General features: G+C 42.2%; 1 protein-coding gene and 2 long non-coding RNA genes across 6 annotated transcripts in view; all 3 read left to right on the top strand.

Moving 5' to 3' along the window:
* Positions 1-109,489: 109,489 nt before the first annotated feature.
* On the top strand, positions 109,490-234,559 carry MCTP2 (multiple C2 and transmembrane domain containing 2). 3 transcript variants are annotated; one of them, XM_077185422.1, is made up of 27 exons: positions 109,490-109,739; positions 110,788-110,842; positions 113,612-113,690; positions 115,315-115,513; positions 131,080-131,177; positions 131,951-132,541; positions 137,731-137,793; positions 138,929-139,037; positions 150,012-150,154; positions 150,970-151,046; positions 152,166-152,277; positions 154,189-154,224; positions 162,654-162,818; positions 164,163-164,293; positions 170,748-170,934; positions 171,698-171,791; positions 175,498-175,600; positions 177,283-177,385; positions 186,405-186,506; positions 187,439-187,513; positions 188,283-188,402; positions 211,667-211,789; positions 214,609-214,650; positions 224,612-224,721; positions 227,088-227,197; positions 229,550-229,647; positions 231,856-234,559. In XM_077185422.1, the coding sequence occupies exons 6-27, from the start codon at positions 132,014-132,016 to the stop codon at positions 231,922-231,924; spliced, it is 2,700 nt and encodes an 899-aa protein (XP_077041537.1). In that variant the 5' UTR covers positions 109,490-109,739; positions 110,788-110,842; positions 113,612-113,690; positions 115,315-115,513; positions 131,080-131,177; positions 131,951-132,013; the 3' UTR covers positions 231,925-234,559. The 3 variants fall into 3 exon arrangements, with proteins under 3 accessions (XP_077041537.1, XP_054497932.2, XP_077041538.1); XM_054641957.2 differs by lacking the exons at positions 109,490-109,739; positions 110,788-110,842; positions 113,612-113,690; positions 115,315-115,513 and adding an exon at positions 116,515-116,637; XM_077185423.1 differs by lacking the exons at positions 109,490-109,739; positions 110,788-110,842; positions 113,612-113,690; ... (3 more) ...; positions 137,731-137,793; positions 138,929-139,037 and adding an exon at positions 149,707-149,881.
* An 11,781-nt stretch (positions 234,560-246,340) lies between these two features.
* LOC143695157 (uncharacterized) lies at positions 246,341-252,924 on the top strand. 2 transcript variants are annotated; one of them, XR_013184121.1, is made up of 4 exons: positions 246,341-246,440; positions 248,370-248,641; positions 248,893-248,964; positions 250,052-252,924. It is a non-coding gene; the product is annotated as an uncharacterized LOC143695157 (long non-coding RNA). The 2 variants fall into 2 exon arrangements; XR_013184120.1 differs by lacking the exon at positions 246,341-246,440 and having other exon boundaries at positions 248,324-248,641.
* A 29,406-nt stretch (positions 252,925-282,330) lies between these two features.
* Positions 282,331-288,358, top strand: part of LOC143695186 (uncharacterized) — a 7,567-nt gene continuing 1,539 nt past the window's right edge. Inside the window, exon 1 of the long non-coding RNA XR_013184203.1 lies at positions 282,331-282,433. This is a non-coding gene — a long non-coding RNA (uncharacterized LOC143695186). The remainder of the gene's footprint in view (positions 282,434-288,358) is intronic.

Here is a 288,358-nt window from a genome sequence, read left to right as displayed (position 1 = left end):
TATGCTTTCTTGAATTATTTTTCCCCTTCCAAGATAAACTGAGGCCTGAGTAGAAGGAGGCCACAGAAACAATTCTACCACTGCTCCACAAAGGTTGACCTCTTGCTTCTTTTGCTAAACATATCAATGAGTAGGTGCCATTCAAGCCCGTGTTCCTAATTACTGGGGCTTTAGCAACAAGGCTTACAGAACTAACTTTAAGAACTTGGAAGACAGGTTTTATTGGTATGGATCTGCCCAACGAGCAGGTTGGGAACACATATGGGAAATGGTTCATTTCTCTTTCTAATCCCCTCAGGCTCCTGTTTCCTGAAAAAAACACCTTCAGATTCTTTGTTTGATACGTGTGACACAGCTGACTGCTCTTTCCCCTTCAAAGCATGCAGGACAGGGCACTTATTCCAGTGGTGTTATTCTGCACTGTGTCATGTTTTTAATGAAATTGGTTAGTAGGAGGTGACTGAGGCTTCACCCTCCCCAGGCAGCCCCAGATAATCCTCTTTGGTTTTGATGTCTGTTTTCCTTGAGTACGAAACAAGTTGTTATGCTGCTCAAAATGGATTCTCTGAATATTCTGATTAATTTCAAGGTCACCTGGAGGATATTTGCAGCAGCATTTGATGGAGATTATGCTCTAAAGGCAGGACTGAAGAGCAGTTGATAAGGGTTGAAAAACATTAAATTTGTTCACTTGCTAAAAGCATAAAATCACAAGGTTAAACTTGATTGTGTTCTGTTAACTTGGGACAATGCCTCTGCACAAATGTCAAGTGATGTGAATATTAATAAACTTTTACTTTAGGAGTGTTTTCATCCTCAAAGTGCCTTTTTGTGATAACAAATGAAAGTATTTGTAAACTCTAGTAGCTGGGAATGATGGGCAGATTACAAAGCGGCAGTTTGCTCAAGAAAAAACCCAAAAAACTATAAAGCTTGGATTTTAATTTTCAAGATTGAGTGCCTTAGAGGGCTTTCATGCCTCAGACTTTGGCCATCTAACACAGTGAAAATCAATCCTTCTCAAAGATCTGTAACATCTCTAATTAGAATTTCAGGAGTGCAGGTACTAATGAACAGTAAAATGGCACATGCAGGAAAACCAGGATTTTAGGGTTTGGGCATTCTTGCAAGATTTTTAATCTCTGAAATATTCATAAAAACCAGCTGTAATTCTTTAAAATGTGTTAGCTGGGTTAATACTTGCATTCCCACTGTGAGTTGCACAGGAGTTGTATCCACCTCCTGAGATCCACCTTCATCCATACTTATTCCATGCTGTGCTCTTCAACATGTACTGATTTGTCTTAGCCTGTTACAGGCAAAAAAGATGAATGGAAACAGTTCAAATATAGGCTGAGGTTTAAACTAGAAGTGTCCTCAAAAACTGGGATTTTCTGGTCCGTTTTCCCCTTCTGAAAAACCCATCAGTGCTGCTGATGAGGATCATGTGAAGTTGGTGTGAAAAAAATCTGTGAAAAGCCTCAGTTTGTCCCAAGCAAATCCTGAGCCTTGGTGTAAACCTGGGGAGATTTATGGTTTCAAGATGAAATCAGGTAATGCTGAAATTCTCTTGGGGTTTCAATACCAGGTGAAATATGTTGTTTATTCTTAGTTTTCTTTTGAACTTGGTGTTTGAACTCCTAAAAAGAGATTATTTTGGGGGATGCAAATTACTGCCAGATGGCAAAGGATAAGTGTCTGACAACTCTTCCATCCTGTAAACATTTAGTCTAGGTGAGGTTCTGGAATTGGAGGGTGGAAAAGACTGCAGGGAGGGCTGGAACTTTGCATGACATTCCTGTCATTGTTTTTCGAGATGGCTGAACTGGCTCAGGCTACCAAAGGGTTGATGAAAACTAAGAACATTCAGAAAATAAATAGTGTTTGATTTATTTCACAGCAAAGTGCCAAGAGTTGCAACCCGCGCTGCTTTGCTCTGTGAAATGTTATGTGGCAACAAGTTCCACTCCAAAAATAAAGATTTGTGTAGAAATGTGCTCTTTTATAGTACTTTAAATCTGTGGCTTGGTAAATTTAAGGGTCTTTAGCCACACTTGTTCCTAGAAAACTTCACAATTAGTGAAAATACAAGGACAGAACGGACTCAAGATGTTCTCTGTCGAGCATGGAACAGAACTTAATCCAGCTGTTTGAGTTGTGTGAGGATGGGGCTGTGCTTAATTTTGTTTGTATTAAATGCTTGTGAGTCTGCTGCCTTTAAATGCTCACACTGGAACTGGCTTTATGGCACAGATTAGACCTTCAGATTTCTCTTTTCTTCCAAGTTATGAGGCATGAAAATGAGGAAGAAAAGGCAAAATCAATGATTTCTCCTTTTTTCTGTGCCACAGTCTTCCTCTCTGCATAGTTTTCCAGTGAATCATTGGCCTTTTTTGTGTCTACACAATTATAGAAATCCTGTAAAGGTCCTAGGTGAAATTATTTTAGTGTAATGGATGTTTGGAACTTCTTTTTGTGGAGTTCAGTCCTTTTATGTCAAACTAGGCAGCACCTATTAAGCTCCAAAGCTTATTCCAGCTGGACTTCTTCACTGGGTTGTCTGGCTTGCTGGAACAGAAGATGCTTTAGATAAGTGCATGAGTCCAGAAGTAAAAAGCATTGCAACATCCTAAAAAAAAAAGAAAAAGAGGAAGAAGTTCTCAAACTTCATGCTTCTGACCTGAGTGGAAAGATATCTCATGGAAACCTGGACTGGGTTATTGGCTGGATTCAGTTCAGCAGATGTGCACAGCTCTTCTTCACCTGCCATCTGAACTAGTGGTTTCAAGGACTCTGATTAATCTCCCTTGCTAGATTGCTGCCTGAAGGAAAAACCTTGGATGAAAATCCCTAGAGTCTGAGCAGCAATGAAAAATACATATCAGTCCAGATACTTCTTCCACAATATATTTTTTTTCAGTATATAAAGGCAATTCTAGACACACACACACGTTAATTTCCCATTTACAATTTCAAGATGAACTCCAACACCATGGGAACATTATCTTTTTTTTTAATGTATGTAGCACTGATGTACAGGACATGACCAATGCGGTTCCATCCGCATCATGGCGCAGTTGGAACACGACAAAATTTGGGCCACCTGCCACGAAAAACTTCAGCTTGTGGCCTGACTGCTGGGGGGAAATTTCACAGGTCCCACGGAAAGCAAAGCATGAAAATCTACTGTGGGACTGCAGCAGCTTTTGGGAGGGAGAATGTGCCTTGCAAAGTCAGGGCTGCAGAGAGTATTTCGTGTCTTTGGCAAATGTGGTGCGCAGGATCTGAAGCATTAATCAAACTCTGACAGCCGGCTCGGGCAAGCAGAGTGTCAGATGGAGGAGGGCTTGCAGAGCCCCATCCAAATGGCATCTGGGGGAAAAGAAGAGAGGGGAAAAAACAATGAAAGGAATGCTTATGGCGCTGGAATGATTTTGCTTACATTTATTTTAAAGGTTTGGAAATTTATATTGATCTGAGTAGGAGCTGGTGCTAGGGGGGGGAGTTAAATCAGCGTTCCCTGTTGCCCTGTCAGGTTTGATTTATGCTGGGCATTTGACAACCACTCAGTTCAGAAACCTTTCAGAACCTTCTTTTCAACTTCCTAAGCAAAGCAAATGAGCTTTTTTTTTTTTTAAAGCAAAATAAGAAAAAAATAGCCCACCTTGAAAAAGCAACAAAACCCCCCTTATCCTGAACTAAATTTAGAGATTTCTGCACATCTGGTGATGCTAATGTCTCTGTGATGAGTGTCCAAATATCTACTTAGAGAAGGTGGAAGTGTATTCAGCTTGTTTATGTATAGTATTTGCTGACTTCAATTTTGGCAATCTGTGTAATAGCTGCTTTTGTCAAAATAACGTGGCTTTGTCTCCAGTTTCCCCTCCTTTTTAATATTCTCTCTTTCATGGAATTCAAATATTGCATAAGGAAAGAAAGATTCTTTTATTGCATTTGTTATATATGAAAATTGAAAAGATAATCTGGTTTATTGCCTTTATGAATTTATGTGTACGTTGGAAAATGCAGAGTTGACCCTTTTTGAAATCCATGTTTTTTCTGCTCCATTTCTTTTGGGAGGAGTCCATCCTTGGTTTTCCCAGAGATGAGAGGTACATGTAGTCACTGATGTGAAAAAGGAGGTTTTAAATCTTGTGGTGTTACTGGAAATTAACAGAAAGTCATTAGCATCACTGGGGTTTTGTTTAATTTTCAGCAATGCCACAGAGGCTGGCTGATCATCAGTACAGTAATATTTACATAACTCTGCTGGAGATCCACAGCTAAGAAATGTCCTGAGGTTTCTGGAGGTTTTTTTTTTTGGTTTTTTTTTCCTTCTTTCTTCTGATTTACTATTGATTGCCTTCTACCACCAAAAATATTGCTTACCTCTTGCCCATCTAAGATATGTTCTATATATCTAGAGACATATATCATTAGTATTGGGATTGTTTATCAGAACTGCTTTTAGCATGTTCCCAAATCTGCAGGCACATGCAATACTCATTTTCTTAGAGAACATTTGTTAGGGAAATGAAACTTTTCTGTGTTTTGGGATGGGATCTTCAGGGAAGAGCTGTTGGACAGTACCATGAGGTACCCTCTCTGAAGCTGAGTTCATGGATGTTACACTTAACAGTTGCACTTTACAACCTGTTTTGAAATCCCTTTCCAGGACAGAATAGTCCAGAATCCACCAATTTGGTGGTACAACAGCTTCAGTGACATGAGTACAGTGAAAGGGCTTGCTGTGGACATTCAACCCTTTTAAACACCTTTGGAGACTTTTGTGGGCTTGGTTTGTAGCTGGAGTTTTCAGTTCCACATGTGGAGTGTGGAAGCCTGTTGCCATGAGTCACAGTCATTATCCTAAGGGCAGAATTGGAAAATTGCAGAGCAATCTGCAGCCTGACACAGAGATTGCAACCAGGCTGCTGCTTCTCTGGAAAAATTGGCTGAAAGATGGAAAATAAAAGTCCTTTAGACCGCAACCCCTTCTGTTTCCTAAGGAAATGAATTCCTCTTGGTAAGACAACAACATCATATAAGATGTATAGAAAAATCTTTAAGAGATTAGACAAGCTAAACTCTCTCACAGACTATCTTTAAAACAAAGACAAAGGAGGAAAAAATAGGAAAAAAAAAAAAAAAAGAGGCTGAACTTCCAGTTACCTCTTGTGTGAAAAACAGCCAACTTAGCCAAGTCAACAGTGAACTCTGTCTGCTCTTCCCCTGCTGAAAAATTCAGGCTTGTGTCAGGGATGTTTCTGGAGTGCAGTGCCTGTGCAGAGGGTTGCATTGGCAGGTAACACAATCCCTCAGCTACAACAGGCTCTTCCTTCCAAGGCATTTTAATTTTTACAGCTCGAGTGCTCTGAGGGTGCCAAAATAATCAGGGCTTTGCATTTCATGTTCTTGCCATATATGGCCTGGGATCTGATTGCTAATCCCTCAAGGTGGCAGTAGCTTAATTAAAGCTATGTATTGGAGAGGAGATAATTGTAATGTCCTTTGAGTGGCTGCTCCTAATTTACGCCGTGTACAGCCTGATACAGTCATCTATAATGTATCAAAGGTCCACGCTAGATTTTAATGTAAAGCTGTGTAAGATAAATGAACAGTACATGTGGCAGGTGCTCAGTACATGCATTTAGATTAAGCCCTGCTCATTGAGGTGGTGATTAGATGAGTTATGTCAGGGAATTGTAACTGCTTCAGTGGATGAGGAAAAGGTTGTTTCTGAGAGCTCATTTTAACGGTGTAGCTGGCACATAATTCAGATATCAAACAATAAATGAGAGCAGGAAGGGTGCAGAGTGCAGGTGCTGAGCCCCGTGGACAAAACACACACAAACAGAACTTCTAGGACAGCTAAAAAAGCTGTCTGAGTAATGCTCTCTCTGATTAGCTTTAAACACCTGGTAAAGATATTTAACTACACCAAAAGAGAGCTGGGAGTGTTACTTGTTCAGAGATGGGGGCTCAGTCATAGTTCATTTGCTCTCCCTGTGTCTCTGTGGATGCAGGAGCAAGGGGGTCAAACCCATCAGAGCAAAGGTGGGAGCACAAGGCTTGTCTTCCTCAAACAGTTTTATTAGCAAGAGAATCATTGTGTTTATCAAACTGGCAGAGCTTCTGAAAGAGATAGCTGGGACTTGCCTTTTCAGCACTGCAGCAAGATCATACAGAAAATACCCACTGGTGGGTTGATTATAATTAATACAATATAATATAATTTATTATATATATATTATCTCCAGTAATAGAGATAATATATAATTTTGTCTGTGCTGTTTCTCCAGCTGGGCTGGGACAAGCACTGGCTCAGAGGATTTGGTGAGCACTGACATGCCATGCCCTTCTCTGTACACCTTGGGGCTGGGGAGAGAAGGGGATGAGGCAGCTCTGAAGAGCAGAGACCTTGAGGGCAGAGAGAGGGCTCATAGCAAGGAGTCCTAAAAGGAAAATAGGATAAAAGTGGAATGAGAGCTGTGCATGTGTAATGAGCAACTGTTTAGATCTGTTCAGCATGTACTTTTGTTTTACATCTTCAAAGGAAACCGTACAGCCTGGAAATACCAGGCTCTGGCACTTGCTGCCCTCTGTGCTTGTGAACACACTCAAAATGTCAGGAACGTGCTGCTAGGTGTTCACAGGAGCCTCTCTTACCAGAACCTGCTTCTTGAAGCATTTTTTTTTTTCCTCCAGCAAGTACAATAACATGCTGTGAGGTTTTGCAGCCACTCTTGCTGCATTAGCCATTTTCACCTTTATATTTTCTCTTAAAGGTCAGTTGACATCACAGCCCCTGTTATGCCAAGCACAGCACAAGAAAAGGCAGAGTGGGAAAAGGGTGAGGTGTAATTCTGCAGGGTGACTCTCAGCAGGTAAAACTGGAGCCAGGCAGTGCTGTGAGGATCCAAGCTTTAAATCAAATGTACATGAGAGGGAATGTGCTTCCAGCTTCTTCTGGTCAGTGGATGAAAACTCCACAGAAAACACCCTCCAATAAGTTAATATTCCTGGGTGCATCTGTGTGTGGTGAGAACCATGAAATACTGGAGGGTCCCATCACATTGCTGCCTTCACATCAGCAATACCTGTTCTATCTCCCACTGTGCACTCTATTAAACCTCACAAGCAAGACAAATACCCTGTGACAAGTGACCAATCTTCCATGTCTTGCTCCAACCTCACGAAACAGAAGGCTCCCCTCAGCCAAGGCTCCTGGAGGGAGCATTGGGGTGGTTGTGTTCCCTTCCTGTGCCATCAAAGACATAACATTCAATTGACCTTTTGCTTATCTATAAACGTAAAATGAGCTGCAGAGACCCCGATTCACCGAGGAGCCGTTTCTGAGGAATTTATTTCCTTCTGCCAGCCATAAAAATAAATTGCTCCACGCAAAGAATAGGCTCAAAAAATAGCGCTGCTCGCCTATAATAAGATTATTATGAAGGGGATGTTTTTCCCTGGGCAATCACAGCCAACCAATGTGTTATCAAATTTTTATCTTGTCAAATTGCTAGGCACTGATTAGTGTTCTAGGGAGATTTTGTGTGTTAAGCTGGCCTTCTGTAACCTTCTAGGGCCTGAGTACCTAAAAGTGGCTGGATTCAGGGATTGGCTTCTATCCTTTGAAGAATGGATTATTCTTTTCTGCCTCTGTCCTACTTTTAAGCCAGATTTGCGGAGCAAATCTTTACACAAAGCATTCAAAGAATAAAAAAGTAATTCTTACATGTCATATCAGTCTATTTGGACAAAGCCAGGCAAAACTGTTCTGAAAGGCAATGGGAGGATCAGGCAATAAGTCAGGATTTATCCAGCCAGTTTCTCTTTATAGAGCCCAGGACAATGAGGCTGGCTATCAATCTTGCTAGGGCTGAAACTGGAGAATTTGGCTCACTTGCTACCAACCTTTCATTCTGCTTTTTCAATGAAATTCATAGTGGAAAACACTCCTCCTAATGACAAATACTTCTCCCAAAAGGATAAACCCCAGCGCGTTGGCCCTGTGTGATTAGAAGTCAGGTATTATCAGGATTAGGTTTCTTTGTGTTCATTTGTGTCCTGATGGAGATGCTGGGCAGGGGGCTGGTGAATCCTAGAGTCAGAGAATGGGCTCTCTTTTTGGTGCTGTTAAGTCCTGCTCTCTCTCCCTTTGCACTCCCAGCCAGATCAGGTTCAGTCTCAAGCTTTCTGCAGGTCAGGTTTTATACCCAGACACACCTTGTTGCACGAACACCACGTCCAGCATCTCATTGGGAAGGCCAGCCTGTCACATCTGGGTGGCTGCTCCTCTGATGGGCAAATGGAAGTGCAGGAACTGGGGAGGTGAGGTGGTGTGTTTGCCTTGGGAGCCAACGTGCTTTGGTGCAGCTCTGTGTGGGGTCTCCTTCTGCTCCTGTCGTGACAGTGGAGCACTAAATGAAAATATATTTACTTTAGATCTAGGCCATCACTTGATGCTTTCTGAGTATTTATTGTTTGCAAATGTATTGGGAGTTTAAATCACTGTGTAATGGCGATTAATCTACTATACTGTGAAGGTTCAAAATAGCCTTCTCTGTTTTTCACATGTTACTAATTAGGAAACAGTGGATTAGTAAAATCTGCATGAAATGTGTATTTAAAACCATGATTTTAAATTGTTCCTTGGTTTCTCAGTTCCTACACATCTATTTCAGGATAAATAGTGCAAACCTCATTTCTTTTTTCAATGGCCCCTGAAACTACAGACTACTTATGGTGCTGTGTGTCATGGTAGCACTAATTTTTATATATATATATATATATATGCATACACACATACATATATATATATGTATATAGATGTATATTTATGTATTTGGGTGTGCATAAATCATAAATGCATGTAAATTCAGATCTATTCCTAGAGGGACTGAGTTTTCTAATTCTCTCCAAGATGAGCATCTTGGAAAGCCCCAAGCTGGGTTCAGGAGGGACCTGGGTGCTCTGAAATGAGCCTTTGACAAGTGCTTGGGGAGCTGGCTGTGATTTTAACAACCAGTTTGACTACACTGCCTCCAACAGATCTGAGTGAGGGGTCTGTATTTGGCAGGAAAGCTTTATAGTGGCATGGTTTAACCTGGTAAGATGCTGAAGTAATTTTCCTATTAGGAATCTGGCTTTGCTTTGCATGAGTACAGCATGTCTGCACTTGGGGTTTCTGATGGGAGTGTTCTTAATATAGACCAAAGCTCTGCAGATCGATGTCTCCTCAGTTAACCACTTATTTTTATCAGAGTGATGCTGAAAGAGCAGGTCCTGTTGCTTTTAAATCGCTCCTGAGTTCACACTGAAGAAATAAAATCAAAAAGATCACTAAAAAGATCTGTTTGCTGCTAAATGGGGTCACCTCAGTCTGGGTGTTGGAGAGGGACCTGTGATCAGCTGGTACTTTCTGTGTCACTCTCTTGCTCATGCATATTCATCTCCAAAGGGATCAAAACCAGCTTAAACTCCTTTGCACAAGGATTCTTTTCCTCCCCTCTGTATTGATGGATCTCAGGGTGACACAGAGCTGTGCAAATGGGCTGTGGTAGAACGAGGACCTGCTCTGGGGTGACCACAAATCCAGCTCCTTTCCTGCCTTCGCATCTCTCCCCCCTCCCCTCCCGTGGTAAATAGCCTCTAAAACAAACACACGTTTTTAAGCATTATGTCACTTCTGGGCAGCAGCCAGGGGATAAGATTAGCACCATTGTCATCAGAAAGAGCAAGGGCTGTCTCTTTGATGAATGCTATTGGATCCTCAGGATTTGTTAGTTTTTTTTTATTTCATGTGCCCGTGTATTTTTGGATATAAATGTCCCCAGATAGCCTCAGGATGGGGGGGCAGGGGAAGGAGAGGGGTGAAGTGAGAGTGATAAGGGAGCTTTGCTGCAGCCCATTCTCTCTTGTCTTCATCTTTGTGAGGGAAAAGCCCCAAGGTATGAACACAGGCTCCTTGCCCAGCTGGGTCACTCTTGAGCCCTCTGTGCCACAAGCAAGACCAAAATGTATTGAACAGTTAACATCACTTGGCTCATCACTCTTTTCTCTCCCCTGGTGAATTTTTCATCCTTATTTAGCTGCCTGGCTCTTTGGAATACCAAAGGTAATGCCAGTCCTGACAAACTGGGAATCATGACATTTTGAGCTGGGCAGTGCTGGTGAGTGGCCACATGAGCCCAAGGTGCCTGAAGCCCCAAATCTTTTCTTTCTCCCTTTGTCTGGTTTTCCTCTGTCCTCTTCTTTCCAGCCTCTGCTACAACCCCTAGGACAGGATGCCCATTTTGTGTTCTGTGTACTGCCATTTCTCACAACTGGCAGATCTCAGATTTGCAGAAAGCAAGTAATGGCATTCACATATCCAAAGACTTCCTTTTACAAATGCCAAGATGCCCCTTCAAAAAGGAGTAGGGAAAACAAATGAAAACAAATTCTATTTTTTTTAGATATAAGTAAACTGTAGCTGAACTTGGTGTTTATTTTTTGTTAGGTCCTTTTTTTCCTCTCCAGACTCTTACTTTCAAAAGAAATAATGTGTTTTAAATTGGGGAAACACTCCCATTCCCCACCCCCCAAACACCATCCAACAAAGAAATGTTTGTTTCTTGGAAATTATTTTAGCTGCCAATTTCATTGCTCAATCTAATATAAAGTGAAGCAAAGACAAATGCTGTCACTAGGAACAGCATGAGATTGCTTTGTGATCTTAACCCCCTGTACCCTTCAGATGGAGCATCTGTGGCTTCACCCAATGTGATTCATTAAAGAGATTATGAATTAAAACAAACATGCTTTCTGTTACCTGAGAAGCAGGGAGCCTGCTCACCACGGTGCCCTGATGGCAGCCTATGCTGATTTCACCATTTCTTTATCCCCATCAGTTGAGTCCACCTGATATCACTCATCTGGGGCTGGGGGCAAGAATCCTTATTTCCACCTGCATTTATATAATGCCCAGTGCAATGGGGTGCTGTTCATGGTGCCAGAACTGCAGCACTGGAAAAACCCCAACAGAAATCCAAAATGAAATTTGAGATAGTAGCCTTTCCTCAGCATAATTTCTTCAGTATAACCCCTGCGTTTGCTGATATAGAAATTATCAATTCCCAGTGTTACTGGAGCTAGAGTGAAAATCAGCCTTGCTCTAATGAAACAATTTCCTTCTTTTCTCTCAATGGGGAAGCTCATAAGCTGTTCTTCTATTAAAGGGGGCTGGGTTTTTTGGAAAAGGGAGAATCTGGTCCCTTAAAGCATTGAGGATGAGCATGCAGCACGTGGCAGCAGTGGGATCACTGCAGCCTTCCCATTGTGTGACCATCCACCTGGGCCTCTTCATTCTCTCTTTCCAATTTATTTCCTTACATAATAATGACCCAGAGGAGGGTCATCACTTCGCAAACACCATTTGGCTGAATTTTGATGAGGGATTTGAATCACTCTGACAAATGGGAGCCTTCTGCATGGCTGGCTCTAGAGCTGGGGGAATGAGAAACCTTTCACCAAGCCTGGCCTGTGCTTTGTCCTGAAGGTCTTTATATGTCCTGAAGGCCTTTATACCTGGGCAGACACATGCATGAAGGATTTAGCAATATTAAGGTTGGATGATGGAGGGGAGGACTACAGGGAATAGTAGCATTCAGCAAAGGGAAGTTCAGATAATTCAAGCAATTACAAGCAGATAATGAATTTATTTTTGTTCCTTCTCCCCTTCTCCTCTCATTTTTATCACCCTCTTTCCTACCTTGTACCCATCTCCTGGGTATTTAGGCTGGTGGGGGTAGTTAGGGTACAGTTGCAAGGTGCTATTTGTGCTTCTAGGGCTTTTGAAAAGCCAGGAGGTAATTTTGCCTTCTGCTGAAGGTTGGTCAAGCCCCAGGTGAGCTGGTGGTGGGCTGACAGTGCTGTTTTGAATCTGATACTGCCCAATAACGCCTTGAGTTGTCAGAGTGTTATCTGCACTGCTGGTGACCTCTCAGGCCACTTGGGATCCCCCAGTTCCAAAATGCAGCAGAAAAATTCTTATCTAGAAGTTGAAGGGATTAAAAGTGCTGCTACAGGAGCAATTAGTACTACCTTGTGTCTTTTTATCAACTGTGTCAGATGTGTCCTACCTTTGTTCTGGAAATGAAGGCCACCTGGGAATCCTTATGCAAAATGACATTGCCAGTTTCTGACCTTCCAGCCCTGAACTTGTGTGCATTCTCACCAGGCTCTCAGCACGTTGGACTCCTATCAGTATCCTGGGATGTGTTTTAAATTAGTGCCTGAGGGGGGAATGGGATTGAGTCGTGCACCACATGCCCAACTCGGCTGAACTTTCTTTTTATGCTTTTTATTAAAGTTGTATATCATCAGGAGAGTGTGAAAGTCACATTTAGAGAAGGGAAATCATCTCCCCAGCACCCTGGCTTGTCGGGCTATTTTGCATAATAACTTACGGAAATGAACTGGCCACTTCTGATGCTTGAGGACAGGCTGGGAGAGCAGGAGCCTTCTGAGGGTTTTATCACAAAAGAGCCTTATGTGGCACATCTGGTTTGTTTTAAGCATCTCTGTGTATTGGGAAGAGAGCAGCAGGGGATGGGGCGGGATTGCTTTATTTGAAATCTTTTGAGTCAACTGTTTATGATGAGAACAATGGTCTTGGGAAAACTGCAACCAGGAGACAGAGCAGCTGAGCACTTGAGCCACTAATGTGGAAAATTCTGTTGGGTTTCCTCACCTGCTTTACTTCCCTGCTGTCTCCAAAGAGCAAGTCCATGTGAATTTACCTTGTGGAATAGACTGAAGAAGGCTGACATTCAAATCAGCCCCCTTTGCTGCAGCACAGTCTCATTAAACATCCCTCTATGTGCAAAATCCAGCTGTCTAAATCACAGCTAATTATACAATTATTCAGCTATTGCCAGTGCTTGCTTGGTAATTTGGTGTAGTTGTGGTGAGCAGAAAATGGATGCAGGATGCTTCAATGGGGCAGGAGTCAGAGAAGTTCTGGGGATTTACTGCACCTGTGGCTTGGCCCAAGACTTCTCAAATTGCAATGCACAAGGTTCCCATTTGTAGCTTGAATTGCACACCTGCCCTGGCACACGCTCAGGAAAAGACATTACTTTAGTCACCACCCATGTGTTTCTTGGCCTTAAATTGAAGAACAAAGCAGTGAAGGAGAGTAAAGCAATAAATGACTCTGGATAGCAAAGTGCTCCTTGGTCCTCAGTCCTGGAGCAACGCCCCAAACACTGGGCAAACCTTCTGGGTGTGCAATTATAAAAATACAGTTTTAGTCTCTGTGTTAATAGGCTCATCAGAAATCCTTTAGGATTGTTTGGCTCTTCCCTGAGAGCACAGATTTATTACTGCCAAAAATCAAGTACAATGTAAATTTATTTTGCATATAATTAAATAACAAGCAGGGACAATTTCCCAACCAGACTAAATGCATTGAATTCTCCTTTAGTCTCCAAAGTCTCCCTGTTCTTACCAGCCATTGTGTTTTTTCCATGACACAGCCTTACAAACTGCTATTTTACATTGGAGATCTTAAGGAAAGAAAACAATTAATTACACCTCAGAGCTAATTGGAATCAATACTTAATGTTTTTAGCTCTCAGTAATTGCCAAATGATGTATCACTAGTTTGATGATGAAAAATAGATGGGTATCTCAGGTTCTTCCTCTAGGGTGTCATTCTGTTGGTGTAGTAGCTGGCTCCAATGTTTTCCTTTCCTCCTGCCTGCCCCTCTGTGTTCCAATTCTCTTGCTTTAAGTACCATGTCAAAGGTTTGATAATTTGATTATCAAAATATAGTGGTAAGTTAGAAAATCTGCAAGGCAGAAGATGGTGTTTATTTATTGGAAGACATAAGGAGTTTTAAATTGGAAAATGTTTCATGGTATTGTTCTCTTCTGATTCAGCTGATGAAGCATTTGTTTCGTTTGTGGTCCGTGGAGGAAAGGGAAATACATCTTTACTTGGTTCTCACAGAATCACCCAGGAGTGTCTGCAGTAATTGAGTGCCTTAAGTTGCAGCTGGGGGCTCTCCTGGGGTTCCAGGGGTGCACAGGGAGGTCAGACCCTGAGTACTTGTTGATGTCCTGCCGATTTCCTCAAAAACCAATTCTCCCCCAGCCCTCTAATACTCGTAATTTGCTAAATGAGTGATGTGAGCGCCTCCAGCTCTTGTTCCTGAGGGTCACCCCCACACAACCACTGTGCCAAGCCCCAAACTCTCCAGCTCCATGAGCAGCAATTCAGTCTTTATGCAGCCAGGGGTGTAATACACCTAAATATTGCCATGCTCTCAGCAGGGCTGACTCACACTGCACAAACTACTTCCACCTATAAACTGTAATAACCTGCTGCCAAGTGTTAACTGCTGCCTCTGCTCGTGGCAACGTGGACAGCCAGGCTGAGGAGCAAGTGTGCCTCTGGTCAGTGGAGGTGCCCAGCAGGCCTGACTCAAGTCTGACTGAAGGAAATCTGTTGGTGTTAATGTTATATAGAAATTAACACTTAGACACATTCTGGTGGTACATGGAGACCCACAACTTTCATTTGTGGTATCCAGCATTATTTCACAGTTGGAATAGTCATTTTATAAGCAGGGTAGGGACTCTAGAAAATGTTTTGTCATTTCCTTTCCACTCAACTTCTTCCCAGAGAAACAGGCATGGACAGAGCCCTGTTTATGATACCCACATTAATAATCAAATGTGTGTGTGTAGGTGTGAGGATTGCAAATAAACACATCTTAAAACAAGATCTATCTCCCTTCCCTGAACTGGCCTGCTCCCAAATGAACTCAATTGTAAAACTCCCTCATGCTGAATTTGGATTTTTTTAATGTATGAAACTGATGACTTCACAAGCCTTCCACGTGGAGTTAGTGGAATACTAAAACCCTCCAAATATTTGGTGGTGTGAGCACTCAGCAAGACCCAATCCATGGGAAAGGCAGGCATGGGAAGGACCCTTTGCCTGTGTGCTGGCTTTCCTTGTACTGTCTAAAGATGGCTATAAATGAGTATGAAGAGCAGTGTTTTTCTGTATCTGTTCTCAATTTTTCTTTCTGCAGCTGACAGCCCTTGCGCATGGCCAGTTGTTCTGTTTTCTGTCTCTACAGTCCTGCTGTTTCTCTTAGATGGCTGTGAGGGTGTTTTTAGACAAATCCTTGGGAAACAAGGGTGAGACTTAAGGAAGAGCAAGCAGTGAGGTGCTCCCTCTAGTTAACCTGTTTTCATGATGCTGTGACCCAGGGCAACATCCCCTTTTCAGTCCAAAAGCTGGAAGCAAATGTTATCAGTGCTGGTTGGGGATTGACTTTAGGGTTTTAGGGTACACTTTGGAGAAGGATTACTTAAGAACTCTGCATTGTGTTGTATTTTTCTCCTTCTAGTGGAGCTCTCATCTCTGTTGTGAACTTTCTTGGTTGTGTGACCCCTGTGGCAAAGGGACATCTTTGGGTGCCCCCTTGTCAGTGCTGGCAATGAGCAGTGGCTGGGTCTAATATTCAGTTTTTCAGTAAATGTTTTCTTCCTTGAGCTGATTGAAACACTTTTTTTTAATAGAAAAAATGGAATTTCTCATTGAAAAAAGCACACCTCTAGAATATCCAGTTCTACGGACTGTGAAAAAGGACTCAAATCTAAATACTGTTGGATAAAAACAAAATCAAGACAAAAAACAAAGCTCTTCATCCCTTTCTTTTCTCTAGCATTATTAAAAAGAGATTTAAAAAAAACAACATTGAGATAAATTTAAAATAATGTGTTTTCTATGGAGAAAATAGAATAGATGGATGACTTTCAGCCTAATTCAGTAACTGCCACTCAAGATACAACTTGGAAAGAACTTTCTAAAGCTGGAAAGTTATTCTAATGACATTTGTGGCTGGGGAAGCATATGATTTTCTTTTGTGCTTTTATTAATATTCTCTATTACATGAGGCAGCTTAAAAACTGAAAGAATAAATACTTTGTCAGCATTGTTCTGCCATTCCTTTCATGCAAACCAAGCTCTTTTTGTAAAATGAAAAAGCAAATTGGCCGGTGAAGCACTCTGGGGTTTTCTGACCTGTCTGATGCAAAGCTGAATGTGGTAACTCTCTGTGCAATCAGATGTGCATGCACACGGTTAAACCCGAGGCAAGACACATGTGGTGGAAGGGAGATGTGTTTCTGGGGGTGAATGTAAAACATTTCTCCATGTTTTATTCTTTTTCGCAGGAGTGGTGAAGCAGGGTGTGATTGTGTGTAAGCAAGCGGGACAAAGCAAATGAAAGGAAGAGCAAACAAAGAGGAGGAGGTGAGGGGATTCATCAGGGAGTTTGCTTGCAGCCTGAGAGAGCTGCTAGCACAGGTCTGAGAGATGAAATAAGATTTAGCATAAGAGAAACCTGTCTCTCAATTGTATCCAAGCCCCCCAGGAGACTCAAAGGCACAGGAATCTGCACATGGGTCTCTACATCTGGAAAAGAACACAGGGTGATGAATTATTCATGGATTATCTACTTGTGCTCAGGAATTTTCTCTTTATTCACAGTTCAGGAGCAGCAAAAGAAAAAAAAAATGGGATAAAAAGTTGTATCACACCTGCCTTTTAATTTAGGAAGGTGTTACTTGTACGGCTGTGGGCAAAGTCATCTGGACACAATAGCACAGTTTGCAGGATGAGGTCTTGAATCACAGTAGGCTTTTATTCCATTTCTTGGGCAATCTGAAATAGGGCAGAGGAAATCTCTGGGAAAAAGACAAATGTCTGGTAATTGAAAAATAGCCCCTCAATTTTCCAAACATTTTTAAATAATGTGCAGTTTCATCAAGTCCGTATAGAGCTGAAAAAGGGTTCTGAAAGATGCATTTGCAGGGCTCTCCAGGCATTGCCAGTGCCTTTGCTTTAATTTGGAGTTGAATTAATCTTAGTCTTCCAGGCTGATAAATATAAAAAGGCCTCTGAGAAATCAATTGATTGTTTAGTATCTTTGCAACATCTTAATGTAGATGAGAGGGGAAGATTTGTGCTGACCAAAACAGAGTTGGCTGTAAGGGAAGAGGGCAATGAATTCTTTTCCATCTTCTTGCTAAAATAATCCCCAGTGCAAAGGACTTTTTGCAAAAACTCTCTCCGTCCTTCCCAGCTGATTGGTATGCCCATGGAGCCAAACCCATCCAAATTTAATCCTCTGAAAATAATGTTTTAACGTATTACTTGGGAATTGAGGGCCCAGAGGTCCTGTGTGGCCTGAGGAAATGGCCCTTCCAGGACCATGTGTTTCAATAATGAGGAATTTTGGAGACTAATGTCCCCTGTCCAGTTTGTGGCCAGTTGTCTCCTGTGCTGTAGCACAGATTTGTCTGTTGGCTCAAGAGCCCTTTTCCTTTGCCAGTGCTTCTTCCCTCCTGCCCTCTCTCCTACACTGCATTAATAGAAAGCAACCTCGTTACTCAATCTACTTGGGGACAAAGCTCTTCACTTTTCTATTTCTTCATTGACAGAAGGAATTGTGCTTTAACTTCAAAAGGTATAGAGCTGCTGTTCAGCCTAGAAGAGCTTTTCCAAATGAGCAAAGACCCCTATAAAGTCAGGCTGCAGATATGCTCATTGTGGGTTTTTTTTGAGGCCTATTGATTGTTGGCATGGCTAGAAATGCCAGATTTTGTTTTAAAGTCAGGCTGCAGATATGCTCATTCTGTTTTTTTGAGGCATATTGATTGTTGGCATGGCTAGAAATGCCAGATTTTGTTTTATTTTAACAATTTCTGGGCTCAGTTTATGTATGAACAAGGGAGTATCACAAACTGTTCTCAGCTGAAGCCAGACACACTGGGTTAGAATAAACCAGTAGTTTAAATGTTCACTAACCAGAGTCCCATCTTTGGTTAGCAGCTGGGAACAGGTGTGGGAGTAAATGAGCTTTTGGGCCTGAATTTGTACCTTGTGAAGGTGCTTCCCTTGGATTGCCTGCTCACTTCCCAAATCCTTGTAAAACCTAATGCAGGAAAGGTTTTGCTTTTTAGCAGGACAGGTATGACACAGGTTCCTTAAAGAGTCTGTGGCTCATGCTACCTCCCCCAAAAACTTCTGGCATGCATCTGTATTCATATTTTCATCCCTGATGGTACTGCCTCCATCTCCATGTGAAAGCAGAGCTGTGAGAGGCTGATTTCCCATTGTGGATGTAACATAACTGTACAAGTTCAGGCTTGGGCAGGAATATACACCCATGTTTATTCAAACCCTGCCTGTCTTGGAGGATGGTGTCTTTGGAGGGAAGTGATCTCATCTCAGACTTTAGGCAGCACAAAACCTTTTCCAAACAGCACAAATGACCTGCAGTGTCCAGCAGAGGGAAGATTGGTTGGACATCACCTGGCCTGGTGGCTCTCCTTGTTTTAGGGTGGTCAGGTGGGTGATGCTAAGGGAAACCTGATGGAGAGGCTGCCAAGCTGACAGATATTTCTGGGAGCACTTTGACAGAATGCAGTAGTGCTGGCAATGACCTCCCCATTCTGCCCCTACACACTTTCCCAACTGGGGAAATCAGCTTTAGGCTGGGGAGTGGTTGGGAAAGTCAAAGCCATGTTATAGAGCCCCTAAAGAGACCTTATGGATTCAGTGGGCAGCCAAGGGGAAGGAAGGCAGATGTTCAGCCTTACCTTGCAGCACAAACCATCCTGGGCTTTTCTAAATTAACTGGCAGAGGCTGATCTGCCTCAGCCAATGTCAAAGTGCAGATTGGATTTTCTGAATGTTTCTGCTCTCAGCACAAATCAAAAGCACCGTTCCATGCCAATGCTCTCAGTAAAAGTGACACTTTAAAAGGTCATGGCTGTGGAGTTTGTGTTCGTTTCAATTTATCAGTCTTGTAAAATTGTTGCATTCTTCCCTTCTCCCTCCTAGGCAGGCTATGGATTTGTTATTCCTTTAATTCCTTTTCTTTTTTTGTCAATCAACTCCTAATAAGGCATTGAAAAAATCCAAAGCAGATGACAGAGCAACAGCCATTCTTGGTTCTGTTTGAACTCCAGTTTTCCATCTTTACTTATACCCTGGTTAAGAAGAAAATCCTTGAGCTGTGCATTGGGAACTGGATTTTCTAGTGCTCATAACAGCACTACTTTTTCTGGTAGATATTAGAGATCCATACTAGAAGTAAAAGTAGAGATTTCAGGATCAGGACTGGGGCTTAGTTTTTACTTATTCTCATATGTTGAAATGTGCAAGAAAAATGCCTTGGTTCCTCCTTGTTGGCACTTGCTTTTCAAGGGAAGTTTGTTCCTGCAGGAATCCTCCCCTGGATGAAAAACCAGGTACTGCTGGAAAAGCAGGACATTTGGGTTCAGGAGGGGCATCATTAATGCACACAAGTTGTTTTGCTCTTGGGAAGGTCAAGGAAAGACAGGACTTAAAGAAAGGTTGGTTTATTCTCAGCTTTGGAATTGTTGGTCTCTCCTGAGAGAGAATTTTGTGCTTCACTGTGGCTTTCCCTGGCAGGGGAGTCGATGATGAACTAAAACACATCTTCCCTGTTATTTTTTAATAGTAAACTAAAGAAAGCATAAAGATAAAATATTACTGAATCCTTGCAGCAAGCCACGTAGAAAGTGTCAAACACTGGAGCATTTGAAAAGGTAAAGCAAGTTAATAGATGCTTTTATGCACATGCTTGGTTGTTCTTGAGCAATACCGGGGATATGTACTGTTGTGTTACTTACCTTTTTACCCTTAACCTGAAAAAAGTACAGGTTTGGATATGTGCTTCACCTGTTTACAGAGCACTAATTCAACCCTCCTTACTCTACCCTGGGGGAACATCCATTGGTTGAGTGCTGAAAGAGGTGAAAAGAAAGCTATGTTTAGTGTTTTGCCAGGATTTTTTCCCCCCTCCATCCCTTCTCCAGCTGATTTGTTTGTGCAGGCCTTGGCTGGTGTTTGTGTAGAGGTGGAAGGTGAATCCTGCAGTCCATGGCTGGGTCTTAAGGCCTGAAGTGACTCCTGTGCTGGGATGTTTTGTGGTTTGCTGCTCTGAGGGGATAAAGCACACGTCAGGGATAGGGAAAATCTGAGGGAAATCTGCAGCAAAGGTTTGGCTCTCAACAGTGTCAAGCTGAGCTGAGCGTGAGAGGCTTTTGTCTCCTAATGCAGAGACCTCAAAAAACCTCCCTGGGTTTGTTTTGGTTTCTTTTTTCCCCCCTTTTTTTAATCCTTTTTTTTTTTTCCCCTGCCAGATTTCATTAGTTGTGAAGAAATCACTGAGGCTTGGTTGCTTGGGCTGCTCTGAGCCCCTTCCTGAGAGATCAGTGGGAGCTTTCACAAGCTATTCCCAGGGTAATATTTTGGGTGCTACACTGTGATTTGCCCCAATGGTCCAAATTGTGCAGCTTTTAATTAATGAGAAGACTGTGAGAGGAAGGCTGGCTGATAGAAAGATTGCTGGTGAGCAGTGATCTCACAGAAGAATTTATTTATTTATATTCCTGGAGTGATGCAATTCTTAACAGCAAGGCCTAGATTACCCATTTTAGGTGGGGAAGAAAGCTGAGTTTGGATTGAAAATTCCCTGATGGAGCTGAAGTGGGGGAGACAATTGCTCTGATCCCAGGTTCTCTCTACCCCAGAGGCAGCCTCTGCTTATGCAGCCTCTCTGCATTAACTTTGAGCAGGCAGAGCAGGGACTTAAAACTGCAGGAACCTGAAATAATGAAGGGGTATTATTAATTTGGCCAAGTGCTTGAGAATGTAGCACTGATCACAGATGAAAGGGAAAAAAATGGAAAGGAAAGGAAAAGAAAAGAAAAAGGAAAAACATGTTAACACATTGGCAAGGGGAAAATCGATCTGCAGAGTGGATATATTTAGCTCATATTCTCTACATTAGGCCCTTCTCAGATTTTGAATCTTAATGTCTGCTTTACCAAAGAGAACAGCATCCTGCAAAGCTGGATGGCAGGAAAGCAACGCTTCTCCTCACTGCCAGACAATTATCACAGATGATGTTAAAAAAGAAACCACTGATTCATCTGCAGTGCCTGCCAGGAACTCATGCAGGCCCCACAAATCACTCTGCTGGGCAGGCTGCACTTCCAAAAGCAGCTATTAGAAGTGGCTGGTTTCTTGCTCTCTGAGTTAAGAATCGATTGGGAAATGGCAAAGAATATTCAATGCTTTCAGAAGTTGCTTTCTGATTAATTTCTCTCTGAGTCCAGCTGTCTCCCTGGAGTCTTGATTTTAAACTTGCAATGTATATTTATTTTTATAATCTGCTTTTCACCTGAAAAGAATAATAATCCTCATTTATTTTAAGCTTGGCTGAACATGCACTGGATTCAGAAATTAATTTCTCCCTGCTCTTAGCAGTTAAGCTTTGAAGGATAGATCCTCAGCTGCTATAAATTGTTTAGCTCCACTGAAGGGTATTGCCTGGTGTCTTTAACCTCTGGAAGCAACTCTCAGCTTAGAAACCATATGAAAATTGATTTTACTTGTCATGTCATTATCTTCATTTGGGTAACTGGTGTAACTGATGAACTTTCAGCTCAATCCTGTGAGGCTCTGAGTGCACCCAGGGACAGGGTGAGCCAGTGAAGTGTTTCAGAGCCAAGGTGAGGCTGCTCAGCATCCTCCAGGGAAATAATTTATACCTCACCTTTTGGGCTCTGCTCTGGCACTGTTTCAATTCTGCCAGACTCAGACCTTCAAATCTCAGACATTCACCCTGCAAAACTCAGGTGCTGAACTTTAAAGTTCTGAGATGATGAGAAGATGGCATCTCACCTTCTGGCTCTGAAGCCTGGAGGGATGTTCTAATAGCAATTAAAACTATTTTTAATTTATCCATTCAGGCTGTTACTTAAGTTCTCAACCCCACCAGTCTTTGTGTGAAGCAGCAAGGGCCCTTTTCAGGATTGAGCTCTGAATCTGGTGGATTGAGAGAGGACAGTCCTCAGGCAGCAGTTTGGGACTGAGCTCCTTGTGCAGGTCTATGGAGCAGAGGGTGCACTGAGACCTTTGCCAGGCAGCAATCTGTGGGGCTGATAGAACCTTTGCAATTGGCAACATCTCTCTTGATAAAGGAAGAACCTCCAAAATTGGATTTGAAGGCCATTTAATAAACCAAGACTAAGAAAAAATAAGTCCAGCAGATTTTGTAATATTTAAGGGTTTTTTCCTGGTCAGGAAGAAGCAAATGTGGAGTAAGACTCAGAACTCTCAAAGCTGCTTCTGTAACCTGTGAAATCATAAAAACCACATTGGAAAGGGCTTTGCTAGGGTTTTTTGCTCCATCCCTCTGGCTGCAGGCGGGATGTCAAACCTGCTGTTAGAAATTGCTACTGGTTCCATACCCTCCTCTGGCAATTTATTTTAGTGCTTTAACTGGCCCTGCAGGTCACACACTCACCCCAGTCTTAAATCACAGTGCTGCTGGCGATGGGCCCTGAGGAGGCATTTGGTGCAGGAGGGGAAAGCATCAAACAGTCTGGCACATTATTGCAAAGGACTGCAGACATGCATCAATTGGCATCTCTGCCTAGCTCTGCCAGCTCTGGAGTCGAGGAGCTGGCCTTGCCTGCCCAGCATATTGCAGGATAATTTATTAACATCTAATGGACTCTCTCATTTCTTTCTCTCTCCTTGTGAAAAGCAAAGGGGATTTCTTTCCCTTCCCCTCCCTCCACCTATTCTCTGAAATGCTGAAGCATCTGGCTGCCTCCAAGCAAGGACAAACTACAAACACCTGGGTGTTAGGGGTTTTTTTTCCTCCTCCCCTCTCCTCCCTGAGCTCTGCAGCTGCAGGACAGAGCGTTCTGAGGCTGTGAATGGCACCTTCTCCCCGTGGCTGCCCTTGGATCAGAAACAGCCTCTGGCTCTCGTGCCTTGATTTAGAGGGTCCCTACTCTGGTGCTGACCTGATTACCTCATGATGAAATGATGTGGGGCCATGACACTGAGGCATGATGTCATGGGCTTTGACGTGTCACCAGAAGAAATACAAGCTTCCTGCTGCTGGGACTGCATTACAAGGTGATTTTTGTTCCCTGCACGCTGATTTCAGGGTAGGTAGGGCACTTGTGCCATTCATTCCTCCCCACTGAGACCACCAGGCCCACTGATCTGGATGCAATGTGGGTGTTGGCAGCTCCACAGCCACGTGGGGTGGGTGGGAGGTCTGGATGTGCCCTAAAGGGAGGTGCTGTGGGTCTGTGCACAAAGCCCTGCTCAGCCAGCAGCTCTGTGCTGCTCCCAGCCTCCTAATTAGATTGAAGCCTGAAGTCTCTGGATATCATCCCATACCTTTATTTGGAATGATTTATCATGCCATCTAAATCAATCCCTGCAGAGAGATGTTGGGAGGTTTTGTTCAAAATGCTGTACACACCCTGCTGTCCAGTGCAGTAAATGTCCTTGGCTACATGAAAACCAAAGCCTTGCAAACCAACCTGCCTTTTCCTGTGTTTTCAGTGGAGAGCAGGCTGACAGGGCTTTGTGTCCTCATCATGGACACATCTGGGCATGGTGATTTTCTTTCTCTTACCCCCACCCCTGATGAAATGCTTGCTGTGCTCCCTCCTGCTCAGAACCCGAATCTGGCTCCATTAGGGATCACACCAAAATCCTCAGCAGTTCAGAATTCTGGTTTCAAGGCAAGGGGAGTGCAATTGCCACAAAATCACTGACACAAAAACCACCCTGCTATATTGTGTGTCTTGTGTGCCTCCCTAGTGAGCAGAGCAGGATTTTCGCTCCTGATTTCACTGGAAAAATTGGGATCTGAAATGAAAGGTGACACAATGTGCTGCCCAGGTCTATTACTGTCAGTTGTCTTGAGCTGGTAGATAATTCATGGCAAGTAATTTATATAGCACTTTTACTTATCCTGCCCTTTATCTCATCTGTGGTCAATTTGTTGGAAGTCCTTCTAATTAGAGTTGTCTTTGCCAATCACATGGTTTATTTGTATTAGCTCATTGGCTAAATGTAGCTCTTACAAGGCATTAATGATATATAACTGTTATGAGAATAGGAAGAACTCCTTTCAACTGGAAATAATTTTTGCATTATTTAAGAAAAATGGAAGTCAGATGAAAAAAGAGATTTCTTTTTTAAACCAAAATTGATTTCTTTTCTAATTTCAGAGGCTTTAAAAGATCTGCTATATAAAACTGAAGAAAAAAACCCCTAAGTGCAGCTGAAAGCCAGTGTTTTATCCTCTAAATACTAAAACCAAACATTTTTATTCGCCACCACTACTCCCCATTTTTCTGACAAAGTAATTGCACGTTAATCAGCCCAAATTTGTGAAATGTTTTGGATGGAAAAAAAAAAGAAAAATAAGTCAAGTCTGTAAAATACTTCCTAGCTCTATTTATGAAGATAAATTTGAAAGCCATTTTCCTGCAGGATAGCAACATTATCCTTAAACGCCTTTGTTCCTTCCAGGGACCTCATTTGCTGGAGTATTTGCAGAAAAGGAAACACAAAAGAGAGGTGAACAAAGGGGAAGTGGTTGAAAGATTGGAGTGAATTGGAATATTTCAGACAGCAAATGAAGGGCAAGAGGGAAAACACAGATAACAGTGCCACCAAGCTTATGAGTGGATGTGTTCAGCCCTTGCTGGGCTGGGCAAGGAGCTGCTTTGATGTTTCCTTTCCCTGGTAAAATCAGCTGATGAATTGTGGGTGGGTAAATGAGAAATGCATCAGTATTTCCCTGTTCTGCTGGATATCCTGGTGAATACTGGCTCAGAGCCACAACCTTAGAGAAAATCCTGCAAAGATTTAGTTTGTGTCTGTTTTGTGAGCAGTAGGTTTGGTTTCTGGGTGGTACCACAGGTCTTTGCCCACCAGCTCTGGGTTCAGTGCAGATTCCAGCCCTTGGGAATCCATGTGCAGGGCTGAGCTTCAAATTCCCTGTGGAGAGCAGCCTTGTTACACTCAGCTGGGGATCTGCCTGCTCAGATTATCCATGTAATCCATGCAATGTGAGATTAGCATCCAGACCCTGAGAAAAACATTTGGGCACGTGATTTATTTATACTTATTTCCCCACTGCTCAACTCCTCTGTACCAAAATCCCCTCCAGCAGGTAACTTTGAACCTGATTTTCTCCCCTTCATTTCTGCCACGCTAAATAATTTAACCTCTGAGCGAATTTTGCCTCAGCAAAGCATGCAGGGCACCAACACTGCCCTCCCAAATTGCAATTATGCAGATCTGCCTGCTAGGGAGGAAAGCTGAGTGTTTTCCCCACTGCAGCATCCTCCTGCCGCTCGGTCCCACTGCTCCAGACAAAATCATTTGATGCACGCGCCTCGTGCTCCTCATTCTGGGAACTGGCTGCTTCCCCTTCTCCTCCCCGCTCCCCACCTCGCCTGCATTTCTCTTTCTGCTGAATGTCAGGGCATATTGAAGAAGCAGCATTTAATTATTTATTTTGGATGCTCTTTGGCATAAATATTCTGAGGGGCACAGACAGCGCCGGATCGATCCCGGAGCCGCTGGGCGGCGCGGCCGTTCGCGTCCTGAATTTAATTTGCCAAATTGATCTATGGGAGATGAAGACAGGTTGCAAAAGACAAGCAACCCTCTGTGCTCTGCTCTGCCATTCCTTGGCCCTCAGAGCAAGAAGGAAACCAAACTTGCTGTGAAGATGTTGACTATTTCAGGCTTTGCATTAGGAAAAACTAGATGTGAAATTCAGACTCGCTTGGGTGGAAGCCAGGTCTGGGTTTGGGTTTGGGTTCTGGCTAGCCACAAATCTCAGCCCTAGATTCAAGCCTCTGGTAGTTTTGGCAGTGTTTTGTATTGTTTGTTTAATAGGACACAAGGAGTCACATTCATCCATGATGGTTTTTATTTAAATTGGTTGAGAACTCCAGGGGTTCTCTTCACTTTCCTTTCTCTGACTGTGGGGCAAACCAGTGCACTAACAATCATCCGTGTCAGCAGAGACTGCAACCCTATAGCTGGAACTGCTTCTTAGTCATGGAAAAGAGAGGGGAGAAATTTCATGTGCAAAGCCTAATCCAGTTCCTATCTGTGACAGGGGGAATCCTCAGCCTTGGTCTGTAAAACAGGCTCTGGCTGCAAGTACCCAGCCCAAGGGACAGATGCATTTGGAGCCTTATCTAAATTCTTCAGTCACATTGTGCCTTCAAAAAGGGGTGGAAAAATCTTTGCTGTGCAGGCTTCCTACTGAGATTTCCCCCAAGCCTTCCCCCAGAGCTGCTGAGGCAGGGGGATCTCCCTGGGACCTGCTGTGGCCACTGCTGGTGCCAGCTGGAGCTCAAGGACAGCAGAGCATGAAAAGGAGTAAATGGGATTTGGGGGTAGCATGGCTGGTGGGTTTTGTTTTACATGTGTGCATGCCGGGAATGTCTGAATCATTCAAGCAAGGCTAACAAACTTTACTTGGAAAATCTGAGATGGTGCTTTCTGCTAAACACAGCCCAGAATCAAATATGACAAGATCATCCCAAAAGAAAAGAGATACTTGGAGCTTAGTTTAAACTTCACCTGCTTTTCTCATAAAGTGCTGTTGGATTTATTTCTTTAGGCCCAGGCAGGACCACTGTGAGCTCTTCTCCTTTTTCCTTTGTGCCAGCTTTTATTCTTCTCCTATGGAACAAATAACCTTATAAATGCCCTTTTAGCCATGGGTTAAACACTGCAAAGAAGACTGAAAATTCCTGTGCCTGACTTTGTTCTTCTAAATGTGGCAAGGATGTGGAATAGTCTAATTTTCCTTGTCTTTCAGTATTCAGTGCTACTTTCTAGTTTTTCCTTTGAGTGATGCTCCCCAGTAATCATGGCATGAACACCTGGCAGTTAGCAGTCTGCAGCCAGAGCAGTAGTTTCACCCTCCCTGTGTCACCTCTTTCCAAATATTCTCTTCCTTCCTTTATGGCTGGCACTTTCCATTAGGTGACAGGTGCTGATTTTATTTTTCTGCTTGGCTGTTGCTGTCATGCTCTTGTTCCCAGCTTTTCCAGTAATTTCCTCACGTTTTTTGTCCTTGGCTAGCATCAAACAGGAGAATACTGAGTATTTTGGGTTTTGCTTCTCCAGGGCAGCTTATGCTGTGAGCAATTTATGCACATGATTTGGAGGGAAACAAAATAGGAATAGGAAATATTTTTTTCCTGTCTGCAGTGAGAAGTGTTGATAGAGCTGCATGTAGAGAGAACTTTGCTATTTCTTGAGCTGGACTTTAACACAGCCTGCTTCCTTACACCCTCCCTTTGGGACTTTATCTTCACTGCCTCCAAGGAATCGTCCTAGTAGAAAAGTTTCAGCATTTTAGAAAAAAATCACATCCCAGAAATATTCTTCTCACACATTTTTACGTGTATCAGTATCAAATCTGTTGGGTCAGCACACAGTTTTTTTGCAGGAATGTTTGCCACTCTAAAAAAATCTGCCCAGTGCACAGCTCTTGGTCTGAAAGAGGGGAAATAAAAGCAACTTGCATGTCTCACTCACCACCAAATTTTGTCTGAAAGTGCCTAATACAGAGCTTTCCTGTCACAGCACTAAGAAAACAGTAGGGAAAACTGTAAAATGGAGTAAATGTAGTAGGAAAATGGAGTTAGAAGCCCCCTTTTGCTGGGCAAGTCCTGCGCCAGCAGTTCTGGGGCTCTGCTCCCAGGGCTCTCTTTTCAAAACACAGACACGGGGACCTGCACAAAATCTCTCCTCAGTCCTGCTCCGGTGAAGTGCTCGTCCCAGTGGCCAGAAACAGCTTTGTAGCAGTTGCACGAACCCAAATGAGTCACAAGCTGTAAAAACAGCATCGCAGTGGAGGTGAACTTGACACACATGGCAGCCTCTCCAGTGCCAATCAGATAGGTTTCACACCTCCTGGATCCTGGTCCTTTATCACTCCTGCCATCGTTTCAGCTACACTGAAAGGGCAGAAAAGCATGAACAAACTGTTACACTTGGCCTGACAGACATCTCTACTTTCAATTACTCCTCTGTAAACAGATTGAAGATAACAAGTGCAGCCATCTCGGATGGCTCTGGTTGCTGCTCAGGAGCTGCTTGCACCTGCCTGCTCATCCTCCCTGCAGAACATAATTGCATTTCACCCTCACCTCCTTTGTTTCCACCCTCCCTTCTGTTAGGGGTGAGATTAGAATTATTTACACTCCAGTTTAATGTCAGCAAAAACCTTCAAGGAAAAATGTGACACGCAGTGACAGGTGCCAGTCACTATTTTTCAATAATACATTCTTTCTTTCCAACGTCTTTATTTCAGAATTTTCCATTCAGCTCAGGTAGGACTGTGAGGATTGCATTTGATGCAGATTCATTATCTGCTCCATCCTTTTTCGAGTAACAGAGCCCACTGTGGGCATGGCCTGCCCATGGGTGTCAGTGGCCCATGAAGCAATGGCTATTTGTCCTTCAGCAGCACCTCTGAGCCATCTCTGCTGTGATTTACGATGAACTCCTGTTCCTACTGTGGCAACTGGATGTGTGGCAGCTTGTGAGCCTTGCTGCCCACCACCTTATTACTCTTCTGAATTTTGCAAGCAGCAGGTCTGTGATGAAGTGCCCTCATCTGTTGTTACATCATCTTTCATTTCTGTGGCCTGTGCTGTCTGACACAGGGATGCCTTTTTTTAATGTGTCTACCCACTGTCTCCAGATATGTTATCCAAATGCCTCGATAAATAGGGCATAAAGAACATCATCTTTTAGCAGCCATGCCAGGAGCTGATATTGTCTGAGGTTATAACTGTTTTTTTGTGCCTAACTTAGAACAGGTTTTACTTGGGTGGCTCAGAAGGGAGGTGCATGTTCTGCCTGAAGGCTGCCTTGGGAGAAGGCGGCATTTTCTGAAGCACGTTTCTCTCTGCCTCATCTCTGTCCCCCTGAACCCTGGGACAACATTCCTGTAGCTTTCCAAGGAGCTGAATCAAGCCTTTATCACACAGCACTTGCTTATCCTCCTCCAACACCAGAACCTTTATTTGTGCATTCAGACATGATAAAGATTTTGATTTATTCATCAAAATTTTTTCCATCAGCAAAATGGAAGTGCATCCCCATTTCACACTAATATGCCTGTACAATCACCCCTGCTGCTTAGATGAGGGGCTGATTTCCATGCCAGGAATCCTGCTTTGTGCCAGATTCCTTTATTCTTCTTGGAACTTTGAAGATACATTATGATGCTAATTAATTCCTTTCTCAAGAAGAGAATAATTGCAAGTATTGGAAGCAACTTCATCAATGTGGCAAATGAAGGCAAATAGATGCTCTTTTTATTTTTTCTTTCTTTTTTTTTTTTTTTTTTAATTTCCCTTTTGATGGCAAAACCCACAGATTGATCTGACTCGTGGGTTCTGTCATTAACCCACTGGGAACTGGAACTGGCTGCCACTGGTGCCACTCACTGGGATTTTCCTACTGAGACAGAAGCAAATGTTCATTAGTGGAAGACATTAATTCATTTTTGCTCAACAGGAGCTTCTTGGCCACGTGAGGAGTAGAGATGGAGTTCTGTGAATCTTAGGGGGAGGCAGTAGGATGGCTGCAACACAAACTTTCTGTTCTTTGTGGATCCTCCCATGGGAATCCCCTGACCTTTTATATGCCTGATTTATATAATCCTCTCAGAGGACAGGCTAAAGGGGGGACATTATCAGCCAATTAAAAGATTCCCTCCTGAGGAGGATGGAAAATAGCAGGCAGATGATCTATTTTTTATACAACGTCAATTACCATTCTGCTGCTGGATGTTGCACTGAGGAAGATCTGTGCCATCACCTCCCCCCATTTGAAACTCTGGGAAGAGAAACCCTGTGGTGGATTCCTAAAGCTGTGTGGGTAATTAAATACTTGATGGGTGTGAAATGGACCTTTATGACAAATCGACCATCAAAACTGCATTGGCTACATCCTTATTTGCCCCTGGCTATTCCCTACCAATTGAAATCTTTGTCTAGATGAAAAAGTAAGTAATGTTTAAAGGCAAGGGCTGTTATTTTATTGCTCCTTTCTAGGAATCTCCCAGCTCACACCCACACTACACAATCTCTGTGGTATTTACTCACAGCTTCATCTGATCTGCCTCTTGCTTCCCTACTTCCAGCTGCTCTTTGCATCCAGTAAAGCTGCCAGTTATCTTCAAAAGGAAATGTGTCAGTGTGTACTCGTGAAGATATGCAGCACCACAGTATTTACATCAGGGTTTTGGTCACACGTGTCATGTGGGAAATAAAAGATGCTGCAAATGGGAAACAGTTGCTGCAGGCTCCAGGGTGTTAAGGAAAATACTCTGTAAAGCATCTTGTGGAGAGGGAAAATGTTGCCTTTCACAGATAGAACTGGGTGTTTCTGAGGTTTCTGGGTAATTCTAGTTCAGGGAAATTTCTGAAAAGGGAGATTATTGCTGTAGCATGTGGAGATTGTTGATCTGTGACTGTAGACCTTGAAGGGAGGACAGCAGGGCAGTTCAGAGAAGGAATGAGGCAGGGCTGGAGCAGATCTGAGCATGGTAACTGGGATCTTGGTCCCAGAGCTTCAGGGCACAGCTGCCTTAGGCTGTCCTTCCAGACAGACACCAGCACATTAGAGGTGCTCTGCTCTCAGGCTTGAGATGCTCTTGGGCATCTTTTGAGCCTCATTTTCCCCTGTGGTCCTGGGAACTGTCTCTGATACCTGCTTGTCACTTAAACTGTTTTTCAGAACAGGATTCAGCTATCACAGCTTCCACCCAACCTGGTCCTGGTGTCAACATCAGAGATATTTTACTATTTACTTATTGATATTTTACTATTTCATGGCATGCCCTTATTCTACCCCAAGGAGTTTGGGTGGGTTTGGACACCTCCACAGAGGCTGATATGTTAATTTAACTCCACATGGGGCAAGGACACTGCCTACACCTGCTGTCAGAAGCTGTGCAAGGTTCTGCATCCCAAACAGACCAGAGGCTGCAGGGTTTGCAAGGCTGGACAAGGGCTGCAGAGCAGATGCATCCTGTGGAATGAAAGCTCCCATTATGCTGCCCTTTTAGCACGTGTCTGCCTCACCCCAGTGCTGCTCATTAGTTCATGTCCAGTCAGTCCTTGGCCAATCCATCAATGCCAATCGTGATGGATGTGATTGTGAGGAAGGGCATTGGTGCCTGGGATCTGCTGAGTGCTCAAAATCCAGGTGGGACAAAAATTCAACCCATCATTCACTGGCCTCAGTGGTGCCAATTCAGCAGCAATGGTGTCAGATAGCTGTGGCAAGCAGCAAAACCTCAGTCCTGAGTTTATTTCCTGATTCCAGCGTGGTCCAGTCCACATCAATCAGGTCAGTAGATGCTTCTCAAGGCTGTGCTCCTTGCTGGATATTTCATTTCAGCTGCTGATGGTGACCCTGGGTCCAAGGCCATCCTCTGAGGGCTGGCCCAGGGCAGTCCCACTAAGGGCTGTCTGCAATGATGGCATTGTAGATGTAGATCCCATTAAGGGCTGTCTGCAGTGATGTGCTACAGGTGCTAAACCTCATTTGAAGGAAGCCAGCCCACCTGCCACACAGAGATCCCACCTTAGACCCTGAAAGGTGTGTGGATGTTTGGTGCAGCTTTTGGCCCAGGTCATCTGCCACTGATGGGCCACAGAGTGTGCTGAGGGTGTGGTGTCCAAACCTCAAACCCTGTGCTCACTTTTGGGTGCCTCACTACAGGAAGGTCATTGGAGTGTCCAGAGAGGGACAGTGGGGCTGGGGAAGGGTCTGCAGCACAGGTGTGAGAAGGAGGAGCTGGGGAGGCTCAGAATGGAGAAAAGGAGGCTCAGGGGGGACCTTCTCACTCTCTCTGATAACCTGACAGGAGGTAGCCAGGTGGGGATCACTCTTGTCCCAGATAACAAGTGACAGGACAAGAGGATTTTGTCTCAAGTTCTGCCAGTGGAGGTTTCTGATGGATGTTAGGAAATATTTTTTCACTGAAAGAGTGGTAAACCATTGAAACAGTTGTTGTTCAGTCATTGCTCACCATCCCTGGAAGCATTTAAAAACGTGCAGATGTGGTATTTAGGGCCATGTTTTAGTGGTGGACAGGGCAGTGCTGGCCATCCATGATCTTACAGGTCTTTCCCAGCTTTAATGATTCTGATTCTAGCGAAGACTTTTGTGTGAGCACGAGTGAGAAGAGCAGCACTGCCAGACCCTGCTCATCACCCCTGCCTTCTCTCTGCTCTCAGCCAGGCACATTCAGAGCTGTGCAGTGGCACCCAGCACTGGGGCTGTGGTGTGGGGGACCCCAGACCCAGGCCACAAACCCCACCCTGTTTGCTCACTGATAAAATTCTGCTAAGCCTTGGTGATGTGGTGTCACTGTAGGACATGAAACAACACGATGTGGACTCGCTGCTCTTTCCAAGGTAAAAAATGGACTTTTTGTTTTCTGACTCCAAAATTTTCTGACTTTTTATTTTCTGACATTTATATATTTCCAAAAGTGACAGTGGATTGGAGGGTGAAAGTGTCACCTCTCCAATGACACCGGACAAACCAACAGTCCATCAAATTTCTCTTCCTCCATAAAAGAATGCAAAACAATAATTTATTTACATAAAGTGTGTGAGAAAGTTCGTTACAAGAATGTAAACATCAGAAGGCTTAGAAAATCTAAAAAAATCAGGGTGACAATGTGATGGGGGTGGGATGTGAGAGCTGCAGGCACTGCAAATATCTCAGTGTGCTGCTCTGGGTGCCAGTGCTGACAGCTGGAACCTCTGCAGAGACCAAGCAATCACCACAAATGACCTGAAGGCAGACAAATAAAAGTCATTTTGAGTCCCTGGTATATTCCATCAAGGAATCTTTATTGGAAAACCGAATGGGAAATCCCAAGTCCTTTTTTATCACTGTGCTGCAGAGGAGAATGTGGTAAACTAATGAGTCAGTTTAGCTGGGGGAACAGAAGTGTTTGGTGATTTGGGGAGAGAGGAAATGTGCAGCTACAGTGAGGGATTCCTGATTTAGGATGCACATGGAGTAACATGGGCAGCAGGTGGCAAACTGAAGATGCAATATCTTGTTACAAAATGAGCAAAATATATTTGCTGCAATTAAAGTCTCAAGATGCCATGTTGTTACAGACCTGGAAAGGGCATCAGGCTGTGAACTGGGAGATGATGTTTCATTTCTTTAATGTGTACAATCATTTATGCCTTTACAGCCTTGCTGATGCTGCCCGCCCTGTTGTTTGATGTTATGTTTCAGGTCACACACTTGCAGGTGAATGTTCCAGCACTGAGCTCTTCAGGCCTGTGCTCTGCATCCTAGACAGCAACTCACCTTTGGAATATGCCTCAGGTTTGTTAGAAAAGTCATGGATTTGGCCATTAGGACAGAGATCCAGCAGATGGAAGGGAAAGGAGAGAAATTTCCTCATTTCAGCACGGGCCTGAGCACTGGTTTCATAGTTTATGTTCCTTAAAGACTTTGGAGGAATGATAGCACAACAACAGAAATTTTACAATTGACTCAGCTAGTCCTTTCCCTTGGAACTATAACTAGAAGGACAAGATTTTGAAATAGTCAGTATTCATGATGATTAATTAACACCCTTTCCTCTATGTGTGTGCCCCAACTCTTGGAACTGAGACCCTGCCAGATCTCTGAGTTCAAGAATATCAGCATGTTAGGGGAAAAATTAATTTTGAGACCAAAGAGAGGAAGACAGGATGTAAAGGAGGTGGAAGGGAAACCTGAAGTGATGGGAATTTTCAAGAAATCCAGATGCTCTCGAGCTGAAATCATAAGAAATAATCACCTAATATCTGCGTAATTTGAAAAATAGATGACAAGGATGGTAGAAAACAGCTGTTCCAAGGAGTCTACCAGGTTATTTCTCAGAGAGAAGGAAAAAAGTGTCCTGTCAACTGAATGGAAGATTTAACTCCTCATGTTCTTGTGAGCCCCTGTTGCACTGTAGTGACACTTGCAGATTTTAAGGCTATTTTCTTGTTCCTTGGGACAACATGGATCCTACTTGTTTCCATTCATGTCCCACCACAGCCAGCCCCCATTCCCTTTATTAATTACCACTGGAGCTCAGCACAAGTGCAGCTTTCACACCAACAGCCCCATCTATCCTCCATTTCCTTCATTTCCCTTAACTGTGCCAGTTCAGTTTACTGTGTTTGGCTTCTCTTGACATGAGATTTTCAACTTGCTCCATACAGTTTACTCATCAGCTCTCACCCTATAAAATTTCCAGGAGCAGGAGAAATTTGGAGGGTGCTGGGGCATCCTTTTACAGCAGAACATTCCCTGCTGAACTTGAACATCCTTACTCCCCAGATCCAGAGTTTTACTTCTCTTTTGCTTTGTTTGCATTACTCTAAATCGTGATGAATCCCAACAAATTCATTGTGAATGGTGAGTGAAAATTTGGTATGGGAGAAAACAGCCTCGTGTCCTTTTATTGTTTAAAGTGGAGCATTCCCAGTGGGTAAATATCCTCTAGCACCACTGTGGAAGAGCAAATATATGAAAAACCACTTAGTACCACTAAGGATACTAATGCAGTTAGAACATTCATCTTGCTGCAGCTGTTGTCACAACTGTCACAGGGCTTAAGGTGGTTCCCTGGAGCTTCTGAGGAGAGAACAGCACCAGAGTCTGGTACGGTCTTAACGGGGGGAAACTGGATCCGGGGCATTTTTCATTTAGATGTACAGACAGACATGTGCTTCCTCCCCAGGATTCCTGCAGCCTGTTCTCATCTGCACAGGATCTGTGAGAGCCTGGACAAGCCCAGGGCTGGAGGCTGGAGAGAGCAGGTGGTGGGAGCTGCTGGGGACGCTAAGCTGTAGGATTTTGTCAGGATGTTTGCAGAAAATGGGGAAAAAAAAATCCCATGAGAAGTGACCACAAATTTCTTACAGGATGCTTGAATGTTGCTGGGAGCAGCAGCAGATGTGTCCTGTTGAGCTGCTACCTTCAGTCCTTTGTGTTTGGTTTTTCCTTTTTTTCCCCTCCAGGATCCTTCTTTTGGGCTGATCCACAGCAATCAACACCTTCCCCACATTTACCTTTTGCAGCCCTCTCTGCCTGGTGTTTTAGCATCAGTCTAACTTCCATTTCAGCTCCAATTAATAACAATTTAGAGGGAGGAAAGGGCAATTTCTTAATTGCATTGTTTCCAGAAAACATTAAAAAGTCCTACATTAAGTGATGCCAGTATTGAAAGCTCTCAGGATTTTTAGGAAAATTTCAAAAGTTTGGGCCTGGCACTAGGGACAGGGCAACCCAGCTGGGTGTGGGACTGAGTTATAACATTAAGTTCTTTGTCTGCTGCCTGGGATGTGAGCTGGTGGCATCGTCCCATTGTCATAACCATGTAATGAGACTGATGCTGGAAAATAAAGCAGCTCCAGGCACGTTCCAGAGCAGCCCCGTCCCGTTTGTGATTTGTACACAGCCCCCAGCCAGCGATACCCATTGATTTCTCCTCTTTCTGCTGGTGAAAGGGTGCTCTGAGCAGCAGCAGCAGCAGCCTGGTGTCTCTGGGAGGGGTTTCTGCCTTGCATTTAAAACCCTCAGTGTGAACCAGCACAAGGTGAATTTCTGTGTTTCAGGGCTTGCTTTTCCCTGCCACTTAGTGGCTTTAAATGGCAAAATATTTTTGCAAAGACAAATTGCTCTGCAGGTAGCACGCTGAGCTGCTGGAAAGGCTCCAGATGCCCAGAGGGATGGGAATGACTCCCTGCATCCCCTCAACGAGGCAGGGTGGCTCTGAGCGCTCATTCTCCACAAATGAAAATTAGAGGAGTGTGAAATGCTGACAACAAATTGCTGCACTGCTTCAAATGCAAGGCAGTCGTGCTGCTGAAAGGCTCAGAGGTCCACAGCTCCTCAGCTCATACTCAAACTCTGAATATTTTTTTGGAGCAGCAGAATTAAGACCATTTTCAATATGTACAGGCTGTCTCTGAGTAAGGAACAGCTAAAGCAGGACCATTCCCTAGCAAATATCCTCTGTGCCAATCTGATGAAATTTGAATGAACCTGAGACTCTGCCTCAGGACAAGGCATTAGATTATCAAATTGAAGAAGAACTTTATGTTATAGGTTGCTTGGAAACAGGGATAAAAAGCTGTCCCTGGCCTCTGTTGCCCAGTTGCAATTCCCAGTGCTCCCAGTTTGTGAAAACACAGGGGGTGTCTGCAGCACCACAAACCTGGCACTAGAAAACCTGTGTTTATTCCACAATTTCTCACATGGAGACAATGTGGTGACCCTCTGGCTCCTGGAACAGCAAAAATCCCAGCTTCTTTCGGCAGCACTTGCTTCCTTCCCCTCCTCTTTCCACCAGGTACCCTAAAGCAGAGGGGCATCTTCTGCCTCAGGTTTTTAACCCTTTTCTCCCCAGAAGAGTCAGGGAATCTGATTCACTACATGTGGGTTCAACATGCATGTTATTTATTAGGATCAGCAGCTCTGTAAAGTCAGGCAAGAAGTTGCTTTTCAAGGCCCTGGGTGGCTCTAAACATTATTAAACATGGTCATTAGAACATGCTTTTCCAACCATTGAACGGCTGTGAACATTAAATATTTTGGTTTAATAAGTGCTTGCTTTTTCAGCTGCTGAGTAGCCTTAATCTTTTTTTTTCCTCTCATTAAAAAATGTTGTTTTTCCAGCTCATGAGCCACTGAAAATACTGTTCTGTTTTTTTCTTCTCTTCCTTTTTATTTCTTTTTTTTCCCTCTCTCTTTTTTTTTTTTTAATTCACTGATCAGTTTATTTTTATTTTTTAAAAAAAGGATGAGAATTTTTGGAGCCTTTGGCTAAAAGAACTTGTTTTCAGCTACTAGGACAAGTATAGGGCAAGGCTTAAGATAACATAATAATCAAACCTTGCTTGTGTGAACAAGTTCCACTGAGATAAGAACATGCAAACTGTCCAAACATCAGCAGATTGTCTTCTGTGTGTGCTCTGAAAGGATGGATGACTCACAGTGCTGCATGCCAGCTTCCCCACCTGCCAGTCAAGCATGTCCTATTGTGTCATCCCTACAGATCCAGGGGGCAAGGCATGAAGCAATGCTGGGGTCAGAGGTGAGGCCTGTGTGTTTTGGATTCAGAATGAAGATAATGCTTTTTTGACTTAAAAATTTCATTTGTTCTCCGAGGGAGCCCAGGTTACACAAGAAGAAAGGTAATCAGGAAGAAAGGTCTTTTGCTAAAGCATTAGACTGGAAAAGCAACTTCTGCTGCAGGCTCATTGTATGGCCATGGGAAAGTAATTTGTGCCATGGGTGTTGCCCAACCATCCCAAACTTCTTGGGTTTCACCTGAGCTCCAGCTGTCTTTCCAGGAAGGAGGATCTCTCTGTAGGTCCAGTATTCTCTGTGCTAGGAACCACAAACTCCTGAGAATCACATCTCAGGGCGCATTAATTGTCTCTGTTTAGTCAAATAGAGGGCAATCTTAGTCTTTCTGCCTGGCTCTCCCATAATATTAAATCCCAGGAATCTGCTGGACACGCATGCTGCCCCTTACCCCTTATGGTTGCTACCACTCCTGCTCCCCCAGATCCCTGATTTTTTAGGGTGGCCCTGCTGGAGGAGGAGACCCTGGCAGGATGGAAGGCAGGAAGGTGCCAACACCTTGCCCAGCTGGGGAGCCCTCCTGGGGGAGGCTGCAAGTGGCAGCTTTCCCCCGTGGCTGGGGCATTTGGCTTCCTGCAGCTCCTAAATCACCCGCTTGGAATGCTCTGTGCATCAGCCTGGAAGGGAGTCAAACCCTTCTATGAAAGCTGCAATTAGTGGCTTCCCACAAACAGCATCCAGCACTGACAAGTGGCTGCTATGTAATGCTGTTTATGGACTTGTTTCAGGTAATGGAATTTCATTGCCTTTCAGGTGCTCTTGCCACAGGAAGCACATATATTTTTTCAGCACTGTGATTTTTTCCACTAAATTGCACAAATCTTTATGTTTGAGCAAGTGCATTGGAAACATTTTTACTCTGCATTTATTCTGCAGTTCAAGTCCTTCGTGAAAGGAAGAATAAATATGTTCTTCTAGGAAAACTGGGGGGGGGAGAAAGCAAAGGGAGCAGAGATAGTGGGAAACAAAACCTGGTCTTCACAGATAGTAAATCAGACCACATGTATTGCCTCAGTGTGCCTGTGCTCTATTGGCTGGTGAGGGGACCCAAAATTCCTCTTGTTCTCCACCCCTACTGTGGCAGCACCCCACAAACCCCTACCTGAACCCTTATCTGTCTGTGGCTTTCTTGGGAGACTGAGGATGTGATGAGGAAGAGTTCCTTGACTCTTCTGCACAGTTACATGCTCATTGGGATGGAGCAAATCCATGCTAGGCATGGAGCAAATCAACCCGAGACTCCACGTGGCCTCTTTAGCTGCAGCTGATTTAATGAACTGCAATGATGGAACCTTTATGGTTGGAAAGCACCTCTGAGCTCACAGAGTCCAGCTGCTAACCCAGCACCTCCAAGCCATATCCCCAAGAGCCACATCCACCCAAGTTTTGAACGCTTCCAGCACAATTCTGTTGTGTTTAATGTGGGAGCAGAGGGCAAGGGCAGGTTCCATTGGTTCTGGCTGGCTCATAACATCTTCCCTGGGATGATTCATTGCCTGCAGCCATCCACGCTCCCTCCCAAGCTGAGCAGAGTCCTGCTGGGCTGCCTGCACTGGCATTTGATAGGAAAAAGTATCCCCCATGGATGGGAGGGCACAGCAAGCCTTGGAGATGTGATCACTTACACAGAGCCTTTAGGTCACCCTTAGAGGCATAAAGAGCATTTGTTAGGAAAGCTGAGCACCAAAGTGCACAGCATCCCCTTTTGTTTGTGAGCCCTGCTGAAATCCTGCGCCTCAAAGGCAAAGGAGGGCTGTGAACCCGAGGAACAGGTGAATCAAAGGCAAAGGAGTTGCTCCAAGGGAGAAAATTTGAAATCAAGGTTGCAGAAAACCAAGGGATAATTAATGGGATAATGCAGGTAACACTATCACACAGCACTAAAACAATACAGAACTAATTAGCTCAAATATTTGCTGACAACGTGGGTTCTGAGGAGAGGGGGGCATGGGATTTCATAAGACTTAATTAACTCATAGAGTAAATCAGTTTTATTCATTGCCACAACAGAGCCAATCAAGATAGGCTTACTGTTTGCTCATTGGGAAAATGATTAGGATTCCCATTTAGACTTAATTACAGTGCAAAGGTTGACAATTATCATCTTTGTGGAAGCACTGGATACCACAGTATCTCAGCTGAACATGTGCCTGTAATTATAGACATCATTTTCTTAGCAGAAAATATAACCCACTTATTACCTGGATTTTGTGCCTGTAATTACAGATAGGAGAAATAAATTTAAAAAAAAATCAGAATACGGCTGGTGCTGAGTTACTTTGGGTCTTTTCACAGTAAATTACTTTGTGCAACTGTTGGTCACAAATTAAAATGTTGGTTTGTGCTTTATAGTCCCCATGGAGGGGAATTTGTGGACGTACCAAGGAGTCAAACCAGCCATATGGGTCGTATTTTGACACAGCCAAGAGCAGCAGTGCTCAGATTGGTTTGGTTCATAAAGCCCTCCTCACGCCTCCCTGAAGTTTCTCAGGTTACACAGGCATGTACTTATCATTGCAGAAGCAAACTGCTGAGAGAAACTTGGTCAGTCACTTTGGAAAATCACAGCTTGATCTGAGCCTCAACCAAATAGACTCACCCTGCTGACCAAAATAAACTACATTAATATGAAAGATTGCAGCAGTGCTTGGCTACGATCATTTTTAATCCTGCCAAACAAAAACGATAAGCAGGTAGAGATTCCTCCCTTTTGCCAGCCCAAATCCCTCCAAGAGGTTGCTTCAACTCATCACATCCAGGGGCTGAGCCATGGCTGAGATAAGAGAAAAGAAAAGTGCAAAACATTTTACAGATTTTAATTACAGGTAAGGCAGGGGGTCAAATGAGGACATAATAAACCCAAGCTCGATTCAGTCTGATTTGTCACCATCCCTGGGCCTCTGTTCATCCCATGGGCTTGTGAAGATGGAGGGAGAGCATCCTTTGGAGAGAGCAGCAATGCTGAGCACTAAACAAACACCATCACATTTAACAATAAAGCTGAATTAGTTTCTTCCCTTAGTGTTAATTATATTTGTTTCCAAACCACGGTTGGTGAGGTAAAGTAGGTGAGACTCCAACTTTCCTGTATTAGTTTCACACAGGAGGTGCCTGACCTTAGATTAATGCCTGAACCTCCTGGGGAAAATGGCCCAAGTGACTTTGGCACCAGGGCATCACATTTTCTTGGGCAGGTTTTTGCCTCAGCTGAAATGCTGAGTTTGCAGCAGATAGAGATGATTTGCAAGGAAATAGAAGGAAAGAATGACTTTCCACTTATATATCCTGTTTATTTTCCATGCTCTGTAGGAAGGAGTATACCATTCAATTTTTTTTTCCTATCTTTGCTGTGCTTCTCTTGAAAAACTCTGTTTGAATCCAGAAATGAGCACTGCCCCACTAGCAGGGGAAGAAACACAGCTTTATCAGGTGAGGTAATCCCTGTGCACCATAATCAACAAATAGTGTCAGCAGGACTTCAGGGAGTACATTTTTGTGGCTGTATTGAAAGGCAGCTGGGAGTCTAGAGGCAGAAAAGCTTCTTTTTTAAAATTTTTTTTTAGGTTTTTCCAGGAATATTAACTTGTGTTTTCATTCTGCTTTTTTTTTTTTTTCATAGGTGTAGATAAAAGGGAAGAAAAAAAAATTTCAAGTGTTGGCTGTGTCCTTTTGAATGTTTAATGTTCAGGTGCTTTTAATATTGTTTGAATGCTGAGCGTTTTGCAAGGAGAATAAAAACAGTCATAAAAATAATACAACAGGAAAAATAAGTCCTTACATTGTTTGAGGTGCTTTTAAAGCTGAAGGCCTTTGCTTTTTATTTTGTTTCTTATCCCACATTCACTGGAGCTTTATGTAGCCGTGGTATTATTGCGTTGCTTTGGAAAAGCTGAGAGGGTGGATTTTTTGATGCCTTGGCTCCCATCAAGTTCCTTCAGATGTCAGCAGAGAATTCTGCTCATCTGCAGGCTGGAGAGGCAGCCTGGAAATGCCAGGCACTGCCTGGTGTGACAGCAGGAGGATTCCAGATGGCAGCTCAGAGCTGGAGCATCCTGCTCACCGCAGGCAAGTCAGAGCAGTGCCCCAGCGCCGCTTCCAGAGCGGGACGGAGCGGCTTTCCTTTGAACTGCTCAACCACAAATTCCCCTCCTGCCCCAGCTGCCACGGTGGGTGGGACGAGGGGGAGAAGAAAGAAGGAATAGGGCAGCAATGGGGCCGTGCAGGTGTGGGGTGGTGGGAGCAGCTGACTTGCCAAAGCCACCGGAGCTCGCTCCACCCAGCTGAGCGCAGTTGGGAAACCTGGCTGGGTTTGGTCACCTGGTGCATGGAAAAGCTCATCTGGAATGCCTGGTATCTCCAGCCAACCCACAATTAAGTGATTAGCTGCAGTGAGCAGAGGTTCAAAGAAAGACAGAGGGTTGGAAGTATCCTTGCTTGTTTAAAAAGTGAGGATAATAGTTAAAAAAAAAAAAAAAAGAGCCCAAAGAGAGAGGAATCCTCTTAACAGAAGGAAGGAGGAGGAAATGAACAGAGCAGAGGTTTGTTAGCATATACCAAATCAGGCCTATTCACTGATTTCATGCAGAACTAGTTGTGCCACTTCAGGATTTATTTATCCACTACAGGAGCCCCAGATACAACAGACACAGGAGCTCATTGGCACACAGGTATTTGCCAGCTGGTGGTAGAGACTGGTGAGATCCAAGGCAGGAGCTGCAGTGCTGTGCAGAGTTCCTGCCTTTGAAGTAAACAAGAACTAAAATCTTAAAGATGGGGTTTTGAGGTTCAAAGCCAACACTGTAATGTGGGGTTACAAATCACTGACCTTGAGAAGGTGGGGGAAAAGGTTCAGGAGCAAAGGAACACATGCTGAAAACAACCTCCTGCAAGATTCACCGAGCTACATTTATATCAAAGTATTCAGCATCAGAAATCTTGGGTTCCATTTGCTTTCCTCCCTCACCCACCTTTAGTATCATCTTTGTCTTTTTTGGAAATCCTTGCCAAAATTGTATATTTCTGTCTGAACCTCCCTGTTGTTCTGAATTAGTGTCGTAAATGGAAGAAGTTTTGACTTGTCAATGTGAGTTTTGAAAAGCAAGTTGATTTTCATATCCTTATCTGAATTCAGCCTGTCTGTGTATGTTAAGTGATTCGTCTGTTTTTGACTCTTGGAGATGCTGCCAACTTAATAGTCATCACCTTGCAGAGGTGTAAATACCACAAGAAGTCAAGAACATTCCATTTCTTGTTATAAAGGTTTCTGGAGGTTAAGCCTGGAACAGAATGTAAAGTAGAGTTTTAAATTTCAAGGATAAGTAGCTGAGACAGCTAAAGTGTCACACAGATTTATAAAAAAATTGTTACTTTATTATTGCCATCCCTCTGAGTATAAAACTGAGGAAAGGGACATTTTTTTTCCCTTTGCTTTTTACCAGAAGTATTTTATGCCAGAATTCTTAGCTGTGCTCTTCAGAGGTGAGTGATTTTAGTGTAGTGGCTGTGAACGACTCTTGCATGGAGCAGGGATTTGGTGACTAAGAGAGAAGGCCTTGGGTGCACACAGGTCTGAGATGTACCAGAGTTTGCATTAAGAAAGGATGAGAAGCAATGCCTGAGCTCATGCTAAGCTCCTCCACAGGATGAATGCAAAATTATTTTTGAGAGAGATCCAGGTAAAGATCATGCATAAAAATTATTCCAAGCGCTCAAACCCACGCAACAGATTTTTGATGCAGAGCATGTCATCTCAGTGAGCTGGAGAGACACAAAATTAAAGGTGAAGTGGCCCAGATCACCTTGGCTTTGGTGTCTGAGGCTTTTGAGTGCCTTACTTTGAAAGAAGAGTACAGAAATAAGTGCCTTCTGAATATGCTAATAACTTGAGAGTATTCAGAGGGGATAGAAGCTCCTTCCATGTGAAAAATATCCTGGGAACCAGTGCTAGACATTATGCAAAGTGAACCTGGCAGAAGTGATGGGGAGCAGAGCAGAACTGCTGAACAGGTTTGTTGTGTGTCTTCTGCAGGAGGAAACCTTCAGTGCTGGGCAGAAGGAAGCCTGCAGAGGGCTGTGGGAAGAGGCAGAGCCAGCTCTGCATGGGAACACCTCATCCAAGGAGAGGATCCACAGAAAAACAGGGTAGGTGATCCAGGGCTGAGCACTGCACGTGCATGGAGGCATCTGCTCTTGGCTGCAGTCAATCAATAACTTCTCTTCAAGGCTTTCCAAGCCTCCCTGAAGGAAACCCTGGGGGTGCCCTCTCCAAGTCACACCTGGTTTGGAGCAGACAGCCCCTGGCAGGGCCAAGAGGAATGTCCAATTTGTTCAGGGAGGAAGCATGTTTTGAATCTCAGTGAAATCTGACTCCCTGGATCAGGAGAGATAGTGCATGGGGTTTGAGACAGAAATCTATCCCGTTCTTGAAGTGGTTGGGAAAAAGCAGAGATCTGTGTGGGAAAGCTGGAGAAATGGCGGGAGAGAAAAGAAAAATTACATGCATTAGTGGTTTATGCCTTCCAGACATTTACAAACTCTGGGTAATGCAACTCAGAGGGAATTTTAGTCATTCCAAGGAGGCTGCATGATTTAAGAGGGCAGGAGGGTTGCAGTTTGCTCTATGGTTTAACCCACAAATAAAACTTCCATCACGCGGTTGAATATCTGGAAGGAATTTGGGGGTGCATTTTTTAGGAGCACAGACATTAATAAGGCATAGCTTTATTGCCTCAGTGACCTATCACCTCAGCATCATCTGGCCCCGTGCTGCCCATGGGATGGAGAGGTTAATGTGTAAAACACACCACAGCTTCTACAGATTTGGGGAAACAAAGACAGTCTTGCGGTTGTTGCACTTGTGATTTTTTTTACAGATGACATTGCTCTCTCTGTTCTATGCCTTAAAGACAACTTACCCAATCCATTTTCCCTACTCTCTGCCTTCCAGAGAGAGCTAAAACCAAGGCACCATGCAGATGAAGGGCCAGTGCCAATCATCAGGCCATGATCTAATTAAATTAAAACTCTGTTACACGTCCCTTTAATATATTCTCCTACCTGTTTCATTGAGTGACATCTTCCAGTCCTTTTCCTAAATAGCTGATACCTTAGGAAAGATCCTAGAGTGTTCCTCATTGTATTCCACTTGCAGAGGCCACTTTATTTAATACATATTATTATTTCAAGCTTAGGATGAGTTCAGCATTTTTCTTAATAAACTGTATTTCATATAGAATTTTCCCTTTTCTATTCCATTCCGTTCCCTCTTTATATCTCCTGTATTTTTCACATTCCAAAATGCTTTTCTGCCTTGGTTTCTGACGTGTAAAGATCAGACATATATCAGTATCAATAAAATCCCTCAATCTGTTTTGTGATGAACAACAGATGAGAATGACAGCAATGAAAAAAAAAAAAAACCCAAGCATTCTCCTTTCTTGAAAGCCATTAAAAAAATGGAGGAAAAAATATTTGGAACTGGGATGAGAACTTCAGTCAACTGAGGGTTTAATTTTTATCCTTATTTTATTAGGAAAGGGAAACAGAGGCAGCAGGACTTGGCCAAATGAGTCAGTCATCCAGCCTAAGCAGATGTGCTGGCATGATTCTGGTGTCTTTCAGAAATACCAAGACTCATTTTGATTGTGAAATACTTGCAGAAGTGCATTATCAGAGAGCCTCAAAGGGGTTCATTTCAGAGCTAGTGGTTTGAGGCTCCTCTGATGGCAAGGAAGAGTAGATAATGCCTCTTATTTCAATCAGACCATGAGCAATCAGACCCAGAAAAATCAAATTCAGCTCCTTTGCCCTTTATGCCATACTTCACATCTTTTACAGCACTAGGAGAAAGTCTGAGCCAGTGGAAGCTGGAGCAAACTTGAAGAGTTGCAGCAATGAATAGGACTGAGAGAAACTGGGTTTGGACTCATGGGGACATTTTAACAGCTCTTTCTGATCTACTGGGGGAATAGCAGCAGGATAATTTAATTCCTGTCACTTCAGGTGTAAAGTGATCTTGGTGATGATGGAAATTTCCAAAGTGATGTGCTCTTGATTTTCTTCCTTTCTTCTGCCCCTCTTGGGACAGCTCTGGCTCAGGGTCCAGGCTGTAATTTGGTTCATGATTAAAGTCTTCCCTCTCTCATGTGCTCCCATTGTCCTGGGCACTCATTCCAGAGGGGATCTAACTCAGGTAACTGGGGACCATTCCTAACCCTGAATTGCCCAGACAAAGCAGGGAGTTGCAGTGCCAGGTATTGAAGGTAATTAGGCAGCTGATCACAGCTCCACTTCCATTCCAGGCAGTTTGGAGAGCTGGAACAAAACGTGCTCTGTGTGGCACCCAAAGTCAAAGCACAGCTTCAAAATACACCAGGGGCTGCCCAGCCAAGGCAGCAGAGGAATCATTGGAGGCTGCTAAATTAGCTTCAGAAGCAGAATGAGTGTTGGGTTGATGCCCCACAGCCATCTGCTGCTGCCTAGTAACTCCTGAAAGAGCTGGTTCAGGTGTGCTGCCTTCCTCCCGTGTCAAATGCACGGCCTCAGAAGAGCTCTGAAGGCTTTCAGGCCTTCCTTAGGCAGCAAAGCCTGAATATATTTTATATTCTGGTAAGATCTCATGGAGGAGAGAATATGTGCTGTGATGAATAAAAAATGAGGCATGCAGAGGGTAGTCTAGAAAAGAATCATTTTAACCAGTTATTTTGATTCTCCTTATGGATAAGGCTGCTGTTGTTATTTGAAAAATGTGAAAATCAGCTTTTTTAATTTTGTTTTTTTTAAAAAAGGAGGGGGTGGAGGAGTCTAAATGGCAGGTATTTTCATTGTGACCCTTTTCAGAAAAATGCCGTGCAAACATATTTCTGTAAGGAGCACACAGGGCTTAGGCTGCTTTGACAGTAGCCAAAGCAAGCAGCAAAACATATGAATGCCTCCAGAGTGCTCCCAGGGTTTTGTTCCTCTGCCAAAAGCTGAGACTCACACTCACAGCATGAGGCAGCAAACTCCTCTGGCTTCATGTGCTCACATGAGGTGGATTTAACAGAGAGATTGTTACACTCCCTCACTTCTTCCCTTCTATTTCTCCCTTAAGGTCTTGGTCTAAGGAAATAATATGGAAGTAATTCTGGATGCAGTGATACTGAAGGCAGAGGAAACAGCTTTGCCAGTTGCAGCACATATTTGTCAGAACATCTGTGCTGGTGCACACTTTGGAAAGACCAGTTTGAGCGTGTTTCATCAGGATGCTTCTGTCTTGTGCCTGTGGATGGCCGGATATTGGGAGATTTCTTAGATACTGTGTGTGTTTCCTGAGGCTGTTCAGAATTCAGGATCAAGATGCTGGAAGGGCTTTTGGTGTCTGGATAGATACAGGTGTTTTCCTTTCTGTGTCTTTCGGGGAATTTGGGGTGAGCTCTGTGCATTGTTGGTGGGACATCGTGCCCTAAGAGCCAGATCAATGCCATCATCACAGCACAACCTCTCCTTTCAGCTTGCCTGTTCCCTGAGCTCCTGCTCAGCTAATGGGAGTTAATTGTCCCCAGGGTAAGGAAAACAGCTGTAATTCCTGGCTGCAGGGCTTTGGTTGCCTAAATATCTTTATTGGCACTGAGAGGCTCACATCAGTTCAGAGTAGTTGGCCACTGTTTTGTGACTACAGACCTCTGCAGGCAACAGTTTGAGTTTGCTGTTCCATTGTCACAGACATCTTTTATGAAAAATCTTTTTTTTAGGATTTTTCCTCCTCAGAAGCTGAGAGGCCTCAGGAACAAAATGTAAACATTGATTATCTGCTGCTGTGGAATGCAACAGCTGGATCTGTGATTGGCCCATGTTGGTTGTTTCTAATTAATGGCCAATCACAGCCCAGCTGGCTTGGACAGAAAGTCTGAGCCACAAACCTTTGTTATCATTCCTTCTTATTCTATTCTTAGCCAGCCTTCTGAAGAAATCCTTTCATCTATTCTTTTAGTATAGTTTTAATGTAATATATATCATAAAATAATAAATCAAGCCTTCTGAAACATGGAGTCAGATCCTCGTCTCTTCCCTCACCCTGAGACCCCTGTGAACACGGTCCCATTCCATCACCCTGGAGGAGGGGAGCTGCTGGGGGATGCTGCACTTGCACCTTGAGCCCTTGTGTGACCATCAGAGTGGCTCTGATCTGCATGGACACTGTGATGGACACCGTGATGGGACACTGTGATGGACACCGTGATGGACACTGTGATGGACACCGTGATGGACACCGTGATGGACACTGTGATGGACACCGTGATGGACACCGTGATGGACACCGTGATGGACACCGTGACGGACACTGTGACGGACACTGTGATGGACACTGTGATGGACACCGTGATGGGACACTGTGATGGACACCGTGATGGACACCGTGATGGACACCGTGATGGACACCGTGATGGACACCGTGATGGACATTGTGATGGACATTGTGATGGACATTGTGATGGACACCGTGATGGACACCGTGATGGACATTGTGATGGACATTGTGATGGACATTGTGATGGACACCGTGATGGACACCGTGATGGACACTGTGATGGACACTGTGATGGACACCGTGATGGACACTGTGATGGACACCGTGATGGACACCGTGATGGACACCGTGATGGACACCGTGATGGACACTGTGATGGACACTGTGATGGACACGGTCATGACGCAAATGCGAGCACTTCCCTCACCCAGCCCTGCTCCCCAGTGCATGCAGCAGCAGCAGGAGGTTCAGGCCTGGAGCCTGCAGAGCATCTTTGCAGGATGGGCCTTGAGGAGCGTGCCCAGCGTGTGTGAGGAATGTGTGTCTGCTGGCAAACATAAAATCCTCAAATCTATAAACGTGGAAATAGATCATGTCAGAGAGAAACTTTGATCACCCATGTGTAATTTTCTCATATGCAGATGTCAGCTTTCATAAAGCCTAAGAGTTCAGTTTCAGATTAATGTGAGTTTTGCCCCCATTTATTTTCCATCACTTAAGAAAGGTTGACTGGGTCCTCAAAAGAGTGTCAGCCCTGATTAAATCAACCTTTAGGAATCATCTGGTAGAATCTGGGCATGTCTCTGCATTTGGAAATCTTCACTTGAGCTGTCTTTTGTTCCACTTCTGCTTATACACTAAAACAGGTGGACAGTAATGCTCTGTCATCTGCTATTCTTGGATTATGTGGATCATAAGAGATTTTAATTAGATGAAGAAATGATTTCTGAGGGTTCATTTGGGGAATTGCTTCTGTGGGTCTCCTGCCTGTGCAGGAGTGGGAGCAAGTTATGAAAGCTTTGGAGCTGTATCAGTAAGTTTGAAGCCTCTTACCCAGATCTCTCCACTTTTCCCTCCTTTTTCTGCTTCTGAACAAAGGGCTGCAGATAGAGATCACAATCCTGTGCTAGGAAAAGCTGCCTTCTGAACACGCTCCTGCATGTAGAATATTTCCCAGAAGCAAATGCGTTTTTCTAATCTCAAGGCTTCGCTTTGTGCATCGAGATCAGATTTTAAGCAATAGGAATTCATTGCCAGACTTCCCCTCTGCTATGTACAAATTCTGCATATCAAAGGTGGCAGGATTCATCTGTGCAGAATTGATTTCTTGGAATTTGTGAGGCCAGGTATTATCCAGCAGCACGATGTGATGGCATCACTGAAGGGCATTTCTCTTATTTAAAGACTAAACAGAGTCAGAGAAGGGGAGAAACATCTTGAATATGAATATGATGACCAAATGGGGGTGCAGGAATTTCTTCCAGGTGTTTCAGGCATCAAACAACTCCTTGGCTCAGTCTGATCAGCTCTGAAAGTTACTATTCAAGATTAAAAATGTTTAGATGCTAAAATTTTATGTTTTTGAAAGATCTGTTGTAGGTAGCACTGAGAGCCACCCTGTACAGCCTGATTCTCATGTGGGCATTTTCCCACTGACAGCTGAGCTGGCCCCAGCACCTGTCTGTTAAATGTCCCCAAGGAGGAATCTCCTGGGTGGGTGATGCTGTGGGGTGACCCTGAGCATCAGCTCTGTGCCCTGGTGTTAAACCAAGTGCCTGCTTGTCTCTGAGCTGTCAAGCTGTCACCAGTAGCTTAAAGAGGCCTTATCTCCCCTTTAAGATGATGGAAATCACAAGATCTTAGTTTCTTATAGGCTGACTTCTTTAATTTCTTCTTAAACTGAGACTGCCAGATTAAAATAAATTATACACAAACATGCCCAGCCATCAGAACCCAAAGAATTAGAATTATCAGTGTATTTCAGATGCAAAATCCTTACCATTCAATCTTCTTTCCTGCTGTGTGATATTAAACTAGATATGTAATCACACTCTCTGCTAGATTTGATTTATATTAAAATAGTTCACTTGCTTTGCTGAATAAGCTGCTCCCGTGTCTGGTTCTGATCTCAGGATTTCAGTCACGTAACCTTGAAGCAGATAGAGACCAGTAGAAGAAACTTCTTTAAAAGTAGGATTAAACTTCTTTAAAAGTGGAATTAAACTTCTTTAAAAGTGGGATGAATTCAACTGGCATGAGCACAGAGAGCTGAACCATCCTCTCTCTGTGTTTGCATTCATGAGTGTTAAGAGGACATAAAAGGACTTTCAAAAATGGGATGAAGGAGAGATGTTACATGAGGAAAATGGGGAAAATGATAATGATATCTGTGGAAGTTTATAATTTGATTTTTGGAGTGTAAAATATTAAATTGGTCAGTGATGGAATGCTACAGGCAGAATTATGGATTGTTGGGAATTTATATTGATTCAGCAGAAAATGAAATTTAGGATGTATCTGTATGGAAGGTGGCCTGAACATTTAAAGCAGGCCTAAGAGTCTGTAGATAATTTTGCATTCAAAGAAACAGATTAATTGTTCCCCAAAAATCTCTTTGGGATCTATGTGTGCAAATGCATCAATGATATCTTATTCACAGAATTGCTTTGAGATCTGAGACCTTCACCAGAATCAGTGATTTACAAAGGTAAAAGCCTAAAAGCCATGATTCTGCTGGTGATTCTGCTGGGGTCTGTGTGAGATGGGGGACAATTGAAAAATCTCATTCACCTGATGGCTGTGGAGGGAAAGCCCACAAGATGAGGATCCCTGACCCAGAAGAAGCTCTGTTCTTGCTGCCAGTGTCCAGGAAGCCTCTGTGGTGCAGATGTGAAATTAATAGCAAAACCTATTTGATTGTCCTGCCCTCGGGGAAGCTGTTTTAATTGTGAGAGTTTTATTAGCTCACTTTTTAATCTCAATTTTTAAGGAAGAGAAAAACAATGGTTAATTTAGGCTGTAAAAATTAAGGGAGTTCTTCATTAACAGAAATGTTCTGCAGTAACCCTGAACACCAACAGTGGTGAAAAAGCCTGGACTGCTTTTGAAACACAGATGAATGAGTGAGGTGCTGCTGCTAAGGAGCTATAATGACCCTAATTAGGGTTAATAATTTTACCAGAGATATTAAGCTTTATTAGTGCTGGAGGCAATTTCACCCTGTGGTTCTTGGGTCTGACCTGTGGTGTTGTCCTCTTGTAGTGTGACTACAGTGCTGTTACTCTTGGTTTGCACTGTTGGAGAAGAAGGAAGGAGCCAACATATTTCCAGGGTATATTTTGTAATACCTTATTCAGGTTTTATAGAATCCCACTGGTTTCCTCCCCCTTAAACACTTTAAAATTTTCTCACACAAGGTGTTGTTTGGAAGGCTAAGATAATTCAGGAGGGAGGAGGTGCTGAGCAGCCAAAGGTGTGTGTGATAAATTAATGTAATTACTCAGGTTTGCACTCTAGCTCAGAGACTGCACTGTGGGGGCACATGAGTGCAGTAATAAAGGCAATATATCACCAGCACAAACAGAGATGGACACATAAACACCATCTGAGGCCCACACTATTTCTAGATATGTTGCCTTGCCACATCTGGCCCTGTGATAACAGAGCAGAGCTTTCATGCTATTTTTACTCCAGACTTTCTTTTCATAGGACTTTTGTTTGATTTCCTACCGCCTCTCCCTCCTCCTCTTTGCCTCTGACTGCACTCCACATGTGCTTGGGCATGACAGTAAACATGCAAAATCACATCAGCAAGGCAGTCACAGAAGGAGAGAAAATGTAAATTTTTGTTTTTCTATTTATCTTCTCAGATTGCTCTGACTGCTCACGCTGGCTGAAGGACTTGGTTTGGCTGTTTCAATCTGCTAAAATCACCTTCCAGTCTTCTTGCTCTGCTCCTATCTTTGGACCCTCCCTGCAGAACAAACTTCTCAATCAAGTTGTTTTCCTTTAAATGCTCATCAATCTCAGCAACTCATTCCCTTATCCCTAATTTACCCACCCAACTCTCATCCACTGCTCCTGTACTGAAGTTTTTAGGACACAATTTAAAATGAGATTTGCCATTCTCCAGGTATGGGAGTGATACTTAAGAAAGGGGTTTTTAATAGATTTTTGTCTGACTGACTGGCTTGCCCTGTGGTGTAACAATAAGGAGTTATGAGCCAATTTGCCAATGAAATATTTCCCTTCATCCTCTGATTCAATATATGTGTGAGTCCATCTGCAGTGGACTACTTTAATATCCCTTGATCTGCAATAATAACTATAATTAAAGCCAAAATGAAGTTTCTATTGCTCATTTTCAAGTTATTTTTCCTCAAAGCAGCTCTGTGTAAATGTTCTCATGAAATATTATGAGCCTGAATGTTTTCAGATGAGAATACCAGACCAAAATTGGAGTTTTTCTGAAAATACTCTCAACAAAATGCAGAACCGAATGTTTGATGCTTCCTGGGATTCCCAGTAATTTGATTACTTTATTCAGCAGCTTCTTCACAAGTTGTTTTGATGTAAATATCCATGGCAGAAGCAAAATTGTAGATCAAAAATATCAGTGAATAATGGATGGAACATGCTAGAGCATAGTGCACATGCTTACATATAGTCTCTCTTGCAATAAAAACGAGCACTGCTCTGCTTTTTACCTTATTACTGAGGTAATAACCACACACAGGTAGGAATTCAAAGTCCTGTAACATCTGGGCAGCCCATTTTTCCAGCTCAGATGTTGTTTCCTCTCTCTGTTGTTTTTATGCACTCTGGCTAATGAGGACATTGCAAGTACTCAAGCCTTGGAAGTAAATCTTCCTCCTTTGGAATGAAAATAAACACCATGCACTCTCAATGGCTTCAACTTTTGTTTCCTCTTGTTTTGTCTTTTGCTTAAAGCAATAATAATAATAATAATAATGATAATAACAAAACTCATTCTGTCTTGTTTAGGCATTTCCTGAGTCAGTACTAAATTACGCACAGAAATTACTTTCTATTGGCCACTGGAGATTTTAGAAACACAGAAATGTTCTTGGGGCATCTAGAATGGGGTACTGAAAACACAAAATGTACTCAGTTAAATGGATTTTGACTTTAGAGCACCCCAGCTCAGCTGGACTAATGTATTTATGGGGTCATCCAAGCAGACATGCAAATTATAAGTGAAGCCCAGCAATTGGAAGGAAAATGTTTGCCAAATTCACGTTTCTCTGTGTCTCCCTACAGATTGATGATTGCAAGAGATTTGCTTTTTAATACAGGCAGGTGGATTGGCATAAAGTGGAATGCCCATGTTAGAAAAAGAGGCAGCATCTTGATGCTATATTGATCGTTTAAAATTGCTTTTCAAAGCAAAGACTGTTTCTGAATGATTCTATAAAATGATAATTATCTGCAGTAGACTGGACACAGTGTCCAAGGAGGTTCTGTCCATTGTTCTGACCACATTCTGTGTGTGTGAGCAGGAAAACAAACTATCTCTAAGCACTAAAGCTTTAGTTTTAAGTTTTCAACAAAACTTGAGTTCAACTCCTTTATGCAAATCTACCCCAAAGGGAGGGAACATAAGCATTGCATACTGAACCCCCTGGAAGTGCATTTGAGTAATTTGCTTTCTTTTATTCTCTGCAAAGATTCCTAAGCTAAAACACTGAATGGGCTAATTTGTTTAAAATGCCTTTTCTTCTTTCTCTTCATATGGCCTTTGGCAATTTTAAGCCTTCAAAGACAGCTTTGGTTTCTTAGCAGTCTGCCCTACTGAAGTAAGACTTTAATCAAGCTCACTAGCATCCAAATATGATGTGCAGCTGTACAATGTGCAGCTGATTGATTAATTTTTAGCCTCCCTGGGTACCTCAGAAAAAGTAGACCTACTGGAAAGATGCAGAGATTTTTCATTTAGATATTTACTGTTCTTTTCCCAACCTTACCTCATTTGTTCTACTGTGATAAATAGGAAGAGGGTAAATGGACATCTTAAATCTTGACAGGGAATTTCATGCTAGTCAAAAATAAGATTTTGGGGTTTTTTCCCCGAAGTCTTAAGGATTAGGATCACAAAAAAAAAAACCCAAAAACAAACAAAAAACCACAAACAACTATTTCTAAAAATATTTCTATCAAAGAAGCCATTTTATCAGAAAGTGGAAAAGAATGAGTTTTGCAGATCAGACTGCTTTATAGTCATTATCAGATTTGTTTAATATAAACAAGGATCTTGAAACTGAATCCTCTGTCTTGAGTGCAGGAAGGTGGCAATCAGCCCCTTTTTTCAAATTTATCCCAATGTGGCTGTTCCAGTTTGCTGATCTTACCCACCCAGCGAGTTCATTACTCTGGCTCGTCTCTCTCCCCTGAAAGTTTTCATGAGAATTGTTGAAAGGTTTCATTTTAGTTTCACTGTGGAGTGAAAATCAAGTCTCAAGATCATGACAGCGGGGGTTGTCCTTGGGGTTCTCTTTTCCCTTTAAAGGAATGAAATTGCTGGTTTTAATCTGCTTCCATGGACTGAAACAACTGCTGTGTTCAAACTGGCATTACTGACAGGGAGACAACTGCAGTTTGGGAATCAGTTCTCTGGGACCTGCAACCTGCCTGGCAAGGAAACCTCATCAGGTAGGTTTGACCTCATTTAAATGCCATTATTCCAAGGACTTGCTCAATCTGTGTACCCTGAAGTGGGAGAGACACCACAGAGAATGGAAAGATGGATGGCAGGCTTGGATGAATGCCCTTGTTAGAGTCTCTATATTAGATTGTCATGCTTTTTCTGGCCCAGATGCTAACATCTAACACATTTTTAATACTATTGCCTGTTGAGATCCTATTAGAAAATGATTCAGAGTCTGGAAAGTTAGGGGGGAAAAAAAAGTTAATTCCCTAGAAATAATATGGTCATTATGTGTACACTGAATTCAATATGTAACTTGGGTTTTTTATGGCCTCTCTACCATCCTGCACACCAGCTTTTTAAAATTGCAGTCACATTCATTATGAAGTAAATGCCTAGTGCAAGTGATTCTCAAAACAGTTTGTAATTTAAATTCCTATTGGAAATAAAAGTAATGACCCACAATAGCTCATTAGTGGCTTTGCAAATGTTCATTATTTCCTTTCTCTTTGTCTTTCTCCTGGTTTTCTCCCCTTACTAAAAGACAGGGGAGTTTAAAGGTTTAGACTACCTTTAGAGCTATCCATCTCTAATGATCCATGAAAATGAACATTCGATTCCTGAATGAGGAAATCACCATTCCCTGGTGTTTTTGAGGGGATAAGTATGTTCACTTAGCAATCTGTGAGGAAGCTGGGTATTCCAGATGATTTTAAGAAATTATTTTCTATTTATGCCTAGGGGAATTTTTAAAATTATTCTAAAATATCAAAAGAAATACAGAGAAAGCCAAGAAATCTCTAAAAAGATGGATACAGACAGTTTGGATTTTGAATCCAGGCTGTTTTTAATGATACTCTGGATGCTGCTACACTACCAAAGATTTGCCTGGCTGTCCATTGCTTGGAGATGCACAAGGAGAGATAATTCCATGGTTCTAAGGAGAGGCACACAGCCCATTTCCCCTGGCTTCTCTGTCAGATGAAGACCCAGCATCTGCCATACAGATGATCCTTGGATTTCTGGGGAAAATAACACAGGAGAGAGGCAACACGGGGTGGCAGTGACATTCTGCATTGTCTGCTCCCATGAGCAGGATTTAGGAGTGCCTGCTCTGGAATGGTGTTATCCTTAATAAGAGGGTCACCCTTAAAAACACACCCTTAAAAATACCCTGATCCTCAGTGCCCTGAAGTCCCCAGCCCCTGAGCACCACTCCCTGTTTGTCTCCTTTGTGCTGGCTCATGTGGCAGCATTTGCTGTTGCTCTGGAAATTCCAAAACACTCCCTGCCCCAAAATCCTTGCAGCAAAAATTCAGTGGGATCAAACCTGTGTCCCACATGGCTCCAGCATGGCTCTGCTGTAGGGTGTGCTTGGAGGGCAGAATATCTTATTTATCTCTAGTTTCCCTCTTCCCCAGTGATTGTTTTCTCCTCATTAGCAATCAGACCTTGGAGACTGTCAGTATGCTGCTGATTGCTGGTGGGGGCAGGCCTTAAGGCAAACCCCTTTAGAATATAAAATAACAGATTGTTTGCTTGTGGAAGGCTCTCATAAGTGCTCAGCAGAAGTGAAGTTTCACTGACTACTTTCTGTGTGTGCAAAGGGATTACTTTGGCAACATATACATGAAACAAAACCTGGTAACGTGCTTAAAAGCATTACCCATTGTTGGAATTTGGGTTATTCACTGCAGTCATTAGATCACACCCAATAATTCTGTAAAAATTGATTTTTCCATCCTAAGGTCAATTCATTTTATTGCATTGCTTCAAGCAGGTCTCTCCCAAAGCACAATGCTCCTCTGTGAGCCACCAGCACCGTGGCTGGTTTGCTGATGTTTACATTAGGTCATCTAAGATTTAGGTTTTACGGAGCTTGGACAAAACTAGCTCATTTGACCTATGATGCATTGCTTTTAAAAAAATAACAAGGAATGGTCTTTTTCAACCCTCTTATCTGCTTCTTGCCTGCATTCTGCCTGAATTTCTGACTGGTGAGGCTTACTGGAAGCAGCTCCTTCCCTGTGAGCAGGAGAGCAGCTGCTCTCTGCCTGTCCCTGCCTCTCAACAGAGAAGCAAAAGGTCAGTCCCTGGTTTCTCATAACTTGCATGCACTACATTGTTTTATTTTTCAGATTTTTAGCTCTATTCTTATTCAGATCTACTTACCACACCCACTGCGTGCTTGCCCCTCCTCTGGTGTGTACTCTGGTGTGTCACTCTTCAGTTTTGCCCTTCAGGGAGGTGTCAGATGTGATGCTAACCTTTCCAAATCCCAATTTAAAACAATATTATCCTTCTCACTTCGCTCACTATAAACTGACTACACAGTACCACCTGCTGATGGACCAGCATCACAAACCTGGCTTTTATTACTGTTTTGTTGTTTTTTTTTTCTTTTCAAAGGTTGAGTTGTCTGTGACAGCATTGCCTTCTTGGGAAGGGGCCCTGTGTAAGAGGCAGGAATGCTCTTGTGTTTGTGCAGTGCTTTGGACTCTGTCATCTGCTACCACTTAGCAGAAGGATAATGTTGTGTCAGAAGGAGACTTGTGCCTTAGAAGAAAGAGTGAATAGTGTCCATTTTTTTCAGAGCCTAAAAAGGCAGAAGAAAAAAATGAGAGCATAAGCCAGCAGGCCTAAGGCTATTCTGATTTGCATCAGGATCTGTATAGGCCCTGTATGGCTTACAAAGCCTAGGAATCATCTCCATCTACTTCTGTCACCCACCCCAAAGTTCAGGAATGAAGTGTCTGAATATCAAGGTCATTATATACTTCATTTAGTCTTCATTAACGTGAGAGCTGATATTGGTCTGATCTCTTATTTCAAAAGCTTTTACTATTGAGGCACCAAACCCCTTGCCCTCCCCAAAATTCAGGAAAGAAACTTGTGTAATTTCAACTTTGTCAATACAGAGAAATATTGATTGTAGTTTTGCAGTTGTTGATTCTGAGTCTGTCACTCACCCCAGAATGTTCCAGTAACTTCTGGCCTAATGAAAGCTTGCAGAATCTGTCCCTTCTTAGGGAACAAACTCAGTGTAATCACAGCCAGATAACTGTCAAAGAGAAACGGAGCAAAGCCAAGAAAACGAGGCGACAGAGCCAGATCTTGGTATTTTGCAAACCCAGATTGTCTCTCCTTCAATTACCCATCGGGTGATTAAGAACAGTCCATCCTATGGGCAATGCTGCTGGGTTCAAGAACTTCCTTTTCACCCACTTTGCACGGCTTTCCCTCTCTTTTTTTGTCTTCTCTTTTTCTTCTTCTAAGACATGAAATACTCTGGTGCATGGGTTTTGGTTTAGGAAGGCTTGCTTTTTTCTTTTCATTTCATCAAGACAGAGTTCCATTTGTTCAGCATCTGCACAGGACAACATCTGGAGCCCCAGGAAATTCAGCTGCTCTGTGTATGACGCTTAAATGAAATTACTTTTTCATGCACTTCAGAAGAGTATCAAGAGCATCTCTCTGACCAAACAGAGCCTTTTGTTCTCCTCCAACAAGTGTTTCTCATTAAAAATGTCATCTCCCTAACAAATTGCTTCATTGCCTTTGCAGCTGGGGTTATTGTTTTCATGGTTTTGTACTTGTGTGATTCTCTAAGGGATCAGAAAGCTGGGAGAAGCAGGGCTTGGTTTCTTCTTCCTTTTCCCCGCGTGCACCACTTGGGCTTTCCACTTTTGGGGTGCAGTGTCATGGACTTACCTCTGTGCCCTCTTGGCACAGCTCTCAGAGGCAGAGCATGGGCACAGGCAGCAGCACGAGTCTGTGGGGATTGTCCCCCTTCTGTTCATGGGGATTGTCCCACTTCTGTTCATGGGGATTGTCCCATTTCTGTTCATGGGGATTGTCCCATTTCTGTTCATGGGGACTCTCCTGGGGGCTCTGAGCAACCAGGTCTAGTGCAAGGTGTCCTTGTCCATGCAGGGAGGTGGAGCTCCATGATCTTTAAGGTCTCTCCCAACCCCAGCCATTCCATGATTCTCTCTCCTGGATCTGTTGTGCTTGCACAGGGTTGGAAGGTGAGAAAAAGGAGAAAGGAAAGTGAGAAATATCCATTTAAAACTGGAATATAAAGGATGGTTTTTAATGAGATAAACATATTTTGTATGAAATTTAAGGTTAGGTAATTTTTCCAGGAATTATTCCCAGGTGGAGTGTGTGGGGCTGTTGAGTCTGCAAGAAAACCTAAGTTATCTTTAGGGACTTAGGAACTTTTTGGTGACTTTTCATGGGAAATTTGATCGGAAATAAAACGAGAAACTAAGGGAAGGAGCTGTAGGAAATCAAAGGGAGAGAGCATCAGTCTGTACATACTGCACCAAGTCTAATAGTGCAGAATGTGTGAAATCCCTCACAGTAGTGACAACACTGTGCTGAACCTCACCCAGCAGCACAGAACTGAAGGGTCTGTATCATTTCCTCAAAGAACCACTTAGAAAATGCCAAAACTTCAAAACACATTTTGCAGGAAGGACTTTATTTAAAGCCCAAGCATAAACCCCTCATTTTTCTCACCTCTGACTTTTCAACTAGGATTGCCTCTTTCCTGCATTTTGAAGAACCTTCCTCCTCACTCCCAATGAAGAGAGATATATGCCAAAATCTTAAACTCAGAGAATGTCCCAGGTTGGAAGAGACCTGTAGAAGTCTGGTCATCTTTGAAGTCTAATTTAAATGGTAAGTTGTAAATAACATAGAAGCTCCATCTCACTGCCTTAAGTGTTCCCTGCATGTTAACACACCATCTGCTTAACCTGAGATCTCTTTTTTTGTAGGTGACTACAAATTACTCCTTAATAATTTCACAGGCCCTATAAACTTGCTGGGTAATCAATTTACACAGGCTTGCTGCCCACTTTCACAGTTCCAGTGCTGGTCCCACAGTGTTTGCAGTTTTTCTTAAAGTGTTGATTTCCTGAGTCATGTATTTCCCTGAGAATGCAGGTTTTCAGTTTTTCAAGTGGCAGGAGCTGCAGAGAAATGTTGAAAGGCTCATGCTTAAAGAATCATAAATGAGAATGTAAGTACTATTCCATCATTTCTATAATTCTTCACAAATCTTATTGCTATTGAGACATTCTGTTTAAAACTTCAGCTTGTCATTCAGAATTCTCCTTTATTTAAGAAAAAGATAGAGATACTTGCAAACAATTTTTTTTTTTCTGTTTTAGTGAGTCATCTCTTAACAGGATGGTTTCCTAGGTTTGTTTCTCTATTTCATGTGGGACACGAGCAGCCATTCAGCTCACAAACCACAACAGTTACCTTTGCTTGTCTCGGGCACAACTGATTTAACCAAGTTACCTCTCCTCCTCCTCCCACTTGTAAGCAATGAAAAACAGTTCTTGTGTGTTAAATATAGCACCAGGCACTGCCTGCCTGTGAGGCAGCTCCTTTCAGGCTGTAGCAGAAACATTGGGCACCACACCGTGGAAAACGAGTATGTAGCAGCTGTAAATATACATGTGTATTTATATACACAAAACGGTGCTAGAACCCACAGTCTGTAATTTGTGGGTGACCTTTAACTACATGAGGATAAATGGTTACAAATGAGGACCTCTGCTCTTGGCTTTCCTAACCTATTTTGTTACTTCTGTTGGTAAATCAAAAAACATGTATGTCCATGCGGTTTTTGGAGTGTAACATTTGGCTTAGATTTAAGCTAGGATAACCGAACAAAGTGGAAAACCAAACAAATAAATATGATTATCCTGCAGTGTTTTGTTTTATGGAGTCAGGTTCTGAAATAAGCGAAGCATGTGGGATACTTTAAGGTCTGTAAGACAGGCATGTGCTATTCCCATAATGAAATCTACTCCCTGAATTAGGTCTTTGTGCTGTTGAGAGGTTTTTCTTGTGTTTATTTTGTTACAAGGCTGCATTTTTGCTGGAGTCAAGCAGCATGTTAAACTTGGATTTTCAGAGGTGCTCGTGTGATGAGGTTGGTGGCACGGATGTCTGTTCTTGCAGGACCAGCTATGGTCAGGATATCAGTCTCCAAAACCCAGGGAGTTCCAAGAGGTTTGGTTTTGGAATGCGCCATGAAGGATTATTTGGGATGTGCGCAGAAATTCAGGAATGGGATGGAAATAAACACATTTTTTACAGGTAGATTATTTGCTAAAAAACATCTGTGGGTCTGGGGGGGTAATGGTGGCTCTCTGAGAGCAGCAGGCAGGGAAAGCTGGAAGGAAGTCACATATGGTGTACCCAGCCCCTATAGCTGTGCATCTCCACAACCTCCTGAAGTATTTCCCATCAGTATTTTCCTTGCTGTTATACTGAGCTTCCTGATGGTTTATCCTCCTGGTTATCACAGCAACTTAGTACAGAACTGTTGCTCATGAGAGAAAACAGAGGTCAGCAAACGCAAGATTTGGGTCTCTCTGGTTCTTGTCTTTTTTATGGTTAAAAATATCTCTCTCCTCAGATGTGAAGGGATGGTGATGCTGTGAACATCATCCTGCTTGTGATGGAAAACGTTTTTCATTGTGTCCCAAAGGTGCTCTAACTGGATTTATCTCATTTCCTCTGCAAGTTTGCTCCACAGCTGCATCTCCAGCCAGGAGACTTTGTCTCTGGCTTTTGCACTTTTTGTTCTGGACTTTGTGATCGGCGCTGTCATGAAGAAGAAATAAGTTTAACTGTCCAGCCAGAGCAGAGATGGAGAGCAGGTTTGCAGTGCACCAGACACTGCACCAATTACTCCAAAGATGGGCCCTGAGGACCTCAGTGAGGAGGAGGAGGAGAGCTGGAGCAGGTGGAAGTCGTGGGCTGGTGGAGTCAGGCAAAGGAGCAAGCCCCAGGGGAGTCTTTGCTTTTGGTTTCTATTTCTCCTGCGTTGCTGTGTCTGAATCGTGGATACTGTGCACGCCTCCAACATGACATATCTGGGGATTGCAGGTGCCTTTTCTCTCAGTTATTACATTGTGTAGTTTCTATTATTTTGTTTCTAATATACCTCTCTTGTGCAAGATTCATTATTCTGGCTTCTGTGCCTCAATCCTCCTCCCTGAAGAGGTAGCAACTCTCATTTCCAGGAATTTGTATCTGTCTCAGTGAACTTAAGAGCTCACCAAGATTAAGGATGTCTTTCTGCCCTCACCTCCTTCCTTTCATTCCTTTTTACCTTCCTACTCTTCCTTCACACCCTACATTTGGGCAGTCACGGTGCTCATGTTCAGCTGCAGTCCCCTGGGATTTACACTGACCTTCACTGTGGATGTAGTTTCCATTTTCCCCCTTTATGGCTTCAGCACTATTTCCTACTCTCCCAGACCAGCTCCTCCTGATTTACATCTGTCTGGGGGCAGCTGAAGGAGTTTTTCAAAGCTGCTTATTAAAACCTCCCTCCCTTCTGCTCTGTTTCCTTCTGCTGCCAGCTGTTTGCCCACGTTTCCATGGAAGGCTGATTGCACCTTCCCTGCCCTGCAAAGCCTGGCTTCAGCAGTCCATCCCCAGCTGACCCTGTCCCTTCTCAGGCTGCCTGGCCCCACCTCAGAGCCCTTGGCAGCACACCTTGTTCTGAGAGGTGTTTCAGTTACTGATGGGTGAGTGACTTGATTCCGAGTTTGGTTTGGACAAGCTCCCATAAATTGTAATGCTCGACTGTGGGTTATCCAAACTATCTGGGTCTCTTGGGACTCTAAATTGGCCTGGAGGACCAGCTGGGAAGGCTGTTTTCCGAGCTTTTGGCACTTCCTGATCCCAGAGAAGCTGCAGATAGCATGGCAACAGGCTCTTGCATGAGCGGTCAGCGTTTTGGCTGCTTGTTTTAGCTGGATCCTAAAAAAGCAGTGAGCAAGCAAACAAGCCCATTTAGAGCTAGGTGGTCCCATCAACCAGGTGGAAACATGAGGCAGCTGTAAGGAGCTCTCTGATTCCTTCTGCTTGAGATGTGCATTGCCAGTGATTGCTGGCATTTGACAGACTGGGGGATGGAATGACTGTGTATTGGCACCACGTTGGATTTGGCACAACGTTGGATTTGGCACCTCAGGGCAGTAGCCCAGGCATGGGTCTGGGTGGAGAAGGGATGCTGCACCACAAAAAGTGGCCACTGGAGCTGGCTCTCTTCAGACACACCCCCAGATCTATAGACTGACAGATTAAAGGGTGTAGTTTTGCTTGCACTACAAGCCCCCATAATGGTGTGTGTACAAACAGCTACAGTGTCATGGCTAATGCAATATCCTGTCTGGAGGGAGATTTGGACATGATCAGTTCCTTGGCAGAGCCTCAGCAGTTCCAGTGTGCAGTAGTCCAGTGGCATTCAAGCCAAAACTCTTGTCCAGATCATTAAGGGCCACTGATGTACCCATTCTCCCAGACTTTGTCTATACAGTTTTTAAACACATTAGCACTGTCCATTTATAATCACTAAGGCAGAAAGATTCATGGGAAGAGAGAGAGAATCCTGTCTTTTATAAAAATCTCTGTAAAGATCCATCTGTTAAAAAAAAAAATAAAAAGAGGTCAAACTTTTGGACAGGCTCAGCAGAATAACTCCTTATTCCTATAACTGCAGTTGTGGATGGATTCCCTACAGAGTTTGGAGGTGGGATAGAGCTTATACCTTCACTGCCAAGTCTGTGAGACAAAGAGAGCAGCCCCCTGACCTGATGATGTCATCTATTTTCACTCACCTTTGAATCGACTCTTTCCTCAGCCCCAAACCCCTGGAAAACACAACCATTTCGCCAAATATGGGCATAAAATGGAAGCCAGGGGGGAAAGCTACCCCAAAACCTACATTCCCTTTACATGATAGTGCATTCTTTGGCGTGATTTGGGATGTTCTGGTGTTCCTGCTTTACATACTGCAGCCCTCCCTCCCCGCAGCTTTGCCCTGGTGCTCAGCCTTTCCTGCCCACGTGGTGTTCAGCCCTGTGTGGACGTCATGAAGTTATTGCTAAATCACAGCTGGGCTTGCCAAACAACTGCCTCTTCCTCTTGCCAATTCTCTTCAGCCTCTGAAAAGCTACAGGGCTTGTGCTGGGCCCCACTCAAATGATGTGCTCAGTTACAAACACAAAATAAAATGCAGGACAGTAATAAAGTAGTTAAGTTTTGATTAATTCTCTGAAAGGGTTAATGGGATTTTTTTTCTTCTTTTTTTTTTCCCACTCTCTAAGTAGGAAAAAAAAAGACAGAGTGAGAGACCCAAGTGGACACTACTAGAACAAAGCCCTGTTTATGATTAGTATGGCTGAAAATATCCATGTTAGGCCAGGTGCAGATGGCTAATTCCCCCAGACTACAAGCCAATTTAAACCATAATTCCTGAGATAGACCACTTTTCCCAACATTAATGGGAACCAGCTGCCTCCTATTAATAATATGGATGATTACAAGAAACAAAAAGTGGGGGAGGGAATAGTGGAGTTAGAGAAGACATTATTTTCCAGACTGTTGCCTGTGTCCTGCTGAGGACAATATGGAAAGCTATGGAATATGAGTCTTGAAAACCTGTCAAGTTAAATACACACAGTGTGTTTGCTCAGAAGAAGGATGGAGTTATCAGTGTACTTCTGTGTTTCGGTGACAAGGTTATTTAAGGGGTAGCAATTGTATTTATTTAGTTATTTGCTGGTGCTTTGCCTTTGCCTTTTCTGTGCTGACACTGGATGGTTTTGATTAGCTCCCTAGGAGGGGAGCCCGTTGCCTTTGGTGCACTGAGCCTGGCTGTTCCCACTGTGCCCTGATTTTGTGTGAGATTGTAGAGCACATCAAAGCAGAAAGACAAAAAAAAAAATAATGTTCTGAATTGTTCTCCTGAGAGCCTGACTTGCTGGTTCAAGAAATTTGTTCAGGCTTCCATTATGGTTTGTGCCAGTGTGAGGTGAAATGGGAAGACATGGCAATTCATGGTGTGTAATAGCTATGTGTCTCAGAAATGGCTTTTTTTTTTTCTTTCTGTATTCTTTGTGATTTTGTTTTCCTTTGGTTGTTTTTGGAAATCTGAGTAGAATTTATTAAAAAAAAAAAATCACACCATTTTTACTTGTCAGTGAGGCAAAAGTCCTATGGCATCAATTGTTTTGGCTATAATCCTTGTTTCTTACGTAGAAAGGATTCTTAACACAAGGATCATGTCTTTGAGACTGGCGAATAAAGGAGCCTCACTAAAAATGTCCCTCTTTCCCTTGAAGGAGATGAAAAGGAGCCAATGCCCTTTTCCCAGTTATTCTGCTGGGATTGTGAGGGACTCTTGGAGACATTTAGCTCACGCTGGCTGCATTTCCTCTCAGCCCATTTGATGATAGTGTGCAGACTCGGCACTGTAACTCTTGCTGGAGGGTTTTTTATGAGGGGAATTTTTGTGTACCTGAGGAAGGGGCATAGCTGGAGCAAGCTGGGGCTGCCCTTCACCCAGCCTGAGGGTACAGAAGGGTTTGATGCCTCCCCAGACCATGCGGGGCTCGTACATCCCTGCTCCAAAGGGATGAGCTCTAAGGGACCCTCAGAGCTTTTCCTGCTCCTCTCTCATGTGTCAGAGGAAGTGGGGCAGAAACACAGACCAGGACTTTGATTTTTAATACCCTGATCACTGGACTTGATGACAGCCAGGAACCATGGTTCTTGGGAACAACTTCCCTCACTTCGACAAATTTCTGTCCTTTGCTAGGTTACAAGAAGATTCCTTTTCTAAGTCAGGAGCAAAATACCCTCTAGATCACAAACTCTTAGATGGCAACCTAAGAAACAAAAATAAACCTTGGGCCTTCTAGCCAAGGCATGAAACTAAGGACATTTCAGCAACATTTTATTTTTATTCACACATCTTAGTAGCCCACATATCTCTCTGGGGTATTTACTCTAAAGAAGAAAACCTCTACTGGCCCTCTCCAAACTTCAGTAGTATTTAAAGCAGACACAGCAGAGGTAACCAAAAAGAGATTATTGATTTTATGTATGTAAATAGAGCATAGCTGAGTTGACAATGTCTCTTTAAATAATTGAAAAAATCTGCTTCAGCTGACAGTAGTTCACCAGATAATGAGGCTGGTAGTGGAGGAACGTGAATAATTAGAGAGTAGGATTCTTGCTGTGTGGAATTGACGCTTGGGGGCTCAGAGAAAGAAGGATTTGTGGCTGCTCTGAAATGCTAGTGGTCTGCTCCAGCATTCCTCTTGTCAATACAAACCTTGTGTTTTTATTGGAAACACGTGTCAAAACAAAACAGCGTTTGAGGCTGCTGCTGAGGGAAGGTGGGCAAGTCCAGGAGCTGCAAACCTGTTTTTCTGTTTGCTGCCAAAAATTCCATGCCACTGCTGCCCATCATCTCAGATGGAAGGAGAGACGATGAGTGCTCTCATAATTCACTGGTGATTCTTCTTCTGTTGCCTCCCCAGTGAAGTTATTTATATGCAGAAAATTAGAGAAATCAGGATAACCAAGGCATCTTGCTATACTTTGATGAAGTCTGGATTGAGGGCTTACATTGCAGTTCTTCCCTGGAGAAAAGCTGTAGCAGCAAGCGAGTGCTTACCTCTCCTGGCCAGGCAGAAGGGCATTCAGTCATATGTAATATTTAACTCCCTGTGGGCTGCCAAAACATTTTGAGAACTTGGTAAATTTTGAGTATTGGCTCCATTACCTGCATTATGGAAAACTCAAAGGAAAGAGGTGAGACACCCAGTATCTGATCTTTGCATAAATAAATATTTGAGTTTGCTAGTTTTCTTTTCTTTTTCTTTCTTTTTTTCCAATTGGAAATTATTTTATTGGGCTGATGTTAAACATCTGCCTCTTTCTCTGCCCTCCTTCATAAACCCAGCTCCTGAGATGGTTTTATTTCATGGATGAATCAAATTGTTTTGGGAGATAAAGAACCCAATTTGTAATGTGCTTTAGGGGCTTTCAGAATGAAAGGCAGGGATTGAAGTAGAGTATTTGGTTATTAGTGTCTCCATATTTCTTTCCCTTGATCTACCTGTCCCATCGTGTTGTCAGATCTTCATGGTTGAGATTTGAGTCAATAATGGTGAAAGCTGGAACATGTGAGCCCTATTTAAACCCAGCACCATCATATTTCTGGAGTGAATCTAAGCCTAATTGAAAAGGCAAGTGGGTTTCTCTGGCAAAAGAAAACGTGGCTGTCACAGGCTTTACCAAGTTCAGTTAAACAGAGTAGAATGTGCTCTGGCATCTTTGTTTGGTTTCCATTTTAAATATAAAATTAAAAACATATTTCATCTGTTGTAGGCTTTAAGGATGATTTACAAACTTAAAGAAAATAAAAAGAACTTTACAGCTTTCCAAGGCCTGGCCCTTGAGATGCCAGGAAATAAGTCTCTCCTCATCTCCACAGTGTCATCTCCACAAGAGTTTGTGCAGGCTGCCTCACCCATCACCTTATGGGCAGTGTGTAGAGTTGTCACCATTCCTCATCATCTTCTCATGTATTTCCTATTGCTCTGCAATAGTTCAGGAAACAGAAACTGTTTGCTTCCAATTCCAAAGGATTAGAGCCAAGCTTTGGCTTGGAGGCCCATGCAGGTGGGATGAGAGCAGCCCCATTTCTTCCCTGCTGCCATAAGCACAAGCAGCTTTGAAGCACTTTGGTCAAAATATCCCAAAACTTGCAGGCACAGCTCAATCTGTTTCCATCTTATGAGGTATTTTTCATTCATCACTGTTATTTTAGACATATTTCTTTAAGTGAGTATCCATTTGCAGTTTAGAAGTTTCAGATGACTTTTTTCAGAGCTGATACACCTTTTTTTTTTTAGTTTGAACCACCATATGATGATTGTCATGTGCCCTTCAGAATAGAGCTTGTGGGAAAGTTTCACCCTCAGCAACAGTTTTATCAAAATAGTTTCTTGTATTATTCAATTACAAAAGCTCAATGGATTCTTTCATGGAACATCACAAATAGATATCCATTCTACAAACCTAAATCCACTTCTTGTGGTCTTTTGATCAAATGCTGTGGTTTTACTTGTGTCTGATGCATTTTAGTGTCCTCATTGCTTACTGAACAAAAGCACTGCCATGAATCAGGAATATTTTAAGAAAGGTTATGACAAAATAAAAAAATCTCACATTGAAGAAAGGTAGCAGTCAGTCAGCTCTGGAGGGCTCCTTTTGAAGGCCTCATCTGTCATTTGGGAATTGGCACTGGCAGCCCCTGGGTTACTGAGGAATTATATGCACTCTCTTCTCGCAGAGGTGGCACAATTGTTTTGAAACTAGGCAGATCTTCTGTGTTTACTACTTGGCAGGTTCTGTGTTTTTGGCTGGCAGCCACGCTGAAATGTGTTTAGTTTTAATTGACAGCCATGGTCAACACTGCAGATCCCAGGTAGGTACTGCTAATCCTGACAAGGCAAGGCAGAAACAGACAGGCTTGTGTTCCAGCTAGCCAGAGGCTCAAGCCTTTGGGAAGCAAAGGCCTTTTGCCTCCAGACAGTTCTGAACCTCAGCAACTCACCCTTCAGTCTCATCTCAGCACCTCCTTGTAGCAGCCCCCAGCCACAGGAGCTGTAAGAAATCACACAAAGTGATTGTGTGATCAGATTTAGGTTGGAAGGGACCAACCCCCCCTGCCATGGACAGGGATGCCACTGCAAGCCCCATCCAGCCTGCCCTTGAACAGGGCATGTTCACAGCTTCTTGGGAGCCCTGTGCCAGGGCCTCACCACCCTCACAGGGAACAATCTCTTACTAATACCTAATGTAAACCTATCCCTTTTCAATTTAAAGCCATTCCCCTTTGTCCTGTCACTCCATGCCTTTTGGGTACTGAAAGGTGCTCTAAGGTCTGTCCAGAGCCTTCTCCAGGCTGAACACCCTCAGCTCTCTCAGCCTGGCTCCAGAGCAGAGGTGTTCCATCCTCAGATCATCTCTCTGGCCTCCTCTGGACTCACATCAGTTCATGTCCTCCTTGTGCTGGGGGCCCAGAGCTGGACACAGAACCCCAGATAGGATCTCACAAAGGCAGAGAAGAGGAGGAAATCAATTTTTATCCTGCAGTGGGAAGCCAGGTGCTAGTATCTTTGCAAAAGAGATCTCATTAGAGCCCAGAGACATCCATTTTCCTGGGACTTGAAAGCCAGAACAGTTACACACAGACCTCTAGTTTAAAATATAGAGACATTCCAAAAGTGCATATGGTTAGATTTATGTAAGCCACAGTTTGTAATGGTTTAGATTTCACCTCCTAGTCCTTGTGAGAGTTTCAGCCTTGCTCTCAAGAGAGTAAAAAAGTAACACAGAACACTTACAAAAATAAAAGAAAAAAAACCCCATATGCACAGACTTAGGGTGGCTTAGTCATGACATCTAATTAGGGACAGCAATGATTTCTGTGAACCACAGAAATGTTAGTTTCAGTTGGCATAAAATTCCACAGGGTAATACTTGGGACTATCTCTCAGCCTATCTGTCTCTCTGTCTATCAGCCATGCTCATATGCTTTATTATTAGTGATGCATTCCTTCTCTTTATTGTCTGCTCTGTGAGAAATGCACAAGTTATTGTCTTCCTCATAAGATAATTCCTCAAGGAATGATTTTAACTTCCCCCTCAAGTGCCTTGCATTTCAAGTAGCTGCTCAGCAGAGCTCCACAGCAGAGGGATTTGTATTTATGGAGAAAAGGTTGCACACCTGGCTACTGGGCCAGGAGGGCTCCCCTCAGCATTTAGGTCTCATCATTATTAACCTCTTATGTCTCTGACAGAGAACCAACAGCAGGAAGTTAGACACCACCAAAGAGGACACTGAAAGCAGAGATCCAGAGCAAAGGAAGTTTGTTGTGTCACCTGGGAGTAGATGGGATGTTTGTTCCACCCCCGTGTTGTGAGATGCCCCAGGAGAAAGTAACAGAGACTCTGTCAGTGACAGCTTTAAAGCATGACATCAGTGAATCAAGGTATTCCCCAGCCTCCAGAAACAAGTCCTGATGGTACCTCAGCAGAGAGACATCTTCAGAACAGCACAGCATTTATAAATTTTCATTATTTCTGAGAGCTGCTTTTTTCAATCTGGGAGAAGTTAGAGAGTATCTCCCAGTTTCTCATTTTTAGTGGGCCTGTGAGATTGAGGTGGAGACCTGGCTGTTCTGAACTTTCCAAAAGGCATTTCCAATAGCAGAGTAGCCCTATTTTCTCCTTCACAGGTCTTGAAACTGTGCAGTACTTGTTCATCAGCCTCAGACTTTGATTTGGCACTGCTATGTCGTGCAGATGTAGCAATCACATTTGTGAGCCTGGAACTAATTAAAAATGGAATATTTTAGATCAGTCATGATGAGTGTGGCCAGATTTACAGGCAGAATACAAGGGAGCTTAAGGAGCAGAGTGATCCAGCCTTTTTAAAATGTTCTTCCTTCAACATTGGTACATTACCTACAGGCCAGCTGGGCTGGACCTTTACAGCACTGTCTTTATGCAACCTCTGGCTGGGTAAAGGGGAGCTTTAGAAGGACACCAGTGTTTCATGGTTTGCTACATTCCAGATGTATGCAGAACCATCTCTAAACTCTGTCTGGCAAGACACTGCCTGTTTTTTTATTTATTATTCTCTTTTTTTTTTTAAGAGGGCATGGTTGCCAAGCCTGTCAATCAATTTAACAGGAGACAATGAGTTAAAGGCAGCGGGGAATAGAAAAATCTGCAGATCTGAACAGAAAACAGATGAGGGGATAGATGTGGCTCTAGCCCTGTACAGCCATGCATCTGACAGCTGCACAGAGTGGGGTAGGGCTATCACAGCTAATACTGTTACCCAAAACTTGGAGGCTGAGTCTTGCAAGAGCCTCTCTGACCCTGTGAGCTCGGTGTGTGAGCCACTGAGGCAAGGGCTCGCCTGCAGACAGCCCTGCAGGGCCTTCAGGGAGGAAAGATGATCCTCAGAGCAATTATATGGTGGGTCACCATCATTTCCTCCCTGCTCAGCTCAACGTTTTCAACATTTGCTGCTCCTGGCTGCCAGCTCTGCATCTGCTCCATGCTGAGTCCAGCTGAGGAACAAAGCAAAACCCCTGCGGTGGCTCTCAGGGTGCAACCAGGGCTTGTGATGGATCAGAGCTGCATCCCACCTCACCAGCAGCTTGCTCTGCTTGACTGGCAGCCAGTGTGGCACAACACCAGCACACAGCCACTGCACCACTCAGCACAGCCTGGTGGGGACACAGTGCTCCTGTCACCATCACTCTGTGTCACCTGGATATGCCCTGGGCAGCACCTGGCTTTGAGCAGGCTCCACTGGGCTCTTTGATCAGACCCCGGTGAGATTGCCACTGAAAAAACAAATGAAAAGGATGCTCCAGACGTTGCTACATCTAGTAACAGAGGATGGCAAGCTTCCCTGTGGGTTGTCATTTCCATGTGACATCATTCCTTGTAGGATGTTCAGATGGCAAAGCCTGTTGCTGGTTTGTAAATGTGAGGGTGACTTTTTAGCCCTCGTGCAGCACAAAAGTTTTTGATTTGCAAGCCTCAAGATAAGATATCATACAATGGTATTAAAAAAAAAATATTCTGAAAGACCTTTAAAATTCAACTGTAGACAAAGTGGTGAAGTGTTGAATGCAGGTGGGGGCACTACCATGGGGAGGTGATCAGGGGGTGTCACACCCAGCTTTTCACTCCAAAAGGCCCCATGCGCTTCTGCTGAGGGTATCCAGCCAAAGCCTCAGTTTATCAGCCCCCCCCCATAAAGATAAATAAAAATCAACTTTGCTTGAACATGGCTTGGCTGGCAGTCTCTGCACAGAGTTCTGTGCAGCATAGCTTTTATTACCATTAAAATGATTTAAATGGAGACTCTGCCCAGCAGCATTGTAGGTGACACATTCCCTAGCTGCCATGTATCCAAACAGATTGCTGCAAGGCCTTGAATAAACATTTTGTAAGTCTAGCTCTGAAGCAATTTACATCAAGCAGCATATATTGCATGGATGCCAACTAGTTCTTGTGTACTCCTCACAGAGCAGACAATGTTTTCTATCAAATCTGTTGGGTGAAAACAGAAAACCTATTAATAATGTGTCAGGAACCTGACTGAATGCAATATTTATGTGGAAGTCTCATACATGCCTTGTTTATAAAGAGTACACGAATTCTGTGGTTCATGTTTGAAATGTGTAAGAGAACAAGAATAATTTTAACATTTTTCTCACAGGGACACCTACCCACACAATTTCAGTCCTCTTGTAATACGAAGGGCTGATGTTTTTCTCAGAGTAAGCTGAATGCAGAGCTCAGCAAAGCTGGTCCATGCATTGATCTCAAGAGCTTTAGCCCAGGGTCAGCGCATTGTAGTAAAGAATTAGACTAAAGCATTCAAAATCTAGCAAAAGGAGCAAATTCCCAGGGCTCTTGAATTTCTCTTGTGTGTAACTATGGTGAAATCTCAAGCCCATCCATTGATTTGGTGACGAGTTGAAGCTGTGTTGAAACGGAGCAGAACCCGCTCTTGGCCGGCGCGGCGCTCGTTAGGTGCTGAGCTGAGTGCTAAGCACCTCAAACCTGAACCTCATCCAAACCCCAGCCTGCAGGATGGAGATGGAAATTTTGTGAGGCTTCACTTGGAGTATTGCTCTTTTTTATTTTTTTTTTTTTGCTTTTGCACAAATCACCAGGGTTCTAAAAACAGCCTCCAACACTCGTTTCTACTGGCACGGCCGCTATCGATCGTGTCCAGAAAGAGGAATGGAAAGACATGACAGAACTGGAAATGATCCCAAGCCATGAAGCTTGGATCTAAACCTTGATCCAAGCTTTGCTAAAGAACAGGAGGGCTTTTTTTTTTTTTTTTTTGGTTGTTGTATCTGGAGGTTTGATTTAATCTCTTGTACTTGCATGGAAAATCTGTAGTGCTGGAATATGGAGTTTCCTCAGTGGATAAGATCTGTAAGATCTGCTGGATCTGTTGCTCCAGGGAAACTTTGAAACTTTTAACCTGGGAAGAGAGTATGGCTTAAGCAGCATCAGCTGTGAGGGAAAGGATCTCCAGCCATGAGAACCAGGGGAACAAAGAATATTCCCAGTGTTCCTGAACACTGCCCAGCTCAAATGTCTCATCTGGCTTTTTTTCAGAACAGATTCTTTTTCTTTTTCTTTTTCTTTTTCTTTTTCTTTTTCTTTTTCTTTTTCTTTTTCTTTTTCTTTTTCTTTTTCTTTTTCTTTTTCTTTTTCTTCCTCTTCTTTCTCTTCCTCTTCTTCTTCTCCTTCTTCTCCTTCCTTCTCCTTCTTCCTTCTTCTTCTTTCTTCTTTTTCTTCTTCTTCTTCTTCTTTTTCTTCTTCTTGATTCAAAAATTGACTCATGAATAACATGGAAAATTTAATCAGCATGAGGACTTTGGTCACATTGTGATTAATACTTGCCAATTCTCTGCAGTATTTTCTTTTAATGAGTAGCAACTCATTAAACTAATTACATTCATTGATTTCAACCAGATGTTTGCACCTGGAAGTGCATTTATTATCATTTATTATCGGAGAGGGACTCTCCATCAGGAACTGTAGTGATAGGACAAGGAGTAATGGGTTCAAATTGAAAGAGGGGAAATTTAGATTAGATATACAGGAGAAATTCTTTACTGTCAGGGTGCTGAGACCCTGGCACAGGGTGCCCAGAGAAGCTGCAGTTGCCCCACCCTTGGAAGTATTCAAGGCCAGGTTGGATGGGGTTTGGAGTAACCTGGGATAGTGGGAGGTGTCCCTATCCATTGATCAGGATGATCTTTAAGGTCCCTTCCAACACAAACCATTCTATGATTTAATATTAATTGGTTTTAGTTTTAAGTTTTTCTGTCTACCCAATTAATAAACAAAAATATTAGCATGTGATTGAGCCAGCTGGAATCATCATCATTATTAAAATTAACTAACAAAATATCATACTGTACAATTTGCAAAAAGACAACAGATTGGCAATTTCTTGTCCAAACTGTATGGTAAATATGTTCCAGTAATGAGTGGCTTACCAGAAAGCAGGAGAGGAAAGACCACAAATAAAATCAATATTATTATAAATATTACTTGCCACCAGTAATTGGAAAAGCTACTTTTTCATCCAAAACATTTGTTTTAAATTATATGTTGACATATTCTGGAAATAATTATGATAGACTATTTTTAAATTAGTAGTGCACAAAGGACTTTCTTCTTTATGTCCTTTTTTACATCCACAGTTTCTGGTTTCTGCTGTACTAAAATAGACTTGGATAAGGATCCATAGAAGTGTGTGTGTGCATGCAGATACTTTTATTTGTTTATATTTCTGGTTTGGACTATGAAATTGTGTGCTTTGGGAGGCAGGTGGCTTCCAACATTTGCAGAGATCTGCATGTTAAGTGAGTTCTGTTTTGTATTGCAGGAAAGTATTGCTACATGTATTTTCATGACATTCCTTTCAGGCATCTTTTGAGGGTTGCTTCCAAAATGCTATGAGAAAAAAAAAAAAAAAAAGAAAAAGTGATTTGCTTTCAGAAAGTAATTGCTCGGCTAAAAATAATGAATGTGGTACAGCTAATGTGGAAACTCAATATGTCAGAGGTGATGTGGAAAACTTTGGATCAGACTGAACTGGGAGGACAAATGATCCCACAAAGGAATCAAATGAAGCTGTTAGAGAAAGTCTTACTTCTACCAGTGTCAGGACAGTTTGGAAACCACAGATGAAAGAGCCCTGGTTCTCTGAAGGGCTCAGGAGAACAAGAGACTTTCTGCTGGTTTTGGTCAATGAGTTGGTTCTTGGCCAACCCATTGACCCTTTCTGGGCAGAGGATCTAAGTGTGGGTGGTGCCCCAAGCCCTGAACCCCATTATGGGGTGGCCAAGTGTCCCCCAGAGGCTTGTTCAAGCAAGGAATATTTATAATTCCAGTGCCAAACACACACAGGTGTGCAGGATGAGCTTCTTGTTACAGGAGGAGTAGTATTGGAGATCTGGGCCGGGAATGAAAGTTCCTTGAAGTTGTCCTAGGAAGCCTTGACAGAAATGGAAATTTCAGCATTTCTTGATAGAAATGCAAATTTCTGCAAGTTTCAGCAGAGTCCTGTCTAATGGTTGACAGCCCCAAGGGATGCCTGCCCTGTCCCCATCAGCAGTGTCCCTACCACAGTGGGTCTCTCATGGCTCTGTGCACTGCCACATGTGTCTTTTGTTTCCCTTTTTACAACCAAACATCACATTGGCTGAAGGTTAAAAGAGAATTCTGATGAGTGGCAGCTCTGCTTTCCAGAGCATTCATCTTACTAGATCGCTCTGATCAATTCTCCAGTTTGACTACCAAAATGAAAATTAAACATCCTATCCACCAGGAAAACTAATTTATAAATACATTTTAACTCTAGAGCCATCTTTTACCTGAAAACTTAATTGTGTTCCTTTAAGAAGATATAATTAAGTATCCTCATGGCAGACCATCAGTTTTAACAAAGCATCTCTAGAGCAGATAGACATCATTACTAATACAATTCTTTGAGGTGCAGGCAGGAAAATAAATTGGTTGTCATTGGGACATCATCAATATAATGAACATCTGACATGTAGACTCTGTTTCAGATGACACAGGCATAGATGAGCAGGAAAAATTGTTAATAAGAACTGCAGACAGGACATTGCAGGCTGTATCTGTCTCATGAAATGTTATTTGCTGCCAACACATTGCAGTAAAGAAAGACTGTTCTACCTGGAAATAGATGAGGAAAATAAAGTGAAGAGTCACTTTAAGGTATGTCCTGAGAAACTCTGCTCAATAACACAGTTTGAATCTTTGGCTTTTTTTTTTACATCTTGGTAGCAACTTTCATTTCAGGCAGGAAATTGGTAGTTTGCCTGTTTTTTATTTCCATTTAACCAGTACAGCAAAATGGAACCTTTGATTTTTGGAACTATACCATCTCCAACAGAAATCAGTGGCTAACATTGTCATCCAGACGAACACAAAGCAGAGCTGGTTGAAGTTTTGCAAAGCCTAGGGGGAAATTTTGACATGCAGAAGTGAATACCCAAATACCCTCGGCTGTCTTGGGGATTTCCAGCAGCATCTGCAGAATGAGGGAAAAAAAAAATTCCAGGGTTGAAAACAGCTGAAAATGTTCTACAATGGAGTCCCAGCTCAGCACTCCTTAGTCTCACTTGTCTTATGTGGATTTAAGCATGTGTTTATTGTTAAGGGTAAATGTTTAATCCAGCAAGCACCCACTGCTTTTCCAAGCAGGACCATAGCTCCTTTTCTGTTTCATAAATTATTTGGAAAGTGAACCTATACTCTTTCAAGTCCTTTCTCCCAATATTCATTAACAGGCTTGGATGGTGTGTACTCTTTGAATCTGTTGTTTCCTATTCAATTCACATAATGAGTGAACTGAACCGCACAATATAATTATTTTTCCCAGTTTTAGATGACTGAAACACAATGAAGGAGAAAATTTTCTTTACTTGGAAGAGTTTTAGCTCATGTCAAAGGGATTAGCAAAGGGGTTTGTCAACATACACAGATCCCCACTTGTCAGGATATGTGTGAGCTGATGCCCCACAAGTTGGAGCAAAGCAAAAGAAGCAGCACCACCAGGAAGTATCTTTATGCAAGCAGAGCAGTTTGAAGCACTGTGCATACCCTGAGCTGATCAGGAGGTGTAAACAACCCTCCTCATGGAATGCATTTGGCCAGCGAAACTGTGGCAGGCAGAGTCAAAGTTTACAGGGAATGTGAAAGAATTACAGGATCAAAAGCTCAGATAAACATACAACACTTAAATCCTAATGTGGATTCTCTCCAAAGTTCTCTTAGCCTTCTGGGCCCAGCTCATTCACCTCATGGTCATGAGAAGTGGTTTTCTCACAAGGCTGCTGATGCTTCCTCTTGTTTGACCAGCAGGAAATTGCAATCCAATGAGCCTTTCTCACCAGAGTTCAAAATTTTTGGTAGGAGAGAGAATTAGAAAGTGCAGAGGCAGAGACAGAATGTAAAACAGAGTGCTGGGGTTGGGATGAGGGGGAAGAAGGGATACTGAGAGGGAAAGTTAATCAAGTTCTCTAATGCCACAGAAACATGCCAGGGTTGAAAGGTACCAGCACTTATGGGGATGGGATGCTGTGCCAGGGAGCAGCCTCTGGATGAGGCCTCTGGAAGAGGAACTCAGCCCCCTCACTGCTCCAGCCCAGGTAATAACATTCCCCTGTGGCTGAGGAATGCGGCAGGATTAAATGAGAGGCTGCAAATGCAATTCTAAAATGATTTTTCCATGTGAGAATCCCAAACCAGTAACATTAATCTTGATGCTGTTGTCACTTCTCAGTGTATGCGGAATCTTGTAAAAGGCTCATCATCCATTGGGGTTTTAAAAAATTATTATTAATTTTGTTATTTTTCAGGACTCTAATTAGGCTGGCAGTGCTTATTTGGCATCCCCTTATTGCCACAGGGCAGCAGCCACCACCCCCAGTGACAGACCCAGCTGTGTAAGGCTGTTGTTTTCCTACAGCAAGGAGCATTCTTTGTGTGCAAGTCTGAGGCTGTGTACCCGTGTGTGAACTCTCCAAAGGCAAACAACTCACCTTTAGAAAGCCAGATTCCAAGCAAGAAATGAGCTCAGCAGCTGTGAAAGGTGTCTCTGTGTTTCATTGTTGATAAAAGTACAACCCACAGTGACTCAAACCTCAGGATGTGGTGGGGAACCAAGAAGAAAAGAAAGAGAGTGGGGAAGAAAGGGGAAAAAGGCAGCTTTCTCAGGATGAGGAGTTCAGACATGCCAGATTTCTTTGGCACAGACATTGCTGTCAGGAGCCTTGCGGACGTTTCGTGTTTGAGTCCCTGCTTTCTTTGTGTTGGCTCTGAGCATTTTGAAAGATTTTGAAAACAGTATACTGCAAAGTGTTTCAGTTGCAAAGCTGACCAGTGAGTGCCACAGCCAGCATCCCCTTCACAGGCTGACAGTGCAGGCAGAAACCTGTCACCTGAGGGCTGTCACCAATCTGCCATTAACCTGCAGCTCCTCACTGTGACAGAAATGTCAATGGTCATTTTCCTCCACATCAGCCCTTTCTTCAACTCTCCTGGGTAAGCAGAGGGCAGCCACTGGAAGGGCAGTGAGAAAGGGAAAGGGAAAAGCTGCTCTGGAAGCTGAGCACTAATGGTAGGCATTGATTTCCTATCGTAGAGATGACGTGTTTGAATTTACTGAGCTGCTTTAGATTGAAAGGCATTTACCCAGCCACAGGGACTGCCAGGTGTGCTGTGTTCAGATGAAATAATGCTTCAGCATTGGTTCCAAGGCCCTGGATTTCCCTCCACCAGCTCCAGCCATCTGGCTCAGGCACAGTTTCTTTCTGAAGCTTGGTGGCCTCAGAGTTTCTCCTGTGATGCTGTCAGATATTTAGCTATAGGAGCACAAGCTCAGGCACGAGGAAGGAGCTAAACTATCCTGTCACAGACTGTGCCTAACTAACAGAACAGGTCTTTTTTCTACTGAACATGTATATTCTTGACTTGCAGTGGAAGAGGAGTGTGGCTACAAGACCTGTGGAGAGCAGAATGCTGCAAGGAATGAAGAAAATAAGAAATGGAGTAAATGGAGTGAAGGCTGTATGGGCTGGTGACCAGTGCTCACTGGAAGGAATGCTGCAGGATCTCTTGTCAGGCCTATTGAGCTGACAGAGGCTGATCCAGCACAGGGGTGCAGTGCCTGGTCCCCAGAGGAGGGCTCAGCCTGAGCCTCTGCAGCAGTGAGGATGGCATTCCTGCTGCTGGAATCCAGGAATGCTGGAGAGCACCTAAGGAGAACGAGTGCTATTGATAGATTTACAGTGCTCCCCCTCCTCCTCCTCCTCGGGCCACTGCAGAGGCCCTGGGGGCTCACACCTGCACAGAGATGGGAGCCAAAGCCAGCTGCTCTGCATCACCTGCACCGGTGATGGTGATGGTGACAGGAGAGGGATTTCAGCATCCCTGGGAGGAGTTTGCCTTTGAGAACAGCAGCTTGTGGCCTTTTAACTTCCAAAGGGGAGTCCTGTGAGTCCTGAGTGTCTGGAAAGGACCAGATCCAGGAATAATTGCAGTGGTGCCAAGGTGCCTCAGCAGGCACTGGCACCTGACCCATGCCATGCCTTGTGGGGTTTGGTCTCTGGTGGTGCAGAGATGCCACTGCAGCCTGCAGGGTGCCACACACGGCTCCTTTGGGCACAGGGAGAAGCCACAGCCTTGGCAGAAGCACAAGAGTGAGTTACCCACTTCTCCTTGCTTCTGCTCTGCTTTTGACTCAGCCCTGCAACAGCTTGTGGGAAAGCTAAAGGAGAAATATTTATTTTAATATTCAGATGTTCTCATTTGCACTTACGTATGTGTGTGTGTGTGTGTGGGTACCACACATATGTAACATCAATGTGTTTGTTTATCAGTGCATTTCCTGCATGGCTCTGGTTCTCTAACAGCTCTATCTTCTCATCTCCACAAAGAAATAACAACATTGGACCCGAATTCTAAATATATTCTGAAGACCAATAACCCCCTGAAGTTTTCTGGATGTCTTTAATTAAGAGTAAAAGCCAAACAAAGCAATCAGAAGAAAACAAATGGATTGATGGAGCCTCTCTATTCACTTGCTGGTGGTTAGGAGTAGAACTGGGTAAATGTTCATGGCAAATGTTTGGTTTTAGACCTGTCTAGCTTTTCTTGGTATCCTGCAATTATTTTGTATGCATTTTTGGTACACATTTATATTCTTTGAAATTCTGTATACATATTTTGTATAAACATGTTTCAACACCCTGGTAGTAAAGTGCTGTTTAGGTGTATTCAGGGCTGTTAAAAGCATTTGTGTGACATTCAGTATCCAAGTAGATGTTTATACTTGGAGACCTGAAAACACTATAAAAGAGAGTGTGAAAAATCAGAGATTCCTAGGTGATCACACAAGCACTTACCTAAATTGTTAGAAGGATGCAAGAGTAGGCAGCATGACCCAGAATTATTTTAGTATAAAGGAATGGGTGTTCTAAATTTCTCTTTTTTTTTTTTTTTCTTTTCAGATTCTGAGGAAGTTATAATTCACTTTTAATGGCAGAATCCATGTTCAAGGGTATTTTACCTTTTCTCATTTCTTTTTCAGGTGATTTCCATAGGAACAAAGCAGTCCCTTGCTGTGATGCATCTGCCTCTGGGTTTAAACACTTCTGGTTAACTCCAGCCCAGAAGCAAAGCAGATCTGTTTCTTAGGCAAAAAAAGGAAAATCAAGAGAGAAGAATTGGATAGAGGGGAAGAATTTGATTTGTGAGGGTTCTTTTCAGAAAGTACCATGAGATCTTAAAGAAGGCAGCAGGATTAGAGTTCCTATTGCTTGTGAATTGCCTGAACTGCATGAGTGAGCTTTAAGGAGAGCAGTAATGAAGAAATAAAACAGCTTACAAGCTACACCAGCCCTGGAAAATAGGAGCATTTCACAAATGGCTTCATCTTCTGTGACTGGTGATACCCGACAGTGATGTACAATTACTTCTTGTTGTAGTTCTTCTGTTGTATCTGAAACACAAAGCTTTCACTCTAAACCTGGCTAAAGAGGAAAACAAGAGAATGCAGCAATTTCTAAACTACTCATTAGCTCAGCAGCAGGGTTGTCTCAGGCTGTTTTGATAGAAGCAAGAAAAAAAAAATTAAAAAAAGAGAATAGTTTAAACTTTGCCTCAGGGGTTGGAAACCTATTTTTCAGGCTGTTTAACTGTCATTCTCCGTGCATCTGTTCAAATTAGCTTCAGACAGAGAAATAAATAGGAAATATGGCCCAAGGGTCCTTAGTTTTGTCAGAAGGGACTGAGAGAAGTGGAGAAGAAGAAGGAAGTCTGGTTCATGAAGGCCTGCTGGGTCTTTTTGCTGAGATGAAGTCAAAGCTGACTGAGGGTGAGTTCTTTCAATCATCACCAACACCCCAGTGGACAGGAAAACCCTGAATGTGGGGATACAGGATGGAAACTCCAAGACAAGATGTGCTGTGAACTTCCCCAGGCTTGGACTCAGGGTTTCAACAGAGGAAAAAGAATGCCAAGGAAATCTGAGGAATGGGTTCAGGGTGAAAGAAAAGGTTATTTCAGGTGAAAGAAAAGGTAACTTGCTCACAGTACAGAGTGGCAAAGAAGTGCTAATGGGGCACATGTGGGCATTGTGAGTCAGACATTTAGATCTCAGTGTCTCTTCATGTTGCAAGACATTATTGTTGATTTTAGAGAGCTAAGTGAGGGAGAAGCTTGGGCACATCTCAGGCCCAGCTCAATAAACTGCTTTTCTCAGGCAGCATTTTGAGCAGTTCTGTCCCAATAAACCCTGCTCATGACAAAATCCTGGATACTTGGTTCCTCTTCTCTCAGAGTACCACCAGAGCATGGAATTGTCTTTGTTTCCAGACTCCTTTGGTACTGGGCTCCTCTCTACTCATTTTCACAAGAAAACCCTTCATCACTGCACTGATGTAAAATATTTGTGTGTCAGTGATGTGACACGTGTATGTACAGCCACAGCAAGAAGCAGCAGCACCTCCTCCCCTCTAAGGCTTCCCCCACCCCCTGATTTCTGTCGTTTGATCCCTGGAAATTCAGTTTACCTGTTGTTCCTCTGCATCCTCCGTCTGCATGAATCAGGATAATACATCCATCACTTCTATCAAACAATTAACAGATGTTTGTGTTCATTTAAGATTCTGTTGGTTCAGTGTTTGTTTCTCACAGCACAAAGCCTTGCATGGGACACCTCAGGTCCAGAGTTCTTCTGGACCACCTAGAACATCCTTGCTAGGTCAAGTATGAAAGGCATTCCTGGAAGCAACTTCATTAAAAAATATATTTTTATGTATCTTGCTATCACTGATGATTTTTCTCTAACACATTTAAAAGTGGCTAAAATCAGCAGGGAAATGTTCAGACAAAAGAGACTCAATCCTATTTTTGTCTATTTTGCACCTCCAGGGTATTTTGTGAGAAATAAAATGCACTTCACAGCTCTCTCTGGCATGTGCTATGATTACAATCAACATTTCTGTGTATCATAATAATGAAGATGATGATGATGATGGCCACTGTTTCCCACCTCTTTGCTGCAGGAAAAGAGCTGACTGCAACAGGATGTACTGTGAGTTAGATTTATTCCCAAATTTATTCCTCTCCTGTCTCAGAGGCAAAATAGGTCAATATTCTATTATAGTCCAAACATTATTAACTTACTGTCCTCATGTATTTTGATATTCCAGTGGAAAAAACCCACAAAAATCAAAATTGAACTTCAGAAACATGACTCGTTTCGAGTGTAATTTTTAAAGTTTTCTCAAATCTCTAATTTCCATTTTTTTTCCTCCAGGCTTTCTGTCTACGTGCACTTTGCTTTCTCAACAGAAAAGGAAATAAAAAGGGAAAACAAAAACTGAAGACTGAAAATGGAAGAAAACAAAACAGAACTTGGTGCTTGTGGTTCTTTGCACTGGGAGAGAAAAAAAATGAGAGTTAAAATATCTAAATTTTATAAAGATACAATGAAAACTCCATAACAAATCCATAACAAATATCACTGATAATGTACAAAATGATAAAATCCCATTTTCATGCTCTTTTTGGGTTATTTTATTTGTTCATATTGCCAATCACTTCCTCGTTGAGGGAGGAAGGTAAACAGTAAACAGAGACACCAGATAAATGGCTTGAGGTGGCTAGAAATGGCAAAAGCAAAAATAATGATAGCTCAGACTGTCTCCTTATGGAGCTTGTGCTTATGGAATTAATTATTATTTTGTGGATCTTGTTTGTCAAGCACCATTCACAGGAGTCCTGCTTGCCCCAGAGCTGTGTAGCTCAACCCCAGCCATGGAACTAAATTGGCAAACTCTTCACAATTCCTTGAGCAGTAAGTATTTGGTCAAAGGTACAGGTGAAAAGGCTGGATGGGCTGATGAAAGGTACTCCCCAAACGGAGGGAATCCTGTCCAGATGAAGAGGTCACCTCATCTGCAAGCCTTAGGCACTGCAGGGATAATAATCCCCAGGTTCAAGCATTAACGGGAGAATAAAAGACAAATGGAGCCATTTGTCATTTATTTCCAAATAAATGCAAGTTCATTTTGCACAGAACCTTCACCCTGTCTCAACAGGCAGACCTGAGAGGGTAATTTCAGGGCAGTTTTCCCTGGTGTGTGCTTGCTCAAGGTTTATGTGAGTCTCTGCTTCTCTTCTTCAAGGCACTGGGCTGCTCAGAGACTGGTTGGTGCTTTACATTTTATGATGCTACTTTTGGTGAGCAAAGCTCTTTAACAATTCCACACAGTTTTCTTGCAGAGAGATTTCCTTAAGCTAAGAGAAAAGCCTACAGTGATGCTGTGGATTATGAAGGAAGCAAACGTAAAATGTGTTTTTACTGCCTTGGCACATGCCTGGGGATGATGTGAATGCAAAAAGGCTGAGGTCGAGTTTGGGGAAATGACACCCATTAATTGATTTTAATTAATTACAGCACTTTGCTGATTTGCAGGCAGGGACACATGGCCCTGCTGGAGAATGGTTGGATCTGCCCACCTGTGGGCAGGAGAGATGTGCTGGTAATGCCCACCCCCATGGCCTGGGAAGGGCCAAAGAGCACCAAGAACTCTGCAATGGAGCACCTGAGAGGCAGAGCTGGCCAGGGGGATGAGCCAGAAGGGGCTGTGTGTGTTAAAAGGTGGGTTTGGGTTGCCTGGAGGAGGCAGCTTGCAGGCTGGTACCAGCAGCTCTCCTGCTCCATCCCAAGGGCAGCTGCTCTCAGGAAGGAGCTGGCAATGGCTGGTTTTTGTTAAGGGTGAGTAATGTTAAGGCTTGAATATAATGTTCATCTTCTATAACTGTGATAGAGCCACTTTCTAGTCCTTGAGCTGAAGCCTGGTCGGTGTTTTTTGGCTGCAAGAGGTTTCCCAGGTTGGCTGCTTTTCATGGGGATGGAGCAAGAAGTGCTCCAGCTTATTTCAGCTGAGTCCCCATTTCAACTAAGTCCCCCATTTTCCCTTTCCTTGGCAATGTTGGGACTAGAGAGAAATAGCAACAGCTCTTCAGCTGCCTGGGTTTTTTGTGAGCTTTGTGTGGGTATGTGAACATGAACATCTGAGAGCTGGGAAGTGGGGTGGGGTGTGGCTCCAGGGCTCTAGAACAGCTCAGTGCTCTGCTGAGGAACCAGTTCATCCTCTGGTCATTGCTGAGACTGGAGGGTCTGCATTTCCTCTGGGGCAGAGGAGGCAATGAAGGAAGAGCTGAGGTACTGATGGGCTCCTCTTTTCACTTTTCCAGTGCTCACCAGTAAAGTGTTTGAGGGCCCTCCAGAGGAGAGGGAGAAAGAAAACACAAACAAGAGAACCCAAATAATAAACAATCTGCAGTCCATTGCTGAAAAACAAATCACCACCTCTGTTGTGTGGTGATAAGGAGAATTTGGTATACAGGTACACTCTGGTTTCTGGTTTCCCAAAGAATCTAAAGTGGAGGCGAGGTAATAACTAAAAAAAGAAACACACACAAACCCTTATAAAGCTCTAGGCTTGTGGCCTGTTTTGCTGTTTCCCTGCCTCCTCAGGCCCAACACACCTTCAGACATTCCTGGCTGAGGTGGTTATGTCTCATTTGGATTCACAGAGCCCAGTCCTATCCTAAACAAACAATGCTGCCTGGAGCTGCTTGCCAGACAGTTGGCATATCTGGCAGATTAGCTCACACTAACAATAATGTGCTTCAAGGAGGAGAAGAGGCTGGACTGGGCTCCCTTGCCAGCTGGAAGGGCAGGGTGGGCTTGTGTGCCCATCTGAGCCCCTCCTCTGGAGAGGAAGGGTTGGCAGAGAGCAGCTTTGCTGAACCCCAGCACTGAACCCTGTGTGGAGGTGGTTTGCAAGCTGAGCTGGGAGAATAATTCCACTACAAATTGCTCCAAGTGTTAAAGCTCCAGGGAGCAGGTTTAATAGCTGCCTCCAACCCCTGCCTTGGTTGGTCAGCCTCTGGTTTATGGGCACAGCTGGATGATGGGGAGAAAGCCAGCGAGGGGAGGCTGTCCTGAACTTAAATTTGTGGAAAAATTATTTTGCACTTGTCCAGGCTTTCCCTTGTGTGGATTCATCCCTGTAAGTTTAGATGCATGGAGGAGAGGTGCAGGCTGTGAGGGAGGAACTTTAATCCAGCTTGCCTGGATCAGGAATGTGGGAACCAGCACCAGGCAGACCTTACACGCTTTATGAACAGTGAAATGGGGTTTCAGCAGCTTGGTCTGGAATTTGGGTGGCCACAGCAGCTTAGCTTTCTGCAGAGAGGGGGGGGGAAGTCAGGACTTCAAGCTTATATTTGTCTCGGGTTTCAAATGGTGAAAGGGGGAGGGTGTATAAATGCCAACTCAGCAAAATAAATGGTTCACACAGAAAATCCAATGTCAGGAGTGAAACCTGACTCGCTGAGAGCCTCTTGTGTACCAAGTGCATGTGCTGTAGTGACAGGAGAGGATCCCTGCTGCCCTCATCCTCACACAATCAAAACACCACTTACTCGAGTGTTTGGAGATCAAGATGCCAAGAGCAAAGGAACAAAGGTATCTCTCTCTGAAGATGTGAATAAGTGGAAGCTGAGGTTTCAAGTGTCAGCCTGGGGTGTGTACAAGGCAAACAGCAGTGGTCCCTGCTGGGAGCCCAGCCCAGCACATCTGCCTGATACCTGCAGGGCAGATCTGGCTGCTCTGCTTTTGGGAGGCAGAATCTGAGGGGCTGCCATTCCAAATGGATCTGTGGGGTGGTGCTGTGAAGGAAGTAACTTTTAAGAGCATTTGTTTCTGTTAACTTGTTTGGGAATCTCACCTGGCAGGCTTTGCAAACATTTCCTTGAGGTCCCCAGTATTTGTTTCCATTTTCTTCACACCCATTCCCATCCCCAGTGGCAGCATCCCCTTCTAGATCCCCAAGGAGGTTAGTAAGGACTGGCAGTGCTCTTCCAGTTTTCTTCCCTCTTGCCTCCAGCCCAGGGCTTGTGTGCCAGTCCTCTTTCACTGAGGAAAAGGCAGTGTAGTCCTGTAATGCCCACTGAAATGCTTGTGGTGCTGGAATGGGCTCTGTCCCTCACTGCTATCAAGTTTGGTTCTTAGCAAGGCTAAAACTTCTTCTTTTGGCTTCTGAGCAATGCAACTTCTCCAAGTCCAAATCCTGTAATTTCTCAGCTCTTGTTAACTGTTAAAAATGGTCAGAAACTGGAAAAATAATGACAAGGGGAAATATTAGGAACACTCTTGCAAAAAAAACCCTTAAAACGCCCCAAAATGTAAACATCTGTGCCGAACAGAAACAGAGAAGTTGTTCAGATGGCAAAAACTGTGCTTATCTAATACCTCTTCAGACCATTTCTAGATGCCCAAGGCTGTGCAGGTTCCCACTTGCCTGTTCCTAAGCTTGGCCATGCTTTCTGCTTTCCCAGCCCCTGGTGCTGTGCCAGGGTTGGGTGATGCTCCCAAGCCAGCTGTGTGGAACCTGCCTGCACAGGCTGGATGTGTGGGGACCTGGCAGGTCCCCCTGCAACCCCCCCTGAGCCTGGGGCTGTGTGAAAGCCAGGGCTGACAGAGAGCAAAGTGAGCCTGTTATGTCCCTGTGACTGCCACAGCTGTGCCAGTGTCAGCAGCTGGAGAGCTCACAGGTCTTGTAGGGGATTTTGTCTGTTGGGGAAGATGAAACAGGAAAGCCTTATAAATATGATTGTCTGGCACAAGATCGTGAGAATATAGAAACTATAAGTGAGATTGAAATGAAAGCAAGCTTTGAGATCCTTTAGTTACTGAACAACAGGAAAACAATGGTGTGGCTGGCTAAGGGTAATCCCCTTGTGATGGAACAATTCCCTCTGCTTGCAGGCAGGTCCATGGGCCTGAGCAGACCCTGCCAGCTTGGCAGAAGGGGTCCAAAGAGGAGTTTTTAGGGTTTAAAATGTAGCACAGTATGGTAACATAGTGATTTTTATAGGCTGTATGTAAATGCTGTAGGATTTGTATATTGCACTAGATTGGTCAGTGAGAGTTAGAATATTCAACACAGAAGGAGATTTTATTGTATTGTAACGGGAACTTCGCACTTTTACCTCTTGGCTTTTACTCTCTTACCCCTTTTACTCTCTTATGCTTTTACCCTCTCACTCTCTCATCCTCTCTCCCCCTCTCTTCTCTCAGGCCTGCTCTGGGCTGTGTTTGGCAGCTCCAGCAGGGCCCTGCACCCAGGCCCTTTGCAATGGACCCCAAGTTCCAGGCCTGGCTGCAGAGATCTCTCGTCTCTGTTCGTCCCGACCGTCCTACCCTGGTCAATCCTACATTTGTCCATCCAAAGGGGTGCAGAAGGCTCGAGGAATCCCTGTTTCATTGCTTGTGGGGAGAAGTGAAGCATCTTCCAGCCAGGAGCTCCTTTCTGGTCCAGGCAGCTGCCTGCTGAGCCCAGGGAGCTGCAGGGCTCCGTCCCAGGGCAGGGAGGCTGTGCCCTCTCGCAGAGCCACTGCCTGTGAAGGGAGCTTTGCAAAGCTCTGCGGGGAAAACTTGTCCATCACAGTCTGAATATTGCTGGAAATAATCCCAGGGAAATTTGGAGCCGGCCAGAAAGCACTTATTAGCTGAAATTGCGAATAATGTGACAATTTTTCTGGAGCTTTCTGAGTGCTTTGTCCCAGCTGGCGTGGAGGTGTAGCCCCGGAAGGGAGGCAGTAAGATGGGAGCAGAGTGATCCTGCCAAAAATAAGCGTGGAAGAGGGGATCCTCTCTCTGTGGAGCAAAGGAGGAGGCATCTCCCTCAGTCAGGTGTGTGTGTGTGGAGTCAGAGATCCTCTCCAGAGCTCCAGGCAGCTTCTGACCCTTGCTCTTTGTGCATTTGTCTACCTGAGCAGGCATCTGTGCACGGACCTTTCAGAGCAAATTCAGCAGCACTTACCTGAGATGCCCTTCTGTGGACTAATTTTGCAGTTTTGGCTGTTTTGCTGTTGAACATCCTCCCAAGGTAAATGGAGCAAATCGAAGTGAACATTCCTGACAAATTAATGGGCAAACACATTAGCAGCTCTGAAATGAAATGCCTGCACATCACATGAATTCATTTCACAGTGTTTATATATTTATGGAAATTTCTTTGAATTATACCCCCAGCTCTAGCACAGATGATTTCTCCCTGCATTATAAAGCAGGTTATGTGGTGATAACTTCTAGACCCCTAAGAGCTACTGGAGCATGTAATTATCTTGTTCCACTTATTAATGATGAAAGGTCCATGCAAGTCCCAGAGTAGCTGTATGTACTATGCTCACTAACCTAAAGAGGCCATATAAATTTAATTTAGTTTAAAATTTAGTTGCTGACTTTAAATAATCTTCAAATAGAAAATATAAATGTTTTAGGGCATTTAAAGCTTTTAAAATTATTAATAGATCTGTAGTTCTGCAAATCTAAACTCAGTTTTGTGGTGCTAAGATATGGAACTGAGAAAGTGGGCTACAAGCAAAATAAGCTGATCAGGCTCTACTCTGAAATGCATATTACAAAAAAATCAAGATAATACAAATTAGGACTCAGGCTTTTAATTGTGAAGTAATATTATCAGTAATGGAAGAAATGTTAAAAATGGGTTTCATCTTGACACCCTTGGAAGGTGGCCAATTTATGAAATTCTGGGCTGGAGAGCTGCAAACCTCCATTCCCCAACCTTCCTAAAATGGCATCACTCATTTGGTGATGTCTCCCAGCTATAATCCTGCCTCTACAATCTGCCATAATAATGCTAATTAGTTCTGTATGTAAATAAACTATTGTTGACAGGACACTTTAAGCAATTCACACATGACTCATGGAGGGAGAGAGAGAGAGGGGGTTTAAAAATGATTTATCCATAAACAGAGATTCCATATGTCCTAATCTGGCATGGATTTCTCTCCTTCTCTTTATAGCAAGGAATGTGTGTATGCCTGTATAGCAGGGCTATAATGTGACAATTTGTCTCAAAGGGAAACCAGGATTTATGGTACTTAGCAGAGACCACAGAGGTAAAATGAACAGCAGGCTGTATTTAATCATCTGAATTTTCAAATATTTCTTTTGCTTGGGTAAATGTGTCTTTGTTCCTTTTTGGAAATGTGCTCAGCTGGAGGACTGGTTCCTGTAAAGGTGTCAGCAAATGCTGCAGGCACATTTGGGAGTGCACACAGCGAGTGTGGGAGCATCCATGGAGAGGGGACACTCACTCCTGCTGGAAAGGAGCTGGACCTCAGATTCTCTAGGCAAGATATTACCAAATCCCTGAAGAAAATGCATGCATTGGGTGTCCAATGCACATTTCTGGAAATCAGGATGTACTGCACGGATCCCAGATAAATGCCATAGGAAATCCAGGCAGAGGGGAAAAAAGAGGAATTCTGAACAGTTAAATATTATTTATTTTTCCTTCAGTGATGCCATTCCTACCCTGAGAGGAGTTGTGCTGATATGAGTGTAAGGCAAATGTCATTTGGAAACTTCCCTGGGAATTAACCTTAGGTTGAAGTACCTTGTATCTGGATTTTATTATTGCCCTTGTAGTCTGGACTGCAGTACATATTATTCTGGTGGTGCTAGTGTTTTCTTCCTCCCCGTTTCTTCCTTTTGACTCTTGCCTTAAATTATTTTTGGGTTTAGCACAGGGTCACTCACATGACCAAAAGTAATTTCTGTAATTTGCTGATTTTACTGTTATTTTAAATCAAACCCAGGGTTCTCATAACCACAAGATTTCAGAATATGGAGTTTGGGGTAAAACAAATAGAAATCATGGAATTTTGGTGCTTAGAAAATGGAAATCATGGATTACCTGAACACAGATAAGGCAGATTAACAACCCACAGACCAGTGGCAGGTGGTGTTTGTGCCTTCATAATTTGAACAAGACAATGCTGCACATGTGACCCATAAAATGGGATGAGATAAAGTGCCACTGGCAGTGAGTTCTGATGACAGAACAAGAGGGAGGGGAAAAAAAAAGCTGAATTTTGAGTACACAGGGGCAAAGCTGGCACCTGCAGAGAAAAAAGGCTGGCTGTTTATTTGTGGCAGAGATGGCAGCTTTGCTGCCAGTGGAATTGGAGCCTGCTTTCTCCCTTCAAAGAAAGAAATCTCTCCGGGGTGGCAGTGGTTTAATTGGGATGGCTGTTCCAGCCTCTGGGCTGCTGCTCCTGGTGATGCTGCCAATGAAGTGCCAGAGTGCAGGAGATTTGTCTGCTGCAAATCCCTCTCTGCTGAGAATTGGACCAGGCAGGGATGCCTTGGCACAGCTGTTTGTGGGAAAGGCAAGGCCAGAAGTATTTTTTCCTCCTCTCTTGAATTTTCAAGTACGTTTTCCCCTTCAGGCTGTGCAAGGGGTAGAAACAAAGGCTCATCCAAAGGAGGGGATCTATGAAATCTGAACATTTTAGAGCCCATTCCTATTGCCCTGTCTCTGTCCTTGACTTCCCACCAAGGCATTTCTGGTGTGAACACGTGGTGATGATAAAAATGAAATAAAAGCAGATTTTTGTGAGGCAGAGCAGAAGTTTGGGTGTGGAGTGGGAGCTGCCTTTGCCCAGCTCTGTTAAAACTTTCCTTTTTCCCCTCTGTAAACACTTGACAGCTTATAGAGGGATCATGGATTACATTTCCACGCTGTTGCCATTAATTAGTGCTTGAAAGGTGAAATGAAGAGTTGGGTTGCTTGGCTGCTGTGAGGTGAGTTATGTGCATTTACTGAGTGGTGCTCTGCTGCCTGCCAGCACATCTTGGCTACCTGTGCTGGCTGGTTCCAGCCACAGAAAAGAGCTTGGGGTTATGTTGTGTTGGATCCATTTAGAAACAAAGGAAAGGGAGATTCTTTCCCATCTCTCTAAACAAATTCTTTAATGAGGAATATCCCTAAAATAGGCTGAACAAAGTTTGGTCAAACAGGGTAATCCCAACCCAGAAGCCAAGTCATTCTCAGGGAGCTGGGATTGCTGGAGAGAATGGATTTTGAGTGTGAAAGGTGAGCTCAGAGACATGACTGGGGGCTTTCAGTGTAATTTTTCAGGGAAATTTGAACATTTCTGCCAAGTCAGGTGCCCTGTGCCCCCATGCAGTGGGAGCTGCTCCTTGTGCAGAAGTGTCAAACATTCCCTATGTGCTGGAAGAGTTTCAATAGAGGAATGTTCACCTAGACCCCAGAAATTCCACAGAAAATATTTTGCTCAAACTAAGGCTTATATTTTTAATTGTTTTGAGGCAATTTTGGAGGAATAAGTGCAGAAGGAGTGCAGGACAAGTCCATAGGAAATTCATCAGCTATTCCCAATCTCATGCCCAGTTTTTCTGCTATGAATATTGAGAGAAAGGCTGGTGGTATGAAAATCTTGTGATATTCCTCCTAAGAACCTTTCACCCCAGAGTCCAAAGTGTGAAATTTAAATTTGCCCTTGTGTGCAGCATTTCTACATGTGCATAAACTTTGAACAGAAATGTCAGGACTATGGCCAAGGATGATTAAATAAATAGTTACAGAATTTTTGCAGAAACACTCTGGAAGAATCATCCCTAAATTTCTGGGGTTTATGTCAAAATGTAGGTCATGGGGAAAATATAAAATTTGGTTTGCAGATGCAGCTGGCAGTTTAGTTCTCAGATTACCGGTGTGTGCTAGCAGATTTTTGTGGTTGCTGCTTATCTCCCATCCTTTGGAGCAGATTGTTCAAGCCCAATATTTGCAGTGATGGCTGTGGGTTCCCCTGGCAGAATCAGAAGTGTGTGGGCATAAAGATGCTGATTGATTTATGCGAATTTTTGTTACATATCAAGAGTCCCTATTGAAAGGGACTTCCTGTTCAGGCCTTGTGTTACTGTTTATTGATCTGCTATGAAGCTTTTACTGATATGAAGTTTTATTTTCCCTATGGTGGAGCTTCACTCAAGTCTGATAAGTTTTAACAAGCCTACAAACACATAGGAGTTATCCTATAGAGAGAGTGTGAATTGTCAAGCCTCAAAGCTGCTGGGGTCTCTTTTGTGGGAGGTAAAAAAAGTTCAACTTGTTGAAAAGCTGGTGACAGTGAACTCTAATGGGAGTGTTTGGGGTGGGCTGTGACAGAGGTCGCTGTGATCATGTTTGAGGTGGAGTCGCTGTTCCTTGAAATCCTGTTGCCCCCAAGGAGGCAGTGAGGCTGTGTGGGATTTTGGGACACTGGTTTTCTTTTGACTATAAAGAAGTTTTCAGGAAATGTGGCAGGTCAAGGCCTGCTCTGGTGTTTCCTGGTGCTCCCGGTGTTTTCCATCAGGATGCAGTGGAGAGGTCAGCCACCACTGCAGCTGGTGTTAGGACACCTTTGGGTACCTGCTCAGCAATGCATCTTGTTCTGGTGTTCAGCCAGTGCCTGCAATCCTTCCCAGGGCCTGGAGGAGCAGGGAAACTGGACCTAGAGTTGCCAGAAGGAATGGGCAGGCAAAAATTCAAGTTCATCAACGACAACTTGCATTTGACGAAAAGGCAAGAAAATAGATCTGAAAAAAAGCAGATACTGCTATTGTCCTCTAAGTTTTTTCAGAGCCAATCGCTGCTCTTAGCAGATATTACCCAGAGCAGCTGTCCCTGCTTGTGGCAGAGGGATGCAATGAGATTTAAGGTCCATTCCAACCCAAACCATTCTGTGATTTTACAAACCTGAGCTGGAGTGCACACCTGGAGCTTGGCTGTTCTTGCTTAGGGAAGAAGTGGGGCCAGCTAAGAAGATCCAGTTCACCATGAAACAGGCACCGTGTGGGTGGCTTTGCACTAATTGCAGAAAGAAAGATGAGGGGAAAAAGGGATACCAAACTGGTCTGCAAAAAGGAATTGCATCAGAACAAGTATGGATAAATGATGTAATTCAGAAATTCTTTGGGCTTATTTAACAGCTTCTGAAGAGCTTGCCTGAACACAAACTTGAAAGTGGATTAGGTTAGCCTGGCAGGATCTAAACTTTCAGGTATTTCTTGAGATCCATGTTTTGTTCCAAGCTCTGCTACTGGCCTGGAAGGAAGACTAAATTTGGAGGGGATATTTCATCTGTCTTTGATTTCCTGTAAAATCAAAGCAGTGATACCAGCTACCATGAAAACATGTGGAGATAAGCTGAAGGAAAGTTATTAATTATAATAGTAAAATCATTTCCATGATTGTCTGTGGCAAGTTTCCCAAATTAAACTCTTGAGTTAGCTTCTTTTGGTAAATAAAAATCCCTTGTTTATGCCTCTTTCCTGCTCATGTCCAGAATACAAGAGGGATCTCACCTTTCTGTTGCTTCCACTTAATTGGATTAGTCAGCTACCTCCAGAGGTATGTGCCTCAGGTCCAGTTCTTGCTGACAGCCAAACCAATGGGCCATTACATGAGGTAGATGGAATCCTGCATCAAAGGAAAGAGCAATTTGGGCTGGAGAGATGCCAGAACCTTTTTGTGCTTAACCAAATACCTGCATGCAGAGAGATTTTTTTTTTTTTCTCATTGCTGTCGTGCTTCCTTATTGCCATGTTGAAAAGGATTAAAACCCTTTGCTCTGAGCAGGGCTGTGCTACCATGAACTCCAGTGCCCAAATAAAAATGGTGTGAGGTTGTTTGTGGTGTGGGAGATCACTTCCCACCTCCCAAAGCTGGTGGCTCTGGGGAGTGACAGTGAGTGCTGCAAACAGCTACCTACACATGGGGTTCCTAGCAGGGCTTTCACATGATCATCTCTGCATCTCTTCCTGTCACAGAGTCAGCAAAGAAAATTAAGACTTACCATTGTTATAATGTGGCAGGGGGAGGTTGCAAGGAGAAGGGAGCTCAGAGTTCCTGCTGAGTTCTTTTAATGAAGCTGTTGCTGCAAAATAGCTTCCAAAACATCTGTGGAGGCCCCTGGAGAGCCTGTCAAAGATGTGGCATGGCAGTAGTTTGTGTTGCCCTGGTACAGACCTCAGCAGTGCTCTTGGCTGTGGTGGCTCACAGGCAGTGTCCCTGGGGATGTGCCATCACTGCAGCAAGGACCACCTGCAACTTGAGAGCAGCTCCTAAACAGACACTGGGAGAGCTGGAACCCTGTTCAAAGTCTCTTGAAGAGCAGGGAAAAAAAAATATCAGATAAATATCCAGCCCTGCATGTGTGAGAAATTAATCCCCCAGACCTCTATGGAGCTGAGTGCAGCTGTTTTGCAAATTGCCCCCTTTGGTTTCTACGCTGAACCAGATAGCTCAGGATAATTGTGTTTACTGTGTTGTTTCTATCCTGCTATCAGTATCCTCCTGGGAAAATGATTTTTGTGTTCCTGTTCTGCTGAGGAGTTTGGAAGCAGTGAATGGTAGAAGAATGGTAGCTGGGCTTTGCTTCTTCTCCAAGTTACTGTGGGGCCAAGCCACTGCATAGCAAACACAATCTGGAAAGATCTGCTAATCAAAGTGTTGGCCAGCCTGCTCGGCACAGCCCATCCCCTGCTCTATGCCTTAGTTTTCGTGTTGAAACGTGGGAGATGCTGCTGATCTTTGAATTACTTTGTCTGGAAGAAGAAAGACATGTTTGAGTGTTGCTTCTGTGGGACCCTCCCTCCTTATCACTCCTGTGTGGAATTGAGAGCTTTGCTGCAGCGGTGGGCTCACGTGGAGAGCAATGAAATCATGAGTTTGCAAAAGAGCTCAGGAGTGCCTTTGGAGATGCAGCCTTTCCTAGAGTATCTGCTAAAGCTGTGAGACACCTGAATCAACTTATTGGGAGCAAGGTTGTTAGGGCTGGGGCGCTCTTTACAGCCCTCAATACATTCACAGCTACTTCCCCAAGTGGTTCTTTTGGTGTGAGGGTCGTTGGGATTTTTTTGTTGTCTCGTTTTGGTTTTTTTTTTTTTTTGCTTTGCTTTGTTAATCAGTCCCTGGCTGCTTCCACTCCTCCCACTTTTGCTGTGCTGATATTCAGCTTTTTCACAAGCCTTGGGGCAACTTGCCCATGCAGATCAGGCAGGTACAAAGACTCCTCTTGAAAGTCTTGTCCTGGGGGTCTGCATCTGTAAAACCTGGCTCTATCAAACAGCATCTGGGTATGGCTGTTCCCAGCATAGGATAATGCATGAACTCAGGAATTCCACTGTTAGTCCTGGGCGTGGATTTGCCACTCTGACTTTATTTCTCTCTAAGGAGAAGATATTCTTGCTTTATTTCCAGAGGTGAGCCTTTCCAAAGTTGTGAACACAAGAGCTTGCCAAATATTAGCTTTCAAGGTTTTAAGTTGCACAGTGTTTACTCGAGTTACCTCTTCTTGAAGTCTATATAAAGAGTCATGTTTGCTCAGGCACACTCCTAAAAGACCCAAGACATGGCTCTGGAAGGAGGTATGCAGCAGCAAATGTAAATATTGCTGTTCTTAAAACTGGAAGCCCTCTGAGTAATCTATAGAAGGAAATAGTGATGTGAGAAAAAGGCCTTAGATTTGGAGGAAACTTTATATGATTTGGAGGTGAAGACTACAGAGCAGTACCTGGAATGGATAAAATCCAGAAATTCAGGGATATTGTAAGTACAGTTTCCCGTGGCCAAGGCTTAGCCCTGCAATCACAGCTGCTCTCTGCTGTTCCCCAGTGTTTCCCTTTGCTGTCACCAAAGCAGCACTTTCCCATACCCCAGCCTCTGAAGCAATTGCTGGGAACAGTTTTTAGAGGTTTTGCTGGACAAACTATGCTGGCCTCTTGCTGTGGGACAAAGTTAGAAACAAAATATTTGTTGTACTTAGCCAAGTGATTCCCTCCCACCTTTTGTCAGTTACTGGTGTCATTTTCCTGAGAAGGTTGTGGAAATCTGAGCTGAGTTTCAGGTACTCCATGATATGATAAACAGGGGAGGAATTTTCATGAAGTGCCTAGACACAGTGCCAATAAAGAAAACAACTGAAATAAAATTCAACCACAATATTTACCAGTCTCCCCACCTGTTTGTATATGCAGGTATGCTGAGACCAAACTCTCATCATGTTTCCTGCAGCTGAGACAAGTGAGCAGAGTGCTGGCTTGGCTGAGGAGAATTTTTGCCCTTGCCATGCTACTTTTTTGTAGTATAGACACTGAATTTTTTTTTAACGTATTATATTATACATTATATGAAGTATTATTATATACTATATATAGTGTAATTATATATTATATAAAGAATTATTATACATTTTCTACGTACAGACACTGAATTCCCACTTCCTTTTTTCCCCTCTCTGTACACAGCTTTTATCAGCCTTCCCACAGCAAGGGCAGGAAGTAAATAAATGGCGCTGCAGCAGAAAAAAACCCTGCACGAGTTAGCGCAGAACGATTCTACTTATCAGCGTATTTATCTAACTCAGCCTGGCTGAGTGCGGGATGGCTGCAGGGCTGGAGGCAGCAGCTGCTGCGATCCTGCAGGTTATGGATTTATGGGATCCCGGTGCCATCTGCTGGCACAGAGCTCAGTCAGCACAATTGGATGTGCACGGAACCCTCCAGCTCCTCTCCTGAGCAGATGCCGCAGCTCTCTGCAGGTGGCGTCACCCCCATCTCCACCCTTCCTGGATTGTGGTGGTGTCCACAGGGGTCTCAGGATGAGGGAAGAGATGAGAATCTTGACTCCATGTTGCAGAAGGCTGATATATTATATTATATATATAATATTAAATATAATATATTATATTCCATTTTAAATATTAATAATATATATTATATTAATATTGTGTATAGTATTATATATTAGTATATATACTATAATATATAGTATATAGTAGTATATTATACTATACTATATATATAGTATATTATATATAGTAGTATATTATACTATACTATAGTAGTATATTATACTATACTATAATATATTATATATAGTCTATATACCATATATATACTATATATGCTATAATATATAGTATATATATAATATATGTATACTATATATAATATAGTATACTATAGTATATATAGTATACATATATAATATAGTATACAATATACACTATATATACATTATATGTATACTATATAGTGTATATATATACTAATATAATATATATTATAGTATACTATAATATACTATATATTATATTAGTATATGTATAAATATATACTGAAACAATAGAAGAAAGGATTTCATCAGAAGGCTTGAAAGGAAAGGAATACAATGGTAATTAAAATCTTGTGACTGACCAGAGAGTCCGAGACAGCTGGACTGTGATTGGCCGTTATTTAGAAACAACCACATGAGCCCAATCCCAGATCCACCTGTTGCATTCCACAGCAGCAGATAAGCATTGGTTACATTTTGTTCCTGAGGCCTCTCAGCTTCTCAGGAGGAAAGATCCTAAGGAAAGGATTTTTCATAAAATGTGTCTGTGACATTGGGTGATTCCTTGGGCTTTGCAAAGCAAATGCTCCCTCCAGCCCAGCACCTGCACAGTCTCTCTCTCTTGGAGTTCTGTTTAGCTTGGCTTTCCATGCCCTGGGCTTTCCACACCTCTCTTTGTGCTGCTGGAGTTCTGTCTGCTCCATGGTAGCAGCCCCAGATCCAAGGGCTGCTGCAGATGGAGATTATTTTTTTGTAACCTAACAGGCTGAACTTCTGAATCTGTGTGGTTTTGAGGGACAGGGTTTGTCTTTGGTGCAGAGTGACACCAGTGACACTGCTGAGGTAGGGTTGTAAAGACACTGCTGGAAAGCTTCCAGAGCAATGGAAGGTTTACTTTTGGACAAATCTCTGAAATGGCCTGAAAAAAAAAAACCCAAAAAACCACAAAACCCAAAACCAAACCCATCCATGTGATGGAGGATGTAGGGAAGTTTCCTTTTTCTGGTTTGTAAAAGGGATGTGTCCAAGCAAAGATGAGCTGTGATAACAGCATTAGTTGGTGATATTCCCTGCCTTTTGCAATTAGCACTCCAGATAACCTGTAGAGCTGTTTTTATGCTTTAAATTTGCACTTCAAATTTGCATTTTTCCCTGCCTCCATCACAGCAACTGCTCTGGGATGGGGGTGTGCTGCAAGGGGACTGATCTCTTTGTCCTCCTTGCTGCTGGGAAGCACATTTTGGTGTGTGTCAGAGTCCTGTGCACTGCACATGGACTAAAGACAGGATGTGTGTCAAAGCCAAGTCATCAATTCACTTTTAAATCTTCCCATTTTTTTAGAGGTAATATATCATTCTGTGCAATCACCATATTAAAAAAATATATATATATATTTATATACACTTGCTTCATGCACCTTGCTTTGACTTCAGTCCAGGTTTGCCCTGGGCCTCCCTTATTTCTGCCCGTGGGGAACTTGCACCAGTTAACCACAAATAAAGTGGAGTTTCTGACACTTAAATTCTGGTATGTCAGGAGTGGGTAGTGACAAGACCTGGCTGGGATCTGTATTAGCATGTTTGCAGATACAGATCAGGGGTTTGAAATCCAGATGACATGAGGATGAATGAAGAGGAGAAATTGCTAATCAAATTCTCCAGGGCTGCAATGCAATAAACCAGGGTAACTTGATGGAAAATGTAATCAAGGCTTCTAGTCTGTTTTTCAGCTACCTCCAGGCTTCAATTTTTCAGCCTTTGTGCCTCCCTCTCACATGGACTTTAAAAGGAAGGAGGATGTCTGTGAGGATCAATGAAGTAATTGAGTTTTGCCAAGTGAGTCCAGTAATCCTGCTGGACAGATCTCCCAGAGATTTCTTTCTCTTAACTGGGGAAATATTGTAAAGAAATTCTCCATCTTCAGCCCATTACTAGTATAGCTAATACCAAAGTAGAAGCATAACCTTGTAGTGGAAATGGATTTTTTCCCCCTCATTGGTCAATAAGTGGCTACATTTGAGGGTGGTTTTCTTTATCTTGCACATATATAAATCAGCTTTTCTGAGTTTCAGCACCTGATTTTGTGCTGGCGGATATTGGTGCTTGTGTCTGCTGTCAGGTTTATCAAAATGACTCAAATGAATACAGAATATTTATCAGTAAAAAGCATTTGTAGACACTATGATGGGCTGCATGTATTTTTTGGAGATGACAGAATGCAAAAAGCTTTGCCCTCACATTACAGGATGGAGATGTCTCCTTGTTTAGAGACTTTCACTGGATACATAATTGCAGGTATTCTGACATTCCTGTAGGATGAAAGGAGCTGAGCAAGTTCATAGTGGAGTTGCAGGTGTTTGTTTTCTACAAAATAGAAAGTTTTCCTCTGAAAAATGCACTGTAAAAACTCATCAGTGGCTGACATGCTGCCTTCATTTTGAATTTGAGCCAGTATTTAACCTAAAAGAAGTCATGATCAAGCACTTTGCATTCTATAGTATTTCAGACCCATCACTTTTGATATTTTAACATTGACCAGGTGGGAGAGGATGCACAGAATTGCTGCTTTAAGTCTAAGAAGGTCTCTGCAGATTAATATCTTATTTTTTTTCGTTCTTTTTTTCCTAAAATTTGCTTGCAGGTTGCATGCAAACCATTGTTTTGACAGGAGCAACCTGATTAGTTTTCAGGAAAAATGGTAAACTGCCAGCACTAATGGGACCAGATTGCCTTAGGACAGAACTTCTTCAGTTCTATCTTACAGATAATTTGAATATCTGCAAGGGGATGTATTTATCTATCCTGGGACAGTCATATAAGGATGTTTGTCACCTCTTCCAGGCCAGAAAACAAATTAAAAAATATATGGAGAAATGCTTGAGTGATCAGACCTTGTAACAGGCATCATCTTAAAATGGTGTTTAACTGGCAGGGTTAAATGAGGGAGTGCCACAGCCATTTAAAGGATTTCAGTGTGTAATTTGAAGGGAATTTCACCTGTTCTAAATCATGGGAAGGATGGGGGTGCAACTTATTAAGGCCCTAAATTTGGGGGATTTGAAGCAGCATCTTATCCACACTCCTGTTACACAACTTTTGGGGGAGCTTGACAGAGCTGGAGGATGCTCTGGCTGCTTATAAAACACACAGGTTTGATTTGCTGTGAAAACAGCAACAAAAGTTCAGGAGTCAAATGGAAGCAGCTGCCCTTGGAAGGTCTCACATTGGCTGCTCTCAGTGCCTGCAATTTTCTGCATTTCAGTTCACCTCCTGCAGGCCCCCAGGACTGGGAATTGGATGGGTTGGAGAAGCTGCTTTTGCTTTGTGCTGCTCCTCTGTAGCCAGCAGTTATCTGTGAGTGAGCTTTGCTTTCAGTTTCATGGGGACAAGCCCCCGTGCCAGGGCCAAAATGGGATTAGAAAGAAGATTTTTGGTGTTTTCATGCATCAGTGTTAATATTCACTGGGAAGGAACGTGAGAGTTTTTTGTGTTTTGTTTTATATTGCCTCTGCACTGTTTTGCACTCAACAGATTTGGTTTTTGGGCTTGCTCAAAATTTCCATGTGGTTTAACCCAGAGATGGTTATACTTGGGGTGGGAGAGGGTTTACTGGTATTTGAATGATAAGAATACTGATTTATTTAGGGCATACAAAATAGAAACTGCTACAGGAAAACCACAAAGGCTCTTATTTAGGAAGAGAGAAGAGTACAGTAGAGAGAAGACTTTTTGTTTTTCCTTTTTTTTGGGGTCATTTTGGGTCCCTCAGGGTCCACTTTCACCTGAGGGCTACTGAAAACTTTCTTGGGGATGCCAAGAGCTTTTCTTAATATAATATTTTCTCAATTCTCACCAGGATGCTCATGCACAGGCCCTAATTTCTCAGGTTTCTCATCCGAAAAAAAAAAAAAAAAGAAATTTATTTCTTTGATAATATCTAATTTTGCCTGAAAATAAGCAACATAAGCCACTTGTCTAAGAAAATGCAAAGGCTGGAGTCTGTGTAGCTGTAGAGTTGCAGCATCTCAGCTCAAGATCTTTGCTCCCTATTATGGTAGGTGGGCCCCCAGCCAGGTAATAATTGGCACAGACTTCATGTATGACAGAAGGTTGATCAATAATATCTTTATTAAGAAACTTATTGCTCTTTTTTAGACTGGTTCACTCCAGGTTGACTTACTTGGTCTTTCACTTAAAACACTATCACTATTGGTTAATTAAGAAATTATTGGTAAACAAATTTCTATAGCACATTCTGCGTGTTTGCAATATCAGGCGTAGCAAGAGGAGATAAGAATTGTTTCTCATCCTTTTCTCTGATTTTCTCACAGACTTTTCCCAGCACTATGCCTGGAAATGTTTTCTGTTGCTCTCTGTGACCAGACAGAGCTGCTGCCACAGCTCCCCGTGGCCACAGTGAGGCAGCAGAATCCAAACAGGATTTTTCTGGTTTGGATTTTTTTGTCCTAAAGCAGCGTCAGGAAGGAGTCCCCGAGAGCTCTGCCAGGTCTGGGTCCCTATTTCTGAGCTGGTCCTGCTGCGGGGAAAGGCTGGGGGGGATTCACCTCCAGCAGCACTCGATTCCTTTTGTGCTTTGCTCCTGCAGGAACTGGGCTGGGTGAGAATGACACAAACTTTTCTAGGTATTTCCAGTTAGTTTTGGTTGAGTTGTGAGGTGTTTAGAGGAAATTAATAATTTTTTTTTTAGTCTCTCTCTCTGAGGATGAATTAAATGCGTAGCAGAAGTCAGTCTGGTTTTGGGGCATGTGTGATTTTCTTCAGTCCTGTCATATTGTCATTACAGCTTCAGGGTCCTGTTAGGCTCTACAAACACTACATGAAACCATTCCCTGAGCAATCCTCAAAACCTGAATAAAAAGCAACAAGAAAAGGACCCTTCTATTACAGGTAAGTCACAAAAGCATGGAGGCAGAGGAAACTTCCTTTCTGTGGCTAAGGATTTCTCTAGAGACAACTAAGAAACTGAGTCTTCTTAAAAAGCCTAATTCCCTTGGGATAAAGTCTTCAAGTGTTTGAATGCTTCTTGCCTAAAATGACACTGGAAATCCTTGGGAGGTGACTGGAAAGCCAAGTTTTACCACAGCCCTGGTTCCAAACCCACTTGCTGCCCCATGGCCTGAGCCATAGCTAATAAGCAAGGACAGGGCTGAAAAGCAACTCATAATCTATTATAAAAGAGAAACAGTGCAGCTCAAAATGGATTTTTGCCTCCCATGGTTTTCTCTGCTTGTCTAGAAGGACAAGAATTTCTTTGCAACCAAAAAAAAAAAAAAAAAAGAAAGATGTTGGCTGTGTCTGCAGCATGCCCAGCTCAGCAGAAGGGAAATGCTTGTTCATTAATTGCAGCCATAATTAGTATGGGACACTAGTTAAAGGAGAAGCTGTTTGCTGAGCAGTCACCAAGTGAACTATGAGGGAGCAGCAGGGACAGCACTTGCTGGCAGGAATGTGGTCACACAGGAAAGCAGGGCAAAGCACCACCAGGTGTGTGAACTCTGCAGCAATTTTTTTTTCTGCTTTCCTTGTAAATGGATTAGAGACAACTTGAATACCTCCCTCAATTAACACCGTTTCCTATAGATGGAGTAATTTACTAGTTTAAAGAGGAAATAATGGAGTGCAATTTATTTAAATGACTCATCCAAGGCAGTAAGGCTGATTCAGCCCTCTGGTTTATGCCTGTCCTGTAGGAATGGGTATCTCAAGGTGCTGTACCCCCAGAGCATGGGCTGTCACTTTGGGCTGCACCTCTTGCATGTCACCAGGGCCCTGTTTAACACTTTTGTCCTCTTGTCTATTCCAGTTTGGCAGAAATGAGGTACACACACCTGTCAGAGTGAACTTTATGGAGAGATCACCTCGAGTGGCATTGCAGGAGAACCAGGGCATCAGGCCCAGGCTGTGTGAAGGGCAGGTCCTGCCTGACCAGCCTGATCTCCTGAGACCTGCCCAGGGGCTGAGGGAAAGGGAGATTGTCTACCCAGACTGCAGTAAAACCTTCAACACCATGGTGGTGGGTTAGTGCTTGGACTCAGTGATCTTAAGAGGTCTTTTCCACCCTTAATTCCATGATCCTGCAGCTGAGATGGAGATAAATTATCTTGCAGCTTACGGCAGCTGGATGCAATAAAGGGCATATTGCAATTTTAAACTTTCCTTTTGATCACCAACTATTGATTATAAAAGAAAAATAGTGCCACCCAAAACAGATCTTCATGTTCTGGTTCATAAATCTCTATGGTTTCTCTCCTTGTCTAGAAAACCAGGAATTTCTTTAAGGTGCTATTGATCAAAATTAATGCTTATCTGTGTTCAAGGCTGAACACTGGCACAGCCTCTGCAGACTCCTAATGAATTTCCACTATACTTTGCAAATGAATGTTCTAGCACAGAATCTGTAGTTATTTCACTGCAAATGCCTTCTGACCATGAAGGTAACCTGGATAATGTGGAAGGTTGGTATATTCTTTTAGAGAAAGGAATGAAACAGAATCCTTACAACCCCATTCAGAGGCAGGCCTGATGAACCCCTGACCAGCCTGTTGCTGTTCTTGGGAAGGTACAAACACCTCTACAGGAGGTGGCACAAATATTCTGGATAGCACCTGATCCATTTTCATGCATCTCACTGTTTTTCTTCCTCTTCTATATATACTCTTAACCTCCATGATAAATCTCTTATTTCCCACCCTCAGTTGGTGGTCAGATTTTCAGCCCCTCAGTGCCATGCCAGCTTTGGAGCAGGGTTGGGTGAGCTGTCCCTGCATTTTCCTTTCTCCAGGGCACATTTCCATCAGCTCAGTCAGTCTGAGGTTGGGATTTTTCCCTGAATGTGCCTGGATCCTGTTCTTTGGAGTCATTCCTGCTTGCACACGTTCTCTGAACTTTTGCTGGCTGTTTGCATAACCAGGAGTGTATTTCCTGGCTGGCACGTGGCCCTGGGATCTGTTTATGAGCAGTGATCCTGGATGGGGGTGAGTTGTGTTCAGAGTTGTGGGATTGTGCTTCACTTGCACTGCATCCCAGGGGCTTAACTCCTTCTCTCATTTAGTCACCTTGTGATTTAATTTCTGGCCTCTCTCCCACCCCAAATATCACTGTGCTTGGAATTTGTACAAAGATAAGATTCCCAGATGTGATCCTGATGTTGATCTGAGGGAAAATGCCTGGTACCACATTGCCTGGTTCAGTTCCTCTCAAAAGTTTCTAAACATTATCCACCTTCTCACCAGGTAGCTGTGAGAGGAAATTAATATGAGACTGTCCTGAAAGCCAGGTTTTCAGGAAATAGAATCATTTATCGAGTCTGAACAGTAATAGTGCCTCAAATACCCTTTTTGCTCAAGCTTTTGATATTTCTGTACGCCCATTTGTTATCCATCTGATTTCAGATTCAGTGTGGATTTCTTGCAGACCACAATTCTTCCTCCGAGCCATCTATCTACTGAGTGTCAACTGATCGTCTTTAGTATCTCAAGCAAGCCAGAACACAATTTCTTTGCTTTTCCTCCTGTGTTTACCATTTCTATTGCTGACATTTAATGTCCATTTGGCACCAGAGCTGCACAACTGCACTATCTATGTTCATCCACTGTACCTTTTGTCTCTTCTGTCATCAAACCGGCTCTCTCTTGTGTTTGGACATTCCAGCTCATCTGAGGGTAAAACCTGCAGTTCAGAAGGAAAGAGTGTTTCTGTGCTGCTGGGACAAGGGCACACAAAGCCCATTTGTTGCCTGAATGCTGCAGAAATGGCCTTCCTTGGCAAAACACAGGGGTAGGTAGCCACCACCCAGCCTTGGCAGATGCTCCGGGTGTGTTTCTATTCAGCTCCCTCATGTAAGAGTGGTGCTGTTCTGAGTGCTATGGCATGAAGTTTACTGGTGTAGGAAGTGGAAGAAATGTGGTGATGCCAGTTAGTATAGGCTAAAAAACCTTTTAAACTTTATTTAATTCAGGTACAATTAAATAAGGTTTATTTAAAATAAATAAATTGCAAAGCAATTCCTATTCATGACAAGCAAATAGAGGATCTGAGCTCTTTTACCATAACAGCTATTTATTTTCTTTAGAGTTCAGATGGTGTGACCATTTAAAAATGGAAATACAGTTAATGGTGAAAACATGTATTTGACACATGCACTTATATGTGCAGCAGAACCCATGGCCTTCTATAACCAGAAGGAAATAATATTCTGTAAGAGGGCTGTGATGTGGTTTCTCCCTGTCAGAGAGAGGCAAAGGAAGAGAGGAAACATTCATTTCAGGCAGAGGAGAAGGAGAGACTTCCATCAAGTCTGTCTAGTGTTGTCAACACCCGAGAGAAATATTTCATGCTTTTTTATAACTTTACTAAATCATACGGGAACATCAGGCTCTGAATAAAGAAAAGCATGGAGGAAAAGAATGACTCAAAAGTTGATCTGCTTTACTGTAAGCACAGCTCAGCTCTGGGCATGCACTATTCCTGAAACTGTTTTCCCTACTCTTAAGGTTTATCCTTGAAGTCTCTGACTTGCTACAGCTACTGGAGGAAATGAATGCTGGATTCTGTACAGGATGTTTCTAATTCTTCTGGTGCTATAAAAATAACTTTCCCAGTTTTGATTATGTTGAGTCCTCGTAAAGATCTTTTTGGGTTTATGTAATGAAATTTGGCAAATTCCTAAAGATATTTTCTGTTTAACTACCAATCTTAGAAACAAGATTGTCAGTGTACATCATTGATATATCAGCTGTTAGGAGTGATAGACTTGTAGAGAAGCAGCATTTTCCTTCATTTTAATGCTGTAATTTTGAAAATCCATGTACTACCTTTTGGATTAGACTTCATTCCTTATTCTTGAATTTTCTTTTTTTTAAATTTTTTTTGAGATTCAGATTCAGACTCCTAAAAAAGTTTATTTCCTTCTGGAATTGTGAAATTTTGATTCTTTAAATAAAACAGTCCTAAATTTAATTTCTCTGTAAAAATTGTGGAACTAAATTTGATACCCATGTAAGTATTCACTATTCCTTCTAAAAGCACAAAAGGTGATGGTGATGATGATGCAACAGTTGCTCTTTTGATAGGCCACAAATTGGAGCCAGTCTCTAAGATTTAAGAGGGTTTATGCTGTATCAGACTTTCTCAGCATTCCCACTCCTTCTCACAAAGGTTTAAAGGTATGTTAAATGCAGCCATGTGAAATAGTCATAAAGGCAAATGAAGCAATAGCCCACACTCACATGGGGTTTTTCCCTGTGTATCGAGAACCAAAAAGGGGAAATGTTTTCATCTTGCACCATTTTTAGGCAGACAAATTCAACCCAAATATTAATAAAAAAATTTTGGAAGGGAAATTCTCCTCAGGTAGGAAGTGATTTACTTTGTAAGAATCCACATCTGAACCAGTTAATCTGCTCTGTCTTTGGGAACCAGGGCAGGACCAATAATTCTACTGAGAAGGTGTGACCTGAAGAAACCATAACAAGCCCTGTGGTGTGACCTGTGGGGTCATCCCCATCGAGCCGAGATGCTGGAAAACATTTCTGTTCCCAGGTGATCCATGTCACATCTCAGTGCTGGTTACCCTGTTGGGGGCTTTGGCAGAGGGATTGGATGCCAGGTGGGCTGAGTTGAGTGAGCAGCAAGGTGCAGGAGCCTCTGAAGGGGCTGGGGAGGAGGCAGAGTCCCCTTCTGCTGCCCCAACCCATCAAACCAGTGTTTAAAGGGCTGTTGAAACTCAACTTCTCCAGCTATGGAGGAGAAGGGTTCAGGCAAACCTGATTGTCAGCTTGTGTCAGCCAAAATAACCACTTGAATTTATGCAAGCAGTTTAGCTTTTTCCAAGTGATGCAAAACCAGGCAAAGTGGGAGAGTCTCACTGAACCTCAGGGTTTCCAGAGCTGAATGAAGAGTAGAACTCAAAGGCCAGGCTATCTGGGAAGAGTTTTGTGAGAACTCTGGGAGAAGAAAAGGATCCAGAACAGATTTTTGTCTCTGGAGGATGCAATTCTTGAGCAAAAGGTGGTAAAGGGAAGGAAGATCTGTGTTGGGTGCTTGAGTATAGGATTAGAGGCAGTGGGAGGGTAACCTTGAAGGCATCTCCTAATTAATGATGTTCAGCTGCACCCATATGAAAAGGCACTGAGATGTTTTGCAGTGACTGCCCTGTGCTGTCCCAGAGCAGTGGAGCTCTTGTTCCTGTGTGTCCCTGTCACCCCACACCCTGGATGCTCAGAGCTGTGGCCTCTCTCCTCTCCCAGGTGGAACAGGTAAGTGTTTGGTTGCCGAATCCCTGCCCATTTCAGGGTTTTTTTGGTCAGAGTACCTTTGCTTTTCATCAGGATTATGTATCAGTCTGTGTCTTTCCCCATCTAGTTATGGAACATTCTGGAGTATTGGCCACAGGCAGAGAAATGGTGAAATGGGAGCCAGGCTGGGCATGGGAAATAATTCAGGGACTGACCAGAGAATATTGCTCCTTTTTGGAGGGTTTGGTGCCATTATTGGCATGGACCTTTAGAGTCTCTATTCCAATGTGGCACAAGTGTCTGCTTTCAGGGACTACTTCTTATATTTACACAGTTACTATCTTCATGTATAAAATATCTTCTGTTAAAGGAGTATAGAAAAAGAGAAAATATTCTTGATGGTTTTATCTGTTTTTCTGCAGAACTTTGTTTTCTATACCTTGTGATCTCCTAAGAAATAGATGTAGATTGGTCCTAAGGTACCAAGAGTGTTTTGTGGCATCTGGGATAACAAGTAAAAGTTGTGGACATCCCCCTGGGTTGATCACCTGTTCTAGGGCTGCTTTTGACTGCAAACCTACTTTCCTATAATAAATTTTAAGGTGTTTACTGGTAGTGGGGAGAAGAACTTGTACTTTACAAGCAAACAAATATTTGTTTCCTTTACCCAGTACATACTCCATTTCTTTCCATGGTTCCTTCTCCAACTCTCCAATCTACTTACATGTTTTCAAAATAAGAGTCTGGAAGGATTCCCAGTTTGCTCCACTCAGGCATCATTGCAATTATAATTTCACATTTGGCCTTCAGCAGAACAGAGTGTCTCATCTCTTAGAAAGGAATATTCATAGGAAAACAAATAAAAGCACTCACCAGCTGGTGCCTGGTGAATTATACTGCTCGAAGTTCAAGGATATTGAGTATAGTACGTGCTGATTGGCATTTCTGTGGATGTTTCACTGGCATCATTTGACTCTTTCTAGCACTAAATCCAGGCAGACATACACCAGTGCAGTTTTTGTCTTGCTGTGCGAAAAAGATGTTTAAGCTCTCACGAACGTGCCTTGTTCCCTGTAGAGATTTGATTTGCAAATGGTCTGGGTTGGTTTCCCTCTCCCTTGATCCCAGAGAATTGCTCTCTTTAGTCCTTTATGGAGCAGAGGTGGAGGCAGGCTGCAGCAGCAGCTGGCTGCCAGGAATGCAGCCGTGGTTGCAGTGTGATCCCAGCCAGGAGCAGTGCTCTGCTCTGCCCTCAGCCTATTGTGCTACTGCTGGACAATTCCCCCTATTCCCTCCTCCTCTCCCATCGCCCAGGAAAAGGCTTGGAAAACTGCACGTGGGGGTTAAAAGGAAAGAAAAACGCTCTGGTGTTTTCGCCCTGGTGCAAGAGGATTCATGTCACAACTTCCTTCACTGGCTGCTAGGTCACAGCTTGCAACATGGAAATGCTGTCTGTGGTGAAAGGAAGTTTTGAAAGTTAACATGCAGGAATACTTTCCCCAGAATCTTGGGGGATTTGCAGCCCTGGTTTCCACTGAACTAGATGAACAATGGAATTGCATCAGTTGTCCCTGGGATTTAGAAAAAATACGACATTCTGGTGCTAAGGCTGCACTGCAGTAGTGGTAAAAATCCTGATTTTTGAAGAACAAAGTCTCTCCCAACTTGGCTGCTTAGTCCTTCTCAATACTAAATTATTTGCATCAATTGGAGATTTATAAAGAAAATTAACAGGATGCTTAAAGGACACATCATTTTGGAACATCTTGCCACGTGATTTATTGAAATGCCATAAAAAAGCATGCATGCATTACAAATGCATTTATACATTACAAAACCCTTTAAAACACCCACACTCAACAGGTTGTTTTTCTCCTCTGCTTTCTTTTGTTGTATCTTAGCTCTAGGTATTGAGGATGGTAAATGTACAGACATAAATGGGTTTGGTCATTCTGTACTAAAACCTTCCTTCATATCCCTGTGCAAGGCAGAATACACTTTTTTTTCTCAACTTATTGATGCCTGCCTATCTCTTATCAGCTCTGCTGAAGCTGGATGTATAAAGCACCTGGCTTCCAGCTCTGGCTGTTTCCTGGAAACATTACTCAACTTTTAGTGCTCTTTCTCCCCCCTGGTCCCTAGGTTTGTATTAAAAACCTTAACAGTAACCTTTTGGGTTTATCAGTGAGGCAGGGGGAAAAGCAAGCTCAAAGCACTTTTGTTGTACATATATATTGTATATCAGCCTCAAACTGCTGAGACAAGAATTAGGTGGGTTTTTTTTCAGGCTGCAGTGCCATCAATCTCCAGCCTGGCTCTTGTAGTTTATCAGAGCTGAGTGGCTGAGGTGATCCTCCATAAACAACTCCGACATGTGGAAGATGAATTTTAACGAGTGTCCTCAAAGCTAAGTGCTACCTCTTGCTTCTACACCTCAAATTCACCCATTTTTTATTTTTATGTTATATCAGAGCTGCTCTGTGCTTTTTTTCCCCTCTAATTATCTACACTCAAGCTGGATTCTGTCAAACCCAGAGGAAAGGGAACATATCAGTGTACACAGAGGTGGGGTTTCCACCTGGCCTGATTTATGCAAGGGTTCAAACTCCCAGTCAAAACACCTGGGCTTTTAAAGAGGAGGGATTAGACACTTGTGCCTAGGGATTGTTCCATTTGGTTTTGCCTGTGCAAAAAGGCTTTTGTGTTTCGTGTCCTCTCTGTAAAATGTTCAACCTTGTTCTAGGAAAGGCTCCAAAGTAAATTAGAGCAGCCTCAGGGGCTGTTTTAAATCATAGCAGATGAGGCCTTAGCCCAGCACTTCACGCTCCACCCTGTGTCTCTTCCACCAACACTCTCTGTAATAACCTCAGATCTTCACCTTTCCACAGGGAGAACTCTTTGCTCTGCATCCCTGGTAGGTTTTCCTAGGTAGGCTGGGAAATGATCAGATCTGGTTCACAACAAGCCAAGAGGATGGGAATCAGAGCCCACTGGCCTTGCTGGGAAACAGAGAGTCACCAGTTACTGTAATTCGGTATTCCTGTTTATATTCTGGAGCACGCAGACTGACGAAGTAGGAAAAACACAGCTAGAATAATTGCTCCTGGGTATTGTGCTTTCATTTACAAACATAACCACTCCTGAAGCTGCTGAGCACAAATTCTCTGAACTTCCAGCATTGTGCAATTGCCCCTATTCCTTCTGTGGGGTTTCCACTTTCCTCAGCTCTGACAAATTCTGGTCCCTGACAGAGGCAGGGCAGGGAAATTGATGGATCAGTGGGATGATCCAGTACCAACAAGTTCATAGTTACAAAAATAGGCAGTTATTCTTATCATTTCCTTGTTCTGACACAATTTCCTGCCCTCCTCTCAGGCTGTTCTGAAGATTGCCTGGATGACAGACCTGCTTTGAAGCCTGTCAGCCCCTGTGCAGAGCACCTCTCCCGTTAGGAATCGCCGTCCTGGAGAACAATGGCTGGGAGCAGGGTGAGGGGCAGCCTTTGATCACACCTGGCACGTCTCCAAACGGGGCCTGCTCGGGGGCACTGCTGGGTTTTAGCATTTCTGATCATATCACACTGAAGCACAGGAGCTGTGCTTTGCTTGGTGAGTTTTATTACCCCTCCTACAGATTTAGTCATCTGCAGCCTCCCTGGAGCAGCCCAGGACAGGAGAGGGATGTGGGGACTGGAGATGCTCTGAACGAGGTAGTTAGGACGTGTCTGCAGCAGCCAGGGGAGGAAGGTGAAGGAGTTTAATTAGCAGGGCTCTGCCAGTGCAGTTCATTTTGACAGAAGAGGATTAATGAGCTCTCACAGCTGCAGCCCTGCTGACAGGTCTGTGTGTGATGACGTTTGGCACGGGGGAGCAGCGTGCAGATGGCATTGATAACCTCCTTGGCAAGAGCAGCTGTCCTTGGCATGGCAAGCAGGGTAGGCTTTAACAAGTCCAGCAGGACCCTCAGGAATCTGTCTGCTGGTGGCTCTAAGGAGGTATGTGACACCTGGCCTGGCTTTGCAGGCTTGTCACCTTAACTTGCCATTCTCAAACCAAATTTGGCTTAGTTGTGGTAGTTCTCAGCTCACCTTTGGTAATTTCTGGGTCTTTAACGTTAAAAAGTAATTGAATTTAAAAGACTCAAGTAATTGAATTTAAGAAGAGTCCATAGGTCAGTGTTTTGTAAAACAAAGCCTTTCTGTTTGCTCATGGGATAACACCTGGAGAGCAACAGTAGGTGAGGTTTTAAGTAAATCTGTGGCCATGCCTACATGTAAACACTTGTTCTGATCCAGGAACCTTAACATTGAAAAACTCATTCAACATCTAGGAGCATGTACAAGACTAACCCTTATTGTCAATAGTAATATGTTATTCTGATTAAACAATGCACTGGAAATATGCATTACCAGCAGGGATGAGACCTGCTGTGCTCCAGTTTTTCACTATGGATTTCAGCTTAGTGAGAGTTTTGTGCTATAATCAAGTGATAAAACCCCCCAAAACATTAACAGTAGCAAAAATAAGAGGGCAAATAGCTCCTTTTCCTGATTCAGGTCAGTTGTGAGGAATGTAAACCTTGAGTTTTAGCTGTCAAATTTTAGAAAATACAGTTGAAAACTGCTGTGTTAAATCCTGTGTACCTTTCTTCCTTCAGCTACCCCAGATCACAATTTATGAGCAAATGCCAGCTCCAACAGGCATGGTTCAAGGTAGGAAAATACTCTCTTTCTTGAACATGCATTTTGCTGAAAAGAGACATAAAGGAAAAGAATTCCTTACTTGGTAGAGTCTGGAAAAGAACAAAACTCTTCCTTACATTCACTCCCAGCCCCATGCTCTGTTCTCTAGATCCAGGACTAGGTCTGGAGCACACCATTAATCCCTAGTTTGTGTTTGTATCTTCTTCCCAGGAGGATCACTGTGTGAGAAAGCAGAGATGATGGTACACCAGTAATCAGCTTGTAACAACTCTGTACTTGAAGGAATGGGGAGAGGATAATCGGGAAATTTTACAAAAATATTGAAAGACTGCTTTGGGGCTTTTTTTTGTGTGTGTGTACGTGTTTTTTTTTTTTTCATTTTTCCAGCCCTGCTTATTATTCCAAATAAGCCCATAACTTATTTGCATAACTCACACTCTCCATAGCTTGTGAGGTGCCAACCTCCCCTCTTTGAAGGACCAAATGTCTCACTGGAGCTCTGGTAAGAGCTTGGGGCAGGGAGCTACAAACACCAGGGTTTAGTTTTCCCTTTTCAAGAAGTACAAGCAGAAAAACCCAACCAAAATAAGTCACTCATCATCTCCTCCCCTACCAAACACTTTGATATTATTGGAAGGATCGAGATTTCATATTTTACCCCTGACTCTCACTGGTTTCCTGTCTAATCCTGAGCCAATGATAAAAAAAAACCCCTTTGCTTGTATCAGCCTTTTTTTCTGAAAATACTTCTGAGATGTATGAGGATGCATTGATTAATGCTGATAAATTCCTTGGAGATTCCTGGATACAGTCCCTTATTTAAATCCCTGACTACACTCTTGTTTTAGAAGTTGTCATCTGGTCTCAGGAGCCCACAGACCCACTGCTCAGCTCTGCTCTACTCTTGGGATGAATCAGAAGCTGAATTTTCAAATGTTCTAAAAGCTCATTGTTTGCACAAGAAACAGTCCCCCAGCATTGCTGCTCAATGGGTTGTCAGGAAAATGACTGCATAGATTCTGAAATATAAATTCTGTCACAAAATACAGCCTGTTTAAATGGCATTTAAAAGCTAATAATGAAAATCCTGAGTGGTTGAAACAATTGTCTCACATCTTTGTTCTTTCTATCCTTGTACAGCTGATGGAAATGTTGTCAGTGCTGCTCAAATGGTGAAGCTGCACACAAACACGGGCATGGGATTGAAAAAGTGAGCAGGAAGGTTGAGGCTGTGATGGTTTCATTTCTGTGAAGTTTAGGCTCAGGTTAGCTGTGGAAATGCCACATGGGCAGAGACAAAAAAATGGTCAGTGACATTTCAGAGCAGAAAATCCAGCCCTAAAGAATGTATCACACATTTAACTGATAAGGTGAATCATAATGACGTTAAGTGGGATTGAAAATATGTGGTTTTTCAAGGTAACCTGTTGGAGCTGAAAGTAGTCAAGCCATAACTAATTATCATTATTCATTTATTACTCCCAGACTTACTGACATGCTTAAGTCTCCTAAAGTCTTGAGTGCATTTATTTGTGCAATTGCACAGAATGACTTAAACCTTGCAGTTGGCTTAGTTTGTGTTCTGGGAATGGCTTAACACTCAAAGAGCTGGGAGCAAACAAACCCTTGGTCCTGCTCCAAATTCTGCCTGTAAACCAGGTGCTCAGCTGCAAGGAAAATGGGCTGCAACTTAGGGACTTGTAATTCTGTATTTGGGGTCACCAGCTCTCTGGGACCCACCTGTCCAAAAGAAATGAAACATAACACTCGACTCTTGCAGGAGATTTCACTTTGGGGTTTTGAAAAGCCTTTATCAGCTGCATGGCTGAGGGGTTGTGTCCCAGGCTCACACATGTCCCAAGCAATCTGTCAAGCCAAGTGCTGTAAACACATCAGCAAAGCTGGTGGTGAGCAGGTGGGTGCAAACAGAATTGCTCAAAATCCTGATAAGAGCATCTTCAAAGCTTCTGATGGTGCTTCCAGTGAACACCTTCCACTCGTAGGTGAGATAAGAGGAGGAATTACTGACAAGCTTTTAACTTGATGGAGCTCCAAAGACTTGTTAGCAGATACGCTGCCAGCAGGGTCAGGAAAAGGAGTTTTAACTTACATGGGAGGGAAATTCAGGTTAGATATGCACAAGAAATTCTTTCCTGTGGGATTGATGAGGTCTTGGCACAGGGTGCCCGGAGAAGCTGTGGCTGGCCCATCCCTGGCAGTGTCCAAGGCCAGGCTGAAGTGGATTGAGCCACTTGTTCTAGTGAGAGCTGTCTCTGCCCAGGGCAGGAGGCTGGAATTGGGTGAGCTTTAAGGTTCCTTTCAACCCAAACCATTCTGTGATTGTTTTCTTCTGTGATTCGATCTCCTTGTGCCCTCATGTCTCTTCCTCACAACCCTAAAGAAGTGCTGCTACAAACAGGCTGTGCAGAGGGGTGGGCTGGGTAGAAATTGTTCACTTGCTGCCTCTCTGAAAGGTTGCAGCTGAACCTGTAATTAAGAAAGGAGCTAAACTCATTATTTTCAGCAGCCTCACATTGATCCACATTGGCCAGGTTTTGGTAAAGGCTGAGAAGGTCATTTTTTCTTTCAGCATACAGCATTTCAGAATACAGGGTAAGAAAATGCAGGCAAAGAAGAAAAGTTGTGATTTTTTTTCCTTTGCTGAGAAGACAGGTCTTCTTTCCCTCCTGAGAAAATGAGATATTCACACAAAAGATGAGTAGGATTTGATAACGCCAACTATGGTTCTCAATTATATATTTTTCTCTTCCCTCACAGGAATTGATAATGACATCCTTAATAAAATCCAGAAGAAAAACATTTGTGTGCACGAAGAGAAGGTGTACAGGGGCTCCTTGTGAGTATGGAAAGCTAATAAGAAATCTTGTTTAGACATACATATTTCAATTTCTCATGCTGAAGTTCTTCTGTTAGCTGTATTTTTAACTGTGCCTTTTTTTCTTTTTTTGACAAAGTGTTTTACAGGGGGATTTAATTAGTGCTCATCTTTAAGTCATACTTAATGACTTATTGTTATAATAATGCATATCTTGGCTCTTGATGACTTCAGATTACATTGGATAAATCCATAGAATGCCCTCAGGTTGATGTTTTGGTGACCTTTCCAAAGTTTCACGTTTCCCCCTCTCTTCCCCTTAGCCTGCCAGTGATGTCAAGCTCCTATGCCAAGGATCTTCCCAGCACTGTCCTCCTTTTTTTCTCTTAGTTAGCAGTGAAGTAACAAAGAACTTGATATTCAGCATTCTGTGGCCTTATCAGCATCTTTAATACAGCTACGTGATGCCTAAGACAAGAAAATTTCTCAAGCTCATGTTTTGCAAAGCCCATATTTGGGTAATCTTGTGACAGTTAATCAATTTATCTCTTTATTGCCACTAGGTCGTGGCAAGCTTTTCTCATATTGGCTATGAGAATTTTATTTCTCTTTCTCCTATTGCATCCAAGGAGCACTGTTACATTTCATTTTGGCAGAGGCACACACAAGCTGCTTTCCTTTGCTACTCCCTAAATCAGCAGCCACCTTTATTAGATTGCCTTTGGGCATGTGTACAGTTTTTTCTCTCTTGGCTGCAGCCTTTGACAAAACATGCACAGAACTATATTTGATACACATTTTGTGGGATCACACACCTAAGAGAAAAGTGTTTTAAAGGTTGTGTTGTTTTAGTTCTAAACTTATCTAATTATCTGAAGCTGATATTTTTCTTGGTTTAGATGAAAGGAAAACAAAAACATTAGTGCCACGAGTTTCCTTTCTTCTCTGTTTTCAGCTGAGCTCGTTGATTAGCTTTCTGATCTCAGCCAACTTCCCCTTAGATTTTTGATTGCATGAGCTGAGTAAAGCTGTCCTATTCATCATGCAGACAAACTTTGGGAAGGTTTATGCAATTTAGGGGTTGCTGTATACCTGTAACACCGCCTGCAGTAACCAGTGTTGTTGTTGAGCTTGTGCTGGAACATCAGGATCTGGCCCTTCAAACATGACCTTTAAGTCAGGAGGCAAAATAAAGCATTGCCAGGTTTTTTTTCCAGTTCCTCTAAAATTGCTCACGTGTTCAAGTAATAATCTTCCTGATGTGTAGCTCCCAGCTCCTGAACTGATGGCTCCTGGGCCTCTTTTTGTGAATCCATATGGGACTGTGCATAGGTGTGAACTCTTCCTCTCCAGATTTTGCTGAAAGAATTGGAATAATGGTTTTTATGTTTTCCCCGCATTTTTATTCAGTGGTTAGAGAACAATTCTTTGCACTGTGACACCCTTCCCACAGGTCCCAGACCACTGCTCTTTTGCAATGACACAAGGTGGTTACATCACCAAGTTTCACACGATGGTGTGAGATGGGTGTCACTACGTCAGCTGCAAGAGGTGTAATTTCTGATCAGAATGACACGTATGGAATGTAAATATGTTCCACCACAAGCCTGTCCTTCCCCATTTCATTGTTCTGCACCTCCTGCAGTGATACCACGCTCCAGGGATGTTGAACAGGGCAGGTGGGAGTGGTGACTGGGTGAGCTCTCCGGGAAGGTGCGTGACCCAGCCTGCTCCAGAAACACCCTGGCACTGAAGGCGTTGTTGGGAGGCGTTTGCCTTTCCACGCTGTGGCAAACTCATGAAGAAACACGTGTGGGACCACGTTTCAGGGGCAGACACGCCAGGTAAGCTCAGCACCTTACCCAATCCTGCCTCAGTTTCCTTGCCTGCAACATGGCTGCAGCTCTTGGTTCCCTGCAGTCAGGCACCTGGAGATGCTGCCGAAAAAACCTGTAGGGAGATGCAGCCAAGAGCAAGTGTTACAGGGCAGCAGCGCTGCTGTTGATTGCATTTCCCTTGGCCTGTCGTCATTCGTGTAGTTTCCTTCCTAGCTCCACCCTCGCCCAGGGCTCTCCAGGGCAGTGCTGCCAGTCCCTGCCCTTTACCAGCACCATCCCCGATGTCCCTGGGGTGTTGGCTTTGGTGGGAGTTTGATGCTTTGGTCTTGGTGTGGGGTGGGCGGGCAGGATGCAGGTCCGGGAGGGGGGAGGGTGATGCTGCGAGCAACAGGACCTGTGGAGGGATGCTCCAGGGGGATATTCCGAGGGGATGCTCCAGGGGGATATTCCGAGGGGATGCTCCAGGGGGATGCTCCAGGGGGATGCTCCAGGGGGATGCTCCAGGGGGATGCTCCAGGGGGATATTCCGGGGGGATGCTCAAGGGGGATATTCCGGGGGGATGCTCCAGGGGGATGCTCCAGGGGGATATTCTGAGGGGATGCTCCAGGGGGATGCTCCAGGGGGATATTCTGAGGGGATGCTCCAGGGAATCCTCCAAGGCAATGCTCCAGGGGGATCCTCCAAGGGGTTGCCCTGGGAGGATGCCCTAGGGGGATCTTCCAGGGGGATGCTCCAGGTGGATCCTCTAAGGGGATGTCCCAGGAGGATGCTGCAGAAGGATCCTCCAAGGGGCTGTCCCAGGGGGATGCTCCAGAGGGATGCCTCAGGAAGATGCTCCAGAGGGATGCCTCAGGAAGATGTTCCAGGGGGGATGCTCCAGGGGGATGCCCGGGAAGCGGTGCGCAGCCGATGCCGGCGGGGCGGGCTGCGGGCAGCCCCGGAGGTTCGGGGGCGGGCGGGCAGCGGAGCGCGCAGGGAGGCGCCGGCGGCGGCACCGCCCCGGCAGGCGGGAGGGGACGGGGACGGGGACAGGGCCACACGGGGCGGCGGTGACAGCGGCGACAGCCACACGTGCCCGGCCGGGAGCGGCGGAGCGGGTCCGATGGGCGGCGGCGGGCGCGGCCGGCAGGTAAAGGACGGGAGCGCGCCCGGACAGGGCAGCCCGGCAGGTTCGGGGAGGGAGGTTCTGTAGTTTGGGTTTTAGTTCGTTTGGGTTTTTTTTCTCGTTGTTTGTTTGCTGTTTTGAGGTCTGGCGTGTCTCTGCCAGCTCGGTCGCTCTCTCTGTTCGCTGCTGGTGCTTCCCCAGGCGCCCTGCAGAACGAACGCCGCCGTGGCACGCTCGGGGTCCCTTCGCTTTTTTTGGCTGTGTGATGCTGCTCCTGGCACTCGCACCTTGTGCGAATAATGCTTTTAGTTGCCATTGATGTGAAAAAATGATGCTGGGTAAATTCTCTGCTTCCTCAGGCAGCTCTCACTGAGCCGGTGCATCCCCATGTGCGCTTGCTGGCTGAAATTGAGTTGGTTGGCTGTTGACTTTGACTAAATAAATAAGCCACTTAACAGTAATAATAAAACAATCCCTAAACTAAAAACAAACAACCAAGTAGAACATTCACACTAGTGCATTGACATAGCAGGGTTGTTCTAAGGGTAACTTTGAGGGAAATGTAGTGCGTAAGCCATAGGTTTTTGTTTTGGTTTGTTTTGGTTTTTTTTAAGAGCTGTTCGTACGATTGTAATGAGAACTAGTGTGAATTTTCATTGATATTTGCTTAGCACAACTATGGCAACTGGCAGGGATCCAGTTGGTGCCTTTAGCTTTATGACAGTTGGTCAAAGCTCACTGATAGCTGAATTGCTGCTACGTGGCGTTAAGAAAATGAAAGTTCTTACCTGGATATCTATATACTATTAGGTTACTGTGATTAAACTGTAGAATTTATCATGCATTTTGCAGTAATTCTCAGAAACGATACTGTTGAGTGAGTTGATTTAACTGTCAAGATGAATGAGTGTATTTGAGTAATAATCTTACTTGTTTGATTTCTTGCTGCTGTTCAATGCCATCATAAAATAGCTTATCATAAAGCAAATAAACTTGCATGTGCTGTAACCTGAAGATGGATTCAGGATGTCTAGTTTCACTTTGCCTGTGGAAAGAAAAAAACCAAAAATGATGCAGAGAGGAAATTTTCACTTTATTTCTTGACAATTTTGTGCTTTTTGAAAAATAAGAATGGTAAATTTTATGCAGTTTAGACAAGTTTAACTTTGATTATATTAAAAGAGCTCTGGTATAGTTTGTAGATGTGTGGGTTTAAGGTGTCAATTATAAACAAGGGCATGAGGAGAGGCACCACTGTCATTGACAGGAAGGTGGGTGTCTAAACAGCCCAGGGATTCCTGTAATCATCTCCTCCTGGGACAGTGAATGAGGCTGTGCCAGTGCTAGAAGTGTTGCTTATAATGTCATTTAAGGTAATTAGAACCATAACTGGCTCAATTTCACTCATTTCACTGCGGGTTTTTTTTTTTTTCCCAGTATCTTTTGCATTTGGTAATGTAAGCAGCTGCTTTTGGGCTAACTGCACCTCTTACTTGAACAGATGATTATTAAAAAAATCTACCTGCTTAGCCAAGGAACACTCCTGGGGAGAGCAGTGGTTGCACCTTGGATGCTGAAGTTCAGTGGGATTTGGTGGAGCTGGAGTCAGGTTGTGTGTGTGCTGGAGTGGGCTTGGGACAGAGGATAAACCTCACCCCAGAAGTTTCTTGGTTGGTCCCACTGACATTTCCAGGCAATACTGAGTGTCTGCTTCTCCTCCTTCAGTCTACACTGTGCAGATTTGCCCATTTTAACTTTAATTTTCATAGACAGCAGAAGGTTGGCATGAGGCCCCCACCAGTGGCTGTCAAATTCAGGCAGGATGTGTGTAACAACTTGTGCTGTCACTTCATTGTGAGAATTTCTGGGTTCTAACTGTTTTGTTCACCCATCACCTGTACCATGAACTAATTCTAGTATGAGATTTCGAATCCCAGCCTCCCAAAGTGCAGAGGGTTGGGGGTCTCATCCCCTGGGGTCTCTCTGCCTCACAGGGGAGAGGGAACCTTTACCTCAGCAGAGGAGAGCAAAGCATGCCAAGTATGCTCTGCATTTCCTCTCTGTTGTTTCCACCCTTGAGTGGAAAATTGCTCCTGATTTCCTCAGAATTGGAGGATTTACGTTGGCACTCGTCCCACATTCCCATTTTACTTCCAGTTGTACTTATTAGATAACACGCTTGCATAGGAGCTTGTTTATAAGAAAAAGAACATTTTTTTTTTCAATCTATTCAACTATTTCCTATTCAACTTAAGCATTTAAATGTTGCCTGGGCCCAAGGGGTCTGTTTCTTAAGGCTTAACTAGTCGTTTTAGGATTGTGGGGATGTTGGAGCCATGAGTGCCCTGAACTCTGATTTTAAATCATGTATCAGTATAACAGCTGGTCCTGAGTGCACCTCTGTTCCCTGAGATGTTGATGCTGTAAAATCATCATAGAACCAGATGGAATATTCATATTTGGACAATTTACATGTCTCAATATCAAGGCTTTCTTTGTGTATCCCACTGTAATCCACAGAAGATTTTCTGTGATCTACATAAGAATTAACTCCCCATTATCTTCTGTGTGAGGGTTCTAATGAGAACCACGAGTGACAAGAGAAACTGGGCCAAGTCTCCCATGTTAGATCAAATGATTAATCACCTTTTTATATACCTGGCAATTTCTGCCTTGGAGAAATTAGCTTGGGTGTAACTACAGGTTCACCAGCATAGCCACGGAGTGGGTTGATTGCTGCGTGGGCAGATGGTTTTGGTCCAATTTAGGGATCAGTACTAAGGAAGCTTTGTTGATAGAGACTTTGTTGCTGTTAGATGTTCTCTATTTTCCCTGGATATTGGGTGTCTTGTGAGCTGCAAGGCACTGTGGATGTGCAATCTGTCTGTCCTGCCCTGAGGATGTCACCTCCTGAAGCACATTTGACTTTTGCCACCCCTGTGGCCTCGTGCCTCGCTGTGCCAGGGTAAACACTTGCAGGAATAGAATTGTATTTACAGTAACTCATCAAAAACTTGCTCTGGAGTGATATAAAGGAGGGTCTTGCTCTATTTTTTTTTTTTTTAATATTTAGAGATTACAAATTTTTCTTAATCAAAAACTTCAGTCCTTTAAAAAGCTACACAGCCAGAGGTAATTTTCAAACCCTTTAAACTATTCTTTCAACTTAGTTAGTACTTGGTAAAATATTTGTAAAGACTGTAGAAAATTAGATGTTAATTACCTTTTCTTGAAACATTCCTAGATGGTTTTGAACTTAGGTTGTTTTGCACTACATTATATATTCAGACAAATCAATTATCTTGGAGGGGGGAAAAAAGCCTGTGGTATGTGCCAGGTCAGATGTTTGGATGGTGTAACAGTAACCAGGTTCCTTGAATGAACCTCTCTTTCAATTAAGAGAGATTATTAGAGAGGAGAATGCAGGAGTGGGAACAGTCTGAGTGATGTGGAGTAAACAGAGAACAATTATTTATAATTTCACATAATTCAAGATGTTAAAGAGGTAAGAGTAAATGAGCAAGATTCAAAGATTTTTTTTTCCCTAAGATCCTCTTCAATAAAAACAAATCTTCCATAGCTAAATTATGCTTCTGCTTCACACAAGCATAATTTATCTGTGCAGCTCATTACTCCAATACCTTCCTGTTAAAGATATAAATGAATTTTAAAAGTTGTTTGGCAAATTAAGAGAGAAAACGCCAGGGGCTGTTAATCACAAAGATGCAGGTACAATTTCTAGCTGAAGCGGCTCCTAAATCACAGATTCCTGGAAACAAGGATTATTTTGCAGGCAGAATCACAATATGATTTTGTGACCTTACAGTCTTTCCCTGAGCATCTGTTTTTGGTCAGAGTTAGAGGCAGTTTATTGGGCTAAGTGGATATTTGGAGTGATATGGTCCCCTTGCGTCCTATGCGTGATGGAAATTTGGATGGTTTTTCCTGGGATCACTGCTGTTTTGTCTGGAATAGTTTCAAACAGGTGAACATTAGATGCAGCTTCAATTTCCATACTTGGGGGAAAAAACTCAAGTAAATAGTATGCTGTGTTTCCTTAAGTTTTGATTAACTGGCTATTCATAAATGTAATCTGTAAAGAGCACAGATGAAGTTGACCTTTTGCAAGGCTATACTGCTGCAAAGCTCCATTTTGAAATAATTGGATTATTGTGGGAAAATGTAATAATTTTAGTTTTAATTTCTATTTTTTAAATGCACGCTGCTTTTCTAAGAAGACTTTTTTTGTTCTTTCCTTCACATAAGCAGACTGCTGACCTTCAGGCAATTTTTTTAACCCTTGCTCTGATTCTTTCACTGCCTCCTGTCAAACCCTAGGTGGGGACTGATGGGGACAAATTGTGTCTGTGCTTTCCTATTCACTTCTGAGGAAAACAGACCCCAGAGCTCAGAGTCTTCAAGTCTGCCTGTGGAACTGAAGCTGGATCTTCCAGTCTGGTCACGGAGGTGTCCAACCCCTCCTGCCACCAGAGAGGACCCTCATGTTGGGTAGGTTGAATGTACTCTGTGACCACTTTTGGCCTTAAAGGAGAGCCTCTGGGTAACAATTTCTGGTGGTTTTCAGTTCAAAGTAATGAATTAGGTTTCTGCTCCTGGTGTTTTGGTCAGTGGTGGTGAGAGCCGGAGCATGGTGACCCAGGGGGTGACTTTTCCTCCTGCCGTGGTGGGTGCCTGGTTCTTGTGTATTTACACAGATGCTGCTTCACTGGCTTGTTTTCACTTTCCCACAAAAACAACTCGATAAAATGCAAGCTAAATACTAACGTTGCTTTTGAGATCTTTGTTTGGTTTTGTTGGCCTTTTGGGATGGGGAGAAATAAAGGGAGATCTTATTCATATCCTTCCTTTCTGGGAAGCACTTGTACCCTTGACAATTCTTCCTGTTGCCCACTCCTAGAACTATAGATGTAGTCTGTGGAGTAAATTTTGCTTTACTGGAAACTTTAGGTTTGGGAAAATTTCACTGTTTGGGAATTCTTGGAATTGTATAGTTTTACTGCCTTGAGATCAGAGCAAATTTAGAAATAAAGCAGTTCTGCTTTTGCATAACGCCATAAATTAAGACACGAAGTAGCTCTGTCTTTGTAGGATTTATGAGTGTGCACTTTCATTCTCTCCTCCCAGACAGATAAGCCCTGCTCTAGAAGCTAAGTTTCTAGGCAGGGCACATAATCTATATTGTTTGATAATCTTTTAATAGGGGTGAATGGAAATGAGGGGGCCACGCTAATTTATTTGAGCAGGCATTTGTCTGTGTTGCCATTGATGTGGAGGTGGTGATGATCAGGAGCTGTCAGCGAGGATGGGGCAGTCTCTCTCTCAGCTCACTTTATCACGGTTGTGAAAGTTCTTTTTTTTGAAAGTCTGACTCATTTGGGTTTAAGTGAGGAGAGAATAAGAGCTCAGTTCTTTGAAATTTTATTGGATGCAGGTTCCCCTTGAAGTAAAATCTTATTGAACCTAATGGTTTTGACAATTTCAAATAAAAGTATCCAAATGAATGAACATAACTCATCCCCTTGTCACTTCTTCCCTCGGTTTGAAGAGGAATGTTTTTTTGCTGTCTTCCCTCATGGGAAACATCTGCAGATCCAAATGGCAGATCATTAATGTTCATTCAATAGCAGGCTTTGTTCCCAGTTTCTTCGACTTGGAAACAATTAACTGGAGAGTTTTATTTTGTCTTGTTTTCCTTTTTGAATGCAAACATCTAATTCCAGTTATATATTCTAGTGGATTTTGTAGATTCCTGCTATTTGGGATTGCTTGTAATTATTTTAGAATAAATGCTCCCTACTCAAATTCAAATAGTGGGAATGGTGCCTTTGTGCTTGTGGTGCGATCTTAATTTATTTTATTGTATAAGTGGCTGAATTTTCTTCAACTCTGTAAAACCGTAAGATACAAATCTCTCTACAAGGATTTGTGTTCAGGAATGCTTCTCGTTCCTCCCATTCACCAAATGCTTCACAGTAGCATTTAACAAATAATCTGCCTGGTCTTTGATAGTAAGCAAATGAAAGCTGATCAAACATTCACCTACTTGGGTGCAAAAGTTGTTTGAACCAGAAAATCTGTTCAGCTGACCGTGAGCAGTTTGTATTTCAAGACACTTGCCAGATTGGTGACTCCCGTCCATATCTGCTAGATGGAGGAATTGAAATGTGAATAGCTCTTAAATCCATTTAAAAAAACGTTACTACATCTTTAAAGGGTTTATTGACACCTGTTGAAAAGTTCTGGATTTGAGCTTTATGCGATTTTAATCCATGAGCCAAACCAGGAAATTGTATAATTGACAGCTGAATTAAAATACCTTTTAGTCAGTATTCACCAGAACTAAACATCCATGATTATAAACCCAGTGTTTTGTTGGTTAATTAGGGGCTAAGTAGTCATAATTTGTGCACTTAACACTTTGAGAATATGTGAATGGGGCACGATAATGACAAGTGGTCAGCTTGATCCGTTCTAAGCTATCCTGCCTGGAGCTATGTGTGCATGAAAGGAGGATTAAAACCATACAAAAAAACCCCATGGTGGTAGCAGTGTACAAAAGAGAAGCCAGCGTGGTTGGGCAGCAAGAGCTGTAAATATGATTAAGGGAAGGTGTTTAAAGTTAGCAATCTACCCCACCCTGCCCATGGCAAATATGCCTCAGATGAATCAGGCCCAGGTAGTTTTTTAAGGGCTCCATATAATGTGTCTGCAGGTTTTCACGGAGCAGGTGTGTCGTATTGAATCATAGGAAAGCTGAAAGTGAATTTTAAGTTGTTTCATCAGGTGTCATCCAAGCTCAGCAATGATAATATTCCTGTTTTGTGGAGCTTTTCTGATTGGATCACTTCCAGGAACCAGAATTAACAAAACCAGGCTTTGCTGTAGTTGAGGTTCTCTGAACTTCTGCAAGTAAAATCCTGAACAGGTCACTTATTATTGACCCCAGCAGAGTATTCCTATGCTTTAATTTTTGTGTCTTTTATTCAAGCTTTAAATAGTTACTGGAATCATAGTTTGTGCTTTTTCTTATGATGCTGCTCTGGCTGTATGTTGGGGCTTCATCTTTAGCAAACCAAAACCCCAGTGTTGAGACTTTGGAAGTACCAAAGTGTAATTACAATGAAGATGAATTAAATTTGCAAACTTTATCTGATCTTCTCAGTGAGAAAGTAATGCTGTAACAGAAACTGGAGACAAGGTGCAGATTTGGAGTGCCAGGAGGCTGAAAACTCAGATGGTGAATGGAAAGTGAAACCTCAAAGATGGCTCTTTCCTGTGAAAAATGACTGGCATTTAGAGATGTGTGCTGGCATATGTTCAGTCCTTACAGTTGGAGAAAAAGGAAGTTTAAAGGAGTTTAAGGAGTCTTTGGGTTTGCTGCCATTTGTGTGCTGAACACTTTGCTGTCATGACTTCAGGGGAGCAACGTGACTGGTTTTAGTTGTATGCATTGGCTTCTTTATATTTCAAGTAGTAAATTATTGTCCAGGGTGAGACCCTCAAACACCTGACTTCACCAAGGGATTGCTAAGGGCTTTCTCTGTCTGTGTCCCTTCTAACTTTCTCAGTGTGATGCACAACTCCAGGTATTTAAGTGCTCTTGTTTTCTGTAGGGAGACTTGTTGCTCTTGCAGAAAATCAGGGCTGCTACTGGTGCAATTCCCTCATTCAGTGCTGTGCTGCAACACACCAAACTCTCTTTTCTTTAGGGATCTTCAGCCTCCTGCTTTGGGAATTAAAAGACTGCAGAAACACTGGTTCACTTTACCTGCAGATAAAGTGCAGCTCTGAGCCTGGCTTGTGCCATGTCACTGTTGGAAAGAGGAACATAATGTAGTAAGGAGAAAAAAAAAAGGGCAAAGCAGTAGGTTTTTGTCCTGCTCAAGTTGTCATCAGGGCATTTTTATGAATCAAAAGCGTTCTCTTTGGGTTATTTTGGTAAATTGTTAAATAAAGAATCATAGAGAGCTTTTAATAGACCTCTCCTCTATAGTCACTGAAATTTGATAAGAAGTGTGACAGTAATAGTAGTTATTTAGGGAGAAATTCTGGCATATGGACAAGGAATTTGCGTATAGTCACAAGCTGCTTTTATTGAAATATATGATTTAAGTGCTAGTAAAAGGCATGAGTTGATTTGGCCTCCAGTGGAAGTGAGTCTCTGATTTCCTTCCTAGGTTTGTTTTCCCTGAGAGTTATGGAAAGGGAGGATCTATTTCTGTGCACCTCTTGTTATAAAAATAAACCTTTTGTTATGAGGGAGGTGAGCAGGGGCTGGAAGGGGAGAGAGTGAGGAGGCTGCAGGGCTGGATTCCCAACTGAGCTCCTCCACGGGGACCAGCTCTCTCAGCATGTCTGCACCTGCTTCTATCCTGGCTTTGTGTTGTCTCTCATGTGAGCCCAGTTAATTTAGAGCTCTTTTTACCTCATTCTTACTCTGTGTGTACCTACACCTCTCCTTCCCCTTGCTGCTCACCAGCTTTCCCTCTCCCCCTGCTCCTCCGGGTGCCAGCATTCCCAGGGATTTTCTGATGTGATTGGGAACAATGAGACAAATGATAAACCATTTTCAGTCAGTGGGAAACAAGTGTCCCAGCTGCTGGTGTGATCTCAGCAGATGGCACAGTGCCTTCAGGAGAAGGATCTGCCCCTCCAGGATCTCCCTTGGAGTCTGGTTTGAGGTGCACATCATCACTGCAGGAAGCAGATCTTTGTGCACAGGTGTCCCTGGAGAGCTCTGCTGCCCAGCAGGTGTTGTTTGCACTGTAAAGATCATATCTGATTGCCCCATTCTGGTACAGTCTCACACATTTGACTGGAAAGGTTGGAAGGGTCTTTTTGCTTGCACAGGTACAACTGCAAGCCACAATATTTTGAAGGAAGCTCAAAGAGTGGAAGGAACTTGTGAAATATGTTTGTAAAAATACACCCAAACACTTCCTCCTTCATTTCCTCTACACATACTCATCATTTTTCTTCTGTTTTAGAAAAGACAGAAGCAAAATGAAAGCAATACTTTCATAAGCTGGAGGCAGGTGCACGGTATTTTCTCAGTGACTTTCACTATCAGATGCTATTTTAAGATGCTTGTAGCAGCTGGTCGTTCTCTTATTTCTCCTAGTTACTGTCTGCTCATAAATGTTGAGAAAAAAGCCCTCCAGATTGTGCAAAAGAGCCTCTAAGGAGTTAAAGTGGGCCTGTTCCTCTCTTGCTGCTAAGTGGAGGAGGATGTGTGCTTGTTTCACGTGTTTGTGAAAGATGAAACTCATCATGTTTGAGCCAATTAAAAATCAAAGAGCCAAGCATGGGATCTAAAAGAGCCTAAAACCCCATGAATCTGTGAAAAAACCCCAAACCCCACCAAAACCAACAAAACCCAAACCTAAAATAGAAAATACTACTTTAAATGCCTTTATTATCTGCATGTAACAAACAGGCTTTTCTTTAGGCTTTGTATTTACCCTGGATGTTACTTGTGATCTTCTGCAGAGACTGTAGATTTCTTTCATCCCACATCAAGAAAATAAAGCTGGTTTGTTTTGGATATCTTGTTTCCATTGAAGCATGTAAAATTGTTTCTTACAAAGCACTTGTTCTAGTTTGGCTGACAGCAACAGGTCAAGTCTTCATTTTATTTTATATATTTGAGTTTAGCATCCTGCTACGCTCTGCAAATGAATCTGTTACAGCAGAGCAGGATCTGTATCCACAGCCTGGCATCATTTGAAGCCCTACAGGGAAGCTTAAGCTCAGTGGGAAGATTTGGAAGCTGCCCAAGCCATGACCCTGCTTTAGCAGCAAATCACCTGTGCAGTGAAGATTTTACCTGCACTGCATCAGTGCACTCCCTGTGATGCTTGCTAGTGCTAAAAATAATTCTAACACTGATTTCCCCTGGGTAATTAGCCTGTGCAGAATCAGATTGAGATTAGATTCTTTTTTCTGGTGCCTTATCAAATTTAAGTCCAGGTATTTGCCATATGCTGCAGGGAGGAAAGGCTGTCTCAGCTTGTCCATATTGTAGGGAATTTCAGTGTCCCTTGCTGCCTTCTGGGATCACACCCAGCTCAGCCTTCCAATCTTCCACTTGGGACTTGTTGGGTTTTTTTTTGTTTGTTTTGTTTGTTTTTGTTTGTTTTTGTTTGGTTTTTTTTTTTTTTTTTGTTGGTTGGTTTTTTTTCTTTTTTTTTTTTGGTTTTTTTTTTGTAAAGGAGACACAATGCTTGTAATAACTGATGCTGGGTTTGGAAATCTCCAGGGCAAACTGGTAATGCTCAACAAAGGGTTACTTGATTTGGATGATATTTTCTTATCTCTGTGGCTGTTGGTGCTTATCATAAAGCATTGCCAGATAAGGGACTGAAATAAGCCATTGCAAAGAAGGAAGTGTTGGTTTCTTTACAAGAAGTCATTCCATTCCTAGTAATGGTTTATCTTTGGCTGTGCTTGAGCTACAATGATATTAAAAACCTGGGGTACTTGGTGTGTTCTGTTACAGATATAACCACCCATGCAGTGGTTGTTCAGCCAGCAGAGAGCTATTTCCCTGATACTTTCCTTTCTCTCCCAGGGAGGAATGATTTCATTTATGGCTCCTAGAGCCAGAAGACTCAATTTATAGCAAAAAGATAAAAGAAAAATATGAAAAAATGTCCTCAGTCCCTTTTCCCCCTGCTCCCTTATCACCTTCTTGTCAGCCTTGTTTCTCAGGGCACTGAATTCAGACATTATAAACCTAATGGAGGTTATAAACTTATATTAGAACTTTCCATAGCCAAATATTATGTTGCATAAGGGAAATGTGATTATCTTTTATTGTAATTTGTACAATGTCTCATGCATTAGGTTTTAAATCAGTGAATGTGCCAGACAGGCAGAGATTGGGGTGAATATCCTATTCCAGAGCAGCCAGAATCGATAGAGGTTTTACACTGAGGGAGTTCCATTAGTTCCTTCCAATTTGAACCTGTGCTAATATGCATTCAAGTGAGGAGCATCTTCCTAACAGCCTCTGATGCATGTGTTGGTAATTTCAGCTGCCATGGATTTAGGTGTTTATTAGCATTTAGTTGTAGCTGAAAACACACTGATTGAATTTGAACTTCGAGGTGGCTGGCATGCACACTGCCCCAAAGTTTTCACCTCCATTGGATAAACAAATGAGTACAAGGATTAATGGATTTAATTAATCTAGAGCTGTAATAGTGCTGGTGTGGTGCTCAGGTGTATTTTTGTCATCTTGGCTGACTTTGAACATGATACTTTAAAAATATTAACCAGGAGCATCTTCAGTGTGCACGGGGCACTTGTGGGTGTGCAGGGAACGATTCCATAGTGAAGAAAGACAATTTCTTCTCTAATTTCCAGTGTGTAAATCAATTTGGGTTTGTTCAGTTTATTTGCTTGGTTATATTGGCACTTTTATAATATTTTCAGAGTGTCTTGCAGTATTTCTCACTTGTGGCTTTGCTGGCTTCCTGTCAAGTCAGTAAGTGAAGTAGAATTGCAGGATGATTTCTCTAGGCTTTCAGTGGCATTTGAAATATCTCTTATAGCCACCTGGTAGAACATCTAAAAAATCATTTAGCTCCAAATATTATGTGAATTTAAGGGAGTGCATATGGAGTGTTTTACTGAAAGAAACCAAAGCACATTAAAAAAGTTCTAAAAAATTCCAAGGACCATAATTAGAAGATACTTAAGGGAGGATAAAATGCTAGAAATATTTGTTCAGTTCTAGTGAGCTGTGACCAACTTTTTTTGTCTGTAATCCTTTCTGTCCCTATTGCCCCCAAAAGAGGAGGAGATGGCAAAATAAAAGGACATAATAAAAATGACAGGAACAATCAAAAGCAGTCTCTGAAGGAAGAGATTAAAGTATATGGATTCTTCTGAGCATTTGAGATTTGGCAGCATATTAAAGAGAAGGCTGAAGGAGGTAGGCTGAAGACATTATCTTTTTCTTTTTACCTAAGAACAAGGAGCCATTCAATTAAATCAAAAACAACAGAGTTAAATTGATAACAGGAAGTGTGTCTCTTTGAATGTTTTCTGTTTGCAGATTTTTGCCACAATGTGCCATTGAAAGGGGAAGAATAAAGAGGCCAAGCTTAGACCAAGAATTTGGCAAAATATTTTTTTCCCAGTGGTTGCTTAGGGAATATTTGGCGATACAGTTGGCCATGAACTTGTGAGGCTGAGGAAGGAAGAGGGAAAACTTCTGGCCTGTGGAGAATAAGGACTACATGAACAACATGTTGGTACCAAGAACACACTTTCTACATGCAAAGGAGAATTTCTCTCTCTTCAAAATAAAGTGTTTCTATTGATGCTGGTTCTGTATGGAAGAGAAAAGCAGAGGAAATTGATGTGGGAAGAAAGGAGAATTGTGTGTGTGAATGTGGGCTGGCCCCAGCAATCCTGGCTCCAGAAGCACTGTGGAGAAGGGTGGTCCCCATTCCCAATCTTCCAGTGATCTCCCTAGGGAATATTTCTTGTTGTGGTGGAGATCTGTGTGTGTCTTCTTGAACTGAGGAAGTGAAAAAGCAGATGGCTGATGTCAGAGTGCATTTCCCCTTCAGACTGTATTTACCCTTTTCTCAGATGAGAGCACATTGTGTGTTTGTTGTTAATTGTGTATCATAGCCATCATTCGGGTTAATTTATTTGTAAATACAATACTTACATAAGAGAAGTTGTAGCTGCAGCAGGAATGTGGGTGTAAAGGTCCAGAGGCAGAGTATGGTTAAACTTCCAGGCAGTGCAGTGACCAGGGATGGGTATATTTCTTCTGTGGCCTCAGTGAGACAACCTGCTGCTTCCTGTGCAGCAACTATCACTGATGTGTTGCTCCAGTGCAGGAGCTGTGAGGTGGCAGCTCAGTGGAGCCATCCCCGCTGTCTTGACAAAACCCCTTTTAAATTTTTTTTAAACATTTTGATTCCACTGTGTTGCTGCTGGGCTTGAGGAGGGCTCTGCCCACTCTGGGTTAAATGCAGATAGATATCAGAGACACAGTGTGGTCCCTTTTAGAATGGGCATTTCTAATCAGCAACTGAGGCAATCTAACTGGGAAAAAGAGCATTTGACTTGGGGAAAGCAACTGGAAAAACCTACAGGAATAAGTCTGCTCCTTGGTAACAAAATCTCAAAGCAAACAAAATAACAACAACGGCAGTGGGTCCTCAAAGTGAGAGGGGTGGAGAATAACAGGAAGGGAATGGGAAGCAGTAAGTGCCTTGGGAAGTGGATGTTGAGCTGGGCTCTGCCTTTATTTGCAACATCTTGGCTCCAGCAGGTTTCAGTGCAAGTAGGCGAGCCATGCAGAGAGCAGTAGCAGAAGATGAGTTGTTTAAATGACTCCCAGCAGTGTGTTTCATAATGTTTTGTGCAAACGTGTTTAGCCCAATAACTTCTGTTGCTGGCACGTGATGTAACGCTGCCAGGGAGGCTGTGCCTGCCTTGTCAAGATGTCATGGAGACAGGGAAGGGCCTCAGTGAAAGCTCTCAGCTGGTGTGAGCAAAGCCAGCCATGTCTCCTGAGGTTGTGCAGGGCATCATCAGGTGCTGCTCCAGCACAGGCATCCCTCCATTCCCAGTCAAACTGGGCTGGCATTTATGTCTTTGCTCCTCCCTCTGTAAATCTGTTGTGCTTCAGCCTGAGTTCAGTGAGAAATACAAAGGCATGGTGGGTCTTTCTGTGTGAAATCTTCCTCTGTGAGGTTCAGAAAACTGATTTTACATAGTGGTGCTGTAAAGGAAAAAAAAACAAAACAATTTCAGTTTGTCCATGTGCACTTTGATATTGTGGCTGTGTTGAGCTAATACATCTACACTAACACACATTCCTGTTTGGGCAAAACCTGTTATTGCCTTGTGAATGCATGCAGTGCCATTAAGCTTATTTATTTATTTATTGTGTTATAATAATGCTGATATTCTTTATTTGCTAATATAAATGGGGGAGGGAAAGATTGTGCAGCTTTGGTTAGACAGCAATGCAGTTAGAGAAGTTTTTTGTAGATTCCTGAACACTCTGCAAGTGTGGCAAGGTTAGTCATAAAGTTATTTAAATAAGTTATTAAGTAACTGGTTATGCAGCCTCATTCAAATTAATGAATGCAAGAGTAGATTTCTTTGAAAGCAGGCAGTAATTTCTCTGTGTGCATTAATCTAACAATTGTGTTTCTGTTGCCTTTCCTGGTGTTTTTCCTAGTAATCAGGAAAGCAGTGGGAAGTAATTTTTTGTCGATTATGCAATAGTTAGAAGGTAAACATGCTGTGAGTTTAGGAACAGCCTCATGTAGTTAATGGGGGTATATTTCTGAGGATGTGGGTATGTACTGAAACCTCTGTGTGTGTGACTGTAAAGGAGTAAATCTGCAGGTTTCACCACCTTTTTTTCTCACTGGGTTTTGATGATGATTTGACCACGTCTCTTCACAGAATAAGGATGATTGCTCAGCTGTTAACCACAGAAGAGTCTGTCTGTGAGGATATTCCTGTGCACAGAGGTGTCCCTGTTCCCTTACGATGCACATACAGTGAGTGATTTTATTTTAGCTCTTTTATTCCTGACCCTCCCAGCTGTGTAAATGCTCACTGTGAATCAGCTCAAAGATAAGTCCACCAGTAGGTTTTCAAAAGTGATCCACCCATCCATTTTTGTATTATTTTCCTCTCAGTTGCCTACTTTACAAGGAAAAATAATTCTGCAGTTTTCACTGACAGTGGGTTAATGTAAGGGAGTGTTTTGGGGTCCCAGTTGGGATTCCTCAAGTTCAATGTCCTCTCTTCAGCCTCAGCTACTTAGTTTTTACATATCTGCCAACACCACATCCTGTAAGAATCCATGTAGCCTTGGAAATAGTCAACAAAGCCCTACATGGCCTGGGAAAGTGGCAGCAGAAATGTCAGTGCCAGCTCTGCCAGCATGTTTTGTGTGCTTGCATTATCACGATTTAACTCCCATCAGTAAGCTTTGTACAGAAACAGTTTCAAATTGGACAAATCTCAAGTTTTCACAAATCAGGGCTTGACAGAAGAAGAAATGTAATGTCCCCTCTTAGAAATAATGAAGTAGTGGGCAGACATTGCATTTTTGTGTAGGAATAAACACTTGCTCTGGCTGTTTTCCTCCTAAATAATCAAACCTACCCACCAGATTGTATTTGGAAGCACTTACTAATGTGACATGCTCTGTTTTAACTGTTCAGAGAAATGACTGAAAGTTTTTAAGATGAGACAACATGAATCATAGTCTTGAGCGGCTGTTCACTTTTGTGATTGACTTGCCTCCTTCCTACGTTCCTTTTAGTCACCCTGGGAATCGCTGAAGCTGTTCTGTGCAGGAGGCATTGCTGAGATTCCCCTTGCAGCAATGGACTTGGACAAACAATCCGTGTGGGGATCCCTGAAGCAGAAGACGCGGCCGTTCCTGCGAAACCTGAGCGTGAGGAAGACGAAGAAGAGGTCTGGCAAGATGCTGGAGAGGAAGGGCCGCTCCTTGGACCGCTGTCTCAGCGTGTCCGTGCCTGACATGCTGGAGGTGGACACCCTCATGGAAGAGGAGGAAGAAGAAGAAATTACTTACACGGACGCTCAGGTGTTGTCGAGCTGCTCCCCCAAGAGCTTTTCCAGGTCTGTGGTGTCCCTGAAGAGCAGAAACACTTCGGTGAAGGCAGCGGGAGAGGACTGGCTGTGGGCGTCACAGCAGAGGACGCGGACGGAGGTGACAGTCACCCCCCCAGACATGCAAGACGTGGGCATTCAGCTGGTGTCCTCACGAGGAGCTGAGGCCGTGGGCAGCCCCGTGTCCGAGGGGAAGAAGAGGAGATCCAGCGAGGACCTCTTTGAGCTGCTGCAGAGCTCCCGGCTGAGCGCCACGCTGAGCGACGAGGGGACAGAGGTGGGTGCTGGAGCAGCAGTGAGGCTCAGCCGCCACCTCCTGTGGGCTCCTTGTGCTTCTCCTTCATTTTCTGGGTTTAAAAGGGATGGAGGATCCAAACAAGGCCAGGCTGTACAGGGCTCTGATCAGCCTGGTGTAGTGGGAGATGTCCCTGCCCATGAGGTGAGCTTTAAGACTCTTTCCCACCTGAAGCGTTCTGTGAGGAGGGGGCTCTGTTCAAGAAATGAATGAGCAATGCAAATAAGCCCAAACTTTACATGATATACACATTATTCAAGACTAGTTCAGCTATCCTTCCTGTCAGTCTGGAGCTGCAAATAACACTGCTCCAATTTTTTAGTTCTTTTATTATTCTTCTGTTATTTGTAATGATACCTGAGATTTTTCAGCTCTGTTGGAATTGCTCAAATCAAAAGTTGTTGCAGTTCTCTGAGCTCAGAATTGAGGTGCTGATACATTTGCTTTCTAGTTAATATAATTACCAGGATTGCTATGTAGCACTATCAATTTGCCATCCACCCACTGAAGGCTCTGATGAAGGCAATAGGTGAATGATAGCTGTGAGCAAGGTGAGCTCTGCCTCTTCCAGGAAGCACAAGATGGAGAACAGAACATGTAGCATCATTCTCAGGACTGTTTTTTGGGTTTTTGTGATGATGATTTAAGGAGGTGAAAAACTAAAATGTTTTCTCTGCACTGTCTTGTCCCCCTTTCCTTCCCCCTGCTCTGTGCTCAGTATTTGTGTCTGGACATAAATGACCCAGGAGGATCAGAGACCAATACTGTCACGAAACTAATTCCTGCCTGGCCTGAGCAAATTGGGAATCCTGAGGAGCTCTATGATAGCTTCATTATATCGACAGGAGGTGAAGATTGTGGCTGCAGGAAACACTTCAGGCAAAATTTGTTTTAGTTAGATTTTGTGGAAGTATGTCTGCTCCTGTTGAGTTCTCTCTGGGAGGGTTACATTTTCAACTTTCTGAGGCCTTTTTCTTATTACCTGATTGTTGCAGTTGTGGGAGCTGCCTCTGTAGTCGTCCAAGATGTTAAAATGGGAAATGGGCGTTTTTTGTTTCAAATCTTCCCTTGGGAATAGGGATTTCACAGGTTAATTGTTTTTTTTTAACTGCACCTTCTAAAGGATGATTAGCATTGATGTGGGGAAAGTGGTCTTTTCTGATATAAACTGCTTGTTTTGCATCTCAGAGACCTGTGTATTCCTACCAAATGGGTGTTGGCTCCCAGTCTGTTGTGAGGCAGAGTGTCAGACTGGTAGTTACTGACCATCACTTGCGGTTTAGAGTTGCTAAATTGTTCACAAATTGGTTTCATCTTGCTAGAGTGTTCATTATTTTGAAGTCTACTTAAGAAAAGAAACTGAAATAGTACAGTGCTTTGTTTCTCTGCTCAAGCGTTACTCAAAAGTTGTAGCACATCACTTGGTATATGGTAAATATATGGACTTTAGTTATTTTGGAAGTTTTTCCAAGTTGTTTTAATGATAGCAGCCGTTTTTTCCTGCTGTTGTATGCCAGAAGCCCTAATTTAAAATCTGCCCCAGCACAACAAAGTTAATACCAAGTCCTGCTTTGATTTTGGGTGAACTGAGTGTTCTAGGAGAATGAAGTACCTGTATAGTGATGAAACAGCTTAACCTCAAGTTAAGTTTCATCCAGATGCACAATCTGAGTCTGGCTTATTTTCTGCAGCACTTAAATCTTTCCCTAAATGTGTATTTCTGTATTTGCTGTGTAAATATAAATGTGTGTAAATCATACGGTATCTGCTTGTATGGCAAATCATCTCTCTGTGTGAATATGCCTCCTTACTGTTATCTGCCTCCAGTGCAATTTATAAAGATCTTTCTCCTCGAGAATAAAAGGAGAGAGTGAAGCAAAGGAAAGTAGAAATAAGGAGAATTGAGCAAATTTAATTACATTGAATCTGGTGAAAAACAAATTCAATATTGGAAGGTGTCCATGGCAGGGAGGGTGGAACTAAATGATGTGTAAGCCCTTCCAACCCAAGCCTCAATATTCTATGATTCTATGACAACTCAGTATTCAGCTTTGCTTGTACTTAATTGAACAGTTACCGGGTTTGTGCTGTGCTTGCCTGGGATAGGAATAGTTTGTTAGGGGACTGTGGTCCCTGAATGCTGGGTGGGGTTGCTCTGAGGAGCACAAGAGTTCCCATTGTTCTTGTGTGAGCATCACTCCCTGCCCAGGGAGGTAAATCAGAGGGAAGGCAGATCCCTGGAACAAAACAAACTAAAAAAAGCAGAAATGTAGGCTGAGCTCTTTTCCCCCCTGAATTGCTTGTCACATGCCACCTACTCATTTCCTGGTTGTCTTTGGCCACCCGATTCCGTGAGATCAGCGTGTGCTTGTGGTTTTCTCACTTGTGTGAACTCCCCTGCAGAGCTCAGCACAGCCCATCTTCACCAAGGCTCTGCCCAAACACCATTTTCCCATTTGTGAGAGGTTTGCTCTCTGTTCCCCATTGCACCCAGCTAGGCAAGGCTGAAGAAGTGGGTGAAGTTGTGTTGAATCCCTGTGTGATTCAGGTTGTAAAAGGTTCCTGTAATGCCTTTTTTTTTTTTTTTTTTTTTTGCCATTGGGTTTCGTCCATGGCCAGTGTCATTGCTGAAGCGCTCTGATATCTCTTTATCTCCCTGCCAACACTTCGCAGTGAGTCACTGTCCTGGTTTAGGGCGAATTTGGGCAACCCAAGGCCTTGTCCTGTTGCAGATGCACTCAGTGGTTTTGTATTTTGAATACTTCTTCTGCAGAAACCAAGGGGAGGCAGAGGTGGGAACGCTTGTAAAGAAGAACTTTCAATTTATGTATATTCATACATACTCTTGCTTGATTTGTTTTCATGCAAATATATTTGGGGCTGTGACCCCTCTGGGTGTGCCCACTTTTGTTTAAAGTTGAGAAGTGTCACTGTAGTTTGATAAAATCAAGGTTTCAGGACTATGTTTTCACCATGACTTTTATCTATATTCAATGATCTCACTGCAGTTAGCTACCTAGTATAACAGTAATTTATATTATGTGGAGCTAAAATTAAAAACCCCAAGTTTTTCTATTTAAAATTATAATTGTTCAGTATCTGTGGATGTAATGCAAGTAAACAAAAAACAGAATAAAAACAAAATCATAATTTTGGGGGTAATTTTTAAATAAATGGTATCAAGCTAGCCAAGACAATACTTTAAAAATTATTATAATTTCAATGCAGTTCTTTGATCCCGTGTTAGTGCCGTGTAAAACGAGCTGTAAAGAGAGACCATTACCAGTGCCAATGATGGTGCCTGAAGGAGATTCCTGTGAAGCCAGAGATTCCAAGAAACACTAAGTTTAATGCACATGAGTGAGATTTTATGCATACTAGTCAGAAAATTCAAAGTTAGGGTTCCCCTAGCAGCTGTAACTCAGCTCCGTTGTGTGAGAAAATTCTTCTGCCGCTCTTTATGATGATAATTTTTCCACTTTTAATGTGTTTTTGCAAGGTGGCCAAGTTATGATTACTGTGGGAACCATAAAGTTAGATTTTGTCTGTCGTGCAAGGGAAATCTTCCTTGCAATGCTGGATTACTGTACTTCCTGATATCTAATATATGTATTTGCAGGAAGAGGAGGAAAAGAATTGCACAAAGGGTATTTATATTTATTTCAGCATATCAATACAGCCAAGATTTATTTACTTTGGTGCAGGAGCTGGTTGACTTTTAAATGTTTCTGTAGTGCTGCCCACAATGCTGCTCTCATTGGGAGAGGTTTGAATGTTCCCACCCTTTCACATGAGGATCGAATTCCACCTTGTGTGCATTTCTGCAGACAGAGACCGCCCTTAGCATAAATCTTTGTGTTTGAACGGCCTGTGATTGCCCTGCATCGGACCAGAGGAGTTTCCCAGGGACCTTGGTCCTCTTCAGCTCTTGGAGCAGCCAGAGGAGCATCAGAGGTGTCCTGGCTGGTGAATCACTTCAGACAGACGTGATGCTGGGCCACTGGAGCCTCAAGGTGTTGGATGAGTCACTATTTAGGAAGAAATGTTTGAGTTCCTCTCCTAAAAAATCCTTTGGATCTTCCAGTTATTGCAGCAAGTTGGGGGAAGTACATGTTTCTCGTATTTTTATTTTCTCTTTTGTTGTGGTTTAACCTACCAGGCAGCTAAATATCACATTTTCTCTCTTACTCCTTGCTCAGTGGGAACCATCATATGCAGGAGAGAATTGAGGGTAAAAGGTAAAATTTAATGGTTGAGATAAAGATAGGAAAGGACAGAAAAGGAAGATTAATAAGGGAGAATAATATTATTATTCTAATAATATTTTATGTATTATAATAGAAAGATATTATAATGCAAAAGTCTAAAAGTTTAATTATATTAATTGTATATTTTATCTAATATTTTAAAACAATGGATATTTTGATAGAAATGATACAGCAGTTGAAGTATTCAAAACAAGTGAGCACAGTGCAATTGTTTATCACCTGCTGACTGATATCCAGCCAGTTCCTCAGCAGAGGGACAGCACTTGTCCAGCAACAGCTAAAAGCATCAGTGTGTTATCAACATTCTTCTCACCCTAAATCCAAAACAGAACACTGTACCAATTACTAGAAGGAAAATTAACTCATCCAAAAACAAGAACACCTTTCCCTTTGACAATTTCTTTGTAACTTTTCCCTTGAGCAATTTTTTTTATCTCAAACCAAACAAAAAAACCCCGCACAAACAACAACAACAACAAAAAAAACCCAAAACCCAAGCACCAAACCGAGTTAAAAAAATGATTTAAAAAACCTTTAAGTGGAACTTGCTTTTTGGGTGGTGAAGGAGAAGTTGTGGTCAAGTGAGAGCAGCCGGCTGCCAGACACAACAACCTTCAGACATCAGGAGAGTTTGTGATAAGAACCTTCAGCACCCAGTGCTGGGGAGGAGAAGAAGAAATTTATTCCCAGCTGGAAGCAGGCACTTATTTTTCCTGGATTAAATTCAAGAGACTAAGAGCAGTTACTGCAAAATAGGAAAAAGAAATATATATTTAAATTATCTATAAGCATAAGTAAGAGCATTTCATTCATTACTTGTATGTATGAGTAATTTCTTACTGATGTTAGGAGCATTTTGTTTCCTCCATTGTTGTCTAATTCATTGTATCCTTTGTTTTATAGTGCCCGTGTGGAGAAATGGATTTTGACTCTTCCCTATCATCTCAAAACTTTGATGACCAAATGGTAAGTCCTGTCATTTTGAAACTTGATCAGAAACACAGTTTATTTCAGATTTAGGTTCTTTGCTTCTTACAAATTCAAAAACTCATCAGGTGAAGAGCCCATCTAGAGATTTGCCCAGAGTGTGTTGGGTTTTCTTTTTGTGGGGGTGTTTCAGTCTGTGGGGGATTTGTTTATTTAGTGGTGGATTTGTGTTTTTGTTTGGGTTTTTAGTAGTTCAAAGTGGTTGCTGGTGTTTTGAATAGACCCAAACGTTCTGGATTTTTTGAAGTACTCTATAATATCTATATTGTAACTGATGAGAGCAGCAGCATGAATACTCAAATAACAGTGTAGGAACAAACTGGATTAAAGTAAATACAGCAAGTAACACAGCTGTAGGCTTTGACAGGTAGCAAAATCAGTTTCAGGGCAGTGTGAAGAGGCACTGGCAGTTCTGACATGTTATTCTCATGTAAAACATGTTTGCTTTGTGGATGAACTTCTCTACCTTTGCCCTCTGATAACCTCTCAAGTGCTGTCCAGAGCTGTTTTCACCAAGTGTTCCAGCAGGAGGATGATGCTGAGCTGTGTGACTCTGTGGCAGCACTTCTGATGAGCAGAAATCCTCTTGAGTTTGCTTCTGCTAAAGCTCCCAACCAGCACTGCCTGTCACTGCCCTTCTCTCTTTTGGAGCTGCACAAAGTGCTGTGCTCTCCTCTCAGCAGCTCTGTGAGATGTGTTCTTCCTCCTGAGGTTATCAGCTGGATACAAAGGACTTTCAGGGTCTCTTCCAACTTGAGAGATGCTCTGAATGCACAAGAAACAGCTCAGAAAAAAATGTGCTGATAGGATTTGGAGAACGTGTGCATGCATTTGTGATTCTTATATCATCACTCATTTTCAGGTAAAATCCTTTCTTTGTTGAACATACTTGATGCTGATACTTAGCTACTTGCATAGTGAAGGAAAGCCTGGGAAAGAATTATTTTTTTCTTTTCCCTCTTTTTTTTTCTTTCTGTTTTTTCCTTTTCCTTTCTGTAAAAGGTTGCCCTAAGGAAAGATCAGAACTTTATCTCTGCATAGGCACTGGGAGCACACCTGCCTCGTTTATGATCTGTTTCCAGAGGTGTGTGACTGATTCCTTTGTTCTCCTTAGGCTCTGGAGGAAGCCAATGACTGCCTGAGTGAGCTGCCCAGCCCCTTTGCCTACCTGCTGACCATCCACCTGAAGGAAGGCAGGAACCTGGTTATCAGGGATCGTTGTGGTGAGCCCCACCTTCCCTCTGGCTTCCTGCAGAATTCACACACTTTATCACTTTGTTCACTCCTTTATCACTGATCTGTTTGGCAGCAAGCTGGCTGCTTATCTGCAGTGCAACGAGTTGTGGCCTTGTGTCTCTCCTGCAGGTCAGGGCACTCACAGGTTGGGTTTATCCACCAGGGGAGGGAGCTGCCCTCTGACTGTGCAGCTGCAAAGCTCCTTCTTGGCTGCCCTTAGCACCTGGACCCATTCAGGAACTGCAAGAAATTCTATTTGAGCTTAAAAATAACCTCCAAAGAATAATTGGAGGTTTATTAAATGATGGAACTGCTCTGAGGAGTGCTTTTGGGGTTATCTGCAAAGATGTTAATAAAAGGGGGAACCACAGGAGCAAGGCTGTAAGCCAACAATCCTCTCCAACCTGGGATGTGGCTGAGCAATGACAGCATCCTAAAAACCCAATAACCCACGCCCAGATGATGTATCAAATAAATTATGAAATATTTGGGGAAGTCCTGGAAAAAATGTGTGAAAATGCCTTCCCTTAACCTGGCTTTTATTCAGGATTTTGAAAGAGGGAGTAGAAGTGCTTATGAGCAGCCAGTCACTTGCTGTGGAGGAAGAGCTGCCCTGCCAAAGGCTCTCTGCAGCCTGAGGCAGCAGCTGTGGCAGGACCTTCCATCTGAACCTGTCAGAGAGCTCTTCCATACGTCCAGGCTTGATTTCATATTTTTTTCCTGCATGTGGAAACAGTTCTGGTAGTTTTGTCTTGCAAAATGTCTGAGCAGCTTCTTTTGAGGTGAAGCCATGGGCTTTATTCATTTGGTTTTAAACAAAATAAGCTTGCACAGCCTAAAGGCCTGTGAAGGTTGAAGGTTTGCACCTGGAGGGACCTGTCTGATTTTATATGAGGTGCTGTTGGGATTTCTGTTGTCTGGTATCTCAGTTAACTTTTTCCATGCTGGTTTTTCATGGCTTCCCAAAACAGTAAGTTTTGGTTGAGTGTATGCTTGTTTTTCCTACCAGTTTTTGGAAGGAGTGAACCAGTACTTAGATTAAGATCTTTATGGTTATACAAAAGCCTGAATTTCCTCACAGTGTAGCAGTTCATCAGATTTTACTAGCAGGCTGCACAAGCCAGGACACATCCAACTGCTCCTAGGAAAATGATGCTAGAAATGAGCAATTCCAGCAAAGTAATATTTCTAGAGAAGACAGAGCATACTTTGCTCTAGGCTGTGTTTTGTTGTGTAAGAAAGCAAATGCTTGTCTTAGAAAAGCATTGGACAGCACAGGGAAACAACATAAGGGGGGAAAAAAATCCCTTTTGATGAGTCTCTGTTGCTTTGTGGCAAATGACCTCTGATTTAGTAAACTGAGTATGTGAGGGGATGCTTTCTTCAGTAAAACTGCTGCTTTTTATTGCACAGGCAGCAGGGGGGGAGGAAACAGTGCCTTAATGATTATTCATCAGTCACCACCATGCTGCAGTGGTGACTCCTTAAAAAAATAAAAATCCCACAGTGGATGCCCATCATTGCAGGCCTCTGCTGTCACTCTGGTTATGTGACATCTTTGTGTGATGCTGGGGCTTGACCTGCAGCCACTGGGCTTTCTCAAGGTGCCTTTGAAAGTGGGAGGTTGTCAGATCTGCTCATCTCTTCAGTGGGAGAAAGCCCCAGAGATAACTTGTGGGCTGGGAGTGTGAGACTTCCCTCCTCTCCCCCTACCCTGGTGCTGCTTAGAGCTGCTGTGCTGGGGGGTATCAGTGTGCTCTGAATAATTTGAATTTAGCAAAATATTCACACAGACTGAGTGGAGAGTTTATGCCCCAGCATCTTTAGCCTAAATAAGGTTTAAAATAAGTCTTGTAATTTTCCTTAATTTTAATTTTCATTTCTTATGCAATCAGTGATTTATCTGGAAAAAAATCTCAAAGCAGTCATCAAACCCATCAGTTTACATATTTTGAGAGAGTTTCTTTATCTACATAAAGATAAAGGAAATGGTATTTAAGTGTGGTGTCCTGCCTTCTTCTCATGTTTGCACTTTCCCCCATAATTTTATTTTACAACAGTTTAAATAGCTCAGGCTTAGGGGCTGCAGTGTGGGTGGGTGATGCCCTCTCCTGGCAGCTGAGTAAAGTCTCTTGTGCTCATGTTCAGTCTGTTTCTGCCTCTGTTTTGTCCCAGTGTAAGAAGTATTTATCTGTGTGTACATGTAAAAATAAATCTAAGGTGGGTGACCAGGGAGAGATATTTCTGACATTGGATATTTCTGATATTTTAGATATTGCTAAAAACCATCCTGGCACTACTCATGAAATTCACAGGTTTCTCCCTGAATTTACTAATTATATGCTTAAGTTATTAATTGGGAATAATTATGCTTGGCCAAGTAAAGGATGAGCAGGAGTTCCACTTAGAACTGCAGACTTCACTTTTTTCCAACTTTCCCAGTATTTCTTTCTGACTCTTTGCCTCACTATGTACTGCTCTTTCCAGGATCTGTTCCCTTTGGTGTGATATAAATTCCTCACTCACTTTACCAGATTTTCATTACTTTTTTTTTTCCTCTTCATAATATTAATCCTGTTAACATCTGCTCTTTCCTATTTTTTCCTTCACTTTTTACTTCTTGCATTGCTTTTTATCTGTCTCTTGTGTCTCTCCAGTCCCTGACTTTCTGCAGCTCCTCTCCTTGTACTGCCCTCTATAGAGAGGCTGCATCAGTCCAGGACACTGGTTCAGAGATGCATGTGCTTCCTCTAAATTGCACAACAATGTAGAAAAGAAAAATAAATCAGAGTTTCAGTGTTTTCTTCTCCTCTTTTATCTATTTTTTGAAGGATAAGTGAAAGAAAAAGCCTCTGTACAGCAATACCCAACATACGTGCCCCAGCCAAGGAATCCAAGTGCTGCTAGAGCAGGATCTTAGTTCTGGTGGAAAGTAAAGAAGCTCCAAAAACTCCTTTTTTGGGTCAAAATCAGTGTCTTGTCTGGGATGTAGGATAAGAGAGGTGTTACCTGTTGCTCATCAGCTTGCTTGGAGTCTGATTTACTTGCTTACAGTCTCACCCAGTCACAAAGCAGAAACTGCCTAAACAGATGGAAAATTTGACATGTTACCTGTGTGCACCTTGGGGCCAGTGTTAGGCACTGCATGGGTCCTAAATTTATACTTCTTGTAGGGGATGAGCCAAACATTGAAGGTTATGTATATGTGTACATAACAGCCCCAAAAGTTTGATATTTTTATGTATTTTGTGATGTTATTGTTACTAGATGTGTTTCAGTGATGGCAAGGAGTTTGCATCTGTGTAGTTTTAATACTACAGGTAGTAAGAAAGCAGAAATGTATTTTTTTAATTAAAAATCTGTGGAGCACTGCAGCAGCTTGGCAGAACGGAGAGATGATTATTCTCTATCTCATTTGGCATTAAGAAACAATCACTGGTGCTCTAAGTGTTGGCATCTTGTGGCACCCTTAGTGATTTTAGGGCCTTGCTGACCCTTGTTTTGTCAAGTCCAACTTCATGCTTTGAGCTGGGAGAGGCTGGAGCCCATTTCCACCTGCTGGTTCACCTTCACAGGGCAGGATGATGCCTTGTGGTTGTTTGAGTCACCCTGAAGAAATCTCCAAGGTCCTGCTCCCCTTTGGCACTGGGGTGCTCTGGCTGTGCACGTTGCTCCTGGTGGAGTCGCCCTTCCAGAGCAGTGGACAAAGGGATGCCACAGCTGTAAGGAAGGGCTGCCTTCCTTCAGGTGGCAAAGGCAGCTCTGCTGCTGTAAAAATAAACAGAAACTGGGCTTTGGGTGCCTGTGAGGGTGAGAAGCCCCTCCCATTTCCAAATCATGTGCTTTTAAAGTTCATTTTTCATCTGTTAAACAGTGTAGTTACAAGAAACACAGTTCTCTGATGTGGCTGTGCTTGGTGTCTTTTTTCTTTTTATTTCCCCTTTAACCACATGTTCCAGCCTGAATTTTGTGTGCGTCTCTTTTCTACCTGGTTTTGTGTTTTGTGGATCTTTTTTATGGGACCTTTGTGCCCTGTCTCTGTTTCTTCCTTTCAGGTTTCATTTGTTTCCTGTTGCTGCACGTTGGTTTTCCTCTCATGATGGAGGCAGTGTGAAGGGAGCAAGGGGAGAAGATGCAACACCTCCATGGGTGCATCGTGCTTTCCTTGTCCTCAGCACATCATCCTCTGCTCTCACATCTCACAGCCCCCACTGCCACAGGTCCTGGGGGCCTCCCTGTGAGATCAGCCTCCCAAGGACAAAATAAAAAGAAAGAAACTTGTAGAATAATATACACTTTTAACTTCCAGCAGCAGTGAGCCTGCAGGAACCCACCGCTCATAGCTCTGGGCTATCCAGAAGTTAGACTTTGGTGATCCCAGTGGGTTTTGCCAGCTCAGGGTGTTTTATCATTCTGTGTTTCACTGCCTGGGTCTGTGCTGATACCAGAGTGCCAGAGGAAGAGATGTGTGTGTGCTCTGCTGGGTATTTGTCAGCTTAGAGCAAGTAATTGTTTGGAAAGCAACTGCTCAGAGCAATTAGGCTGAATTGCTCTCTGCAAACATGCTGATTAATTTAGACTTTCTCTGTTTTCAGGGTATCTGCAATTAGATCATTAGGCCTTCAGATTTATTAATTATTGCCATGTATTAGGCAACTTCTCACACTTCTTTTTGAAAGGCGTAATCATGGCTAATTTACAAATGCTGAGAGTTTGGATGGTGCTGAGCACTCGTTTGGATGTTTTCTCTGGATGTTTTTTGGGTGGTTTTTTTTTGGATGTGAACAAGGGCTTGTGCTGAGAGTGTCTGACTGTGCCAAGCCCAGTTTCTGGAAGTGCAAAGTGCCTGAAACTTTGCCCTTGGGCACAGTGATCCCTGTGAGCATCCTGCCTGCACTGGTGTGGGAAAGGAATGCACTGAGATAGGAACCTCAGAAAAACAGGAGGAGTTCAAACAAAAGCAATTTATGTGTCTGGAGGAGTTCAAACAAAAGCAATTTCTATGTCTTCCAATCCTTGTAACGTTAAATTAGGAAATGTTGGAATGATAGACTAGGAAGAGAATTTTTAGGCCCAGAGAATACCCTGTGACTCTTCTTGTGTCAGACTTGTAGTTTAAAAACCAAGTTTCTTAAACTGTTCTAGCTCCATCAGTTATCAGAGCTGAGTCTTGGGGGGCACCTGCCTGCATTAGCAGCTCACACTGCATCTTTCTGGGACCTTGTAAGAAGATTTTATTTGGGTGAAGATTCAGAAGATGAGAAAAAAATGCTGAGTTGGGGTTTAGCATGCAGAAGAGAAAGCTCCAGGGAGCTCTTGGAGCCTCTGCCAGTGCCTAAAGCAGTATTCAGTTGAACTAATTCTTACCAAAGACAATTCTGTGCTTTGTGTCACATGTCCCTAATGGGTGTCACATGGCATTTTGGTAGGTTTTTCTCAGTTCCTTTAGTTTTTTTTTTTTTTTTTTTGGTGTTTCTGAAGTGGTCTTGACTAGAAAGTCCTATATCTGCATCTTTCATTCTATTAAGTTCAGGCAATTTTTCCCCTCCTTCACCTTCCCTGAAACTGTTTACACACTTTCTTCACACTTCTCTGGTCTTTTTGGTTTATTGGGTTTTTTTTGTGGTGGTTTTTTTTTTTTTAGGTTTGTGTGTGTTTTTCTTTTTCTGGTTGGTTTTATTTTCCCTAGGAAACTATTGGGACTGCTTGTTTCCAAGCAATGTTTCATTTCCATCTGGCCATGTAAAACTAGCTGGGGACAAAACTGTCCAAAATCACCTGAATTTCCTGCCAGCAGAATACTTTTTTTTTCTGATTTCCCCTTTAAGCCTTGATCTTGGCTGTTTCTCTGCAAGGATGTAGTGGTTTTCCACTTAAAAAGAAAAATGTGTGTTCTATTTTAGAATGTCTTTTACTCCTTGTCGTAAATAACTCCAGTAATTCTATTTCTAGGAAGATTTTCAGATATTTATTCTTTACATGCCTATAAAATAAATCCTTAATTTCCTTCTTCAGATTAAAATTTAGTTTTTTAACCAAAACTTAAGATGGTCTAGGTTATATTTCACACTGCTCTTTGATTTTTTCAAGATTTTAAGGCAATTTGGTGGTCATTTTTATTTATTTATTTATGGAACGAGACTTGTTTCATATGCTACATTTCCAGTAAGTTTGCTCTCATAAAACAGTGTGTGGCTTGAAATTATATTGGGTCTTCTGGGTTTGTGGGGTTTTTTTTTTCCCCTCGTTTTGAAGCAGTGGATGTGATGCAACTCTCGGTAGCTGCTAGAGGGCAGCAGTATCCATTTAAAAACACCTTTAACAGTTTAGTTTCTTGGGCTACTAAACCCTCTCCTGCTGCTCTGTCCCAACAACTTTTTGCTCACTGAAAATTTCTCAGGTTTTAGGTGATGTCTGGTCTGCCTGCACTCATTGCTTCTTAGTATTAGTGGAAGAAAAAAGAAAATAGAAATTATATTTGTATTATGCAAAGGAATTCCAGGGAGCATCACTGTCGAGATGAGTGTTTTTTCTCTCATGGGGGAAGAGGCCTAGATGATGAATGATTTTTTTTTTTTTTTTTAAAGAGGTCAGCTTTCCTTTTCACCCTTTATTTGGTTTGCTTTAGGCTGAGAAGTAGATTATCATGGATTTTTATATGTATTTTGTCCATATATTTTATTGTGTGAGAACCTACTTGTTTCACTGTACAATATACAAATTCACCTCAAAGAACCTTACTTTTCCCACCATGGAGATATTTTTTGGGGGCAAAATTCTCCACTGGCATTAACAATAATCCATTCCCCTGTTGATACTGCTACAGCTGATGTGAGTGAGACCTTGCTTTCAGAAGAGCCTGCATGCACGTGCTTAAAAGTTGTTGATTCAGTTGCCTTCACTAGGAAATGGATGCTAAAATGCTTTTTTTTTTTTTTTAATTGGTCTGGCTTTTTCAGTAAATTATCCATTTCTGTCACAGTTAAAAGAAGATTATAAACAAAAACCCCTTTTTTTAGACTGGTTCATCTCTAACATCACCAGGCTCTTTTCAAAAAAAGTTATGTTTTTCTGCCTAGATTGTAGATTGTCTCTTATAAATAGCTTTTAATAGACCCAGACATCTTTCTGAGCTTGAATCCAGAAGGCTTCAAGCCCTGAATTCAAATGCAGTCAGTAATTTGCAGTCTGTGCTGTTCATCCCATCAGGAGAGGCTTGCCCACGTGGCTTATTTCTCATTCCCTGTCAAATATTTTGGTCACCTGGATGCAATCTGGGGTGTCTTAAAGGAAACCAGAACCAGACAGTGAGCAGAGACGTACGTCAGCATCTTGGGACTGACCTGGGGCAGGCCCTGGGGGCCGTGCTGCCACATCCACCCCTGACATTTCTCCACCAGCTTCACCCCAGTGACCACCACCAACCTCCAGGTCCGCTGTGTCCCCCTCACCCAGGTGACAATCCAGCTGCTGGGTGGCACAGAGCTGCCATTCTGCCATTTGTAGGATGTGGCAGCTGCGCTCTGGTGCCGCTTGGGACCCACCAGGTGTAGGCCCTGGGGACCGTGCTGCCACATCCATCCTGGCATCCAACCAGCCACCCAGTTCCACCCCAGTGACCACCACCACCACTGCCCAGGTGCTCTGTGTCCCCCCACCCAGGTGACAATCCAGCTGCTGGGTGGCATAAAGCTGCCATCCCGTCATTTGTAGGACACAGCAGCCATGCTCCCGTGCTGCTTCGCCCTCAGAGCCTGCCACTGGTTGGTCCCGTGCTGCCACATCCACCCCTGACATTTCTCCACCAGCTTCACCCCAGTGACCACCACCACCCTCCAGGTGCTCTGTGTCCCCCCACCCAGGTGACAATCCAGCTGCTGGTGGCCGTTTGTAGGCCGCAGCAGCCGCGCCGTCCCGTCCCTCGCCCGCCTAGTTGAGATGTCACCCCCGTGACAGCCCGACAGGCGAGCACCACAGGGCTCCCCACCACAATTATTTTCCCTCACAATTAACACCGGTGCTAACTTGACACCTTTGCCTTGTTTGGCTTTTGTAAGCCGCCGTCCCCCTCTCTCTGGCCGTTAATTCTCCGCATTAATATTTTCCGCGGCGTGGGTGCCGCCGCTCACCCGTGAAGCCGCTGGAACATTATGGAGCTGTCAAGATAGCGAGGGATTACCCAGGCTGCCTTGCTGGAGTAAGTGACACCACTGAGGCCCCGCTTTGAGATGTTTATTTTGAGAGTAAGCTGACAAGCATGAAGGCCTGATCCCAGAGTGGCAATCTTATTTAATTAAAGGCCTCTTTTTATTATAGCTTCCACCTCCCTCACTTTTTTTTTTTTAATGTACAATATGTATTTTTACGTAAACAAAATATATTTTCCTTTTATATATATTCATTTTTTATATATATATATATTCCTTTTACATAAATTACCTTTAATATATGTGTGTTTCTATATGTAAATATAAAGGAAGAGTTTATTAAAAATAAACACGTGAGAATGATTGCTAAAGCCTGGCTTGCATGAGCAGTGCTGGGCAGCCCTTCTCTCCCCCCCACCTTTTATTTTCCTTTGCTGTATAACAACCTGGAAAGCTTTTCAGAGCAATAATGCAATTGGGAGGCTTACTTAGCTATAGTCTTCTTGCTTCCCATCCTCAGAGAAAGGGCTTGGAGTTTTCTGCTTGTTGGTATTGAACTTGCTGGCTGTTTGCTTTTATTCTTTATCTCCTATTTTTCTCTCTCTCTTTTCAGGTTTTGTCCTTTTTCATGGGTTTTCTGTGCCAAAAGCAGATGAGTTATGGCCATAAACCACCTGCCTCCATCGTCTCTTCGTGCTTTCATTTCATCAGTTGCTTTCCTTGTCTTGGCCAGTTGCTATTTCATGCACAGAATAGGTTGTGGACATTATTATTATTCTTACTTTTAATTATGCAGCTTTGTCCAGCTTGCCCTGTAAATAAAAGTCAGGGGATTTTTTGCCTTTTTTTTTTGCCTTTTAAAACCTTTTTGAAGTGACACCAAAGAGCTCAGTGCTGTTATTTTTTAATTCTGTATCTTCTGAGGTCTGCTGCCCCCCTCCCCACGCTGTGGGGCTGTGATCTATCTGTGTGTTCCCACTCCTGGACATTGTGCTGGTTTTAAGCTCGATGCTTTGTATAAGAGTATAATCATCGTTCTGAGAAATTTTTAGGGAAAGGTCTAGTCCTAACCCACTGGGAACAATGAGAAGCTGCCCTCTGACTTTCCTGGCTTTCCATCAGGCCCTTATTATTAGTCTCTCTTAGAGGAGAAGAAAAAGAAAATTCTATTTCAGAAGTCTGTAGCTTTTTTTTTAACCAAAAAAAAAAAAAGTGATTTTTTTTTTTCCAACAATTATTATTCAGAAAAAGGATCAGCTGTGGACAGTATTTGAAAGCCAACTGATATTTTCCTTCTGGGAGTGAAACACACTTTATGCACCAGGTTGTACAACTCTTCCCTTTTGAAATTAAAGCAGAATAAAAACTTCCTCTAATTCTTAGAAATATGTCTGTCTTCCTAGAGCACAGTTCTTTACAGTGCTGCATAATTCCAAATAGATGCTTACACATAATTGTTTTTTCTTGTGTTCAAGTCTGTCTTCATGTAACACTGATGAGAGCTTTGGATATTTAAATATGGATTTTTCACATCCTCGCAGGGGCACCAAATCATTGGCAAGACTGAGTATTGCTCTTAGGCTGGGTTATCCTGGACTGCCATGTGTTTGTCAGGCCAGTGGGAACCAGGGAGGACAGGTTCAGATTATTTCTGACTCTGAAGTCTGCTGTAGAAATCAGTCTTTTCCTCCAGCAGCCCTCGCTGCAGGCTGGGGCCAGCCGGGACCACCACCTTAGCTGTTACTCTTCTAATAAAATTGAGGAGGGAAGTTGAATTCCAACTATCACGTACAATACAGAAAATACTGGATATGACAGATGAATGGCATCTAGGCTCAGTTAATTGTAGATGCTGCTACATCTCAGTTTGATTTTCCCCTTTATTTGCAGCCTGTGAAGATTTTTTTTGCAAAGTCTGTAGGAATAACTAAATCAACCATCCTCTAGTTAAATCCTCCCTGTGCCTTGTTCCCCCTCTTACCCGGTGTCCTGCACAGTGGTTGGTGTTGGTGCAGATGCCACCAGTTTAATAACAATAATAAAAAGTTGATTCCCTCTTCTGTTTTCCTTTGACAGATGCAAGTCTGTCTATTGCTGCCGAGTGGCACGAGCCTCACGCTCTGTCCATGGACATCTGCTCCATAAAAACAGGGGACATTATTGCCCTGGCAAATTGTGCCACTTGGATTAAAAAACGTGTTACCTGGACAGTGCTTGTTTTTACAGAGTCTGTTCTCTGTGTGCTTTTTATCCTGAGCTGATGAATAACATTGCTGGTTTTTTTCACTGAAACCTCAAATTGGGTTTTAAGTAAATTGGCAAAGTGACACCAGTGATGAAATCCTGACGGGTATTTTAGCTATTGTTACTGGTTTCCTTGGAGCTCCTATCCCAGTTACGATGCTTTGGAGTTTGGGTCCTTTGAATATATTCCTAGTCACAGGATCACATTTTCTCTCTTCTGCTGTGTCATTAGTTGGCCTGTAAATAGTGCTTCAGTGCTGCTTCTGTTTGCTCTTTTACCAAATTAAAATTTTAACAGAGTTGTTAAACAACAATTAATATTCTTAAGAATAAAACAACAGAGATCAAGCAAACAAAGAAGATTTTTTTGTTGCCTGCTTTCAGGCAACTTTCTGGTTCTGTCTGTAGGTTTCCTGTATGAATGAGCAATTTTTATATAGGTAATTAAATATATACATGTATCTGTAATTACAATTAACTGTTTTTTAATTATTTTATGAAAATATAATTTAAGGTTGTGGAGTTGCATACAGCGCTGAAGCTAATCTATTTTTTAATTAACTATCACAGGTACGAGTGACCCGTACGTGAAGTTTAAACTGAATGGCAAAACTCTTTACAAAAGTAAGGTAGTCTACAAGAACCTCAACCCAGTTTGGGATGAAACTGTTGTGCTGCCCATACAGACCCTCGATCAAAACCTCTGGATCAAGGTAAGTTTTGGTCTCAGATTTTTGAAAGACTGCCCAATATTTTTTTAAGCAATTATTTTCAACTTTAGAAACATATTGATTTTTATTCGCTGTAGCGGCACGGCATAAAACACAATCCGGTTTAAGAGCTTCAGCAATTTCAAATTAAAATGCACATATGTCTTTCCCAGATTTTACTTGTATGTTTTGCTTTCCATCTGCAAAAACCCAAGTTTGAAATAAAACTCCTTGACTGGATCTGTTTAAAGCCGTGGAGCTGAATTCTGCTCTCTCTCTCTCTCCCTCCCTCTTTTCCCCTGTGCTTGTGCAAACTCAGGGAAACCAAGGGCAGTTTCAGAAGCACGTTTTAGGAGTGCAATTTGGCTGGGCTGCACAGAATTATTACCTGGGATGCAGCCGTGACAAGTAGCAAAGCCTTTTCTGGTTATGAGTAACGTTGCAGTTACCAGAACCACAAGCTACCAGTTGTGAGCACTAATTGCTAAAACATCTGTAAGCACAAGTACCTGATTTTTGTGCAGCGTTTCATTATGCTGTCGTGTGGAGTATAAAGGAGCAGGCACAATCCATAGCAGCACACATGTCTCTGTTTACATAATATTAAGAAGATACTTTCAAAATGCTGGTTAAATATTTAGCTAAAAATACAAATTAAAGCGGGGAGATGGAAAGTGATCCCTGAATTATATCTAAGCTTTGATCTTTCAAATACAAAATTGAACTGAAAGGGCTTAAAATATCTGTTCTTTCATCGCCTGGGATAAAACTGGCTTATGATGTGAAAATTGGAAATATTTGTCTTATTTTGCCACCAGGTGTACGATCGTGATTTAACCTCTTCAGACTTCATGGGTTCGGCATCTGTGGCACTCACTGAACTTGAACTCAATAGGTAACAGTTCATTTAATTAAAGGTTATTAATGGAGCTTAATTGAGAAACAGAGGGAAGTGGTGAAATGCTTTTTTTCTGGCTTGAAATTTTTCTATTTGTGAAAACTTATGTTGATAGAATAGTGGGGATTTCAAGAGAAATCACTTGAGAGAAATCTTCTGCACATGTTTTTATCCCGCGTTATGCACTGGATTCAAATCCAACCTGGACAGAGCCCAGTTCTGGCACGAAGAATTTCTGTGTGCAGCACTGTTTAGGGAGAGCTGCACCAGGACAATTTGTGGAGGTGGAAGAAGGAAGAGGGGGAGAAGATTTGGGACCTGTCCTCAGCCTCACGGGGTGCCTTTCTCTGGGGCTGAGGAGGTTTTTCCCAGCTGCCAGCGCCCCTTTTCCAGCCTCCCCCTCATCCATCCCTGCCTGCAGCAGCTGCATCTGGCCCTGATTTAGTGCCGAGGCAAGCCCTGTGCCTTTTGTCTGCTGCTGCTGCTGCTGCTTGGGCTCAGTGTGGAGCTGGAAGCCAAGAATTCAAGTTTTAGTTGTTTCTTTTATACTCCCTTGCTGTGCGATGACTTTTTTTGGGGGGAATGAGTTTTTCCTGTGCAGGGGGTGTTGTAGCTCCCGTGGCTGTTGTATCTGAATTTCTAGAAATGTTAATTTGTCCATGAGATAGTGCCACCAGGTAAATACCAGCATTCCGGTTTTCAGCAAGGGAACAGAGTCATGGAGGGGGATTAAAAGCAGGCAGAGTAAATATCTCTGGAGTCAAATACAAACCAGTCATATTAGAAGATTCACTTGGATGAGTTTCCCTGTCACTCTTCTGTGTAGTGGAGGTAGTAGTAACTTAATTCAGTGTGTACCTGCATATGGAGAGTTATGAGTAGTGAGTAGTGCTATAGGAACACTGTGCTGCATTATTAAAAGAGGGGTGTTTTGTCAGAACCAAGAAAGAACTCTCCAGATTTCCCATTTTAACATTTAAACTCAATATTGGGAATTTCAGACAAGAAGCTGAAATTTGCACAGCTCAGCCTGACCTTTAATAATCAACTCGAGTTAACTGGAGTCAATAAATGCACAACTTCTTTGTTTTTCTTTTTTTTGTTGTTGCCTTGTAGAACTACTGAACAGGTTTTAAAACTGGAAGATCCCAACAGTTTAGAAGATGACATGGGAGTGATTGTATTAAACTTGAGTCTAGCAGTCAAGCAAGGAGACTTCAAGAGAAATGTAAGTGGCTTAGGAAATCAAATTTATAGCTGGAATTTGTAGGGGGGAGAAAAGAAGAGCTGGCATAATCTGATTTACTGGGAAATGCCACCTTTATTTTCATCCTCTGAGACTCAATATTGAAATCGAGATAGAGCATAACTTAAAAAAAAATCCTTGTATTTAGCTGGGTTAAAGTTGTGTAGACATTTGTAGCTGGGTGCTTCTGTCTTGTCACTGTGATGTGCACTGTGGCAGTGCTCTCTGTGCTCTGGGTATGTGCCCAGCACTGCAATGGACAGGCTGAAGAAAAGCTGTTATATTGTTATATTTCCTTTTTTTTTTTTTAACAACAATGAAAAAAACTTATCCATGTGAAAGCTAAAAATTGAGCATGAATTTTAAGACTTAAACTGCCCCAGTCGTGTGGAGGAGCACCAGGCTGAGAGGAGGAGGTTGCTTGTAAAACCCTGATTTTCCCACTGTCAGTTTCTTCACTGAGTTAATTGAACTTGGCTCCTGATGCAGAAATGTGGTGATTTGTGGTGATAAGTGATGTCAGAAATGCAGAGAAGCTGGTCAGAGACTGGGAACACCATAACTGAAGCTGATAGTTTTTTTAATTTCAAGCTGATAGTTTTTTAAATTTTTTGCATCTATTTTTAAAGTTTTCTCCTAGTGTTTTATACAGTGTGTACAGCACACAAATATTGGTGAACTAATCCTGCTCCTGAGCAGCAAGGGGTGGAGAATGCCCAAGATCAGGCAGCTACTTGGACTGTCTTAAAAACCAGACCTAGTTTTAAATATGTGTAATACATATTAAGAGAAAATATTTCTACAAGTTTTCTGCAAAGCTGGGTATGGAACTTGCTGTTTACAGCACTTTAGTGAATTATAGGTATGGAATTCCAGCCTGAATGGGATTATTTATAGAAACATAAATGTTTCAAGGGGCTGGAAAGCAAAATGAGAAGAAGCTAATGTGGAATATCTGCTGTTCGTTATTATTTTTCAAATAGATGCCTTTTTGAGAATTGTGAAGCCTTAATTAATAGCAAGGTAATGATAGAGTTAATTTTACCTCACTGTGTGATTATTTGAAAGCTTAATCACAACATTTAAAATAATGGTGTATTTATATGTCTATAATATGAGATGGGTTTTATCTGGAATGTGAACTCCCCTCTCACTTGTACAATCAGCATTGTTGGCATGTGTTACTGAATTGCAGGAAGGGGTGAAGCAAAAATGTAAAGTTACTTTAGCAAAAAAGTCAGTTTAGTCAGGAGAACCTCAGGAATTCTAGGATTTTTATTAAGGCCTTGGCTAAAGTGGACCTAGCCAGTGAAACAAAGCTTATTGGTTTAAATAGCAGCTTTTGGTACTCTTGGGTGCTTAGTTAACATTCAGAGTGTAGATGATAGAAGAGCTGGTGCACACTGTAATTTTTTTAAAAGACAATGTTTTAAGCCCTCATATTTCAAATGCAGATTGCTCAGCCATTTCCAAAGGAGTCAGAACAGTGAAATAGCTCTGTCCACATTAGCACTTAACAGCAAGATGATTTTTTTCCCCCTTTTTAAATTAGCTTACTGTAGAACCAGATGGCACCAAAAGTATAAGCCATGTTTCTTACTAATGGCTCTGGGTCCCTCCACTTTTTATTCTCAATTACTTTTTTTTTATTGCCTCTTTTTTTTTTGGTGCAATGCAGGTATTTTGAGTTTGTTGATTGTTATGTTCCATGAAGCAGGGAAAGTAGATGGAGATGTAGTTGTAGATTTAGCCCTCTATTTTGTAATAGGATTTTCTAACTCATTTGACAAGCTTCTGTTTGAATTATTTTACTAAACACTTTCCCCATTTTACTTCTTACCTGTTTCCTTTCCCTGGAATGTCTTTGGTACAATAATGGGGACTCATGAACAGAGATGGTCAAGTCGAAAGAAAAGAACTTCATCCAAGGTAATACTTTTTTTTTTTTTTTACTTAAAGAAAATGAAGGTCCCCTCCCAAAATCTGTGCCCTCCTCTGAAACAGTCTAAACAAAGAAAACTTAGAAGTGTAGAGGCAACCTGTCACAATGTGATGGCTGTTGTAACCTTTGCTTTCTTGATTTTTCTATTCATCGTGATGGGAAACTGCTGTTGTTTTCTAATTGTACGTGCCGTGGTAGTATCTAGTGGCAAGTGAACGTAAGACCCAATTCACAAAGAGCTGTAGAAAGAGAGAAAAACTTCCTGTACAAAAGAAAGGGGTGTAAATTCAACCAACATGAGAGGAGCTGTGGAGGGTTTGAGTTGTTTCAGAAGGCACAGATGGTGGTTGGTGCAGGAGTTGAACGAGGCTCTCCTGGATCCCCGTCTGTCTTTGGGGCTGCCTCTCACCATGGGTGGAATTTTGTGAGGCAGTATTTCTTCTAGTTGCCCCTGTGGGTTTTGAAATTCCTTTTGTTCTTGGGATGGAGGCTGAGCAGGGAGTTTTCATTACCTCCATTGTAACAGGATTTCCAAGATTTGTGTGTTGCCACATGTCCGTGTAGCTTGCTTCCCTTGGTCTCCTGTAGGATCCCTGCAGGCTTCCATTACTTTTATATTCCTGTATCATTTTTGCATTAGATTTTAACTTGTTCAGGAAGCAGACTGCGGCTTTTTATGTGTTCTGTAAAGCTTTAATTTGCTATTGAGTAAATAACAATGATACAGACACTGCAAGCCCCAGTACCCAGCTTGAGAGCTGTACAGTCTCAGTCTCTGAAAAGCAGAATTTGGCTCTTAAGATGAGTGTGCTCTCATGATATTTTCCCTCTGTAACTATCGGTTTGTGCCTAAATAAATTGAATCATTAACCTCCTCTTGTTTTATTCATTACAACTGTGGTGTGCTGTGTAGAGGAGCCAACCATCTCAGGTATTGTGCCAGCAAGAATGTTTTTGTCAATAGAAGAAGTGCAAAGTACAGCCTTTGGAGCTCTGATTGCAGGGATTTTGCAGTGCTTGGAGCAGAGAGCTGCCAGGAATGCCTGAATGCCACATGATAGACAGTGATGGAATAACTGAAGAGCTTATCACTTCAGTTTTTAACTAAAACTCTGGAAATTACTGTGCCCTGGCTTGGTCAGCATTGCTTGATCCCCATCTTTCTCATACAGCTGTCTCTGGATGCTGGTTGGCTTTGGGACCTGGGAAAGGGAGTTGGGTTTTTAAACTCAGGTTCTTTTTCTTCAGAATAGTCAAAATCCTGTTTTGGTTGCTATTACTGGAAGCTTTGGGGTGTTTTTTTTTCAATTTGTTTAGGGATTTTTTGTTTGGTTTTTCTTTTTGCTTTTACATAATATCTCATTGCGTTTTGCATAATTTTTTTACATATGTGTTTCTGGATCTTTAGCTGTCAGTCTTTCAGGTCTCAAGACTGTCTTGTGCCTTACCACCTTTCAAAATAAAATTAAGAGATGCTGAAGCGTGGTGCTGATTTAGGAGACTGAAAGTATTGTTTAAAAGGAAAAAATCTTCAACCCTGTGCTCTGTTCTGTTCCAGTCACTAGAGGGTAGGAGAGCTTCAGCTCTTCCTAGGGAAGACACAGTTCATGCTCCAGTGTGATCTCTAAAGAAAACCTCTGTGACCATCCAAAGGCAGTAAAAAATATTTCCCAGCATGCGCTGGAAAAAATCTGACAAAGCAGTATTTCCTGCTTTATTGATTCTGCTACTGCACTAAAACACTAGTACTGTACATCAATAACCATCTTTAGTTAGGAAACTCTGCTCTGTGGAAGCAGTACTAGCAGTTTGTGGCAGAACATAAAGGCTGGGAAGAAAAATTGTGTGCATGGGGAATATAGGTGTCTAGGGAAGGCACAAGAGGTTATGGAAGAATAGCCAGAGAGTATGATGGGGTAGAAAACAATGCTGCTGGACGAGATAAAGATACAGGAATAAGGAGTGCAGGGGAAATGGAGAGAGCTCTGTAATGGATACACAAGCTTGTCTGGTTTTTGGCTCCTGAGCTGACTCTGGTTGGGTGTTGCAGGAGGAAAACACAGTATACTTTCCATTTGAGCAACATCTAAATTTCCTCTCTCCAGGTTTAGGCAAATAAAAGTTTTCTATTTGAAATAGTTTCCTGGGATTTTTTTTTTTTAATGTGCTGAACTGCAGCTGACCCTTATTGTAATATTTAGCTTTTCCTCTTCTATAAATACAGGGAAAATGACTTATTTTAAGGATGGACAAAATGAATATAACTTTCACAGCTGTTTTTTAATCTGTATTGCCTACATGAAAGAAATCTGATTATCCTCTAATTTGACCATTTTATGTTGTCTTAATGAAGATTTGGCACATCAGTGTCCTAAATGAGTCTTTTCACATTAATCACGGGATTCTTGCTGACTTCCCAAATTTACCCCAAATGTTGATGGCATTGGTACCTGTTGCAGCTCCATGTCAGACAGGCAGCAGGGCTCACGTGGGCTGTTGTGGGTACTGTGCTCTCTTCATGTGTGTTCTCTGAGCTCCCTTGCTTTTTGGAGAAAGAGCTGCATTTCAGACAGCAGCAAAAACAGTGCCAGTACAAGATCTCCAGTCCAGCTCCAGTAGCCTCATGGTCATTACAGGGAGTATGCAGGAAGGATTCCAGCAACTCAGTATGGTCTTTTAAATCATTTTGGAGCAAGAGCTGTTGAACTGCATGATTTAGGTGTCTCTTGATTATTATACAGTGTATATTTTTCACTGCTGCTGGAAGGGAATCATTGCATATTTGGGCAGATTCCCCAGACATGGGCAGCACATTCAGATCCCTCATTTTTCATGGGAGCTGAGAACAGCATTGTCCTCCGTGGGAGCTGTTTTCAAGAGTGTGGCCTTCTACTTTTCCTCATGGAGGGTGGCATTGCAAAGGGACGAGGATGCTGTTAGGCAGCATTAATATATTCACTCATGTCTGTGTATTGACATGCTCTCCCCTCTGTTCTGCTTTCCTTTCTGGGGCACAGAGGGAGTTGGTAGCTCTCTGCTGGAGCCCAGCATGCTGATGCTCACTACCCTTGTTTGTCCCGGGTGGCTTGAGTCTCACCCTGAGTGCCCTGCACGCTCTTTCCAGCATTTGTACAGCTGAATAACCTTTAAGTGTTGAACATCCAGGAGGCAGATAAGCAGGTCTTCTTGGGGTGGGTTGACCTGCAGCAGTTCAGTCCTGAAACAAAAGCGACGGAATTGCCACCTTGATAGCTTAAGCTGATTGAATAAATTGGCTGAAAGGCTGACCGGACCCAAGGGCTCCTCAAGCATCTCTTGGCAGGGGAAAATCCCTCACTCTCATATCTTTTTTTTTGTGTGTGCTCCTGTGTGGGCTGTTCGGTTTCATTTTTGTCTGCCTCGTTGTGTTTGGCTCTCTCCCCCAATCCCCTGTGGGCAGCGCGGAGCGCGGGGACTCGCTCGCCACGGGGTCACACGTCGTGGTGCCAATCTCGTGTTGGTTCACTTGCCTTTCCACTGCCCTCTCCTCTTTCCCAAGGGGAAACTGCCTCTTGCAGAAATGGTTTCTCTGCCTAATGAGGAGAGGTCTGAAGAGTCCTCCTATTTGTGTGTTGTTGTTTTCTCAAATGGCAAATTACGTGGCCCAGTTTTGATGCTGACCTCTTCACAGGGATTGCAGCAGGCTTTCTGTTGTCCTGTCTCATCCTTTTAAATGAAGGATGGGAGAGATGGGCTCACTTCACACTTGGCCACCTCGCCGTGTCATTTAAATTTACAATTTTTCTGCATCTCTTTATTGCTTCAAAAACAAGTTTGAACTTGGGGCATGTATGTGTGTGTCAGGAAAAGAGACAGATTTGAAAGCAGCCCTGATGCACCAGAGGGGATTTGCTGGGTGCCTATAGAGGGAGATTATGGACAAATGGAGTTATCAGGGAGACTGGAGCTCCTAAAAGATTTTGTGAAGCTGGGTCAATGAGCTGGTTCTTTCCCCTCCAAAGCTCTGTCATTCTTGTTCAGCTCCTGTATTTGGCTCTGTGAAGGCAGAATTAAGCCCACCTGCTCATTCTTCTTTTTTAAACCAGAACCAGAATGTGATAAAAAATTGAAAGTTGATGTGAGAAACTTTTATATTAATTTTGAAACCAGGAACAAGATTTTGAGAGTGGCGATGTGAACACTGATTTTTACTTTTTCTGTGCAGAGCTATGGGATGTTTTTTGGGCAAATTTTTCTCCCTTTCTAAGCAGTTGGGAGAAGAACCATCTTCTGGTCCTTTTGTGGCAGGATCCTGCTCTATGACCAGGCCATACTTTTGCTTCAGAGATTACTCTTTACTTATTTGATGAGTTGCAATCCCAAAATCTCCAGTCGACATGGTTTCCTAAACTTAAAAAGCATCTAGTTACTTCTAAGGAATAAGGATCTCTGGATATTTTAGTGTTTATTATCTGGGGGTTTTTTGTTGCTGTTTCTTTTTTTTTCCTGGCTGGCCTGTTTGAGGGATGTCTTTAGTTCCAGTTTTTATCCATTTTACAGCAGTGAACTGCTCATAAAGGTGACCTTTATGGTGTTACTGCTTATTTGCACAAAGAGCCCAGCCAAAATCAGAGCTCTAGCTTGTCTCGAGACAACCCTCAAATTTTGGTCTCAAGTCTACCTTGATTTCAGAAACGATGAGGGGAAGGAATAAGCAAGCTTGTCCAATGCCTTGTGCTTGGGATGTGTGCCAGCTTCCATCATAAATCATGTGCTTCCTAATTTCCAGCCCTGTAGCCTGATCCCAGCTCCAGCCAACTTTTCTGTACCTCGGCAAGGCACCTTTGCTTGGGTCTGGGATGTAGCCAGAGTGTGAGCAGAGAGCTTACAGGAAAATATAGCAGGAGAGGCCTGAAGGACCTGGCATCCAGTGTGGGAGCCCAGCTGGAAAGGGCTCAGGTTCAGCTGGGCAGGAGCTGCAGTACCCAAGTGTGGAGGCATCAGTAGCCTGGGAGGTAACAGCAAAAGGGAGAGCTGAATAGATAAAACGCTTCAAAATTGTCACTGATTAAGCAGTTGTGTCCTCATTTCCTGGCCAGTTTGGGACCAGGGCTTTGGTTTTTCTGGTCTCATTGTGAAGGCAGGTTAGGAGGCTGGCTGGTGGCAAGGAAGAGTGTTTGGAGTGTTTTTTTCAGTGCTTGTTTTGCCCATGTAACCCTGTTGGACTAAGGGCTGTAGTCCTCTGTGCTCTGCTCTGCAGTAGTTTTGCCAACTCAGAGGGAGGCTGTGAAGTTGAATCAATTAGCTCTGTGTAAATCAGTTTGAAATGAGTAGGTGTGGGGTATCAGAGAGGAGGTAAGTCTAAAATAAATAAGGCAATATCATTTTCTTGTCACCTGGGAGGCATTTTCCATAGTGCAGACTTCCCTAGGCAGCACTAAAGTTGACTCATTGAAGGCCTGGGTCTGTGGGTCTACCACACATCTGATTTTCCCCAGACGTGCTTCCTTCCAGAAACTGTGAGTGGAATCTGAGACACTGCCTGTTTCACTGGGATTTCCATCAGGGTGGTCAGAGGAACAGCCTGCCAAATACCTGGGGAGCCTGGAGAGGTGGCCACAGAGCAAGCACAGAGGGGCTCTTTGGTGCTACGAGGCACAGGAAATGTGCCAGACCTGCTGAGCAGACTCTGTGGGGGCGACCTGGGCATGTCCAGGAAATCCAAAGCATTCCTCATGTGCTGTGTCTTGCAGGGGTGTGAGACAAGCAGCCTTCCCATGCTCAGTTTGGAGAGAGCCCTGTGGCAGTGGCAGGGCTGGACTGGGAGGGGTGGGGAGCTGGAGGGGAGTCGTGGAGCCTGTGTGGAGCTGCTGCAGGTCAGCACTGTGCCCTGAACCAGTTGCAAACATCTTGGCTCCACTCTGCAGTGGGATGCTCTCAAGTGATGCTGGATCTCATGCAGGTCCTGTTAGCTGGAGACCAGCACACCCCTCTTCTGAGAGGAGCCCAGAGCAGCTGCACAGCCAGAGAAGGGGGTGCACGAGGCTCTTTGCTTGGGGCCACCTGTTTTGGGAGGTCAAGGTTGGTGCATTGCAATGTGTTTCAGTAATATTGAGTGCAGGTGCTGATTTTTCCAGGGGCTGTGTGGGATCCAGGCTGGTTTGGGTACCTCCCAAGAGTCCTTTGAACTGTCAAGTCAGCAGCTACAAGGGTGGGGTTATGTGTGCTGTAGAGCTGGGGTAGGAAGGTCCCCAACGCTTAGTGACTCCCTGAAATACTGGCCTGGATGAAAAGAAGAAAAGAATCCAAGTTTGATTTGAAAACTGAGTGATAACAACTGTCTTTTGTGTTCAGCCTGGAAGCTTTGAAGAGAGCTGGATGCTTTGTTTTTAAAAGAAATTGTAACGTGGATAATAAACTTCATCTGTTTTTTATTTTTTTAATTTTTTTTTTGTGAACTAACATCAAATACCTCTTCCTCCTCCGAGGAAGGAGCAGGAGGGGGAGGGAAAATCCTTGCTCCTAAAGCAGCGAGTACATCACATCAAACATGACTATGTTAAATACTAAAATGTTCAAAGTACAAGCGAGATAGATAAAGGCTTTGATGGGAAGTGGATATTTCCCAGGGACATTACAAGCAATAATCCAGATGTTATGGTGTAATGCAATGAGTGTCCATGGATAGATGGGGAGCTCAAGCCAAGCAGCGCCTGCTGTAGGCCTTAGCCCTCCACTCCCATGCTGTTACGCCATATGGAAGCAATCTCCAGGCCCCCTTAATAGCCAGCTTTGGATTCCATTTTCACAGGGCTCATAGAGCTAAGTGGAGCTGTTTTATGGACAAGTTAGATAGAAGCCTTTCCAAGATAAACATCCAATTCAAAATTAGGACATACCAAGCTGCAAAATTATTTTAGGGCATATTTCATGGAAGCACTGCCATTTTTCTAAGGCGATTGCCAGACTGTAGAATGCCCTTTGATCCCTTGTGGACATTACTCCCTTTTTTATAAAAAGGATTTTGAAATAGTTGCAGTGTTTAGGGAGGAGTATATCTGCTGGGACTTTGAAGTATGTCCATGGGAACAGTCATGCTTTAGCTTTTTGGCCCAAAAGATGAACTTTAAAAAAAAGAAAAAAGAAGAGAAAAGAAATTACATTGCAGCTGGATTTATGAATCAAAATCTCGTTTTCTTTTTAAAGGTAGGAATTTTTACCCGTTGCGCCAGGAAAGCCAAACGGGGTGTTTAAATAGAAGTATATTAATATGCTTGTGGGATTCAGAATTCAGTGTTTTAACCAGTAAAAAGCAAGTAAAAAATTTGTGAGTTCACCACCTATGATTTAAGAATTTTGTTGCTGGGTAATTGATCCATAAAAAGTAATCTTCAGACATCAGGTGCTTTTGCAATCGTTTTATTTAGCAACAACATTTCTTACTTGCTTTTAAAGCTAACACGTCCTGTTTTAAAGTGACTTGTGAAATCTTCTCCTCCGTCTTGCTCCCACCTGTACATGACATGATTGAAGCTCCAAAGTGTGGCGAGTTAAAAGTTGCTTCAGGAGAATAAAATATGGCAGGATTTTTACTGCAGGAAGAAGAGTATAGCCTTGAGTTTTAATGTTTCCAGCTCACTCCCCCCAAATAAAGGCCTATTTAATCATCCTCTGTCCAATAAAATATTGCCAGTTAGCAAACTGTTAGCGCAGCCGTGCTGCACAAGATGAAGCTGCGAAGGTAACAAATGTGGCTACCAGGTAACCATAACTCCAGATAAAGAGCTTGGTGGTGTCAGTGTTTTTTCAGCAGGCATCAGTATTTTTGATTCGTGGCCTCAGTTTCTGGAAGCAGGAAGAGCAAAGTTAGCAAAGAGCTAAGGCGGGCGGCTGAGTGATGGAGGAGGTGGAAGATGCTGCTCAGCCTTTCACCTGGCCGTGGACTTGATGATCCTGGGCTGCCTCCCCAGAAAGGACAGACCTGCTTTTTATGGATGTAGCTGGAGAGGTTTTAAGAGTTTACTTTAGTTTCTCCCCTCTTTTGTTCCCCATGGCTCTCCCGTGCCTTTCCCTGAGCCAAGGTACCGGTCTGCTCTCTCCAGAGCTCAGCCAGGGTAGCTGAAGGTGACTTGTCTGGTGGTTTAAGCAAGCCCTGCTGATTTTGCTGTGACATTGAGCACTGTCCCTTCACAGGGACTGTAGTACAGTTGGGCAGAAAATCCATAACATCCTACTGCCTTCCATTGCCTGCTTACCCTTGGGGAAGCATAGTGTCTCTCTCACTCCTGGTGTGCTTTCATAGCTCACTAAACGTGAGCACGAAAAAGTGTTTGGGTCTTGAAACATTCTGTGTTGTGCCTTGCTTTTCAGTCGAGTTAACATGAGCATGAAAATGTGTTTGGGTCTCGAAACATTCCATGTTGTCCTTGCTTTTCAGTCGAGTTTCACGCGGAACCTGCGGCTCTCGGAGTCGCTGCGCAAGAACCAGCTGTGGAACGGGCTGGTCACCATCACCCTCTTGGAGGGCAAGAACATGCCCAGAGGGGGCTTGGCAGAGATTTTTATTCTCCTCAAACTGGGGGACCAAAGATACAAGAGCAAGGTAAGTATTAAGGATTTCCTTAAGTTGTCTGAAGTCAGTAAGGGGCTTGGTGTTTCTTTTACTGGTGTTGCTACCTCAGATGGAACTATTCTTGATGCTCTCTTTGATAAGCGAGTTCAAAATCAGGAGACCACACCAGAAGCATTAATGTTTTGCTCTGTTTTGGTGCCAGTAGAGAAAGAGCAAGTTAGGAATATTGTGTCTTATCAGTGTTTTGTGCATTTAACATACTCATCATGTTGATGGATGTTTGATATTAATATGAAATGAAATAAAGCTACATGCATCACACATGTGTTTTGTACTCTGCCAATACAGAAGTTGAGCTTGCAGTGCTGGAAAAGTAGACCTGAAATGGTTTCCAGTGCAGGGGAATTATTATTCTTTTAAAGTACTTTTCTTGAAAAATATGTTACATATTGCAGAACCTGCCCCCCAAACAGATAAAATGTTCCATGGTTTTGATATCAATTTTTATTCTTCTAGGCTGTGTTTATCTGTATACAGTTCAGTTATATAAGAGTCTAAGAAATTAATGAGGTTCCCAAAGATACACATTTCATCTGGAAAGTCTAATAAGAAGAAAGGCTATAATTAAAATAATACTCTTTTGAGAGAGCAAGAGCTCTGCATGTCATGAACTGGAAGTGCAGAGGAGGAGAAAACAAACCTCCTCCTGTACAAAATGTACAGAGCAAGTTCACAGAACATAACATTTGGATGTAGGCGCATCTGAAACCTGCACTCTGTCCCTCACATCAGACCTCAAACCAAGGTCATGATATGTTTTTTATTTAGAAAAGTAGTTTTGAAAAGTAACAAATGGTTTAGTTACTTTAGAATAAATAGATAGATGTTATTCCCGTTACAATCCCTTTTTATGTGTCTCTTTAATGGTCCATAGATGTATTGTGAATCTGCAAAGCTGAGCTGTTTGCTTAACACAGAAGGGTGAAAAAACCACTGCTTTGGGTTCCTTAATTCATTCAAACCTGTTTCCAGGTGATTGTCCTCAAAAGGGTTATTCCTGATTTCTTCCAGTGTATGATGGTGAATGATGACCATGGAGCTGGTGGGATCTACCTTGTATTTTGGAATTTTTCCAGCCATTCATTCAGATAACAATTGTATATTTATTGTTATTGAGAGGGAGGAAAGAGAATATTTAGGAAGATGAGACTGTATGTAATGGGCTGGGGATCTTTGGTTGGAATGACATTAGTACTTGATGCTCTAACATCCAGCCTTGTTCTGTAGAATTGATTTCTTTTTTCTTCTTTTTGATTTACTGTGAAAATAAGTACTGTTTAAGAAAAGTAAATGTTATAACTGCATGTTTTCTAGACACTGTGTAAGAGTGCAAATCCTCAGTGGAGGGAACAGTTTGATTTTCACTACTTCTCTGACAGGAAGGATATGTTGGACATTGAGGTGTGGAGAAAGGATAACAAAAAGCATGAGGAGCTTTTGGGAAGGTAAGTTGGGTTTGAGTTAGATTTTATATTTTTTTGAGGGGGGAATGGGTTAAGTACAAAAAATAAAGTTTTTTTGATTATTTTTTTAGAACTAATCAATTTTTTTTTTTCATTACAAGCATCATAATGTATTTTTCTGTCCTTATTCCAGCCATGTCTAGGTTATGTTTACATTATCTATATTAAAACCTACTAGTGGTAATCGACTAGCCAAAATCTGAATGCAGAGACATCCAGGCCGCCTCTAAAACCTGAAGTACTGTGGGAGCTCAGTGGCATCAGCAGGCAGGATTTTTCTGTATTTTTCTGGTGATATTGCTCCACATTGTTACATATGCTCTGCTGGTGCCACCCCAGGGATTTTGTGCTCCTTTTGAGAGTGGTGTCCCTTTTTTTCTGTTTGCACTTCCATGCTGTGTTCTTGTAAGATTCTTTAATTCCATTCCACTCTGTCTGAATTTGTTCAGTGCTGTTTTCTTAGTAGTACCTCTTTCATCCTTGCTTTGGTTTTCAGCATTGTCCTGTGGACCCATCTCCCCAAAAAACATCTTTGCTGTTGGGGACATGCAGCAGCACCAAGAAGCATTCACTCCACTGGACACCCCCTTTGGTCTGTCCAGCTCATCTGCTGGCAGGATCATTGCCACAACTCTCAATTTCCTGAGGGTGGGGACCCTGCCTGCAGTTGTTTGCTGCTCTCACCTGGCCAGGGTTTCACAATGTGCTGACTAAATAGCAGAAACTCATAAGAACATTCTCTAACTTTAGGCATTCAAATAGTTTGAGACTATTCACTGAGAAGAACAATGCCCTTTGGCTCTACAAATGTTTGTGGTTTTGCAGAGCAGGAAATTCTTTCTGGCTGAGTGCTGTTGCTCATCACATGGAGAAGTGGCTGAAGATGAATCTGTTCCTTCCATTCTCACAGTTACTTCCATTACTTCTGATACTCTGTTTAGAGTTAAGAAATAAAGCAGTGTTTGCAGCTTGCCTCAGGTCAGTCTCTGATGCTGGAGCAATTATTCCTGAGGTTTTTTCCCCTTTATTTTAATTTTTCCCTAGGCTTCTCCCGACTTTTTTTCCTACTGGTTTCTGGCAGGTGGTGTTTAGTGTGGCAAAAAAAAAATCAGTGGAATGCTTATTCTGTTCAGCACTGGTGAGTTCTGTGTGGTAGATTTACCTTAAAGAAAAGGTACAACTTCCAGGGTAAATCCCTGGAAGTGTTCAGGGCTGGGTTGGATGGGACCCTGAGCAGCCTGGTCTAGTGGAAGGTGTCCCTGCCCATGGCAGGGGGGTTGGAACAAGATGATCTTTAAGATCCCTTCCAACCCAAACAATTCCCTGATTCCATGCATGTTGAAATTTATTTTTGATGTCTATGTGGAGAAAATTTTTTTTGCTTTTGTTGTCTTAAGCACAGCAAATTGGCTGTAGCATCAAAATGGGAAAAAACACACTAGTTTTTGAAGAGCAATTGCAAGAATAGGTAAACACCAAGTGCATAATAACAAGTATTGTTTTTACGGTGTAGAAACTTTCTGACGCCCTATAAATAATATTTTATGAAGGGTTCAAATGCTGTCTAATCTGGAGAAGGATTCTGTTGGAAAAACAGCATTATGAGGTGCTGTGTTTATTGTCTCCATGATTTCCAAGTTGAGTTTTGAGATTTCTGGATTTCACAACATCATTGTAAGAAATATTCTTTAGTAAAATATTTGTGGGTTATATTCGGTCATTACACACAGCAGTGCAGCCAACTGCCCTCAAATAATTTGCATGGCTTTAAGGAAAAAAACCAAAATTTTCTGGATCTGAATTAATAATTTTGTGGTCAATTTATGAATAGAGTTAGAATTCATTATGGTCCCTTCCAGCCTGCTCAACCTCCAACTGTGTTGGTTAAACCTTTAAATATATGCATGTTTCTAATATTTAAATGAAGTTGGAGGTGGTCACATCTGTCAGAGTCAAATCTGATAAACTTTTGTAGCACAAAGACTCTTATTAATTCCGTTAGACACAGGATTTCAGATAGCATGGATGCCTTAAGACTCTGGAATATGGTTCTTCTCCCAGGCATAATTTGTTTTCAAGGTAAAATATTGTTCTTGAAATAGGACCTGAAGTGTCTGTGGAGAGCATGGAACATGTAGAATAAGGAATGCCTTGGACCTCTGGTGCTGAGCACAAACACCTGGGGTGTTTGTCTGCTTCTGAATTAGTGAGGAAACATTTCATGTCACCCTTCTATCACAAAACAAACCCTCACTGTCAGTGCACATCACAAGCTAAATTATTACATTCAGCCTACCTGCAGTCTCCTCAGAGTTTCAGCTGGGTCCAATTTCTCTTCCTCACTTAAAATCCCACAGCCTTGAGTGGTTCAGCTGCAGGCTCTGACACTGAGGGCTGGCTGCATTTTGGTGCTGGCTGAAATAATCCCTCTATTTAGTCTGCACAGGACTGTTAGTAACGTTTATTGAGTGCTTTTTGTGTCCTTTGGGAGAAGAGGCACGCTATAAACAGGAGAGGATGTTAATGTATATGAATAAACAAAGGTGTTAACGTGTGCAGAATTTGTCCAGGCAGAGTTAAATTGTTTATGCCAGGTTGTTAGAGAGTGTTTCTGCGTTAGGGGATATGTTCTGCAAAAAGAGATGCTGCAGAACATTGAAGGGTTTTCCCTTCACATATTTACCTCAAGAAAGAGATTTTACAAAAATTGCTAAACTTAAGCCCTGAGACTGGAGTGCATCCAATATCTTTATGATGAATGCCTCCAGGAAACTGTCTTTGCAGTAAGAAACACCCCGTGTTTTAAAGGCTGTGCTGTTGGGATGGAGCAGTAAAATCCCCATTATGGCTGCAACCAGAACCTTCACTTAAATCTCACCAGGCTGTAGGATGAATCAGAAAAAACAAAATTTGTCCGTTGAATAAGTCATAATAAAACCTTACTAATTGTTCCCCTGACACCTGTGGCATTTGAAATTTCAACTATTAATCACAGATACATCTGTCTCTACTCTCTAATGATTCTGATCTTTTTTGTGAAGGGATTTCAAGAAGTCTGCAGGGGGTAAAGTGTACTGTTGTGTACAGATTTTTTTCATATTTATTTATATATATTTAAATATTCCTGTCATAATTTGATTAACTGTGATTGGGAAAATGAAATACAACTTCATGGCTAGTAAGAAGTTAGCCTCAGCATCTTCTAGTGAAATTTTAACAGATAAATATTTTAATCCCAGATTTGCTGTGTATTCTTCTCAAGTACTATTTCTCTACAAAATTAGTTAAAAATGGGGGAAAAAGGAAACTATAGGTGAGGGCTTTAAGTCAGAAGAACAGTCTTAAATGAAAACTAAATCTGTACAGAACTAGAGGCTAATATAGAGATGAAGACCTCAATACTGATCAGGAGGAGGAAGGAAAGCACTTAATTAATTGTGGTTGAAAGAAAGGAAAGTGATACAGTTGTGTGCACAACGCAGTCTTAACTTACAGAACTGCAGCCCCTATAGATTGTGCATGTAGCCACATGAAAGATTATGTCTGAATTTAATATGTAACATAGCAAAAGATGACAACAAGCAGAGCTGTTCTATCCTAAAACAGGATTACTGTTGAGAATTTAACTCAGGAGATCATTTTTATCACCTAAATTACAAATTCTGAGAGTTTTGCCCTTTGCATTCAGAGCAGGCAACTTTTAAACAAAAGTGGATTACCTCCATTAGTTTGATTCTGTGCCCATCACAAGCCTCTTACCACTTTCCTGTGAAATAATTATGTGTAGTAAGATCTTGCAGATAAAAGGCTGAGAAAGAAGGAAAGGAAGAGTTTCTGTTTCGCAAGAATGAGGGAAGTAGTTTGGAAATCATTAGACTCGTTTTAATAGTGTAGAAGTGTTAGTGTGGAAATTGCTGAATTTATATAGTAAATTGAATGTCTAATTGTTTTACCAGGCTGCATTCTCTGCAGTCTGATTTTATAACCTAAATGAAACAGAGTGTCTTTTTTTCTTAAACCTTTTGCCAGTGCAAACGTGGATTTTCTTTTCTCACAAGATTTTTTTTTTCTCACAAGAAAATATAGGCATACCTTGAGTGAACACAGATGTTTGAAGGAAAGTTAGTTTGCACAGAAATCAGACATGATTTGAGGAAGAAATATTTACACTCCACCTCCTGCTGTTTTCCCCTCCACATGTGAATCACTCTGACCTCCACACCCTTGTACTCCATCTTTTCTTTAACCTTATGCAAATCAAATTCTTTTAAGAAGAGAAGCAATTCCAATTTGCCAAAACAGAATAGAATTATATTTAACTTTGCCTTTGACATCTGATGGAGGTTGAGGTTATCTATTGGTGGGAGATGCTCTTGTCTGAGCAAGTTGTGTTTTCTGTCTTAGTCCATGGAAAGTTTTAAACATAAAAAATCAACTGCAGCTTTTCCCAGCTTTTTGTGGACTGCATTGAGTGGGTGGTGTATGAAATGCTGATGTGGGAGACATGGTCCCTCCTGCCAGCTGAACCACAGAGCAGCTGGGTGACCTTGAGATTTCCCCTCTCCTTCCTTTAGTTTCTGCATCTAGAAAAAAAACCAACCAAACCAAAACAAAAAACTAAACTCCAAGATAAGGATACATCTCCCTTTTTGTGCTGATACCCAAAGTATCACTGGAATTGCTGCAGCCTGAGACACAGTGGTGTCAGTGCAGCCAAGGTGATGTTGACCTCCAGTGTGGAAGTGATAAGGGCTTTTTCTCAGAAAGAAATAAGGTCTTTTTCTCTCTCTTTGTGGTTGTTTTGTTTTCCTTCCTGCTGTAAGTTTTCCTGTCATATTTTTCTGAAGAGTCTAGGTGTAGCAGTGAGCTTTAAATGCAACCTCTCACACTTGGAAATGGTGTTGAGAGGCAGCCTACACGCCGAGCCGTCTTGGTACTCTGCCTGGTTTATTTTCCTTCTCTTTCAAAGCACTTGAAAGCAGTTAATAAGAGTAAACTTGAAACCTGTTGTACCTCCAGAGCAGTGGAGAGAAAAGAGCACACTTAAGGCAAAGTCATTCCCATTGATTGTGGTCAGAGGAAGCTTAAGGAGTTGTGTTTTAATACACAGAGCTACTGGACAGCTTAGAAACTCATCAGAGCAGTGGCTTTTACTTCATAACATGGTTTCTTGGGTTCTCAGGCTGAAATGTTTTGAGATTTTTTTTTTTCCTCTTTTTTTTCACCCCCTTTAGCATTCACAGAAAATAGGCTGTTAAGAAGCGGAAAGCATGCAATTTATAGCAGATGGGCATAAACTGCTCCAGCTCTACTACTGGAATGGGATCAATCAGGAACACTACATGCACCATTTACCCAGAAGAAACACACCTGGGGGAACCCTGTGGAATTTTAGCCTATTAAGACAACACCTTAACAAGTTTAGTTTAAATAAAAACTTGTCGGCAGGCATTAAGTGAAGCAAAACCTCTCGCTCTCCATCAGCCACTGCCCATCCCTTTGAGGAATGTTCCTCCTCTTGCAGTGTGGCAGCAAACCTTTTCCTTCCTTCTTTTTTTTCTTTCTTTTTTTTTTTCTTTTTTTTTTCTTTTTTTTTTTTGTTTGTTTCTTTTGTTTTGTTTTGGTTTTTACCCTTTTTTCATCTGTAACTTTTGCTCAGCCTGTTCTTACGAGCCAAGCCCCACGGAGGTTCAAGAAAGTTCCACTCCATTTACTGGACTTCTAAATAGAAAGCATTGAGCTGAGCCAAGTGATTGCACTTTTTGTTGCATTTAACCACTCCCTTCGTGTGTAACTGGCTGCCTGGTGATCTCTCTGCTTTAGCCCATACTCATATTTTATTGTTGTCTCTTTATGAACGTTTCTCTTTTATCCTCTTCATTTTTATTTTTGGGGGAAGTATCAGGTTAATGATACATATAATGTGCAAGGAGTGGGTAGGGGGACTTTTAAGACAATCCTTCCCTTTGGGAAATATAACAGTACACTGAAAGTGTAGTTCTAGTAAAGCTTGTAAAAGAGATTGGGGCATACAGTATAATGTAGCATAAAATGGAGTATGTGACTTTAAAGAAACTAATCTATTTTAAGCTAATGTTTTAAATTTTGCATTTGCCCCTTTTCTTTTCCCCCAGGTGAAATTGAATTGTGTTTCAAATCCATCACAAAACGCTGGGGGGTTTTAGAGGGGAAGTGAGGCAGGCCAGAGTTAAGTTTTCCTCCTGTACTTGCAGCCCAAACCTTTTACTTCCCCTTACCAGCAGACAGACCAAAAAGCAAAATCTGACAGTAAGTGCAATAGAATCTGCCTAATTGGTTTCCCTATTAATTTTGGGATGTTTTTATTTTTTGCACTGAAGAAGCAGAAAGTTTTGGTTGCTTTATTTTTTTTTTATCACCTCTTTTTCCTTATTAACCCTTGGCAATGTTGTTCCAGGTGCCACGTTGACATTACTGCCCTGCCAGAAAAGCAGAGCAACTGCTTGGAGCTGCCTCTGGAGAAACACCCAGGGTCCCTGCTGATGCTGATTTCTGTTGCCCCATGTACAGGAGTGTCTATCTCTGATCTGTGTGTCTGTCCCTTGGGAGACCCCAATGAACGGCAGCAGATTTCTCAGCGTTATGTGAGTTTTTATTTTTTTTTTCCTTTTTTTCTTTTTTTTCTTTTTATTTTCTTGCCTTTTTTTTTTTCTTTTTATTTTTTGGTTTGGAAATAGTCAAAATTGCAGAAAAAAATAAATTTCTCTGGTCATAATGACCTGTCCCCTACCAAAGAAAACTGTGAAATGGAGTAGTTGCATGTCAAATGATGAGGAGGTTGGCAGAGCAGATAGACCCAAGCAATTTGGCTGTTTGTATTTGTTGAGTTTTAAACTAATGCTGTTCTTTGCAAACTTGAATTGTATTAGGAGATTATCATGGCAAATGAGACACTGAATATCATGAAGAGATAATAATATACTTAGCTTTATTCCCTCCTATGCGAAGGTTGTTTTCTAGACTTTAAATGTTGGGAGATAAAGCTTTGTGATGGCTTCCATGTCCTCAAAGCTGGTCAGGATGGAATAAGTATATCTCAATTTGGGGAGGTTTAGATTGGATATTTGGGAATATTTCTTTACCAAAAGGGTTTTCAGCACTGGAACAGGCTGCCCAGAGAAGTGGTTGAGTCATCAGTGATGGAGGTATTTAAAAGATGAGTAGATGTAGATTTTAGGGACATGGTTTAGTGGTGTACATGGCAGTGCAGGGTTAGTTGTTGAACTTGATGATCTTAGAGGTTTCTTCTAACCTAACTGATTCTGTGATAAGCTATTTAGTGGTCCATAGTGTCTGTTTCTTGCTGAATTACAAGCAAAATACATCTTTATGCTTTTCTCCTTGCAGTGTATAAAGAATTCCTTTCGGGACATGAAGGACATTGGCTTCTTACAAGTCAAAGTTTTAAAAGCAGTGGACCTGATGGCAGCAGATTTTTCAGGTATTTTATTTCTGTTTTGCAGCATATGATGCTGTAATATATTGCAAATGATCAGTTGATCAAGGAAAAGTGAATCATGCCATCATCTCTCCAGCGCTGAAACCTGCCTCAGGGAACTGTGATACCAAATGGCTTTGACTGCCAAAAGTATGTGGGAAGGTCCAGTGCACGGAGATCTTAATTTCCCATTAGACCTGAGCAATCTGACAGATAACTTTACAACAGCACATTATGCTAAGTGTTTTTCCCATCAGGAATATGTAAAATAAGAGTTGATACACAGCGGTGGTGCTTGCAGAGCACCTGCAAAGCAAAGCCTCTCCATCTTCCATCAGGTGTCTTGTGAGTTTGGAGCAAGACTGAAAGATGTTGGGGTGTCTGATGTGGTGCTGGCTGTGTGGGTTTGGGTGATGCTGCAGGCTGTCACCTGACAGAGAAAGCTTGTCAGCAACAGGGATGTGAGTGTGATGCTTTCTCTTAGAGCTCATTTGAGGCTTCACTTTGGGATGACCTTTTTGGTGCTCTTACTCCATGAAAAATATGGATTTTCCACTGAGCTGTTCCTCAGGTTGTGCTTGGTCCTGACAGCAGTGGACACTAACACCTTTTAAAACCACAACTTTATATTGTACCTCTGGGGAAAGTCTAGGAGGTTGATACTTCTCTGTAGCGACTGCCTGGATATTATTATTTTTATTATCATCTTCTCCAGGATTCTGGAGACCTTTTAATTCCCCTCTCTATCTCACAGCAGCTCATAATTCACAGGCACAGCATTGTGTGTTGTGTATTTGCTGACACAGTCATTTTTTAAAGATAACTTGTTGATAAAGGCAGGAAAGATGGTACGGGAAAAACATTTTTGCCCCATTCTCTTGTTTTTGTGAAGGCATTGTTACATAAGAGAATGCTGCTCCTGAAAAAAGGAGCAAAGGAGAAAGCCCACTATCAATCATGGTACTATTTTAGGGCTATATTCAGTTCACTGCTAACCCTGAATTGGAAAAAAATGTTTACTGCAGAGAGCAGTACTTCAAGGAACTGAGGAACTTAATTTGAAAAAAAAACCAAACAAACCAAAACCTGTCAATAATGAAAAGTAACTTGTAAAGAAATCCATATCTAAATTGACATAATATATAGGTCCATATGGAATTAGGAGTGTAACTGCACCTTGCTGACTAATTTAATTTGATAAGTGTAGCACAGCAGAACAGCCCCAGATTTGCCATGTGCCAAAAGTTCCATCTAGAAATACGTGGAGTTTTAATATAGACAGAGTTTGTGGAAAGAGCTGAGCTCAGAAGGTTATTTACCCTCTGGAAAACTTTGCTGATGCTGAAGCAGTTGCATCAGTGATGGATTTGGCCCCCTCTCCCTCAGTACTCAAACAGGAGCATGTGGGTGGATAATGAACATTGGAAGAGTCACGCAGGTTCTTGATTCTGCAATTCAAAGACTTTTCATACAGAGTATGTGATACACATTCCTTGTGCATAGCACAGAATGAAATTCTGCTTAAGTAAAAGGTTACTCAGTCTGTCATTATATTCAAAATAACCCAGGCTTTGAGCCTGATTCATGAAGCAAATGACAAATTGTTTTTCAATGGCAGTGCTGAAAATATCCTAGTATTATGCTGTAATAGACCCACCAAATTGCAAAAGGATGCAGCCATTTTAGGTAAAAATAGCATAATTTCTGATCATGAAATGAGAGACATAAAGATTAATTATCTGTTCTGAGCCATTCATAAATGATTAGTGGAGCAATTATGGGCTTCCATAATAGAGCCCTCCTAGAGCAGTGCCATATTTCCTGCATTGCCAAGGAGACTGCTCAGATTTATTGTTATTGATAAAAGTAAATTCAAAGTCCCAGCTAAAAATCTAATAAAGGGAAAATCACAGAGGGAATCAGAGGTACAAAGATTTCCAAGGGTTAATAGAGGAGCAGTGTGAGCAGGTAGTGTCCCCTCCCTGTCCCTTCCCATAGCAGCCTTGAGTCTTAAATGCCCCAAGTCCTGCAGCCCAGTGGGTATGATGGGTATAATGCCACCTTATACCCACAGTAAAGATTGGATTTTGGTGTGATTAGGATTTCTGTATGTTATCATCATAGATTTTAATTGCAAGTTTTTAGCCTGCTGTAATAATAGTGATCAGAAAACACACACTCTCTGCTTTGGTTTCGAACAGTGTTCTGGAAATCCATATTTACTCGTGGACATAAATTTTTGGGCTGGTTTCCAGACAGCTGTATCATATATGTAGAAGCTCTTCACCCACAGCTAGCCCAGTTTGAGCCTTCCATACTTTTATATTCCTAGATAATAGTTCTGTTGATGTGGAAATGACTTTTTCTGCTTTGTTGGATGTTTTCTGTGTGCGCATGAGAGTTCTTCTCAAACACTGCATTTGCTCACTGACCAAAAAATAGCATTCAGAATACCAAATTATACAGTGGGATTGTTTTTGGCATATACCAGTTTGCATTTCAAGCAGTTTCTCTGAAAGGCTACATGCATTTTCCACACTATCAGGGAATGGGCATGTAAGCTGAAAAGGAGAAGACAAATAGATTCCAGTAATACACATGGTCTTTAAACTTTACCAATATTGACTAGTTAATACCCACTGTTTACATACTGAAAAGATTCCTGTTTAGTTTAGAAACTTCTGAGAGTAAGACCCTTAAAAGCTCTGCATTAATAATAATGCAGAAAATAAGGATTAAGAAAACGACAGCTTTTGCTTAAATAGCTTGTTTGTCTGATATCTAAATCCCTGCATTTTTGACATATTTAGTTGCCTATATAGAAGTTAGGCTGGAGTGTCTGTGGCTGAGCTGTACATGAGCATTGGAGATGAGATTAAATCAGATACTGAGCCAGACATGCTGATAAGGGGCCACTCTGCTCACAAAGGAAACTTCTGAGCTGCAATGAGTTGGTAAAACTACAAATTCATTTAATGTGAGTGATCAAAAAATGCATTAGTGAACATGTGTTCACCTAATAGATTCCATGTTGACATCCTTCTTTAGAGAAGAGGAATTTTTTTCCCTTTTTTTGTTGTTGTGGGGGGTTTGCTCTGTTTGTTTGCTGTAAGTACAATACTTGGATCATGCATGGATTCTCCAGTTGATATTGGGTTTTGTTTAAACTGTGGCACGGTGTAGAGCCTTCATAGCTTCAAGGACTTGCTCACATGGAACTAATTGATGAAATGCTTCTGATTTCAGTCAGTCTTGTGCTTCTTTTCTCATGATGTGGATACTTAATCCTGTAATCAACTGAAGAAGACCACAGGCTCTAGGCAGAGGATAAAACAGGGAGTGTAACTGCAGCACTGCTCCTTCCCTGGCTCAGAGCAGTGGTGCTGCTCACCTAAGGGTGGCTGAGTCATTGTCACCATGAGCAGATCTTTCTTGCTGTAAGGACTGAGGGATGATTCACTGAAGGTCTCAGATTTCAGGTATTAGGGTGAAGCCCCCAGAATGAGCTGTAAGGTAAGTGTTGGAGAATGGGGATGATCAGAGATATTATTTTTTTTGGCGAGTCATTCCAACAGAATGGGGCACTTTGCAGTTGCTTTAATGGATCTGATTTTATTAAACCAATCACTTCCTCAGCCCTACTGCAAAGAAAGAGCCTGCATACTAAATACCATAACTGATCCACTTTGTTTTCCTTTCCTTTTCCTAGGCAAAAGTGATCCTTTCTGTGTCTTGGAGCTGGGAAACGACATGCTTCAAACACACACCGTTTACAAGAACCTCAACCCAGAGTGGAACAAAGTTTTCACATTGTAAGTGGATTGCTTTGGAAACCATGCAGCAACTCCACTTAGCAGCTTAACTAGGAAAGCTATTGACTTTGGGAAAATGCAAAGGTCAAGTTTAAGATATGTCATTTTTTTTCATAGTCAGAGAGGATGTTGGAGAAATCTCAAATATAACTTAATTAAAGCCTTTTGCCTTTTACTAGTTCTTGCGTGGAGTTTATTAATAGAAGTCATTAAAAGAAAAATTACTGTGATATTTATAGGAAGAATCATGACTAGACATAATGGAGTCATAGTTTGATCCAAGAGATAATGTAACAGAAAGTTGAGACCAGATACTCACGCCTACATTTTCTATAACTTAAAATAAAATATGTTTCATTGAATCTTGGTAGAATCCTTGTTTAGTTTGAAGAAAGCAGAGAATGAGAGCTCATGTTGGTCTATATTCTGAATTTAAACTAGTCAAACGCTCCAAATTAGATGCTTAAATTTTTATGGAAATCAAGGTATTCTTTTATTTGTCACTTTATTAATAATAAAAGTTATAATTTAGGTATTGCTTTTAGGCAGCCCAATTTTTTAATCTTGCTGTATGCTGACCAAGGTTTTTGTGAATAAGTGAGTGAGATAAAGATTTTTGTGAATAAGTGGGTGAGTGCTGCTGTCTCCTAAGACTGCAGCAGTCTGTGCAAAGGCTGGCAATGAAGCATTTGTGACATTTGCATCTGTCCACTGGAAGACCAGTTTGAAAATTATGAACTTCTTGCTAAAGCAGCATTCATAAATACTAGGCTGGATGAGAACACAAGAAAAACTATCTGATTTCTTTAATAGAAATACTTTTCTGTATTTTTGTTTAATTCAGGGGTGCAGCTGAATGCTTGTCTCTTGGAGTCCTTTCTCATACTTTGTTCTCAAGAACCTTCCACTCATCACTGTTTTTTCTGAGACTGTGCCAGCAGATGAGTCTTGTTGGATGTTCAGCCAGCAAAATAAATCCAATAACAATCCAAATTTATTTTATTTAAAAAGAAAGTTTGTGTCTGTACTTCCTGTGGGTCTCAGAAACGTCAGCTGTGGACTTTCTTTAACTTTCTTACTAATGTTGCCTGGCTGATCCAAGCACCAAATCTGCAGAGCCAGTCAGGCACTTGCATCTCTCCTTAGATTTTTGTCCATTTAAAGATAAAAAGAATTAAGCCCCTTAAAAGCTGTTGATGATTTGGATTTATTTTGGAGCAGTGTGGATTGTTTTGGGTGGATGAGTCCATTTTAACTGGACCTTTCAGTACCACTACAAAGCTATCCCCATTATATCCAGGTTGTCTGCAATACACTTACCTGCGTGTGTCACTGTGCAGTTTTAATGCAATGAAACTTGGGTTTGAATTCATCCCTTGACCTTTTCCAGCACCAGCATTCTCTGTTGGAGAGCTGAGTTTTACATTGATAGCATCACCAATACAAAAAATACCAAAAAGTCACTGTCTGGACCTAGTTATGCAACTGAACCATGAGGGGAAAGCTTGGGGAATGCCCATCATTTGATTCATTTTGGGGGGGAATTTAATTAAATGCTAGTTATATACCCCAAGGTAATACAAACTTAATTAGTAAAAACGTAATCTCAGATCTTTGTGGAGGAGACTGTGTGCATGTGTATTGAATATTATTTTTTATGTGTCTGCACTTTTTTGTTCCAGCCCTATTAAAGATATTCACGATGTTCTGGAGGTGACAGTGTTTGATGAAGATGGAGACAAACCCCCTGATTTCCTTGGAAAAGTTGCCATCCCTTTGCTGTCTGTAAGTTACCTTTACCACATGTATCATGGTTGGCTGGGAACAAGTTGTTTTTTTCCTCCCTTAGCACAAAACCCAACAGATTTAAATAGGTTTTGTGATCTATGCATGCCTTAGTTGGCAGTGTTTATAGTTCTCCTTAGTGTAATGAGCATTGTCCACCCATCTTAGTACAAATTTGGTTGATTGGAAAGCAAATTTCAAAAATGTCTGCACTTCATCGGTGCCACGTAGGTCTGAGAACATAATTGAGTCGTTCTGTGTGTTTCCACATCATCTTCTGAGGGTAACATTTTAAACATGTCCTTGTTCTGTCTTGCTTCTTTTTCTTCCAAGAGAGTAATTGCACATTGCAGTAGGATTGACTGGAGATAGCTGTTGTTATTGGCACAAGTGAATGAAATTACCTAAAAGGGGTGTTTTCCACTCCATAGTGCTTTAAAAGACTGGTGGCTTTTGTTCTGTAAACAAATAGGTGAGGAGTGAGCGCTACCATGGGAGTGCAAAATCAAAACTGGAAACAAAGCGAGCTCAGGGGAAAGTGGTTGCTCTGGAGATTAAGGAGAGTTGAAGCTTTTTCAGAAACAGCCAAAAAAAGGCCAAGCTAAAGAGAGTGGAACATGAAAGGATCATTAAAAGACTTTAATAGAGGAATGGGGGAAAAGCAGCTTTGTGTTTGGTAAGACTGATTTAATTTTGAAACAAGACTGGTGGTATTAGTGAGCAAACCAGATCAAGAGGACGTAAACAGCTCCATGTGTATGTGCAGTGTCACAGAAGGTTCTGGTAGTTTTTACTGTAATGTGTAGGAAGAACTTTCTAGGCTGTGACTTATTAAATCAATTAGTAGCTGAGGCTTGAAACATCATGGGACTCTTGTGTCATATTAGCCAAGTTGTGTAAACAGGTTTAGCTGTAAGCATGGGGTTTGCTGTGAGTTGGGAGGCAGTGATGCTCTGCAGGAGTTCCCTGTGCTGAGGGGATGCTGTGACAGATATTTGTGCAGTTGAGCCCTGTGCAGGACTGTGAGGTGATGATTTGTTGTACAAACAATGCTGGTGTCTTTCTCAGGGCTGTCCTGTGCAGGAGGTGGACTCCAGGATCCTTGTGAATCCCTTTCAAGTCAGTGTGTTCTATGATGACATTTCTGCTTTCCATATATAAGCACAGCAGCACAGGCTGTAGTGAGATGCTTTCAGAAATGCTCGGTGTGATGCTGTGGGTAATAGCACTCTCAAACAGGCAGATGGTGGATCCTGATTGAAACTGCAGAGTGCAAAATTGCAGTCTTGTTTTGAAACATCCCTGTGGAGGCAGATTCACCTCTGCAGAAAGGCTGCCACACATCTTCCAGGGTTAAGGCAAGAGTTTGTCTTTGAGTTTTGGAGGTTGGCTGCTGTGGGAAAGGCAGTGATGGGTTTGTGGGGCTCAGTCCCAGCAGAGACTGAAGAAATTGAAGATTTCTAGAGGGAAAGCAAAGATCCCATCTGATCAAGGCAGGCCATATAAGCCTCACAGCACAAGCACAGCTTAGGTAAGGGACCAGTCAAGATCAGAGAGGGGGACTGAAACATTTGGTATTTCCAAATAAATAATGAACTGCCCAGAAAACTCTTGAACTGACTTAGAGGATATGATCCCAAATGAAAGGATGCTTTACAGTGGTAGGGAAATAGGTCTATGTGTTCCAGTTTTGTTGGGATTTTGTCTAAATATGTGTATTTCTTGTGTATGTGAGTTAAATGTGGCTTCTGAATCTCTTCCCAAAGGTGTACATGCTTTCATCCACCCTGTGCTGTCCATGCTGGTGTCTGAAACAGGGGAACCCCAGCAATTTGGGGATATAAAGAGCCTAAGATACAGGATCTGAGGAGTAAATACTAATTCTCAGTGGCACACATGCTGTTTTGAGCTTTACAATGCTCTTCCCTCAGACTATGTGATCTTTTTGGGGATATTTTAGATTGCCCATCTATTTTTGTAGCTCGAGTTGTCAATATCTTCTATTTTAGAATAATATTAGAGTCGGTTGGGCATGGAGGATTATTTGATGTTTACAGGGAGGAAAAAACCTCTTAACATCTTTTATTCCATTTTTGATCACTTTGTTAATTTCTCCCCAAGTCCTCGTATCTCTGATGTTACTGGAAGAGAGTGGCTGGAGCAGCTGCTCTCCTGCAGACCCAGTGCTTGCCAAATGGCCTGCATGATCAGCAGCAGGCTGTGTGGGCTCACAGTGAGAAGATGTTAGATTTGGATTTTCTGTTGATTTTATAGGCATTTGTCAAGTATCCCTTAGGAAGCATGTAACAAGGCAGAGGAGGGGAGTGCATGTGTGTGGTAATGGCCAAACTATTCAGTGTAGGTTTTTCTGCGTCCAAGGTTTGGGACAAAAAAAAAAAAATTAAATAAAAATTGTTTATGCTTTCCCTTGCCAACTGATCTTCTTCCTTCCCATCCAAACTTCTCTGCCTCCTATTTCAGTCAAATCTAGTGTAAATATACTCATCTCTGCTTCTGATTAAAAACATTTTGCACCTATTAACTTGGTCTGCTCAGACAGAGAACTGTAATTTTCTAAGCTCTTTTTCTTCAAATAGGAATTTCAGTGTATGTTGTCATTTTGACTGTAACTTTGAATGTATCCTTTGAACCATTTAGATAAATATACTAAAAGAGAACAAAAGTTAAAGACTCAAGGAAGCCTCACAACTATGTAGATTTAATTTCTGTATGTAATCAGGCCTAATATTTGCCTGGCACTGAATTGTCTTTTGAAAATAGATGTGCTTTTGCCATTCTTTTTTCCTGTTAAAAATGCACAAGTTTGACTTGTGAGCTGTCAGCACATGAAGTAAGTTTACTTCAGGAATTGTTCATGGATGACTAGATTCTTTTCTTAATGAAAAATTGCCTTGAATAAAGTATGTGTTGGAGGGATATGAAATGTTTAATTAATATGACACCGAATTTTGGGTTAAACGTGTTCAGTAGTCCCACACTGGCATTTTGGAAACACGACTACAACCTCATCATCACATTAGCACGGGAATAACCTTACAGCACAAAAATTCAGGGATGGTGGAATTATGGATTCTTTCCGTTCATCTTTGACTGTGATGCAGGGTTATTGCTGGAACCAAATAAGAAAAATAAAAAGCTGGGCAGCATGAGAAGAATTTTAAGGTGGCAAATGATGAATAAAACTGCAAAATTCACGTTCTGGTAGAGGTGATAAAGCAGAATTGGATAAATACACATTTTGCTAGCAATAAACTGAGTTTGAGGGCAGAGAGAGAGAAGTTTGTGGTTTAGCTGTAATTTTTCCATGTTGATCAACCTGTTGTACTTATTTTCTCCTGTTCTTATTGTTGAATTACTGTCCTCCTCTAAAGCATGTGTGGGACCTGATCTCAAACACTTCTCTGGTCAGCCACATTCACAATTTACACTAGAAAAGAAACAAATGAGTGCTACCACAGTATCCAGCAGAAAGGATCCTTCTCTGGCCAGAGGTGACCCAAAGACTATGGCCTGGCCAAGCCTTGGGTGGGATTTTGGGGTGTAGGGAGTGAAAGGGAAGCCCATGAGCACTGAGCAGAGCAAGCTTTTGTGCCAGAAACTGGAGAAGAACCTGGGCAACAGAGAAGTAGGGCAAAAACTTTATTACTTCAAGAAAGAAGTTTGATAGGTTTTAGAAGTTTTGTAGGTTCTGGGGGACTTGAACTAATTATCAAAGAAGTCCTTTCTGTCTCTGTGTTCCTTTGTGTCCTAGATCTTAGTAAAGGCAACCGTGTGTCTTTGTGAGGGTCTGTCTTTTTTCTTCTGCTTCAAGAGACTCCTATCTCCTAGAAGGCTGCAAGTTATTAGAGACATGGGAGCATATAGTGTGCTTCAATGAATTTGAAAGCAGAGTATATCAAATATCCTCATGTAGAAAGGCCTTTGAGTGAGGAGTTGTAGCGCAGAATGGAATGTTTTTTTATCTGCTGGATTATCAGGTCAGAGTAGTCCTCAGCTGCACCCTTTTTTTCCAGCCAACAGGATGAGGTCTATGAAATATTCTCAAGTGCCTGGCAAGGTCAGTAGCCAACGATACACTAAAAACAAGGAGTGTGCCTTTGGCAAGCTTGATTGTCTAAAGCATGGCCTGGATTCAGAGAGCAGACACCTGACGATTGCACTTACTTAGCACTTGACCATAAGTGCACAGTCCTTTCCAGGAGAAAGTTTTAGAGTTTGAGAAAAGTGAAATTGCTGTGTTTACGCAGTGGAGGCAGCTGTGAAATGTGCTGTCTGTTCTGACTTTCATCCTGATCATGAACCAGGATTTTTGGAATGGGCAAAAATCCCTGACCTCTCTCCCAGAGAAAACAATGTCTTGTTTCTGGCTTTAGATTTTCCCCCAGCCACTGGCTGCTCACTGAAAAAGTACCAACAGGGATGTTGTCTCAGTTATCACCTAGGCTCCTTGTGCTCCCAGGGTTTTCAGCTCCTCCTCTGACTGGCTTGAAGCCCTCATATGAAAGCCCTGCCTGCTTTCTTTCAGTCCCTCAGCTCCATATCTCTTTGGTCTTTGGATAGCAGTCCTCTGCCAAAAACCCAAATCTCCATTCCACTTTGGATCCCACCGGAGGTTGTTCAGAGTGAAGCGTTTGGAGTAAAGAGTTTTGGGGTGAAGGAGCAAGCATTTTGTACAAAATTAGTTTGGTGCATATGGCAAGACTGGGGAGGAGCAAAAACCTCTTTATTCATGTGCAGGTGGATCAAATATGTGGCTTGCTTTCATCTTTTCCTGGGGAAATACGTCCTTTGATAAGGGGAGGTGTGTGTCTATTACAAGACAGCTTTATGTTATGCAGGGCAAATGGGATGACATTGTGCATCAGCAATGAGCTCAAGCAGGGATATCAGGGGTCCCAAATGCTTTAGATGAATTACCCTTGGAGAGTAGCCATTACCCTCTCCACACGTCACAGGTGTTGATGTACAGAGGTTTAACCCAGCGTTCTTCTGTCAGGTCATCAATATATGACATTGAATCTGCATCAAAGCTGGATACAGAGTGAAGTTTTCTTAAAATCAATGTAAAAAAAAAGCCTCTAAACCATATTTCTTTAAGACAAGAGCAATGAAAAAACACGCTTTGCTGTGTAAGGGTCCTGTCTTCTCCGTGTTTTGTGTCATATCAATCTTGGCTTTTGCTATTTCATTAAAATTCCCAAGCGGTCAGAAGGTTGTTGCTTAATAGATTTAGCATTGGCTGGCTACATCAATACTGTGTTTAGTCACATTTGTTTTACTGGGGACATCTGTGCAAAGAGTTTAGCAAATATATTCATTCATTTGAGAGGAACCTGGTGCACTTTGGACCTTGACTGGATGGTGGTCTCATGTACCTCAACATTTCCTTCAGTTAGAGGCAACTTCAGGGAGTGTTTTGCCTCAAGTGCCTCTGTAGGTTGAAATATTTATTGCAAAAAAGAATTTCAGCTTTTCTTCCAGCTGATAATTTCCTTTTCTTGGTCCTGTATGGAGTAGGGATGTGATATAGAATACACAATTCTTCCTGTGAAATTATGGATGTGGTTTTGTCTTTCTGTGTTGATTCAGAGGAGGGAAATGCCCCAAATATCAGAAATTCCCATGGGATGAAAATCCAGACTATGTTTCTGATGGTGACCTTGCAAAAGGCAGCATGTAGGTGTGGTAGGCTCTGCTGTCCTGGTGTTAATCCCAGGGCAGTCTTGCTTGGTGCTTGAGCCCCAGTAAGCTATTTAAGAAGCTTTCAGAGAATGCAGGCATTAGTATTCAGTGAGGAAATAAAGCATCATCAATAAAGGAATAATATTGATTTTGTCTCTTTAAGGTGCTTACCTGCAGATATTTTCACATTTAATTTGAACCTTCCCTTCCCTTCCTTTTCCCATAAGTAGATGTTAAGCAGTTTTAGACACAGTTATCAGAACTACTCATTGAGACAAATCCATGTGACATCATCAGGTTGGTAGCAAAAGGTGTTTGGGTGACAGAAGAAACCTGATCTTTCTGACACTGAGGTTCATCCTATGACCCCAGCCCTGGCTGCTCTTCTCCACAGCTGGAGAGAGCATTTAAGCACTTTGGGAATAGCAGAGACTAGGGGAAAGTACCCAGAGAGCAGAAAGAAATAGATGCAAAATGAAATTATTGTAACTGTCTGTCTCTCAGGTTGGGGGAGAAGCTGAACAGAATCTGAACTGTGTCCCAAGAACAGGATGCAATGAAAATGAGGAGTATTTAAGGCTCTTTTGCATGTTTTCTTGTGGGCACAGTTGAGCCATGCCACCAGTGTAATCCCCATGCAGTCATGGGTCTTAGAATTACCCTGTACCTTTTGTTGAACCACATTGCCCTAGCACAGTGCCAAAACTGTAAGGGAGTCTTTTGTTGACTTTTTTCAGTTTTTTTTCTTCCTTTTTATCCAAATGAAAATGCAGTGGAGACAGGCCATTTCATAGGCTGCCATTCTTCTCTTGTGCTTCTTTCCCTCTGAAGAAAGTCTGAAGCTAAAATATCTGTAGGAGTGTTTAGTCCTAGGCTGCGTTATACTTGCACATCCTTTTTCCAGACAGTTGGAACACTTAGAATTAAATATGCCAAATAAATCTGACTCTAAAACCTTATTTGCACTGCATTACTTCCTGCCCTGTTCAATTTAAGAATAGCAGCAGCAATAATAATGACACCATTCAAGAAGTTTCCCAAGCAACCCCTATTTACAAACACAGAGGTGGAAATTATTTGTTGCTGATTTAAAACTTACTGTTTGAAAACACCTGCAGACACACCCAAAATGTTTGATTCAGCTCCAGCTCTTAAAATGAAGAGTCTTTTTCCCAAAGCATTTTTTTTGAGTGCAGAACACCACAGTATCAGGCTCAAACACTCAGAAACATTTCTTTTCCTTTTTTCTATCAATTTAGCTCTGTGTCACATTTCTTTTCCTTGTGGGTTATGCTCTTGAAAGATGTAAGAAAGAAATATATCCCAAAGAATATAAAGAGGCTTTCCCACTAGCTCTTGCTTCTGGTGTAACTGGCTGAAACGTGATGAGAAATAGATGTACCTGAAATACAGGGAAATTCAGCTCCAAAATGAATAGCCATGGACAGTCCAGAATTAGGGTATTGTGATATATACTGGACATCTGCATTTCTGCAGACACACTGAGAATAAAGCACATTCTATCCTTTCACAGCACAATCCATGAATCAAAGCTCAGGCTAAACCTGTTGATGCTTGCACCGAGGACCTCAAACCAAATCCTTCTGTCTCAGTATTCCTGCCATCAGTAAAACCCTTTATCCTTTAATTTGTAAAATGTAACAAAATCACTATTTTCCAAACAAAATTTTGTTTTCATTCAGTAAATTCAATTCTGTTTTGCCTTTTTTTTGAAGGGGGGAAAAGCAAACTGGTGAGAGAGCAGAAACCTTTATGATGGGTTGACAATGCTGCATGTGGCAGTTGGCCTGAGGACCTTCTGATGCCAGTCCATTTGGCCCTAGAAAAGGGTTTAATCACTTTGGCAGCTCTTCTGCTTTGAGGCTGCAGGACTGCAAAATGGTTTTTTACCTGCCCCTTTCCTGCAGCATCCTTTGCTGCCAGCTCCAGCACTGTCTGTGCTCTCTTGTGGTGAAAGCAGAGGTGCTTTGCGATCAGTTTAGTGTTATTGTTTTTATTTATTAGTATTAAATGAATTCCACATAGGTCTCTGTAACTGTAGAGCTTTGGGTGAGAAAATAGGAAATTGCTGGAGTTCTCGGCTGTACACCACTGAGGATGCACAGTTGGTCCTTGTGAGATCCCTCTTCCCTTTCAACCCTTGGGCAGAAATCCCATTTACCATTTGACAAGCTGTTTTGGTATAGAAAGGGTGGAGCAGCATTGGGAAAGAAAGTGACCTTTCCCTTGTCTTGTGAAATCACTTTATTCCTATTACACCTTTTTTTTTTCCTTACTCATTTCTACCATGGTTTATAGGAGTGCCTCTTCTAAATGCCAGAGCAGCAATAGCCATTTTAAATATGGTTGCAATTTCATGCCCCCAAATTTCCTCCGTTATCTTTAATCTTTGATCATTACAGTCCCTCAATATAGCTTTTTGGTAAGCTGCAGTTTTTTATGTTACTGCTGTTTAGAATTAACTGGTCTGCTTCCTAAAAAGCCAAATGTTTAATCAATACATATCCCACTGTGTGTAATAAATACATTTCTGCCATCATTTTTGAAGAGAGAATGCTTTTGCTTTGAGCCAAATAGTTTACAAAATGGCAAGGAAGGTATTTTGTTTTTGGGCTGGTTGTTTTTTTTTGTTTAATAGATACTTAATGAGATAGGGCCAACGGGTTGATCAGAGCAGAGAAGTGGTATTGAAATTCAGGGGTGGGGTGGGGGGAGAAGTCTTTTACATGAATTAGTTAATTTTGAACATTTGTTACATTAGCATTTGCTCCACTTCAGCCTGTTCATTTCTTTGGATTGCATTTGTTTGCTGGGTAATAATTTGATAACATTGCAATAAACTAAGCATTAAGAAGTGGTTTCGTGTACTGGAGTGTGCAATAGGTAGGTAAAGTTGTTGTTTGTGGCTCTTTTCCTAAACTTTGGAAGAAAAATCCCATTTTAAACTTGTAATAACAGAGGCTGATTACTTCCCATCAACTCACTGGCTTCCAGGGCAGAATTTTCAGACTGGTTATTGCGTGCAATGCTCTACTATAAAGTACAAGGTCTGAAAATTAAAGTTGGACCGTAAGAGATTTAATCTGCAATTTTATAGGTCTCTAATCCAACAGTTGTTTTGTATTTCAGGCTCTGAGTATATTATCAGGGTTTGGGAGAAGTTTTTATTTTTTTATTCTTTTGTGCTTGAGTTATAAATATTTATTTATTTGTTTGCAGTGTCTTTAAATTATATTGAGGATTACAGCCAGGAAAATATTGATGCTTTTTCTCCCCTCCCCACCCCAAACTATAGATTAGAAACGGTAAACAAAGTTGTTACACACTGAAGAATAAAGACTTGGAACGTGCTTCAAAAGGAGTAATTTACTTGGAGCTGGATGTCCTATTTAATCCTGTAAGTTGAAGTATTTTTGCTTATCACTGGTGTAAGAAAAGTGCAAATCTGCAAGGACGAGGGTGGGGGTGATGCTTTTAAAACCAGGAGCCAAGCCAGAAAAGTCCTGTCCCCATTGCATCTGGTGGTGGAAGGATGTTTGATGCTGTGGGTGAAGAAGATTTGGGCTCTCAGAGCTGTGGCCCCTCCAGGTGAATGGGACAGAGAAGGGGCATTCCTGGAGGGATAAATAACTACAAGCACCTTAGGAAGGAGGTGCTGATTGCTGCAGCCATGACTTCTATTGCAACAGCCAAAAAAGGGCTTCAGGTTCATTTTATTATACATTGCTTTTAATACCTAGTTCTCCCCTAAAAAGCTGACCCAGGATGTTCTCTTCCCAGGGTGTTGACAGGAAAATTAATGAGGCATGGACACAGTGCTTAGTTTTTAGATGGCTGAGTCAGTCTCAATCCTTTATGCCCTCCAGTCTTATACTGAGTTTAACTCCTATTTATTAAGGGCATCGTGGGCTGTGCCACCGCTCTGCTCCTGCTCAAGTGAGTCCAGCCTCACCCAATTTAACTTGTCTGCATTTTCCTTAGCATGGAATCATAGAATGGTTTGGTTTCCAAGGGAGCCTAAAGCTCCTCTCATTCACCCCACCCTGCCATGGGCAGGGGCACTTTCCCCTACACAGATTAATCTGAATCCTGTCCACCTGAATGTTTCCAGGGATGAGGCATCCACCATCTCTGGCCAACCTGAGCCAGTGCCTCACCATCCTCATTTTATGCAAATATGTATTAAAAGCAACTCCTATGTCACACAGAGTCTGGAAAGATTGAGAGATGCTGAAATTCCTGATCTTCCTGAGTAGTGCTGGTGCTATGAAAATGAAATAATCCCTTTAATACTACATGGTCTTATTTTTATTAATTTTTTCTTTCTAGATAAAAGCAAGTATTAGAACATTCAAGCCCCGAGAAAAGCGCTTTACTGAAGAGAACCGCAAATTTTCTAAAAAGGTGAAAATTGGGTCTGGGCTAAGCTTTTGCATCTGTAAGATTTGAATTGCTGTAGCACAATTGCAAGAACAAAACCTATTTATGCATAAAATGCTGAACACATGTAAATTCAATGTATTTCTGTATATATTAAAAGGTTTGTTTGTGTTAACATGAAATTGCTTTCTGATCTGGCTTGCATCAGTAGTTCTGCTTTGTGCTTCAGAGTGGGGAAAATGATAGCTGTGGATTTTGCACACTTCGCAGCACTTAAAGCTCAGTGAGAGCCTTATTCCCTTCTTTGTGAAGAAAGGCTAAATTCCTTATGTAGAAAATCCATAGGATTTAAGAACAATGGCCATTATTCTTTTTAAAATTGAGAGGCCTTATAATAAGTCTAAAAATCCCTATTTATTTCTATGGAAAAGTCCAAAACATGTAGAATAGAGCAGCAGACTACATTCTCTCTGTCCCTTTCCCTGAGACATTGATGTATTTTAAGAATTGAATGACGATAAAGGTAGGTTTGTATAACTGTTTTATTTAGTTTTGGCATCAGTTTGTGCCTTTTTTTTTTTTTTTTTTTGTAAGTGATGAGGAAAATCTGGAAGGTTTGGGTGTAATCAGAAAGCAGACAGGAGCTGGCGAATGTGTCTGAAATAGAGGCTTTATTTGTAATATGTGCCCTGGCATGCGTTTGTAGCCTAAATTATCCCTTTTTCTGAAGCAATATTAGTGTGTTTGATTAAACTCCTCTTCTCCTCCCCTCCTCCCACTCAATATTTATCAGATCTTATCAAGAAATGTTGATCGCGTGAAAAAAATCACCATGGCAATATGGAATACAATACAATTCCTTTGGAGCTGCTTTCTCTGGGAGTCCACGGTGAAGAGCCTGATAGCATTTGTGGTAAGTGGATTTCTTCTTTTATTGCATGGGGCTGAGTGATCCAGGATCTGGAGTGTTCCCGTGCCTTCCTCCCTTTCTCGTTGGCTGTTGTTGCTGTTTTGTGGCTGCAGGGCAGCTTGGGCTACACTGGGCCTGGTGGGGATGGGAATGAGACCTTGAGGAGCAGCCTTTCCTGGCTGGGAGCAGAGATATTCACCTCCTGCACCGAGCTCTGGGGATGCCCATGTCCCTGGTGGGTGATGCCGCCATGCACAGGCTGTAACTGTGTGGCAACTCTGGAATTTTGAATTATTTTTAATTTGAAACATGGCAGCTGGGGGATAGGAAAGGCAGGAAGTGGTGACCAAGAGGGTGATGTAGGGTGATGCTTTTGATCTCAGTGGTTCAGTGAGTTGATGGGTTTTGTGCCTTCCATCTTCCATGGCAGTGAGGCATCATTTCCCTGCAGGTTATCAATTCCTGCTCTGCCTGTGTTGGCATTGCCTGTTGCAAATTTATTCTCCTGACTATGTCTCCTGACATTTTCTTTCAAACAATGTAATAATACATTATTTGAAAGAAAAAAAAACTAGGACAAGGCTGGTCAGTGAGTTCTACTCTACTCTGCAAACCAAAAGCCAACTTCTCCACCTGCCTATCCTGCTTTTCATCTCTCTCCTTTTTCCTCTTGGTAGTAAACACCCCATTTGCAGTTTTCTCATAATCCACTCAAGCACAAAAAGATTTTGCCTGCTCTTTATTCTGCGGTGTGACATTTTCTTCATGCTTGAAATGTTTGGCATGTCATTAAAGGTTGCAAAAATCATTTTGTGGTGGTCCAGCATGCAGAAAGAAAGTTTTTGAGTTTATTGTTTATTAAGCAATACAACATCCTTCAATCGCTAAGATTTTCTCCTGTGTTTACTGTCTGTGAATTGTAACATACTTAAAAGATTTTTTTAAGGAAAACTTCAGTGTATTTGTCACAGAGAGGTAAAGTAGACCAGTCCTGATTGAAAGAAGCTTCAGAACAAGGACAGAGGAGCTGTCTTCACTCTGTAGGTCAGAGGGATGGCTCACACAGATGAGTGGGTAGGACGAAGAGGGTCTCTTCTCTCTAATTTTTTGTCTTGTGTTTCTTGAAGTTCATTCAGAAAATATATATATATATATATATATATATATATATATATATAATATTTAGTTAATGGCTAGAGAGCAGAGTGGTTGGTACCTCACTGAAGTAAGAGTGGCTGTGCAAAGGAGTTCTGTGATTGTGTCCAAGGGGATCAGATGGTTGTTCATTCTGGGGCTGGAAGGAGAGGGTAAAATCCCAGTGTCCATGTCCTGCCATCACTGTACAGCAGGAATCTAAGCACATATTTAAAAGGATTGCTCTTTTTCACCAAAGTGCTTGCGAAGTTACAGCTGTCAAGTTCAGTTTTCCAAACCTAGGAAAAGTTTGGAAGGGGTGGAGAGGCAGAAAAGTAAGAAGGTGGGAAAATGGGTCCACAGAAAAAGGAATTTATTCCCAGTGAAAAAGAGTTATGAGCAGGTTACAAGTTACAGGTTGATAGCATCTTTACTGGATACCATAATACTCATGGTTTCCTGAAAGGAAGTGGGTAATGGGAAAGGAATAAAAATACTCAGCTCTAAGAATAATTACCACAGGCTTCTTCTACAACCCAAAATTTAAGTCTATCTGATTTTTCTCACATGGAGATAATTCAGCTCTGGCACTAAAAATGAAATGCTAATTATATATCTCTCTCTCTCTCTCACTATTTCCAGCATGAGTGTTCATAGTATTGAAAATACGCACACAGCACAGTAGGTGCAGCATCCCTCCCTGCCCAGTCTGTGAGGAAAATCCACTCCTCGTGTGCTGGTGTTTAAAAGATGAGGTGAGGAGGATGCACAAAGCTTCTCTACCCATTTTTCAGCTGAGTTCATGAAACCCTTTATTGGTAGTTTTGATGCCAGTTAGGCCCTCAAAATAGAAAATGTGGTTTTTAAAAATTATTTTACCTTACAGATGATGTCCCTCAGGCCCCTGGCAATTACCATTTTGATCTGGTATTTCCCTTGGTTTCCCTCTACAGGTAACCCATGCCCCTTCTTCCAAGGGGGAATGAAGTGAGGGAGGAGGAGGAGGAGGAGGACAAGCAGGCAGTGTAATCATGAGAGCCTTGTTTTTTTCAGCAATCAGACAAAACCCACTGCCAGACAGATAAAATATTTGTGAGGTTGTCAGAGGACAGCAATAGCCAAGGACATGGAATCTTTCACCTTCCTTTTTCAGTCTTCCCTCCCCATTAGTGAGACAGCTCGTGTGTGTGACAAGGACATCAGCTGCTTTTGGGGGTGTAAGAGAAAAAGAGGGGCAGGTGAAGGGGGAGGAAACAGAGGACAGCACAGGCAGGACACAAGTGAATGAGAAAAATGCTCTCACTCTGTTTCCTCATTTATAAGATTCATCATCCCAGGCTAAATTTCTTTATTAGGATGTAATGGTGAGAGGAGACAGTCCAAGAACATGTGAGTAGATGAATTTTTTTGTGCTATAAAAATGTAATCACATTTTTCATCAGCGTTCTGTGCTTTTAATCTGATGATTTTTCATCTGAGTTAATTGTATAGGCACAGAGGACACTGGGCTCTGCTGAAGCACATGTAAAATCAGATTTTTTTCAAGCTTAGAGGTTTAGAAAAGAGGGTTGAAAGGGAGGTGAGATGAAGAGTAAATTTTCACTTTTGGTGATGTTTGCCCTGTGCATAAAGGGTTTGGTGGAAATGGTGTTACACAACCAGAGAAAACATCCTGGGTCAGAGGAAAGGGTCACACACAGGATTTCATGGGTTCTTCATAGTTTACCTCTCCTCACTGGTCTGGTGTGAAAAGTGGCCACACATAGTTGTATCTGCCTGGGAATATCAGGAATATTCCCCCATGTGAAAAATGTTGCCTGTAGAGTTGGCAGTTTTCATATTCCAAGAGAAACCTCTAATTACTTTGTGTATTCTTCTCCATCAGTTCACGGTTTGGGGGGATTTGTAGATTTCTAAGACCAAAAAGACCTTCAAACTTCTCTTTCTGTTTAATCCTGGTATGGTTATCTCTGTATTGAACCCAGTGTGTTGTGTTTTGATTGAAACATACCTCACAAAAAGGTCTTTATTTTGAAGTGAAAGACACATAGTACAGTATACATAGTTTAGTATGGTCCTTCTCGTGTGCCTGACACACTCCATATCCTACCTTGGACAATTTTCTACCAGTTTGCTGTCTCAATGTTGTAGTTTTAGCCTGGTCCTCTTCACTCCTTCCTCACCACCCTTTTCTCCATTGAGATATCACTTCCACACAGCATTATTGGTGTCCAAAAACTGGAGTTGTGTCCTGTAATGTGCCTGGGGGAATGTCTGCTCACACCTCAGCTTTTATGTCTGATTATAACCTGTTTGTTTTTCCCACTCATGCATACAAAAACTTGTCTTCTTACCTTCCTGTTGTGCATTTAAACCAAATTTTTGAGCCTTCCTTCTGTATGCAAACACTCCCTGCCTGCTCTGCTCCCCCTTTGCTGGTTGTGGAGGTGAAGTCTGTAATAACCAAATCATTCTTACTGTATTATATGTATTTTTAAAATATTTAAAAGTTAATTTTAGTCACAATGATTTTCATGAGGAATTATGCATCATTGCACATTGTGCTTGTGATTTTATACAACATAATTACACCTTCTATTGACACTTTTCTCTGCATTAATGGTAATTATGCCATTTAATGAAATTACAGTAATTGCATTAAAAAATATAAGCTGCTGCAAATTAAAAGAATATATTGACTGGAATTTTTACTATCACATATATATATATATATTTAAAATTTGTATGATAGTTGCAAGAGACGTTGACAGGATCAGGCAAACGATGGGAAAGCAGCCACCAGAGCACCTCTGGTGTGGCTGGCAGTGCTGCTCTGGATTCCTTCAGGGTCCCTGCACACTCACCCATGCCAGAATCCTTCATTTGCACTGGCAGCATTTCCCACTCCATCAAGCTCAGGATTCTTGCTGATCCAGGCTGCTGCCAGGGTGGGGACAGGTGGGAGTGATGTTTCCAGCTCAGCCCTTGCTGGCAGCAGGGGCCAGCCAGACAAGGGATGCAGCAGGCACAGGCAGCATTTATTTATTTTGCAGTGACATTGCACTGTGTCTACTAATTATTTTATGATGGTTTAGTACTGGGAGGAGTGTGTGGTGATGCAGCATAATGTGTTGGAAATGTGGGGCTTCTGGTCAAGCTCCCTGCAGCTATTTAATGGTGGGCAGCTGGGAAAAGGACAGGCATGGGGTCATTTTGGAGCACTTTGGGCTTCCCAGAAATCTGGGTGATGCAAGAGTATGGGAGCAGAGCCCAAATGTAAACTTTTGTGCCCCTTGCTGCAGAGGTGGGATTTTGTCACTGCTCTCCACGGAGATCTCCAAAGCTCTTTAAACCCAGAGGGAGCTTGGGGATGGCTGGTTTTGGGCACTGGCCCCTTGGGCTGGGGGAGCTTGGGAGGTTTAGCAGCCCCAGGGCTGGCTGGGTGAGGCTGCAGGGCTGTGCACTGTTCTGCTGGTTTGCTTCAGGTCTGGGGCAGTGACAGAGAGAGAGGACAGAGCCTGTGAACTTCTGGGCATCTCTGCTGAGTGTGTGATGGAGCACTCTGCCACTTCAGCTCCTGATACAGCAGCTGGATCTGAGCCCAGCTAAACTCATCTCAGAGAGAAGATACCAATCATCTTATTAGACATGAACAATTTTTGATCCCTGTTGAGCTGGGCTATATTTATAGTGATGAACTGCAGGCAAAAGGCCATTGGCTTGTTGACAGTGTCCTCTAAAATTGCTAATTGCTTATCAGTAAGAGGGAAATGTTCTTTATCCCCTCAGGAAAGATATTTGTTAACTCAAAATCTGAGCCTTCTGGAGTTTACTTGGGGTAAATCTCTCATTCTGTATGTGGACAAGTGTCTCCTGCATGTTATGGTTTGGCTTTCCCAAGCAAAGCACAAATTGTTCCAGCCCTGTTTGTACTGAGCATAATTCAACCCTGGAGATGACAACAATATATGGGTAAAACATCCAATTTAACTCCTGCATTGTTTTGCAACACAGTGATTTATTTTATTGTATTTTTTCCTTGATGGGAGGGGGCTTATAGATCAATAAGAGGAAATTCTTGGGATGAAAGTTTCACAGGCAACATGAGAAATCTGTGGAGAAGGGAGACCAGTAGCAGCTATGGAATAAGATAGAGACTTGAGTCATCAAACCCCTCTTGCACCTCTGGCCAACCAAGCAGAGGAGAGAGGTTTAATTTAACTGAGTATTTTCCAGTAGGTGGTAATAACTCACTCTTCTACAGGGTGGGGAAGCAAGATGTGCTTTCACATGAGCTCCCCTAAAATATTTCTTATTTTCCTTGTGGATTGTCTGCTAATTTTGAACAAGCAGTTCCCTGATACAAAACACAAACCACCCTTCCTTGACTACATGTGTAACTGATGAGAAGGGTACAGTCTTTTTTCTCCCCCCCCTTTTTTTTCATCCTCACAGCTGAAGATGAAATACAAATCATTGTTCCCAAACTATTCGGGAACAGCATTAAAGTAATGGTAGATTAAAATGTCTCCACATTAAAAAGCTAAATAAAATGAATAGATGTAATCCTAAAGAGAGAAGAATGAGTATTCTTCAAACACTGAATAGGGAACTTGGAAGAAGAAAAAACTTAAAAAAGAAGGAAAAAAGTATTAATGCAAAAGAGATGGTCTTTACATCCGCTTTACTGTAGAGCTTTTGCTAAGGGCTGTTCTCAGCTCATTTGCAGCTTGTGTTTTGCTGCAGTTTTAAAGAGGCAGTCGGCAAAGGAAGGAAGGAAGGCAGTTTCTATTTAAGTAGGGGAGCTGTAAAATATCCCTGCTACAGAAATTCGTTCATGTTCAGGCTAGAGCTGGTGCTGGAGGAGCAGCAAGAGGCAGGTTTCAGGAATTTCACCTAGTAAGTAATTCTTCAGAGCCCCCAACATTTCTTCCCCTTTTCCCCTCTGCCAATCCCAGGCAAAGGCACCTCTTTAAAATCGTTGTCTCCAGCTCTGGTGGAAAGGCTGGAGTGGAGAGGTGTGTTTGTATTTCAGGCTGTTATATGCCAATAGAAGTGTTTTCCTAATGAAGGAGGAAACCTTTCCATCCTGCTTCCCCCTGGCTGCTCGTGGCTGTGCCTGTGCAAACGCAGCGGTGCTGGACCAAAGCTGTCAGGGGCACGGTACCTGACACAAGTGGCTGCTCAGATGGGAAACAGGCTCCTCCAGACAATTACAGGGCATGGTTTCATCCTCTCCCCCTGCAATTTTTACATTTCCACTATTATTCTTCCGTGGTTGCGGGGGAATACAATTTAAGCTCGAGATCCCAGACTTTGCTTTGCTGCAGCAGTTAAAATTCCTGGAATAGCAACAGTGATATTGACGATGCTGAGAGACACACAGCAAAGTAAACACATGTTATTTCCAGCTCTTTCAAAAATGCAAGAACAAACAAGGACAAAGTTAATAGGGAAATAACCACTTTGAGCCTTGACAACACAATAAACAAGATTTGAAAAGCAGAGTTTGAAGCTTTAGAGTCGGGGTGAGATGGAGCTGAGCAGAGACCACTACAGATATCCCTTTTAACTTTGAAAAAGATGGATGGCCTTACGTTTCCAGCTCAGAAGTTTTGGGGATTTGCTTCTTACCAGTGAAATGTTCCAAAATAAAAATAAAAGCAAAACTATGTTTTGCATCTGAGGAGTCATTTCCTCTGCGTGTGCTTAACAAGGCATTTACCCTATATAGGAATTCCATTGATTTTGGGTTGGGGATCTTCCTCTTAAATTATGCTGTGCTGATATTTTTGAGGCTTTCTGTGTCATGTACTCAAAACTTGAATGCATCACATCGAAATGATTCCCTCAGCCCTGGTAATGAGAGAGACCTGAATCACTGCCTCTTCCTCTTTAATTGCATTTTGTTGGGTTTAATTGATGATAAAGCCTTTTAATACCTTGGCTGTGTGTGTTCAACTCTGTGGTCCAAGTATTTGGGTAAAAGAACGGTCCTGATGTAGGATAAGCCTCTGTGCAGCTGGTCAGCAGGAATGTGTATGCAGGCATCCAGTCGAGAATTAAGGCAGGGAGAAAGAAATTCAGCTTTGTTATAGCATGTGGATTTATCCCTGGAAGGTGCTGGTGCTAAGATAGCTGAATAGATACCTGTGTCTGTCAGTCTCCCAAGCCAGGTTGGAAATGTAGTTTTCATCTCTTTGGCTATTTAATGGCAGCCCACAAAGCCAAGGTCAAATGTGCGAACATTTTATCTAATTAAAAAAAAAAAAAAAAAAAAAGGCAAATGAAAAAGGGCTCTTTCTAGCAAAAACCTGAACTAAAGGCATCCGAAAATCCTCCTTCCTCCCTTTGTGCTCAAGTTGCAACCTGTTGGAGAACTCTGCTCAGTGCTTGCATTTCCAGCTAATTTGATATCGCCTTTTTTTTTCTTTTTCTTTTCCTTTTTTTTTTTTTTTTTTTTGTGGTTGAAGCTTTGTCATTTGTTTCAAAGCTGTCATTTTTATTAGTCTCCCTGGCTGATCTTTTTGGGCTCTCGTCAGGTGGTGTGTGTTCTCCATTGTCTGCCTGCTCTTGGCAAGCTGCAGGTCCTTTTATTGCCATATGACGTGGGCGTGCTTGCAGCAGTAGCCTGTAATTATACCCACCACAGGTGACAGTTACAAGAGAGTTTGGTAATAATTTTAGCTGCCTGATCTGATGTTTATGAAGAGCAAACCCTCTTTGTGGTCTGGCTGGAGTTTGCTATACTGTGTTGTACTTTCACTGTTTGATTTATGAAGCCCTTTTATTTTTTTTTTAATTTTATTTTTTATTTTTCCTTCATATATAACACCTTTTGTCTTTTAAATTCCTGAAGTTTTGCAAAAGGTTTTGTTGATATTATGCTATTTTGTACTTTTCCTATTTATTTTTGCATGCCTTGTATTTATTTTGCTTTGCTCAGCACAGTAAAATAATACTCTTGCCTGTTGCTGGGTTTATTTGTATATTTAACACTGCTGAACTCCTGTATCTAACACTCCTGCCTCACTAGCAGATATTCTGTGTTCTCCCAACTGTGAGAGTAATCATGCATTAGCATTTAATTATTTAATTTTTTTTTAACCTTTGATTATTATTTAACTGTTTTAGAAAAAGTGAAACTCTCTCTCCAGCAAGGCAGCACTGGTTCCTTTACTCCCAACAAAATTGCAAAATTTGGATTGTGTCAAAGGTGAATTTAGCTCATGATTTTTATGGTTATCTTACAAAGGTGAATTTAGCTCATGATTTTTATGGTTATCTTACAAACCTCCATTCTGACTTTAGGAATTTGCTACAAAAAAATTGGACGAGGCTGACATGCCCACTACCTGAAAGCTGTTTTCCTCTTGTGCTGTATTTATTTTTGCAGTCTTAAATGAAACTCTCTTTAGAGGAACTAAAATTCTCTCTTTAGAGAGACTTCAGATTAAAACTCGTGGTCATCTTCTGAATTTTTGATTTTTATCACAAGATTCTGACTTGTAATTCTTCTGAATTGAGTGGCAGGTTGAAAACCAGGAGAAATTTATCTGCAATAATTTGCCACTTTATCTGATCCTAAAGAGATGATTTTCTATGTCAGGATTCAGTAATTTTCATTTTCCCAATTTGCCTGGTGCTTTTTCTGAAAGTTCACTTTATTCACAGACTAGAAATTGCATAAACAAAGATGAAATTAGTATTCTGAGTTGAATGAATGTTGCATCTGTGTGAGACTCATTAAACAGGAGTGTGAGACAGAAGCTACTTACCCACCACTATTGGAAATACCAGAATTTGAGAAGCTTATTTTGTAAAATTCCCAAAGTTGGCATGGCTTTAGACTCTGCAAGCTGTATGGGAAAAACATAAGGCTCAGCCCAAACAAACAAACAAAAAAGACAGGAAACCCATGGCATGTAGGATGAAAAAGGTATATATAAGGAAGTGAAAATTCCATTAAAATTAAAAATTCTTCTACTTAGTGTTCTCTTTTTTCCCCCCAGAGCCACAGGTGTATTGATTTTCTTTCAGTCAGCATCTGCTTGGGTTTGTTTCATTATTCACATTACTTTGACCTGACACCTCTTAGAAAGTACTTTAAAGCACTCAGTTTTACAGGAAAATTGTAGACATTGACTATTATTGCCCATCTCGTTGGTGGAACACCCCTTTCAGTGGGTTTTTTTCTTTTCCTTTTAGTTTTAAAAAGGTAGATTTTCTTTTTAACACAAATGTAAGTTTAGAGCAACACTGCTTTCCCCTGAAGCGTAGGGGAAGTTTTGATTCTTCCAAAACGAAGGAATAAGTAGAGACACACCTGTAGGTGGATTGAATCACTGCAACTCCATTAGCTTCAGCAAACCTGTGTTATTTAACATCAGTTTAAAAAAATCTGCATCCTCGTTTTGGGCAAAAATGCTGTGTGAATAGAATGATCAGGTTTTCTGAGAGGAGGAAAAGCCTGTAGATGGCGATGGACCCTCAGGAATGAGCCAGCTCTGGCATTCAGGCTTTTGTCAGATTTTTCTGGCAGGTTTTCTTTCTCTTGCTTGAACTATTTTATTTTTAATTTAATTCACCCTTTCTCTCAGTGCTAATGTAACACTAGTTGCAGAAATCGTGACAACTGGAAGAAATTTCCTATTTGAAGGTAATGCAACATTTGGTTTTATGATGGAGACAGATACACCTTGAGGGATTTCTCTTAAGGCGTTTGCTTGTCGGGTTTTTTTTTTCTTTTTTTCTTTTAAATAAGAAAGAGTTGGATCCTTTACAAGTTCTGAAATAAAAAGAGATTAGTAGAGAAGCTGCAGAACAAACACACTTTTTTTAAAAGCTTGTTCTCATTTAGCTTTACTTTTCTTTATTAGCAACTAAGATGTGCTTTAACTTTGAGGTAATTCTTAAGTAACCAGAAAGTTCTTGGGTTGTTTGAGGATAGCAGTAATAGTAAAAATACCTTAAATCAGGGTATGTCCCTTACATTTATTTTTTTTTTTAATATTCAGTTGAAAATAAATGTGGAGCAGTGGGATGACTGCAAAATCCCAGAAATCTGATTAAAAAAAAAAAAAATCTTTGCTATTAATTATGTATAAATTTGACTGCTTCCACAGTAAAGGTTTGCACAGCTACCAATAACATCAATAGAGTTTTGATCTCTTCCCCCACAACTTCATGAAAATTAAATCTCTTATTCTTAATTGTGGCATCCACTCTGTAGTCAAGCTTAGCAGGTTTCTTTTGGTGTTTATCTGTGTGTTTTCTTTTTTTCTTTTTTAACCGTAATGCTGTGATTTTGAGAAGTGTTAATAAATATGTAAAACATGTAGTGTTTTGTACCAGTCTAATATGCTGATTTATTTTACCTTTAGCATTACCCATGTAAAGTCAGCATGTTTACTGAGAGATGAGTGCCAAAGGTGAGCAAAAGTCTTCACTAAAGCAGCCTTTAACTACTTTGCTTGCTCAGGTTCAGAACTTTCTACTTTTGTTTTGGGAGAAGTCGCTGTCTTCTGTACTTCCCTTCAGCTTTCATCTTTTAATGGAAGAGAAGAGCAGCACATCTCTGTATCAAAGCCAATTGTCAGCTTTCATTAGGTGCATTCTATTGTTTGTTCAGATTAGAAATAACTGCATTACACTTTGACTTTGAAGGCTTGCTTGTTTTTAAATATACTGGGTATATGTGACCTTTTTGTCATTTGTGATGCACTTGGCTTGGCAAATTTGAGATACCCATTTCAGCAGCAGCCAAACCTTTTTGTAATGCAGGTACTCCACAAAAAGGCACTTTTTGTAGGTCTACAAGAGTAAAATAAAACCCTGCTGCTAATGAAAAGCATTAATAGCCTCATCTAAATATTTTTTAGCCATAAGGGTGCCTCAAATGCATTGCATGGGGGGGAGAACTCCAAGTGCTTAGGGAGAGTGCAGCACCCATTTTTTAGCAGTGGGTGGGAATCCAGTGAGCTGCTTTTATCCTCCCATTATGTATTGGCCATAGGAGATGTGGCTTCTGTCAGAACATGATGGCAAGACAGCCTAATTCCATTAAAAATTTTGCACTAAGCAAATTTTCTTAAAATGTTTAGAATATTAAATGGGAAATGCATAATTGATACAGAGATATTAGCTTTTTTTTTTTTTTTTAACTGAACATGCCCATCAGGAATGAGATGATGACTTGTTCCAGCAGTTAAGAAAACTTCCCCAGATACTTCCATGTACACATTTGGGAAAATTATTTGCAATGATATATTTCAATTTCCTTAATAAACTAGACCTGTCTTCCTAATTCCCTTTCCCTTAAGTCCCTCTGCAGGGGTTAAGAAATGAAGTATTTTGAAATTATTATCAGATAACTGTTTCTATGAATAAAAAACTAATCTAAGCTTTTTTTTTTTTTTTTCAAAAAATAGATTTATATTCCAAAGCTGGGAAATAAACAGTGGCAGTAGAAAGGAAATATGAGATTAATAAAAATGAAGACATTTTGCAGAGCTACTCTGGATGGTTTTAATCTTGTTTTCTTTCTTTTTCTTTTTTTTTTTCTCCTTCTGGGAAGTTGTACTTCTGCAGCAGCATGCCTTGCAATGAAAGCCACTCCTGCTTTTATTTTTTGAAAGTTGTGTGAATACTGGCAGAGCCAGTGGTCCTTTAGTGCCCAGTGAATGCTGTCTCACACAGGGATACCTACAGTAAGACACACAGAGTGGGATGAGATCAAATGCTCTGGTTAAAAAGCCTTAGGGAAGCATTATGTGTCTGAGGCCTGATCTATTGTCTGGGAGGTCGGAGAGTGTTAATGCACTCTGCAAAGATTAAACTCCCTCTCTAATTGCTGCAACACTTCCTTAAAGGATTTAAACAGTCAGGCAAGGTGATGCTCCTTGTCAATTTTTGTCTTCTGACAGCTGTTGAAGTTTATCTGTCTTTCCATGGAGACCACTAGATCATGCAAACCCAGCAGTGGCAAAAGCACAGACCCCAAATCAGGACTGAGAGCAAGGAGTGCTGCTATTTAGAGCTATTCCAGCCTTTAAATACTCTAAGTCCTGAGACCAGGGTTGCTCCTACATTGCCATGCCACTTTTGGTTATAGGAGTTCCTGAAGTGCCAAAAAAAGTTTAATTGTTGAATTTGATGAAAAGTCACCCTTTTAATTGGGAAGTGCTCGTGTTATGGTCTCCATCCCTTATTGCTGGGCTGGTGCTTCCCCAGCACATCTCTGTGGGACTGAGTCTGGCACTCACAGCCACAGCTTTTTTATCCCAGAGCAGTGCCACACCTCAGCTACTCTGGGGCACTCTGCTATTTACTCCCAAAATTTTCCTCTCCGTCACTAAGTCTGATTAGCATTTGAGTTCTCTTAGTCCATAAAACCTGAAACAAAAATGCGCTCAGAAAGCTGGGAAAGCTCAAGGCAGGAAAGTTTTTCTGCTTCTGAACCAGAATGTCCACACTGACAAGTACCTGTCAGTGTGGTAAAAAAAACAGTGCCACTGGTTTTTTGAAGCAAAGGAGAAATTTGCCCAGTGGATCAGAACCACTTAGAAGAACCAATTTATTATTTGGCAGTCCAGTTATTTAAAATAGGTTTCATTTGCAAAGGATGCTGCTTTTGCTTGGAAAGCACTTCAAGGGCAAGGGATGGCAAAAAAGGTAAATATTACTGAGAGAGGAGAAGGACTGCTCCACCCCAGGAGAACTTGGGAGATTTAATATTTCTGCAACAAGGCCGTGGTATCCTCACGTTCACAGTAGGGCAACATTACTGTAGCAGGAGTGGAATTTGACCCATCTTTTTCCAAATGCCTGTTCCTGTTTCACAGACAGATGTGAGTGTGTCCTGTTTCACTGCAGCTCACACAACATGACAGGTCCTGCAGACCAGAGAGCCATCCTGTAGTTATTTTTTCTGGTGGATCAGAAGCTTTTCAATTTTGATAGTGTCTGTGTTTTTTCTAGTCTTGCAGCATCTAAATGTGTTGGTGTATCAAATCCATTTTACACATAAATGTATAAATATGACCTATATAAATATACATATATTCAATGCCTCTTTTCTAGACTCTGAGCAGATGAGTAATACAGCTGTTCAAAGGAGAAAAAGATTTTTTTCTTTCTTTCTTTTTTTTTTTTTTTTTTAAAGCCCTCTTGGCTCTGAATCGGAAATTGAGGAGCAGAATTCATCAAGTGTATTCTGATCGTTCTCAGATGGGTAGTTCCTCCTTCCCTTCCTGCATAGCATGTTCCTTTGCACTGTTGCTATATTACATGAAATGTTTCATCTGTATATAAAAATTAAAAATTCAAACAAAAATCTGGCCCACATGAAGAACAGGCCCTTTGGGCATATGGTTCATTATGCATATTCGTTTAATTACTAAAACACTTGGGATGTCTCTACTGCCCTTGCTTTCAACTTGTAAAGTTGGATCTGTTCTGCAGCACAGAATATGTTGAACAGGCATGTGTCATAAAGGACTTCAGTTTTCTCCTACTTCAAACTCTATATAATGTTCTTGGCTGAATCGTTAGAATTTACTGATTATTAGTTCAATCCACTGCATCAAAACAGCATTTTGGGATCTCTTTGCTCTTAACACCTTCTCTAACCCCAAAAAAGCAAGTTTTACAGTGGTTCAGAGTTGTGTTTAGTGTTGAAGTAATGTGAGACTCAGGATTTCGATTTCAGGCACATTCTCTCAAAGCACCTAAAGCTGCATGTTGAAGCTGTATAACTTTTATTAGCTAGGAAGGGATTGCTGTGATAGTGTGACTTTAATTGATTTTCAGGGCAAACAGGTGGTGATGGTTTAGGCATCCCCCAGTCTCCTGCCATTCCTAATTTGGAGTTGCACATATAATAGCTTTATTAAAATAAACAATCTCCTGGCTTCAGTTTTACCTGAACAGCTGCCTGAAATTGCGGGAGTCTTGCAATTTTTAATTTTTTTTTTTTTTTTTCTTAAGATTATTCTGTGTTTTGGGTAGCAAAATGCTACAGGTCTGCTGGTGGAAAATCTCTATTACATAGTCATGCTGTCAATATACAGGGGGTGTTTTTGTGTGTCACTGCTGTTAGCTTACAATGGTAACATATCCAGGGTATAATTACAGTGAGCCTCAGTCAGCTCCATGCGTTTGTTCTGTAATGCAGCAATTTTGTCACACTGCAGATTATGAACCTGCTGGAATTGTTTAAGTGTTGTGTAATCACACTGTTCCTGGTGTCCTGGGTGTGTGTCAGGTGTGGGGAGGACTGGGGTTATGAACTGCATTTCTCCTCTTCACTGTGGGAAATCTATCCCAGGCAGATAAGGAGATTTGCTGGGCTCTGGCATGGGGATGTGTTGGGGAATCCCAGGTACAGCTTAAGGACAGAGGATAAATAATCTGGAATTCTTTGCCTGTAAGGATATAATCTCACTGCTTTATATGTGCTTTAGAGGTGCTCTTAGATTTCTGGGTTTGTGGTCTTCGTTTACCAGTTTGGGATTTTTAAAAATTACTGTCTTGTTCCTTTGCTCTGTTTCAGTCTGGAAATGTTTTTTTTAGGACTGGAGGTTTTGGAATAGAGATTACCAGGGAGTTTTGCACCAGTGGTGCTACAATCATCTATCCCTCATTCGTCTGGGTTTACTGCCAGGTTCTACAAACCTGGTTTTTGATTTTTTCTTTTTCCCCCCTGTGCCATAGCTGGAGATGCCAGGGTAGTAACCTTATGTGTGATTCTCACTGAACACAGTCTAATTTAACATGTTCTTTATTAGAGAGCTCTTTTTCCTTTACCCATTCAGCTCTAATTTACATTATGAACGTGAAGGAGGAGTCATTAAAGTAGTTTAAACATAATCATTTAAGACTCCCATTTGTTACCAACTGGAACCCAGTTGAGAGCCCAAATTTAAGAGCACTTCCACCACCACTCCTTCCACTGTGAACAATTACGTCACCATCTGTCCCTTGTTGCTAATGTTTCCCAAAATGTTAACAAATACATCTCCAAATAAGTGGACATTTATCAGCTCAGCTAATGATAATTTTTTTTCATGACCCTTTTAAGGTAGTCACCTTATCCAGAATAAATAAAATTTGCCTACTTTTTGCCTTCTTTTAAACAGCACAAATATTTTTTCTGGTGCTTTTTGGAAGAATTATTTACTATAAGATCAGGCTTTTAACTTGCATAATGCCTGTCTTCCCTGCAAATAGATTATAACTTTGTGTAAGAGAATAATTCCAGAGCTGTGATCCTACTGATAATCAAACCAAAACATGAGAATTAAAAATGACCATTTAATTTATCTATGATATAAAACAACAGATTTTTTTTTTTCTCTTGCATGTCACCCCCTCTTTATTTTGGGATCTTCTCTGGTCACCTTACTCTGTGATAGTAACCCCATTAGAAATAGTATGCAGATTTATTCCCCTGGTTTATCCCCAGAGGATTACCCCAAAACATAGAAAATGGTTGTAATATTATTTTTCTTTTTTTTTTTTTTTTCTTTTTTCTGATTTTAAGCTTTACTGCTTGAGGGTCTTAACTGTATTTTACTTGGCACAGGAAATGTAAAATACGTTAGATAAAAGCATGAGGGAAAAATTAGACCAGTCAGCATGTTGGCAAACAGCTATTTCTTCAGTGTCTGCCGCCTAAAAGGATTTGAAATCTTTTACTCTAAAACTGTTGTACGTACATAAATATAGAACCCAAAACTCCTGTTGGAGCTGATTTTGGTTTAACCTCTTCTAGGGATTAGGGATAAAGTAGGAACCACAAGAAAATTGGACAGGGGCACCCACTAGACTCGTGGGTGTTGGCTTTGAGGGTTAAATGCACGTGCTTTAGAGGACAGAGGTGACACCCCCAGGCATGTGCCCCTTCGAGTTGGAAATTATCATCCACACTGACCAATGTGCCAGGTATTTGTCAAATAGCTGGAATGCAATATAGAAATCTTAAATTACACACAGACTTTACAAGTGATAAATTCAGTGAAATAAATTTAGACTGAGTGTCTCTTCCCTGACCTCCTCATTACAGAAATATATCCATGGATCTTGATTCCACTTTTCTAGGCTGGGTAACCTCATTAATGTAACAAAAATAATCAGAATGAAAGAAAACCGTCCCTTTTTAATTAGCTTAGTTTTTGTTTTGTTGTTATCTCTTTCTGATTCCAGGCATTGTTATGAGTAGGGGATAAATCCATTGAACGTGTTAATGACAACAGTAATTCAGGCTCAGAGTGGGGACATTTTGTAAGTGTTTGCAGTCTTGAGAGTAGCATCCCAACCTTCCCTGATGGAGTTTCCGACGGCAGTGTCCCAAGAGGATGGTGGAGAACAGATTGCAATATTGTCAGCTCTTCTGATTTCTCTGCGACTTTTGCAGAACATGCTTCTTCTTAAAGCATCATTTCTTAAGAGTCCTGTGATTGCACATGAATCACAGCTTTCATTTAAAACACAAATGAGTCTCTACTTCCTACCAGCAGCAGAGAAAATGAGATCCCCCTGAAGAGTCTAAATCAGGCAATGACAAAAAAGGCCCTAACACATATTGACTTAAACAGTATGAGTTTTTTCACATGTTTTTGGGGCTATTTTTGTTGGTTTTGCATCCCTTTTTTTTTTTGTTGGGAGTAGGGAACATTGTTGTTTTTTTTTTCTTTTGCTTTTGAATATTTTGTAAAATTTGTGACCATGCTGACCAGAGTTCCCATCCTCCTCCACAGGCTTTATTCTTTTGCTCCTTTTTCTTGTTGAATCCTCACATGTGATGTAAATTTTCAAGCACTAGTTGGCTACTTCCCAACAAGTTGGGCCCCCCTTTTCCTCCTTCAGCTCATCCTGGGCTATTCACTCGGCAAGATGCAGTTGGGAAAAGAAGAGCTGGGATGTGGATATGGGAGCAGGACATGGCTTTGTGTCATTTAGCCTATGCACACAATTGGGTTGGGCAACCATGGCCTGTTGTTTGTTATCCAAGGCATTACCTGAGGAAAAAAAAACCATTAGCTTTATGCACATGGTAAAACAAATTGTGCAAACATATCCTTTATTTCTACTTCTTGGTTCTGTGCAGTCACACATTAGACAGAGGTTTTTTGGGGCACAGTTTGATTCTTTGGTTTTGCTTTTGGGATGTTGAAGTGGATTTTTTGTGCCTTTGGTTTTGAATTCCAGTCGTGCTCACACTTACTTCAAAGAGCTTTTTGCCTTCTGGTACACCCTCAAAAAAATTAGTAAGTTGTATGCTGGTGTGTGGAGCAATGCAGAGATGATTTGTAATGTGGCATAAATATTTAAAGCCCTCCATTCCTTCAGGTCATTTTTGATTTTGGTCGTTGCCGTTCAATACAGCGCACGTTCCGCGCCGCCGTTGAGATGCTCCCCGTTCTTCTGCCGGGGACACAAAAAACAAATTGAATCTAAAGTAAATAGGTTTCTTCTGCCAGTGCTGGTTTATTTAAGTGTAATTTCTCTTCCTGCCACGTTCTCCAGCACAGCATTGCAATGAGGGAGTGACTCTGCTCAGAACTGACCCTCCTTGAGCTCCACATTCGCGGCTGTGAAGTGCAGTAAGAGCACGCTGTGAGGTGAGGGAGCATCAGGTGAATGTGGGAAGGAGAGTATCAGTCAAAGTGACTCTGGAATGCATCTTTGGAAGAGGATCTTTAGTGGGAAATACATGCTATGTGGTTTCCTCAACCTTTTTTTTTGCTGTATGAAGATAATTTCCATTTTTTATGAAGCATTGAGATGGGGCTGTATGAAGATAATTTCCATTTTTTTTCATAACTTCCTTTTTTTAATACTCTCACTATTCTATGCAATGCCAGCCCAAGAGCACAAGCCTGATTGCTGCACTCCAGTCAGGCTGGGCCCTCACCAGGCACCCTGATTTTTGTCAGTGGAGGCTCAGCACTGCTGTGTTCCTGCATCCACAGTGCCCATATCTGGAAGAGATGTCTCCATATGCACAGCTATATATGCACATATGCACAAATGTACTGCTCTCTGTGAGTGTGTTCATTCTCTCCTCTGCTCTTGTGCTCTCCCTGTCTAAGGGCAGGAATAAGTATCTGTCAGAAATAATTTGTTGTCGACAGGCTTATTGCCTCCAAGGGATTCGAGTGCCCTTTTGGGGAGCCAGTATCTTATGTCATTGGCTAATATCCTGTATTTTGTTTGCAGCAGAGGGACTGAAAGCCTAGAAACCCCCCAAAAAAACGAGAATTCGCCCCTGAATATTTATTCTCAAAAACCGCTCCTTTTTTATGGAGTTCATTTGTGCGTTCATGGCAACCTGAAAGTGTGTAGCCCAGAAATAAGTTAAAAATACAGAATTCCTCTCCCCTGTAAATAAAGGGGAGAATGTCTTTCTCTTTCAAATCAAATTCACTGATCTGGTTTAGTGTAGCTTAGTTCAAAACCAAACTTGGACGTTCACAGCAGTATCAGCCCAAGTTTTTCTCGTGCCTTCACAAGTTACACAGAACGTGTTTATAAATCGCGAGGAAACTTTTGATGAAGCTGTTAGAAGTTTAGAGTTCAGTTAAATTGTGGGTTTTGAAACTTGGAGTTTCAAACAATATTTTTCACAGCTCTGCTGATGAGGCATTTCATTACCATTGGAGCCTGCACTGACCAAGAAAATAACTTTATACCATAGGTTCCTCGCATGCATTTAATCTCCTTTCACTTTTATTTCTTCCATCTGATGGAATGTATCACTCTCCTCCCATCACTGGTGCTGTCCAAGAGTTATTCTGTCACACAACACAGCATCCCTCACTGCACCATAAAGGCTTGCCAGGTCAAAAAGAGCCTGTTAATCTTGCAGTTAGAAAAATGGTAATTATTGTGTGGAAAAATCACGCAGAAAATCCTATCTTGTGCTAGGTTTCTAAGCCTCTTGAAACTGTTCTATCCCATGACTGTGGGTTTGCTGGTGACAAATGTTTTATGGGCATATTTTAGTAGACACCCGTCTAAAATCTGGTCTTAATAGTCAGATGCTAAATTGGAACCAGAGCGGCAGAAAAACCAGATTTGAAACGTGTTTCTAAGGGTTTGTTTTTACTTTCAGTTGAGACTGCCTTCTCTCATCTTTTGTGCTGCTGTCAAAAGGGCCACTCTCATGGTTGTTCAAACTCCATGCTTCTTGACAGGAACAGTTGGACCCCTCTTCAATGATTTTCAGATGAAACGGCTCCCAAACCTCCAGAGCTTTAACTTGTAGTTATTAGGCCCTTTGAAATAGCAACACATTAATCAGCTGAAATCAAGTGGTCCTTTCTCTAAGGCTGTGATATTGCTGTTGTCTTTTAGGTAGAGCTCTAGCTAAATATTAGTTTCAAGAGCTCTTTTTTTTCTTTCTTTCCCTCAAGATAGGTCTATCCTATTTCTGTTTCTCTTTTTCATCATTGTTTTAGAATGCTGTGAATTAAAGTGCTCACTTCTATAATAGGCTTTTATACTCTCAAACTGCATTAAAAGGAGTAGTGTGGAAAACTCGCTTCTACTACTTTAACTCTTAGTTTAGAAATTGGCTGCTGTGCTTTTAACTTCCCCCACGAACAGTGTGAAGCCCAGCAGAAAAAGTATCAATTAATGTAATGGATTGTGTCTGACAGAACTTGGTCTAGCAACAAGAAACATTGAAGAAAGGAATGGTTTGTTGAAACTGGATCATTTGAAGCAGGGCCATGGTTTGTGTCCCTGACTTCTGTGGCACTGGGAAAGTGATCTGAACCTGCTAATGGATTCTCTTTCTAGTTTATGCATTAGGCAAAAGCAGACTGGGGATGACAAGAAATCAAGAAGATACTCTTCCTTGCATTAGCAGTTACTTACATCAGCAGCTGAAGCACTCCCGAGTTTTGGCATAAAAATATTGATAAGAAAATAATTTAGGCAGCATAAATCAAGAACTTCTCCCAGGCACAAAGTATCACTGAGGAGAGAGTAAAAACATGCATGATTGAGGACCTTGTCATTTGGGGAGTGGGTATCTGTGTCACAGGGCTGCTGGTGCTGTGGTCAGTGTCAAGGAGCTCACTGAAAGTTGATAATAGGACATGGGCCTGCTTGGGGATCTGCTTTGAAAACTGATGCTGCAGAACCACTCAAAAGGCTGTTAGAACAGCAGAAATATTTCTATTCGCTCTATAAACACACTCTGAACTTTTATTATGTACTGTATGTTCACAGCAATCATTTCCCATACCTCCGAGGCTAAATAATTTCTGAATAGCTAAATCAATTTGTCTTGTGTCTGTGTCGTGTCACAGTAATGAAAGTTCCCTGTACTGTGGCAACAGCAGCAAAGCAGCTCTTGTTAAGGAGATGTGGGAGCTCTATCAAAGCTTCACTGTCTGAGTTATAACTCAGCAGCTGATTAACCAGCCAGCATTAGAAAGGAGGAGACAGCATGCCTCAGCTACCCATTGAGCCCACAGTGAGATCTTGTAATGAAGCTTTATTTGAGGTCTGAAACTTAATAATACACAAAATGTACTGTAAGATCTAAAATCACCAAGGTCTTGGCTTCGTAGCTTGCCTGAATGACCTGTGATTGCAAGGTTGTGTTGCACTTGCAGCCGAGCAGGGTGATGTTCACATAGGATGGTGACAGATGCACTAAAATTGGGTCAAGTCCTGCAATTGAGTGAATGAAGAGAGGTTCTTCAAGAGCTTCATTGACTCCTTGTAGGACTTTGCCTGGCTGGCTGCTGGTGGGGTCTTTTTGCTGCATCAAGGGAAGGCTGAGTTTGCTGTTACCCAGGGAGGTGGTGCAAATGCAACCCCCTCCCCTGGGCTGAGGCAAATGTTTTGAATTAATATCTGGAAATGGGAATTAATATCTGGAAATGAGAATTTCTATGAAAGGAATTTATGCAAGGATCGGATGTATGTTTATATGTATGTGGTTTTTTTTTAATCTATGTGTGCCTGAGAAAGATAGCTGTGGAGATATGTATAATAACAGGTCCTTTCCTTGTTCTTTAAGTAACATTTAGGGTAGGACAGAAGCTGTTATCACCTTCACTTTGTCTTAAAAGACAAGCATATATTCATCCAAGGGAGTTGGAATAGCTTCAGAGGAACTTGTTCAGGTTGGAGCTTTTCATTTATGGGGGATGTTTTAGCTGAGAATATCAAAACTATTGAAGGTTTTATTAGCTTAAGTTATGCAAGACTCCTATAAGACAAATCAAGTACCAGTTCTTGGCCTGGATTCACGTGTTTCTGTTGCCTTGCTTACATATGAAATGTGGCTGTGTGAATCATTATCACTTCTAATTTTTTAGTATGTTGAACAACAGGATCAAAAAAGGGAAAAAAAAACCCCAAACCAAATTGTCTTCCACATTCCTGTGCTGCAAATCAATAACATGGGGATGTATTTCCTGGATGTCAGCCCATTTTATAGATGAATATATCTTGAAGATTGCTTTACAGGCCAACAAATGCCAAGAACAGGATGACAGTCAAATTCCTTGCATAGCAACAGCTAACATGAAATCAGGTGCACTCCAGAAAATGCAAGTGCTCTTTGGGCAAGGTTATGGATACAGGCATTGTTTCTTGGTTTGTGTTTGGCCCATGGTAGGTATTAACTGGCCATTTGTCTGACATCAGACAAGTCTTTTTGTTTAAAAAGTTAAAACAGCTGCTATCTTGTGGGGGTGTAAATTCTCACACTGCTGAATGCAATGGGAAGTGTTTCTTTGGTACAGAGTGGTTACACTTTCAGGTTCATAACACAAAATACATTGCCATTAATGTCCCATTCTACAACTGCCAGCATTGTCTTTTTATGTAGTATTTGGCAAGCCAAGGATGAGGGGAGGTAGAGATTTAGTTTCCTCATCACCCATAGAATTTTCTCTTTGTAGTTGTTTGAGATAGTTCTACTGGATCTGACTCATTTCCATTAACCTGTATTATTCTAAAAATGTGATTGTTGTTTTTGATCAAACCAGTTTCTTTTGGGGAAAGAAAAATCAGAAAAATGTGTTTGTGCCTTGTCTTTGAAGGAGATTGCTTAAAATAGCTTCAAGTTGCTACCAGCATTAGGCAGTTCTGGAAATACTATGTATGAGTAGAAAAGGAAATGGGATCACAACATACATTTTATGGCAGTTCTGGATTTAGTTTATTAACTTTGCATTGCCAACCCCTCCAAGTTTGCAGTCTGTTCAGGTGTTGTTGGTACTTGTAAGATAGGATTGCAGTTTGGCTTGATGCAGTTTTTTTGAAAAATCCTATGTGCTTTTTAGATCCCCATCATATTATTTGTGTGTTTTGCAGTTCCAGTTTGCCTTCTGGTTTTGCTTTTAGTGGGTTTTGTCAGACACCAGTCCAAACACACAGGCTCATACTGGTTTTTAGGAAAAGAGACTCCAAAGAACCAGTGAAATCAGAATATGCTGTGCTGAAAAATGGCAAGAGTATGAGAATGGGGACTAGGCTGACTGGATCCCTTTCCAAAACAATGAATCATGTGCAGCCTGAGGCCTGGCCTCCTGCAAGGTGACAGTCCTTTCTCTGAGCTGGCGTGCCAAGAGTATAGGTGGATTAATGGGGAGGATGCATTTGCTGATCATCCCCTGTGGAGTGACAAGGGAGCTCCATGGCTCCTGTTGCACAAGAGGATAATTCTCTTCCCTAGCCTGGGAAAGACCCCCTGGCAGTTAGAGTTTGATGAGTGGAGCAGGTTGACCTCTCTAAGTGCATCTGCTGTACACCAGCACTAAGGACAAAAGGCTTTCAGGCTGGAGGGATCCCAGGAAGGAGTGGAGAAGCTTTGGGCTCACCTCATGTTCATGGCTTCTCCTTCCCCAGGGACAGGGGAGGGAGCAGCAGCCTAATGAACTCACACGGAACAGAGGGAGCAGATTTCTTTGCCAAAATAATAATAATAATAATAATAATAATAATAATAATAATAATAATAATAATAATAATAATAATAATAATAATAATAATAATAATAATCTGGGTGGGGTTAGCAGAGATTCAAGGATGAATGTGCACAGTGGTAATGACTGACAGCCTTTCTTACGTGTCTCTCTCTTTCCACACTTGTGTGTATTCTCCAGGTGTTTGTGGTCACTGTCTGGACCGTGGAGCTGTACATGGTGCCCCTGGCCTTGCTGGTGCTCTTTGCATACAATTTCTCCCTCGTCACAACAGGGAAGGTCAATAATGCCCAGGATGCCCAGGCAAGTAGAGTGACATTTCTGGCAGTCTTAGTTTGCCTGAGTGAAGTGTCACACGTTCTAATGGCATTAAGTTGATTTTGTAGCTAAACAACACTCTTGTTTCAAAGTTACTGAAAAGAAACCTCAACCCTCTCAATTTTCATTATTCAATTAGAGAAATAAACCATTCAGAGTAGTAGGAGAAGATGAGAGTGTGTAGGAGGTGGATTTTGCTTACTAAATACCTACAAACGTTTTTAAGTAGACTTAAAAAAGGTTTGCAAAGCGGCAAGTTCCTGAAAGCCATTCCCCTCCTGCCATTGCACTCTGCAACACACTCATGATTCGTGTTTCACAGAAGAGGAAAGTCAATAGAATCCAAAGGAGAATGTAGTTCTTTTAAGCCTTGTCCTGTGATCTGAAGTCTTAAGAAGCTTTTACTTCTCTTTCCCATCAGCTCTTAAAGACCCAAAAATGTTTTTTGTTTCCCCCAGAAATTTAGGCTTTGGATTTTAACTTGGGAGAAAGAAAGGTTTAGACACAGAAATAACCACCAAGTGTGACAAAGTTCTATTGTTGGGGTATAAAATGATTGTTTGATGTTGACCACTGTCTTTAACAATGGTAATTAGAACTGGACAGGGGAGTAAATTAATGAATATCCATAATATTCTGTTTTTAAAAGTGAAATAAATACAGTAATGAAATGGAAGTCAAAGGATAGCTTCCTTCTAACTTTTGATTAAAAGATGATTGACATTGGTAACCATGAAGAATACCTTTACCTAAATGAGTCAAGTGGATTTTACACAAAGGCGTAATATCCTAGAATAAAAAAATTCAATGGCATGTTTATTAGTTTTCATGTGAAAATTTGCTCCTTGTTTAGTTTTCATCCACTCCCAAGTGGAAAGATTCTTAGAAAACAGGAGAAGTTGCATTATCCAGACCAGAGGAGGCTTAATTTGAAAACACGGTAAAAGAAATGCCTTTCTTCAGTTTCAGCCAAGTCCAGAATAATGCAGAAAGATACTGTGTGTCTTCAGTGACTACTCGATTTCAACAAGAAAAGCAGAACTTCCCATGTGGGAGAATCCCAGGCTAACAGATGTTTTTGTTTTTAATACAAAAGGCAGTAAAAAATAACAATAATAACCTACCCAGAAAAAAAATACATAGAGAGTGCCTTCCAGCCCCTTCCCTCATCCTGTGGTTTGTTGCATGTTCAGGTGAGGAGAGTCTCACATGAGACAGAAAAATTGAGCAGAGCATCAGATGGACACTGCAAAAAGGCAATTTCTAAAAATACAGCTAATTGTGGTAATACTAAAGAAAGGTCCATCAGGAATTTGGCTCTTTTCCTGCCACACATTCTGTAAGCAGTGCCATGCCATGAAATTCAGGGGTGCATTTTGCATAAGCAAAATCACACGTCTGCCAAAGTGCTTTGCAGGATTGGGATCATATGGAACAAGTAGTCAAAGTGCCTTTAATATTACCTGATTCCTTTTTTATGTGTGTCTATGATTCTAACCATCTGTAGGTCAAAAATAGACAATCAGGTGCTAGCCCCAGTTACATCTGTCCTGCAGATGAGAAAAGGTTTTCTTCAAAATACCAATGCTTTTTACGCAGTCATTTATTTGTTTTTTGCTTCTTCAGGCCTTGGCTGGATATTCACTGCCTTTGGTTTTTGTGTGCCAGCATACACATTTTGTGTATACAGAGGAATGCAAGCAAGAGTCTTTGCAAAAGTGAACCTCAAATTCTCTCTGATTTCTGTACTATAAAATGTGAATAACAGTATTAACCTTGTACTCCTGATCCACTTGCCAGGAGGCTAAATTCATGAATATTGGTAAAATGTTTTATGATTTACAGATGGGGAGCTTCTATAGAAATTTAAACCATGATCAGTGTTAATTCAGCTGCTCAGGGTATTCCAAAGAGCCAAAGAATAAATCTGGCTATCTGAACTCTGAGTACCTTTTACATCCTAGATGAAACTGCTATTCAGAGGAAAAAAAGAAATTTAAAAACTCCAAAAGAGAAACACCCAACCCCCTAAGAAACCCTAAATTCAAAACATCTTTTTATTGTGATTCTTCACATTCTTTGCATGTTTGCTGTATTTAAACTTGTAGTACACAGATTCAAATGTAGCTATTAAATAACCAAGAAAAAAACTGGAGGACCCTGTTAAAGGCTCAGCTTGTTAAATACCTGAATTGAAAGCCAAGTGCTCCTAATTCCAAGCCCTCGCCAAGCCTTTTGTTTTCTGTCCTACCTGTCAGCACAGAAGTTAAAGGGAGGAAATAATGCTGCATAGAAATCTGACTGGGATTCTATGTGAGATTGATTATGTTCATACTAATGTGTTTTCTAAAGTCTAATGTTTCAGTAATGGCCCTAAAGGGAGGGAGCAGTCATTGTGGCAGTGGGGATGGAGCAAGTTGAATATAGAGTCCTCAGCCTTGACATACCAGTTGGTTCATTTGCAAGACTGAGAACAAAGCTGTTTACAGATAGTAAAAGTTGGCAATGTGTTTGAAAGCCTGTTGCCTTCAGATTACTGGACACGGCCACTAGTGCTTTATTTAGACTTAAAATTTGTATAGGGTATTGCATGCTTTGTTCAGAATACCACAAAAAAGAAAGGTCCTTGAATATAAAACACTGGTTTGGAAAGGAGAAAGTGGTGGGTTTTTTAAATGACTTTCAATAGAAGTGGGAGAAAATTGTATAGTGAAACTTTGTGGGAGTATCATAAGCTTTTTGAACATTGCCTGTCACTAAAAAATAAGTGTTGTGTTTTATAATATGGACATCTGCTTCTGCAGGAGCTTATGGGCTTGGATGAAGACGAGGATGAAGATGATAAGGTAAGCATATCTCACAGCTGTGTTGGCTAGAATCAGAGGGCAGGTGGGAGAACACAAACAAATAATCTCTCTATAAATCTTCAGTTCTTCTCTGTATTAACTGGGAAGACAGTTGTCAGCAGTTTGCTGCTTGGCAGGTTTGAAAGTAGGAAGGGGTTGGGTTGTGTAACACCCCAGAGTGGCGGTACCTGTGCAAGAGCTGAACAAGAGCTGACTCTGAGCAGTGCCAGGCTGTGCCTGGCCTTGCAGTGGGCAGATGCTCATGAATGTGCTCCTGCAGCAGGGGTGTGTGTGGTGGAGGAGGTGCAGGGATGTACACAAGGATGTGCAATCCCCCCTTGCTGCTGGTAGACGTTCCCTACTAATGGCTTTCCCCAAACGATTTGGCATTTCCACTTCAGTAGGCCAGAATTGGTGTCATTTGTGGAGGGCTGGTTAGAATTTTCTCAACATTTCTTTCAGACCCTGGGAAGAAAAACAGTTTTAGTTCAGCAGTTGAAATGTGGAAAGAATTGGAATTGGCAAGGCCTGTTTTTTATTTTATTGGAACATACTTACTCATTCTTCTCACTGTGAAAAATTCATTGGATTTTTTTCCAAGTTTATCAAACCACAGTGACAAATGATAAAAGGATTAGAGGGCATGACATACGAAGAAAGATTAAGAGAACTTAATGTATACAGCTTGAAAAAACATAAGTAAGTGAAGGAGGATCTGATAATCTATAAATACTTTAAAGCTAAAAGGTGAGGAATTATTTAACGAGCAACAGCATGCAAAGGAACATTAGCTGTTAGGAAGAAAATGTTCATGAGGGGATGTGAAACTTTCAAATTGCATACTAAGTTAATAAGACTCTTCTTGAATATTCTATGTTTTAAAAATGCTACAGTGAAATTGTTGATCATTAAGAAGCAAATCAATAATGCAGCTAGCAAGTGCACCTTAACTCTTCTCAGTCACAGACTCTAGGACTGAAGCTCAGCAGACTAATTGATGGGAGTAGTTATTTAAATGTAACTTGCTCTTCTGCTGTGCTTATATTTTAATGAGCAACCAGAAATCCATCAAAGTTACAAAGTGAAGTTTCGGCAATCCAGCTGAATTACAGGTTTCTTGCAACACACAGTAGTTGTTTAAATGTTCTCATTTATAATTTACTCTTTGTATTGTAAAATTCGTCAAGTGAATGGACCGATATTTGAAACTCTTCAAAAGTTGCTAAAGGAAAGTTGCATCTTTTTCAAAAGAATACTGTATATCTATAGAAGTCAATAATTTCTATTTAGTGGGTACCTGGTTCTAGACACTTGTACGTACTATTTGTGTGATGCCTGAAGGTGTAACTTATTCACTGGAACAATTCCATTTATATCTTCTATTTTAATGTTTCTGTTTTTCCCTTGCAAGTGCTGAGGTGGGAAAAGGGAAGTAAGAATGTAATAAATAGGTATCAAATCCTCTGTTTCCTGTGATGTGCAATAGATTCATTGCTGCTAAGATATTCTAGGTTACATTTACCCTACATTTAACTCCAGTGACTCTGGTTCTCTTTGTGCAAATACAACTGGGTCACTTCAATATGGATTTAATGACTTTGGGTTTTTGTCTCCCCCAAAACAGCTTCACTGTCATTCACTTTCTTGGTTTATTTTAACTAAGTGTGCAGGTTTGGTAAAACTCCTGGGAGTCAGCGTTGAGCTGTTGATGGTTTGGCCTTGCCATTTTGTAGTGGGAGCTGCCTCTGTCTCCATTCCACACAAACTCCAGGACTCTGAGAGAGAGGGCTGGTAGCACTGGCTAAAGCCTCTCACACCAGATACCCCCAGCAGGCTTTCTCATGAAGATAACAGTTTACATCCCAACATTACAGTTGTTATGGATGGAATTCTGGCACAGAGTTGCCAGAAGAGACAGTTGCCAGCCCCTACATTGGTCCCATGGCCAGTGCTGTGCAGAATTGCCTTAATGTCTTTACTGTGCCTTGTGTGTACCCCCATGCAGCAGTGATGGGCTGCACTTGCACTCCCATGACTTGCATCTTTTAAGTACATTATGTACATCTTTAATTACATTAAGAACATTCTAAGACACTTTTCCAAGTCTGAGGGTGGCCAATGCTCTCTGGGGAGTGTAAGAAAAATGTAATTTTATGACACTATCTCATGGCAATGTCAACATTTAAACAGACAAGTCTACTTTAAAAAGAAGTCTGTGTATTTTTTTTTCCTCCCTAATACAAGAGCTCCCAAAGTTGAAATCTGCTAGTTGGGTTGTGGTGTACGAGGTCACTGTTTCTGTTTCCTGTCATCCTGCTGTATCAAAATACTTGCACACAGAGCCCTTCTGGGTTCTGCTGCCTGTTAGACATAACAGACCGTGCTTCTGGGAATTGTAACACACCCTCGAAGAGATGAACTGTTTACAAATTATAAATACACAGACACTTAGTTCAAAAACCCAAGAGCAGATTAACTCCCTCCACCTAGACTATCTGTCTTAAATGACAGGGCTTAATTGCTGACTCCCCTGTCCTTTCCCCCTCTGCCTCCCCACATACCAGCATGGAGGGCTGTAAAAGATAGCAGTGCTCTGTCCCTTTGGCACCAGCTCTTCCCTGGATAAATGCCTTCTCGGATTTGTGCCATCTTGGACACAGAGTTCAGGCTGTGTCCTGTCAGCTCTGGGCTCTGTCAGCCTGAGTAAGGATTGTTTTAAAATTGCATCACTGCAGCATCCTTGGTCTGCCAGTAAGAAGGTATAGACAAGCTGCATGCAGCTCAGTTTAAGTTGTCTGATTGTTGACCAGTTCTATTTATTTTATTTTAATTTTTTTTTCTGTTTCTGATAATGACTGTGGAGTTTCAAGAGCAGACAGTTACCCTGTGAATGATCGTGTCATAGCACCTGGCTGAAAAGAGCCTTGGAGTCTTCTCCATTGTCTGAATAATGGTTTACATCTCCACAACAGACAAAGCTTAATTTACTACTATTTTCAGGTCTGGTAACTGATTCAAAAGAAAATCAGAGACAAAAGTAAATCAACAACAATTCCTCTGTGAGGTTTTTGTTGATTTTTTGGGGTTTTTTTAAAGAGTTTTTGTCCTGTGGTGAGGCAGTGTAGTCCTGCTTGGCTAGTGCAATGTAGCAGGGAAGAACCAAATGATACTGTGGCTTTAAGCCAAGTTATTTGGCAACTTCCAAGAAATGTTTAGTGTCTCATGTATTGGAAAAAAAACAGAAGTGGAAGAAAATCACCAAAGAATAAAAACTTAATGCCTTTAATGTAGGAAATTCTCTGTCAAAAGTAGGTACAAAAGATATACAAAGTTTGATGAACACAATTCAAAAAGACTCCAGCCGAACAAATTAAAGTCAAATCCATCCAGTAGCAAAGAGCTGACATTTTCCATTTGAGTTAGATTCAGCATGTGGAAACCTTCCGTATGGATCTTATTTGTACGGGTGGATTACGATGAAAATTGCATTAATTTTCTCCACAGTAAAGGTCAGTAATTGAAACATGAACCAAGAGTCTATTGTGTAAGATGCTATATCCCCATACTTAGGAAAGGTCATTCAAGACAATATCATCTCATTGTTTTCTTCCCTGGAAGTATAAATAATTTCATTAGTTTTTTTTTCTTTTTCTCTTCAATACAACAATTGCAATATAATATTTCAACATCCCCCATTAAGATTGCTGAAGAGAAGTGATGGTAAGGACTTGAAAATGCCCTGTGATACACAGGGTATGTTCAGACTGACAAGGAGCATCCATGTCCTCCACAAAACTATGGGCAAGAACACCCAGTGCAGGGGTTGCTGTGGTTTTGCTTTGCTCTTTTCCTGGGAGCCTTCTTTGTACAAGAAACTGGAAGTTAAACGGTCTCTTGTTAAATCTTAATTACACAGAACCATTTTCCAAGGCTGGTCTTATCTGTAGGCATCCCATAAATTGGCACAGTTCTTACATCAGTGCCATGAGCCACCCATCCATAGGTTTAGAGGTGGTGGAGAGAATGGTGGTAGAGAATTCTCCCTCTTAAGGAGAATTACCTACCTAGATGTAGGTAAAAGCCAACACTGCAACTTCTCTAAATCTCTAGAAAAATATTAAGTAGTTAAGTGACTAGGCAGGTCACTGGACCCAGAAGATGAGCCTCAGGGAGTTCTCCTCTCTTAAAAATTCCAACTGTTTATAATATTGTTAAATTTTCTTTTAAATTGGTCAGATATATGAATAGATACCTCTTTCTCCTGTACCCCAAATTCTGAAGGTCATTACCTAGATTATAGATGATGATCCAGTAGTTTTAAGTCTAATAACCATGTGATTGTTCTTAAGTCTCATGTGTTTCCAGGAGAAAGCACGTATTTTGACAAAATTTATTTTCTTTCCCTTTTCAGTTTTTAAATGAAAGATAACTGATGACTTTTTATCTCCATTCAGGATTTATTCTTGCTTCTTAAGCATGTGTTCCTCACCTGAATTGTGTTTTATTCTATTGTGACTGGTGATACTGCTTGAAAACTTGTGGCAATACCAGTGGACTTTGGGCTGCTTTACACGTCTATGAAAACGTGAGCATGTACAAAAAATGCTTCTTAAACTACCTGCATTTCATGCCTGTGCATAGAGAAAGAAACTGAATTATGACCTAGAGTTTTTCACATAAGATTCTTCTTGGACTTGGCTTAGGAGACTTTTGCTGGTCCCCTGTGTATGGATGAAATTCATCTAATGGAGGCAGAGAAAGTGCAGGTATGGCTGGACAAGGCATGGAGTGGTCATCTTCTGCCCTTCAGGGAGTGTTCCCCAGCCTGAGCTGCAGGATGATGTGCTATTTCCTCCCAAATGTGTCCTTTTAAGACCGATGCTGCTCCCCTTCATACCAGTCTGAAGTGATTCTATTGGCTCTGGTGGAATTATTCCAGATTTCACACCTTTTTAACTGAGAGCATAAATTGACCTGTATGTGTTGCATTTCCTCTATTTGGTAATTATTTCAAGTACACTTGGATCCGCTAAATTTCCACAGGCAGGCACATTTGCAGCATGGTGTTAATAAACAAAAAGATCCTGTGATGCACAGTTTCAGGGCTGCACGAGGCAGTTGCTCAGAGTTTGGCAGCCGTCCCCTCCGCGTGCCCGTCCTCCCCTCGGCACGCAGCAGACTCTGCAGCTCGGGGCAGGGCAGTGACTCAGCAAGGCGCATCGCTGGGCTCCTCTCGACAGCCCTTGGCTCCCACGGAAGGCAGGAACCAGTTCAAGGTTGCTGTGGTGACTGCTTGCAAAGCTCTGCCTGGAATTCATTTTAGCTACCAAGAGACTGTCTGTCACTCCATGGCTGCCACCTCCCACAAGAGCTTCGTTCTGCTGCTAGACTGGAGCGTTAGTGAAGTGTTCCCTGCTGGCAACAGAGGCCAGTGGTCTGCTGTTTATGCCCAATAAAATCCTTTTGGTTTCAGAAGTTCTTCGTGGACGAGTGTTTTGGCCCTGAGATGTTTTTTGGCACAGCTTTTGCTGGACACCGGTAAGGTCTGAGTTTTGTAGTCCAGCAGAGAGCAGTTGCAAATTAAATCCAACTTTGCCTAGCTCTGCTTTTCCCTAAATAACTACAGCATGTTTTGTTGGGTTTTTTTTTAAAGCAGAATAATAGTGGAGCAAAAAGGAATGCATGCCTGAGCTATTTTCCTTTCTTTTCCCTTTCCATCAATCTTGTTTGTTGCTAATACACTGAAGAATTAATAACTGGTACATTAGATAAATCCTGGTAAAACATCACCCTAATGTGCTTGTAGCAGCAGTAGCATAATGAGACAGCTACTGTAAGAAAGCTAATCCTGAAAGTTAGGCCAGCCCAGGGCTAGGCAGACTAATTCTTCCAATCCCTGAAGAGATTCAGGATTTTCATTCCTGACTGAGCTGCCTGTATCCTGTTTTCTTCCTCCTTTTCATTAATCCATATTTATGTTTTCTCCTCCCCTTTTCCTCATCTTTGCCCCCAAGTGTTCCTCAGCTTTATATATTGAGTTCCCCTTGGCATGCCAGAAATCTGCTGATGAATACCACTTGTTTGAAAGTTGCATGCAAGATTTTTCTCTGCAAGTGTTTTCTATGAAATCCAAGTGAGCAAGAATTATGTAGAACTTACCCATGGCTTCAAGCCTAACTTTTCCTTGTTGATGATACTTGCAGTATACATCAGAAATACACTTAGAGAACAACAGCAAAATTTGTCTGTGCATTTGGGAGCGTTGCTTGCTGGTTTGGATGTATCCAGAGGAAAAATATTTGAAGGATAGATTTAAAAAATAGGAAACAGCTTTCTGTAAAGATGAAAGCTATTAATCATGGAAACAAATGATCAAAAGAAGTTAGGGGATCTCCACCATCCAGGCTTTGAATTCAGTAATGGATGCTTGGCTAGAGAAGAAGCACTAATGGGTGGCATTTGGCCTTTGTTCCAGAGCAGATGATTGAAGAATTTTGCCTTCAGTGTCTTCCCCCATAACTCTTAGGATTTTCCCTCGCAAGACCAGCTCTGACTGCTGCAGCTCACCCGTTGTGAATTGCTGTGTGAGTGCTGGGGACATCCTGTCCTGGTCTGCCCCAGATTCCCACTCTTTTAAAGTCTTCAGCCTTGGGAGCCCCTCCATGCTGTGGTTGTGCGAAAGTTTCTTTTGCAACTGACCCTAAAAGTCTGTTTGTATGTCCTGTTTAACTGTTACATATTTGAGAAATGGAAAAATCTAGGAGCATCTTCCTGTACAGCAGAGATTTGGTCTCTTCATTTCGGAGTTCAAGTTGGTGTATGTTAGCTGGAGACAAAAGACTTAATTTCTGAAATTGCTGGGTCTTGGTTGGAGTTGTTGGGTTTTTTTTTTCCCTCCCCTGACATGCTTAATCTTTTGTAAACCCCCTTTTGTGGTTTTGTTCAGGCAATTAATGTAGAAATGAAGGATTCTTAAATCAGGATATGCAAGGAAGAGTTGAACTAACACACTGATTATATAATTAATTCTCAGCTGTAAATTCATTTTGATGGAGTTAATTCTTTCCCAGAGGCTGAAGACCAGTTTTGGTCCACCCACAGTGCTGTAATCAGCTAAGAAATAAAGGAGACAAAGGCCTTGAATTAATGGAAGCTATCACGACTGGTTTTAGGGAAATAAAAATGCCAGAAATAGGCAGGATATTTCGTTTTCAATTCATGCAAAAGCTTCTGAGCCATGATCTTAAGCTATGGGTATCCAAATCCAGTTTTCAAGCAGTATAATACATGGAGTCCAAGAGAAATCAGAAAGGAATGACACCTGGAGAGGATGGAGAAGAATTGTCTGGGTGGTGGGACCTTGCATGGATGAGAAAGTGTGTGTAGTGGAAGATGCATTTTGGATTCTTTCTTTACATTTTCTATGAACATGGTAGTGTTCAAATACAGCTCTCTCTATAACAGTGCCCATTTACTGATAAAAGGGTCCAGTGACTTTCATCCTGATGGACTCTTACTGCTTCTGACAGTGTTTTCTGAGGCGCTGGCTTCACATAGCATAAGCAACACTCCAAAGTCTAAAAAATTTGGAAAATCCCATTTGTTGTACTTCATTTGTCTGCTTCTACGTTGCTTAAGCAGTGATCTAATAATCCTGTCCATGTGTTTAGACTGCAGGTTTCCAGAACCAAACAGCAATAACAAAGAAATGACGTTGACAAATTCCCAGGATTTTCAAACAGTTATGCCCATCGTGCATACACACAGTTGCAGCCTATTTTTCTCTCGAATAACTAATTTTATTTGCGAGGTTTTCTAATCCCAGTTTCCCTCTGCCTTTTCATTGGTTGGCCATATTTGCATCAGTGATTTTAGCATGCAGCCAGGTGAGCATGGGCATGCAGTTGTCATAACTTAGGGACTGGCAGTTTCTGGTTTATTTATTTTTATTTTATGCTCTGCTTCGTGGCTGCAGCAGGAGTTGTGTTGTGTTGGTTAAACTGTGTTATCACCACATCTCTGAGCTCCATCGGGGATGTGTAAATGAAGTCAGCATGATGCAGGCAGAGCTGGCAGATGATCTGCCTTGCAGCTCTGGGCAGCAAGAGTAGGCTTGCCCTGCAATATCACTTCATTTAAGTGGTTTCTTTACCCCTCTGCCTGAATTTGGACAGAATGAAATTCCCACTGTCTGGTTTTCCATGAGCTGCTCCTCAGCTTCTGCTTCCAAGTTTGGTGGGAAAAAAGCCAGCTATGGCCAAAGCACTGTTGTACATTCCAGTGAGGAAATAGTTAAATATAATTTCAATGTGTCATTTACATTTGAGCCTAACGAGATTATAACTGGAGCTGTGTGAAAATGACTTTTTGGTGCTATTTTCACATAAACTGACTATTTATTTATTTATTTTGTTCTGGGGTTATTTCACACCCCAAGGGTTTCATTTTTGTTGGTTGTTTTATTAATGTAAAAATACTCATTTTCACACCCAAATGTGTGATTATTTAAAATGCTGCTTCTATTCATTGTGCACTGACTTGCAACCTAAAGGCAAATATTCAAATGTCTGGAGCTTGATAACTCCGTGGTGGTTTTGGCTGGCTTTTTAAACTCAAAAATTGCTGGGAAGAGAAATGGGCAGTAAGTAATTCAAAGTGGGATAAGGGCTGCATTCCCATGGCTGCCTGTCAGCATCCAGGGAAGGGTCACAGGTTATTCCAGCACCTTCTGCAGAGTGGTGCCCTCTCTCAGCCCCATACAGACCCTCTGCCAGCTTGGTAATGCCAAAAATGCTGGAGCAAAAGCCCTCACCTCTGTGGCCCTGTGTGACCTTTAAATAGCCTCTGACCCTGTCCTGCATGGAGGAGGGATGTGGATGAGAACCCAGAGGCAGAATTGCAGCAGTGTTGATGCAAAAGTCTCTGGCCCTTGCTCATTCCCACCCACCCTTTCCTCTGCCTTGACTGGTGTGGGCCACGGATACAAAATGCTCTTTACCATCATCTCCCTTCTCTGGGAACAGATTGGTTAAAACACAGCTTAAAATGTTTTGTTGGTTCGTTTTTTGTTGGTTTTTTAAAATTTTTTTTATTTCTAAATTGGACTGATTTTTAAGTGTCTAAATGTGATGTAAAATCAGTGTCCAGGGCTCTGCATTTTGTAATAAGTGAATGTTTTGCTGATTTCTTGCAAGAATATCTGCAACCAAGCCAATTTGCATGCCTGTATGTGTGTTAGATTGCTGGCAAAGAAATGCTGAATGCTGATAATTGTATACTGGTTTTCAAGCCTGATTTAAGTAATTTTGATTTTTAATTCATTCTGTGCTTCCTTTTTATTTCTGCACATGTGTAGTAATGTCCTGTAATGTTGCTGCCTAAAATAAGCAGTAAGAAATGAAGTTGAGATGGCCGCTGCAAAGGGAAAATGACATTTTTTCCTTTCATCCTTTTTTTTCCCCAGTAAAAGAATAAGTCTTTGTATACAGAATGCTCAAAAATATTGCATTCACTATCTTGCTGCTAATTTATATACACAAACCAGCATGGCTGTGAGGGGCCTACAAAGCTCAGAAATGTGATATTTAGAAGTTCTGCAGAAGAATATTTTTGTTTTTGTGGAGCACTGAGCAGCCAGCACTCCACACCAGGGGTTCTCAGCACCTCTTATGCTTTGGCATCCAATTGTGTGAAATCCTGGTTGAGATCCTGCAGTCAGGTTGTGTTAGAAGATGAAGAAACCTCTGCCCATGTGTTGAGGAAAAGGAAGAAAATACAGGGATCTATACAAATAATGTTGGTTCTGTGTGATAAACCCAGGGTGTTTGTTCTGTCCTTCCTTCAGTGAAATACTTGAGGTCACGGATGGATCAGCAGTGCTGGAAATCTTATTTTCACCGTGTGTCTGTGAACACCCTAGCAAATTATTAAAAGTTTTGGTTTTCTGGTTTCTTTTGATTAGGAATCTGAGAAAAAGGGGCTGATTGAGAGAATCCACATGGTCCAAGAGATCATCATAGCTGTTCAAAGCATCCTGGAAGAAATAGCATCGTTTGGAGAGAGGATTAAAAAGTAAGTAATAACCTTTTCTTGCTTGACCATGATTTGAAATGAATCAGAACCAGGAGGATCAAGGTGGAGTAATTGTCTTGCTCCAAAAATGGCTGCAAGGTGCAGCAGGATAAGCTGGCCAGTCCCACCACTGCTTCTTCTCTTACAGTCTTTTATTCCAAAACACCTTTGCAGAGCACAGAGAAGAGGAGAAGCAGTGTCCTTACTGATGCAGCTTTCATGTTTGCCTGAATTTTGCTTTTTTGTGATGGGGTGGGGAGTCATGGGTGCCACAGACGATGCTTGAAGATGTTGTCACAGAAGCATCAGGCATTTCTTCTCAGTCCCATCACAGAAAGTGGGTACTGATGGTCAGTGTTGCCTTTCCCACGCCCTCCCCATCCTGACCTGGCTGTTGGGGTCACCAGTCACTTGTGTCCCTGGCCAACACATTGATCTTCTTCTGTCTTTGCCATTTTGAGCTGTCTGCTTCCTGCTGGTGCCACGAGGAAGCCCAGAGGGGGTTTTCAGGGTCCCATGGCAGGGGGGACACACAGAGGGTATTCCTGACCTTACAGGTCAGGAGGGAGGTGAAGAGCCTAAAAAAAAAAAATAAAAAAAATCCCACAGACAAACACACACAAACCTTTTATAACTCGGTCTTTATTGGAGCTTAATTGATCCATATTGTTGTCTGTTTTGAACACAAAGTGATGGTTTGTGACCGAGCCTCACTTTAATGAGGAGCTGGGTTCAAGCTAAAAATACAGCAACCACATGTGCTGTGGTGCCACGCTGGACACCCCAGCTGGGGTGGAAGTGGCCCAGAGATGTATTCCAGTCTATGAACAGGGCACTGTTCTGCCCAGCTGCATGGCAGGAAGACTCCAAGCACTTAAACACTATTAATTCTTGTATTCATTTTGCTAACAATGGCCTTAAAGAACACGTTGGGTATTAATGTGGACGCTCGATGTAATTTCAGAAGGATTCTGTTGTAGCTCGGCAGTGATGTGCCATTAAAAAATTGCTATCAAAGTTTTTTTTGTAAGTGACAGACTGAATTGTGCTACAGTTTCCGTCTGTCACTCCAGTTACACAATCATAGGGAGTTTTCATAGTTTAACTCAATTGAGCTGTTTTGCTATTTTTTTTTTTTTGCTTTAACTTAAGCTACATTGATTGATAATGATGGGTCCTCTCCCACCTATTTTTACTTAATATTTAATACGTCTATTGAAGCTTAAATGTAATTCTTGAAGCGTCCTATTAATTTTATCTGTCAAGGGAAGTTTGTCTTATTTTATAGCCTGATAAGTGGTCCAGATTCATTCTCTCTTCTTCCTACTCCCCATCATTGTGATATGATGAAGTTAGCAGGCAGATTGTGTGAAACAGAGATGCCCAAATCCATAAATCCTCCTGTGGACTAGCAGGCATCCTTGTAGTCCAGGTATCTCAACATTTGGTGCAGGGCATAGGTTTATGTCTTACAATGGCACAGGGGGAACAAAGTAATTCCAAAGATGTGTTAGCAGTGGCTTCTCACCTTCAGTCCATCATCGACTTGCAGATGAGAGGTCTGAGTGAAATAAAATCCTGTTTTTCACTGCAATGTGGCCAAAGTCTGAAATGCTGTAGTAACTGAGCCTTTCAAGAGCGCTCCTCTTGGGAAAGATCTGATGTGGATTGTTGGAATGCAGAAGCTTGGGCTGCTGCTGGTTTATTACAGCTTATCCCAGCCAGCATCCTATACTCAGTGTAGTAAAGAATTGCTGGAAATGTAAAGATCTAGGACAAAATGTATATATATGTAGAGAGATTTTTATAGAATATTATGGCCCTAATGTTACATAGAGAAATTACTCAAACTGCTCTTTCACAGTTTGGCATCCTAATCAGTCCAATGCAAGTTATTTGCTGGGGTTGACTCTGGCTCCCTGCCCCACCTGGGTCGTGCACTGGACACACACCTTGTGTCACCTCCACTGTGACCCAGTGGAGCTGGCTCACCCTGTCTCCAGATCAGATAATCTGCCCATGAATAATGGAGAGCTGAGTGGCCAGCAGAGACGTGTGACAAGTGCCACACATAGAAGAAGAAACAAAAACAACTCACTTACATGCCTAACAACTTCACTGAGCTCCCCAGGGCTCCTCTTCTCTTTCCTTACTGTGATAGCTGCCTCTCAGGTATCTTCCTTAATCTGTTCTAGCATCCAGATGTAGCAATCTACTTATCCACCTTCCAAAGTGTCTGCAATTTACAGCATATCTGACTGCACTGAGCACTGCAAAGGGGTCATTAAATTATTATTGTGAAGCAGAGAACAGACAGTGTCCAAGAACAGGAATGTTGAGAGGGATTGTGTTTTTTTTCCTTACAGCACATTCAACTGGACGGTGCCTTTCCTCTCTGTCCTGGCCTGCTTGGTCCTGGCAGCAGCAACAGTTATTTTGTATTTTATACCACTGAGGTACATTGTTTTAATCTGGGGTAAGTACTCCGCTGGGTCTCATTTGTATGAGATAAATACAATATATGTCTACAGAGTGAAATCAAACAAGCTTTAAACGACCTGTTACACAGACAAACAAGTGCTGTTGCTTAGAGGTGAATAAAGATGTTATGAACTTCTTAAAATTACCATTTCTCCCCCCTGGGTTATCCGATAATTTGCTTTTCTTAGGGTTCTTTATAAGTTTCCAACAGCACCACAAGAAGAGCATTAGCCTAGATAAGCTACTTTCAGTGTTATTATTCTTCTGCAGGAAAGTAATTAGCTTCCTGGTGCTGGAGCTCTCCAGCTGGGAAATGGTAGGAAGTGGACAAGATGTGTTTGCAGAGCTGGACCATGTAGATTTGGACCCTGGGAGCCTTTTGGGTCTGAGTATCCTGGCAGTCAGGACAGGCTGTGCCCAGTGGGAAACACTGAGCATCTCCTTTTGTCATGGGTCAGAAAGTATTTGTATGAAGATACATACAGAGGAGCTTTTAAAAAGTAAAACTTTCCTGGTGGCATTATGAAGAAATTTAAGGTCATATTTCACAGAAGGAGATGGCATTCAAGGGCACAGGACTAAGAGGAATGGCTTTAAACAGCAAGAGGGCAGGTTTAGATTAGATACCAGGAAGAAATTCTTTCTTGTGAGGGTGGTGAGCTCACAGAGAAGCTGTGGCAGCCCCATCCCTGGAAATGTCCAAGGCTTGGTTGGACAGGGCTTGGAACAGCCTGGTCTAGTGGGAGGTGTCCTGCCTGTAGCAGGGGGCTGGATTAAGATGGTTTTTAAGACTCCCTCCAAAACCATTCTATGATTCCAGCTGCTGAAGGATTTCTACGTCTCCAAATGACCTCCTGTCTTATTTAGGGTGCTAACTTTTATCTCAGCCTTGAGGTAGAGAGGTGTGGAGAGCACAGCGCAGGTAAGTCCTCCCTGAGCTGCAGAAGCTCAGCCCTGATGTGGCTCTGAGTTGTAGGGACCCCCTGTGACCCCTGGGGCTGAGCCATCAGCTGCTGTCTTGGCTGTAGAAAAGGGAGGGAATGAGAAGGTGGCATTAAAAAAAAAAAAAGCCATTCTTGGGCAACAGCAACAAAGAAATAAAGGATTAAATCAAACAAAAGAAAGGGCAAAAAGAAAGGGGAGAAATTGCTGGGAGTAAAAAGTTCAGTAACGAAATATTGTTGTTCTTGTATGGAAGACATGGTGAGTACATGAAAACTATACATCCATTCAACATCATCCAGAGTGACAGGGCCTTCAGATATGATACATGTTAAACAACTACCCTGTGGCAAGGGGTACCACCTCAAAAGACCTTATGGTATTTTCTGTTTTTTAAAAATCAGGTACACAGAAAATTGTGTTGTCATTTTGCTACAAGTATATGGCTTAAAAGCTGAATCTCAGATGTGAAGCAGGTACATTTCAGGGAGAGGAGAAGGCTGGAGCAGCCATCACATTTGAAATCACTTTCAGGGAAACCACTATGAGGTTTTGGACAGGGGCATGATGGAATTGAATGCTGTATTATGATCCTCAGGGGCAACCAACATTTGAATTTTTTTGCTATTCTTTAAAATGGGTTAGCTGATTTTCTTCACCTAGAAGACCTTAAGAGAGGCAAGAGAAGACCTTATGAACTTCACAATAACATGAACATTTCAGTCCCATGGATCTTCTGTCCAGACTAGGGACCACCTCTGCCAACTGAAGCTTTTCTAAGTCCATGGAGATGGACTGCTATTGCTGCAGTTCATAAGCCTAATTATTTACACAAAGATCAAATTAAAGTAAACCTTGTGATAAGGTTTTACATTGTCCCACAGCATCATAATATGGACAGTTTGGTCAATGTGGCTCTGCAAAAAGGGGATAAGCCATGAGGGATGGGGAAGGGAAGCTTTCATTTTCTGAAGAGATGGAAGGAAAATTTTTCCCAGTTATTTTCAGAGCTTTCCAGTTGGTCATGTAGGATAGCAGATTTAACAGCACACTTGGCTTTCATTGTGTGTATTCTCCCTGTAGTATCCCCCAGAATGAATTCTTGCTGCAGTCACTTTTCACCACGTTGTTGGCAGCACATGGTCCCCAAAGTAGAGAAATACCTTTATCAGTGATGTCCTCTACTTCCTCCAGGACCCACTTGTGAGTGATTCCACGTGACAGGGAACATGTGTGTGGCTTTAAGTCTGAGGCACTGTTTTCACACTAATTTTTACTTGTGAATTCCCTTTCCCTTTCTCACCTTGCCTGAACAAATTTAGAAGGAGGGAGTAGAAAAGGCTCGTATTATTTTGTTTGCCTTTATTTTTCTTTAATTTTTTTCTTTTTTTATTTTTTATCCTAGGCATAAATAAATTTACTAAGAAGCTTAGAAATCCCTATGCCATCGACAATAATGAGCTACTAGATTTCCTCTCCAGGGTACCATCTGATGTTCAAAAGGTAAGTAATGAATGGCCACAGCCAACAGAGGCAAGGAGTGACACTGAGAGCGGCTGGGTGCTCCCTTTGGGAATACAATACCAGAGACTTTTGAATAAGGGAGATAAGGAATCTGGGGAAAATCCACAAAAGGAGGGGGGGAGAGAGAGTGTTAGAAGAGAGGGGAGCCCAAATCCTTTGTCAGAAGGATAAAATGATTGAGGAAAAATTATCCTGAAAAGACCTACTTAAAAATGATCTGGAAAATCACTCAGCGTGGTTACTGAGCTATGGTTTTCGTCACCTTTCTGCTCCGGTATTTGTGCAGAGGGAGGAGAAAAATAGTCTCTTTGATAGAGATAACCATCCAAAAGGATTTGCTGAATTCTCCTCTTTCTCAAGATAGAGGGAGGAATGGGGGGGAATTATTTCTGTGACATTGTGCTTGAGCTCCAGGCCTCCTTTGGACAATGCCCTGCTCATCTTTTTCTTTAAAGGAAACCCTGACATGTGTTTAAAATACTCTACAGTTGATCAGATCAATCTTCTACCATTATGGAATTATAAGTTTTAATCTAACCAGAATCTATCCTCCCTCAGTTTCAGTCAAGTCTTGTCTCTTCTCCCATTTCTTTGAAACAACAACATTGTCTTCAGCAATCTCGCCTATCTTCCTGGAAATTATTTGAACAATAAATCCTTTCGAATGTCAAGATCTGTTTATTTCTCTTGGAGGAGGGAAAATAGTCTTGCTGGGTAATGAAGCCACACAATATAAAGGATTCTTTCTTTTGTTTTCACCGTCTGGAATCTGTGTCCCCAGGCCCTGATCCTGATGCCCAGGATCCCTCTGACATTGTGCCTTTCTCTGTGGCATTTCCCTGTGAGGTGCTGCTCACTGGGAATAAGGGGATCACAATCTTACCCATAGTGACTTGATGCTGTTGGAGACAGAAACTGAATTGCTCACGTGCAGTGTTGGGTTTTCCAACCCAAGCAGGGTTGGAAAAAGCTTCTTTATCTCAAGAGGCCACCAGACTGGTTGGTGGCAGCACTAATAACTGGAAAGCAATCTCACCGTGGACTGGTGGGAGGAAAAAAACACTAAACAGGAGCAATCATAAAGCCATTAAGCTTCAGTGTATTTTTATTTGTTGTCATTGCTCTTATAGAGGCCACTGGATTTGCAGTGATGGTTTGCATATGCCCTTTAAATGTTTATGTTTAAAGATAAGCTGCTTTTCTATTTATGCTTTATTTAACATTTACACTTACAACATTTCCTTGAGTGGTTTCTATCATATTGGGATCCTTTGAGCTCTCCAAGGAAAACGATCACCATTTTCTATGGGAGGAATGATAAAAGTTCCTTGGATGGGACAAAACTTGGAGTTTTCCACTAGTGCTGAAAATAGTGACAGCCACACACTTCAGGGGCAAGTCATCCATGGAAGCTCCAAAGCCCTTCTGCCTGCTTTGTTCTGTGTGCTACCAATGCATTCAGCATTTCACTGGGGTGCTGCAGTGAGTTAGAAATTACTCCTATCTGTACAGTACCCCTTTACAACCACATGTCTTGGACAGAAGACAGAGGAGGAGTGAAAAAGATGGCATTTTCAGCCAAATTTTCCCCATGATTTCAGTGGGAATACTTTTGTCTCACACAACAGACAATTTGAAGATTACGCCATCCTTGACAGCTTACCACACATGTTTTAATCATTATATTGTATATGAATTTGTTTTGAAAGGTGGAGGTAGCTTTGTCCAGTTTCTATTTAGGAGAATACTTTCCTTTTTTGAAATTATTAAGTATTTCAGCATCCCAGGGTCTGTGTATGGTTTTGACAACTGTCATCTTACTGTCTATTGGGATCCACTTGAACTGAGACTCCTGAGAGAAGTTTATTAAACTAATAGGTTAATGCCAGAAAGATAAGAAAAACAACTCCCAAACCAAAACAAACCCAAAAAGATTTCTGAAATCAGGTAGAACCCCATGTATCTCATTAGAAAAATCTGCTTTTAATATTTTTGTTTCAAGAAATGATGCATGACTTCTCAAATCCTTCCTGCAATTAATCCCCCATGTTCCTGTGTTTAGAAAATGATTCATTACTTTTGAACCTTCCTTAGTTTCCCTGGGTTTGTCCTGGGGGAGCCATTAACACGCGCTGCAGTGAGCTAGAGTTACCTAAGTGCAAACGTCATGCCTGTTTGTTTTTACAGGTGCAGCAGGCTGAATTGAAACCATCCAGCAGCTCCAGCCCCATCAGGAAGAAGCGGAGCACGCTCTAGGATGCAGCAGGGTTTGGGAATGCAGCACCTCCCTCCCTGCACACACGTGTGCACACACTGCACCCCTCCCCTCCTCATGCTTCAGAACAACACTAGAGTCACTTGCCACGGACTTTCTCGTTCTTGGAAGATGTGGTTTTTGATAAACACTTATCTTGGGTTTCTTTTCTGGGTTGTCTTTTTGGCATGGAATCCCAAAAAAGAGCAAGGTGAAATGTGAATGATTTTGTGGGATGGGGAGGAGAATGGAAGAGGATGGTGCAACTGCACCTTTTATTTTTCTTTTTTTTATTCCCCCCTTTGATTGTAGAGACAAGGCTGGATGTGGCAGCACTCCCTGTGTTATGTAGGAAGAGATAATTCTGCTTAGTGTAGCAGATCAGCTGAGCTGATGTGAGGAGATGCTCTGAACCAGTTTTTAACATATCCAACAGATTTACATTAAGATATGAAAGCTATTCTTTTCTGAGTTAAATCACTGTGCCTAGAAAGGTTTAAGCTCTGAATTAACGAGTCTTTGATACCCATCTTCTGTTCAAGCAGTGTACATTTTAAAAAGTTTTTTATCATAATTAGCAGAAAGAGCTAGGAGCTCCAACAGTATCTCAATATTTCATCCTGCACTTGTGGGTTTTCCTTTTTCCTTTTTTTTTTTATTCTTTTTTTTTTTTTTTTTTTTTTTTTTAAGCCCAGCCTGTGGTTAACTCTTTATATACTGGAATCATCGGAGATCCATTGCTGGCAATGGATGCATGAAAACCTTATGCCATGAAAGGATTAAGAGAAAAGGCTAACTCAGTGACCTGAAAAGACTCTGTTGGCTTGCCTTTTATAATTCCATCTCATCAGATATTTTCAGCATAGCTGTTGTTTTCCTGTCTAAATCCAGAGGGGTCAACACTACAGATCCAAGAGGAAAAGAAAAACCAACACTTTACAACCTTAAAGAAACAAGTGCTTGTGCAGAAAGAGAGCACGTGCCCAAAGAAGTGGTTGTGCAATAGGGTGCAGGCTTTGGTCCACCACTGGTGTCTTCTTGCAGTCTTTCCTGGTGGTTCACAAGGAGAGGACCCAAAAGTGAAGTCAAGTGGAAACAGCAATGGAAAGACAGAAGAAAGGACCCCATTTTGTGTTCTGTGGAGAATGTGATTTTTGGCTTGCTTACCAATCTTTTAGCAATTGTGCACTTGCTTAATGTATTTCAGAAAGTGAGCATTAGTCAGGTTGTTTGACTGGGGAAACTAAAACACAGAATCATGTGTAAAACCTGCTTAATTTTGCTGATACTGCAGCCCTCGGTCCTTTAGGTGCTGTGGGACATTTTGGGAGCGATTTGTCACCACAAGTCATTGGCAGCATGAGAGCTGGATTTGTTGCTTATGATTCTCAGGCAGGGATTACCACCAGCATTCCCTGAGGTACTTGACAGTACAAAGAAATGCAGAAACCTGAGAGATAAGATTCTTTTTTGTAAAAAAAAAAAAAAAAAAAAAAAAAGGTAGAATGGTTAAAACCTTGCTTATGGATTTGTGATCCAGATGGAGTTGTGTGTGGTTCCATAGCACAATCCTTGTGGGCTTGTTCCAGAAATCTGAAGGAGGAGGAAAACTAACAGCAGACTATCTTCCACTGGGTTATTAGGAAGATTCAGTAGTTTTTCATAAGTTTATTTTTCAAAGTCCCACTGTGCCTTTGAATAAGGACAGGCACATTTTCATATACTTGATTGGCTAAAGAATGTATTTTGCTTATGCAAAGCTGTGTGTAGCTGCAAATGGAAGGATTGAGGAAAGATTATCCTGGTTTAAAAAGCCACAAAAATGCCTCTTTGTTTGCACGTGTGCTTGTGTACCCATGCATATACAGAGTTGTGTATAAAGAGTACATGTATAATGTATTTGTAGGCGAGTGTGTGGGGGAAAATGGGTGAATATACAGATTTAAAAACCTTGAAAATGTTTATGAAAAATGCCAAAGATTCTAAAGCTTATCATCTCGCGTCTGTTCTTCTTCATTTTGTATCTTTCCCGGCATGTCTCTCTGGCTGAGCCAGATCTCTGCATGATTTGATTTACTTCAACTTAATGAAGCTGGTTGGAAAGAGCCTTGTAGAAATTACAAAATCTCCAGTAAATCTCCTTCTTGTACATACAATAGATGTCCACGGAACCCTTTTGTTAAAGCAGTTTCTCAATCTTCTCTGTAAACAATGCCTCATTGTCTCGCTTCAAACTATCATCTGGTTTATCATACTGTAATCTTGTCATTTTGTAAGGACCAAAGTCAGGCATATTTAAGCAGGCGTGTGGGATCTGATCGCTGATTTGAGTGAAAACATTCAACTGCAGGGAAAACTGTTTATTTATTCAGAAATTCAGATTGATACTTTAATACTTTAGAGGGTTTTTCTGTAGGTTTTTCCACGTGGAACTGATTTCTGTTCAGGAGACAGGGTGATATCTTTTTCTTTTTTTTTTTTGTGTAGATATGTTGGGTTTCAGAATAATTTGTGTTAATTGTTTTGCTGGAGACATACCAAATGAAGGGATTTGGATGGTCCAGTACCTATATATGTTGTGATGAGCTCTTTGTTTTGATAAACGCTGTTTGAAATGCAATAAACATTTGAGGTTAAGCTGATGCTTTTAATTTGTCTGGATTAGGAGATATGTTTCACATTCTTTGCAAAATGCTGTGCTATAATATTTAGTATCTGACTAGGTAAGCAAGGATATCCCTTGGCAGTGCAGTGTAACCATTCACACTGGAGTTTGCCTGGAGTAAGGAGTGTAAGTGCATCTCCTGCTGCAGCAGGAAATGAGGTAAAGCCTCATTTTCCCATCAGACCAGTAGTGCACACCAGGAAGGAATTTGGTTCCTCTGATACCCTAACTGAAAAATTGACAAAATACATTCTAACCAAACCTTAACCTTTAGATTTTCCATCCTTTAAGTAAGCTGATAGAATGTTTTGGAAATGGTATCTTTGGTTTGGAGACTATGGCATGTGTTAGTAGTGAATGCTGTTCTGATTTTAATATTGTGTGTTGTTTTATCTGTAACGCTCCATGTGTCAGGGCCCTGGTGCATCTATCCCTGTAAATCTCACAGAGGCTTGATAAGAATACCTGCTCCTCTGCATCCTAAGAGTTACCAGCTCAGAAGGAAGCTGAGATACTCCAAATTATTGTTGGTTTGTTGCAGATAGAGTGTTTTAATCATTCTCGAATTTGGGTAAATTAAGCCAGGTGAAATATGATTTTGGGACAAAGAGAGTTTATCAGAGGGGAAGACCCTCAGCAGTAACTGAGTAATTCAAGGTAAATGTGAGCAAAGGATATATTTATGATTAATGTAAATATTCACTAGCATTTAGAAATACTGTTGGAGTGAAAACAAAAAAAGTCTCTTGACATTATAGCATTTTCAATCTACTTTTCTCTGTGATGCTTTGACTGAGAACAACACAGCATTTCAAGAGAATTTAGAGGGTCATTTTGTTTTGCATGAAAGACGTGCTCATCTGACATAAATCATGAAACTGAGCACGGGGAAGCAGGAGATGGCATCCAGGTCTCAGTGTTTGCAACAGCACCAGCACCTGGGCAGGCACGAGTTCAAATTCTCAGCGTGGCTTTAACCTGAGGGCTGGAGATTCTTGTTAAATTTTACGTGAACGAGCGTTGCCAGTCAGTTCCTGTGCCTTGGATTGAACACCTGCAAATTCCCTCTTGGCTGAGCATGATGGTGTGCCTCTTGCAGGGGAAGAGAGTGAGAGCTGGAAGACTTGCTGGTGTAAAATTTGTGCTGATGTCCTAGAGCAACCAGCCATCTAAGCTCTTGAGGACTTCTTGCAGAAGGAAGGTGGGGCAGTCTCATGCACTGGGCACATACATTTGATTCTGGGTCTTACAGGGTCAGGTTTAGATGGTCAACAGATCTTGCCTCTCACTCTTAAGCATTGTCTGCTAGGATGGCTCAGCCAGCACATTTAAAGAGTGGCTTTCAGCCCGAGAAGGAAGCAGAAGTGGCCCTCAGTGGTTTGGGGCATAGATGGATGGGTTTGGGTAGGGAGGCTGTGCTAGGGAATGCTTCCCCAGGGAACCTAGGGACTGCTGAGCTGGGGATCTCTCCTCCATGCTGGATTTCTTGTGATCAGACTTTCAGCAGATGAAAGAATGAATTTTTTTGCTGTTGATCTCTGCATTTTGGTAAGTTGCTCTTATGGTGGGATAAAACATTGAATGTTGAGCTGTCATCTACAAACTGAAGGTGATAAAACCCTAAGGACTTGGGCCTGCCACTTCAAATGCACGATCAGCCTCAATTCCCCTTCAGTCCCAAAGGATCCAAATGCCTTCAGGACAGTGCAAAGTCTGCTCACCAGTAGTGTTACAGTAATGCCTTCAGATACTGGTGAATACTTCAATTTCACACTCAGTACTCGTAAGTGAATATAAGGGGGAGTGTCTTAGTGACACTACTCTTTATTTCTACCCTGGGTATTTTTTTTTCAATGAGATCACATGAAAAGAAACAAACCAAATTATTTCTATTTCTTGAGCAAACACTGCTACTTCTATCCTAGCTGCTGTATGTGGAATATGGGATTTGACTGGTCTTTGGTCTCTCACTATGATGATACCTTGGGTTTTAGCTTTCTATTTTTTTTCTTTTTTAAAATTTTATCCTGCTTTGGTGTGTGGGTCTGGGTTTCATATGAGGGGATAGTAAGATGTGCATTTTCATATACAGGGATAAGGCAATTGATTTTTTGGGCCTGTATCTGTACACAGCTAAACCACATATTTTTCACTTGCTCAGTACTGCCACCTCCCAAAGTAAAGAATATCTCTCATCCTCATTTTCAAGAGGAGATGCACAGTGGAAAGAGCATATGTTCCTATAGACAAAAAAAGCCTGTTAGATTCAGTGACTTGTGTGCTAAATTTTGCTTTGATCATGGCTGTCTGCTTTCTCCCTCCATCTTCTGTCTGCCCATGGTCGGTTTGTTCCAGAGTGAGTATCTGAAACCACACAGCAGCTACAACCTGAGAAGAAGGGCTGGGAGGGGGGTGAAGTCTCCCTCCAGCCCTGGCAATAGATGACTTTACTGAAAGTCAATGCCATTCCCTTGCATTTATCACTGCCACTCTTGCTCTGCATATTTTTGGTATTCGCCATGCATTGTTAGCAGTGATTGTCATGTAATTAAATCACTGCTCATCACAAGAGCCTATTTTTATGCTGAGATAAGCATCAGAAGTCTGCTGCAGCGTCCCCCAGATCAATAAAGATGTTCCCTGTAGGATTACAAATAGTCTGGGGTTGTACAGGGCACTAGAATTAATTAGGAATGATTTCTCTTTTTCTTTTTTCTTTCAATACATTTTTAATTGTTTATCCATTTTCGATGGGCTTGTTTTTAACTCTGCTGTGCTGGCCCAGATGCTTCTGTTCAGACTTTTTCAGTAGGATATGATACCAATTTGGGCAATACCATTTGATGTAAGCAGTCACAATTATCATCATCTTTCCATAGCCATGTGTGACTGTTGCTTCAAAATATGTTTTTGAGTGAGGTGTTTGCATCTCAGGCTTTGCATTTGAGATTACAGTTAAATGGGTTTATTAAATGATTGAACTTTGAGATCCAAGCACAATGAGTAACCTTCAGGTGCTACCCTGAAGATTTTGGTGTTTTGATCAGAATGCCAGAGGGCAAGCGGAGAAACTCGAGCCATTTGCCCATGGTCACAGAGCAAGCATGTGGCAGAAAAAGCAGCATAGATTATTTTGATTTAGGCTTTCTTAGTCTCAGCTGTCCACTTCCCTTTGCATTGTTTTTACATTTTGTCCTGTTTGTGGGAAAAACTGGTTGTACCACCCTCCTCTGATCCATAGGAGCTGTGAGGTGTGAGACAGAAGCTTCTGGAGAGTTTCCATAAGCAGAGTGGGACAGTCCATGAATGGATGAGGCATAGGGAAAGTGAAACTCTTCTTTTCCCCTCCCCTTGAGTCAAACAGCTGAGTGGCTTGTCCTTCTGGTCCAGCATCATCAGAAATGGAAACAACTTCTGCTGTGCTGGTGAGAGTGTGTTTGCCCTCTCTAAAGCACAGGGAAAGAGCAGCTTCCTTTCAGAGAGTAGAAGCAGTGTCAGGATTCCTGTAGGTAAATATAACTTCCCTGCATGGAAAAACAATGAACAGTTGAGGTTTTGCACTGGCATTGCTGTACTAAAGTGGTGCTCTTCATGAGCTGCACCTCAAGTGCACTGAAATCACTGAAATCAAATGCCTGTGGAGCTCAAAGGTTTTGGATCAGTCTTCAAAACTCTGTGAGAGGGATAAAGAGTGGCCAAATTTGCTGCTGATAAACTAGTTGCCCCTAATGCTGAGAGGATGGTGATGCCCTGAAAGAGGATTCCTCACAGTAACACAGCAGTCCACGGAAATTATTCTGGTAGTGTTAGGATCAGTAGACCCCATGCCCAGGTCCACTATAGGAGAGAGGAAATACTTTAGTTTAAACCCATTAAGACCCAAACTATGTGAGTTTACTGCATCACAAACCAGCAGAAAGTGCCTGTGCCCAGAGCATGGTGTGATGCAGCTCCTGTCAGGCCCCCCAAACCCATCTGCCCAGGGTTGGCATGGGGCAGCACAGAGGATCTTCAGTTTCTGTACATCTCTAGGTTAAAAGCTTGCTGAGAACACTCTGAATTAACCTTTTTTTCATAGAATCAGTCAGGAGAGGGCTCCTGCACAGGTCACATTCTGCAGCAGGGGCTTGTTCTGTCCTCCCCTACATCATTGAGCACTAAGAGTAGAAAGTGCACCATTGTTCTGCTTGTGCCAGCAGAGCCTGGATGATTCCAGCACTTGTTCTTGGCTCACCCCATGTAATAGAAAATTCACTTTTACCTCTTTTCCACTTGCCAGCCCCCTCCTTCTCCAGAGGGAAGGGGTTCTGGGGGATTTTGTTTGTCCCCTGAAGCTCTGCAGGGCTGCTGCCCACCAGAGGCAGTGCAAGGTATGAATGTGCTCAGAAAGTGAAGGGTCTGTGGAGTGGGATTTTGGCAACTTTTCTATTGCACATGCAGAGTGTTAGGCTTCTTTGCAGGGAAACTCTTTCCAAAATTATTTTCCGTTTTCTCACGTGTTCAGTCATTTCCATCATCACAGTGTGACCTGGATTAAGGTAATTCAAAACAGGACATTCCTGTAAAAGCCTCAGAATTTTTTATGAGAAATAATTCTTCCTATTGCCAGATTGTAAGGTGAGTTTGTCCATTTTTTTACTCTTATTATTAGAATTCAGGTGTATGAGATAAATTTAACACTGTCATACATTTTTTGGGGAATGGCTGGCATCCATGCTACGCTGAAATGCTCAATGCCATGGAAAACTGGATGACTTAACCAGAGAGGGAAGTACACTGAGATTTTCAGTGGGCATTTGCCTTAAATTCAGTGAGCTCCATCCCAGTCCTGCTGAAGTCAATGCCTTTTTCCAAAATCAGCCCTGGACACCCTTGCTGAGTGGTGACCTCTGTGGCAGTTGCACAGTTGCCTCACAGATAATTTGCAAATTGCCCATGAGCAGTGCAAACGTGTCTGGTATGGTGCTAATTTCCTGGCAAGGTCTGGGTACACGGATCCCACACTCTGCTCCAGGGGTGCTCCAGCCATGCCCAGCAGCCAGTGTGAAGGTTTGATTTCGATGCAGCATGTCAGGGATATCTGATGGATGGGCTCAGCCTCCTTTTCACATGTGTTTAGGGATCTCCAGCCAGGCCAGAATTTGCCAGATGACCACAGTGGGGAAGGCATCAGAAATATTTCCGTAAATATAACCCCTCCACAGCCCAAAAAATTTATCTAGTTTGTGCATGGGTGTTACAAAACCCTTGTTCAGGGCTACAGGAAGTGGCTGGACATTATCTGTCCTGTATTCCGGCTGGGTTTATTTTGGGGTGGTCAGAAAGGAAATCCTAGTGGAGAGGCTGGTGGAACATTTTTGTTGAACTGATGTGAAAAAGAAAAATACCTGGCCATTTGAAAGGGTTTGAACTCTTAGCATAAGGCTCTGGGAGATGGATGAATGGTCAGAGGGAGGTGACGGGCGGGTCAGAGGTCCTGTGGCATAACTCATCACTGTGAGAAATCCCTGTCTCCCAGTGAAAGTCTAAGGACTGGCTGGCAGCAGCGTGATCTGTGGCAGCCAATTCATCAGGAGGATTTCCCGTCTGAATATGCAGATGTGTGCACAATTATTTTACCTATCTTCACAAACAGAGCCCGTGTCCCTGCGCGCTTAAATAAATCTTGGCACTGTCCTTTCCAGGAGGCATTTTGGGTTCAGCCTGGTTGCCTGCATCCTGCAGAGTTTTGTTCAGCAGAGTCCTTGCACACAGCCCGTCTCCTCTTCCCTTTCCGCTTCCCCTTCCTCCTCCTCCCATCCCACTGCAATCACTGCTGCCCAGACCCATCCTTCACTTGCACAAAACTGATTTCTGTTTATGGAGCAGCTGGCAGCAGCAAGGCTTGAGCACTGAGCGATGACTAAGAAACAAGCCCACTTTTCCCTTAGCTGTCAGGAGCTTTTAGAAATAACACCCTCCTCTGAGGAAGTCAGAATAGCAACAGGAAAATAAGTAAAACCTATTATAAAACAGTTGTCCAAGAACTTAGGCACGGCGCGGGGTAGAGATCAATATGCTGTGAAGGTTAAATCTATTTTCACACTGTGTTCTATTTCACAGTTTAATGGTGTTTTAATGTGTCTGTCACTGAGCCCCCTTCATGTTATGCAGGTAGAGGCTTTACAAAGGAGAAATAACGTTGGCTTTACAAGCTTCACAGTAACATCTTATTTACCAGCTGAGATCTGGCGCTTTCCTCTCTGGTGGTACACCAGGACTATTTTATTTTATTTTATTTTATTTTATTTTATTTTATATTTTATTTTATTTTATTTTATTTTATTTTATTTTATTTTATTTTATATTTTATTTATTTTATATTTTATTTTATTTTATAATTTGTTTTATTTTTAAATTTAATTTTTTTATTTTATTTTTACATTTATTTTATTATTTTAATTTTATTTTAATTTTCATTAGTGTTTTATTTTATTTACTACTTTTTATTTTTTTAGAAGCCATAACATGGTGTTACATTTGCAGTAATTTTAGATGGCTTTTGGGGAATGCCTGTAGGGTTGGGAGCAGCAGGAGCATGTGTGTGCTTGTGTAGAAGGGACAGAAATATCTACTGCTGTTTATATAAGCTAAATACATGGAGGATATGCAGAATTCCCAAGCTTGAGTTTGCATCCAATTCACAGTAGTATATCTGAGTGTTTTAGCTTGAACTCAGCTGATGCTGGGATGTTGGATCAGGTTTGGTAACAGCATGGAGGACAAAGTAAATGTTCTGAGAGAGGATGGGGGAGAAGGAGGGCTGATTTCAGTGGAAAGGATGGAAGGGTAGAGGGAGCAAAGGCAAAGAAGGAAGTGAGCTATAAAATCCAGGGTATGTGCAGTGCTAAAGCACACAGTCCTGTCCTCTGTGTTTGGGGTGAAGAAATTTATATTTCTAATGCTCAACTCGCACTCTTTGTTTGGAAGGGGAAGGAGGGAAAAAAACAACACTGTTCTGCTTTAATTATCTCTCTTGAACTTCAGCTAGGGAAGGGAGAGGTTGGGATAGCCTGGTCCAAGGGCGCCGCTGGCTCTGTGCTCCCACTGGGGAATGGGGCAGCAGATGCTCAGGTGTGCTGACCTGCCCAGTGGGGCTGCTTTGAGAAACCTCCCCTGCCTGTGGCTGAGCCAGCAGCTGGACACTGCCCCTGGCATTTACAGCCCCTGCAGTCTGTCAGGGCTGCACACACCTGGGTTTGCTCCACTGACAGAGTCAGGGGAGCCACAGCCAAGCAGCTCCTCTGGTGAATCTGAGTGCCTGTGTTTGCCACAGGAACTTGCTCCAGACATCCTCGTGTTGTGACTGAGGTGTGGAACTGGGGGAGGACAACCTGCTCATGCCAGTGGCTTCTCCTGTGTGATCTCTCTGCCATCTTTGCCCTCAGCAGCTCCCTTGCATCCTGGGAGAACACTCTCCTTTGCCTCATTGCCTTCCCACCTCTCTCATCCTCTGCTCCCTCAGTTGCTCTTTACCCTCCTCTTCCTTTGTCTCGCAGCCAAATGACTTAACTCTGCACAGCCTCCTGGGAGGGGTAGGCTGTGAGGGGGGAGATATGATATTAAATCTTCTTAGGAGCAACTTATTAAAAACCTCACGCTTCCCCTCAACTGGTCGCTTTGCCAGAGTAAAACCCTTTGCTCTGCCCAGGTCTACTGAGGGCAGATGCTTGTTGGAGCGTGAGTTTTTAGACTTGCAGAGCATTGACTTGGCTTAACCTGTGTATCCCACCACAGCAGAAATGTCTGCATTGTGTGTTTTGGCTTTGGTGTGCTGCCTGCTCTGAGTTCATCTCTTTCCCCCCTTCCGCTTTCCATTGTTGGAACAACAATCTTCTGCTGGATGCAGAGCTCAGCCATCCCTGTATTGTGGGGCCAAAACAAACTCTCTGCTAGCGTGTTTTCCATCCTCCACAAGTTAAAATACCAGTGCTGAGAGCAGCTGCCCTCCCAGGTGGGGAGCCTGTTATCCGAAAATCTGACGACTTGACTTCATGGGGCAAGACTTTCTCTCAAGCAATGCTGTTATTAATTTATATCCTTTGGAGGGCTCCAGTGGTTCCCTCCCCAGCCACCACAGCCACCAAAGTGCAGCCTGGTGAAGTGAAACATCACCAATGTTCTGTGTTGCAAGCTACAGTGCTGAGCACTTGCTTTGTCCATGCTTTCCAAATGGATGGAAACCTCTGAGAAGGTCAGGGCTGGGGACAGAAAACTTCAGGGAGACACAGTCCCATAGGGCTGCCAAAAAATAGCTTCAATCCATTTTTATGCTTCAATTTTCAAGTCCAATGTAGTTAAGGATGGTTGTCACCCAATACCCCTTTCTCAACATCCTAACACATTCACATCTGGCCTTCTGTGAAATGGTGAGGAAATAATATTTTCTACTTGGTAACAGAACCTGTTTGAATCTTGTGTCTCTGGGTTTTAGTTTGTTTTGGTTTTTTGCACTGTCCTTTACAGTTTAAGGGTTGTTTCACTTGTTTAAGGGTTATTTCACCTACTCCAACCACTAGATCAAGTTCATGAATATCTGAATTACAGCCTTGAGTATACACTTTGAAAATTCATCCAAGTGTGATCACCTCTCTGAAAAAAGAACTGGATACCTGTTATGGTTCTAATATTTAGGGACCAAATTTATGCAAGTATGCTACCTTAAAGGCAGAGTTTTTGATTAAACTGGAAATTTGAAAAAGCTGCCTGATCAAGTGCCTTTGACATTTAATGTTCATTTTTAGAAGTAAAACTTTGATGCCTTGGGCAATCCATGGCCAGGTGCCTTATATCAGGTGTTGGGGTTTTGGAAAAGTGACAAAAGCCACACTGAAGCAGAAATGCTTCATTGTTAGAAACTTTCTTTCCTGCTTTACAGAGGAGACCTAAGGGAAAGAATGCTTGGTTTTTTGTCTTGCTGAAAATAAACTTTTACAGAGATCATTAATGCAATAATATAGTTTGTTTGAAACCTCAGATTTACTGTGGGTTTCCTCATGAAATATTGAAACACTGAAATCACAGATTAGAAATAAATATAAAATTAGAGACAGGAAGATATCCCAAGTCATGTGAATTTTAAAGAAATTATTAACACACAGGGATATGATAGTTTAGTGTTGGTTAATTCTTATTTATAGAAGCTACTGGAGGATTTTCTAGTGTGATACAATTAATGTTTCTAGTGGCTGAGAGAAGAGTTTTGCTTCTCCTGCTGGGAGAAATTCAACATTCCCAGGGGATGGTGGCAGAGAGAGGCTTCAGAGATCTGCACAGCTCCTGGAAAAGAAATGGGTCTGGATGCTCCCAGAGAGGGGGAAAAGAGAATTACTGAGCACCAGCCAGGGCAGAGCTCGTGGTCCTGTCCAAAGAGAGAGCTGTGCAGGTTTGCTGGCACAGTCCATAGCAGTTAATCGTTTTTAGAGTATAATTTACATTTTTTTCCTTTACCTATTCTGTTGATCAAGATTGGAAAGTATTTTTCAGAACTTTGTCAAATGAACATTTGAAGATGATAAATGATGTCCCATGGAGACCTTGTCCTGATGGATTTTCATGAGCAACCTGAAATGTCATGGTCCTGGACTCTGAGGTAAAGTTCTTCAGCTGTTCACAGCCAGTTCCACTTGCATTTCATGTAATATCCACTTGTGGGGATTGTCTACTTGTGGAGATTTTGGGTTTCTTGAGCACATTTTTGAAGTCATGTTTCTGCCACTGATGTTAACTAGTGGCTGCTCATATTTACCAATGTCTAAAATTTTCTCACTTCACATAAAATTCTCTCCCCGTAAAATTGACCCTATAAAACACCCAAGATGCATCAGCACCCCTGAAGCAATTTAAGTGAATCGAAATGTCTAAAAAACATTGTTTAAAACCCTCACCTAGACCTGATACTTTGTGATATTTAGTGGAGTATATACACTGGAGATACTTATAAAGATAAAATCAGTTCATAACCTGATAATAAGTACTGTGATACAAATTTATACATTTCTCTGAAATGCTGAGGCCTTCTTGCCATTTCTAAATTGGAAAGTCACAAACTTAGTTATATGTTTTATTTACATCCCCAGCTACGTTTTATTGCAAGACTTTGGAAAATATTTTGTAACAGTGCAATAGTTCTGACAGTAAGTCAATGTAAGATATCACAGAAAAAAAATTCTCAACAATTATCCTTCCCACCCAAACCTTTTCTTAGAAGCAGTATTAGAAAACTTTAATGGCATTTTACACCCACCATAGGCAAAAAGAGTTTTTTTCATTGACTTGACGGGAAGAAATGTTTAACCCCTTAAGTTTTGCATTTTCAGAGAGGAGTAGTTGAGTTGTTGGGGGATTTTGGATTGAAACTGAGTTATAATAAACAGGACCAGCTCCATTTAACCTGAATTGAGCAGCTCCACAGCTGAGGTTCTCTTTCTCTGCTTGCACCCTCCTCTAAAAATATCTGCCCAGGTGCCTTTGTGACAAAACAGAATCCAGTGATTATAAAGAAGTTGCTGCTGTGCTGCAGGCGATGCAGAGGCTGAAATGTGATATCCTGGCCCTGACACAGCTCCAGCAGAGCTGTCAGAAAGGTCAGGATTTCAGTGACGTGTCTGTGCATTTCCAGTACCCGCTGCACTCCCTTCTCCTGCTCTGTTCCTTCCTTTCCAAACCACTCTGGAGCAGGCACATCCTCTCAACAGACCTCCCTGGACTAACAAATGTAGGTAATAAATAAGTGGGGAGAGTTTTGAAGTCAGAAATTTCCTTCAAAGCCTTGGGGATGTATTTTGGAGCATGAAGCCCATTCTGGATCCTTGAGCTTTCTCTCACAGCTCTCTTATCCGTGCTGAAAATCTTGTACCTTTTCTTTTTTTAGAAGATTTGCTAATTCTCTTCTCACCCTCTGTCCCCATGCCAATTCTTCTCACAGTTGTTGCAGTAAATGACACATTTACAAGGTGTGATTGACCAGGTTCAGGTCTGAAATTCAGTACATTACATCTAAAACTCTGATTCATGACTGCAAAATTATATCAACTCAAGTGCAAATTAGATAAGCTCAGGGATACCAGTTCTCACCTGAATTTCAGCCTCACTTAAGAGCATCAAATCATTGTCTGCACCTCTGCTGTGGGAACTCAGTGTGGGCTGCAATATCTGTCTGAGGAGCTGGAGATGCAGCAGGGTGAGCTCCTCCTGAAGTGGATCTGACCAGATTGCCCAGGTCACACGAGACAGCTGTGACGTGTCTGGGGATCAGGTTGTGGCCTTCTGTAACCATGATATCATCCTTTTGAGCAGATTGCTGATTTTTGTTTTTGCCACTCACAAACCCATACAATGTTAACAGTGGAGATAAGGATTTCTCTATAATTGTGAATCTGTGAGAATGGGCTTGATCTTCACACCAGATTTTTTGGATGTACGTCCATATTTCCTTTCAGGTTCACATGTTTAATGGTTTATTTGAAACCTGTTGTATACTTTTTATCTTTGTCTTTAGTGAAACATTTACATTTCTTCAGTGAACACTGAACAAAGTCACAACAATTAATAAACACTTAAAAAAAAAAGCAAAAATATCCCCCATATCCACATCCATAGCCAGTCATTCCGAGCAATTTTTTTTTTAAAACATATATTGCTACATCCTCTTTATTAATGCTATTTTTTTCCAGATTTGGTCTTCAGGTCAAGCTGGACTTCACTGTGTTGTGGACCCATCTTGCAGCTCTGCCACCTGATGCCCAGGGATAGAACAGCCAAGAGCTCCTGCCTGGAAGCAGGTGATGGACTGGAGCAGCTTTTATCCTGCTGGTGAGTGTCCTGTATAATGAAGTGTGTGTGATGACATGAAACACCTTATTTTCATCCCTTACTTTGTCCATTTTTGCTTGCTTCTGAACTTGGTAATGATTGCAAAGCAGCAGCTGGGAAAACAGTCACATCTCAAATAATACATGGAGGATTTTAGGCATTGCTGAAATCAAAAGAAGCAATGGGCCAATCTCAAAGAAATCACCTGCAAAACATCAAATGGCCAGAAGGATTTTAAATGGCCATTTATTCCAGGAACTGGTAGCTTTTGTGTAATCATACTTAGATGTATCATCAAGTTCAGAGGGAGAAGTCCCACTCTTAGGAGGAGTATTAGTAAACAAACCAAGGGACATGGGGAAAGGTAATGCCTTTTATTTGACACACTAATCTCAGTTGTGGGCAAGGAGACAAGATTTCAAGTATTGAAGCCTGTTGTCAGGGCTGAGACAACACACGTTCAGGACTGATCATGTCTGATTCTACCTCAGCAGATACAACCACTACAAGGAGCTGCAGATCTCTTTTAGTGGGAGTTTCTACTGCAAACACAGTTCTTCAATTAAATTCTTTAAGAATGAAGAATTATTCACAGCTGCTGGATTATGAACAGGACACAGCCTAAAAATGAAGCTAACTTTGACTTTCAGTCTGTTTCTTAGCAAACTGGTCATGTGTGTTCCCAGCAGGATTGCTGGAGTGAAAGTGTCCACTGTGTTCTGGCCCAGTGTAATCTGCATTTCTAATTAGGGCTATTTGCAAGTCCAGTTATCTGACACATGCAAATACCAAATAATAAAGCAATGAGAAAATACCAATCTGCAATGAAACCTTTGTTTTAAATTTCCTTCTTTTATCTTCTCTCATATAAATGTCGAGTCCACAAAGGATGCCTTGGCAATGGCACTCACTGCTACAGAAGGCTGGGGCACTTTTGGTTGTTCTGATCTGCTTTCCCTCTCTAGGCAGTTCCCCATTTGAGCAGGGGTGTTTGATAGAAATGGCTCTGTGTGCTTGTAGATCCTGCTGGTGTGGGACAGCTCAGCACCTTGCAGGGCTGGGTCTGCAGCTGCAGCTTGGCATTCATCCACCTTAAGGATCCTTCCCTCTTGGAGCTCTCCATGGTTGGTTCAGGGGCTGGGCAGGAGCATCACTGTGTTCAAAACCAGAGCTTCCTAAATTACTCACTTTTCAGGTTTCCAGGCTTTGCTCTCTAACCTCTCTTGGAAACAGAAGTGGATTTTGAAACTCCTAAAACAGTTTATTCTTCCAGCCTTTTTTTTTTTTTTCCCAGATCTTTTTCTTTTCTCATAATTTGACACATTTTTGCAAACAGTCTCTGCTTTCACCTGAAGTCTCACATAGAAACTGAGCTTGTTTCACCTGTCTTTCCACCCTTCCTGCTTGGTACCTCACATCACTGGCTTTGGCTCTGATGTTTGCTGCCCATGTACCCCACTCTTGAAGCCCCAGGCTGGCTGAGAGGCATCCAGCCTGCCCCACTGCTCAAGCTGGGTACCTCTGATTTGGGAACTGCTCTGAGACAGGAGAAAATGAAGTGGAAGCCAAATCTCCAAAGGGGTGAATTGTCAAGGGAAAAGTGCACTATCTAACATGATGTATACATTTGTTGAGAGTTGCAACAGGTTGGTCTAAATCATGAATTGCTTTTAAAAAGCAAGAAAATTTCAAGCTGTGGGTTTTTTTAGGCTCCTTCTCACTGCTAAACCTTTAGCAGTCCCTTCTTTCTATTATTCATGATTTCTCTGCTGTTCTCATAAGAGGTTCATGATGATTTTTGATTTTAGAAGACAGCGCTATAAAAAGCAATTAAAAAAGTCAAAATATCAATAGACTTGTGATATATAACCACAAGACTTGGCAATACTTCATTTTCCTTCAGATTTAGTGTCGTCTTCTCATGCACAGGTTTTCTCAGATTTCTTTTGTGAGGAAACAAGACTGGAGCTCCGATTTTGCTGGGCATAGAATAGAAAGAAGAAGAGAGGAACAGTGGACCTCTGCTGTGATGGGGAAAGCTCATTTTTGTCTCAGTCCTTTGACTGAGTAAATGTTGGCTGGATGGAGGAGCTTGCTCTTGTGGCCAGATGGAGGAAAGCTGGAATTAGGATGTTTAACCTAAGAGCTCTTTTCTGTGAAGAGATAAGAAACAAAACTGGAAGGAAACATTCAGAAAAGAGGTAAATAACCTGTGAAGTGTTTGGTATTTGTCCTGTTTGGGCTGTTTTGTCTGTTCATGGTTGTATTACTCTGTCCATCCTTTGTTTTTGTTGCTCCCAAGGTGTATCCAACACAGCACCATTTGTCCCTTTCATGATTCCCTCTACCCTTTGGCACTACAATATGCAGAACATCTTGGTGAACAGGATGAGACATAGATCCATTTTAGTAATTTCTCACCTTATGCCTCTTTCCATGGTCTAAAATTCAGCAGGATCTCATCTGTGGTGTGATTCATAGCCAGGAAGACAAGAACACAGCTGGAGGCTGCAGTATGCAACAGGTATGAAAAGGAAGGGAAATATTTTATGCTGCTTTTATCACCAAAAATAGATCTGTAAGACCAATGATGGAAACCATCAAGATTAAATACAAGCAAGGGAGAGCACAGGTGAATCTTACTCCTTTATTAGCTGCAGAGAAATAAATGTTAGGGACACATAATCCCAACCTGTGACATGCAGCTTTTATTTCCAATATAATATTAAAACAACAGCATGGAAAAGGAGAATTTCCTTCTTCTTCCAGCCACTGCGGAAGCCCAAACCAAGACAAACCACATGTGACCCTTGGTAGGTCAGACCTGAGCAAGTCTCACCCACTCTGCGAGGACAGGGAGAGCCCAGCTCCCCTGCCCATCACAGGCAGCAGCACTGGGTGCATGGGGGTGAAGAATTCTGAGATCCTCTGATGGGAAAGGTCAGGAGAGCATCGCCGTCTCTTCCAGGAGCTCCAGCACCGAGGGGAAAAATAAATCACACAAAGCTTAAATAGGAAACCACAGCTGCTGTCAGATTAAATCTGTTACAAGTGCATTCCACTGCCTTGCTGAACAGTGTTTTATTTCACACCTCAAAATGTGAGGCCCGGTGCCATGGACTTGCTCCTTTTTCCCTATTCCCCCTAGATGACTTAACAAGCTGAAAGTGCAGCTGGAAATTAATGCTTCCTGTCTTTTTAAATAATGTGACATTGAAATCTTGGTATTTAATGCGTTGGCATTTAGCATGCCACAATATTTCAGTTACTTTGCAGTGGTTGGGGTGCAGAAGTGTTATTACAGCTGTTCTGAAATTCTGACAAAGAGGTGCATTTCTCTCTTCTTTTTTTTTTTGTTTCTTTTTTCTCTACTCTGTCCCACCATAATTGCTTTTTGCTGCATCTCTGAACCGTAACCATGGCGATCTGCCACATTCATCAGAGGACCCTCTTGTTGTTTTGCTTGTGTGAATGTAAGAAGGGGAAAAAATATAAAAAATAGAAAGAAAAAAGAAAGAGGAGGCATACAATATTTGCAGAACTTTCCCCAAAAAAGCACAGATTTTTTTTTTTTAATCCCCCTCCTCCTGTTTTTTTTTTTTTTCCCAAAGACAGAAGCTGCATTGGAGAAGTGGCCTGGCCAAAACACCAAGGACTTGTTCATAGCCTAAAAAAGGGAGAGGAGGAGTCTGGGTCTGGAGGTGTCACTGTGGAGAACAGGCTTCGATAACTGGAGCTTTCAAGCCATTGCCCCCTGAAAGGAGGAATTGTTATGCACAGAAAGGGCGCGAAAGGTCGACCCTTTTCCATTTCTGTCTGATGACAAGCTGGTCCTTGTTTGAAGAACAAGTTCATGCAGAACACCATTACCATAAACCCATGCCATTTCTGACTGGGGTAGGAGAAACTGCTTGGATCTGGATGGGAGCTGCCCTTGCCTCGGTTTGCTGGGTACATGGTCTGCTCCCTGCGCCATGGGTGGTGAGGAGGGAGAGATGCTGAAAGCACTGGCTGTGATGAGGCAGGCAAGGGGTGAAGGGGAAAGGAAATGTTCCTGCTCTGACATGTTTTTCTACATCTGACACCTTGGTGTATTTCTTTTTGACTGCTCCAAGGATCTTTGGAAATCAGCCTGGAGACTTTCATGTAGAGGGATTTGGGCAGTTCATCTTTGCTCATGTTCTGGAGCTACTTCAAAGGGATAGGAAAGTGTCTGACATCCAAAGTGTCCTTTGACAAGCTTTGCCCACCCAATCCATTACTTTTGGTGGACTCTTCAAGACACAAGGAAAGAAAAGCTAGCAGTGGTTGTCAGAGGGTCTTTGTGGGATCCTGTAGTGTGGAGCATGGGACACGTAACTTCCAGTGTCTGTCACGTGAGATGGCTGGGGATGAGGGTTTGGTGTCCTGCAAAACCTGGCTGGTTCAGCTGTAGAAGAGATTTGTCCCCCTGTAGAGGTAACTCAGCTCATTTCCATGGAGCAGAAACCTGACATTATTTTGCTATCCTTCGACATGACAGCCTGGAACAGAGTGATGAAGCATCTGTGCTCTGCATCCTATGGCAGCACTCACAGGGTGATTTTGAGAGATTTCCTAAATGTCCTTGCTGTGGCAGTCATCTGCAGCAATACCCAATTGTCTTGTAAACCGGTAGCTCTTGACACAAAGCTTCATCTGAATGAGTAATTGCATGTCCCAAGGCTGTAAGTTGTTGTAATCAGGGACTGGGCTTTGTTTTGGCTTTTCATCTTTTGGCACAGGAGCTCTGGTGTCTGGGACTTCAGAGCAGCAACAGGCTGGTGCAATTCACCCCCAGGCTGAGTTTGAAACTCCTTCAGTCTCATGTTTGTGCCCTGCCATGGCTGGGAGTGCTCACCAGCAGTGACTGTGGAGCTGTGGCAATTAGGGGAGCTTTTCTGCTCCTCCTTTGCTCTCCCTCAGCCAGCAGCACCTTCTCTAACTTCCTCATGCAGTGGAAGTTCCACTCACTTCCCCACCACCTCAGCAGTGGTTCTGGTGGGTCAAAACCTCCTTGTGTGCTGCCAGTGCCCCAGTTCCCAGACTGGGATCTCAGCACATGCCCAGCCCGTGTCTGAGGTTCCTGCCACTGGCCAAAGCAGGGCACACGTCCCTCCTGCCATCAGCACAGAAAGCCTGGAGGAGGCAGGAAGGTTCCCCAGGCAAAGCTGCTCATTGATGTGCCTCAGCCTGGGCATTTGCTGGCGAGGCAGAGCCACCAGAGCATTGCTCAGTGACCTGAGAGGTATTTGGTTAGAAAATGTCTGGTTCTGTTCTCGTCTGGGAGCCATTTGATCCGTCCCCAAAGACGCAGCATAGTGAAGGGCCTGGGGCCCTCCCATGGGTGACAATGGATATGTTGGGGTCTGCAGAGCAAACAAGGCTGTCTACAAGTCAAAAAGTCTTAGAGACCCGTTTGTAGGTGGGATTGTCAATACAGAATAACAAAGCGAAAAGCACTCCGGGCTAAATGTTATCAGAGATTATTTTTAACTTTATTTTTACTGTTTCTGATGTGTTCTTCAATCTGTCTTGTTGATGTTTATTTTTCTGTTTGCAGTAAGGGTCATATGTCATGCCTCCCTTGCATCAGGTGCCATACAACCATGGACTGTCCTTCCCACAAACAGTTCACAAAATCTTTTTCTGGGGATGAGCCCTCACTGGCTCTGCAGTCACTGACTTATACATGCCCTGTAACAGGAGTTTCTTTAGAGGCTGTAGGACTCCTTATTTCTCTCAGTTTTACCTCCTAATTGGAGGTAAAACAGGACATAAAAAGTGCAATAATATTTCAAAATATTTTCCATAATAAAAATTAATAATAATTAGAAATACCTTGAAATCCTCAAAGTATATTTATATTTAGATATTTAATATAAGGAGGCTTATTTGCCCTGGAGTTGTTTTCTTGCTTTCTGATCTTTTTTTCCACGGGCTTCCTTCACATTCCCTAAAAACCTGGGACCCAAACAATAAACCCAAAACAGGTTTTCAGTTCTCCATCAACCATAATGTAGAACTTTCAAAATGCTGAAAATTCCCTGCTGAATTCTGAAGCAGTGTTTATCTATGGAAGAATGTTCTGTGTGCTGTTTGCAGGGAGCAATCAGAGGACAAAGGTAGAACCTTTTTTATGAGTAGGACCTGCACTAAATCCTGTTCCACAATGTTCAGTTAAGGATTCATTGAGTACATGCCTGTAGATGTAGAAACCTACTAGTGAAAATATATATAAAGTTAAAGCTACTCGCTAAATAACTTGAAAAGAGGTCAATTAAGTGATGAGCAATAAAAAGTGAAACAGCAACTTTTCACTGAACAACTGTCTTAACTTTTTTTCACAAGGAAAATAGGACAATGAAGGAGCCATGTAAGGTCCCAGTTGACCATGTGAGGTCCATCCTGGGAAAATGCAGGAGCTCTGGGAATGCAGCATCTCATCTCAAAGAAAAATGGCCACAGGATGAGGTGGGCTTTGGAGATAGTTGTGAATGCGATACAAGCCTGAGGTGCCAATTTAAATTTAACATTTTTCCCCCTAGAAGTGAGTAATGTTTTCAGCTTCCTGCAGATGAAAAACAATAAAGAGATTCTACAGGGATGTGTCTTGGTGGGACTAGAAAGGTGCTGTTTCCATATTGCTGATCTCTGAGGGAATTGTTCCAGTGTAAGGTAGGTTCTGAGGCACAAATGACTTTCATTTTTCCAGCTCTATTTTGGTTGTTATGGCTGAACACAAAATAGGGCTCAGCAGGGCCATTTGGTGGAGCTGCCATAGGCTTGAGCTTTCCACACAGCAACACTGCAGCAGGCTGTGTGATGAGCACCACAAGCTGTAATGCCAGGTAGAGCAAATGGAACTCAGAGCTGAAAATTAAATATTTTTAATTAAAATCCACATCTGCAAGCCGCTCGCTGAGAGGCAAGGTTTGGCTCTGAGCTGTGCTGCCACGCTGGGATCACCAGTACCAGAGCTGGTGATTTCAGAGAGGCAGCCAGCAGATCTCACTGGTTAATATTTAAAAAGGTGCTGGTGTCCAATGGAAAATGTTTTGTGAAGTGCCCTGTCAGGAGTGATTGTATCTGCTTGTGAGTAGTGTCACAGGTGGGGAGCTCTCCCTTCTGTCAGGGGCAAGCCTGGCCTTGATGAAGGTTCCAAGATGTCTTGGAGCTCTTTTGATGCAATGGCCACTGAATTTGTTGTTATGCCAGCAGAGTGCCATGAGCTCAAACTAAGCCATCCTCAAAGTTCCTCTAAATTCCTCTGACTGCTCTTTCCATGGCCTTGGATAACATCTCTTGACCATCTCTCTGTTTTTGTGCAGGAGGAGGCTGAGGAGAGATGGAAAAGGTGCTGGTAGGGTTACCAAGCTAGGGGTTTGTCCTGCACATCCCACATGCCCCACATTGCTGCTGCCTCTCCTCTGGCCCCACTGCTGCCTCACATCATCCCCTGAGCAGGGCTTGTACCTCTCTGTGGTCTGTGGGGCCTTCTGGAGCTGGAAACACCTGCCAGGAAAGGTTTCATTTCACCATCTCTCTTTGTTTTTAATGGAATAACTGAATCAGTCTCACACCATCCTTCCTTATGCAGCTACAGAGGCAAGGAGGAGCCAATGAAGAGTTAATTACATTCCTCTGCACCTCTCTGTCTGTTATAGGCCGTGAGAGAGCAGGTTTGAAGCCTGTTAGCAATGATTTCAAAGCAGGAGAATAGAACAGCACATTCATACCTGGTTAATATGCCTCAGCTCTCATCAGCATTTAGCAACCCCCCACTCTCCCTTTACTGCTGTGTTGGTTTTTCTATGCAAATAGATCTAATACTACGTTTTTCATGAAAAACAAACAACAACAAAACCTGTATCCTAATATCTTTTAGCAGGAAAGGAGTAACGTCAAGTGGCAGATTAAGAAAAACATGCCAGAAATATTTAGAAAGGCTTTGGGGAAGAGAAAAGCTAGAGCTTTCTGTTCATTTCCTAAATTTCAGGTTTGTTGTTTAGGTTTGTGTCTGCTTGAATGGAGAAACAGGAGTGGTGAGAGAGAGCAGAGGATTTACAGACTTGGAACACGAAGATCTCAGCGAGACAAAAGCTTGTCACCCTCATATGTCTTCCCAATCAGTTTGGAAACAAGACTTAATCAGCTGAGGCAGTCTGAGCCAACAGGGTTATCGTTCAGCCTTCTCTAAAAGTGGCCAGATTAATACTTAATTCTGTTAAACAAGAAGTGAAGTTTGGAGAGGCCAGCCCACCTTGGAGAAGGGTGGCTGTCGGTGCTACAGAGCGGGTGGTGAAATGTGAATGGTCAGGTTCAGTTTTGTTTAAAATCAATTTCATTTGCTCTAACGCAACCAGGTTGTGTTGGTTATTTTCAGTAATGGCTGGGAATAATTAATTCTCTTTTGATTTAACAAATCTCTCACTCTCTCGTCACTCTAACAAATCCCCCAAGTTTTATTAAAAAAATTACTTTGACACCAAATTAACTCAAGATTTTAAACCAGTTGTCAGTGTGCCTTTAAGTCAAATCCTCTTTCCACTTTTAGCACAGACGCATGAAAGAGGAGGCTGCTGTTCCTCCACGAGCACGGGGGAAGATTGAGTTGTGTGTGGGAGGACAGAACAGGAGAATACTCCAGTTACTTGGGCCACTCCTCCAGAAAAATTAATAAGTATTGTTAGAAAGTACTTTGCAGGTTAAAAAAAAAAAAAAAAAAAAATTAAGCTCCTAAGTGTAGTCGAATGATGGGGCTGAGCTGGCAATAATAATAATTAAGGGGAAAAAAGAATTGAAAAAAAGGTGGCTAATTTTCTCCACCATTCAGACTTATTCTGGGGAAACAGGAGATAGCGCTTTTGTCGCTGTTTCCAAACTGGATAAATCACCCAATCTACAAGCCATAACAAATCTTTCTTCTGTTCCAGCTCTTTCTGAAATTATTTTTCCTCCAGAGAGGGAGGATTGCAGCCCCAAACTTGATTCTGAGGGGTCCAGGATATTCAAGCCTTCAAAGGTCATTCAGACACAAACTAAGACAGACCATCTAGCAAGCATGTGGGGATTGAGTTCAAAATCAAATCTAGGTACTACAAATACCCTGAAGAATTTTCTTTCCATTTTCTATTTTGCCCCATCACTCATATATTGTACTATTGAGTTATCTAAAGAAATAAAGCATGTTTATGTCATCTAGGTATATTTGGCAAACTTTATTCCTCTCTCAAGAGTTCATCCATCAGTTTCAGCCTCCATCTAAGCTGGGGACATGTGGATCTGTAAGTATATCACTGCATCTTTCTACATCCTGTTCATTATGATGGCTGATCAGCAATTTGGGCTCAAGGAAAGGCACAAACTGGACCCAGACAAACCCCACAGGCCTGTCAGAAGACAAAAAGAGTGAGGAGGGGATAAATCTTTTTTGCTCTCCAGAAGTAACCACAGAAACCTGATGCATAAGATAAATGCAATGCAAATAAAGAGGAATCCAGTCTCCTTTCAGCCCTTTGGGGTTATTCTGACATGCAGGATTCATGTCTCCTTGGCAATACAGCCTCTTTCAAAGGCTTATCAAATTTCAGCTCAGATTCCCTTGTGTTTAATTTTAGAAAATGATAAGAGTTTCAATACTCAAATAATAAATACCTGTGTTGTTTTATTTTCATGGTGAGATGATTCTTGGTTGATCTATAATTAACTGATCTAGTTCCAACGGTGTCCTTCAAATTACATAATCTTTCTTTACTGTTCCCCTGGTCTCACCATCCTGAATCCTGAATGCATTTAGGAAGAATCATCATAAGTTCTTTTCAATCTTTAGATGTTTAAATAAGACAAAGTCTCTTCACCTCTTCATGAGGGAGCCAGTGCATTCCTGTCACATATTTATACCCTACTCTGCACTCGTCCCAGTGAGGTGTCTGTTCTTAACTACCAGAACTAGACGGAATATTTCCACAACATTTTATCAATGCTTTGAGCATTGATAGCTTTATATCAAACACACCTCTCCTAACACAGTCTAGCCATTCCATGAATGACCAATAAGCCAGATTCTCTCTTTCCTTTGTGGCACCTATTGGATTATTTTTTTCCAAGCTTTTTGCATCTCTCTTTCCAGGACTTGGTGAATCTTTGGAAGAGTACTGATGTGAAAATTCCAGTTTGAGGAAGCCAGAGCTTTGGTTGTTGACCTTTGCTTGTGGAGAAGAAACTCCATTTCTTCTTGGCATCTCTTAAGCCATTTTCTGCACAACTTGTGTTCCAAGCAGAGCAGAGCTTGTTTCTGTGCCTCGACAGAAATGGTAAGATGAATACAAATCTCATGACCATGATGATGATAATAATAATGATAATAGTAATAATACCTGCATGATAGTCTAGGTGAGCTCCTCTTCGCCTTTCTTCCTCATGCATTTCCAAACCAGCAGATGAAAAGGGATTTGCAAATGCAATGAGAGCATTATCCATGCTCTAAGCATCATCTGCTACTGAGTTTTGCAAAATTACAAATCGAATTTGTGTTGCCTATCAGGTTTCCTAGGAGCCACAACTTGGGTTGAAGCAAGAGGTGGGGACTGTGGGAATTGCTCAGGTGGTGCTTCAGCAGCTCCAGGGTGGTGCCCCTGTGTGTGATAAGGTCAGACCAGTGGGGACTGTCCTAAGTCATAACTCACTTTTAGATCAAAGATCATATTTTGCGATGAAGAATGCAATTATGAATAGTTTATAAACTGTTAGTAAATTATTAATAGGGAAGAATACCCAAGTCATGAATAACATGTTATAGATTATTTAAAGCTCATCAGTTCTAGTAGTGTAGATGAATATAAACCTGGCTAATAAGCACAGTATTGAACAGCCCATGACAATCGATTTACTCATTATTAATATATCTATTACTGCCTTATTAATGTGTTGTTCACTATTTATGTGATTGCTCTGCCAGTAAATTAATCTAAACAGATTTCTTTTTAAACAATCATTTATTTGGAAAAATTATTCTTCTGCACTCTGAATTTGGAATTTGTTGAAGAATATACATAAGCACCTTTTTGCCCTTAGTAAATTAAAAACATTTGACTGTTTATAATGGCTACCCAAAAGGTGGTATTTCCTCTGCCACTGCTATCAAAACCCCTTTCCATAATCTAATCAAATTAATGTGCAGCCAAAGGAGAAATCTAAAATAATTATATTGATCTAGGGCTTTGAAAGGAAAAAAAATTGACAAGCAGAAAGTTATCAGGCCTGTTGGAAGTGTGGTCCAAGTGAGAATACCCTGGTGAGATGGGTGGGATCTGCAGCTCTGGTTGTACATGACATTATCGGAGCACAGCTCCAGGGGTAACACTGAGGAAGGAGCTGGTGGGGTGAATATCAGGAAGCATTTCCTGGCAGTGAGGTCTGTCGGGTGGTGGAACGATCTCCCTGGAGAAATGGAGGAAGTCCTGTTGCTGGAGTCAATTAAAGGCTAGTCTAGACAAGCCCTCCATTAGGATATTCTCCCAAGGAGCACCCTTGTAGACAGAGAGGGAAATGACATGAGGGATGGGAAAATGACCTCATCCATCTCTGTCGCCTTTAAAATGCAAGAGGCTATGTTGGTGTTGGCTACCACTCCACAGAGGATGCCAGTAAAGATATTAATCGTAGAGATGGTTTTTTGATATGGCTGGGAAGGAGACAGTATCAGTGACTCATAAGAATTGGCAAAAAGGTCCTTCTGACCTGTCTTTTGGTCACTATTTTTGTGGTGAGGTCTGTATAATAATCACAGCACATGGGGAAAGCTATTTGGTCCATTTATAGTGCCCAATCAGGTAGCATTTGGATTTCATCATCATGAAAGATAACAAAAGAAAAAAGACTAAATTGCAGTACACCTAAAAACATTGGAGTGTCGTCCACTGGAGACAGTCATCTTGTCTCCATCCACAGCTGCATTCCTCTAGAACTAATGCTGTAGCATAATCAATAAAAGGAGCTCAACTCCACCTGGGTAATGGGAAAGGGCTTTATTTTATCCCTCTTGGCCCTGTGGCAGCATCAGCAACTGCTTGGTGGCCTTTGCTGTCACAAAGCCGCCACCCCAGAGGGAGGGCTGGTACCTGGGGCACCCACCAGCAGAATGTCCCTGGCAGAGCAGGAGGGCTCTGGGGACATCTCTGCCCTCTCTCCATCCTGGCAGATGGGACACAATCAAGGACCCCGTCTGCCTGCCTGGCAATGAGGTGTTGGAGCAGCTCCCTGTTGCTTTTGTGGGCACCATAAATGTGATCAGATTTAGGGGGTGCTCCAATTTATACAGCACTGGCACCTCCAAGACAGCTGGAAAGCAAGAGTGGCTTTAAAACATCTCAGAGATGCACCAAATAAGTGCTCAGCTCAAAAACTGGCCCTATGCCTCATGCAGACTGACAAGGGTCTGTCACAATCTACCTGTGCAGAAGAACAGGGAGGAGATAATGATGGTTTTTACCTTGCTAAGGTAGGAATTATTTTCATCCTGTGCAATAAAAGCTTAATGGTGTACATGCAAGGCACAGCTGTACAATTCATCTCGTAGTCAGAATGTTGTCCTGAAAATTAGGTTTTAGTTAACAAAGCACACAGCAATTCTCCCCTCATCCAACAGCTAGAAGTCCTGAAAAAAAACAGGTAGAGAAGGCAGGCTTGGAGTAATTTTCTTCCTCTCACAAAACATAAATTGCTTTTGACTATTTGTTTGTTTGTTTTTAAGGCATTTATTTATTTATTTATTTATTGAGTTTCCAAGGTCATTAAAAATGAATGTAGGCCTTTAAATTTCTAAATACCAGAGGAGCTCCCATTAGCTTTCATCCTCCTGTCAGTGTCTTTTTCGGGAATATTGAAGCCACAGATGCGGAGGAAATGCGCCCGGCCGGTAGATAACGCCTGACTGGCCTCTGACCCTGGGGTTAAACTGCTGTCTGGGCTCTGCAGGCCAGCATCCCCCTTCCCAGGGATGGAAAGCTGCCAGCCAGCTGTCAGCATGCCAGGGCATTGCATCCAGCACAGGGACGTGAGGATGTGGTATCTTTTTAATGTCCCTTCCTTTCGTGCCCCTCTGCGTTCACAGGGATGCAGGGGATTGTGTGAGCTGGTGCTGAGCCTCCCATCAGTTGTGTTTTCATAGCTGCCAACTAAATCTGATTAGTTTGTCTGCATTCCCAGGAAAGTAAATCTGCTGTTTATCTCCAGGTCCATCAAATCCTGGTTATTTCAACTAATGCTTGTTAAGGCATATTATTATTTATTTTCCTTGTTGTGCAATAGCCACAAGGATTTTTACAGTCTGTTGAATTATAGGTAAATGGATGGTTTATCAAGCTAATACAATGAGACTGGTAAGGCAGAGCCAGCCTCTCTGAGCCTCTGGTTCAATAAGGGAAGGGACAGAATGACAGAGATTCATGTTGATTTGGTCCTGATGGCACTAAGGATGGAGGAGTGATTGTTGTTGTTGGAGCTGGGCAAGCCACCAAAGTGGTTTTTGAGGGGTCTTTGGATGCCCTGCTTGCTACAGTCCTCCCGTGCCCTGCTGCAGGACTGAAATCTGCCTGAAATCTGTAACCAGAACATGCCCTTCCCAAAGCCTGGGTGTGCTACAGCTTCATTAACACCACCTCAAGCTGGCTCAGGTTGGGTATCAGGGAATGAGGGACACTTTCCTTACAGTCCATTATCACAGTGGTGTTTGCTGCTGCTCTGGTGACTTGGTCCTTTCTGTTCCTCCCTGGCCCAGCAGTGTTTGCTCTTGCAATAATACTGTGAGTTTAGAGATGGGAAATTGAGTTTAACTGATTTGCCCCAAGACATCCACAAAGACTGTACAGAGCAAAGGACTGAGCTGGGGAAACAGATTCTGAGCTAACCTCTGCCCATCCCCACACCATTCTCCTTCCTCCTGCCTGAGATGGAAAAGAGAGGTCACATCCAGGCATGCTTTAAAGCATGGCAAACAAGCAAGAGTAGACATGGGACTGAACAGCTTCCAAACAGGATCTTCCTGAAATACATTTGGCAGTTCAGGTGCAGAAAAGACTCATCATTTCCCTCTCTATTATATTTATGCTCAGCTGCTGCCTACCCCAGATGTGCTTGCATCTTTGGTGGGTGAAATGACTCCTGGGAGGACACAATCTGGACAGTTTTATTAGAGCCAGTTTTCCTGCACTTGGAGCTTCCCAAGCTTTGACTCAGAGCTGGTTCTCAGTTGGATGCACAAGGGTCTTTCAGGAACACACATGAACAGAGTTACTGGTGCTCATCAGTCACTTGAACAGGATATTTTTCTCTCAGTGTAGAAGCAACTAAGGCTTGTTTTTCTCTTTCCAAAAGTTATTTAGAAAGTAGGTTTATATATTCACATGCATGTACTTCTATTGTTGCCATGAATTAATTTTTATGAAGAAAACCTCAGAAGTGATTTTTAATTTGGAAGTGAAGAGGTGAATCCCACCGTAAAGCTTAGCAAGTTCATAACAGATCTTTTCCTCAGGTGGTAAAGGCCTATGGTTAGTCTCAGTTTGAGTCTTGACTTTATACATTTAGAAATTGGAAAATCAAACTCAAAGTACAGCAAGTGCAGCAGTTCTGGTTAGCAGAGTCTCTGGTAAGAATGTGGAGGACAGCATGAATACAAATTACTCTGATTTGGGTGTAAATTATTGCATTTGGCTTAAACACAGCATTGTTTAAGCTTCCTTCAAGGATCCCTTCCACACCAAAACCCCTCACATCCCAAAGTATTCAAGCCTATGCTTAAAACACATACAGGCTTGGGAGAGCACATCTGCTGGCAGCAGCAGCAGCTGTACAAAAGCCTCCTCTGCTTGCTTTCATCTCCTTCCTAATGGAAAGGAAAATGGAGCATAAAGATATTCTGCAGAAGGTTAAGTGCTCCTGTCGAAATGCGGTGGGTTTGGAGGAGTCAATGAAGCAAAGCGGGGCTGGGGGGCGGGTGGAGAGGGCAGGGGGGGCCTGCAGGGGATGCACTGGGTCCTGTTGTTGGGCTGCAGATGTGTTATTCCAATTAACTTGAAAGCGGGAATGCGAGGGGTGAGCGGGAGGGAAGGTGAGGAAGCGTTTTTATGGCAGGAGGTGAAGCCCACCCCGCAGACAGTGATGGAGATGGCCCTCCTGGTCTCTCTGAGGTCATCTGGTTTTATGTGAGGGGAGAGGTGCAAAGCCAGTGCACAAAACCCAAACAGGAAGGGTCTGAATGGCACATGTGGAAGAGCTTAACAGGCACATGCTTGACCCAGGGCTTGGATTGCTCATCACCGAGCAGCCCTGTAATTACAGCCTTTGCTGGACAGTCACTACAGCGAGTTACAGGATGAGCCACTCGCCTTAATTTGATGATAAGCACTGCAGTTTGACTATGTGTGGTTGTCAAGGTCTTTGGGCTTGTTGGGTAGATGGATGGCATCAGGATGTATATAGATGAAAAGATATTTAAAATGTTCCTGCTGGATTTCAACACTGAAGGTGCCTATAATTGCACTGTGGTGAGAGTCTGGTGAGTTAATCAGCATTTCAGGCTGAAAAAGAGGAGGGAAGGAAGTGTGTGTGTGTGGGGAGGACATGATAATACTGAGAATAAAAGTTAATTAAAAAATAAAATCAAGAGAAATGTGTCTCTAAGGCCACTTCTTTTGCAGAGACCACCTGTCAAACGCTTCCCTGTCTATAAAACCCAAGATTGGCTTCCAATCTACTCTGCAGTTCTTTAATTTTTAATGCCCCTCCCCTGGTCTCACAGGTGGCTATTATAGACAGAAGCTGTCGCCTGTATGGATACAGATGTGTGTAATGCATGCACTGAACACGAGTGCTCAGGATTTGGGAACTGACACCAGCCGGGAGCGGGAGCTGCCAGAGGAGGTTGTTAAAGCTGCAGAGAGCAAAGTGTCTCAGCGTTGTTAGGGATTACCACGTCTCTTCTTCCTTCTCCTCCTTTTTTTTTCTTGCCTCTCCAAAATGTCATCTTGGGGAATTTGAATTGACAGCATCACTAGATGGTGAACTGCAGGCAGGGAATTCAGGGTGTGGGTTGTGTATGGGATTTTGAGGTAAGAACTGCTGGTTTTAATCCTCCTCTCTGTTCCAATCCTCGGCTTCCCTGTTGCAGCAATTCCAGGTAAAAAAGCAAGGAGTCATAATTCTTTACCTGACTCACAGGGGTGTTGTGAGGCTCAGTTAGTTAATTATAGTAAAGCTTCTGAATAATAATCATAATAACACTTAGCAAATGAAAAGCGAGTATTATTATCGTTAGAGTAATGACAAGGCACCCTGCTGAAGGAAGCAAATATAATGCTGATTATTAAAATCATTTGTATTTAGCAGCAAATGTAGCCGCTGCTTTATAAACTTAGAGATGTAATCTTGTCCCCAAGCCATAACAATAAGTAATTCCAAGTGCTTTGTTGTTAGGCTTCTCAGGATATAGGAACAAACAGGTACCTTCCAGTCAGAAGGGATTTTATTTTAAGAATTAAGAGAGCAATGGAAGAAAAGAGGGGAAGACCAACATTTTGCTGAGATGGGGCCAAAGGTGGGTGTCTTATCTGAGCACTCTGCCCCCTCCCAGTGGTGCCAGTGAGCCCCAGGGACAAGGGGTGAATCTGGGAGAGGTTGCAATGGGAGTGGAAGGTGAAGTCTGAGCTTGGAGTAGCTCTGAAGCCAAGATTTTGGTACAAATAACACACACAAATTATTGTCACCACACCCAATGGTAAACTCTATATCTTAGCTTTATATCTGTCAGCACCCTTGAGATCACAGTGCCACAGCCTGGTTTCTCTTTTCTTTCTCATGTTCATATTTCTTTCTTCCAGAAAACTTCCCTGCCTTGCCCAGGATATAGCAGGAATATGGACAAAAATTGCCAGGGCCTAAACACAGCAGTGCTGGGGTGAGGAAAAAAAGGAGAGTTTGGGTTTAAATCTAAAACAACTTGTGTGTTTGAGGTAAACATCCATCTTTTGAGTAACACAATTTTTTTTTTCTTACTTGTTTTTTGCCATTTAACCACAGCTTAAGATTTGAGCAACTGGAAGGGGCCAGTCAAAAAGTCATTGCTGTCAGCTGCCTCCTGGAAAAAATGCCTGTTCCCATCAGAAATAGCACCACTGCAGCTGGTCATAGCTGGCTGACACCGTAGATGTCATTTCAGAAAAGGGTAAAAATATTGAACAAGTCTCTGGATTTTCTTGTCACTCTCCAAACGTGCTCCGGCCAAGTCCTGCTTTGAAATGAAAGGTAAAATCTGCAGAGTCACTGTTTGCCTTGTATGTTTTGTGTTGATGGATGGCCTCAGTTACTAGGGCTATTAATCCAACAATTTTTTGGAACATAAAATTAATTTTTGGAGGAAATAAACTACATAAATAAAATGAGTATAATTGGATATCGCTCTGGTACCATTGATTCCAGGGCTGTAAATTGCACTTGATGTTCACGGTGTCAGGCTCTGAGGCCCTTAATTCTGTTCCTTAAGGATGACTTATGCAGTCAGGGGTGAGTGTTTGCTTCAGCAAGTTTGACTATCTCAAGGGGATCCCAAATTTGCTATAAAGGAAAAGAACTCACTTGTTAATACAACATATTTGCTTTTGGGTTGTAATATTTCACCTTAGAGCTGGCTTTTGATCCCAGGAATGGTTGTTATTCATATCAATCTAATGCATCTCAACGTGGTGTAAATATTCAGGTTGACATTCAGGTATTTGTATTTTACTCTTGGTTGTGTTGCAGTTGAGGCTGTGCTGTACTCTTGGACCTGTGACTGCACCTCTCTGCCTCCAAGGTATTTTGTGGCCAGTTTTGGTGTTGAAATATAACAATTTTCTTATTGTTGGATGTGAATGCATACATGTGAGCCTTCAAAATCACAAATATGGCAAGTGTAAGGACAGAATAAGCTTTGCAATAGATTGGGAAGCTCTTCTCTCATCCCAGGAATCTGCCAATAATTGTTGATCCATTCTGGAAGGGAGAAGTTTTGAGGCACAGCAATTCATTGCCATAACTGCAGCATACTTAGCCCTGAGGGCTTCCAAGAATAAAAGATATATTAGTTATATGAATTCCCTTTACTTCCTAAGGTCTTATCTTGTGTGGAAGAAAAACAGAATCCATGGAGGTCTCTCTTCTGGTCCAGTCTGAAAGAGGCACTTAAGACCTCTTCAATCCTTCACTTTCTTTGTTTAATTTATTATACTGTCATGTATGAACATCTTCAGGAAAATATTAATTAGAGTGTGTGTTCCTTGACAACTAACTCTAAATGGATTAAGCATGCTTTACTCGATGAAGCAAAGAGGTGTTGATTAAGAGAAATTGAATTGTATCCCTGAGATAATTTTCTGTCTCTGTGTCTAGAGAATATAGGCAACACCAACGCTTGGAGAAGACACAGAGACACTACACTACAAGTATCTCAAAAATAATAGTCAGGACATGCATATTAATTGATTTAATGTAAAAAAGCTTGATGCAAACTTGTGCTGAGACTTTAAATTGAGGTCCTGACCATTCTCTGTGGTCACTAGAGGATCCTTCAAGAATGGGAACGACCTGGCAATTTCCAGTTTGGATAATTATGTTCTGCTTCCTTAATGTTTCCCATGCCCTTTCAATTAGTATGGTAATCATCTCCAGTTTGCAACCTACACTGAAGTGTAAGTGATGGTACATGATGTTAAATAGCTGCTATGCTCCACCCCAGCAGCCACTGTTTCCCAGGAGGGATGCCAGGGTGGGAGAGCTTTTTCATCTGGTGGAACCAGGAAAAAAGTGAGGGACTCCAGTGGTGGAGTCAGAGCTGCCCCGTCTCTGTAAGCTATTTCAGAAATTCTCCTGCATGAAAAGTCTAAAATGTGCAGGAGATCTCACTTTTAAGGAAAAAAGGGACAAATACACCAGTGCGGAAAGGAGGAGGGAGTCATTAAATGCAGTGAAGTAACAGCAGGTGAGGAAACCTCGGCTGCAGCTCAGGGGTGAATTTTTAGTACATCTGGTGCAGTCCATCAAGCAGCTGTGGAGGAATGAAGAGGTGCTGCAGCTCCTCTCTCCCTGACAGTGTGATTTAAAGAGCTGCTCTTTGCTAGCCTGGCCTTGTGCCTTTCAGTTGCCTTGAAAGGGAGAGAACCGTGTCTCTGCTCACTCATTGGCATTTGTCTTAAAAAATAAAAAAAGACAAAAAAAAGTAAGAAAAACAGCAGAGTGTGTGGCTGTGTGTGGGAGTTTTCCACACTGAACCCCCTGGTCAGCCACTGAGTAACAAGACAAAAGAGGTATCTCACTGGGCTTCACATGATTTGTTTACATTCATCTTAATGGTAAAGAATTTTTTTAGACCAGTGTTACACCTTGTAGCTGATATGGTTTGCAGCATGACAGCAGTCCCAGCTGCCTTTTGGATAGCAGAGTTTCCTTGCATGAGATATGTTGCTATTTTCCATGTTTTTTGATATGCAGCCCAAATGAAGTCTCTGAAGGAGTATCTGTCTTTTGCTAACAGCCATCATTTTTATATAAATTCGGAGGTATTCATATTATGTCTTCATCTTCTATATCTCAACTAGTAACAATATCACAACTACTCCCTCCTGACAACTATATTCATTTCTCATTAAAGATATTTCATGTTTTATTCAGGAATTTAAATGAAGCTATCAGAGCCTGTAATAGCAACAGTTTGGGATAATTGTATCTCATTGATGGCAGCCTCAAGAGTTCTAATTAATATATATTTAGCTCCCTGGTTGTCTTTAGACCAAACGCCTCAATATGAAAGACTGGGAGAGGCGATGAGGGGAGGGGGAAGGGAACAGGCTCCAAAATAACAGCCCCTTTTGAAATTCGGGGAGGAAAATCTGTGTTGTGAGAAGGAACTCTGTGCTTTGGGATTCTTTCTGTTTCCCCCTCACCCCAGTTCAATCCAAAATAACTTTTGAGATATAGAGTCCTTCTTGAGAAGAACCTAGGTTTGCTGCCCACTTGTTTGGGGGAAGGAAGGATGACAAACTTGTATTTTTCTCCTCCAATGATACACCTGATGTCTGAGTTCAGCTTATCAGTGGTCTCTGCTTTTATTAGCTCTTTCCCTGCCTCCTCCAGCCAGAGTGCTCCATTCAAAATTGCTCCGTTTCACAGATATGATCTGCAATGCAAACAGGCTCTCATTACACTTCTTCATACTAAAAAAAAAAAAAATATCTTTGGTGTGTGCCTGATTAGCCCTCACCATACAGCTCTCAATTTTCTTATCCCCTTTGGGCTTTTTATTCCTTTCCTCTCTTTCCTTCAACACTACCTTTCTCTCTGTTGTATGAAATGAGCTAAAAAAAGATTTGGGGAGGGGGTATTATTCTGTCATTGGAATTCATAGCACTTGTATTCACTTACAAGCCTGAACTATTTTCTCAAATCACTTCAGTCTCTGTGACTTTCTCAGACTGTAGTTTATAAATCACTTTTGTGGTACACTATCTAGAGGGGATCAAGACCCCTGGAAGCTTGAGTCATATTGAATTGCATTGTGTAACGGAGAGTCATTAGGAGTTTACAGTCAGGGGGAAAAAAGAAGTCTTATAAATAGGCTAATTCAACTGGCACTTATATGTTTTAAAGGCATTATTGAGGAAGCAGGATGGTAGTATTATTTGCTCCCAATTTTGCTCTCATCAGCAGCAGCTAAGGGTGGCTCTTGAATAGGACAGGAATAGAGATTTTATAGACCTCCAGCTTTAAAACCTCTATTTCCCCCCCTTTATTATTTAAGCAAGTACTAAGGACTGTTTAGAGGTTTATTTAAATGGCTTCCATGCTGGAAGCTAATCCAGCCTATACTGGCTCAAATTGCCTCAGTTTCTCCTGAATAAGAGCTGCTTTTCTCTTCTACTGATTTGATTTTTTTAAGGTATTAATTGAAGAGAAATATATTGTGCAGAACAGGGGCTTTCTGACAGTGAAAGGATTTTCAGCAAGAGGTTTACTCAGCAGCTGCATTTTTCCAGTCTGATTCTGACAGTAAGGTTATTCCAGTAAAGCATCTCCCTTTTTCCCTTTCTTTTAAAGTTAAAAAAAGCGTGATGATGTAATGTGAAGGTATTTATTTCATTTGGGTGTGTTGCACTTGCAGATTTGTGACACAAAAGTGTCAGCCCTTGGGTGTAGCCTGTCTGCAGGCTGGGTCTTCCTGGCTGTGGTTGGGGCTTGTCAAATACCTGGATATCCTCACACTTACAGGTGTGGTAGATGGAGAACAATGACCAGAAGCAGGTGCCTTGGCTCTCAGGAACTCCAGCTCACTGCCAACAGGCTCACTCCTAGCTGAAATTCCTGCTTTTTTGAAAAAAAAAATAAAAAAGAAAAAAAAGACAATTCTCAGCATTGTCTGCAGTTCTCAGCCCCATGTCATCCACTTCCATGCCATCTGTGGGATCACCATGCTCAGCTTGGTCAGGATTTTCTCAGAAAAACAAAGTGAACCCAGGACGAACCCTTGGCTGCAAACAAGGCTGGAGTCAGAAGTTCAGAGGGTGGAGAGCTGAGCGGGCTCACGTGGCCAGAGCAGCTCTGGGTGAAGTGTCTCCCTGGGATCCAGGGTTGATGGGTTGCTTGGCAGCTCTGCCCCAGTGATTCCATAACCTGGGCTGGAATCCAGCCCAGGCCTGAGAGATGGAGGGTCAGTCCAGTTTGATAGCGTGAGGTCAGGAGTGGAATGAGCCTGGGATGCCTCGACTGAGATTTGAGTGTATAAAAGCATAAATCAAAAAAGCAAAATCCTTGAAGGGACGCCTTGCAGCTGTCTTGGGAAATGAAAGGCTTTAAAATAAGAGGGCTCAAGAACATGAGAATCCTGCAGTCAGTGCAGCTAATAAAGCTCTTTGGTCCCAACTCAGAGAGCAGTAAAGTCCTCTCTGTTGTCTGGAGAAGTGGAGGGTGTGTGGCAAACCTGAGGGAGACGCTGCTCCTCAACGCAGCGAGCTGCCAGCATACTGAGAATTATCTGTGCACATAAATACAGATCACAGCTTTTATACTGCTGCTCCTCAATCAAATACATTGAAAAGCTTATTCTAAAAAGGCTTTGTCAGCTGAAGGGACCCTTCTTCTGTGTCCTTGAAAATTCTCCGTAGGCTCAAAGTTCACCCCCAAAGTCATGGAAGGGGAAAAGAATGAGCTTTTTTATCCACATTACTCCTGAACGCTGCTGTCTCATTTTTGCTGCAGGATACTCATAATTTTATGCTTATTTAAACAGACACATATCTAGTTTATGGGCATATTCCAGGGGAAAAAAAAAAAAAAAGAATCATGTCGCTTAGAGTGCAGTTCTCATGGGCAAACACCTGATCCCCTTTAATAAGAGATAAAAAGGAAACTATTCCCTTGCCAAGCTGCCACATTACAGGGTTTTGCTTGCAGTAACACACTGGTAAGCTGCACAACTGGCTGGTGCATGGCACAGCACGGGCTCAGCTTGCAGGTACAGGGATTGTCAGCAGCTTGTGCCAGTGCCACTGAAACCCACAGAGGCAGAGCAGAGATGGAGCATGGAGGGACACACAGTTAGGGTGCAGGAAAGGTTTCAGAGGTCAGGATGTGCATATCTGCTAATCAAACACAGGTCAAGGGGGGAACTAAACTTATCAGCCAGGATCCTTACTGTTTTAAGGATATAGGTTTGGGGTTTTTATGTTTTTTGGGTTTGTTTTTTTTTTTTTTGTTTGTTTTTTGGGTTTTTTTTTGGTTGGTTTGGTTTGGTTTTGTTTGGTTGGTTTTTTTTCTGGAGCTCTCGATAGTTTGGGGTTTTTATTGCTATTAGTATTTCTTTAAGGAAAGTGAGTAAAAGCGCTGAGTTCCCATATGCTACCTTATTTCCCCCTTTCCAAAGATATTTCAAGTTTGCATTGGTTTTCTTTGAGATGATCCATGCTGGTGCTCTTTTATTCTCTGTAGGGTCTGTCATTAGTTGAAGGCTTTGGATTACCTGCTCTTGCCCAAAGAGATGGTCAGAGCAGAAAGGAAACAAATGGCTCAGCTGTGTAAAGTGCTAAAAGTTACAGGTTAAAATTCTGGATCTGTTTTTATAGGATCAACCATAAGATTTCTTTTCACAAAATTTTAAAGCTTTTGCTGCTGCTGGACTTTTGTTTTTAACAGGTAACACAATGAGAGGTGCTAAGGGCAGGTGCCTGTCACCTAGCTGGTGATCTGGGATAGTTGAGGATCCAAAACAGGAAAGGCAGGCTGATCTCTGTGTTACCCCACTGCACACCATCACCTGTGTGACAAAGAATAGTGCCATAAAGCCCTTTTATAGGAGATGGAATACACAGAGTTTGGTATTTGTTATGACTTAAATAAGGAAGGCAGTATACTCACTTTTCTAATTTGTATTTGTGAATCTGATTTCTCTTTTGGTCCCTGCTGGATGAAATTTTGCTTTTATTAACTAACTGTTTTTCAGGATATTGGAGGGCTGATCTCTAGGAAAAGCATCACTCAGGATCTCAGATTTCAGGAAATAACGAGTCCAAAAAGTGCTCTAGTTCACTTTAAAGCAGAAAGTAAACACTGGAGATGTTGACTGAGTAACTTTGCAGGCACACTTGTATCTCCACTGAACCAGAAGGTATCTCTTATTCACACCAGTATGGACACATCAGGAACCTGGTGAGAAACTACATTTAGGTGAAGGTTCCATTGAGCAAACCCAATGTGCACTTAGTTCAGATAAGCCCTGGAGAGCCAACCAGTGAGACCTCGAAGTCCAGAGTAATTTGCAGTCTGATGTATCCCAGCCCAACTTCACTGCTCTCTTTTTATAAATCAAATGGAAAAAAATCAGGCAAAATGATCAGGCACTCAGATGTGGTCCCAGAATAAGTGCAAAGTCTGTTCTGTGGTGTTTGGGTCTTGTCTGATTTCGGCTCACATGCCACTCAAAAAGTCCATGTAGGTTTTAATCTGACATTTAACCTGTGCAGAAGCATCTACACACTTTAAAAGAAGGTCAATGTTATTCAAGTGTATTTCAGTTTTAGAGATGGTGGAATCGAATTCTTTTCGAAATCCTTTATTTTGAATGTCCTGTCTGGGCAATGTCACTAAAAGAGCAGTAGAGTTAAATGGCTGACCTGCTTCTCTCCTCAAGGAACTGGCAAATACTTGCATCTAAAGCTTTCTATAATGCCTTTTACAGAGTCAGTAAGTGAAAAGAAAGGAAAATATTATGGCAGTGCAGCTCATAAATTTCTTCTGATTTTTCTGGCACCCATGTAATACAGAGGGCTCCTCTATGGAGGATGTGTTGTCCCACCAGGCAGGCAAAGGGGACCTTTGCATGTTATTTCAGCAAATTACTTAAAGTAAATAGATAAAATATTGTGTGTAAAGATGTACTAGCAAGAGGGAACTTGGTCTGAGAGAGGATGGAGCAAGCAAGTGTCCTCTCCTTGCCCATCATGCTCTTCCCTAGCTCCACTCTCTTTTAGGATTTCATCAATGCTATTGCAGCATCTCAAACTTCTGTGGTTTGAACCCAACACCGTTTTTGTGGTCTCTGACAGCTCCTCCCTTTCTAAACAAGAACAGCAAAATGCAAACACTGGGAGAAACTAATGATATTGAAAATCTGCTGAAAGCAGGGTGAGGGAAAAAGGAGAAGAGCAGATTAAGGAAAAGCCCTGCTCAAACTCATCCTTTTGTTTTATGGCCAGCGTGGCCTTTGCTGGACGCATCAACGAGAAACAAAGAATTAAAATCAAACGGAAGGGTCACGATGAGGAGAGAATTGTCTGCAGCATTTCAACAGGGCCACCAATGGCTCGTGCAGGCCTTGGCTGCTCTCCCCCACCTCTCCCTCTGCGTTCCCCCTCGTTACACGATCCTACTTGGGAACATGTTATCAAGGACTGAGAATCAGGCCAGTGGATGCTGATGTTGAAAGGACATGACATGTGCACAAGGCAGGGCATAGGGGCTGGCTGCACATATTAAAGGCAAACACATCACAATCCAATTAGTAGAAATGGAGTGTGTGTGCTGGCTCTGGGAATTTATTTTTTTTTTTTTAAAGTAATACTTCTGTGCTTTTTCTATTGATTGATTTATTTTTGAAAGGAGTAATTCCCTTCTAGCTTTTCTTCCTCCTGTTCTCCCTCCTCCTCCTCACCTTCAATTCCTTCACTCCTGAGTTTTCACCTCACCAGAGGAACATGAGTTCAAAGGCAATTGGAGTAGAAATAAAAATAAAAACAAAATATTGTGAATGTGAAGAGTTCTCTAATCTCTTTTTGATCTTCCTGTACGAAGGGCAATTTCTGCAAATCTGTTGCAAACTTGTAAATCTTCAGTACTGGGAGGGATAAAAGCAACATAAAATATTTCATTAGAATTTAAGCTGACTAGCTAAATGTGTGTCTGTGCATGTATAGAAATTTCTTTGCTTTTAAATATGTCTCAAATTCTTTAACGTGTTACCAAGCCACCAGAGTTTTTTATTATTTTATTGGAATGCATCTCCTGTAGCTTTCATTCACTATTTAAGCAAGAATGAAGGGGAAAAAAATTCCTAAAGGTAGGACAGGTTCTAAAATTCTGATTCCTGAAAAGAACACAACTTTCATTACATTCAGCATGTTTTATTGGATGCAGAATTAAGCATACAGTCAGTATTCAATATCTACAATGATGCATTTTGGTTCTGTTACAATGGGCAATACTTTGCTGTTGGACTGTAGTCTTCCTGCTTGTGTAGCTCCTAGTCTAGTTAAATAATTAAACTCATGTAAATTTAAGTTTGTGTATAGTCCTACTGAGACTAAGGGAGTTTCTTATCTGCCTAAAGTTAGTTCCTTTGTAAGTAGTTTGTTGGTTGAGGCCCAAAATTTTACCTCAAGTCATAATGCTCAAAGGTGTCCTTGCTCAGCAAATCACATTAGAAAATGCTCAGTTTTAAGGCTATGCCCAACTCCTGCTCTTAGGACTCATTCTGGTAAGATGGGTGGCCATGGTCTAAAGGCAAGGTCAAACAGCAGAGAAATCAGACAGGCTTTTCTTTGCACTCATGGTGGTAAATACATAGGATTTAGTGAGGGAAAAACAAAACCATGGGCAAAAGGAGAAGTTCAAATGAGGTAGGTGGACCTACATGGGCATTCTCGCTTCCTTCCTTCCCACAGCTTCCTCTGTTCCTATAATCTCAGCACAGATGTTTCCTTTTTAATCCCTGGCTCCAGCTGGCAGAGCATCTCTGCTCTACCGTACTTAGTCGCAATTACTGCAGACATTAACTCTGCACATGCTTCGGAAATTGACTGCTTTTTCTTCCTTGGAAATGTTGCTCATCATCAGGTTTTTAACAGCCAGAAATAAAGGCCATTTGTGTAATGATGAATCCGATTCCCTTCAAGATTTGTAAGAGAGATAAAAGGCACAAGAAGCAGGCTTAAAACAATCACTGGCGTGGTGGAAAATTTGGAGATTGAATTTATAATACCTTGCTTAACTAGTACAGAGAGTCTTCATCATGTGATAGAAAAGGAATGGGAAATATGTCAAGCAGATGTCACAGTCACCTGCCTGACACTACTTTTCCAAATTAATCACAAGTACTTTTTAATTTTGATTAGGAAAGCAGACACTTGGTGTACTAAGTGTGGGGTGTGTCTTCTTGTAGGTGAACTTTCATTTATTAATAGAGTGGGGGTTGTGTCAAGGCTAAGTGTCAAAGCTGAAAAACCCTAAAGTCAGATCCACTCTTTTCCTTGCACTGAGGCATGAGACTGTATCACCTCAGGGTCACTCGTTTGTGGTGTGATGCTGCTGATGTGCCACAGAGCCTGATGTGACCCTGGCAAGATTATAGCAGAAAAAATATATAACTCTGCTCTGGGCTTGAAAGCAACAAAAAAATCCTCTAGCTGCTGGATTCAGGGGTCCCAGTTTATCCTGATTGTCCTGATTTTGGTTTTGTTTTTTTTTTTCTGTATTCAGCAACTTTCCATTGGATGTAGAAGTGGTCTAACATAGCCACACTGCCATGACAGATGGGATGGATGGATGGATGGATGGATGGATGGATGGATGGATGGATGGATGGACAGAGGAGCAGTGAAGAATCTGGAAACATCACACATCAGGTAAGGCAGTTCATTTGCTTTGGTGAAAACTCTTAAATAATCTAAATAGACTATACAAAATATCTTTAAAATTATCAAGAATCCCTTCAGTTGATCTGTACTCTTTCTGCATGATGCTCATGGACTCAGATTTTCTGTTCTTGATTCTTGAGGGCATACTGATTTAGTGCATGAAAATCTATTAATGAAGTCACTGTGTTGCTCGCTTTGTTCTCCTCTTTCCCCTTTAGCACTTGCTGAAAGCACTGGATGTATTCCCACTGCTTTCTCCCCCATTCCTGTGGAGGAGGAGGATGGATAGCACATCCAGCCTTCAGGTGGCTGCTAATATGACATGTACAACTTCAGACATTTATGTGAGCACCCAGAATAACAGGACAAAGTTGGCCACAACCTGAGGTCGTCTTGCCTATAAACCACCCAACCACTGCCCTGCAGGTAAGGAACTGGAAACCTGTGCTTATCTCTACCAGTTAGTGTTCTTAAGTGAGCAGACCATTGCAGATTAGATAGATGTGCTGTTACAAACACACAAACCTGTTAAAGGCCCTGGAGAGCTTTCAGTATGGATTCTTGCTACCTCTCAGTCATTTAGAAACACAGGATTGGTTTGACAGTGACAGTTCTAGGACTAAACTGGGAAAGTTCTGGCAAATGATAACAGCTCTGTATGCTCCTGTGGAAAACTTGCACAGATGAGTGTACAGTTTTCCCAGGAATGACCTGTAAAATCCAGATTATTATATAAAAAGGGAGTTTTATTCACACTGTATTGCCTAATACTCTATGCAGCCTTAGTACCATTATGGTCCATTGAAAGGGCACAATGATTGAGTATTTTGGCTTTCTACTGCTATTGAGTACATTCAGTGATGGGGAACAAGAAAGGAGAATGAGAGGAAGAAAACAAAACTGAAAGTGCTTGAGGACAATTCAACTTTGAAATTGTTTTCATTAAATACAGGGAAAGTGCAAAATGAGCCCTCTTTGAAACTTGCTGGATAAAGGCTGTTATGAAAGCTTTCAGTATTTTTTTTTCAGCTTTGGCTCTTCTTGCACTCTTCTAGGCTAGATGAAGTGTGTATGAAGGCATCACTGACATCAACAATTGGAAAGTAAAGAAAACAGTAAGTGCTGCTTGGCTATTGCAGAGAAACTGCAAAATCTACTTCATAAGTAAAGCAGGCAGAAAAGAGAAAGTTAACTTTTTTTAGCTCTGTGACTTCTCTTTGATCATATTTCATGTAGCATGCACAAGAATGACACAAATAGTTTGATATCTAAGAGAGAAAAAAAAAGGGTGGTGGCTTTTGCTTTGAGGGGGTACTTTGCAGGAAGAACTTTTTTGAAAAATAACACACGTACATACCAAAAATGAAGAAAAAACCCAAGCCAAAACAAAGCCCTGCAGAGTTGTAGAAGTCAGTGAAGATAGATGAAATAAGACTTCTAGACTGTAATATTTAAAATTTGAAACCAGTTCCAGGTGACTCACAAAATAGCTGGGCTTGTAAGAATGAATATCAGCAAAAAACTGCAACAATGGTCGTATTCCTTGGAGGATGAAGGCACTTCAAAGCAATCTCTCCTCACCCTCTCAATTCTTCTAACTTAAACCATAGCAATGACCATTAAAGTTATTTTTTATTTTGTTAATGAAGTTTTTCAAGTGTTTTGGCTTTAGCTTTTATTACCAGATCTGGTTCAGTGGGTAGCTTAAAATGTTTAGAAGGAGCTAATCTGCACTCACTTATTTCTTAATAAATGCATTGCGCTTTACGCAGTGGTTTTGTTGCACGTGAAGTCAGCAAGGAAAGGGGACTCAGCTCCTGTGTGCAGGCAGCTAGATTCAGAAAAGTGTTCTCCAGCCTCTTTGAACCAATTTCCAGGATCTCACAAGCCTGTTGAGTCTCTCTCTACCAGAGGATGTTGATGGGCGCCACGCGGAGCTGGGAGCAGGGATTAAGCGTGGGCTCTTGATGTGCCCTCTCTCTAATAAGGATTGGCTACTGTGGCAGAGTTGAACAAGAATTCAATTGTGATGGAAGTTAATAGGATTTATTTTTATTGCTGAGGTGCTGGGAAGTGGATGAACCTTGGAGTTCACTTTGGCTCCCAAGCTATGTCAACTAGCCCTCGATGGTCTCGCTGCCTTTCTCAGTTTTCCCCAGATGGCTTTGCCTCCTGTGTGATGGCATCAATATCAATAAATCATCCATCACCTTATGATCTGCTCCAAGGAGGGCCATAGCTGATGCTGTGGGTCTGATTTCTGTGCTATCTGGGAGATGATTTGTTTTTTGCCTCCTCCACTATGGTCCCATAAAATGAATTTCCTTCAACAGTTTGGGCCCAAGTTTTGTTATTTTTATCTGACCTTGTGTAACATGCACCACAGTGCAGACTGTGGGGGTGACTGGGAGATAAAAGCACATTTCTAATCCAAACAGATATACAAATATAGACTCAGCCTACGTTTCCCTCTTCCCAGCTGCCTTATGAGGAAGAGGAGCTGGCTCAGAGAAGTAATCCTCCCTAAATCAGAAAGACTGGTGTAAGCAACAGGGGAAATGGAGAATGCAGGCTTTCCCCCCCCCCGCTTTTTGCTTTTGAGATATTTATGAGAAGGCAAAAAGCTCTTTGTATCAACTCATAATTTCAAATGGTTCTCACATAATTTCAGTTGGTGGTTCTAGATGTTGGTTCAGTTTGGATCCAGAGATTGGTTTGGTTTTGTTGTCTGACTCAGTGAACTTGATGTTTAGATTCATATTTCTTGAACTGATAGTCTTGTTAGGAATTTAAGCTGGCTTCTCACAAACACTCCTAAATAATTGATACGTTTTCCTAGGGAAACAGCCAACTTGTATGTCTCAAAGTATTTGCAAACCCCAAATTTATATTAAGATTTGAATTTGAATTGACATTTCCCCACACAATGTTTGTCCGTCTCCATTGTGTTTATAGGCAGAGGTCATGTTTTTGGCAAGTTGACATTTAATATTTTTTCTGTGGTTCACTCCAAAAGGAATGAAAATTGGCTCAGATTATAAATTCAAATGGAGTTTTTCCAAGTGCCTACATTAGAATCTCCCCTTCACCATCTAAAAACTGAGCTATGCTCCTTTTAGTATCACTCAGCACTCATGATAGCAAAGCTAGTAAACATTTTTCATGAAATTAGACTCATCAATACCATGTTATCACTAAATGGAGTTTGGAAGCTAGGAAGAAGAGAGCCAAGAGACACCCTGCAATCTATTTGTCCCAATGAAGTGTGAAAAAAAAATGTACCAATGTCTCTTCTCACCTTCTAAGAGAATGTTAAAATCAAATTTTAGCATAAACCAAATGGGACAAAACTAGGGGCTCTATGCTAGCCAGCAAACTATCTCTAGAACCACTTAAAATCAGAACTCCCCCTGGCACAGGGGAATTCTGCTGCCCCACAGCCCCTTACTTAAAACTGTAGGCAGGAAAATGAAAAAGGAAAAAGGGGGAAAATGAAAAGAAAAGGAAAGGCCTTTAAGGTCAGCTCGTCCATCCCTTGCTGATCCAGGCATGCTGCTGACAGTATTTTCACATCCATGAGTGCTTTGTCCAGGCTACTTTACCTCCATCACTGGGGCTTCCATCTGCTCTCAGGAGAGATCATTCCATTTATTTGTTACGAGTTGGCTGTATGGATTTTTTTCTTTTGAAGTTTTATTTTTATTTTCATTGACAAACCAAGCAGTAAAGATTGGGTTGCCAGGCCCAAACTTCTCCACAGTACCGGTTGGATTTTTTTTTTTTCTTTTCTGAGAATGGGAAAAAGCTTTCAAAGTAGAATCACCTCCCCCTTGCTGCTCACCATCACGAAACCTTGACTACAGAGGCATCTCATTCATCCCCTGAAGTGTAATCTCTTGAGAACTCAGAAATACTCCATAACCTGAAAACACTCTTTGTTTTGAAGGATAAGAAATAATGGCTTCCACAGTAGGTAAAAGGGGAGGGGGGGGTTGTGTTGAATTAGTGTCAGCTTTTAGTAGGACATGGGGTTTTATATGTATTTCTGAGCTAGACATGTGTTGTGATCCTGTGTGTGTTCTCTGCTGCTTCAGCTCTATTACTAAGCAGAGTCTGTCTGTCTTGGGCTCCACTTTCCAGCATCAGGGAATTTTGAGCCTTATTCTGATTGGTTTTGCACCACTGTTCTAAATCAGACAGTTGCTCTCAGCAGGATGATTGACACCAGCATGAAGCAGAGGTGGGATAGATGGACCTCATGCACTTTGCATTTCAGGAAGAAATCAAATTTCACTTCCCAACTTTCACCTTTGGTTATAGACAAGCAGTATTTTGCTTTTCAAAGGAAAACCATTGGAGGAAGGCTATATGGGGGACAAAATGCAGCTAGGCTGTGTTCTGCCTGTGAATTTGCAAGCTGCTGTGCTAGGCATCCAGCTCTTTGTACTAACAGGAGTGCTAATATGATGTATTAAATGTCACACCAGCATCGCTGGGTATGCATATCTCTCCTGTTGTACTGCCTGTTTATGCTTATTCAGCTCTTTGAATAATTTAACACATTTCATACTCCAAATTACCCACAACAGTTTGACGGGGCTGCTGGCAGTTTACTTGAAACACTCAGTGTTAGGTCAAAGTAGGGCCCAAGCATCTGCTAAATAGAAGGACATTTCATACTTAGCAAAGCATAATTAGATGTATTCCTGCACACTTTTCTTTAAAAAAAAATAGGTAAATCCATGCTAATCCCAGTGATACCATAGAAATAAGGGGCTGTACTGAACACTGCTGTGTACAGCCCAACACCAGGAATGATTGGGACTGAAGGAAAATAATTCTGGAGACCAGTTGAGGACAGCTATGTCAGCATGTCACTCATGCAGTTTCAGAGCAGAGGTACTGATTTCCTTGGTGCAGTCAGGCTGGAATTACAGATTTGGGAAGCTCCATCCCAAGCAGGGCAATATTCTTCATGCATTTATCAGAAACTTAACTGAGAACAGCAATCCACTGGCTGGGTAATGAACCTGGAACACATGGAGCAAGCACACGGTGCCCTGCACTCCTCCATGCCCTGTGCTGCTGGAACCAGAGACATGAGATATGCCCACTTTGGGTGCACACTGTGAATTCTCTCCCAGGCTTCAACTTTCTCTGTCTTTAATCAGCCCAGGCTCTTGCACTGAGAACATTTTAGCTGGATGGGTACAGAAGAGAGACAGGAATAAAGAAAATGGGGCACGGTCCTTGGCTGGTCATCAGGGGCTGCGAGTCCTGCTCAGGATTAAAGCAAGTGGTGACTCATAAAGGGCTGCTGTTGTGTGGATTAAATTAGGAAAGAGACAGAGCTGAGAGAGGCAAGGTACCTGGTGCTTTGTAGATGTGCCTTTCTGGGATTGGGGTGTGCTTAGCCTCTAGGGCTGCCATCTCTTTTATTTTGAGGAAGATGCAGAATAAAGCACTGCTTTCTGAGCAGTGCTGGTTTGCCTCACAGTGGGGTGAGGCTGTGTGATGTCCACACTGGACTGTTTTCACTTGACACAGGTAGCCCAGCAATAGTGCTGCCCAAAATAGTTTTGGCAGGAGGTTTCGAGCTGCTGGATGCATGTGGCTCTGAGACATGAGGCAGCAGGCAGGGGCTGGGAGGAAGACTGATCTCCCCCAGGGCCACCCAACTCTCCATCAGCACCTCTCCACACTCCTCTGCTCAGACAGAAACCAGAGAAGGAACAAGATAGCAAAAAAAAAAAAAGAGTGTTTTCAATTAAGACTTAAAAATCTCATCCCTCACAGTGCATCAGGTGGGAGGAATCTCTCCCCAGCCCCGTGGCTCACCCAGGGCCTCACAAAGTGATGATGCAGGGCACAGTCAGCGGAGATATTTGCAAAGTGACAGCAGGGCTCTGATTGAGTGAACCTCCCAGGTCCAAAGCCCCACACTGCTCAGGAGGATATGCTGAAAATCTTTCTCAGGGATTTGCACATCCTTACAACAACTAAGGGTCTGTAATGAAATGTTTGCTTATCATCCATTTAACCTGCTTCGAAGCAGGCTGAGCCTGCATGGTAACCTCAGGTCAAAACTATTTTGGATAGCTGAAACTCATGATAAACACATGCTTTTGAAGGTTAGAAAGCCATCAGTGGGAGACATCAGATTCGCTTCTTTATTATTAGAAGGGGAGAAAATCCAGGAGTGTTCAGAGCAGCAAGTTTTGTATAAAACATGAAAAGCAGATGGGGGGAGGTGGCAGAAGGAAGGAGGAATCTTTTTTGATACCAAACAACATTGCTTCTGCAGCAAATCCTTTTTCCTTGTAATTTAAGATTGTGCTTGAAATAAGGAGCCAGCTGCACCCGGGGGGAGCAGAGGGCAGCCTGTCCTTTTGGGTGCTTGATTGGCTCTTTCGTGTGTACCTGATAATTACTGGAGCTGCTAGGAATCCAGTTGTGCTACTTGAACATGCACTGAGCAGCCTCTATCCACGGCAGCCCTGTTTGGTCTGAGATCTCCAAAAGTGGAAAAGAAGATTGTCACAGAGCACAAGTCTTTACTGATATGCAAGTTATGGCCTTGCCTATACTTCTCTCCAGCTGGATCTGCTAATGGTCTGTGCCCACTGATGGGCTTTCAGTTGTAGTAAGCAAACTAGATTAAGATATTTCACTTAGAAAAGACATCTTTATTTCTCAGGTCCAGATAGAAATCCTGCTACTCCCTCTGTGATATGAGAGGAGTCCCAAAGCATAATCTTGAGTGCAGTCTCACGGACATTGCTTTTGACATCATCATCAAAATCCTGGACTGGTGAGTGAGATGAGGGGAGATGGGGATCTCTCTTCACACATTCCTGCTCTGAGCCACAGCTGACTGCCTGAGCACTGCCCAGGGAAGCCAGAAACACTTGCATTGCTTTTTGAGACAAATCTTCATCGATGTGTGTGCCTGCATACACACACACACACATGCAAAAGGCAAAGTTTCATCCCTCAGAATCACAATCCTTTGAAGCCACCTGTCTCTGAACAGTTTTCTGTATAATGAGCAGAGCTCTGTGCTGTAACTTTTCCCTTTGTCCCCAGTGCCAGCTGTATAATTCCCAACTCAACAAACATTGCACCCTTGCAGAACTCCTGCCTCAGTCCAACAGTGCTGTTGTACCAGGTTTTGTGCCATAGCAGCCGCCTACAGGAATGATCAGCAGAGCAACAGCAAAGGAGGATTCTTCCACTGGGAGGACTCTGTGTTTCCTCTCTTCCCAGGACCTCCACACTCAGTGGGCTCAGTTTCCAAGTGAAAAGATCCTGTTTTTTCTCTTTTCCCCTAATGGTCAGGGATGGCAAACTCCCTCTGGGATCTGTGCATTCAGCTTTGTTCTTTCTCCCTCCCCTGCTGTCGCCAGTAATTAAAACTGAGCGAAAAAACTGAACATGCTATTTTTTGAATAGATATTTGAAATTTAAAGTGGAAAAAAAAAAGTTGTGAAACTTGTCAGATCAATGATTTGACACATATTATTTAGCTGGCTCTAAATATTCTGGAGTGAGAACTTAGTTAACAACTTGTTAACAAAGCATAATTCGGAATAAAACCCAGCTCTCTCTTTGCTAGCTGCATTTGCAATATGGAGCTGGTTCTAATAACTCTGTCTCTTAAATACCAATGTATTTCTCCTGCAGTTTCTAAGAGTTTTTGCCACTGTGGTGCACAGAAGTGGGATGGAAACAAAATACAGAGGCAATGCCCACCAAATCTTGGTGGTTGAGGAACTGCTGAACACCTTGATGTGAGTAACTTGTCTGAGTCACAGGCAGGACACTGGTGCTGGGGAACTCAAGCCTGTCAGCACTTAAAAATGGGTTAATTGTTTTAATTAAGCACTTGAGAATGAATGACATATGAAGAGCAATTTCTTTGAAGAGAAAGAAAACTAGAGGTAATTTTTCTAGTGTCTCTGTTGTAGTTTGTTTTCTCTGTCCACGCTAATGTGTCTCGCTCCATCTTTGGGCTTCATTTAAAGATTACTTTTTAATGATGGATAAACAGGCCTGTTTTCCTCCTGAAGTGCATCCCTTACACCCTGACACCTGTAAACAATGGATTTTTCCACATGAAATGAAAGGGCAAGCACATCCTGCTAACAATTTTGACTCTATGGAGTGGTATAGCATATAATCTCCATTACTTTTCCTGTGATTTGTAAGTGACTGTTGCTAGGTAATGCTTTTTTCACTAAGCATCAGTGAGCTAATGTGAGGGCTTCGAGAATGTTACATTATATAATTAAGCCTTTGGTGGTACTGATTTCTACTTTACAAAAGTCTCCAATCTTTTTCATGCGAGCAAAAAAAAGTTTTTACAGCATTACACATAGGGACACAAAAAGCATCCTAGAACCCAGACTCATTTTTTTGGTAAAGTAACTGATTTCTGCCTTTTAAAAATTATTTATTACACACAGGTATCAGCCACCCATCACAATGGCATCTAGCTAGACTCTATGTTGTTCAGATGGAAAACACAATAAATACATGGACCCACTGGAAGTATCACTAGATCCCAAATATCTCTCTGGACTCCATAATCCATTAAACAAATGTGGTCCCTTTGTTCTGACATCTGGACACTTAGTCTTACCATGACCTTTGCTTCCCAGGGACAGGACTGGGATACAGAAGAGCTTCTTCAACAGGATGTGACTGGTTTGACTGAATATGAGAGCAGAGGTTTCCCCAGGATCTTCAGACATGAGCCTCAAGGTACTGTGAATTTTGTTTAAAGGACAAGATGAAGAAAGGGGTGGAAGACACGTAAGTGAGAAGATATAAACATAAAATACAAACAAACCACAGAATATAATGTTAAGAATTTGTATTTTGTCAAGCTTCATGGTAAATATCACAATCAGTAACTGCTATTGGAGGAGGAGCACTTGGCCATCACAGTACACAGGACTGTGATGTAAAAAAGCAACCCTGATGCAAATTTACTTAGCATCAAGGATCCTTAGCAAAAAACGAAAAAACAAACAAACAAACAAAACCACCAAAAAAATACACCACCAAAAAAGCCAACACAAAAAAAAAAAAAACTCAACAAGCAAGAAAAAACTTTTCAAGGCAGCTTTGATCGGCCCTGGCACTGCGTGTGAAAGTCTAGCTCAGTTCTAAGACTGCCAGGGTAAGTGAAAGAAGAGCCTTTGTAATTTTTGTCTTACAATTATGTCACTCAGTCCTGTAGCCTTCATTCTCCCCGTGCAATTTGTAAGAGACGACAAGTCATTCAAAGCACCTCTGTTTACAGAGAGTCTCAGTAATAGAACACCACGGTCGGGCAGATTCCATGAACTGCGGACCCCGTGCTGACAGATGGGGTCTGTGGCTGATTGTTTGATGGGCGCCGTGGGTGAGGCTGCAGGGGAATGGCAGGAGAAGAAGAGGGCACTGGGTTTTTTGAGCTGGGAGGTCATGTCGGCTACCAGTGAGAACAGCATTCAGTGTTTTTTCTGTCGCATTGTTATCTTGGTGCTGGCGATGAAGTTTTAATTGGGAAGGGTGAGGATGATTCTGCTCCCCTCCCACACACGGCTCTGCAGACTGCTACCAGCAGCTTGGGGCAGGGTTTCAGGAGCTGCTCGCTTCCCACCAGGCACGAGCCAGCAGAAGGGAGAAATGAATGAGGTGAGGATTGCTGCGTTTCTGAGGAGTGTCTCCTGTAGATAATGCTGATCTGATGAGCAAAGCCAAAATGATATGTCTGGAGATACAAATGCCTTGCGCAGAGTGGGTGTAGCATAGACAGCAGGACATGTCCCCCTCCTCACTGATAATACAGCTTAACCCAATTCAATCTCTTTCTGTGGCTTGGAAAGTTTTAGGATTCTCTGCTGGAGCCATCTCCTATCAAATTAGCGATAAAATGCATTGCATTTTCATACTGTAATTAAAAAAAAAAGGCAAAAAGCAGCCCACTTGAAAACAAAGAAAAACCTCCGTGATCTATTGCCTGAAAGCCACTCAATAACAATTAGCTAATATCAGTTATCTCCTTACTGTGCAGGCTTCCTGATACTGCAAAGCATACTTCAGGTATTGGAATGCTAATAATTATTTATTAGGTGCCTCAAAGCATCCAGGATCCTGCTCATACGATCCCTTGTGTTTGAGGGCTGTGAAAACAAAGAACAAGAGAAGAGTCCCCAACTAACACGCTCACAAAGTAACTACAAGGCAATTGGCAACAGATGAATACGCACAGAAGCAGAGCAGTATGCTGGGAATGATTATAGCAGAACTGTCAGCATGAAAGGCAGGGCTCATGAAATACCTTTAATCACTGGTGATTATTCTTTTTCTGGGCAATCAGCTCTTCTCCCCCCAACCCGCCCAATATCTTGCAGCACGTAGCAGGATGCATCCAAAGCTGCTGTGCTCCTGCAGGACACCACCCTCCATTCTTGTCTCCATCAGGTGAGAGACAGAGATTTTCAAACCTGTTAAGAGTCAGATGGAAGCAAGGGATAGATCCCCAGGATCCTGGCCCTGGGTTTCTCACCCTGAAGCAGAAGACAACGCTGTCATTCAGAACAGCAAGTTCCCATTCACAGTTATTTGTCATGTTAATTACTACAGACAAATTTCTCCTTCATCTCAACCGTGCAGGTCAAAGCAGAAAAGTTTACCACTTCAGAACATCAAACTTTGCTTTCATCTGAGTGCGGGACATCATTCTGAAATTCCTTTTGATCATGGAGGAAAAAAAAAGAAAGGAAGACAATTTGAAAGTTTGCTCTTGATGTGAGTTGTAATTTCTTTGTTAAAAGAAAGGAAAAAGGAGTCTCTTTAGCCATTGGCTGGGTATGTTCATAAACTCACACCCTCACCAGAGCAGGTAACCCATGAGTAAGAGCCATGAACAAATATTGACAAATATTTTCTCTTCCTTCTGTACCCATTCAGGATCCTCGTCATATCATCCCCACTTCATTAATTTCCCTCCAAGCTGTTAGCTCTGTTAGATCCCTATGCTGCAGGAAATACCCCTGCCTCAAAGCCCACCACTTTCCCCAGAAAGTGGCTGCACATCATGCCTGTAATTTCCTGCCCAGGGTACCTACGCGCTCCCACATTAGCTGTAATCTCTGTCGTGCTCACGCCAACATTCCAGCAGTATTTGACATTTCACGAACGCAGTGTTTATCACTGAAGTTCATACAAAGTTGCAAACCCTAACGAGGCTTATCAGCTTTTACAAACCATCTCTGTCCACTGATATGCTGAGCATAATTCCCTTCACTGTGCAGTCTCTGGATGTGCAGAGGGAATGGGGAGGGGGGGGCAGCTTCAAAGCAACATTTCGTGTCGCTTTAAATGAATCATGGAATCGAGTGTCTGTACAGCCCCCAGGTTCCTGCAGGTGAGATGTAACCTGCAGGCTGGGCACTTAGAGCAGCCTTTCAGTCAAATAAAATCTTCTCATCGTTACTGATGTGGCAATTACGCCCTGGAAAAGAGCGGCGTGGTGGCTGTGCGAGGGGAGGGGGGCTCAGAGCTCAGGCCCAGCAGTCACAGAAGGGTGTCTGGGGGCAGATCAGGTCAGTCAGCCTCAGTTTGCCCACTGTTAAGACAGAAATCATCACAGTCACTGAATTTATTTCAGAGACATATCAGAAAGCGTAATTAAATATGCGAGTTATAAGCATTTCCCCTCTGAAATTTCAAAAGGTTCTGGTATTGTTATGAACAATATTCTTAATCTGCTTTGCTGCCAGCCCTGTATCTAGGACTAGAGCAGGCACTAAAAAGCTTGAAAAGAGACTTGCAGTATCTGTATTTCTGTGTATCTACATGCCCCTGGGTATGTAGCACCCCACCACTACCCCTTTCCTGCTCATCAGGCACAAGTGTGACACACTGATGTGGGTGGAATTTGATTGAGAAATGAGCTACTGTTTGTATTGTCATCACAGAGCTCTCTAAAAGCATGAAGTCGGGCTGAAAGAATCAGAATGTTTAAAATGAATTTCAAGAGTTTTCTTTTTCTGCTGTGTTTTTGGTTCTTCAGTCTGCATTCACGTCACTTGTGTGAGGTGGTGGTGGGATATTCTTTTATAACAAGACCTCACAAATGCTTATTCTCTCTTTCATTTAATTCCATGATATCAAGAGTCATGCTGATGATTTTAATGTCTTCAGGTAATTCCTTGACTATTGTGTAGTTTTGTAGTTCCATTGACTTCAATTGAGTTGTTACAATACAACACCAACTGACTGTATGTCCCCTAATCCTTGGAATTTATAAGAATAAGACCAGCCAAAGTTTGTTTGTAGAGCACAGCAATGTATTCACTGCCAGAGAAACGTTTGCAATGGCTGGAGAGCAGGATGGGAGATCTTATAGTTATAGGAGGAAAAATGATCCATTAATTGCATTTAAAAAGTCCAGGGCTTCTGTAGTTCTGTTTGCTGATGCACAGCTGTAAATGCATTCCCTTGCTAACAAGTGCTTCAGAGACATCAGGGTGTCCATTTAAGCCACTGTTTCCACCCATAGACCATGGTAAATCATTCCATTCTGGTTTTTTTAACCCCCAGGACCCTCCTTGCTGAGGTTTTTTTTACAGTGAGTGAATTCCAAGTGCTTCTGACTTGGATCACAGAATCAAGTTCCCTGCCTGCCTCCGTGAGTGACTCATGCTCTAACCTCGGTCAGGTCACTTGGATGGTGTTGTTGTTCTCTATTTCATAGTCTTTAAAATGCATATTTTCTTCTCCTCACAACTCTGACATTGTAACATCTTTCTGGCTCTAGCAACAGTCTGTATCATTTTGGATATACATTATCTTGTACAAAAATACCCACCCACATCTCATACCCTGAAAAATCACAGTAGCCAAAACTCCAAATTTAGATTGAAAAATGTAGAGTTGTGCAGACAAGAGGACATTTTTTCCAAATGTGAGTCGATAGCCTTTTCCTCTGTAAATAGTTTGAGCTATCAGAAATTTTTAGTATTTACATTTGCAACTCAGGCTCCTGCTGGGAGCTCCTGGACATGCTGGACCACCCAGCAGGCAGAGTTGTACTCCAGTGGTGTTTATGCTTTTCCAGAGGTGAGGATGCAGATGTCCAATAGCTGGATACTGATGCCCTTCCCCTCTCAGTCCTCTCCCATCCCTGCATCCTCCCTGCTTCTCCCCACAGCTGGTTTTTACATGGTGCTGTCTCCTTGCTGCCTCACCTCCAATAACTGTGGAAGAAGTGGAAGCAAAACCATACAAAACAATTTTTCTACTGTATTTTAAAGCAGCAAGGAGATCTCTCCACTGAACCTGTAATCCTGGGCTGGAAAAAGCCCTGTTCAGATGCAGTCATCAGTGGATCTTTCTGCCATCCTGTTAATGTCCTCTCCCTTCCCACCTCACACCTGCCAAAGCAGGTTTACATCAAAAGTATGGAATCCCATTTTTTTCCTTTTTTTTTTTTTCTTAAACTTTTTTGAGAGACCTGCGAGGACAGAAGCAGTTAAGGAAAAAAACACATCCAGTTTTGCTGCATTTTGGGAGGAAATGAACTTGTGTGTTTTGAAGCATTCCCACAAGGCTCAGATTTTAGAGCACGATGAATCACTCGCTGAAGGTTCCTGTTTCTTCTCCTCTGCCTGCACAGGGTACCCAGGCAGGGGCTGTGGGCTTTGTGAGGATCCAGCCCTGCTCCTGGCAGGAGAACAGGATGGCTGTGCCCTCTGTTCTCACCACAGGCATGCCCTCCTGCCTTTGGCAGGTCACTGTGCCAGCACGCTGTGCTGGGGCAGTCCCAGGGCTGTGTGATGCTGTTCCTGTCCTGCCCAAGCCATTCTCTCCCAAGGATGTGTCAGTTCAGGGCTCTCCTGATGCGTCCAGGAGCAGCTTGCACTGCCAGGGTTGCCCATTTGGCCATGACTTCAAACACCCTCAGTCTGTCTGTGGAAGACCACGTGGACACAAAAGGTTATCCCCTTTTATAAAGGTTAAATGTAGCTAATTCGTGGCAAATGTATGTCATTCTCATTTACCAAAGCACCTGCATCCTGAGTTGCCACCTTCCTGATCCTCACCAGCTCCTCTGCCAACGGAGCAGTGGTGGCATCAAAGGGCACTTTACATTTTCTGGGACTTGGACATCCATGGCTCATTATGAGGAACAGAATACAGAGTTGAAGGTCCTTTACTGAGAAATCCCTGGCTCTGGATCCATAAATAAATCACCCTTTATGAAACTTGCTCACATCTGTGCTGTCTCAAGCACGGGCAGAGGGAAGCTGTCAGCCTGGGCACAGATCTTCACTGGCACAGAAGGAACAGTCTGGAAGGAAGAGAATGACACATATCATGCCTTTACTTTGTACAGCAATCTCGATATTTTGTATGTACTTATTGCTCTGAGTTTGTCTCCCTTTCCCACCTGTACTTACACTGTCTTTTTTCTGAGGCTTGTTATTATTTCTATTGAGCAATCTTCAGCCGAACTGGGAGAGCTCGCAGTGACTCACTTACTTGAACATTATTGCCTAGTTCTTTACACAAGACAGATTGGATATGAATGAGATCTCTTGTCCTCATGAGCATTATATTTATTTCACAAGACATTTTCTTCAGAACTCTCCCTGCAATAAATTATGTGGTATATTTATTTTTTTCTTCTAC

This window comes from Agelaius phoeniceus, chromosome 13, assembly GCF_051311805.1.
Source record: "Agelaius phoeniceus isolate bAgePho1 chromosome 13, bAgePho1.hap1, whole genome shotgun sequence".
Taxonomy (NCBI): domain Eukaryota; kingdom Metazoa; phylum Chordata; class Aves; order Passeriformes; family Icteridae; genus Agelaius; species Agelaius phoeniceus.
Note: the sequence above shows the minus strand (reverse complement) of the source record. Positions and strands in the feature narration are given on the sequence as shown.

Bases quoted from the DNA above. Each gene is read 5' to 3' on its own strand.
- MCTP2 (XM_077185422.1), top strand. From the start codon at position 132,014: ATGGACTTGGACAAACAATCCGTGTGGGGATCCCTGAAGCAGAAGACG. The intron at 152,278-154,188 runs GTAAGTGGCTTA...ACTCATGAACAG, and splicing joins AAGGAGACTTCAAGAGAAAT to AGATGGTCAAGTCGAAAGAA. The intron at 229,648-231,855 runs GTAAGTAATGAA...TTGTTTTTACAG, and splicing joins TACCATCTGATGTTCAAAAG to GTGCAGCAGGCTGAATTGAA.